The sequence below is a fragment of the Euprymna scolopes genome, chromosome 14 (assembly GCF_053919585.1).
Source record: "Euprymna scolopes isolate OS-2025 chromosome 14, ASM5391958v1, whole genome shotgun sequence".
NCBI classification, from domain to species: Eukaryota; Metazoa; Mollusca; class Cephalopoda; order Sepiida; family Sepiolidae; genus Euprymna; species Euprymna scolopes.
The window spans coordinates 118,558,337-118,821,973 of record NC_136495.1 but is presented as its reverse complement, the minus strand read 5'-3'; the positions used below and the strand labels follow the sequence as shown (position 1 = coordinate 118,821,973).

The window sequence follows — 263,637 nt, the reverse complement described above, 5'->3', positions numbered from 1 at the left end:
TTCTGCTTTAGCTTCTTCTTCATCTTGGCCTTATCTAGTACGAGGCGTTGGGCATACTTGACGGAGAAGTTCTAATTTTGGCTTTTAGACCTACCCACCACTTACTCCCGGTAACCGCCCCCACTAGTGCTTTTTGGATTAATTCTATTAGCTTCTCTTGGAAGTCTTGTATCTCCAGAAGGAAGGTGTTTAACTTCCACTGAGCCACTAACTTAGGCCTATTTCCTAGATTCAACCGGGCCATAACTAGTTTATGGTCCGTCTGGCCTAGCCAAGTGAACATGGGACAAGATAAGAAGTTTACTTCGCCTCTCCTAACTCCTAACTAACATCCTGTCCAAGTAAGTGTTTGGATAGAAGGAAACGCTATTGGTTCACGTCCACATCTCCCGCCCTGGATACTCGACCCGAAACCTGCCGACCAGACTGCATCTAGCCATCAGATCAGCCAGGCTGGACTCGCACCTCTCTGATCCTCTAGCATCACCTCCTACCTTATCTATCTCGGGGTCTAGGATGGCGTTCCAATCCCCCATTAGCACTACCCGCTTCTGACAATGTACAAACGCGTCAAGCTGACTGAAGAATGAGACCCTCTCATGAGCGGTGCTGGGCGCATGAACCGCGATCACCCGAAACACAGAATCTTTTACGGCAACATTGGCCACAACCAGCCTGCCCACCGCATCCCTATGAAAAACGTTGACCGTCGCCGACAGGGTACGTTTAACCAGCACGGAAACTCCCTTCCCCCATGGGCTGCCATATGCTGAGAAAACCTCAAAATCTCGGGCCAGCACCTGACAGTTAACAGAGGAAACGAAATGCGTGTCCTGAATCGCAGCCACATCCACTCCCAGGGACAAGAGGTCGTGCTGGAGGTGAGCCACCCAGCCCAAAGAATCTCAAGCCCCTCGCATTCAAACTAGCCAAATTCACAGCCATGGTACCTACCTTAGAGTGTGTCACACTCAGCTCCGAAGTCAGCCAAGTCAAATCACCTGACACATTCAAATTTAAACCAATCACAGACCGGCTACAATAGCTATATGGCCGGCCTAAAAGAAAGATGGTGGTTGTATATGGAATTTCTCACAATATATATATATATATAAGAAAAAAGAAAGGGAAATAAAAAAGAAGATGTTTATTATCTTCAAAGACCTCACTTGTCCCCCCACCCCCCACCGCTTATAACTCCCACTCAGGTTGCATTCTAACTTTGTTAACGAAATAAGAACATGTTTTTGTTTGAAATATCAGTTCTCGGCGGTAATTCTTGGCCTGAAGACGTAATCCCCCAACGCGGGTGATTACAGAAACATGTATGCACATATGTAGCCATTAATGTTTGTATAAATAAATTTAATATATATATATATATATATATATATATATATATATATAAAACAGGGCATCTGGACTTTCCTAGTCGTAATATTTGCTAAAATGTGATATTTTAATTAATGCAGATTTCTTATTTATTATTGTAAGGTCAATTCTCTATCGATTATTATATTGTACCCAATATATAGTAGTGATTTCGAAAGTAAAAAAAAACAAACAAAAAAAGCAATATTAGGTTCCATCAATTAGAATTGAAATTAAAATATTTAGTTATCATTTGAGCTATCGTCAGACAAATATAAAAAAATCATTTAAAGATGAAAAGACACAACATATTTACGCATGCATACAAGAGCTTTTTAAGTCAACACTTTTCGACCAAGTTCCAATTTGGATCACTTAGTAGCCATGTTTACTGGCTAAAAGCCGTACAAGGACGGTCCACAAAACATGCCATTATTCGACGCACCATGCACCATTCTGTGATTTCACATTTCAGGGGAGATACACTTCGAAAAAATAAAGAAAAACAGACAGACTGACATAGTAATTTTTGTAATATATATATGTATGTGTATATATGATATGTATACATACATATATAATATATATACATACATATAATATATATATATATAAATACATATATAATATATATACACATACATATATTATATATACACACATACATATATACATGCAACATGTATATGCACATATGTAATATATATATATACACACATACATTTATAATATATATATACACACACATATATAATATATATATATAATATATATAACGCATATATATGCACACATACATATATAATATATATACACATACATATATAATATATATACACACACATATTCATATAATATATATAAGGACAGATACATATATTTATATAATATATATAAGCACACATACATATATAATATATATATACACACATACATATATATATACACATACATACATAATATATATATATATATACATACATACAATATATATACACACATGCATATATAATATACATACACACTCACATATATAATATATATACGCACATATATAATATATATACACACATACATACATAATATATGTACACACACATACATACATATATAATATATATGCACACATACATACATATATAATATATATATACACACATACATACATATATAATATATATATACACACATACATATATATAATATATATATACACATACATATATATAATATATACACACACACATATATATATAATATATATACACACATACATATATATATATATACGTATAATATATATATACACACATATAATATATATATGTATGTGTATACATATATATATATATTATATATGTATATATATGTACACACATACATATATATAATATATATATATACGCATACATACATATGCATATATATACGCGCAAACAGTTAATAAAACATGTTAAAAAACATTTTATAAGCTCTATCTCCTATTTGGATTTATCGAGCTTTTACATCTGGCTGAGATAACTTTATAAATATTAATTCTTTAATATTTATAATATGCTTTAATTTTACCATCTTGGATCATTTTGGTAAATTTAATTGTAATTTTTATTTTATTTTATATATATATATATATATATATATATATATATATATATATATATATATATATATGCATACATATATATGATATATATACACACATGCATTTATATATATCATATATATACACTAGGGTCTGCGAAACGATTGTGAAAAATGGACCGCATGTTTCCGTGACATCAGATTTGTGTTAACTATACGAACTATGGAAAAGCAGGAGCTTTTTTTATCTTCTTCAAACTGCAATTAATAATTAATCTTCGTTATAATTTTGTTAGGTTTTAAGATCTACACAGTTTAACGATTAATAACATTATAAACATTTGTATATTAAATATGAAATACGGTTTTACTGAATGTTCATTTGGTTACCTACAGGGTTCCATATTTTGTTCGGTAAAAAGAGACAAACAAAATATGAGGGCGGGGCTACAAAATGCTTAATATTTGTGCAATAATATTTTCAAATTGGTTTTAATCTGGCGATAAAATAGCTGACAAGAGTCACGTTTATATTAAAACTTAATATTTAAAAAAAAAAATTTAAACACAGTTAATTAAAAATCTATGTTGTAACAGAACATTTTGAAATAATGGAATTTTAATCGTTTTAATCTTCTAAAAATTAATTAATTTTTAGGAAGTTTCTTTTTCTTGGCAATTCAACTGATTATAGTATATATTAATTAGAAAAAAACGCTATTTAAAAAAAACATAATAATATTAACTTTATATCAATTTTTTAATTGCAACTTCAAGGTAATTTTTGTTCAATATGTGTATTTAAATTAAAAAAAACATTTTTTTTTTACTTATTTGAACTCTTATGTTTCATAATAAATAGAAATTTCGATAGATTTAAATATATAATTTGTTCGAATTTCGAAAAAATAAATATGGGGGGGGGCACGCACTAAAAAAAATATTTCCCCATCGTATATTTTACGAAAACTGCATTTTATATGTAATTTCATTCTAAAATGGATAAGTATCGAAAATTTCACGAAAATCTGACCATTAGTTGATTTTTGCTAGATTTATTAAATACGGGTATGTTTTCACGTTCGGAATGTCTACTACATGGGAACGTTTTTTTTAAAGCGCCAATTATGTAAACACAATTTTCGTCTCGCAATTTCATTATTTTTGTTCTATGAAAAAAAATTTTTTTAAATTATTACTGGTTTATTTTGGCCTTCTTTAAAATGGTACAAAAGTTATACTGATAATATTAATTTATAATAAAGTTACATCGTGTTACTGTTACAGATAGGGTGGGGTAATTCTGTGGTGAATTTTGGCAGTCCCTAATATATATATACACACACGCATGCGAGTATATGTAATATATATAGATATAATATTATATGTATATGTATAATTTATTCCAAAAAATCTTATATATATTAAAAAAAAAAAAAAGAGACAAAAAAATTTATTGTAGGTTTTACGCAGCTGAGATTTAATTGGCTTAGTAGTGTGAAGTGGGAGGAGCAGTAGCAGCCGTATATAAACCCCGCGAAGTCGAGTGTTTTGGTCAGTGTCGCCGCGCCAAGCCAGCTTCTTCTTTGTGTTTCTTAATAACCCGCACCAATCACTGATAATGGCTAACTGCTATTTTGATATAAATATTAAGGGCGAAACTTCTGGTAGGATCATCTTCAAACTATACGATGACGTTGTTCCTAAAACTGCCGAGAACTTCCGAGTTTTGTGCACCGGTGAGAAAGGTTTTGGATACAAGGGGTCTAGTTTTCACCGGATAATTCCCAACTTTATGCTTCAAGGGGGCGACTTCACCCGTGGAGACGGTACCGGAGGGAAAAGTATCTACGGTGAAAAATTTGAAGATGAGAATTTCCAGAAGAGGCACACCAAGGCGGGCCTACTGTCCATGGCGAATGCTGGTCCCAACACCAACGGATCGCAATTCTTCATCACAACCGTCGTAACCCAATGGCTTGACGGCAAGCATGTCGTTTTTGGCGAAGTTGTGGAGGGCATGGATATTGTTAAGACTATTGAATCCTATGGTTCCGCTAGCGGTAAACCTTCCGTCAAAATCATGATTGCTGATTGTGGATTATGTTAATTTTTTTTTTTTTTTTTTTTTTTTTTTAATAATCTTAAAAATATTAAAATGGGCACTAACAGTTTGAACAGAAAAATTAAGAACAAAAACAAAACAAAAAAAAATGAACTTTCATGATCTCGCCATAATAAAATATTTTATGGAAATGTGTTTCGGAGTTTCCATTTTTTTTTTTTTTTTTTTTTTTTTTTTTCGTTATTCGTAAATTTTCATTTTCTTTCAGAAAACAAAATCACTCGGTCTTAGTTGAGTACAATTTTTTTTTTCTTCGTTTTCTGATTTTAGTTGTACTAATTTCGCTTGCACTTATTTCAATATTGTGTAGATCAACGCCTTTGTGCCCCCTCTCCTTCATATAAAAGGTGTTCTATTTTCTTTTTCTTTTGAGCGATATCAGCTTGCAAAACTTATCGAAAACGATAACTTTTGAATGCATGTAATCTCATTTTCAGGTTCTTTTGTTTTTTATTTTATTTTCGCTGATTGTTCAGCTTCCAGGTGAATGCCGTGGAAGAGTCCTTTCTGATGAGAAAAACTTGGGTGTTTTTTCAAAATGGTTTTACTTTTAATATATTTTTCTCGCTTTGCCTCTCTGACATCTCAAAATTAGGTAAACGCTCTAACGTCGATATCTTTTTATTAAATTCTTAGGTTACAGCACAGAATAGTTACAAAACACCCCCATGTTAAAAATGGGTAAAACTTGCGGAGAACTCTGTTACGGTCATTTTAAAAATGGAACCGAAATTTAAATTTCGTTCCGTTTTACATCCAAACTCCCCGTTCACATTCGACATGTCAACTTTTATGTCTTACTGTACTTGCACAGTTTAATCAAGACCTGTAAAATATCGAAAAGAATTGATATTGTAGGTATCCGTTTTGACATAAAGATCTTCGAAAAAAAATTTCACTTAATTTGATCGAGTAGTTTTTTTTTTTTTACAGCGGAAAAACACGTTTTGGGTTTGTATTACTGTACACATAGATTCGAAAAAGTTGTCAAAACAAATATAGAACAAATAAATGTTATCAAAGGCAAGATAAGTTACTTTTCTACCTAATTGGATATGTTTTTTGTGTTTTTATTCAATGTAACATGTTTATTCAGCTCGAAAAACATGCAGTGTTTACCGATGTATTGGAAAATTCAAAATGGCGGCCGACTCTCTCTCGGAAAGGGTAAGTTTAGGAAAAGTTTATTATAAATAATAAACTAGACAAAATACTGTTAGAAATTCGCTCAATATATGTTACCGTGACATAAGTTGACATATATTCGGTTGATTTTTAATAGTATTTGGTCTAGTTTATTATTTATAACATCTTTTCTCAAACTTACCGTGTTAAAGAGACAGTCGGGCGCCATTTTGAATTTTCCAATACATCGGTAAACACTGCATGTTTTTCGAGCTGAATAAACATGTTACATTGAATAAAAACACAAAAAAAATATCCAGTTAGGTAGAAAAGTAACGTATCTTGCCGTTGATAACATTTATTTGTTCTATATTTGTTTTTTGACAACTTTTTCGAATCTGTGTACAGTAATACAAACCCCACGTTGGGTTCACGTTTTTATGAGAGTACGTTGAAGGCAGATATCTTGATTTGTTTTACATTTTTGTTTGAATTTTAGAAACGACACTGGAGATAACTCCATGTAAAGCGCCGACACTCCCTCCCCATCTTTAATAACTAGCTTTTCTTCCTAAAAATCAGACCTTTTGCTCGGTATCATAAATTGTTTTTTCGCTGTAAGATAAAAACTACTTGATGAAATTAAGTGATTTTTTTTTTTTTTCTTTCGATATTTTCGTTTTTTTTTAATGTCTTAACTAAACTGTACAAGTACCGGTTTTACTTTTTGGGTATGCTGACAAGCATGGGGAGGGCGTCTATTTCGAAAGCCGTTCTTAGCATCGAGAGATTGGGGGGGGGGGTATACCCGAAAGCCTATAGAAGTCGACATCCAATGTGAACGGTGAGTTCAACCTACGTAAAAAAAAAAAAAAAAAAAAAAAATCGTTTTTGTAATAGAATTTTAAGTCAATTTTTATGAGCTGCCTGCCCCAGCGTCGTTTAACCCCTAAAAAAAAATGAAGAGCGTTTTTTTTTTTGTTTTTTTTTCTTTTGCCTAATACATTTAAAGGGCCTTTATGAATAATATGAAGAGAAATTTTGAACAAAAAATAGATAGCATTTCAGAGTGGGGATTGTTTACCCATATAAGTTTAACGTAAAGTGATCACCCACTTCTTGGTCACTTAGCGTTCAACAAGACATGTCACCGTAGCAATTGTAGCAATAGCATCTTCATTTTTTTTTTTTTTTTATTATAGTGGTAAACAAGTGAGCACCCCCAACAAAAATTTAGATATGGTAATATATGTAGTTTAGCGGCGTAAATTATTTGACAGACAAAAATTAAAACTATTTTTATATAAAATACGTTAGACGCAAAAGCTGAAATAAATCCAGAACATTTTTTATTTTTTCATTAGACTAAATGTACGAGATTCGGATTCCAGACCGGGTGTGGTGCCGTCTTGCTTTTAAAATTTGTCCTTTCTAATGTTCAACAGATTATTGGCCTTTTTTTTTTTTTTTTTTTTTTTTTTACACTCTTTCATTACAAAAAATATGACGGCCATAGTTCCATGAATGAGCGTAAAAAATGTCAAATCTGGATTGATTATTCGCTAAGAACTCAGCAGAACTGCAATCGTCTTTTGTCTTATTCTTGCAATATTCACTTCTTTCCATGCCCCAGCACCTTCTTTCCGATTTTAATGGTTTTAAGAAAAAATTCATTTGAATCTATGGCGTTTATGAAGTTCTGTCTGTGTTTGTTTATATCACGTCAGCTCATATTTGGGCTTGACGATGAATTCACTGGAACGACGAACGTTTACTAGTTTTAAAATATGCAAACGAACTTGGCTGTTTTTCAGAATAACACTAGTAAAAACTGGTAAACATTAATCAAAAGTGACTTTTCCAGGCATTCATCGTCAAGCCCAAATATCAGGTGACGTGATAGTGTAAACAAACACAGACGAAACTTACGCTAAATGCCCCCTAATTTTAAAAAAGTAATCTTCTTTCACGCACAGGTATATAAGTTAAATTGACCACGTATTTTGTCTTGCTCACATTAAAGCAAAACGAATTTGTTTGCAAAAAAACTAGAGGTATTTTTAAGGTGTGTGTGTGTGTGTGTGTATATATATATATATATATACTAGAAAAAGTACCCGTCGTTGACTGGGTTTAAAAACAGCCTACAGAAAATGGACTCTGATTTATCAAAGTATGATAGGTTATGAAAAAGAAGGGTTGTAAAGAGATAACTTCGAATTTGGGGGTATCAAAACCAAAGCAAAATATGATGAAAGTAAAAATAAAATAGATAAACCCCATAATTTATTATACCATACCTGTTCACACCGAAACACTTATCACAATATTCTGTGGATCTATATTAAAAAAACCTTGTTAAACTTTGTGACATATTTCCATTCTTTGGCGGTCAGGAAGGCGCGAACGAACACCCCATAATTTTATTATACTATATTTCTTCAAACTGAAACATAATTTCCAAAGTATACTTACGCAGATAGATATGAAATGTCTTTATTAAAGTTTGTGCCTATTTCCATTGTATGGAGGCCAGGAGGCGCGAACGCAAACCCCACAATTTTATTATACCATCCCTACTTAAGTTAAAACATACTTATCAAAGTATTATTATGTACATCTATATCAAAAACACTTGTAAACGTTTTTTTTTTTTTTTCTTATTTTTAAATTTTTTATTTCCATACTTTGGACCAGGCACGAACGCAGACCCCACAATTTTCATGAACCACCGTTCTGCCAGATCAAACATACCCATTCCTGTGTCTCGATACATCTATCATTATATGTAATCAGTTTTTTTTAAATAGTCAACCATATAGGAACCTATTCGTGACCAGACACACACACACACACACACACACATTCAGCTTTATATATTGATATATATCTCAAAACTAAATTTGAGTCCCGAGGAAAATGACCGAAAATCTGGAATTGAAGTTTTGAAGTATTTTTAACAAAACACCCTAATGAGCAAATCCATTAAAAAAAAGGTGAATCAATTGACTTGGCATCTTGATAAGAATGCTAGAAAACGCACCAGCAAGCGCGTCCGTCATTGCATGAAACACTTCGACCAGTCATTTAAAAAAAAAAAAAAAAAAAAAAAACGGGAAAACTCTAACAACGTGGCTTAAAGTTATCGAGAAGGATCTCTCGCGCAGTCAACATCTATGGTGAAACTCCATGAGTAAACAATTGCAAGACTTGAACATGAAACTGGGGACAGAAGGATTTGGGCAACTTTTATTAAAGACATGATCGTCAGCAATCTGTGAAGACTACTAAAAAAAAACACTGTGTTATAGAGAGAGGAGGTAAACCTATCTTGCCTTTGGTAACAGTTTTTTTCCTTACATTTTTCAAAAATAAATATGCAAATCTGTTACAGATTTATATCTGCTATCCAAAATAAAAACTGACTTGTCATGAGTAGGGCTGTGACAAGAACATATTCTTATTGTTTTGACTCTCGAGTATATATCCGACACAGTTAATCAATCGAGAACCACATACATCACACTATCTAAAAACATATAAGATATTAACTGATATATACTCGAGAGTCAAAATAATAAAAAGAATATTCTCTTGTCATAGCCCTAGTCATCTTCTTCTATAATATAAATCTCACCTGTCTGTTTAAATGTATGTTTGTATGTATGTCTACCTAAAACTTTCGACAGGAGCGACGGATTTTCACGAGATCGGTATCATTTTGAAGCTCGACCCTTCGGACGACAAATATCGAAAAATTGTCTAAAAACATCAATTCTTTCACCCTCAACTGGGCACTTTTCTACAGGGCGGGGTCGCTTTTTTCGCCTATATTTTCGAAAGTTATCCCCTCTTTTTAATTGACTAGCCTTAATCTAAACAAACGTTACTTCCGGTTTGGCGATGGGCGCAACAGCAAAGACGTCACATTTTTTTTTTTTTTTCACATTCTTTTCTTCCTTCACGGTACGGGTTTGAGCCTGCCTGCCTACCACTTTTTAAAAAATGTTTTTTTTTCCTTTTGCTCAGTACACACCTACAAACACCCGGGCAACGCCGGGCACCTAGGCTAGTGAGTACATAAACATAACTGACAGTAATTGGGTTGCCAGAATATAATAAATATTTGAAGTCAAACCTTTCAGAAAAATGGCCAAATTGATAGCTGTAGCCAAACTTTCACAAACAAAAAAGCCAAATTGAAAAGAAAAAAATCAAAGAGTGTGTGCATAAATATATAAACATTTATATAGTTTTCACATCATTATTGTCATTTTTGTGAGTGTGTGTGTGTGCTTGTGTAGATTGGTGATGTTTTAAACCGACACATTTTATATATATATATATATATATATATATATATATATATATATATATATATATATATATATATATATATAGCTTTAAATATTAATTATAGTCTAGCAACCTCGATTAGGGTCAGCTATTGGACACTTTTACCCAGCTTATTTATCTGTCTCCTTCTATGAAACAAAGTCTGAGTAAATAGTGAGAATCCTGCTTCTCTTCACAGTAAAGAAACTCTTCCTGGCATGGATTTCCCACCATTCATTCGCATACCATCATTACAAACTTAAGGTGCTGAACTATAACTCATTATTCATCTCAGGGGGAATAACTTCATCTTACTAAGAGATTCGTCGTTTTTTTTTTTTAGGACGCTGAAACAAAACCAATCAAGGAATTGTAAGAAAAGAAAGATATGACTTTTTTTTTGGGGGGGGGGGCTAGCAATGAAGTCAACAAACGAAAAAAGTGTAAAAAAAAAAATTAAATATATAATACATAAATGTTGCGATAACCATAAAAGTTACTTTTGCATTTACACTTGGCATATTTTTCGAGGAATCGTAAGAAAAGAAAGATATGACTGGGGGAGAGGGAGAGTAGCAGAGAAGAGATTAAAGTCTATATATCTATAAAAGTGAGAATTGTGTGTGTATGTGTGTGTGAGAGAGAGAGAGAACACTTCTCAGCCTATATACTTAACAAATTTTTGATCTACAAACTTGAAATTTGATATATAGGGTATTTAGACATCTGAAAATATATATATATATAAGAGCAAGTAGTTAATAAATAGTTTATTTCATATATATATATATATATATATATATATATATATATATATATATATATATATATAAAATAAAAATCCGAAACTACGCGGATTAAGGACTATCCACTTATCTAGTGTTTCCTTTTCAGTTTTTAACTCATTTCAAAGTGTTTTTTAACACGTGTTATTAACTGTTTGTTCGTGTATATATATATATATATATATATATATATATATATATATATATATATATATAAATAATTATCGTTGACATACATACAGACATGACTGTGATTAATCAATACTTAGTATAAAAATATTCGTGCATTAATAAGATTATGACCCACTATGTAAGCATGCGAGGAAATATTTACAGTAAGAATAAAGTATTCAGAAAGATGGCATATTTTATACATATACAAAAAATATATTTTATACATAGACAAAAAATATATTTTATACATATACAAAAAATATATTGTATGCATATACAAAAAATATATTTTATACATATACAAAAAATATATTTTATGCATATACAAAAAATATATTTTATACATATACAAAACAATATATTTTATACATATACAAAAAATATATTTTATGCATATACAAAAAATATATTTTATACATATACAAAAAATATATTTTATACATATACAAAAAATATATTTTATACATATACAAAACAATATATTTTATGCATATACAAAACAATATATTTTATACATATATAAAAAATATATTTTATACATATACAAAACAATATATTTTATACATATACAAAAAATATATTTTATACATATACAAAACAATATATTTTATACATATACAAAACAATATATTTTATGCATATACAAAACAATATATTTTATACATATACAAAACAATATATTTTATGCATATACAAAACAATATATTTTATGCATATACAAAACAATATATTTTATACATATACAAAACAATATATTTTATGCATATACAAAAAATATATTTTATACATATACAAAACAATATATTTTATACATATACAAAACAATATATTTTATACATATACAAAAAATATATTTTATACATATACAAAACAATATATTTTATGCATATACAAAACAATATATTTTATACATATACAAAACAATATATTTTATACATATACAAAACAATATATTTTATACATATACAAAACAATATATTTTATACATATACAAAAAATATATTTTATACATATACAAAACAATATATTTTATACATATACAAAAAATATATTTTATACATATACAAAACAATATATTTTATACATATACAAAACAATATATTTTATGCATATACAAAACAATATATTTTATACATATACAAAAAATATATTTTATACATATACAAAACAATATATTTTATACATATACAAAACAATATATTTTATACATATACAAAACAATATATTTTATACATATACAAAACAATATATTTTATACATATACAAAAAATATATTTTATACATATACAAAAAATATATTTTATGCATATACAAAACAATATATTTTATGCATATACAAAACAATATATTTTATGCATATACAAAACAATATATTTTATACATATACAAAACAATATATTTTATACATATACAAAACAATATATTTTATACATATACAAAACAATATATTTTATACATATACAAAACAATATATTTTATACATATACAAAAAATATATTTTATACATATACAAAACAATATATTTTATACATATACAAAAAATATATTTTATACATATACAAAAAATATATTTTATACATATACAAAACAATATATTTTATGCATATACAAAACAATATATTTTATGCATATACAAAACAATATATTTTATACATATACAAAACAATATATTTTATACATATACAAAACAATATATTTTATGCATATACAAAACAATATATTTTATACATATACAAAACAATATATTTTATGCATATACAAAACAATATATTTTATGCATATACAAAACAATATATTTTATACATATACAAAACAATATATTTTATACATATACAAAACAATATATTTTATACATATACAAAACAATATATTTTATGCATATACAAAAAATATATTATTATGATTATACCAATACTAATAAACTATCAATTATACATATTGACATACGTATAAAACAACCTAAAAACATATAAAAAATAATCGCATTACCTTTTGACATATATATATATATATATATATATATATATATATATATATATAATGTAAAGCTGTGTGTGTGTGTGTGTGTGTGTGTCTGATCACGAATAGGCTCCTGCATGGTTGACTATTTTAAAAAACTGATTACATATAATGATAGAGGATGTATCGAGACACAGGAATGGGTATGGTTGATCTGGCAGAACGGTGGTTCATTAAAATTGTGGGGTCTGCGTTCGCGCCTGGTCCACAAAGTATGGAAATAAAAAATTAAAAAATTAAAAAAAAAAAAACGTTTACAAGTGTTTTTGATAAAGATGTACATAATAATACTTTGATAAGTATGTTTTAACTTAAATAGGGATGGTATAATAGAATGGAAATATGTCACAAAGTTTAACAAGGTTTTTTAATATAGATCCACAGAATATTGTGATAAGTGTTTCGGTGTGAACAGGTATGGTATAATAAATTATGGGGTTTATCTATTTTATTTTTACTTTCATCATATTTTGTTTTTGCTTTCATACCCCCAACCCAAATTTACAACCGTTCCTTTTCATAACCTATCATACTTTAATAAATCAGAGTCCATTTTCTGTAGGCTGTTCTTGAACCCAGTCAACGACGGGTACTTTTGCTAGTATATATATATATATACAGATACAACTGTGCACTTATACATATATACACACAACTATATACACACACATACATATATGCATCACATAACCACGGTGGTGTATATCTTTAGCCCTGTGAGTCTATTTTGTCTTTTTAGTTATAGTCAATTTTCTCTAGTTAATTTATTATGAAATAAATTTTATATTAATTAATGGTCAAAATTTATTAGGAGCTAGTTACTATTAATTAATAAAGTGTACTCTAACTTCGGCAGTATGGTAACCCCATCCAATAAATACACTAATATGAGATAACCAATTTCAATAGTCTGCAGAGACATATATACATACATACACGATTAATTCAAGCTGTTATATATAAAAATAATTTTATAAAATCAACAACAGGTTCTCTACAGTACAATGTAAACAACAATGTATCGTGGACTAAGCCACTGCAGGGAGGCATATGAAGCTTCTTCCAGGTGAAGCAGGCAATCAATCAATTTGATTGAAAAATGGTCGCTTTCACCGATTTCGATGACAATAAAAATATGGGAGTGTGAAGCAAAGCATTTGTTGATCATCATTCGATCCCGAGCAACGTCAAGTCTTTCTGCTAGTTTGGAATAACCGAACTAATGTTCTCATATTGAGTGTTATTTGCACAACGTTTCGATCAATGTAACCTCCGACCTTCTTCACGGGTACAATGCCTGACACTGGGAAAGGACCAACTCTATACCTCTGCTCTGAGGTCTTGTAACCAGTCTATAATTAAAATTAAAAATAAAAATAAATAAAAAATTACCAAACAAAACACTAGGAGATATTATTTATAATAAAAAAAAAATGTAGAGGACAGCAAAGTTCAATCAGATTCATCAACCCACTGCAAGCTCCCCAAAATGCAACCCCAAAAATAAGAGATCAACCCAATAATACCGGTAAACCATAAATATTAAACCACGTGTTGTTACTGTTGTTCTCGTCAATTGCCACTTCCAATTCCCACCAACGCGATGTCACCTTTCAAGTCTCACATAGATATTTTTAATATAGTTATCATTTAGTAACTGATATACGATTTAAAAAAAAAAAAAAAAGTGGGGAGGGGGTGCTGGTGCTCTTAAAAAAAAAAATCTAAATTTTCAAAGTTAACACATGCCAAACTAAAACAACAGTTGACGGGAGATAACTCAGATAGAAACACCTAAGGGTTATTTCCCCTGAATAGACAATTCTCCCCAAAAGACTTCCAATATATGAAATCACTGCCACCTTAAATTCCACTAAATTACAAGCGTATGTGTATTATCTGTAATTTATAAATAAAGCCCCCCCCCCCCAATGAGGTAAAATTTTATGCTATATTAAAGCATTACTACACTTATTATCTTTAAATCATACTAAATTACAGTCAATAGACACTTATTTACAACCAATGGCTCCCATATAGCTTGAATGTTCGACAGGTGATGACAGTTTCCATTTAGGCACAGTAAGTGGCAACTCGGAGCAGATTATGATGAGCTGACCTCAATTGATGACAAAGCGGCCTTGACAGACGATGTAGACGTGGAACCTAGCATTCAAAATGTAATTTTCTACGAGTATGGCATAAACACACACCGATAGCCTAACTAATATGAGCTCAATCAATGTGAGAAATTACAACATGGCCAGAAGAGAAGATGAAAGTGATGAAGACCACGGAAAGAGCATTGGGATAGGCGATTGTTGTCGAGCAGGTGGAGAGCAAATGGTTGTACACATCTATGAAGAATATTAACCCTTTGCATCAGGCAATGTGACATTACCTGGTGATTGCCCATGCAGGTGTCTGCAGCATTTGAAGCACCGTAAATATAAAAACCAGATGAATAAAAAGAATAGCACTTGATTACTACTTACTAAATTTAATTGATGAAATTTACAATCTTTACTCATTAAATTGATTCATTTTTAATTTTTTTTATAATTTGATAGTCACCACCATTTTTATCAAAATGAACAGACATCATAGGAAAAAAAAAATGCATGAAACTTGAAGCAAACTGATGCTTTTTTCTTAAAATCACATTCGTGAGAAATGATATATATTAAAAGGAAAAACTATGTTAAGTCGGTTAGATTCTTGAAGTTAGGTCCATATAACCATGTATTTAACATCAATACATCGATATTTGTTTCTGATCAGCCAATTTTTTAATTTATTATTTTTGCTCAATGTTCTTTGCATGGAAACGGATTTTGCTTCGATTTCTTCAAAATTAAAATATTTATTCTCACTCTCTTCTCGAGTGGCCTTCAGGCCTTGATAAGTTGTGACTAAGTTTTGTTGTATTGTGCTGATCAACACCTTTGTCGACGCCCCCCCCCTTCACACAAAAGGTTTTTTTTTCTTTGTTTCTTTTTGGGCAATTACATGTGACCACCCTGTAAAAGTTATCGAAAACAATAACTTTTGAATATATGCTTTTTTTGTTTTTCTTTGTTCCCCCCCCCACTGACCATTCAGCTTCCAGGTGAAAAAGTCCCTTCTGATTAAACGAAATTAAATCGTCTTCTTCTTCTTCTTCTTTTTCCTTTTGCCATTCTGATATCTAAATGTAAAGTTAAAATAGCCCCAAATGGGGATTATTTTATGTTAAATTTATGTATGAAACTGATTCTTTGAACTGTCATGATCTAGCCACACTAAAATATTTTATGGAAGTGTTTTCAGAGTTTGTATTTTTTTTTTTTTTCTCATTATTCATGAATTTTCCTTTTCTTTCAGAAAAAAAAATCACTCACTTTTCTTGGTTAAGTACAATTTTTTTTGCATTTTCTGATTTTAGTTGTACTAATTTTGCTTACATTTACTTTTGTATTGTGCTCCCCCTCCTTCATATAAAAGGTGTTCTACTATGATTTCCTTTTTTGGGGGGGCGATATCACCCAGTAAAACTTATCTAAAATGATAAGTTTTCTCATTTCCTAGACCACTTTTGTTTTGATTTATTTTCTGCAAACGGTTCATCTTCTGAAAAAATCCCCTCTGATTAAACGAACTATAATTCCTTTTCTTTTGGGGCGATATCACCCTGTAAAACTTATTTAAAACAATAACTTTTCTCATTTCCTAGACCACATTTTCTTTTGTTTTGATATATTTTCTGCTAACGGTTCAGCTTCCAGGTGAATGCTCTGAAAAAGTTCTGGTATTTATTAAGATAGAGTCGACAAATCGATTTTTTTAAAATGTTGTTTTAAGCAAAAACAATATACATACCTAATTGTCATATCGAAAATCGTAATATATCCAAATATTATGAAAATTCATCAAGTAGAACAACTGCTATTGTGTTTTTAGTAAAAAAAAAAAAAAAAGGCCATCGCTATGGTCTTAAAAAAAAGGCCACCATTAAAATGTCGAAAAGGGAGATAAGTATTCCCCTGTTTTAGCAATCTTCAAGGTGTTTTCATCTAAGGAACATGTAATTTCCCCAATTTTTTGTAAAAATTGCTTTTAACTATAAATAATTTTCTACTCAATGAATTTTCATAATTTTTGGATATATTACGATTTTCGACAAAACAATTAAGTAAGTACTGTTATTTTTGCTTAAAACAACATATTTTTTTTAATCGATCTGTCGACTCTAAATAAGCACCAAAGTCTCTTTTGATTAAAGGAACTCGGCTGTTTTTATTGCTTTGTTTTGTTGTTTTTTTTTGTTTTGTTTTCTTTTTCCAGATTTTTTCTCTCATTTTGCCACTCTAACTTCTCAAAATTAGGTAAACGCTCCAAGTTCGAACTGCCTTGGAATGGAGAGCGGGATAATTTTATGTTAAATTTATCTATGAAACTGATTCCCCCAATTCAGAAGGATTTTTTTTTTCTGCGTTTGTGCATTTTATGTTTGGAGGAAGACAATTTAAAAAGTCCTTAACTTTTAAAATTATTTTGATTTATTATGAAAGTTTAATTTTGTAAAAATGTCTTTAAGCGGTACATTTCATATAAATATAAAAAATATATTTGATTTTCGGTTCACGTGCACAAGCGGTTCCTTCCCTGTTTTTTTTTTTTATTTTCGCCTTTTTTTCCCATATTTTCAGCTGATTATTATCGATCGGACACTAAAATCTACTAGATTATCAAAATAAAAAGATGAAAAAGTCAATATTTAAATATTTGTAGGGGGTGCTCAGTTTCTAATGCAACGTTCTAGTAAATCGATCACCAATTTTAGAACCAATCAACGATTTTAAGTCAAATTTCACGAATTTAGCCTTTTTGTTTTTTAAATTTAACTTGAAATTTGCTCTTTTCCGATTATTTTATATACATATTTATGGTTATCTTACAGTTTTGTCACTCAACATTTACAAAGGTTTTGCCCGGATGAATTTTTATTTTTAATTTGCAATCTTCAAGTTTTCTAACCCAACATTGTTAATTTTTAAATTAACAGAAAAACTCTTTGGTATACTTACATGTGTACACAGTTTCTAATACAATAAATTGATCCCCCATATTGAAACCACTCGACAAAAAACCGTACAGCACTTTTATATAAATGATTTTTCATGTATCAATCTTGGAGCAATAATTAATGGTCAATGTGTGCTAGAGTACCAATTAACCTTTTTCTTAGGGATATCCGGGTCTGTATTCCGTATCGTTTTCACTGATCATCATGTTTGTTTTTGCGCATGGACATTCAATTTTTGGTGCCAATATGGAGGATCAGTTTATTATATAAGAAACTGTGCACACGCGTAAGTACCAACGAGTTTTCCTGTTAATTTAAAAATTGGAAATGTTAGGGGATGAAACCTGAATATTACGTATTAAAAACAAAAAAATTGAGAAAAAAAATTAGACAATGCGGAAAAATGACTGATTTGTCTAAGAGAAGCAATTTTATTTTATGTGAGAAATTCCATATACAGTCGCCATCTTTCTTTTTTGTTTAGCCGCCCACACATTAGTGGTCGGCCGTTATTGGTTTAAATTTAAATGTGTCAGGTGATTCACTTGGCACGCTTTTGTATCATGCTTTCTTTTCAGTCTACACAGAACTCGGCATTGGGATAGACTCAAAACCCAGCAGCTCCCACTGGAGGGAGCTAAGACAATTCCTTCATGAGAGTGGACCTGTGAGTAATGGCAATTAACGGGTGGCTCCACACTCCCCAAAGCCTGCAAGCTGGGGCCTCACCATCGGATATAGTTTAAGGTCATATCTAGGACCATGACAAATTGTAAAACAGTGTCATTAGGCAGCAAGATACACATATTATATGCTATGTCCAAAAATAGGCCTGTTGCTTGTAATTAATTCTGATTTTTCGATACATACATTTTACAGTGATGTGAAAATGAAGACTATAGCAGAGTAGAGGATTCCTAACCATGTAACTGACGTAAATACTCTACATAATCTTAAAGAGGATTAATATCTCCACCTTGGATCAACAGCCAGTTGCAAACGTCCGAAGATTCTTAACGGTTATCTTTTTGAATTTATGTGGAGACAGAAATTTGGAAATGATCCTTTTGTCTCCATCTTAAGTCATATATCAGAAAGCTATCCGTTTGGCAGAATTTCTCCCACATCCGCTGTCTCTTCTCATGCCACTTTAACATCGTCTGATGCGACTGTAGAAAAGTCTATCTAATCATAAAGGAATATCCCGGCTGTCTTGATTTGATTTAATTTTTAAAAATCAATTGCCCAACCTCACAGGAAAAAAATGTTCATAAAAAAAAAAAAAAAGAAAAGTTTATTTTACATGACTTACAAATTTAAAGAAAAAAATGAAAACAAAAAATTATAATAGATGAAAAGCACATAAAAAGGTGCTTTTTTTTAAACCCTTGTTAAAAAAATATGAAAAAAGCAAAAAAATTAGTTTTCTTATTAATTTTGTTTAATTTTATGTGACCCCCCACCCCCCAAAAAATTGATTGAAAAAAAAAAATACAACTTAGATGTTTATTTTTTTTTCACTAAAAAATATTTGTTACAAAAATAAAACAGTAGGTCATTGTTTCTTTTTTATTTTTGTTATATTTTTATTTGTTTACTTTTTCTGGTGATTTTATTATATTTAAATATTTTCTCTAGTATTTTCCTTGAATAGCGTTGTTACGCTTTAATAATTGGTGACGCTTTGCAAAAACTGGCGGTTGATGTCATGTTCTGAGCAAAGCCGAGCGGCCAGTTAGTTACGTCTGGTTCAAATTCTGCACAAGTACCCAAAATTGTTCTATTTTGGAATTCTAGTTTTTTATACATACTGTTGAAATTTTTAATAGAGAAGTAATTTTTATTTATTTATACCCATTCAACATCTCCGCATTTGGGTCAAGGAACACATTCTATTATCATCAGCAGCAGCTTAGGTATAGTTCGCTTTTTAGCAGCCAGCCCCTCTCCTACCCTCTGGAGGAGGAGGAGGAGGAGGAGGAAAGGGTTTTGCCCGTTTTCGTCAGTTTGAACCTAGCTGGCCAAGAAGAAGGAGGCTATTTTCATTCTCCGTCAAAAAGGATTCTTGACATTAAATTCCACTTTTTTTTTCTCTCCTCCTTTGGAGAAAGACGTTTGTTTAGAACTAAACTATTAACGTTATTTTATTCTCAGTCATTATAAGACAATAAGGTCTTACGACGGGAAGATTAATACCGGTTATTAAAAAACAATCGAGTCTTACAACTGGTAAATTATTATTCTCAAAGGACTAACGAAGGAAACTACCGTATGTTGAGGAGTTCTTTTCTAAGAAGAGCAATAATTTAATTTCGCCGACGAGACGAGCAGAATATCGCCCCTAGAAAGATAATCCCCTCTTTGAAAGATTTTTCAACCAAAGTTCCCTTCAGAAAGGAAATCTTCCATAATTCAAGAATTTACCCCGTATTTGTACACATAAAGCCTACCAAAGCGGCTTTATGGTCCTCTCCCCTTTGAATTAAAAGGCACAAGAGCCTTCATAAAAGAAACTTTTGCTGGTCCTTTCGGAAAAAGAAAAAAAAAGAACATTTTTGTCAAAGAAAGACATTTTGTTAAAAGGACTGAATTCAAAACAAGGACGGTTTTCCGTTTTTTATATGTTCTTTTTTTTTTCAGCCTTTCTTGCAAGTAAGGATTGACGTCTTTTTTTTGGATTTTTTTATATGTATTTTAAATGTTTCTTAAGGGTTTTTTTAACCCCAGCCTCAGGAAATAAAGGCAATCGATAACCTTTTGTTACAAAAATAAAACAGAAATTGTTACAGTAGGTAATTGTTTCTTTTTTATTTTCGTTAATGAGCAAAAGAAATACAGACCCGAATAAGTTTAAAATGATCCAAGTTTATTAATAAACTTGGATCATTTTAAACTTATTCGGGTCTGTATTTCTTTTGCTCATTTCCTCTAGTTACTCTTTTTTTGAGAAATTTGCCATAAATATTTTTTCCCCTTTTTTTCACCATGAAAAACGGATTTTAGTGACGACCCCAAAATTTCATCAGTATACATACATACATATATGCATATATATATATATATATATATATATATATATATATATATAATTATATTCATTTATACAAACATAACTGGCTACATTTTGCATACATATTGCAGCTATGATTTTATTCCAAGTCCAGCATCCTCAGGCCATATTAAATATACTGGGGTGTGTGGGGGTGGGTGGGGGTGTGTGGGTAACTATTAGGTTGGTGCAAAAATAATGTCGTTTTTGACGGTCAACTTTATGTTAAAAAACGACATTATTTTTGCACCAACCCAATAATCATATACCCACCCCACGCCACACCCCAAAATAAATAAAGTTTTGGAAAATCAAAAACAGGAAGAAAAAAAGCAATACCTAAAATTCTTCCAAACTGTCTGTTTTGGTAACCTTCAAAAATTAGATGGAATTACATCTCTTGCCTCCACCCCTTCTTTGTAGCTAAATTTACCAAGATGTTTGTGTCGCAAAGGATTTGACTAAAATTTGCTTTTCCGCTGTAAAAAAAAACAAAAAAAACACTACTTGATCAAATTAAGCAAATTTTCTTTTATAAAAACTTCATTCCATAAAAAGCACGTACATAATAGAGATCTTTCTTTATCTTTGATTTTTAATATCTTTGCTAAACTCCATAAGCACTCAATAAACAAGTAAATTCATTGAAACCTCAATAACATTTCCAGATTTATAAAAAATCAAGATACATATGTCTTATTGTTGGATGAAGGCAGAGTAACAATGATAAACATAAGCATTTTCGATACTTAGTTTAATCAAGGCATTAAAAAAAAATGAACATATTGAAAACAAATTATATTGTACTTACCTGTTATGGAATGAAGTTTTCATTAAATAGATTTCACATAATTTGATTAAGTAGCTTTTTTTTACAGAGGAAAATCAAATTTTAATGAGATTGATCGTATCCCGCCAAACTTGCTTATTTCGCGGACGATGAGGGGGGCGCCAAGGGAAATAACTCCATCACTAGGTGTATCAGTATTTTTGTAGGAAGTTTTGACACCCCTAACACGAAACTGTGAATAAAATATAAAAATCTCTTAATTTCTCTGTTAAAAGTGGGTTATTTATTTTCTTTATGGATTATACTTCCAAAATAAACCGTTAAAGTTGTTTTAAAAGTAATAGAAATATTTTTTTTTTTTTAAAACAGTAATGAATTTTCTGAACTCAATATTTTTCAATTTTTAACTTTAAAAATCTATCAAAATTGTTCTATTGATTCTATTTTTACGATATTTTCAGGGTCAGTGTGAAATTTTATGCTCTTTCCAATAAACCGAATATAATATTTTAGACAAACGTTTTTTTAAATTCACGCCCCCACCCCCATTTTCAAGTTTCTATTAAAAAGTAAATAATTAATTTACTCACAAATTGAAGAGAAAAGGTCAATAAATAATATATTCAGATTTAAAACAAAAAAAACGTAGTGTTTTTTAGAATTTTACCTGTAAAGTTTGAAGTTTAAAACCTTTTTTTTTAAACCACGTTATTTGTTTGTTTGTTTTTTTTTTTAATGGAATCTTGGTCCTTGCTCCTTTAATTGAAAAATAAATTAGGGCTTGAATTACATTTTTCGAGGAGTTATAAGCTTGGAAAGACAGGGGGTCGAATAATTCACGCCTCCCATTTTGAAATGTCTATTAAAAAGTAAATAATTAATTTATGTACCAAAGTCTTATATATCACAAATTGAAGAGAAAAGGTCAATAAATAATATATTCAAATTTAAAACAAAAAAAAAGGAACTGTTTTTTAGAAATTTATCTGTAAAGTCCGAAGTTTAAAACCTTTTTTAAAAAAAAAACATTGTTTTTTTTTTTTGTTTTTTTTAATGAAACCTTGGTCCTTGCTCCTTTAATTGAAAAAAAAAATATTAGGGCTTGAATTACATTTTTCGAGGAGTTATAAGCTTGGAAAGATGAGGTGGAATCATTCACTATTTTCACGAAATTTCTGACACACCTACTCCATCACTGCTTAAAGTTTATCAAAATTTAACGAGATTATTTTGAAACATGGGCAGAAAAAATATCAAGATAAATATTTTAGTTTTTTTTTTCATTTATTTTATAGAATTTCTCTGTCCTTTGTTAACCCCTTTTTCATTTTGTCCTTTATTAATCACTTTTTCGTTTAAAGGCACCCACTCCTAGTTCGCAAAATAGGCAAGAATTGATTTTCCTCTGTAAAAAAACAAAATACTTGATCAAATTAAGTGATTTTTTTTTTTTTGGAGAACTTAGCTCCATAACAATATACAATGCGATTTAATTACGTACAATATAATTTTAAAAAATATATTTTCAGTTTTTAATATCTAAACAAGTACGGTATTTTCATTTATCGCTATTGTAATTTTAAATAATATGATTTCATTTTGTGTGTGCGTCTCTCTCCCTTTTCCTTGATATCTTGCTGTTATAAATAACCTTTCAAATATACGTGAAAATAATTCTTTCAAGCTTACTCTTTATAATTCAACTCCAGTCCGACAGGTTTCCTTGTCGTTCTCAGTATAAGGGTCTGCTACGAAAATTGCACCCAACAACGTCTCTCCCGTGCCATAACTAAGTTAATGAATGGGAGATAACTCTGATTGAAACAGAAAATGAATTAGCTCCTTTTAATTGTGTTTTGTCGTTTTCAAACGTATACTTATTACAATGCCCTGGAGATAAAATCAATTTAGCAATCTTGTTTTATCAGCTATTAGTTATTGTACTAGATTGACAATTTCACACTCTTATTTATTCAACTTGCAACTCCTTGCTTATTTCTGAGCATATTTAAATATATATATATATATATATATATTGGATGTCTTCAAGTCTAATGTTAACAAATTCCTAATGAACCGCCCCCCTAATTAAACACTTCATAAAATCTCCTCACTAACGTGATGTACTTGCAATAACCCTTATCCCTGAGTGGCTTCCGGGCCTTGATAAGTGGTGATCACTGTGTAAAAAAAAAAAAAAAATATATATATATATATATATAAATCTCCGAAACAGCTACATGGTAAAAAGCTGATGATCCCCGTTTTCTATTTACAAAATTTTAGATAAGATTTTCTCTTTTCATCCTTATGTAGTCAAATTCTGTTTTAAAATTGAAGACTTTTGCGAAATCGGCTTATGCAAGTGCTAAGTCTATTTCTATTTAACAATTTTAGTTAATGTGTTTTTTTTTTTTTTTCTTCATTCTTATATAAATCAATTCTCTTTTGTCATTATAAACTTTTAGAAGTCGGATCATATACGTGCTAAGTCTCTGCAATAGTTAAAAAAAAAATTTTTTTTTTCTTCCGGGAATTTAAACTGCATTCTTTATTTTTATTTTTGCATTTTTTTTTTTATTCAAAGCTTCTTTAGACTATATATATACTAGCAGGCCACCCAATGTTGCCCGGTTGTAAAATATGCTTAAATATGACAAATATGCCACTAATTTTTAACACCCATAACAGAAAATACAAGTAAAAACTAATGAATGAAATTAATTCATCGTAATTTTTTCTCTATAGTGAAAAGGAAGGATCAGAGTTTAAACTGGATATAAACATTCTTTATTTTACACTGAATAAAAATGGACGAAATTTGATTTGAACTTCACAAAATAACCAAAACATAAAAAAATGAGAATATATAACATGGCGTCGTAGATATACAAAAAAACAGGTCTTGTAAAACATCTGCTATCATCTTCTGTATATATAAAGGGTAAAATGTGTGTGTGTGTGTTTGTATGTCTAGCAAAAAGTTTCGACAGAGGCGACGCATCCTCACGAGATCAGTATCGTTTTAAAGCTCAATCTTTCAGATGACATCGAAAAATTGACCAAAAACATTCATTCCTTCAACCCAAATTGGGCAATTTTCTACAAGGAGGGGTCGTTTTTTTTGCAAGTAATCGTATTGGTTGGATTCACGCTACTACCACTTCTTTTTAACACCTCTCTCCACATGGACTTCCTACTGTTATTTTAAACACCCTCCACACACACACACACACACCTCTCCACACCTGGGCAATGCTGGGTACGCCTGCTAGTTAAAAATATAGAAAAAAAAAATTAGTACAAATATACATTATATCTTTTTAAAGTTTTTGCTCAATCATTCTTCTATGAGAACCCATGCTCGATTCCTCAGCATTCACTAATGTGAGAGATGACCGTATGGCCAGAACGAGAATAAAAGAGAAGACCACAGAAACAGGTTGGGGTTGAAGATTGTTGTGGAGCAAGGGGAGTACGTGGTTTCATAGTTGTACTCTTCTTCTTTAACCAGTTGAAGCGGCAACATGACCAAATAAACTTAACAGAAGTTCCGTCAAGCAAGCATAAGCAAAATATTTATTTTTATTTTTTACTTTTGAGTCACAACTTATTAAAATCTGAATTTCTGGGAGCGATGAAGGCCGATTTGGCATCATCTCGGCTTTTGAAGCATTTTTAGTGCAGGAAGTTGTTAAGATGTTTGAAAAAGTGATAATCAGTGGGTGAGAGGTCCGGTGAATATGGCGGATGAGGCAGAATCTCGTAGCCCAATTCGTTCACAGTTGAGCAACATGTGGGCGAGCGTTGTCATGGAGGAAAATTGGTTCCTTCATATTGACCAATCTTGAGCACATACGTTGGAGCTTCTGGTGCATTTCATTAATTTGTCAGAACCAGATTCAAGAAGCTGTGATAGACGAGACCGGCCGCAGACCACCAAACAGTCACCATAAACTATTTTTATGCAATTTCGCCTTCGGGAAGTGTTGTGGAGCTTCTCCAGCATTCAACCACTTAGCTGAATGGAGCCGATTGTCATAGAGGATCCACTTCTCATCACACGTTACACTCCACTTGAGAAATGGGTCGTTTTTGTTGCGCAGAAGAAGCGTAGAAATCATCGTAAAACGACGATTTTTTTTTATTATCGTTCAATTCATGCGGCACCCATTTATCCAACTTTTTTGACTTCCCTATTTGCTTTAAATGGCGAATGACTGTTGATTGGTCAGCCTCAAGTTCAACAGCAACTTCTTGTTTGGTTTTGCGAAGATCGGCTTCGATTAAGGCTTTCAAATGTTCGTTATCAACCGCAGTCGGCTGGTCATGACCATCTTCATCCTCAAGGCTCTCATCACCATTGCGAAATTTCTTGAACCCTCATTGTGCGACACATTAGTTAGTGGTTACTGGGCCAAACACATCATTGACATCACGAGCTGTTTCATCAGCTTTTCGGCCTAGTTTGAACTGGAACAAGAAAATTGTGCAGAGATTTAGAATGGTAACAACAGGATTCGATAAAGCAAAAAACATGCTTCAAAATGGTATATAACATGGCAATATATATCAATGAATTAATTCAGAAATCATATATAAAAGTATTAAGAACAGTTGGAAATGACTTATTACCATACATTATGACCATGTAATCCCTACAGCCACCTACCTTGAAAATGCTGCTGTCAAACCTGACATAATTATATGGAATAAGTCAGAGAGAGTTGAAACTTTGTTTGAAGTGAGTGTCCCTAATGATGGAGGTCTGAACAAAGCTGAAAGGGAGAAACAGACCAAATATCAAGGTTTCATGAATGATTTGAAAAGAAACTGGAATCTTAGGGAGATATCAATCATACCAGTTATTATAGGTGCCACAGGGCTTATAAAGAAGAGCCTCGTCCTACCTAACTAATATTCCTGGTGAACCAAGTGCAAAAGAGATCCAGACAATTGCACTTAAGGGAACAATGAGGATACTAAAAAGAGCTCTTGGTTGGTTTCAATAAAAAGCAGGGCAATGTTGGCAGCTGGTTTCAGCTTCAACATTATCTCTCGTTATGGCAATGTCAAATAGCCATCACGTTACCTAGACTTAACTAGCCCTGACTTTTTCTTGTGGGGATATCTTAAAGAAAGAGTCTATGTTAGCAAACCCCAAACCCTGCAAGAATTGAAGGAAAACATCAGGAACGAAATAAGAGAGTTAAATCACAAACTAGAGGTTCTGTAATCTGTCATGAATAATGTTTTGGAAAGAGCACATATATGCAAAGCTGAAAATAGGCAACATTTAAAAAACCTTATTTTTCATAAATACAGATCGTTTGAATTTTTATTTTTTATTATTAAATTTCCCAATGTCTTAGTGAGATTGTGTTAAAATTACAGAAAGATATCAAAAATAACGAATCTATTAAAGTTCAAAACCCTTCAGTGACTTTTTGGACACCTATATTTTGTTTTATCTATTAATCGTACATTTTTCTTGTGTATAAATTTTTCTATTACTAGCAGGCCACCAGGCATTACTCAGTCGTAAAATATGCTTAAATATATTTTAATTTATGCAAATTTTATATTCATTATTATAGAGCCAATTCTCTATTATTATAGTGTACCCAATATATAGTTATGATTTCCAAAGTTATTTTAAATAAAAATATGACTTGAGTGGCATCAACTGGAATTGAAACCAAAACATGTAGCTCTCTAACGGTATTCACTACCATCTCAGCTAACGACATACGCATATCAAAACTTGATAAATTAACACAGTTAAACATGTAAATGTATATTTGGGCATGTGTAGAGTGTACACATTATGATGGACCACACTTGCCAAGATGCCTATATATTCCTAAGATGAGGATTGATAATTATTTTTTTGTATTATTTTGGATTTTTCGGATTACTGTTCTCATCTTGGTTGCTTTTCTCAAAACGTTTTGTCTGATGTAATCTCCGACTGTCTTCAGGTGCATCCACATTGGATGTTACTGGTGAATGATGCAAAATGTTTTTTGTTTCTTTGCTTCCTCAACGAACATAGCTGTTAGAAATTAAGAACACAAATAGTGCCAAGTCTATTTCTTTTTAACAATTCCTGGTCGGTTTCGTTTTTCTGGCATAATGCCTACACATTCCGTAGATGAGGACTGATAATTATATTTAATATTATTTTAATTATTTGGACCACTGTTCGCGGAGGTTACATCGATCGAAACATTGTGAGAAAAACAACCAATATGAGAACAATGGTCCAAACAATACAAATAATATATAAAAAAAATACACCTGCCAAGTTCCAAATTTTAAATTTAGAGCCCCTTGCAGCTATTTTTCCGGCTAAAAATCAAATCGATTTTGTTCCAGAGGTGAAAACACTTAATATATCAAGTTTCAAGTCTGTAGATCAAAAATTGACAGAATTAGAGAATTGGTAGAGACAACTTTTATATGTAGAGATAAATACAGACTAACTAAAGTTTGTTTCTTAATTTCGTCTGTGAAGAGTTTCTTGTAGATCTTATTTGACTGTACATTTATTTCTGCTACAGAGGTTAATTTAAAATTGATTTTGATAGTATTAATATCTAATATCGCAATTCGTTAGTCCAGCTTATTTTTTCGTTGAGCCAATTCCTTGCGTTTTTTTTTCTGTGGAATTCCATAACGTATGCGTGAGTTTGAGTCTTCTGATACAAAGAATCTTTTGCATATAATTTTTCTTAACCAATACATTTTGGTAAAATTTCCATTCTTTACACATCTATCGCATGTCTTATAATTCATAATGTGAGATAATTTTTCTTTTTGTGACTTCCACCATAATACTTACCTGAATGTAAATCGTTTTGCTAGGATTTTTATTTTTTTTTTATTTATTTTTTTTATTCTATTTTTATTTTTTTTTTGTGTATCTGTATGTGTCACCGGTTATCAAGTCTCAGAGACCACTCTAGGATAAAGGGTTAATGAATGTTAGGTAGACGGTGAGATAGCACCATGATGATCACTAACGGCAGAACTATATAAGAGGACGGCTCAACAGCAACTTATTTACATTAGGAGTTTTAGGGATATCATTTGAGCACAGCCTCCCATTTGAAAATTCAAATATGTAAGATTTGCAATGAATTTCATCCATAGTCATTAGACACCAATTAAGCAAGATTACCTGAATTTCAATTTCATCCTAAAGCACTTTTAAGGTTAAATTTTGATCCAAATTGAAATAAGGATTCTGGGTTATATATGGATTTTAATCTTTAGATGGGGACAAAAGTGGAGTTAAAATTGTTCTGCTTTCGGAACAATTTCACTCATCGTGGGGCGGATGAATGGAAGTTGGACTAACATTGAAAGCACTAGTTCACCTCCTTTACAATTGGGTAGACTTCGCAGTGAACTAACTTTTAATGTTGTTTTATTTGTGTACAAATGCAATGGGAGGAGGAGTATTTTGTTCTCTCCCACTGCAAGAACTGTGACACCAGGGTCAGAAAGTGGGTTTGCGAAGAGGGGCACTCTGACTTGCAGTCCTGTTGATATTCCCCAATAGGAGCGCCTAAGGCGATTAGCAATAAACTCCTTCTCAGAGAGAAGGTAAAGCCTGAGAAGGTCGACCTCCTAGAACTGCACAAAACAAGCATTACACAGCAATCAACATGGACCAGATCATTACAGAAATGCTCTAATCTCCATTTATTTTTGGGGGCCCCGAGGATAAACGCGATAGATTCATGCACTATCAGCAATGAAGGAACTTCTCCAATATTTTGGAGCCCATTTCAGGCCGAATACGATTCTCCTCATTAGGCAATAGTCTTCAAATTGTAGCTGACTAATGGGTACTGCCAGCAAATTTTAAAACAGAAAATTTTATTCAATCTTTCATTGCACACAATTACATCGTATCGAATACCACACACTATATATCAGTTTGATTCTCTGCAGAAACCATATACATTTCAGTGGGGAATAAACTATAGAAATTTAGTGCAAAATAATTATTCGCCCTATGATTGAATATAGGAACGAACGGTTTACCAAGATTCACACAAGTAACTAGTATTTTTATTTTTAAGGCAATTGTGTGAAAATCCTGAAAAACTTGGCGTAAAAACGTGTTATCAACTCCGCAGAACATCTATAAATATAAAAGCGAAAATGTGTGGATGTATGTTCGCTTTTTGTATATGTCCAAGAAAGGCTTTTTTCCGAGAAGCGATCGGTCAACTCACTTCTTCTTAAAACTTTTTATATCATGCCTAAATGATAATATCTACGAATTAACAACCGGGGCTGCCTGTCTATTTAATTTGCCTGACTTTCAAAAGATAAATATTCAAGATTTTTCGATCGCCGCATGTGCATTAAGCTTTTTCGTATAAAAAAAGAAGCGAACAGACTCGTGGTAAATAAAACACTGTCCCGCACTCAAAGTTGACGTCATTAAATCGTCAAAAACGGGCACCTGTCGTTAAACGTCGCACATTTTTTTTTCACACTTATTTTCCAACTGCGCGTCAAGGCTTCAATTTTTTTTAAAACAAACACCCGGTCAACGATTTTTGTTTTCATTTACCAAAAAACACACACACCTACAAACACCCGGGCAACGCCGGGTACCCCCTACTAGTCTATAATATAAATCTCACCTGTTTATTTAACTGTATGTATGTTTGTATGTCTGCCTAAAACTTTTGACAGAGGGGATGGATTTTCACAAGATCGATATCATTTTGAAGCTCGACCCTTCGGACAACAAATATTGAAAAATTGGCCAAAAACATTAATTCCTTCACTCTCAACTGGGCAGTTTTCTACAAGGAGGGGTCGATTTTTTGCAATCCATTGTAGTGATTGGATTGACTTTGCCTAATTTTAATGTTCCGAACTTCCGGTCGCATCATGGAGTAGCGGTAAGACGTAAGATTTTCTTTTCCATCTTTGCATCACGGGTTCGAGCCTGCCTGCCAACTACCACTTTTTGTTTTGCTCAACACACCTCCAAACAGCCAGGATAGTTTTAATATAAAATGAACCATATCTCGACAATCCTTACATTTGAGAGGAACTGTATCATCTTTTTCTCCGCCTCCAAGTTTTTCAAAGTACAGTATAACTCCTATAATTTGAACATCCGCTTCGTTCAAATTAGAGGATGCTGTTCAAGTTTCATGATAAAAAAATGTGCTGCAGTTAACTTTAATTTTCTAAGAATTAAGAAATAGTAAATGAAATTCATTGCTATATAATACTTCAAGTATATATTAAGTTGAGTTTACGATATATTGCAAGTAAGAATTGTTAAATATTATTACCAGGAAAAAAAACATTGAAAATAAATTAAATCTACTCTTATTTGTTAGGTATTTATTACCTAAGTTATCATCTACAGAAATCATACATTTATGTAAAATACAGTTTTTTTAGTTATTCATTGAATGAGTCTCATTGCAGTTTCTATTTTCATCGATTGAGCTCTCGAGCGCTGCCATTGTATTCCGTAAGCGATCATGAAAATCTACAATTTCTTGGTTCTGTAGCTTCTTTTTTATGATTATATCTCTTCGGAGTGACATTGCTTGCAAAACATAGTTGTCACTAAAGTAAGGACTTTTTTCTAGAAATTTTATAACCGTCTCCATAGACTTTTCTGCATCATCCCATGATATTGCTTCATCAGAGTGTTCTTGGTTATTTACATTAGGGTCAAGAGAATGGGAGCTGTCGCTATTTTCATCACCATTACTGCCTTCAGGATATTGATCAGTAGTTTCCTCATCTTGTTGCACCCACATTTAAACATCATTAAGTGATTTAAAAACAGCGTGGTTGGTCGGTAACCATTTGGTTTCGAGAATTTTTTCTAGATCAGATGTATTCTCCGATTCTTTCAGTTCAGAAGCATTTAGCACTGGGCATAATTTACCCCATGCTTTTGTTAATGTGCTTGCTCGAACTTGATTCCATGCACTTGCGAGAGAAAATATGGCATCTTTGATAGTAAAATGGCGCTGAAAATTGCTTATACTCACGGTACTATTTATCATATTCATCATGAAATCATTTCTGTAGAAACATTTTAAGTTCCAAATAATCCCTTGATCCATAGGGTTGATGAGAGAAGTCACATTAGGTGGTAAGTAGAACACAAAAATATTCCCACAAGATGACACTAGTTCTGACTCAGGAGGATGTGCTCTACAATTGTCCAACAGAAGCAAGCACTTTGAATCAGGTTTACCTAATTCAAGAAAATGCCTCTGAACAACTGGCACAAATTCTTGCAAAAAACATTTTTTAAACAACTGTTGATTCATTCATCCATTTCGTGAAGAATAATAGGATACTGGCAAAGGCAAAACTCCTTTCAATGCTTGGGGACACTTTGATTTGCCGATGACAAGAAGCTTAAGTTTATGAGTTCCAGAAGGATCAGCGCATCCCATCACTGTTAGTCTTTCTTTATTTAATTTGAATCCTTTTATTTTCTGCTCCTCGGATCTTCGATTTTGCTTTAGCAATTAACATGGGCCCAGATATTGCTACACCTTCATTCCATTTTGCTACAAACCACTCATGCAATATTCGATCGAATTCAACTTGCTTTGGTCTGCGAAGAGTCCTTCTTTTGACATGTCTTTTATTTGAAGAGAAAGGAGCCGCCTTCAATATTTCCTCCTTTTTCTTTTTGATGTATAACAGTGTACTTTTTCCAATTGTATAATCTCTCAATATAATGCTATTTTCAACTCCAGCATCTAATTTTTCTATAATTTGACGTTTTTCGAGTAAAGTCAGTGTCACTGGTTTTCTTTTAGAATTGCAAGCCATTGTGATGGGTTGTTTTACAATATTTTAAATATAGCAATCTAAAAAAAAAAAAAAAATTCACAGTTAGTGTAAATTATCAATAGCTAATCTACATTAATTACATAGTACCAATATTAACATTTCTGCACAATATCTGACTAAACCATGTAAACCTCATCAAATATGCTGATACAATTTCAATAACGAGACAGTTCAGGTTTAGAAGAAATCCAACTTCAGAGGAAGTTTAAATTTAAGGAGTTTTACTGTATTCACTTCTGGTAGCATTTTTTTATGTTAGCTCAACACCAATTATTATCACCAGACTCAAATTAACCAACCAATGGAAATCATTTTAAAAAATTAGAATCTACTCTACCCCCTCCCTTCCGTTCATTCTTTCTAGCCGGTGTAAATTTTAATTTTTGCTATTGTCCGGAGTGTCCCTTTTTAGATGGAAATTTTCCTTGTGGAAAAAAAAAAAGGACGGTGGACCTGAAAGAACTTGGCCCCTATCTGTATTTTCCTTTGCGAAGAGAAATCACACTAGCTGATCTGAAACTCACCCCTTCTTAAGTAAATGATATAAAAAACCTAGACATCTTAAAAGCATGTAGACCTGATCTCATCCCGGTCGTATTATTTTAAAAAAAAAAAAAAAAAAAAAAAATACTCCACTGGAGGTTGCTCTAGTTCTCTCAAAATTTTCCAACAAATCTTGCTTTTTTCTGTGGTACCAGTTTACATGAATTCTAGCGAAAGAACCCACCAATTAAATTATTAACCTCCTCCTTTTCACCAAAATATTTGAGTCCATAATTAATCAAGCTGTAGACTTCTGCTCGATCAACAGTATGGATTTAGGCAAGCCCATTCTACTGCATATATCCTAACTATAATCTCTGAACGTATATACGATACACTGGTTAAGGCAGAGGAGGTCAGGTCAGTAGCCCTAGATATATCTAAGGCTTCTGATAGGATAGGGTATGATGGTCTTCATGAAAATCAGATGATATGGTATTATTGGACGAATACTTAACATAATTAAATACGTTGCCATCAATAGTCCTACGTCTAAACAATATGATATAAATGCAGGTGTACCTGAAGGGTCGATTCTTGGCCTTTATTATTTGATATTCATAAATTACCTCCCTGATAAAAAAAAAAAAATCTCCACACTATAAGAGACACGAGAAGACAAATGAACACATATCCAAGGCAATGTTGGAAACTTTAGAGGTAGACCTCCAATCTATAGTGGCATGGGAACATAAGTGGATAGTTACATTTAATGCTGCCAAGACTAAGTTTTTTTTCCCCCTTAATAATTACAAGAAACCTTCTCAACTACTAATAGCCATGGCAAATGATACATTACCTGAAAGTACTTAGTTCACAACTCAGCTTAATGTTCACAGGGGACAGATACATTCAGGACATTGCCAAGGCTGCTGCAAAAAAAAAAAAAAAAAAAATGTAGGCTCTCTACTGTGCTAGAAAGGTACTTACACCTGAGAGTATCCTGTACTTCTACAAAGCCACCATTCGCCCATGCATGGAGTATTGTTGTCACATTTGGGCTAGTGCCTCTGGTACTAGTTTCACTCCTAGATAGGGTGTAAAGAGTCACCAACCTAGTAGGTCCAGATCCCGCACTGTCAGCTATGCCTTACCCCATTGACAAAATGTTACATTCCTGTACTTGTTTTATATTTTAATGGTAAGTGCTCGCTTACCCTTTGTACAACCCCTCACCCCCGTAAATACTCCTGACAAATAGTAAAATCCCACCCCTACACAGGAAAGATCCCACATACCAGAAAGCCTTCTACTCTAGTTTCTTCCCTAGAACTGCTATACTTTAGAATTCCTTTCCATGACGTCTTGCTGTTCAACTCTCTACATAGGATACCTGCAAATTATGTCCCAGAGAGTAGTCCCCTACATAAAAGTGCCTTGTTTGGGGTGGGGGTGGGGGAATTTAAAAAAATAATAATCATCCATGCAAAGGTCCATGAGAAACTAAATTTTGCAAGAAAATTTTTAAACTTAGTAAAAAAATTTGGTATTTAGATTAGGTCCACCTGCACAATTTTCTTTTAAATGACGACTTTTATAGGTTTTCGACTATGCTGCATACGGAAATCGCATTGAGATTTTGCAGAAATAAGTAGTTAGAGGTATAAAAAGTTGTATTGTGCATTGTATTCTTTGCCGGCCATCTTTGTTATGTGCATAGATTTGTTCATGGTGCGCATGCAACAAAGATGGCCGCCAAAGAATATTTTTTGTAATAATAAAATTAGCCCCCCCCCCCAAATTAAGATATTTAGCAGAGTAGGAGGGGGCACTCTCGTACAGGTCCGCCTTTGAATTAAAGCAACTTTGAAGGGTCAATAACAAATCTATATCTATAAAAGTGAAAGTGTGTGTGTACATTTCATTACACAATAACTGTCAATTTTCCGTCTACAGACTCGAAATTTGGGAAAATCTTTGTAATCGGTTTTCGGCCAGAAATTTGGCTATTAAGGGGTCAAAGTTCAACGATTTGACCTTTGAGAACTCTATCAAACTCCGACAATTTTCGGAATAAACAATTGAAATTTTAGATATAGGTTCCATGGACATGGATCTAACTTAACTTGATTTGAGCCCAAAACAATAAATGTTAAGAGGTCATAATAGGGGTCAAAATTTAAAAAATTGACCTCTGCGGTCTCTACCAAATTACTCAGACAATTTCTGGTCTAAACATTTGAAATTTTACAAATAGAGTATTCAGAGATAGGGCAAGCTTTTTAATCGGTTTGGGTCGAAAATTTGAGCTACTAATATATAAATGTATGTATGTTTGCAGGTCTGCCTAAAACTTTCGACAGAGGCGACGGATTTTTACAAGATCAGTATAGTTTTGACGCTCGACCCTTCAGACGACAAATACCGAAAAATTGGCCAAAAACATTAATTTCTTCACCTTTAACTGGGCACGTTTCTACAGGGAGAGGTCGCTTTTTTTTTTTTCTTTTTGCTTTTTTTAATCTAGCTTTAATTTAAAGCTACGTCACTTCCGGTTTAGCAGTGGTCGTAACAGCAAAGACATCACGTTTCTTTTTTTCCTCTTTCGCGGTACGGGTTTGAGCCTGCCTTCCTACTAAGCTGTTTTTTTTTTTTTTTGCTCAACACACGGGCGCGCACCCATGCTAATTAATAATTTAAATGAAACCGAAAAGCGCCACCTGGCGCAAGTTAAGGAAAAAAAAAAAAAAAAAAACATGGCGCTCCCCCGAATACTGCAGAAGTGCCGAACATTTTTTATTTAACCCATCCTTTAAACAACTATCAGCATAATCAGGTTGAAACATTAATTCTCATACATTCAAGCTAAGCTGGATAATAAATACTGGGCGGTGAATGAGGTGCAGTCTGCAAGAGGAACGGCCACACCCACTGGCAAAAACTAACGGCGTTAAAATTTTGCTTGAATAGGAAACATGTGCGACTGGGGAACAATAGCAAATTTTTATGAGAAATTTCGTTTTGTGGAGAAAGCCGGATAAACCTGGTCAGTTTTGTACACGGAAAAGTTCTAAATGGACAAGCAGAAAAATAGTTTGCCAACAAGTAGAAAGTATAGCCATTAAACAACTAAATTTTTGTTTAAAAATTAAGCTTATGACCTTGAATTATCGATTACTTCCGTACACACGCCGGTTCTCTACCGACGATCTCATGTACGATAAAACTATTTGAACAGCAAAATAAAAATAAATAAATGGTTTCGGATCAATGCCGAAACGTATTTCACTATGAATTTGATCAAGAAAAATTTAAATCTCATTTCTGATAAATTTTTCTGAAGAGGGCGGAGATTAACAATCCTGCCACTTTTCAAACATCGATAAGAAAAGAAAGAAAAGAAAAGAAAAAAAAACAAAAACATGGCGGACGGGCGACCTACGCATGACACTGAAAATAATTAACGCTCCCTCTGACATATGACCGGAAGTTAGGCGTCATATGTATGTTTCGACTTTACATACGTGAATGAACAACGAATTGTTACGTTGTGCGGATAATAAAAAGAAACGGGTGTGCAAGCCTATAAATGATCAACTAATCTTGTACTAAAAAATCTTTATAATGTACGCACTGGCAGTGTTGTACTTTGTCCCGAAAATGTTCGATAACTCTTGCCGGTTCACAATTTACTATGACACTGTCTAAGCAGGTACGCGTTCATATTAATTTGATTTTATGCAAACGAAATTGAATAAAATACACCGTCTAAAAAGCACGCGGTCGCTTTTTCATTAAAGTTTCGATAAATTTGCACGTTTGTTTTAATACGCACGTTAAAGTTATTTCAAGTTATTACAAATACACAATTAATTTATTTAATTTGCACGTTTTAATTTTTTTAAGTTCTTTCTAGTTATTACAAATTAATTTATCTTTATATTATTTATTTATTTTTATTTATCTGTTCAATATGAGAACAGAAATTGTTAACCGTGTGTTAACAATTGCCGAAATACAGGAAACGAGTTGGACATTTGCAAAGTTTACCGAAGTCATTGGAACTGATCAGACGCTGCAGCTTCTTTAGGCCTGATACAGAATACCAGCGTATGCCAAAGTTGCAACAATCATAGGGTTCTGCATAAACGGTCAAAAACTTCTGATGGATATGTGTGGAATTGTCCCTCAGATTCTTGCAAATCCACAGCCACTGTCAGGAAAGGCTCCTTCTTCGAAAGAAGCCGCTTGCCAGTAAGTAAGTTGCTGACATTAATATTCTGGTGGAGCATGGAAATGATCCAGCGCAGAATAAAAGATGAAATCGGTGTATCGGAACACACAATAGTTAACTTGATGTCTTTCATCCGAGAAGTCTGTGAAAAAGATATCATAGACAACCCAATGATACTGGGTGGAATGCAAATAGACAAATGTACCAAAAGAAGTTGAGATCGACGAGTCTATTCTTCAGAAGGGAATATAATAGAGGGAGAGCAAAAAATGGAGTGTGGGTTTTTGGAGCCGTAGAAAGAGGAAGTAGTCGATGCAATCTTGCAGTGGTAGAACGAAGGGATCGGGACACTACTTCCAATTATAAGATCTTGGATTCTGCCAGGGACCAGGATCATCAGTGACGGATGGGCGGCCTACGGAAGTATGCCCAGCACAGTCACGATAAGGTGCGCCACGAACAAAATTTCATAAATGCAGTAGACTCATCAGTCCACACACAAACTGTGGAGGGATTTTGGTCCCACATAAAAAGAAAACTTAGGAGAGTTAGCGACAAATGAGAATTTGTTCCACTCATCTCATGGAAGAGTTGTGGAGACGACGTGAGAAGGAGCACGCATTTCCTCGCATCATTAAATGCATTCGAGAGCAATATGCTTAAACAAATGCTCTTAAATAATTATCATTTTATTCAATATTTTGTTTGTTCGTGTTAAATAAATTTTATTCAATATTTTTCATTTTTTAATGTCTATGCAAAACTGCACAAGTACCATTTTATTCAATATTTGGTTTCGAGAGCAAGATGCTTAATAAAAATGTTCCTGTTAAATAATTTTCATGTTATTCAATATTTTGTTAGTTCGTGTTAAATAATTTTTATTCAAAAACTTAATACAATTGTCATTTTATTCAATATTTTGTTTGTTCGAAATTAATTTGTAATAACTTGAAATAACTTTAAAAAAATTAAAACGTGAAAATTAAAAATAAATTAAATAATTTTGTATTTGTAATAACTTGAAATAACTTTAACGTGCGTATTTAAAAAAAAAAAAAAAAGTGCAAATTTATCGAAACTTTAATGAAAAAGCGTCGGGTTATTTATTCAAATTCGTCTGCGTAAAATCAAATTAATATGAACGCGCACCTGCTTAGACGGTGTCATAGTAAATTGTGAACCGCCAAGAGTTATCGAACATTTTCGGGACAAAGTACAACACTGCCGTACGCACTTACCGCTGAATGAAAATGTCATTCCAAAAATCACGTAAATCGATCGAGTAGTTTTTTTTATTTTAAGAAAATAATATTATGAGACATTTCAACGAAGAAAAACTTCGCGCCATGCTAGCGACACCTATTGGAAATGTTTGGAATATAAGACCAGAAAGGGGCAGACATCCAGTATCCACACTCACACTACAAAAAAAAAAAAAAAAAAAAAAAACTCGGAAAATTCAGACATTTATAAATTTTTAAGGATGTTGAAAACGAAAATAACATTTAAAATTCCAGCAAACGAGTAGTTTGCAAGATATGAAGAAATGTTAGTTTAAAGAAAGTCTGGTATCACTTTTCTAGAATAATTTAACGTATAATGATCACCCACTTTATGGCCACTAGTGTAAAACTTGAATTTACGCCGCTGAAATACGCATTTGCCGAATTTTTGGCGGAGCGTCAACGTGTGGGTGCTCAATTTTCGTAAAATTCTTCATATCTTAAAAACTACTCGTTTGCTGGAATTTTAAACGTTACTTTCGTTTTCAACATACTCAAAAACTTATGTCTTAATTTTCCAGGTTTTTCTATAGTGTGGATAGTCGATTGTCTGCCCCCTTTCTGGTCTTATATTCCAAACATTCCCAATAGGTGTAGCTAGCAGTGTATCATTAAAAACAAGATGGCGTGAAGTTTTTCATCGATAAAATGTCTCATATTTGATTTTCTTAAAAAAAAAATAAACTACTTGATCGATTTACGTAATTTTTGGAATATGACATTTTATGCAGTGACAAGTACGTACATAGTAAAGATTTTTCAGATTTTTATAGTAAAAAAGATTGTGGACTTGCATCGAAACAGGTTTGTATTACTCTCAGATTCGTAAAAGTTATCAAAAAAAAAAAAAATAATAATAATAAAAAAATAAAATAAAAAAAAAAATGGTACTGGTCGCGGTAAGAGTTCCCTGCCGAACACCCTCAAAAAACAATAATTTCTCCCCGCGCAGCCGCAAAGGACATGTTTTAGTTGCCATAGTAACAACACTTTTTATCGACATTGTTTTACTGTTTATGAATATTGAAATAAAAGACATTACTACACATTTATTAATAATATCTTACTTTTAATCACTTTTATCGACTTTTTTTTTTTACTCTTTTTAAATGACAACGTTAATGCTTATGAATATTGAAATAAAACATTACTACACATTTATTAATCTTTTTTTTTTTTTTTTTTTTTACTGTTTATGTGTCAATTTTTGAAATTATTCTTATATTGAAATAAAAGACATTACTACACATTAATATCTTTTATTTTTTTTTTTACTGTTTGTGTCACTTTTATCGACTTACTTTTCTTTTTAGTTTATTTTAATTTTATAATTTATAAATTTTGAATGGTGCGAAAATAACATTAAATAAACAAACGTATGTAAATGTAGGGTTTGTATTACACACAGATTCGAAAAAGTTGTCAAAAAACAAATATATAACAAATAAATGTTATCAAAGGCAAGATAATTTACTTTTCTACCAAACTGGATATATTTTTCGTGTTTTTATTCAATGTAACATTTATTCAGCTCGAAACCCATACAGTGTTTACCGATGTATTGGAACATTCAAGATGGCGTCTGATTCTCTCTTTAACACGGTAAGTGTGGGAAAAGATGTTATAAATAAAAAACCGGATAAAATACTGTTAAAAACTCGCTCAATATATGTTACCGTGACATATTCGGCGGGTTTTTAATAGTATTTTGTATTGTTTTTTTATTTATAACACCTTTTTCCATACTTACGGTGTTAAAGAGGGTGTGAGACGCCATCTTGAATTTTCGAATACATACATCGGTAAAGACTGTTTTTCGAGCTGAATAAATATGTTACATTGAATAAAAACAAAAAATATATCCAGTTTGGCAGAAAAGTAAATTATCTTGCCTTTGATAACATTTATGTTATATATTTGTTTTTTGACAACTTTTTCGAATCTATGTGTAGAGTAATACAAACCCTAAATGTATTATTCTATCACCATTTTGTGGTACTAGTGCACTTATTGATCCGTGCTGAAATAACGTTATTATTTAAAAAGCCATTCTTAACACGGGGAGGGTGTTTTGTACCTATTCTCTACTTTAACCTTACAATTGAATAAAAAAAAAAACATTAAACTAAGCTTAGAAATACGATTTAAAATATAGCGCGGATCATAAGTGCACTAACATCCATTTTCTTAAATGTTTAGTAATTATTTTTCTTTTAATATTCATAAACAGTAAAAACGTCATTTAAAAAGAAAATGCTATTTAAAAAAGAAAATAACATTGATTAAACGTAAGTAAATTTATTATTCTATCATTTTGTGTTAAGTAAATTTCAAGAACCGAAAAAAGTCGATAAAAGTGACACAAACAGTAAAAAAAAAAAAAATTAATAAATGTGTAGTAATGTCTTATTTCAATATAAGAATAATTTCAAAAATTGACACAAACAGTAAAAAAAAAAAGTCGATAAAATTGACACAAACAGTAAAAAAAAAAAAAAAAAAGATATTAATAAATGTGTAGTAATGTATTTTATTTCAATATTCATAAACATTAACGTTGTCATTTAAAAAGAGTAAAAAAGTTTTAAAAAGTCGATAAAAGTGATTAAAAGTGAGATATTAATAAATGTGTAGTAATGTCTTATTTCAATATTCATAAACAGTAAAACAATGTCGATAAAAAGTGTTGTTACTATGGCAACTAAAACATGTCCTTTGCGGCTGCGCGAGGAGAAATGGTTTTTTGAGGGTGTTCGGCAGGGAACTCTTACCGCGACCAGTACCAAAAAAATAAATGTTATCAAAGGCAAGTTAAGTTACTTTTCGACTTAGTGTTTTTTCTTTTATGTAACCTCAATATGTTTCTTTAAATTGTTAGGTGAAGGAAGAGTTTGTATTACTGTTTTTCTAGCTGAATAAACATTCAGCTAGAAAAACAGTAATACAAACTCTTCCTTCACCTACCAATTTAAAGAAAAATATTGAGTTTGACATTTCATCGGGTCCGATTGAAATAATTTATTAAGGAAAAAGACATTTGGTACTAGTGCAGTTTCGCCAACGCGAGAAATACAAACTTAAAATTTTTTTTCATTAAATTGTTAGGTGAAAAATGGTATGTACACTCATGGCAAAACTACAAACGTTTCTTTTTAATAACGCAAGTGGATAAATAAAATAGACGTTTTGGTTCTCCATTCACGGCACGTATGTAAAGTCAAAAATACACATGACCACTACTTCCGGTCACGTGTGAGAGGGAGCGTTAATTACTTTTAGTGTCATGAGTAGGTCGTCCGCCATGTTTTTTTTTTTTTGTAGCGTTTCTGGAAAGTAGTAGGATTGTTAACCTCTGCCTAGATATTTAATATGCATTCTATATGCGACAAAAAGTGAAGTTTCAAGTCAGGCCTCTTTCCCTCCATAAAGGGAAAGAGGCTTGCCTAGACAGCTCTGTCGGCATTATGACCGGAGCGTCTCAAATCAATAAGCAATTAAATTTAGAGATGGATCATGAAAAACAAAGGGTTTGTTTTACTAGTTACTTTTCTACCTAACTGGATATAATTCACGTGTTTTTATTCAGTGTAACATGTTTATTCAGCTCGAAAAACATGCAATGTTTACCGATGTATTGGAAAATTCAAAATGGCAGCCGACTGTCTCTCGGAGAGGGTACGTTTGGGAAAAGGTATTATAAATAATAAACTAGACAAAATACTGTTAGAAAACAACCGAATACATGTCAACTTATGTCACGGTAACATATATTGAGCGAATTTCTAACAGTATTTTGTGTAGTTTATTATTTATAATACCTTTTCCCAAACGTACCCTCTCCGAGAGACAGTCGGCTGCCATTTTGAATTTTCCAATACATCGGTAAACATTGCATGTTTTTCGAGCTGAATAAACATGTTACACTGAATAAAAACACGTGAATTATATCCAGTTAGGTAGAAAAGTAACTTATCTTGCCTTTGATAACATTTATTTGTTCTATATTTGTTTTTTGACAACTTTTTCGAATCTATGTGTACAGTAATACAAACCCCAAAAGACAAATGTTATCAAAGGGAAGATAAGTTACTTTTCTACCTAACTGGATATATTTTTAGTGTTTATATTTAATGTAACAGGTTTACTCAGCTCGAAAAACAGTGTTTACCGATGTATTAGAAAATTCAAAATGGCGGCCGACTCTCTTACAGACGGTAAGTTTGGGAAAAGGAATTATAAATAAGAAAACGGTCAAAATAATGTTAAAAACCCACCGAATATATTTCAGCCTATGTAACGGTAACAGAGCGAGTTCCTGACAGTATTGCGTTTTTTTTGTTTTTTTTTTAATTTATAACTTATTTTCCCAAACTTACCGCCTCAGTTTCCAATACATCGGTAAACACGGTTTTTCGAGCTGAATAAACATGTTACATTAAATATAAACACTAAAAACGGGTTTGTATTATTGTACACAGACTCGAAAAAGTTGTCAAAAAACAAAAAAAAAAATTTATATATATATATATATATATATAAATGTTATCAAAGGCAAGAGAAGTTACTTTTCTACAAAACTGGATAAACCCGCCGAATATATGTCAAGGTAACATATATTGAGCGAGTTTTTAACAGTATTTTATCCAGTTTTTTTTTTTAACACCTTTTCCCAAACTTACCGTGTTAAACAGAGTCAGACGCCATCTGGAATTTTCCAATACATCGGTAAACACTGTTTTTCGAGCTGAATAAACATGTTACATTGAATAAAAACACAAATATATCCAGTTTGGTAGAAAAGTAACTTATCTTGCCTTTGAGAACATAGGTGCAGTTAGAGCTTTAACATACTGCATGAGATCTTATACAAGTCAGACAACATTCGCAAAAATATAGTTTGTATGAAAAACTAGAGTACTCCTTAAGTTTAAACGATTAGTTACACCTGGGGAAAAAAAAAAAAAAAAAAAATTTAGAATAGACTGCCGGTGTACTCAAATTTCACGTTTCAGAACTTGAAATGGTGCTTATGCATTTTTTTTTTGTACCACGCTATTTCTACTTTTCAGGTTAAATTCTAATGTCACGATTTTTTTTTTTTTTTTTTTTTTTAAGTCGAAGAACAAAAACACCTTTCAAGAAAGACTTTGAAAACATTTCAGCACAGTACAAAAAAATGCATAAATACCTTTAAAATTTACAGGTAGAAAATTAATGCTGAAATAAAATAACCCAATTATATTTGAGATCGCCGATTGAGACAAAAAAAAAAAAAAAAAAAAAAATGGCGCTATTTTTTGTTATAACTAAAATTGGTACTTGTGCATTTAACGAACCAAACGTAACGTCATGCGCCGGACAAAGCCGAGCAAATGCGGAGTTACGTCTGGTTCGTTAAATGCACAAGTACCCTTAAATTACATCAAAACTATAGATTAGCTTCTTCTACTCATTAACGTACAAGCTTACGTGGCCGGCATTTTTCCCCCTACCACGTGGGTCTCATGGTTGGCAGGCCTATTGCATTTTAAACTAGGTGAGGGCGGATTTTTTTTTCTAGATTGAAAATAACCTGTGTCTTTTGGATAGGAGGAAAGTATTCCGCCCAATACATTATTCCATCTTCCTGTTCCCGGTAAATTCCTCGCTCCAATCCAATGCTTTTTTTTTTTTTTTCTGTGAGGAGGTGGATTTTCTGACAAATAAGTAAATAGGAATAAAGCAAAAAAAAAAAAAAAAAAAAAAAAATTCGAAAAGATTTGTAGAAATACTTTTTCATCTCCGCCGTAGAAATTCCATCAGAATTTACTGGAAACATGTGGAGTTGGAGTTCCTTAATTTAGGAGGGGGGGGGGTCTTAAAATAAATTATCAATATTTTGGGGTTCTAGTATTCGTTTTGTTTAACCAGACAAAAGATTTTAAGCATTTTTTTTTTTTTTTTTTTTTTTTTAACAAGTTTAGGAAATTAAAATAAAAGCGAAACAAAGAACTTTAAGTGTTGAAAATAAATGTAAAAGTTGAGAATTAAAATCTACACGTCTTTTGCCAACCTAAAAACAGAAAAGAGGTTGAGACATACAAGGAAACAAAGGATGAAATTCGCAGACGAAGAAAAAAAAAATCAATCTGCTTTTATTTTAGATTTAGCCATTAAGACTTATTTTAAAGCAGTTTTTTCGGCTTTCTAGAAAGAAGAAAAAAGTATTTAAAGCTGTCCACTTTTCGTAATAGTAATCTTATTATTGGTTTTTCCGCTGTTAGAACCGCAGGCTTCAATTTTCGAAACGATATCCATGCCAGATATAACTTCACCAAAAACGACGTGTTTGCCATCAAGCCATGATGTTACGACGGTTGTGATGAAGAATTGCGATCCGTTGGTGTTGGGACCAGCATTCGCCATGGACAGTAGGCCCGGCTTGGTGTGCCTAATCTGGAAATTCTCATCAGCAAATTTATTGCCATAAATGCTCTTTCCTCCGGTACCATCTCCACGGGTGAAGTCGCCCCCTTGAAGCATGAATTTGGGAATGACTCTGTGAAAACTGGAACCCTGGTAGCCAAAACCTTTCTCACCAGTGCACAAAGCTCGGAAATTCTCAGCTGTTTTGGGGACAACGTCGTTGTAAAGCCGGAAAACGATTCTGCCGGCCGGGCTTGAACCAATGTTAACATCAAAGAAGCACTCCATTGTTAAGGCAACGTGAGAATGACGAGCGTTTAAAGTTGGTGTATCGTAAGAGGTTTAAATGATCTGCTGCTACTGCTGCGGTGCTGCTGTCGCTAAATAAGGGGAGATAACTAGTTTAGACAAGTATTTTTTTAATTTATTTATTTATTTATTTATTTATTTATTTATTTTCTAACAAAGAGAAAGGGGAAAAAAGCGGGAGTTTAACTGATAGTAAAGTTTTTAGTTTTTTTTTTTGGTTTTTTTCTACGCCCATCTTGTAGATGAATGAGTGTGTGTATTGTTTTCCGCCATCTCTGGAAATTTCCCTTGAAATTTTCCTAATTTTTTTTTGTAAAATCTGGAGATTTTGTTTGACACATAGCAACAATTTCGGATAAAAATCTGAATAAAATCGTTTTAAGATACTCTAAAACAGAAAACAAACAAAAAATACACATGTAGAAAGAAAAATAGCTTTTATTGTCTGTGATAGCATTTATTTTTATTTATTTATTTATTTTTTTGGTACTTGCACAGTTTAATCAAAAAATTGAAAAATGAAAATATCGAAAAAAAAAGTTATATTGTACGTATCCGTTATGGAATGAGGTTCTCCGAAAAAAAATTTCACTTAATTTGATCAAGTACCATTTTTTTTCTCTCACACTTTTTTCTGTTGATTATACATACAAGTCGAAGGTGCTTGTGCTTGATATTTGTCGACAGATCAATTTTTTTGGTATTTTAAGCAAAAGCAACAGTACTTAATTGTCCCGCTAATCTATATAATTATAAAACTCAAATGACCTTGTAACGGGTGTTGTAACCCAACATCTGGTTTATGACTTCCGGCTGCACATGCATACATAAACAAATAATCAACGCGAAAATAAAACATATAGTTTTACTGTGTACGTTTTCAGCATCCCAATTGTTTTTTTTTTGTGTTTAAATTATCCAAATAAACAATTGTTAATACTTTCTGTGTGTTTTTTTTACATCGTTCATTTCCGTATTACGTTTAAGTTATTTTAACACAATTTTCTTACAAATAAATCTACTTTAACCCGTTGACAACCATAAGAGCATTTTACAAAGGCGATTTACTCATTACCTTCATTTTTTTTTTAAATTTATTCTTCATTTTTTAATACACCTTTCTTAAAAAACATTCATACATTTTCTTCTACACTACCAACATAAATAAATGACCCCGAAAATGTTTTTTTTAATTTGCGTTACAAATAAATAATCAACGCGACAATAAAACATATTGCTTTACTGTGTACGTTTTCAGCATCCCAATTATTTGCTTTTTTTTTTCGTCTTTAGATTAAAAGATATATCAAAATTTGAATTTAACTTTAAGTATTATGGTATCTTTTCAGTGCACATTTACTTATAAGTATGGCAAACCACTTATAATTCAATGGCTGTAAGTTTCTTTTTCAAAGATAAACAATTATAAACAGAACGACTCATAGAATCTATCTATATTCTTTTTTCATTTTAATATACTTTCATAGAAATGTTTCTGTTATATCACAAAAAAATATTTTCTTTACGTTACAAGTGTCACGCTCATACATTAATTCCATAGCTAATATAACATACTGACCCAACGGGTCACAAGCAGTCTAGTATAATTTAAAAGTTGTAGTCAAGATTGTCAGCTTTTTTTTTTTTTTAACTTCCGGTTTCGGTGGCTAGCCAGAATTCCCTCAAAAACACAAAGAAAAATATTTATGATGTATGTACTGTAATAGAAAGAAAGTACCGTACACCAAAATTCACATAAACTGATTAAGTATTATTTTTGTGGGGAAAATTTTAGTGAGTGCTAGGCACCTCCAGAATTCACCACAGAATCACACCCCTCCCCACATGTAACATGATGTAACTTCATTATAAATTAATATATGTCAGTATAACTTTTGTACCATTTAAAAGAAGGGCAAAATAAACTAGTAATAATTTAAAAAAAAATGTTTTCATTGTACGAAAATAATGAAATTGCGAGACAAAAATCGTGTTTACATAATTGACGCTTTAAAATAACGTTTTCATGTAGGAAGCATTCCGAACGTGAAAACATACCCGTGTTTAATAAATCTAGCAAAAATCAAATAATGGTCAAATTTTTCATGAAATTTTCGATATTTATCCATGTTAGAATGAAATTACATATAAAATGCAGTTTCCATAAAATAAGAGGAAAAATATTTTTTTAGTGCTTGTTGCCTGCCCCCATTATGTATTTTATTTTCAAAATATGAACAAAATATATTTAAATTGGTTGAAATTTTTTATTTATTATGAAACATAAGAGTTCAAATATTATTACTGTTAAAAACTCACCGAATATATGTCAGCCTATGGCACAGTAATATATATTGTGCGAGTTTCTAACAGTATTTTGTCTAGGTTTTTATCTTTAACTCCTTTTCCCAAACTTACCATGTCAAAGACAGGGTCGGGCGCCATTTTTAATTTTCCAATACATCGGTAAACACTCTATATTTTTCAAGCTGAATAAACATGTTACATTAAATAAAAAAACTAGAAAATTATCCAGTTAGGTAGAAAAGTAACTTATCTTGCCTTTGATAACATTTATTTGTTATATATTTGTTTTTTTGACAACTTTTTCGAAACTATGTGTACAGTAAAACAAACCTAAATAATCTTTGACAAATAAGTAAAAAATATTTATTTTTTAAAAGTTTAAATACACGTATTGAACAAACACTTACCTTGAAGTTGCCATTAAAAAATTGATACAAATTTAATATTATGTTTCTTTTTATAAATAATGTTTTTCTAATTTATATAATCAGTTGAATTGCCAAGAAAAATAAAATTCCTAAAAATTCATTAATTTTTAAAACATTAAAGTGATTAAAATTCCATTATTTTAAAATATTCCGTTACAACATAGATTTTTAATTAATGGTGTTTAATTTCTTTTTTAATTATTAAGTTATAATATAACATATTAATAATATCATAGCTATTTTATTGCCAAATTAAAACCGATTAAAAATATTACTGCACGAAAAATAAACGTTTTGTAGATGACTACGATCTCCAGTTTGTCTCTTTTTACAAAATAAAGTATGGAAACCGGTAATTAACCAAATGAACAGTCATACATATTTAGATTTTGAAGTGCTTAGTAAGTGCAAAAATGACTTGCTTCAGAAACGGTGAATGTGTCTGCATTGCTTAACATTAGAAAAATCGAAATGGTGACAAACAGCTGATTTTATTTTCAACTAGTCTGGGTGTCCAAGATTGTTCGGGTGTTTGGCGGTGTAACAAAAAAAGTGGTAGTAGGCAGGCAGGCTTGAACCCGTGATGTGAAAGCAGAAAAGAAAGTGAAAGAAAATCTGACATCTTACCGCTACTCCATGACGCGGCCGGAAGTGTAAAGCGTTCAAATTTAATGTAGTCAATTAAAAGATGACTTGCAGAAATAGCATTGCTTTTAAACCTCTCACGAAAGTCGTTTTTAATGTGGGAGGAAAGGCAGCTAGGCCAAAAAAGGGGAAGCACTCTGGCAGTATCCAAATAAATAGTAATTGTCTTAGTATGGAGGTTTTCTCCTACATTGACCAACGACCAATTCTAAAACAGATACTACCCGGCTCGAGGGCCAGGCATTTTATTTATTTGCTTCCCCATGAAAGCAAATTAGACACAAAGTCGTTTTTTAATGTGGGGAGAAAAACCAGCTCGCCCAAGGGGGCACTCTTGCAGTGTCCAAATAAATAGCAATTGTCTTGATATGAAAGGTTTCCCCTACATTGACCAAAGCCTGATTACTTAAGTGAAGCATCAGAAAAGATACTACACTGTGATCTTGGCTCGAGGGCCAGGCATTTGCATTCAAATAGTTTTGCTTTATTTATACGAAAAAGACAAACAGCCGACATGATGGGATGGTGGGAATTTTTTAAAACTCAATCAAAAAAAAGATGGAGACGATATCCGTTTGCGAATTTGAGATATTACAATCTAAGAACTATAAGAAACTTCTCCCGGAATCTAACCGACGCAAGGACCCCCAGCCAAAAAGCTTTCCGTGGACATACACAAACGTACGCGCCCATTTTGCCTTTTATATATTAGACTAGCAGGGCTACCCGGCGTTGCTCGGGACCGTATAAACAACGAAAAAACAAAAGCAGATATTGAACATATGTTTTATTCCTAGGAGAGAGGAATCTTTCATCTCAAGTTTTAGCGTTACAAACAAACATTTGTCTTTTATATATATATATAGATAATGACAGGTTTTTTGGGGGCCCCCCTCGAAGATAACTGATCAGTTGACCAACTTCTAGTGGTCCGTTTGACGTGAAATTTCGATATTTGTCATCCGGGTGATGGGGCTTCGATATGATACCAAATTTGTCAAGTTTGGTTCCGTCTTTCAAAAGTTTTAGCGTTACAAACAAACATACATACATACACACAGACGTTTGGCTTTTATATCTATAGAAGACTAGCAGGGCTACCCGGCGTTGCTCGGGACCGTATAAACAATGAAAAAACAAAAGCAGATATTGAACATATGTTTTATTCTTAGGGGAGAGGAATCTTTCATCTCAAGTTTTAGCGTTACAAACAAACATTTGTCTTTTATATATATAAATAATGACAGGTTTTTTGGGGGCCCCCCTCGAAGATAACTGATCAGTTGACCAACTTCTAGTGGTCCGTTTGACGTGAAATTTCGATATTTGTCATCCGGGTGATGGGGCTTCGATATGATACCAAATTTGTCAAGTTTGGTTCCGTCTTTCAAAAGTTTTAGCGTTACAAACAAACATACATACATACACACAGACGTTTGGCTTTTATATATATAGAAGACTAGTGGGGGATGCCCGGGTGTTTGTAGGTGTGTGTTTGGAAAAAAATAATTAAGTGTTAGTAGGCAGGTAAGCTGGAACCCGTGACACTAAGGTGGAAAAGAAAGTGAAAGAAAATCTGACATCTTACTGCTACACTATGACGTGACAGGAACTGAAAAGCGTTCAAATTTAGTGAACAAATTTAGTCAGCGTTAACACCATAGCGGATAAGAATCATGCACTTAACTCTGGCTGTAGGCCAGTTAAGCTTTCAGCTTTCTGTCATATTTGTTGTTTCCCCCAAGATGTTGAGGAAAACCAGCTCCTCCCAAAAAGGGAGGACTCTGGCAGTGTCCAAATGAATAGCAATTGTCTGATATGAAGGGTTTCCCCACATTGATCAAAGCTAATTGCCTTCTGGACATCTCGGCAGGAAAACCAGGAGGTGCTGCTGCTTTGATCAGTTTCGCTTTTATACGAAAAAGACAAACAAACACTGGAAAGAACGGGACGGTGGGAATTTTTAAAAGTCGATCAAAATAAATATAGAAATGATGTACACAATAAAAGCTTTTCTTTATTTTTGTTTATCGTCATAAGTGTTAATCTGAATAAGCACCATTTCTTGTTTAGTTACACTTTCAACCACATAACACACACACATATACTGATTGAAAAGAAATGTAGAAAAACCTTTCATATTTAATACTCCAAATCATCCTCACTTTCAACTTTCTACTCTGAAAACTGTACGTAAAACAAATGGTATCTACATATCGCAAATAGTAACATATCCCAAAATTACAGAAAATGATAACGTAGAAAAATAATTATTAATGAAAAACTGTTTTCGATAAAGTTTAGATGGGGAATAAAATTTGTCCAACATTTTTAATTATGTTGGTCAAGTGACCTAAGTAACAGAACTTCATTATCTTCCCTGTCAACTTATCTCTTTATTTTAGTCATAGTAATATAGTAATTTCACTTCATTTCATAAACTTCTTTTTTCATTAATATTTGTTTTTGTACCTTATCATTTTTCGCAGTTTTTGGATATGTTACTATTCGCACCATGACAATTACGCAGGTACCATGTGTTTTACTTGAAATTCAATATTTCCATTCATTCATTCAATATAGACATAACACAAAATATCGCATGTATATTTAAACAAAATAGATCTCTCCTGCAATTGTTATCTCTATATAAATAAAATGAACTCATTTTTTCCCCGTCTGATTTTGACATTAATAGGATTAAAAATCAAGATATTTCGTGCAAATATAATATGCACAAACGGCAGAACAATATCTGAGGTGTGTTATAGGCTTATTATTTCTCAAATTCCTCGATAATCTTAGATTTCTATACTTTTTCTGCTGAGAAGTCACGGCCAAAATCGGTTAAGATCAATGGAAGTGGTAAAATATTTTCTCTCTAATAAATTCCTCCTCCCTCTGCCACCACTTAACACCGTTTGGGGATCGTTCACAAGGAACAGTTGAGAAGAGAACAAGTTATTTAAAATCACTAAACTAAGCTGCAGTGCTCTGTGGCGTAGTGGTTAGCGTGCTGGACAATTCACATTATATTTTCACGTTCGCGCCGACCTACCGTAGTCGTTTTTTTTTTTTTTTTTTTTCCTAAACAACTGGAATGGACTTTTCTTGGTGGCCGAACTGTTAACGTTGCAGATGTTTTTTTTTTTTTTTTTTTTCACACTTTATTTTCCTACTTTTACTCATGACTCTGGGTTTGATCCTTCCTACTTACCTACCATAACATTTTTTAAAGCTCCCCCCCCCCCGTCCCGGAAACAAACACTCGGGCAACGCCGGGTACCCCCGCTAGTATATTATATAGCATGTCGTATTCTTTTACTTTTTTTCATAAATGTTATCATCAGTCAACATGTACTGAAATGAATACATTGATGACATTGCTAAGGCTGCTGTGAAGAAGATGTGCTCTCTCTACTGTACTAGAAAACTACTCACATGTGAGAATATTCTACATCTCTACAAATCTACCATTCGTCCATGTATGAAGTATTTTTCCTATTTACTTTGCCTCACCACAAGGACAGAGCTAGGCACCAGGGTCGTTTTTTAATGTGGAGAAAAGGAACAAAAATTTTAAATTGTCTCAGTCGTGCAGGATTTCTCCTCCACCGACAGAGAACAAGAAATTGGAGTGTAGCAGCTGTAGAACAGATATTACACTTTCACATTGGCCTGAAGTATTGTTGCCACATCTGGGCTGGTGCATCTACCAGTAATCTCTTGGTTTTAGACAGGGTCAAAAATAGAGTCTCCCACCTAATAGGTCCCCGCACTATCAATCAAGCTCAACCTCTGTCGTATCACTGAAGTGTTGCATCCTTGTGCCTGTTTTACAAGTACTTGATCAGGATGTTCTCCGACAAACTCATAACACTTGTACCTCCCCAACATGAATACTCCCGACTAACTCGATAAATAACTGTTATATTCACATATTTTGCCCATAAATGCAGAAATTACAATAGGAAATTTGTGGGTACTTCTATTTTTTGAGATAGCATTATAAATTTCAAACATATAGGCCTGGAAGTTCCCAGACAGGGAAAAAGCAGAAGAAGAAAAGAAGCTTTTGAATCAGTGAGTGGAAAGAGTTGGTTGGTTGGTTGGTTGGTTGGTTGGTTGGTTGGTTTACGGCATATCAATCCTTTTCAGGTTATTTAATGCTGAATCCAGTGATTTTGATTGACACAAATGTGAATTTCAACATCGAAAAAAAAAAAAAAAGAAAATTCTACCAAAGAAACAGGCATTGTATTTTCACTCAGAATTTCAGAGAATAAATCGTGGGAAAGACAATAATTACGAGGTTGGGTTTTTGATGAAAGCAAATTGCATAGACTGAAGTCCCATAATGAGGAAATCATCATTCCTTCATAATTTCAACCTCACTCGTGTTACCAGCAATGAAGCGTCCTAACTCGCCCCACAAGAACTTAGGTATGTGTTAAATTTAACAAAAAGAACAAGAAATGAAAATGTTTTTCTGGATTGAATTTTAATTTCTAATTTTCTCATAAAATTATATAAATAAAACACCATAATATTTAGAATTTCGACTGTGAGGGATCCAACCAAACTAGTAAATCAATTCCGCCAAGAAGCGACATATACAGTCTATTTGTTGTTTTTTTTTTTGTTTTTTTTTTTTCACATTAAAAATGTGTATTTCTGTTCATTAAGCCTGCCTCATAGTTTCTTTGTTTTAAACATTTTTGGTCCCCCGACAAAAGGAGGGTGGTCCTGTAAATTTACCCTTGTCCGTTTGTGTGTCCGCACTTTTCTCAATAACTACGCCTTGGAATTTTTGGAAATTTTTCACAAACATTAAACATGATATGAGTAAAAAAGTAACAAAACAGATTTTCTGGGAAAACTCTGGTTCCCCCTTTCGGGGTGCCTTTCGGGTTAAAATGGCTAAAATTCACATTTTTGTGCTTATTAAAAAAAAAAAAAAAATGATGCCTTGGATTTTTATGAAACTTTCTCAAAAGTTGTAACTAACTGATTTCTATATAATTTTGTTTGTCTATACTTTGCGATAACTCTTGGGTGTGGCCCAGGGGCTCTTTTAGGGCTAATAAAAACACTCCACTTTTGGGACTATTTTACCGTATTTGTCTAAAATTTTCTATGTATATCTATATAGCATGGTGCTGAACTCAAATTTAAATGTGTTAAGGCTTTGTGTACTTTTGGGGCTAAATGGGGGTGGGCAAATGATGGACTTAGTCATTTCTTTTTTTTTTTTTGCATGGTGCAGAACTCAAATTTAAATATGTTAAGGCCTAAAACTGCACCGTTCGCTGGGGACTTTTAGGGCTAAATGGGGTGGGGTTAGCGGCAAGGCTGAACTTAGTCATTTTTTTATGCCTCATTCACTGTACACTTATGGTGGACCACGCATGCTTCACTTGTTGATAATTATTATTATCCCTTTTAAGTCACACAAGGAAGATTATATTTTATGTACACCTGTTGCCGACACAAGTCTTATTTACATGCCTCCCTGTAAGGATAGAATAAATGTAAGTGTTAAAAAAAAACTAAGTATATAACAAAAAAATCCCCCCCCCCTTCACTGTTAAGATCCCAGAGATGCCACAAAGCTTTTTATATTTAAAGTTTCCTCCCACTAACTGCTAAACCTTGGAATTCCTGCCCAATTGCCTGCTTTGCTGACTTTACTAACTTGCAGAAATTTAAATGTAATGTGAACAGACATCCCATTGTTTAACTCCCTACATAGTGCGCCTGTAGACATGGTCCCAAATAATAACCGCTCTTGTTTAAATGGCAATGTGTGATGAATAATGAATTAAAAGAAAAAGGCCACTTCTACAGAATTGAGACGGGATTTTGTAGTCGATAAATGGATTTTTCAGATAAAAAAACAATGGTTTCAACTGATTTTTTTGTTAATTCTAATAAGTTGGTATGGTAGCATCGAAATTACCTGAATATTACTGAATTAGTAAACAAAGCAATTTAATCGTGTTAGCAAGTGAAAAATTGCCGCCATCTTGTTTAAATCGAAACGGAAAATTACCTCCCTTTTGAACTCTCCTGTGTCTTACGATCGTTTTCATCAAATTCTATTTTTGGTACTCATGCTGAAATAATAACGTTATTATTTAAAAAGCCATTCTTAACATGGGGAGGGTGTTTAGTACCTACTCTGTACTTTAACCTTACAATTGAATAAAAAACAGATCATAAAACTTTAATTAACCGTGGAAATACGATTTAAAAAATAGCGTGGATCGGATCAGATCACTCTCTGCATTAGCACCTTATTTTTTTATTTTCTTTAATAAATAATTTTCTACCTTATCGATTTTCGTAATTTTTTAATATAACCATCTTAAATATACGAGGGATACATAGATATCATTGTGAAATTTAGTATTACAATTTCCGAAATTTCGTCCCAATAGTGCAGAAGCGCCCAAAAAATATTTTCACCTTTTATTTTTTATTTAACAGAACACATTTTTTTTTTCATCGCGATCGTTTAGATATCTATAAGGAAAACTGAAAATATTCGAATGGCGAGGAAGAAATAAGCGATGGTACAATGTGGGCGTATATATTTAAAAGATACGAGTCAGATTGAAAAGAGAAATCTAGTAGTATCTTCACATTGATAATTTTTTTTTTCTCGCCCGGTAAATAAAACGTGTTCAAAGAAGTTATCTCCCCTTGGCAGCTTGAAAAAAAAAAAAAAAAAAAACAGCAGTGAACACCGACCGGCTTCTTTTCAAGTTCCCTCTCAATTTATTTGTTGGAAATGTCTAAAACGAAGTGCTTTTTCGATATTACCATTGGTAAAAATCCAGCTGGTAGGATTGTCTTTAAACTCTACAACGACGTTGTCCCCAAAACGGCTGAGAACTTCCGCGCTTTGTGCACTGGTGAGAAAGGTTTCGGCTACAAGCAATCGAGTTTTCACAGGGTCATTCCCAATTTCATGCTTCAAGGGGGTGACTTTACACGTGGAAACGGTACTGGAGGAAAAAGCATTTATGGCGAGAAATTTCCCGATGAGAATTTTCAGATGAAGCACAACAAACCAGGCCTACTGTCTATGGCGAATGCTGGGCCCAACACCAACGGATCGCAATTCTTCATCACAACCGTCGTAACATCATGGCTTGACGGTCAACATGTCGTTTTCGGTGAAGTTACAGAGGGCATGGATGTTGTTAAAAAAGTTGAGTCATGCGGTTCACAAAGTGGCAGGACAAGTAAGAACATTACGATTGCCGACTGTGGGCAACTAGAAGAATAATTAAAAAAAAATAACAAAACGAACAATTCATTTTTACAAATAAATCTTGATTTTTTTTTTTAAATTTTCATCTACGAATTTGATTTTTCTTTCTGCTATGCACTTTTGTGTGGAATCTATGCATGTTTTACAAAGATTAAACTTTGAACCGCTTGGTAAAAAGTGCTAGCCATATAAGCGTGTCATTTGAAATATATTAACCGACAGAATTTTTATTTTAAAGTTTTTTTTTATTTAGTTATTTTATTCTTGTTGGCATCCAAGGTCATTTCATAAACGAGTTTTCGGAAACTAACGAAAAGCAGCAGTAACAGATCATATTATTATTATTATTTAAAAAATGTTAAGTTTGTTTGCTTGTTTAATGTAATCTTTAACATTACAAAAAAAAAAAAAAAAAAATGCTACAATAGTTGCGGAGAAATTAAATTTTTGGTTAATTCGGAATTTTCATCTGTTTTAAGGGAGGTAATTCTATTTTACTAAAGTAGTTGAAAAAATAATTTTACTTACGAATGTTTTGTAAAAGAGAAAGTTGCTTGTTAAGATAAAGTCGACGAATTGTTTTTGGTACTTGTGCATGTGCACTTTTGCCACCGTGCTGAAATAATAACGTTAAAAAGCCATTCTTAACATGGCGAGGGGGTTTTGTAACTATTCTGTACTTCTACCTAACAATTTAATAAAAATAAAAAAAGATATCGTGGAACTTGAATTTAACACGAAAAAATTAAAAATAGCGCGGTGGCAAAAGAGTAAGATTCCGAATAACCAATTTTTGATGCTAATGCAGAGAGTGATCCGCGCTATTTTTTAAAATCGTATTTCCACGTTTAATTAAAGTTTTTTTTGTTTGTTTTTTGTTTTTTTATTCAATTGTAAGGTTAAAGTACAGAATAGGTACAAAACACCCTACCCTCCCCATGTTAAGAATGGCTTTTTAAATAACGTTATTTCAGCACGGATCACTCTCTGCATGAGTACCCAATTTTTTTATGAAACAAAACTGTTTCATTTCTAAAAAAATGGTTCGGGTTTGTATTACTGTACACATAGATTCGAAAAAGTCGTAAAAAAGCAAATATATAACAAATAAATGTTATCAAACGCAAGATAAGTTACTTTTCTACCTAACTGGATAATTTTTTAGTGTTTTTATTTAATGTAACATGTTTATTCAGCTCGAAAAACCTAGTGTTTACCGATGTATTGGAAAATTAAAAATGGCGCCCGACTCTCTCTTTGATACGGTATGTTTGGGAAAAGGAGTTATAAATAAAAAAAGATAAAAAAAAGCTGTACAAAATACTGTTGAAAATCCACCGATTATATGTCAACCTATATTACGGAAACATATTGAGCCAGTTTCTAACAGTATTTTGTATGGTTTTTTATTTGCAACTCCTTTTCCCAAACTTACCGTGTCAAAGAGAGAGTCGGGCGCCATTTTTAACTTTCCAATACATCGGTAAACACTGTTTTTTGAGCTGAATAAACATGTTACATTAAATAAAAACACTACAAAATTATCCAGTTAGGTAGAAGAGTAACTTATCTTGCCTTTGATAACATTTATTTGTTATATATTTGTTTTTTGACAACTTTTTCGAATCCATGTGTACAATAATACAAACCCAATGGTTCTTATGCACAATACGGACTGTACTAAAATAATGTTATTTGTGAGAAATTCCAGTTACAATGCCATGTTCGTGTTTTAAGCCGCCTACGCACATTTATTGTAGGCAACCTGTGATTGGTTAATTTGTATGGGCCAAGATAATTACTTGGCGCCTTTTTTGTAAGCATCCATTTTGTTTTTCAGTCTACGAAAACTCTGGCAAGAGCGAGACTCACCAGAAGTTGGCTCTGAGAAGAATGTCTTATGGAGAATGGAACTGCAACAATTTCTTCAGGTTTATATCACCTAAATGTTTGGTGAAAAAGGACTTCAAATCTCTACAAGCAGAGACACCTTTATATTGTACCGAAGATATCCCCATTAGAGGATGGCATCATTTGAACATTTTCATGTTTGAACTTTTCTCAATTCAATTAAGGTCCTTAGGGGCTCGATTTATGCCTAATTAAAGGCACCAGAACTCTTGCCGAGAACACCATGAATTATCATGGACCTTTTCGAAGGAAAACCACATTACCACTCCAACAAAAGGAGTTAACTACTGGCTCCAAATTTGGGAGACAAAACTGACCCACCGTTTTGCAAGGACTGTACCTGGATAAAATTTGAGTTTAAAGGTATGGTTTTGTAATGGTGGAAGTATTTTTGCCTCAGCCAGGGAGTATTGAGTTTGTGAGATTAATTTTTCACATATTTTTTAGAAACCCATTTTTAACATGGGGTGTGGAAGGCGTTTTGTAACTGTTCTGTCGTTTCATCTAACAATTTAATAATTAAAAGATACCATCAAAGTTGAATTTAATTTGATACTATAAAAAATAGGGTAAAACTTGCGGAAAACGCTCTTTTACGGTTGTTTTAAAAATGGAATGGAAATTTAAATTTCGTTCTGTTTTAATTTTTTTAATTTTAAATTGCACATACGCCCAAAAAATTGAAAGTAATTGATAAAATTATAAAAATTAAATTTTAAAAATGGATAGCATGACCGTCGATATATGCACAAGTTGCAGATATAAGAATTTATATGCAATAGTAAAATTTTGGGAACAAGAAGATTTAAGTATGAGGTTTCTCATTGAACATGGAGTATTGCCTAAAACGGTCATATGTCTGAACTGCCTATTTCCGAAAGGCGTTCTTAACATGGGAAGGTATACCAAATTGACTTTTTTCATTTAAAAATCAAATTATAAGGTTTCAAATTTTATGGTTTTTATTAATAAGATTTTATTTTTATATATCTTTCTGATTTTTTTAAAAGTACGATTGTTGAATCTTATTCTTTCGATTACTTTTATTTATCGGGGGCGCATGCGCAATTAAAAGAAAAAAAAATTAAAACGGAACAAAATTTAAATTTCCGTTCCATTTTTAAAACAACTGTAAAACAGAGCATTCTCCGCAAGTTTTACCCCTTTTCTTCTGTAATGTTTTCATTCTTTGTTTTTTAAAGGTAAATATTTATTTTATTTTATTTTTTTTTAAGTCACATTTTTCCTTTCTTACAATTCCCCCAAGTTTCGTTTGTTTCAGCATCCTAAATTTTTGTATGAAAACGTAATGAATCTCTTAGAAAAATAGGGTTATCCCCCTTGGATCAATGACGTGTTATGCAAAACGAAACAACGTGGAAAAAAAATGAAAATGGTGCTTTTTTTTGCTTTTTTTTAAATGTTACAAAAGAGTCACCGAAGGCCAATTGAGGATAAGGGTTACTGAGTGTACAGTAATCAATGGGACATCATAGTAATCGTTGGTAGTGGAAATGTGGTAAAATGGATTACTTAAGGAGACTGCTCATCAAGAATTTGTTTACATTGGACTTGAAGAAGACCATATCATAGTCAATTGAAAAGCAGGCGAATGGGAGAAAGTTCCACAATTGTGCAGGTCTATGAAAGAAGTTTTTTTTATGGAATCTACGTTTAGGTTTAGGCACAGATAAAGAGTGGAGAAATTATTGATAGTGATTTCAGCGAGAAAGAGTGTTTGCCGTGAAAATTTGACAAGGGATGACCATGGATTGGAGCTCAGACAAGCATTTGCCGTGAAAATAATAGAGCAGAGACAGGCTTGCAACGTTTTTTCTGGGAAAAAGGTTGCAAGAAAGAGAAAAGGGCATCCCCTACTAGCCTATGAAGTCTGTTTTGAACTCTGTCAAGGCAGGATATGTTGCTTCTAGCTGCTCCTACCCAGATGTGGTAACAGTACTCCATCCTAGGAGGTACTTGGCTCTTATACAGATAGAGGATTTCACTGGCAGTGAGATATCTACTGGAGCGGTAGAATGATTCAACCATTTTGCCAGTGATCTTGGCCCCGAATTTGATGTACGTGTTCAATTTCAGATCAGGAGCAAAGGTCAGACCAAGAAACTTGTCAAAACATTGAGACTCCCCAAGATGAGAGCCATTCATTTCAATTGATGTCAGATAGGGGTCAGAGCGTTGATGATGTAAAGCTTGATTTTAGATGCATTAAAATGAACGAGCCACCTCTTTCGCCATTGCACCAGGTATTCCAGATTAGAGGAGAGAGATTCAGAGACATCTTGGTCATTTATAACCTTTGAAGTGTTATCATAAATGGTAATGTCATCAGCATAAATGTCTACGAATAATCTTAGGATGTTATTTGGGAGATCATTGATGTAAATCAGAAAGAGAGTTGGGCCCAGGATGGATCCCTGAGAGACTCCAGTATTAATACTGTGAGCTTCTGATTTCAGCTCATCAACCATTACTTAAAAGGAATAGACAATTCCATTCAAAACAAGTCGGGAATGACTAGGAAAAAAGGTGAGTAGCCACAAGAATTACATACATAAACTTTGCCAATTGAATTTTGGTAAGCCAAAAAAAAAGTTTGTTTATCTTATTCAATTATTATGTTTGTATTAATTTATTTACCTAATTGTTTTTATTGTGCACTTGATCCTCTCCCAACTTCCCTCTAAAAAAAAACTACTGTTAAAATTTATTATTGAAATTTGTTGTTGTCAATTTGCGGTTTGTGATTCACTTGCTATTTTTCCTCAAAATAAATGCATTCTCCAATTTGACGCTGTTCTCTTTTATTGATTTTACAATTAGCCATACTAATAAAAATGCTGCCTAGCGTCAAATATGTTAGCAAAAGGGATAGACAATTCCATTCAAAACAAGTTGGAAATGCCTCGAGGAAAAACAGTGAGAATTATATACATAAACTTTGCCAACTGAATTCTGGTCAGCTAAACATTTTAAAAGAATCCCTCCCTTTTTTAGTTAGAGAGAGGGGAACCTACCGCCATACTTTCCTCATAACATATCAATTGAACTTATATTTCTACAGAATTTGAACTAAACTTTATCTTAACCTAATCAAGTTTTAGATTTATTTCGGTTCCAATTTTGTAGAAGCGTCATAAAGAAAAATTTAGTTTTTTCTTTAACTTGTTTTAAAAGTTTTATTTAGTTTTTGTTATTGTTAATGTTAAGATTACAAGTGAATTGAGATTTTTCAAAAACGTGTTTCTGTTTTTTTTTTTTTTAATATTATTTTTGGCCACTCGGTGTTGCCCATTTTGTACAATATGCTTAAACATGATATTTTAATTTATGCAGATTGCGTATGTATTATAGAATCAATCTTCTATTAGTTATTATATATTACGAGGAATAATTTACCCAGTGGACTAATTTGCAAAAAACATTTTTAAATAATGATAAAGTCGTTCATCAAATTCTGTCTGTGTTTGTTCACAATATCATGTCGACTGATATTTGGTCTTGACGATCTTAAACATGATCTTTCTTCTCTTATGATCTTCCTTCTCTTATAGAAAAAAAAGAAGAATTTTTATGGGGGAATATTTTATATATAATAAAATAATTGTTTTAGCTTATTTTTTAATGAATGATAAAATTTAAGAATAAATTGAGTAATTTACTTGCTAAAGTTTTTAACCAACAAAAACAAAAAAATTGATAAAAATTGACACAGTATGCAGTTCGTACTGAAAAAAAAAAGTTTTGAACAACATTTTAGAAAAGTTTTATTTCAAATTCTAAGAAAAAGAATTGATACAGGCATCATCAATAATTTCAGATTATTACTGTGCCCGTATTAAATTACTAGCATACTAATCAGACAAGGGGGATAACTGAGTGTGGCAGTTATTCTCATTTACTTGATGGACCTGCTTCCTTTTTTATTGTTTTCACGTTTTTTTTTGTGTTTGTACACTTGTGAATAAAGTCTCTTTGCGTACCTTCAAACGGTTTTGTGTAATACTTCTTCATTTATCCTTATATGCTACTTACAAAGGATTTTAAATGCTATATATTGTGAGAAATTCCACTTACAATGCCATGTTTCCTTGTTTTAAGCCGCCTATGCACAATTCCAGTAGGCGGCCTGTAATTGGTTAGTTTGTATGAGCCAAGCTAATTACTTGGTGCCTTTTTTGTAAACATTCTTTTTCTTTTCAGTCTACCATGAAACGTTCGGCAGGAAAGACTCACCAAGAAGAATGCCTTATCGAGAATGGAGCCACCACAATCTCTTCACATTATATCACCTAAATGTTTTGTGAAAAAAGGACTCGAATCTCTACAAGCAGAGACACCTTTATATTTGCCAATATATCCTAATTAGAGGATAGCAGCTTTTTAACATTTTCATCATGTCTATATATACTAAATCTTTGAACTTTCCTCAATTCAATTAGAATCCAATAACTTTTCTTTGCTGTTATAACTGAATAAACTTTGAGTTTAAAGGTATGGCTTTTGTAATTTGTGGGTGAGATTAAATTTCTCACAATATATATATATATACCTCACCCTTCTCACAATATATATATATATATATATATATATATATACCTCACCCTTTGTTTTAACCAAGTAAGATCAGTGACTTACTTGTAGTTTCATTAAATACTTTTATATGCAAAATCCGATCCTGCATTTTGCTAATTCCTGCCCTCTGATGAGAAGGAGAGTATTTCTTCGAAACTCCGCAGATTAAGGACTATCCACTTATCTTGTGTTACCTTTTTTAAAATTAAATATGTTTTTAACTTTTTTTCAAGATGTCTTTTAACATGTTTTATTAATCATTTGTTCATATTATAAGCTCTATTTCCTTTTCGGTTTTATTGAGCTTTTACATCTGGCTGAGTTTATTTTACTTGTAAATATTAACTCTTTAATATTTATAATATATTTTAAGTTTACCATTTTGATTACCTTGGTAAACTTATTGTAAATTTTTATTATATATATATATATATATATATATATATATATATATATATATATATATATATATATAATTTAATAAGGAAGATATAACTCATAAAATAATTGGGGAATCGGCTGGAGAAATCATTGTGAGGAATTAGACTACTGACATGCCTCTTTAGACCCAGTCAAACTGGTGAGAACTGGCACAACTTCATTCAAATATATATCAGTTCTTAAAATATCTATCAGATGTGTGCATGCACCCTGAAACAGTCGAAAGTACGAGAATATCCCCTTCTTCGAGACATAGCACGTACTGCCTGTCCCTTGATAACAACTATACCCCATTCCTTAAACTGGGAGGAAAAAGTCATGTACACATTCATACCGGGACTTCACAAATGATGGTATGAAGGTATCTGATTTCAACAGACATACTGCCATTCAAAAATACAATATCATCGTGATAATGTTGGGACAGGTGGCAAATTACTGCCCTGATATATCACGGAGTGCCATTATAAAAACATCCACATCCTTAACAAGTTTGGTAGACCATAAGATAACATTATGAATTCCAGACTCCTAAAGTTCGACCTCATGGAAACACTGGAAAGTGTTCGACTGAGCTTCAATCTATGGTCTCCCCCCTCGCCAAACTTGCACAAGAAACACTCGTCTAGCTGAAAACACTATCAATAATTTCCCCCACTATTTATCTGTGCCTAAACCTAAATGTAGATTTCATGAACAAAGCTTCTTTCTTAGAACTGCACGCTTATGGAATTGTCTTCCGTTTTCCTGCTTTCCAGCTGACTACAATATGGTTGTCTTCAAGTCCAAGGTAAACAAGTTCTTGATAAGCCGTTCCACTTAAGTTAACAAATTTTACCGAATTTCCCTTACTAACGAATACTATATTGTCCAATTGACTGCTATACACTCTTAACCCTTATCCTCGAGTGGTCTGTGGGCCTTGATAAGTGGTTATGCCTATGTAAAAAAAACAAACTTATCAGATGTGGACTGGATGTCTCCCTGCCAAATACTAACACTCACATAAGACTCCATAATAGTCTCCCTACAGAAGACGAGTAAGTCATCCTGACATTGGGGAATTTAATAATCGTTATATGGTTGTTTTTACTTCATCCAGTCCTCTTTAAATTAGTCAAATAGACAGTGTTGAGGTCACACACATTGGCGTTTGTCAAATTTGAGATCCTCCTGATATTGGAATCTCTACTCAAAGAGTTGAGAAATGAAGCATCTTTGAGTCGTCGGGCACTCACTATACCACATCGTAATGCTAAGAAATCTCAACTGGGATGAACTTGTCCACTGTGCGATCGACCAAAGAGGCATAACACAAACTGTTGTGACTCACAGTCTTTCTTTTATTGCCCCTCGTCTTTTGCTTTCTTTGGAGGGGACAACTTGTGACCCTTCACCGCTAACACCGGTGCTTGCCTTTTTCTCTTTTCTATAGGTTGACGGCCATGAGGGTTTAGCTGCTACCGCCTCCACCTCCCCCTCCTCTTTGCTGTAAGTTTCTCCTTTTATTTCGTTTCCACATTTGGACTTTGATTAATTTCTTACTTTCTATTTTGTTAGTATTTTGGACTTATTCAATTTCAACATATTTTTAAGCATTTACTGCTTTCCTCTTCCACACCAAGCTTCATGCTAATTCTATTTTATTCTTTCTTTCTGTTTTCAATTTTTACCTTCTTCATTTTCAATAAACCTGTTGATTCAATGACAAACTGTCTTCAGAGTTTTAATTTTGGAGAAGTGTTTATACTTTCCGTCGTAAAACTTAAAACACTCTAGACAATGGAGCATGTGGTCTTTACGGGATGGAACACAAACAATTTCCTGAATAATTTCACCTTCCTTCTTGAATCAGACCGGCGATATACAATCAAGGCTTGCCAGATCCTTGGCATCATTGACACTGGTCCCAAGACCTTGAATGAATTATATATAGAAGTTGAAAATATGACGGCCTCATGATGAGTGAAAATTGAACAGTCTCTCTACATCAACATGTTCTTAAATTACCATCCAGCGAGGATCATTGTGAATAGTCATGCCATAGGAATTATGATTTCACAATTGACAGCTCAGTACTTAGGCACAAAGATTGTGAATACATCTTAGCCTGCCAGACAAGATGGCTTCTCTCTTCCAAATGTGTTGGAAAAATCAGGTTCATTCTGGAAAGAGGGAACACAATGTGCTATTTTAAGAGATTAGTTATTGAAAATTTCAGCATCAAGATACTTGGTGGCATTCCATTCATATACAGGAATGCCCTCTTAGTTTGACCTATTACGTCTGAAATATAAACTGGTGAAACCTGAATCAAGGATAGCTCAACTACACCACAACGGCCATCGTGCTCATATTTTCCATACCCCACCCTGACAAACCACAACTTGACCTGGTGAGTACTTTTTTTTTTTTTACATGGTGGTCACCACTTATCAAGGCCTGGAAGCCACTCGGGGATAAGGGTTATTGCGTGTACAGTAATTAATGGGATAGTATCGTAGTGATCGTTAGTATTGGAGATTTGATAAAGTGTCTTACTTAAGGGGGTGGTTCATCAGGAATTTGTTTATGTTGGACTTGAAGACATTGAAGTTGTAGTCAGGTGGAAAACAGGCAAACGGAAGAGAGTTCCACAGTATCAAGACAAACTTTGGCCTTGGCAAATAATCACAAGTATGATAGAAGGTAGAGAGTGAGGTTTGCAAACATCACCAATCAACCATAACATTTACGGAGATTCAAACATCTCTGTCAGGCAGTATCCACATTCACTCCAGCAACAATAGTTTCTGGCAAAAGGATTTTTTTTTTACAAAGGCATCACCACTTATTAAGGCCAAGAGGCCCTCGAGGATAAGGGTTAAAGAGTGTACAGTAGTCAATTGGACAATATAGTAATCGATAGTAATGGAAATTTGGTAAATTTGTTAACTTATATGGAACAGCTCATCAAAAACTTGTTTACGTTAGACTTGAAGGCAACCATATTGTAGTCAGCTGGAAAGCAGGAAAACGGAAGACAATTTCATAGGCGTGCAGTTCTAAGAAAGAAGCTTTATTCATGGAATCTTGGTTTAGGTTTATGCACAGATAAATAGTGGGGGAAATTATTGATAGTGTTTTCTGCTAGACGAGTGTTTCTTGTGAAAGTTTGGCGAGGGGGGACCATAGATTCGAGCTCAGTCGAGCACTTGCCATGAAAATAACGATAAAGCAGAGACAACCCTACAACATCTCTTCTGTGAGAAAGAGGTTGCAGCGAAGAGAAAAGGACCTCCCCTACAAAGCTACAAAGTCTATTTTGAACTCTATCAAGGTAGGATAAGTCCTTTCTAGCAGCTCCTGCCCAGATATGGCAACAGTACTCCATCCTTGGATGTACCTGGCTCTTATATAGATAGAGAATTGCATCAGCATTGAGATATCTACTAGATCGATAGAAGGATCCCACCATTTTTCCAGTGGCCTTGGCAACGGATTTAATGTATGTGTTTCATTTTAGATCAGGAGTAAAGGTCAAGCCCAGAAGCCTCCCCAAGACGAGAGCCATTCATTTCAATTGATGCCAGATATTACTACCTGTGTAATGATTGATTCTAATGACATGTCATTTCAATCAAATTTGGATTTAAACAACTCAATGTCAAGTTCTCTGATGTATTTGGAGAGGATTTGTCCGGGTATAATGGCTTGTCTGGTCACTTTGAAGCCACTATTAATGTGGGCCCTACACAACCACCTCAGCATCAAGGCTGATTTCCTCAATATAATGGCAACAAACTCAGAAAACTATGTAGCAGAGGAGAGATTTCCTTGCGAAATTGAGCGAGAGTTAAGCTAATTTACATATAAATCAACTCACACAAAGAGCAAAGAGGATAAAACTGGTTAACATCTAAAAGACAAACAACTCATGCTATCTGAGTATCCACTGCGATGAACGGACCTTGCTAAAGTGGTGACCCCTTCTTCGACGAACACATTATCCATGTACAAAAAAAAACACAATTCGATCTAACATTGGTTTAAACATCCTACAGGAATTACAAAAGAGCAACTGGCTCAAACGAAAAAAAAAAGTTTTTGCTTGGGACGAACAGATTATTCGTTGTTGTAAGTCTTAACTTAAACTACATTGAATATTTTGCTTTAGTTTTGATAACATTTCTTTTTCTTTCAATTAAAAAAATTACTACAAAATAGTACTACAGATGAACAAAAGAATTTTTGTCCTCTTCTGCTAGGCTGTTGAAACTTTATTACTTTATTCAAAGAAAGTTTTGAAGAACGTCTGAAAATTTCCTTTTATTTTTATACACTCACACACACACTAAAAAAGATAATTTTTTCCTTTTAGTATTATTTATTAATTGTGACATTTTATATTTTGAAAAAAAAAAACGTTTTTTTTTGTGTGCAAATTTCTCTTGGACAGCTAGTCCATAATACTTTCTTTTATTCACTTGGTCCATTTGTTGTTTTTTTTTTTCACTGCAAAGAAAAAAAAAATGTTTTATATCTCTACCGCCATTTGCAGAAGATGCGAAATTATGATTTGCCCAAGAGGACGCCTTTTTTGAAATTCACAATGTACTCCCACATAATCAGCTATGCATTTTGTGTTGTGGCATGCCAGCACCGTTGGCTAAAACAGTTTGGGATATAATAACTAACCCACCTCCAGGAAAAACAAACGAAATTGCTTGCTTTTGTAAATGTATACAAACGAAATTTCTCGCTTTTGTAAAAGTATACAATGGAATTTTTTAATTTTATAAACGAAATTTCTCATCAAATAACAAAGCTTATTTATCGAAGGGCAAAAAATTTCAAGAAACAAAAATTTAGAGATTATTTTGTAAGAGCAAAAATTCATCCAACACAGACATCTTGTCATACGTCTCACAGATTCAGACATATTTTTCGAGACTACCTCCCCTGTCCTCGTCCACAAATGATTTCAGCACATATCCCAAGAGATATGGATAAATTGACTCATGTATTCATTCAAAGTGACATGGTCCGTGGACCTTTGAGCCCTCCCTATCTGAGGCCATTCAAAGTTTTGCCAAGAACAAAAAAATATTTCAAGCCGAATATAAATGGTCACATTGAGACAGTGTCTGTGGACAGATTAAAGAAAGCCTATATTGAGTTCAAAACCACTGTGTTGGATGCGCCTGACACAGACATTTTCAACCCTTTACAGTCACCAATAAAAACAACTGATTCAGCAAACGTGAACCCTCATAGATTTTTATCAAGCACATAAAATCCACGGACATTAATAACAACCACCATAGAAGCCACACCATGTTAAAACGAGTTAGCTGCAACACGCACATTTAAAAACTCAACAACTGGATGTTCATTGATTCGACCAACACATAGGGAACCTGATCAACACGAACGATGCACACCAACATGGGTACAAACTCGCTTGTACTTGGCACTGCAGACCCGCTTGCAAGCCTTTGTGTAACTGACTTCAACGACAGCATACCATCAATCTCAACAAATATCTCCACAACACAGACGATACAATCAACAAGTGCAGACTTGCGCTCATCATTCCAACAAAACTCGGCAGAGATTACTGTACCTAAATTCTACGATCATCTTCTGCTACAGATGCATCAGTGTCGAACGGTGGTGATATTCCCACAACCGTTCTTGGTGGGGAGCCTTGTAGCATAGAAGAGATCTCCCTGCGAGATCGAGTGAGAGTTAAGCTAATTTACATATAAATCGACTCACACAAAGAGCAAAGAGCATAAAACCAGTTGACGTCTAAAAAGCAAACAGCACATGCTATCTGAGTATTCACTGCGATGAACGGACCTCACTAAAACTACAACTTAAATTAAAGCTAGAATACATTTGTGTATTTATACAGCCCCTTTTTCCAAGTTGAGGTCACCGCATGATTACTGCAGTTTCCTGCGTTGCTCACTACTTAGGTATCCAATATGCCGAATGTTGACTCCACTGTGAGGAAGATTGGCCAGTGATGATGGATTATTAAAACTGACCTCACTAATATCTTCTATCAAATTTTTTTTGATAAAGGAGTCCATAAAATATTGTTGTGTTGTAACCCCTTTGAGAAGCATACGTTTCTACACCTGATGCACGATGGACATACCAGGATCAGAGACAACTCTCAAGGTACTGATGTGCTGAGTACTCTTTGACCTACTGGTAGAGGGATACATGACAGAGCATGCTGATGATCTTTACTGTGGTAGGAACAGCATTGAGGAGCTATGCTCAGTTTGGTGCAGCTTCCATGCCACTTTGTCTCTGGCCAAATTAAGATTATCAGTTAGCAAAACTATCATATGGCAGAAACAAACATTCATCCTAGGGTGGGTATGATCTGAAGGATCCTTGTCAGCTGGACTCCATCGAATCATTACACTTAGCTTCTGTCAGCCTCTCAACACAGTGAGGGGTCTATAATCATTCAGTGTAATTTACAAGGTTGTAGAATTAAAAAACAAGAAAATCATTCTAACATTTATAAAACATTTTTATTGATCATCTTCGTTAGTATGACTTGTAAGAAAAAGGGTTAGTATCAGAAGAAGTTTCTGTGACAGGACTAGACAGACCTATTCAAAAGAGAAAGAGTTCAAATGTAGAGACAATCCTGTAGGAAGATGTACTGTATTAAAGTCTGTGTGTGGCAGGAGCCATACTGGCTTGTTCGTCTTCTTGCTGTCTTGGGGTCAAAGGGCCTGGGTGAAGTTGCATCCCAATAGAGAACTGTGTTGTCAAGCGATACCCTGGAACAAAGAGGGAGAATTGCAGCGGGTTTAACCTTTTATACACTCAGTCAACTTGCCTGAGACATGGTCACTGATTGGGTAAACTAGAAAGGAAGTTCATTGCTACAACCAATCAGCAATGATGTTACAAACTAAACATATTCAAAATCTTATGTCATGAGTATGCGCTTTTGCTGCTACAAAGGTCTTTAACTATGTTGTCCTAAACTGTTCCACTTTGTCCTTTAGATGAAACCATGGCAGAAAGAGAATCACTGGATGCGGTAAAGTGGCTTGACAACTTACAGGAAGCCTTCATTGCATCTCAGAAGCACTTGGCATGAGTAAAAACCATTTACATACCCCGTTCTGATTGTGGATCATGACTAACCAATCTGCCAAACAACATAGCATTGGAACACATTTTTTTTGCAAGATTGCACAGTCATCAGCTCATGTGGCGACCATGTGAAATTGCTGTGACAATCAAGCATTTTGGATCATACTCAATCCAGTTGGAACACCATCTCGTGGTTCTTGCTAATAGCAAGCCCTGTGTTCAGGCCTATGAAAAGCTTTGTCAGGGGCAATCCTAGATTGGCATTGCTTCTGTCAACAGTCTGTTGTTTCCGTCTCGTTGGCAGAGCTAACATACCTGCTAATTTTGCCAGCTGTAATGCTTCTGAATGCAGCCACCCAACATTTGGTCTGCTCCTTCTTGCAAATGTAGGAGACCACCGTTTAAAACTTTGCTTGTGGTGATCATCAGGGGATCCTAAAAACTCCCTAACACTAACCATCTCACATGGAAAGAGTTTCAAAACAAATACCCAGACCCCAGATGAACACATGCACATGATGCAGGGAACTCGCCTTTCAAAGTGACTTAACAACATTAAGGACATGAAGAGGTATCTCCAGACTGCCACAATTGGCTTGACATAGTTATTTGCTGGAACGATCGTCTTCTCCCACAACGTAACGTGATTGTCATCTCATGCCTTACCAACAACACTACACATTAAGTTTAGACATCCTACCATACACTAAATGAAACAGGAAGTGAGCCAATACTTATATACTTTGACTTGGCTGAAGCTGTGAACGAAATTGTATACCCTTTTCTGAGCCATTGTAGCCTTTTTTTAAACATATTTTTACAACTAACTCTCGGTCTGAGTACCAAGATCGAAAAACTACACCTAATCTTTAAAATCAATTGTAAAAAAAAAAAATTGAAAAGTTATCTCCCTGCTTGTCCATAACTGACCCCGCCCCTCCAAAAAACAAAATAATTCTTTGAAGTACGTATTCGTGGCGGAAAGAAAACATTGTACAACAAAAACTGTGTAAATTGGTCAAGTAATTTTATTTTATATATAAAAAAAAAAATTAAACTAATTTGAGTTTTTCCAGTGCCTGTCACTCGCCATGTTAAGAATAGCTTTCTGAAATTCACTCAAAAGTTTTAATGATTTGGAATCATTTCCCTTGTCCTACAAAATGACGTTAAGAGATCGATGATCATAATTTAGCCATATAAAATTTGATTTTATTTAAATAAATAAATAAATGAAACTACTTGATTAATTTACATGAGCTTTAGTCTACAATATTTTGGCACTTCTGCATTACACTGACAATTGTTAAGGGGCTATAACTCCAATTTCTTCTTGGCCAAAAAACAAATAACAAACAAGATTTTTTTCCCAAACGCAAAAATATTAGAAAACCAAAATATTTATTGTATAAAAATGTCTCAATATATAATTATAAAAACATTTATTGAAAAGTTTGTGTAAGAAAATATAATTTTAATAAAACAATTTTTGAATTAAAGCAATATTGGATATTTTTTCCCAAAACATCTTTTTTGAATTATAGGAAAATTGGATTTTTTTCCCCCGAACAATTTATTAATTTAAATAAAACATTTTTGAATTAAAGCAACATTGGATTTTTTTTTCCAAAACATTTTTTTGAATTAAAGTAAAATTGCCTGTCACAAAATATAGTTTAATTGTTTTTTTTGTTTTTGTTTTTTTTTGTTTTTTTTTGTGGCACCTGTTGAAGGGTCAACAATATATTATAGTTTAATTTTTAAATTAATAAAAAAAAATTGAATGGAGAGAAGCGCCATCTTGTTACAGTTTAGTGAAACGCACGAAAAAAAAATGGCGCCGTCCGTGTAATGCCAAAAGTGCCAATATTTTCTTTCAATCACAGATACGTACACCATAAAGTTTTTTCCCTTTAATTTGGGGATTTTTCTCTCTTCATAGGGGAAGGTGTTATGGACTTTGCATCATTATCTCCCTTGATATCCTAATTTACTAAAATTAATTAAAAAAATTTTTTTTAAATTAAATAAATAAATAAATAAATAAATGGTACTGGTCGCGGTAAGAGTTCCCTGACGAACACCCTCAAAAAACAATGACTTCTCCCCACGCAGGCGCAAAGGACATGTTTTAGTTGCCATAGTAACAACACTTTTTATCGACATTGTTTTACTGTTTATGAATATTGAAATAAAAGACATTACTACACATTTATTAATAATATCTTACTTTTAATCACTTTTATCGACTTTTTAAAACTTTTTTTTTACTCTTTTTAAATACCGCAACCAGTACCAAATAAATAAATAAATAAATAAATAATAATAATAATAATAATAATGATGATGATGATGATGATGCCGCCAAATCGAAAATTAAACAAAATACTGATTGGAACCCACCTAGTAAATATCACGGTGACATTTATTGGGTGGATGGGTTGGGATTCTACCAGTACTTTGATTTTCGATTTTTGAGCCATTATCGAGACTCCTCAGATAACTGTATAATGTCAGCCACTTCGTTTTGGTTATAACATAGGACTCGGCATTGCTTGTGTTTCAAAGTAAATAAAATTTTAAAATAAGTTGAAGCACAAAAAAACTTACCGGTAGGTAGAAGAGTAGCTTATGTTGCCTTTAGTAAGATTTTATTTATAATTTTCTATTTGGAACACTTTTTCGTTTTGTTATCTATATTCAATTTAGCTGAATTTGTCAGCTTCCAAATGTCGCCGTAAATACACTTTTCATTATAACTTTTTTTTTTTTTTTTTTTTTTCACGTGTACAAACATTTGTTATCCTTTTGAAATTAACTTTAATCTTTCAAATACAATCAAATACAATCAAAAAGTAGTTGGAAACCTGAAAAAAAAAAAAATGATAAACAGGTTCTACCCCCCCCCTATTTTTTCCGTCATTATTGCCCGTACCTGAATTTAGGAAAACTCGTCTCCGGAAAACTCGTACCCGGAAAACTCGCCCCCTTTTGCTAGTTAGGAAAACTGGTCCCTTATTGAATAAAAATCGATTAAAAACACATTTTATGACCGTTCTTGAAGAAGATATTGTCTTTAAAAGAGAATACATATCCCATAATATTAAAAAAAAAAGAAAAAAATATTTTTACTTGTTTCCTGTTGTTTAAAAAAAATTAAATTAATTTTTCTAAGTTTTCGTTTTCTACCTAGCTTTGAAAGTTTTTGGTCTTTCAACTTATTTTAAAGAGTTTATTCAGTTTAAAAAAAAAAAAAGTAATGTCGAGTGTTACTTATGAATAAAAAATGTCCGACAAGAGGATCACGTCTTAGGAGGATAATTGCTCAAAAATAGAAAATTAAAGAAAATATTAAGGTAGATATAGTTTTAAAACGACCCCCCCCCCAAGAAATTAAATTTGTATATTTTTAGGTAATAATGCACATCCCATAATATTTTAAAAAATATTTTTACATGTTTATTGTTTTAAAAAAATTAAATTGATTTTTCTAAGTTTTCGTTTTCTACCTAGCTTTGTAAGTTTTTGGTGTTTAAACTTATTTTAAAGAGTTTATTTAGTTAAAAAGAAATAACAAGTAATGTCGCACTCGACATTACTTAGCAAATAATTTTTAACAAAAAAATGTCCGAAAATTAAAGAAAATACTGAGGTTTTTTTTGTTTTTTTTTTACATAGGCATCACCACATTATCAAGGCCAAGAGGCCACTCAAGGATAAGGGTTAAAGAGTGTACATTAGAAATTGGACAATATAGTAATCATTAGTAATGAAAATTTGGAAAATTTGATAACTTATATGGAACGGCTCATCAAGAACTTATTTACGTTAGACTTGAAGACAACCATATTGTAGTCAGCCGGAAAGCAGGAAAACGGAAGACAATTCCACAGGCGTGCAGTTCTAAGAAAGAAGCTTTGTTCATGGAATCTACGTTTAGGTTTAGGCACAGATAAAGAGTGGGGGGAATTATTGATAGTGTTTACAGCTAGACGAGTGTTTCTTGTGAAAGTTTGGCGAGGGGGGACCATAGATTGAAGCTCAGTCGAACACTTTCCATGAAAATAACGATACATCAGAGACAAACTCGCAACATCTCTTCTGTGAGATAGAGGTTGGAAGGAAGAGAAAAGGACATCTCCTACGAGGCTACGAAGTCTATTTTGAACTTTATCAAGGCAGGCCAAGTCCTTTCTAGCAGCTCCTGCCCAGATGTGGCAACAGTATTCCATCCTTGGACATACCTGGCTCTTATATAGATAGAGAATAGCATCAGCAGTGAGATATCTACCGGATCGATAGAAAGATCCCACCATTTTTCCAGCGGCCTTGGCAACAGATTTGATGTACGTGTTCCATTTAAGATCAGGAGTAATGGTCAAGCCAAGAAGCTTGTCAAAACTTGAGGCCTCCTGAAGACGAGAGCCATTCATTTCAATTGATGCCAGATGTGGATCAGAATGTTGATGATGTAAAGAGAGAAGCTTGGTTTTAGATGCATTAAAAGTAACCAGCCACTTCTTTCCCCATTGTACTACGTGCTCAAGATCAGAGGAGAGAGAATTGGAGAGAACTTGGTCGTTTACTGTCTTAGATGTGCTACCATAAATGGTAGTGTCGTCAGCATAGATGTCTACAAATGATGTAAGGATGTGATTTGGAAGATCATTAATATAGATCAGGAAAAGAGTTGGGCCCAGGATGGATCCCTGAGGGACACCGGCATTAATACTGTGAGCTTCTGATTTTTGCCCCTCAACTACTACTCTTATGAACCTATCAGAAAGAAATGATTTAATAATTGAGAAGACATTTCCAGCAATACCATAGCTAGAGATCTTATGAAGTAAACCTTTATGCCATACCCTATCAAAGGCCTTAGATATGTCAAGAGCAATTGCCCTAGAAAGGTTGCCTCCGTCGAGAGATTTGCTAATCCTATGAGATATAACTGTAAGCACATCTGCTGTAGATCTAGCAGAACGGAAACCATATTGAGTGTCACTAAGAAGGTTATTTTTGTTGAGATGGTTGATTACTTCTGTATTTAACACAGATTCCAGCAACTTACTCATGACGCACAGGAGACTTATTGGCCTGTACTGAGAGGGGGATGAGCGATCACCTGAATTCTTAAATACAGGGCATACTGATGAAATTTTCCAGGGAGATGGGAAACTATTCTCCTTAAGACAACGTTTAAACAGTTTTGTAAGTATGGGCGCTAGTTCAGGTTGAAGTTTTTTGAGTACTATAATTGGAATACCGTCAGGGCCAGTTGCTTTACTGGAATCAAGGTTTTTGATTAGCTTGGCAATATCACGTACAGATATACGTATATCACATAGCGTGTTTTCTGATACAGGAGGAAATATTGGGGGTTGGCAGCCTTGATCGCAAAGGGTAGAATTAGCTGCAAAGTTCTTGACAAAGAGTTTGGCTTTCTCTGATACTGACGAGATTACCTCAGGTCCATTGATAATAGTTGGGATGGAGCACACGCTTCTGTTCATGATTCTGTTTGCTATTTGCCAAAACTGGTGGGAACCAAGCCGCTGCTCAGCTACTTTGGACTTAACAGATTGAGCATACAGCTCTCTTGCATTCTTTATTACTTTCTTACAATGGTTGCTGGCAGTCCTGAAAGCGGCTTTAGTTTTCATACATCTATTACGTTGGAAACAGTGGAAAAAGTGATTTCTGTGCGCAATGGCAGCAGCACATTCTGGAGAGAACCATGGCTGGCTGTTAGGTTTTTGCTGAAATTTAGATATAGTTTTAAAACGAGCCCCCCCCCCCCACCTCCAAAAGAAAATAAATTTGTATATTTTTTAAGTATTGCACAAGTGCCCCCGAAATGACTTTTAAACGATACCATCTCCTTCCCATGTTAAGAATGGCTTTCGAAATAACATTATTTCAGTGCGGTATCAAAATTACATAAGACCGTGTTTTCTTTTTTGTTGTTTGGTAATAACACAAGAATTACTTAAACTGAATTAATTCTTCAAAATAAAATAATTGTTTTCTTTGATAATACGTGTTTTCTTTATTTTTGTTTCGTAATGACACAAAAAGTGTTAAAACTAGAGTATTTTTAAAAATAAATATTTGGTTCCGTTTTTCGTATCTTGACTCCGTGATCAAGTTTATTTTTTAAAGCAAGAGTTTAAAATAATTTTTAAAAATATTAGGGGGTGCATAGTCACTTTTAAAAACAATATCTCCTTCAAGAACGGTAATAAAATTTGTTTTCAATCGATATTTATTCAATAAGGGACCAGTTTTCCTACCTAGCAAAAAGGGGGGGGGGGATTTTTCCGGGTACGAGTTTTCCGGGTACGGGTTTTCCCGGGGCGAGTTTTCCGGGCACCCCCGTACCTACAATATTGCAAAATGGCGAAACAAAACAAAACAAAACAAAACAAAACAAACAAATAAGTGTTACCAAAGGCATGATAAGTTACTCTAAGAGTAACTTATCATGCCTTTGGTAACACTTCTATCTACCTGTTTTTTTTATTGTTGTTTTCTGTGTTTTCTACTTATTTTAAAGTACTTCAATAAAAATATACGTTCAAGTTTAGAATTAAGAAAAAAATGGCTGCCACTATACGCAGCCAGCATGTGGAATTCACCTCGATAACCGCGCACAAAATTAAACAGGAACTCAGCTAATAAATCTTGCCGACCGTGCGAACATGTAATGTGCAATCCAACAATATCTTTATTACCGTTATTTTTTTATTTTCGTAATTTTCGATTTTTAATCGATTATTGATGCCGCACGCACGTGACGCACGATGGTTGTAACAAAGTTGAACTAAAAAAAAAACAAAAAAAAAACGCTTAAAAATAAGTTAAAACACACAAACTTATTTTATTTTTCGTAACATTTATTTGTTGCTTTGGTTTTTTTTTCACCTTTTTTGTTCTGTGAGATGATGTATTATAAAATATATTCCCATTCTAAATATAAATAACTACACACAAAGTTTCCTTTGTTTAGTAGTGTTGTACAATTTTAACTATTTTTTTTTCTTTTTCTTCGCCAGAAACCGGGTTAAAAAAACAAAAAAACAAACAAACAAAAAACGCATCTTTTCGTAAATATTTAATGCCTGCGTTAGCCATTTTATAAGAGAAAAAAAAAAAAAATATTTAAGCATTAAAAGTAGTTTTATGTTGTTTTCGTTAAATATTTTCTCATTCCTTGGATATTAAATTCAATTTCTCAATTTTAAATGCATAATATTTAATGGATTTTAATGGAAATGATTCCTCATTTATAATAACAAAAACAACACAAAACTACTTTAAATGGAACAGTACCTACCACTAAATAAATAAAAAATGTAAAACAATTTATTTGTGCACTTTTATTCATTCATTCACTCTCTCTCTCTCTCTCTCTCTCTCTCTCTCTCTCTCTCTGTATATAGTAGGTTTTGAAAATATATATGGCAATGAAGCTACACAGAATTTTCCATGTTTCATCCTTGTGCTCTATTTATGTATCGAGCACTGTCGAAGTAAATACTGAAAATATTTACATACAATTTTATGTAGGTACATAAAATAATATTATATATATATATATATATATATATATATATATATATATATATATACAATTACTATAATTTGAACATCCGTTTCGTTCAAATTAGAAGATGCTGTTCAAGTTTTGTGATAAAAAATGTGCTGTGGTCAACTTTAATTTTCTAAGAATTAAGAACTAGTAAATGAAATTCATTGCTATATGATACTTAAAGTATATATTAAGTTGAGTTTACGATATATTGCAAGTAAGAATTGTTAAATATTATTACCAGGAACAAAAACATTGAAAATAAATTAAATCTACTCTTACTTGTTAGATATTTATACCTAAGTTATCATTTACAGAAATCATACATTTATGGAGAGGAGGGGATACAACTAATTTCGGTCAAATATTTGAAAAAAAAATCATAGAATAAATTCTTTTGGTGCTTCTACACCATTGGAACGAAATTTTAGAAATTCTAAAACTAAATTTCACATGAAAATAATGGTATCTACGTATTCCTCGTATTTTTAAGATGATTATTTCCACCATCGATAAGGTAGAAAATTATTTATTAAAGAAAATAAAAATAGAATTTGATGAAAACGATCGTAAGACACAGGAGAGTTCAAAAGGAAGATAAATTTCCGTTTTGATTTAAACAATATGGCAGCAATTTTTTTACCTGCTAGCACGGTTAAAGTTGTTTTGTTTAATAATTCTGAAATATTCAGCTAATTTCGACAGCACAATTTGGAAGTTACCTTTGTAACTTATTAGAATTGGCAAAAAAAAAAAAAATCAGTAGAAACCATTGTTTTTTATCTGAAAACTCCATTTATGGACTACAAAATCTCGTCTCAATTCTGTAGAAGCGTCACTCTTTCTATATTTTTTTCATTTCATATAAGAGTTGATGTTTTCTTTGCAGTTTTACTAATCTGTAACAGTTGTTTTTGTTGACTGCAAAAGAAGTGAATAATATAAGAAATTTGTTCAACATATATATATATATATATATATATATATATATATATATATATATATATAATTATTATTATTTTATGTACCTACATAAAATTTTATATAAATTATATATATATATATATATATGTATATAAATATATATATATATATATATATGTGTGTGTGTATATATATTTTTATATATATATTTATATATATATATATATATTATTTATGTACCTACATAAAATTTTATATAAATTATATATATATATATATATATAATTATTATTATTTTATGTACCTACATAAAATTTTATATAAATATTTTTAGTATTTACTTCGGCAGTGCTTGATACATAACTAGAGCACAAGGATGAAACATGGAAAATTCTGTGTAGCTTCATTGCCAAAACTATATACAGAGAGACAGAGAGAATGAATAAAAGTGCACAAATAAATTGTTTTATAACATTTTTTTTATTTATTTAGTGGTAGTGTTCCTAGAACTTTGTCAACAATGATTAGTGTACGATCGTTTCAGAGACTACTGTGCTCTTATATTTTTTGTATATGCGTATTCCAAATCATCTCCTCATCAGCACTTTTCACCAAAGTTGCAAAGCGAAATTCAGTGAGAACATCAACATCTTGTACTTTTTTTTTCATAAGGGTTTCAAATTTATACATTACAAAACAGAGACACCTGCACCAATTCCACCAAACCCCAAGGTAATCAAAATGATAGAAATATTAATGATAGTGATAATAATTGCAAGAATAGTTATAATAATATTTGCAATAATGGTCATCATAATGGTTGTCATACTAATAGCTAAGGAGTGAAGTCAATAATAATAATGATGACAACAACAATAATAATACTAACAGTAATAGGGAGCTGAAGGTGGCTCAGTGGTTCACAATTTGGACTGACACCCTGGCTGTGCCAAGTTCGAATCTGAATCGTTTTTACAGAAACATTTTTACTTAGGGATGTTGTTATTTAGGGTATCCGTATGGTTTACTAAATTTGGAATATTTTGGTCTGAGTCATTGGTTATTATGTTATTTGGATGGGTTTCATGCAAGAGCAATTGTGTCACTGTGCAAGAGTATACAATGTCCTTATGTATGCAATCATTATTTAGAAGACAAAGCTCTTTATTTTGGCAGTTACATTTATTTATACAGATCATATTTCTAACAATATATACAGGGTGGTCCCTAGAAAAGCAGGAAATTTGTCAAATCGTAATATATTTTTACAAAAGCGAGGAATTGTTTTTTTGAACTTGTTCCTTTTTGGCAAGTAACAGCTGCTTCAAGACATTTTCGTTTCAAGTTTGTTACAATATTATCAAACTGATGCTTTGTAATCGGTACAAAAAATTGATAACACAACTAGATATTTTGTCTGTCCTCAAATCGAATTTTCATTTTTGAAAAGAATAATCCTACGCCTTTAAAAGTCTGTCGCCATCCATAATTTTGAGAATCAAGATTGAAGAAGCAAATAAATCAGACGCAATAAAATTTTAACAAAATAAAATTTACGAGCTCAAATTTCCTACTTTTCTAGCGACCACCCTGTGTATATATATATATATATATATATATATATAAAAGCGAAAATGTATGTGTGTATGTATGTTCGCTTTTCCTTGATGTCCACGAAAGGCTTCTTTCAGAGAAGCGCTTGCTCGCTTCACAACTTCTTAAAACTTTTTATATCATCTATAAATTGTAATATCTCACAGTTATCCACGGAGCTTGCCTGTCTATTTAATTTTATTGACTTTCAAACGTTAATTATTCGACATTTCCCGCATCGGCACGCGTTACATTCAGTTTTCGGTATAAAAGCGAAACGACTCTAATCACAGGCCGAAAGCCAGTTGTCTCAAGAGAGCTAAGTAACGTTTGACTTCGTCACATCAGACTGTAGCTTTCATTTCGCTCCTCCTAATAAACAGGGAGCAGATTTTTAAAAACAAACAAACCGATTTATTCACCTCATTCAAAACTGTCCCGCACAAAATAGCTGCTGAATACCTATCGCCGTCATGTCAATCAAAAACGCGCACCTGTTTTTTTTTAAAACACCTTACTATTTTCCAACTTCGCGTCGTGAAGGCTTCGGATTTTTTTCACATACCCCGAAAAACACCCGGGCAACGCTGGGTACCACTCGCTAGTATAATATAAAAGCGAAAATGTGTCTATTTATTTTTGCTTTTTGTGTATGTCCAAGAAAGCCTTTTTTCAGAGAAGCGGTCGGTCGGCTCACAACTTCTTAAAACTGTTTATATTACATAGAAATTATAATATCTCCGAGTTAACAACAGAGCTCGCCTGTCTATTTAATTTGCTCGACTTCGGGAAGATAAATATTCAACATTTGTCGCTCGCTGCATGTGGATTAGTCTTTTTCCTATAATAAAAGCGACACTAATTCTGGCGGTATTTTCCGTCTATCGTTGGAAATGTCCAAAAGCAATCAGATTTGATCAATGTGGAAATATTTTCCTTATATTAAACAATTGCTATTCAAATTGGACAAAGGTTGCTGGTCCCCCTTCCAACATCTTGGGAAAATAAAAATAAAAAAAACGTTCCCGCAGTCAAAGTTGACCTTATTAAGTCATTAAAACGTGCACCTGCCAATTCTAAAGACTTAAATAAATTCAAACGTGTTTCTGTTAGTATTTTGCGGTGGCCCAATGGTTAACGTCGCACGTTTTTTTTCACACTTTAATTTCCAACTTTGCCTCAAAGGTTCGGGTTCGATCCTCATACTTACCTACCAAAACTTTGTTTTATTTTACCCCCCCCCCCCGGAGTTTTGATTTACCTAAAATTTAAAAATTTAAAGTGGAGGATTAATTTTGTATATAAATTTAACATAAAATTATCTTTCATCTTTAGGCCATTCTAATTTTTTGAAGGCAATAACTAGAATTTTTTTTACCTCACGGAATCGCCTTGAAAAATCCCCCCCCCCCCAAAGAAAACAGGATTTAAAAATTTTTTATAACATTTTCACCCTAAACAACGCACATTGCCACTTTGAAGTAGGGGGCTACTACTATCAGGGACATAAGCTACAGATGTACTATGTAGGGAGTTGGGCAGCAAGATGGCGGTTCACTTTACACTTGAACTTCTGCATGTCAGTACAGTTGGGGAAGCAGGGTCCCGGAAGGGAATTCCAAAGTCTTGCGGTTCTGGGGAAGAAACTACTAAAGTAGAAGGCTCTCTTACATCTAGGGATTTATTCTGTGAAAGGGTGGGATTTAGCTGCTTGTCGGGTCTGTCGGGGGTATTTACTTCGAGGGGGTACAAGTGCTTGCAGTTTGTCAGAGCATTCACTGTTAAAATACTTGTAGAAAAGGCAGAGGGATACAACATTTCGTCGATAGGACAGAGGCTGAAGCTTAGCTGACAGTTCAGGACCTATCAGGTTGGCGATTCTCTTTTGGACCTTGTCCAGGAGCGAGAGACTAGTAGCAGATGCACCAGCCCAAATATGACAACAATGTAATTGTTCCAACTCATGTTTCCTGTGAATGTTTGGCTGAGGAGTTTAAAAGATGTACTTTCAGATAAAGAGTCTTTGGCCATCACTATTGTTGGTAGAGAAGGTTTCTTGTAATTATTGAAGGAAACAAGTTTAGTCTTGGCAGCATTGAATGTGACCATCCATTTTTGTCCCCATTCCACTACAGATCGGAGGTCATCCTCTAGTGTTTCTGCCATTTCTTTAGATATGTGTTCATTTGTTTTCCTGTCGTGTCTGTTATAGAGCATGGTGTCATCAGCATATATACCCATCTCACAAACAATTTTGTCAGGGAGGTCATTTATGAATATTAGGAATAATAGAGGGCCAAGGATAGACTCCTGAGGCACTCCCGCATTTATATCATATTGTTTAGATGTACGACCGTCAAGGACAATCTGGATTTTTCTCTTATCTAAGAAGGATTTAATTATGTTATGTATTCTTTCAGTGATATCGTATGATCTGATTTTCCTGAAAAGACCTTCATGCCATACACTGTCAAAAGCCTTAGATATACCTAGAGCTACGACTCTACCCTCCCCTGCTTTATCCAGTGAATGGTATATACGTTCAGAAATTACAGTTAGGATGTCTGCTGTGGAACGAGCCTGCCTTAATCCATATTGTTGGTCAGTCAGAAGTTTAGTATCTGTAAGGTGGTGGACCAGAGCCTGGTTAATTATGGACTCAAATATTTTGGCAAAAAGTGGGAGGAGGCTAATGGGGCGGTAATTTACTGGGTCAGTTCTTTCGCCAGAATTCTTGAAAACTGGTACCACAGAAGCAGTTTTCCAGCAGGCAGGAAAGCAAGATTCATTAAGGCATTTGTTGTAAAGTTTGGAGAGAACTGGAGCTACTTCGGCGGAGCATTGTTTTAATAGCACAGCTGGAATGAGATCAGGTCCAAATGCTTTTGAAGTGTCAAAATTTTTTATCATATCATGTACCTGAGAAGGGGTGATTTTCAAATCGTCTAGTGTGGCATCTGTCCTCAAAGGAAAGTCAGGGAGAGGGTGGTTAGCAGGGTCCAGTTTGGAGTTGGAGGCAAACCGACTGGCAAGTATGTTAGCCTTCTCGATTGCTGAGCAAACACGCTCATGATTGTTGGGTAGTGGGGGAATCGTTGATTGCCCATTATTTACTATGCTGTTGTAGATTTTCCAGAAGTCACGGGTTCCTAGTTTCTGTGTTTTGATGCGTTTTGTGGTGGTTTCAGTAAATTCTCTCTTAGCTGTCGCTATTTCTTTCTTACAGTTACTTCTGGCTTCTATATACTTCTGTCTGTTTGAACTGGACTTATGTTGGTTAAATCTGTGGTATGCATGCTGCCTTTGCGCAATGGCAGCTGCACAAGTAGAAGTAAACCATTGGGGAGAGTGGGGCTTGCTATAAAATTTTTGCGCAGGAACATGTGCTTCAATTACCGTTTTGAACCATTCAGTGGTCTCTTTGCCGCACTGTTCAGCAGGAAGTGAAAAGATATTTCGCCATAGGGCGTCTTTGAGGAGATCTCTGATGGCTTCCCAGTTAGTTTTTTTATAATATCTCGTTGTTTTGAGCAGTAGCTCTTCGGTTTTAGCTCTAGAGTTTAGAGCGATTTCAACCATTATCATTGCATGATCGACGTTCCTGAGTGGGCTGTGGACATTCGTTACACAATCATCGGGAACTATTATCAGAAATAGATCTAGAAGTGAGGCATGTTGATCTTGCTGATCTGGGAAACATGTTGGAAACGTAACCATTTGAGATAGGGAGTGAGACATAGAGAAGCTATGTGTTGTGGTACCAGCTGCATCTGTGTAAGTAGAAAATCCAAGCCAGTTGCTGTGGTGGACATTGAAGTCACCAAATACATGAACTTGTGCGCTAGTATCAAGGGAAAGTGCTATATCTATGCTGTCAGAGATTTTTTTTTATTAGGGTACAGTCCTGGGTCGAGGGAGAGCGGTAGAGAAAATAAAAATAACTAATGTTATGTTGTATGTTTAGTCTAAAGCACATAAAGGCTTGATCGTCCGATTCTAGGTTTGTTTCTCTAGTCAAGGGGAGGGTGTTACGAATGTAGACTCCAAGCCCGTGCATATGTCTGTCAGAGTCCTTATGGCAGAGTGGGAGATATCCAGGCATGTTAAAGTAGTTAGAGGGGATAGAGGAGTGTAGGTTAGTCTCACTTAGTACTAAGATATCCGGGGTGTTTGTTAGGAGAAATGCTTCAGCATCATCTAAATTAGTTCTAAACCCACGGATGTTCGTAAATGCAAGCCTCAAGGGAGGAGGCAAATTGGTTTTGTTTGAGTTTTGTCCTGGTTTAAACGTAATTTTTGATTGTACTGTCATTTTTTTTAGCAGTTTCAGTTTAGGTAAGTGAACAAGTGGTTATGCAGAATACCAGACATGCAACACAAGTAGACCATCAGTTGACCTTCCATCTACTAGGACTGTGGCCTTATCTTCCATAACAAAATTAAATTTGGTTACTTTAAGAAGTTAGAATGGTCATCATTTTACGTTAAATTTATATGCAAAACTGATCCACCAAACTACAACTAAAATAATTTTCTGTCTGCCAAGTTTTTCAAGGTGTTCACACGTAATCGCCTTAAAAAGTAGAATCTCATATAGGGGTCGGCGGGATTTTGCTGAAGATATTAAACTACAAAAATACAGGATGTTTTTCTTGAAGAACTTTATCGACTCGTAGTAAATTTAACAATAAATAACAAATAAAACAACTATGACATTTTTGTTTACGAAAGTAAAACTGGACAAAAAGCAGCCATTTTACAAAATAAAAAAAATAAAAAAAAATGACAGCAAGAACAATATATTCAAATGGAAAACATTGGACAATTGATCTAATATTAATGTTAGTTATGCTTTTATGGCAATATTAGCTTTTACAAGGTGCCTTCGATAAGTTTCAGACTATGGGAATAATAAACAGAAATTTACCTAGAAACAACACATTCACGACATACATCCGCATTGAACATTTATTTTTTTGCATTTCATTTTTATTGAACAGAAATCATTATTTTGGTCCCATTCGAAGTAATCTCCTCCGGCTGCAATGCACTTGTTGTACCATTCCAACAACTTTTGGAAGGCTTCATGGAAGTATTCTTGTGTGAGTATGTCCATGATTCTTGTCACATCCTCTTTCATCTCCTCGATTGTCTCATAATGACAGCCTCCAAGGTTTTCCTTGAGTTTAGTAAATAACCAAGTGGCACAGGGCGCAAAGTCTAAACTATAGGCTGTCTTGATGTCCATCTATATTTACACACGACGGTCTTGCTGTCATGACAGCTTCTTTTCTCTGATCTTTTATGAGCACCCGTGTGACAAACTTTGCGCAAATCTTCCACATCTTCAGTTCCTCACAAATAATTGTGTGTACAGTTCCCACACTGACATCAAATTGTGCACTTATTGTCTCTATAGCTTCGTTTTCTAGATATGTAGCTGCAGGAATTGTGAAGTTATAGAGGATGGTGTATAACTTATTTCCAACTGTTCTTTCTGGTATGTTCCCAAGATTTTCTGCTGCATTCAATATTCAACTTTGTACAGATGATCCAGTGAAGATATTTACACAAGACGGTCCTTATCCATGAAATTCTTTATTTGGACAATCAACTCTAGTGTTCTGACTTCTGTACTCCTTCCTCAGCTCATCAATTCTCACAAACTCCCTGCTTTCTTTTAATCTCTTATTCCACTCAAAATACTGATGCTTGATTCATGCAGGATGGTCAAAAATTAGTCTGAAGCATTCCATACGTTTCTGTGGCATTTTTTCCAAATTTAAAAACAAAATTTTATTGCATATTGTTCTCCGAAAGTGTCTTCATGTCCAGATTGCATTTTTGAAATTCCTCAGCTGTGACAATGAGGTTTTAGTAGGGTGTATTGCAATGCCTGCTGTAGCTGTTCATCTGAACCTGAAATCCTAAAAATTGGTCAGTCATCTCATAAGATGTATAGCAATAACATACTTAATTTTCAAGAGTCTACAACAATTTTAAATGCCTGTACAAAAAAAAAGTCTGGAAAATTATTGAAGGCATCTCATATTTATAATTATTTACTGTGCAGAAAGCCACACATAAACAACGAAGATTAGTGGTCTCAATAATGACAAGTGTAAGTTCTGCTACACAGAAGTAGAGAGTGTGAATTATGTGGTGTCCAGTTGTAAGGTTTTGCTGGGGGATGGCTTCTATAAAAATGCGACAGAATGGATTGTGTAAATATCTCCACTGGATCATCTGTAAAAAGTTTAATATCGAATGCAGCAGAAAGTCCTGGGAACATGTTTACCAGAAAGAAAAGTTGGAAATAAGTCATACACCATGGCTATGCAATTCCTACAGCTATATACCTAGAAAACGGAGCTATTAAACCTAACATAGTGATATGGGACAAGAAGGAAAAAGAAGCAACCTTAGTAAAAGTTAGTGTCCCCAATGATACTGAGTTAAACAGAGCTGAGAGGAAAAAGATAATGAAATACCAAAGTCTTATGTACGACATGAAAAGAAACTGGAATTTTAGGAAGATCTCCATCATTCCAGTAATTATCAGAGCGACTTGTTAGAATTTAAAAACTACCTGGCAAATATATCCAGTGAACCAAGTGCCAAGAGAGATACAAACAATTGAACTTTCATGGATGGTTAGAATAGAATTTGAAGAACACGATCATGTATGTCTATGTAAGACACAGGAGAGTTCACAAGGGAGGTAATTTCCTCTCGATAATTTTTGGAAATCTCAGAAAATTTTTTTAGAATTTTCCAAATTGACCTGAGGAAATTGAATCAGTGCGATATTTATTATTTTTGCTCAAATAAAATCCATATTTTTGATTTCCTGCAATACCCACTTGATACCCCCCCCCAAACCGCTTCATTTAACAGTTGCAAAAAACTTGTATATATGTTATTTTTATGTTATTTAATTTTTAGGCGAACAGTTATCTTTATATTAAACACTTATGAAAAAATCTTAAATGGAAACCAGACTCAGAAACATTGTATGTATATGTTATGTCTATTTTGTTATTTGTTTTGCGTTGACCACATTAAAAATTTAGAGTTACTTTCCTTGCTTATGGTTGCGTTTCGTTTCATTTTATGAAAATAAGATGGTGGCAAATTTTCACCTGTTTACACAATTAAAGTTGATTTTTTAATAATTCAGTAATATTCAGGTAATTCCAACTGCATAATTTGGAAGCTACCATTGTAACTTATTAGAATTGACAAAAAAAAAATCAGTTGAAACCATTGTTTTTTTATCTGAAAACTCCATTTATCGACTATAAAATCTCGTCCAAATAGTGCAGAAGCACCAAACAAAATGATAAAAACTTGAAAAAAAAAAAAAATAATAGTGAGAAAAAACAAACATAAAGATAAGTGATACAACGCAACAATTTATTAAAAATAAAAAATAAATAAAACGGTAAACAGCAACTTTAATATTCAATATGAAGGAAAAGGAGCTTTGCTCCTATTTAAACTTCATGGAAAGCAGAAAGTGGACCTTGGGTTTACTTTCAGCAGCCTCATAATTCTTGCTTTCAATATTTTGTTCTTTAGCCCTCATATTTCATGAGCGATGTTTTTGACAAAAAAAGACTCCCTCTAACACTTATGTTTGGTTTATTTTTGACTTAGTAGTATATATATATTTTTTTTTTAGCTCCTCACATCATGTGACTTAATGCCTTGTCTGGAGCGATTTCCATTAACAAAAAAAAAAAAAATTCAAAACAACTCTAGGCTCAGTAGGCAAGTGTAGGCTAAGGAAAACATGTGAGGAAATGATAAAGATCAACAAAAGAGGGATAAATAGAAACCTGGCTAGAGATAGATTAGTTTGGAAATCAATTTCTAAAAGTGGTCCAGCGCATGACAGCATGTAAACTTGATGTTAAACCAAATACAATGATGATGAAAAAAGTGTTGAATTGAAGACAAGAAATCTCATTCTAACATTTAAAAATGGCTTTATTGGTTATCTTCGTTAGAAAGTGTTGTAAGGAGAAAGAAGCGTATCACAAGTGATACGCTTCTTTCTCTCTCTTCCGCATGTCTCAACGTGCCAACATGCTTCAAAATGTCTGCTGCAAAGCAACGCACCGCTACAATGCAAAGCAATGTGTCAAACAAAATTCTCACAAACTCCTCCAAGCGCCATGCTTTATGGAGCTCGGCACACCTCATTTGCATGCATGTAGCCTGACTTTGCAAGATCGTCAGAGACCATTTGTGTTAAAACCTCACCAACACCATCTTATTTTTCCCACATTAAGAACAAAGAAAGGATTGCATAGAAAAAGGGTTAGTCATTGAAAGTGTTCCTGTGTGGAGACATAGATTTAAGATTAGACAGGCCTGTTTAATGAAAAAGAAAGTTTGTGTGTGTGTGTGTTGAAGTTATGGTGCATAGCCATAATGGACCCTTTGTCTCCTAAGCTAGCCATAGTAGTGTGTATCACGATAGATTAGAGATAGTACTGTAAGGTGAGTACGTTTGTGTGCACCGCATGTGGAGATAGCCATGTTGGCTTTTTTGTATTCCTTTATAGTCAAACCCGAGCCCGTAGGCTGGGTGTTGGCTTGTTGAGTCCCAAGAGAGAAGTTGGCAGCAACGGGTCTATTCCACATGGAATTGTTGTCCGTCCAAGATCTGGGAAGAAAGAGAGAGTGTGTTACTGGTTTAACATTTTATAAACTCGGTCATGTGACTGAGAGCTGGCTTCTGATTGAACAAGCCAGGAAGGAAGTGTGATCAAAATCTCCAGCCATGAGAATTCACTCCTGCTTATGTTTGCTGCAATTTTGTCTGCTACAAATACCAAAGCTACATCCCCATTTACTGTTTGCAGGATCTGGAATAAGATTGTAATAGAGATTGTGACATCCATCATGAGAGGCAGTGCTACTGATGAATTTTTATGTTGCAATCTGTTTTTTGGGGGAGGGGGCGTCATTTAATTTTGGGTCTTTGTTGAAATTCGGAGACAATTCAGTAAAATATATCAGTGGGCTATCGATTGTCCTGTGCACAGCTTGAAGTGTATTGCAGTATTCTAATTCTGTTTTAATAGTTTCTTTCCTTGGACTACTAGAATCTGGAATTCACACCATACTTCCTGCTTCCCTAACTATATTGACATGCAGAAGTTTTAATGTAATGTGAACAGACATCTCTCCACTCAAATCCCCACAATTCTCCTAACTGCATTCACTGCAATTACTGCCTTCTGTAGTTGTTGTCATCTCCCCACGTTTTGGCCAAGTAAGCTTTTGGCCGGCTTTGGGTAGGATTGAAACCGCTATCTTCAGTCAATGCTCACCTGGAACCGTAGAGATTCAATATCTCTATCAACTGAGCCATGGCGACAACTACAGATGGCAGTGATTGCTGAGAATTCAGTTAGGAGATTCGAAGTTCCTATCCGTCGCGGTTACCACCTGACGAAGGCCAGAGAAAGATTGTGAAACAACAACTGTTAAGTTTTGAGACATTGTGTTGAACAAAGATGGCGGCGTAGTTCAGATCAGTAACCAAGATGGCGACTAAGAATCAAATGCGGTCCGTGGCGTAGTTAACCTCTTAAGTTCTGAAATATTGTGTTGAACAAAGATGGCGGCGTAGTTCAGATCAGTAACCAAAATGGCGGCAAAGAATTAAATGCGGTCCGTGATGTAGTAAACGGCGAACTGATTGAATCCAACATTCGACAGTTTTTATAATAATTTTGGGACGTTTTCATTGGTTGTTTAGCACAGCCGTTGGTTATAAAAATGATTGGCGAATCCATTCGTCTCATACCCCCATTAGAAGTATTTTGACTTGTGCTGTGCGTTATTTTGTAAGCAGATTCTCTCCTTTCTGTCCTTTTCCTTTTATTTTTATCAACGTCGGATTTTTTTTCTACACGACGCTTTTTTTTTTCCTGCTTTTTTACTGTTATTTTTAACAGTTTTTTGGACTTTTTGTTTAACCGTTTTTTAAACAGTCCGGCTATGGCCATTTCTGCGATCCAGACACCTATTGTTGTTACAATGGAGATGGAAAACGTCGCGCCTTCAAAAGTGGACATCAATGTTTCTCAATTCGTTGAAAAGGCAAAACAATGCCTGGATCAAGTCATCGATACAGGACTTATCGTAAACATCCCAAAACTGGAAGAAATAAAGAAAAGGTGCCTAACACTATTCGTGGTAGACAGAAAGACTAAAAAAGTGATAAGAGCAACTGTAGACATCATTATCAACCTTTTGGCAAATGCAGGACTCAGACCCTTATGTGTCATAAAGTGTAAGGGCTATAATACATGGAGCGCACTCTTCAACTCATTACAAGAGTGCCTATTTCCTAAAAGGAAATAATCACACAACAGTACATCCTGAGAACTGAATATTTGGGGAAAAGACGCACCACAGTTTCAGTCTTTCATGCACCACACTACATCGATGGCGAACACCTCGACGCCTTTTTCTTAAAATTTGGAGAAATGGTCCACATAGAGGTTGACGAATTTCATGGTGTGTGGTCGTTCGACATTCTTTTAAACAAGGAAGATTTCCTAAACATCCCCTTCTTCCTTGAGGTAGGCGAAGAAAAGCTGCCCATCATAGTGGCCGCCAGGCGACCAACCTGCTGGAACTGCAGTGAAATCGGACACCTTACGTCCGAGTGTACCCTCAAAAAACCTCCACCGAACTCTAAGAAAATAATAGGCCAGCACTTGGGAACCAAAACACCACAAAGTGTTCCCAACCAACCTACCATCGAAGTGACCAAAAGCAGATGAGACCCTCAGAGGAGAACCGTGGCAGATCGCCCCTGGGAAAAAGACCCCTGGACACATTACCCTTGACCAAATGAGAGAGGAAGTGATGCTCCATAACGACCCCGGAAGAGAAAAGTATATTGAGATAGTTAACCTTAAAAAGAAATTGGACTTAAAAAGACAAATACCCCAATCCCCATGCAAGTCACCTTCACCAAAACAAAGCCCCAAACTCATCACTAACCCTATCACACAGTCCCCACAACATCCAAAACTCCTTCCCCTTTCAAAATGCCTCCTCCAATCACAACTCCTGTCTCCCAAAAATATCAAAACTAATACCCCTAAGCCCCCTTAAAAAACATAAATCCTCCTATCCTGTTCCAGCCACCTCTAAGTCCCCTCACAATACTCCTCCTGCATCTCCTGAAAAAATCCTACGAACACACACACTTCTATGGACATTACCACCTCGCTTGAACACAAGAAAAAGACCCTCTACCTCCCTGGAAAAGACATATGCATACTAAACTCAGCAGCCATCAACAATAACAAAATCTTTAAAGGTGCTGACCTAATTAAACTAATAGAGTTTAAGGAGGTAGGGGGGAAGTCAATAGACATCCCCACCAATTTCCCCAAAGCAAAAAGAATCCTGACAGTCATTAGAAAACGCAAAAAGGCTAGAGATTTATGGCAAATGCTGGAGGAGGCAAATAAGGCCTTCAATCTTTCCCCTCCCCTACCTATTTTTAAAGACACAGACATAAAAAACCTAAAGAAATGTTGTGTTGGGAGGGTCCCGGTAAAAATGCACCCCTCCCTGTATAGGATAGCAAAACAAACCTATCCTCTGCATGTCGGCGGTATCTCTTGTGACGGACTCATCGATATTACGATGGGTACCTATTCCCTCACAAGAGCTGTCGGCACACTTACGACCGCGATGTTCGTTTCTGATTCTCAACCCTAAGGTAAAATCATGGATCTCAAGCTTGTTAGTGTGAATGTCCGAGGGCTAAGGGCCGACTCGTGAAAATGGCGCTTGAGTTTGGAGTGGATATTTGCTGTGCGCAGGAAACCCATTTTATTCCTGGCGATCATTTACATGCGCTGTCTAAGACCTTTAGGGATTACTCAGCGTACTTTAATTCTCACTCTAGAGGGGTTTTCATGGCTAGTTAAAAGGTCCCTAGATGCGTCGTGTGACCTGTGCTACATGGATCCCGAGGGAAGACTATGTGTTTTGGATGTTACCATAAAGGGCAGGGCATTTCGTCTTATTGGAGTTTATGCGCCCAATAGCCACGTTGAGCTGACTGCCTTTTTTCGGCGAATCGAGCAGTTCATGGATACTTCTCGAACAGCTATCTTAGCGGGAGACTGGAACGCGGTCCTGGATCCCGATTTAGATCGATTTGGGTTACCTTCTGGGGGAACTAACAAAGATCGGGATGCTGTTTTATTTCGTGAATAAGTTTGATCTTATTGACAAATTCTGAAATGAAAAGCCCCGTGACTTAGTGGGGACTTGGACAGGTGGACGCGGCTCCGGTCCGGTACAGCTCTCAAGCTATATCGACCGGTTCTTAGTTAGGAGAGTCGATGTAGGAGTATTGAATTGTCCAAGTTTCCACAATATAGTTTACTCGGATCACAGACTTGTCCATGTACAGGTAAACTTAGATAGACCTAAGCCTAAATTAGCCGGTTACTGGAAGCTCAACACATCGTTATTCGATGTGAAGGACTTCCGTGAAGGGCTATTACTAACCCTACAGCGGGAATTGACGGGGCAATTATTTGGAATAAGTGGTGGGTAAAAATTAAGGAAGCTATTAGGTCCTTTCCTGCCAACTTTAGCAAAAGACTCAACCTAGATTTTAGGGCAGCTAAAGCGACACTAGAGTATAGATTAGATTGGGCGGTGGAGGAGGGGGATAGTGCTAGCGTTAATTTAATTAAGGCTCAGCTTGCCTCCATTACTGAAAAGGAGCACCAAGCTTTAGTGATTAGGGCTAGGTTAAAAAGAATGCCCCAGGAAGCAACAAACATGGCTGCTGAACTGCGTGCAGAGGAGCTTAGGCAAGCGGCTGACAGGCACATCGCTTGTGTCACATTGCCGAATGGGCGTACCGTGACCACAAACCAGGGTGTGCTGGAGGCGTTTAAATCTCATTTCCAGGAGTTTTTTTCCATGGAACCCGGTCTGTCATTAGAACAGTTCGACACCTATTTGACTGACTTTTCTCGTCTTTCGACGACCAAAGCAGCTAGGTGCGAAGGTGGCATAACGGAGGATGAAGTCATTGAAGCCTTAAAGCGGGTCGGCCTTAATAGGTCACTGAGGATTGATGGCCTGCCCTACGAAGTGTATTTGAGGATGTCGCACATCTTTGTCCCTTTGCTGACGGTTTTATTTAACTCATGGTTTAGGAACGACTCAATCCCCAAGTACTTTACCATGGGTGTGATAAAGCTTGTTCATAAAAGCAAAGATGGTGGGGATGGGTTAGGTAATTTCAGGCCCTTAACGATGCTTAACGCTGAGTTGAAGATTTTGGCCAAGATTCTTGCAAATCGTCTGCAGCTTGTCCTGGCTCGTCTTATTAGCCCTGAGCAAATGTGTGCTGTGAAGGGCAGGACAATCCAGGATAACTTGCACACAATACGCCTGATGATAGAAAAAATTGACACTGAGGCTGCGCTGATCAATTTAGATCAGTCCAAAGCCTTCGATAGGGTTGACCATCGGTACTTGGGGGCTGTTTTGTCGGCGGCCGGTTTTGGCTCGCAATTTTGCTTGTGGGTTCATTTTCTCTATGCTAATCCCGCGGTGATGGTAGAAGTGAATGGGAAGAGGTCGAGACCCTTGAGTTTGTCACGTTCAATTCGTCAAGGGTACCCGTTATCACCCACCCAGGTGTGCTTGCGATTGAGCCATTTTTGTGCAGGCTAAGGGTGAATCCGGTCCTACGTGGAATCACTTTGCCAGGTGCGGATGCCCAGGTAAAGTACTCTGCCTATGCCGACGACGTAACTGTGCTTGTAACGAGCAGTGCTGAGATTAGTGTCGTCGGTGTAGAAATCAGATTGTATGAAACGGTAACAGGGGCCAAAATTAACTGCGACAAGTCTTTGGGTTTGCGCATCGGTGCCTAGAGGGGTATGCCCCTTCAGGGGCCCTTCAGTTGGAGTGACGGACCTTGCAAGATACTCGGCGTCTGGTTTGGTCCTGACCTCCAGCTGGAGAAAAATTGGTCGGAGGTTCTGAAAGCGGTTCGATCCGCAGCTGCGCTGTGGATCAGTAGAAACCTTTCATTAAAGGGGAGAGCGGAGGTGTGTAATACCCACATCTATCCAATCTTCATTTATCGTCTATCAGTGCTTCCAATCCCGTCAGATACACTGCTATATTTGCAGAGGGCTCTTTTCAACTTTCTATGGCTTGGAAAGGCTCCTATGGCCTGTCATGATGTCAGCTACCTACATCCTTCTGAAGGCGGTCTAGGTATGTCAAACGTGGAGATTCAGCTCCACACACTATGGCTCTACTACCTAGATCGAATGTGCACACAAGACAGGGAAGACGGTGGCCTCTGGATGGAGGACACCAAGAAAGCCTTTCCGGCTTTGAGAGGGGTGCACCAGTCCACGAGAGAGGCACACAAGTTGCCCCGAGGTGAATGCCCTTTCTGCCGCGAGTGCTGGCGCGCGCTGAACTTCTGTTGTGCCAAAAGGCATTATATTGGGTGTTAGTGAGGGGATCCGTAAGGGATGTTATTGCTGAGGGGCTCCCTTTGACGAAGGGGCAGCTCCGCTCAATCTGGCCTTGGGCGCCTGGGTCGGGATGCCTCACTAATGACGAGGCATCCTTGTCCTGGCTGGTAATTCAGGATGCTCTCTGGGTCAGTAAGAGGCTTCACTCAGCTGGCTTGGTGGTTTCGCCTATTTGTAAGTGGTGCAGCGATGAGGTCGAGACTTTATGTCACGCCTTCGTCTATTGTCGCATCGTGGTGCCGCTGGTTGAGTTTGTTACAGGTCTCATGGTCCGCATACTGAACAAATCGTCGTTAACTTTGGTTCCTATCAATGTATGTAGCAATTGGGCTCCGACAACGGATAGGCTTAGAAAAGAATTGTGTTGGACCTTGCTAGCAGTGATGAGAGGCGTTATCTGAAACACACGCATGAGAGTGGTCTACGGATCTGAGGACTTCGCTCCCCTCGACCTTATACGAATCTTCCATTATCATTTGAAGAGTCGTATCAAGGCCGAGAGAGTTAGACTCTCTTCATCAGACTTTGTTGAAAGGTGGGTGTCAGTTGCGCGTGTGTGTTGGGTGAGAGAAGCAAGTCTTGACTGGTACTTGGATGTCCCTTAGGAAAAGAATTTTGGGTAACAGAAACGAACGTCACCCCTGACTCGTTTAAAGTCCAGAGTAGGTCACGATTTAGGCAAGAGTAGGACCATTTTCTAGGCTCCTGTGTTCATAACCTAACTAGTGTGTGATAGAGATCATTAGGCCCTTTTTAAGTTTTTCCCGTTTTTTTTTGTTGTTTTTTTTAGCCCCATTCCCCTCCCCAAATTAGGTGACAGATCGCTTGATTCGCCAGAGATGCGGGTTCCCTTTTGAAGTTTTCGTAAGAGGTGTTTAAATAAAGCGTTCGGACCCGCATCACCTTTTCGAATGGCAAATCAGCGCACCTGCCACAGTTTAGCAACGGGGTGGGGGGTCTTTTGCTTCTAGCATTGTAAATATTTCATTTTATCTTTGTATTATAAAATTTTTATATCCCAAACCCCCCTTTTTTTTCTTATGGGTTTTAATTAGTTTATCATGGTATGATGTTCTTATGTTGACTGACGAAGGATTTATACGCTGATGGATGTATAGTATGAATGTGGTACTGTGGTGAAAGTAGAGTGACAGTAGGAACTAGTTAGGTTATAGTAGTTAGCTTTAGACAGAGAAGACCGCCCTTCCCCCTCCCCCATGTTCGGCCTTGTGCCAAATTTTTCTAAAAATAATTTTATTGTATTTTTTGAAAATAAATATTTACCCCCATTAGAAGTCAAAAACTTTTTACCCCCCCCCCCCTTTTTTTGATATAATGGAAAAATCCTTTCGGATTCAATTTTGGTTTCACTTGAGAAAAGGAAAGAAAAATGAATAAAGAAAAATAAATGAACAAAGAAAAATAAGCCAATAAAATAATTGTTTTTTTTTTTTCTTTTTCTTCTGGTTTTATGGGAATTTGTCTTTATTCTCATCGGTCAAAAAGAATTATTAATATATTGGTATAATGTGTGCAAAAAGAAGCCATTTTTTTTTTTTTTTTTTGGATACATATAAAAATAAACACTTCAAATATATATAAACATACAAATAGAATACTTTTCAAATACATATAAACATATGCACAAAAATTCACAAATATACATTTTTTGTTTTGTTTTAACAAATGTTTGCCAAAAAAAAAAAGAGATACAAAAATAACTATTTGACAAATAGGAAGTTTACAAAAGGGTTTTAACAAGTGGCTTTTTTTTCTTCTTTTTTTGTAACAAAAACTGGAAACATTATGTTAGGTATTAATTGGTTAATTTGGTTAGTAAGGTAGAAATGGTCGCAGTTTAACGTCGTGCCCGGGACAATTTACAATTTTTTTTTTTTTTTTTTTTTTTGGTGTGATTTTAACTGTTCATGCTTCTCCTTTTGGGTTTCTGAAAAGAGATTTATTCATAATTAGATTAAAAAAAGTTCGGTTATAAAATGTCTTAATTTTATTCTTTTTATAGGTTTAGTGAAAATGTTGGCGATATTATTTTCAGACGTCACATAAGTAAGAAAATGGATTTTTTTCTTATTTCATCCCTTATAAAATGATATCTGATATCAATATGCTTCGACCTTTGATGAATCATAGAATTATTTGCTAATAAGATACTGCTCTGATTATCACAATGAATTACTATAGGTTTTTTACTTAGATCTGGTTTTAAAATAGATTTTAGAAGGGTGTTCAGAAAAATTGCCTCCTGCATGGAATGAGTAAGAGCCACATATTCTGCTTCACAAGTAGAAAGGGCAACAATTTGTTGCTTTTTAGTTTTCCAAGAGATCATAAGTCCAGTCTTTGATAGTCTAAAACAATACCCAGCTATACTCTTTCTATCCTCAGAGTTAGTCCAATCTGAATCCGAAAAGCCTTCTAAATTTAGAGGATATGTAGATTTTTTAAATCTTAAAGATTGTTCCTTGGTTCCTTTTAGGTAACAAAGGATTTCTTTTGCATGATTAATGTCTTTAATTGTCAGTTTCGATAAGTTTTGAGATAGCTTTGTTACAGTGTAACATGTCAGGCCTTGTTGCGGTCATCAAGTAGATGAGGCTCCCTACCATTTCCCTGTATATTCGGTTATCTATGAATTTTGTTTCAGTCCCTATATTTTTATTTATGTCCATTTCAACTGGAGTTTAACGCAGCTTACAATTTTGCATTCCGAACTTGAGCAGAATTTTTTCAATGTATCGTGATTGGTTCATAGTTATAGTTTCATTTTCACAGGTAAATTTTATACCGAGGAACCATGACAGTCGTCGAAGATCGGCCATTATAAATTTTTTATTTAATTCATTTTTAACATCTCTTAAAGTGTTGTCACAGTTTGAGGCGAGTAATATATCGTCAACCCAAAAAACCAAAATCAACAATTTATTACCTACATTTTTGGTATACATGCACGCGTCTACGGGACATTGTTTGCATTCCTGTTCTATTAAATAATTATGGAGTGTTAAATTCCAATTGTGTGCACTTTGTTTTAGTCCATATAACAATTTATTTAATTTCCACACCCAATTTTTATTTTTCATTTTAAATCCCTCTGGAGGGTAAATGTAGATTTCACAGTCAATCGAAGCATTTAAATAAGCATTTGTTACATTCATTTGATGATGTATTTTTAAATTGTATTGAGTGGCAAGTATTTTTAAATTGTATTGAGTGGCAAGCAAATTCTAATTGTCGTTAAATTTGTTGTTGGTGAAAATGTTGCACAATATTCCACTCCAGGAATTTGTGAGAAACCTTTTGCCACAAATCTTGCTTTAAAAGTTTCACTACCAGAAGCTGTGATTTTTTTGGAAAAGAACCAGTGTGAAGAAATTATATTTTTATCTGTTGGTTTTGCCACTATTTCGTATGTGTTATTTTCAGATAAAGCTTTCAATTTGGATACCATAGCTTGTTCCCATTCTTGGTGATTTTCTGAATTAATCGCCTCATTATAACTTTCCGGTGCGCTGTTCAACGAATAACAGTAATCCACGGCGTAATCTTGTATCTTTTCAATTTGTAAGAAGTCTGGCCTTTTTCACTCCCTTATTGGGTATCGACATGTCTGGTTACTGTTTTCGTCAGAAGTACTGTAATTGTCGTCGTTATTAATATTTTCATTGTGATCGATTAAGATGCTAGGCAATATTTCATGTTTTTCATTCACTGAATCGCCATTTTTTAAATTTAATGTATACATCTAACCCTTTTTATGGCATTTTGAGCTGCAAAGTAGATTAAGTATGCCGGGCTATTTTTATTGTAACCTACGAAAGTACCTTTTTCGCTTTTAGTATTTAGTTTACTGGTGTTTTCTATAAATGCAAAACAATCAGAACCAAATAGATGCATTCTGTTCATTTTAGGTTTTACACTGCAAAACGCTTCATACGGCGTTTTTCCTAGCCTCTTATTGAACAATCTATTTCTGATATATGCTGCTGCCATTAAATCGTATGTTCATAAACTATGCGCTAATTTCGATTCAATAAGTAGGCATCTTGTCATCTCAAAAAGGGTTCGCCATGCCCTTTCAGCGGTACCATTTTGGAAGGGGGAGTACGGCGCCGATTTCTCGTGTTTAATACGGAGGTTAATTAATAGAAGTTTAAAGTCTTTACTAATAAATTCAGTCCCATTGTCTGAGCGAATACATTTTACTGAACTGTACGGGGCAACATCAGCCAAATATTTCTTAGTGGCGAGGATAGTGTCGGATTTTTTTTTTAGAAAATAAACCCTAATTAAACCGGAAAAATCATCAATAAAGTTCAAAACGTACCTTAGATTGTTTCTCCCCATCGGGCTGATCGGACCTGCTAAGTCACAATGCACAAGTGAAAGAATTTTCGTAGTTTTTTTGTCTGGCGTTCGGCTTATATCTTTTGTCATTTTCCCCTGTGCACACACATCACAATTTAGGAGATCGTCTGAAGGTATTTTTTTCATGCCTTTGATTACATTTGGTAATTTTTTAATATCAGCTGTATTGCAGTGTCCTAGAATTTTATGCCAGGTTTCCAAGTCGTGACAGGCAGTTGTTGAGGGAACCATACTTTTTAAATAATATAGTCGACCATTTTCATTAATGTCAAATACAGTTCCATTGGGATATGTCAATTTTGATGTATTTTGGCCAAATTGTATATTCGCGCCTTGTTTAATTGCAGCCTGCACGGAAAATAAGTCTTGCTTAAATGTAGGTATGAACAGAGCATTTTTTAGAATACAGTTACAGATTTCGCCTTTATTATTTTTTAGGTATATTTTAGCATCGCCTCTTTTCAAGACTATATCATTTATTTGACTACCGTCGGCAAGTTCGACAAAATGACTTTGAGGATTAAAGTTTGAATCAAAATTAATAAAATCAGATTCCTTGGTGATAACGTGCACTGTAGCACCACAGTCTACAAGGAGATTTTTACCGTTTGTGGTATTGTCAAAGTTACATGTGAATAGAAATGTATGTTTTTCCTCAAAGTTCTCAACGTTTTTTACGGGGTCCATTTTAGTGCATTTATATCGACATTGGAAACTTTTGTGGTTGGGTCGTCCACAATTATAGCAGATAATTTTATTGTTTTTCTTGGGAAAATTACTTTTGGAGAATACGTTGCGGTGAGGTGCGTAATTTGGTGGTGTCTGCTTTCGAGAAGCATTTTTGAACTTCATAATATTGCTGGAGTTATTATTGTCCACGAGCATACGATTATTCTCTTCGTAACTGCGCAATGCCACTTTAAATTCGCTGAGATTTATGGGTTTGTCTTTCTGAGTTATAACAGCTGTAAATGGTTTAAAATCGGCTGGAAGTCCCTTGAGGGTCATTGATATCAACAAGCTATCGCTTATTATTTCACCTGAGAGTTTTAAGGCATTGGCGGTTGTTTCTGCCCTTATAATGTAGTCGGTAATCATTTCATCCTCGTTACATTTCAAAGACGTTAATTCTGTATATAGGGATATAATTTTCGGTTTCCCTTTTGATAAATAATGTTCTCTTAATATGTTCAATGCTTTCCTCCCATCATCCAATGCATCTCTTATAATCAGAGACAGACTTCTATCATCTAAACATTGAATCAGTTCTGCAAAAACAGTCGTGTTTTTTTCGAGAAATTTGGGGTCGTTTGGATTCTCTGTTGGAGATTGTAGGACTTTGTGTAGTTTTTGAATCCTTAGATATCCCAGAAATTTTACCTGCCACAATTCGAATTTAGATTCTGATCCGTCAAAGAACAGACGGTGGCTGGGCGCATAACCTGATAAGTTTTGAGACATTGTGTTGAACAAAGATAGCGGTGTAGTTCAGATCAGTAACCAAGATGGCGGCATAGTTCATATCAGTAACCAAGTTGACGGCGAAGAATTAAATGCAGTCCGTGACGTAATAAACGGTGAACTGATTGAATCCAAAATTCGACAATTTTTATAATAATTTTGGGACTTTTTCATTGGTTGTTTAGCACAGCTGTTGGTTATAAAAATGATTGGTGAATCCATTCGTCTCATACCCCCATTAGAAGTCAAAAACATTTTACAACAACTAATAAAGATGAGAATAATAGTCTGCAATAAATAAAAATAAATATGAATAATACTCATCTCAATAATGAATTCCAATTAAAATAATATATACATTTGGTATATTCAGGCAGCTTGTAATCTCAAGTTTTTCATGGAAAGTTCAAAAATATTCAATGTGATCATCATTTATCATATGACACATATCAAGCCGATAGTCCAATTCTTGCCAAACGTGTCCCAGCATTGCGTTGTCAATAGTTACAATGGATTCTGTTATTTAGGCTTTCAGTTTACCCACATCCCTTGGAATGGGAGGCGGATGGACCTATCCTTTCACAAATCCCCACAAAAAATTCACAGGGTATGAAATCTGAGGCACGTTGAACAAATGTCGATGATTCAGTTTTTGCAAATTCAAGAACACAAAATGCTTTTTCTGATTGAGTGAACGCCATTACTGGATTTGAAAAGAAATGAAAAAATCAATAGCAAAATTACAAAAAACTTAATGCATTTAGCTTTAAAATGGCACCACTTTCAACTTACTAACATTCATAGTTAAGAAAGTATGAGGACTTTTGGAACACCCTGTATATATTTTCAAATATTCATAGTGTTCGGTGTGGTTGTTTCATGGAGGAAAATTGTTTTTGGCTTTGCAGAATATGATTAAGTTTTACAAAGGCAAGGGGGATATCAATAAAATCAATGTTTGGTGCATTTTAGGTCAGAAAAGCCAATATCTTCAGACAGCTTGTTTGGGACCATGCCAGAAGTATTAAAATAAATTAGTCAGGATCTGATGGGGCTCTTTGAGATCAGCTATTGATTGTTGTTTGAGATTTGCTCAAAGCCAGAGAGTGGATAGCACATTTCACATTCACTATGTGGTTGGGGTGGGGAGTGATTGTCTAAGCAACATAACTGCAGTCTTTTTTTCTCTCGATCATTATGGCAGCTTCATCTAATCCCATGCTCATTACTTTGTTTAATGGGATTTCCGATTTGATAAAACTTCCTGGATAGATTCCACAACTCCTATGCCTATATTTTTACATGCATACATTATATCTACAATGAAAAAACAAGAACAAACAAACAAAAAAACAGACTTCACAGTCATGTTGTTTAGTCTCAACCCTTAAGATGGTGTTATTGGTTGAAGTCACATGATCCAGAATTTGAGCATGAACAACAAGACACTTGTGGTTGGTTGTGTCTGTGTATTTATCTATGTAACAAATGTGAACTGAGTAACTTTTTTCTGGCAAAAGTTAAAGGTTGCGGCCAGAGCACCATGCAAGAAAAACTTCTATATATATATCAAAAATGGTGTTATGTTGTTGCTTTCCTTGTGTATTATTAAACTACCCTTACCTAACCCTAACCTTAACCCGGCCGGCCGGCTGACCGGTTATGTGTTGCTGTTGCTCATTTTGTTTAAATACCCCCCTCCCCACAAAAAAGACAAAATTTAAGTTTTTAATAAGAGAGAATTAGTGTGGCAAACTGTTTTTTTTTTTTCATTATAAAAAAATATCCGTAGAGAGAAGAATATATACTAAATATACAAGAATGTATACTAGCATGGGTGCCCGGCATTGCCCGGGTGTTTGGAGGTGTATACTGAGCAAAAAAAAACAAAACAAAAAAAATGTCAATTTTTTTTTTAACTTTGACCCCTATTATGACCCCTTAACATTTATTGTTTTGGGCTCAAATCAAGTTATTAAGTTAGATCCATGTCCAAGGAACCTATATCTAAAATTTCAAGTGTTTATATCCAAAATTGTCGGAGGAGTTTGGTAGATTCTCAAAGGTCAAATCGTTGAACTTTGACCCCTTAATCATTAAATTTCTGGCCGAAAACTGATCACAAAGATTTTCCCAAATCTTAGTACCCTGTATATCAAATTTCGAGTCTGTAGAGTTAAAATTGACAGGAGTAAATGGTGGGTTAGTCTCAAAGCTAAGATTAGACGCTTCTTGGTCCAGTACAGCCAACGCCTTGTGCTAGATAAGGCTATGGCTAAGAAGCATATAGAGAATAGGCTGACCTGGACGGTGGAGGGGGGGACCACCTAGAGATAGCGGTAGCTAAACAAGACCTCAACCGCTTGGCTAGTGAGTGGTATGAGGACCAGATAGTTAGGGCTAGGTTAATGAAAGTCTCGAATGAGGCTGTTAACGTTGACGCTGTTGAGCATAAGGCTGCTCTAAGGTGTGGCTTGGACGGGTACATTCAAAAAGTAAACAATCTGAAAGGGCACACCCTCATTTCGACGCGGGAGATCTGCGAGGAGTTTCGGGAGGATCTCTCGGAGCGCTTCACCCAACTACCCAGACTCAGGGTCGAAGAGTTTGGCAGCTATTTGGCCGACTCGCCCTGCTTCACGGTGGCTCGAGCGGCTAGCTGTGATGGTCTTGTCGCGGAACATGAGATCATTACTGCATTGAAGCAGGTCGGCTGCAGCAAGTCCCCCGGGGCTTGCTGGTCTACCCTACGAATTCTACTTGAGGCTATCGCCCATGTTGGTCCCTATTCTGAAGGATATGTTCAACCATTGGTTTGTCCAGGTTTCCATCCCTAGGCAGGTGACCGAGGGTGTGATCACATTGCTGAGGAGAGGTCAACGGCATGGTAGGGAGGAAGATTTAGACGATTTCAGGCCCTTGACTCTGCTTAACACAGAGTTAAAGATTTTGGCCAAGGTTCTTGCGAATCACTTGCAGATTGTCATCACTGACTTGATTGAACCAGACCAAAGCTATGCTTTGAAGGGGATATCGATTCAGGACAATCTTCATTTGATCCACACAATCATAGAGGGGACAGAAGACGATGCCGAGGCTGCGCTGATCAGTTTGGATCAGTCCAAGGCTTTCGATAGGATGGACCATCGGTTCCTGGGATCTGTGCTAGAGGCTGGCGGTTTTAATCCGGACTTCTGCAAGTGGATCTTTGTACTGTATGACAGGCCGACGTTAGTGGTGCAGATGAATGGTAAGCTGTCGGAGTCATTCGCTGTCTCTCGGTTGGTGCGACAGGGTTGTCCGCTGTCGCCTCTGTTGTACGTCCTGGCATTGGAACCCCCCCTTCACAAGTTAAGGGACGACGAGACAACTACACCAGTCCTGCGCAGGATAGCTCTCCCTGGAGGCACACGAGCCAGGATTTCTGCGTTCGCTGATGACGTCACCATGTTCGTGTCTTGCCCCACGGACATTCAAGCGGTTACCGAGACGCTCGCTCGATATGAAGAAGTTACAGGGGCCGTTTTCAATTGCAGTAAGTCGGTGGGTCTGTGGTTGGGTGCCTGGACCGAAGTAAATTCGCTTCTGGGCATCTTCAGTTGGACCGACGGCCCGGTCCGGATCCTCGGTGTGTGGTTCGGACCAGGTGTCCAACTGGAGAAAAACTGGTCAGAAGTAGAGACCAAGGTCAAATTCACTGTCAAGACTTGGATTCGAAGGAAATTGTCCTTGAAGGGTTGGGTGGAGGCGTGTACTACATACGTCTTCCCACTCATCCTTTACCGTCTGTCTGTACTTCCCCTCCCTGCAAAACGACGAATCAGCTTACAGGAGCACCTTGACTCACTCTTGTGAAACGAGGGTAAGCATCATGTCTGCAGAGATGTCTGTGTTCGAAATCTGAGTGAGGAACGTTTGGGACAGCCCGATCTCCTGTGTCACAAGCACGCAGAAAGGTTGGCCTTCCTGAGCTGTTCACTGTACGTAGACATTCCATGGGTCACTGCGGTTGGAAGCTTGGTCGAAGATCGGCGGAGACAGAGGGGGAACAAACATTCTACGCCGAATGCCGATCCGCACTTAGAGTGTTGCCAGGGACCAGTCTAGGAACAGGCTTTATCGGGAGCTAGTGTGGCATAGCAAAAAGGAACCGCTAGTGAAGTGGATGGCGATGTCATTGGAGGAGATCCGCTCCCAGTGGAGTTGGGCGCTGGGACGGAACTTTCTTACCAACTCAGAATTTTCCCTCACTTGGCGACTTGTCCAGAACGCACTGCCCCTCTTTGACGAACTCCACTTGCACAAAGTAGAGACTCGGGTCTATTGCTTGCGCTGCAACGAAGGCATGAAGGAAACAGTCGGTCATGCTTTTTTCCGCTGCAGCAGGCTTAAGACACTCCTAGGGTATGTCAACGAGGTAACGGCTCGCATCGATGCCAAGCGCCTGTTTGAACTGGACGAGTCTTATTTTGTGGAGAACATTGATCCGCCGCTGCCTAGGGAGAAAAGAATGATTTTTCTGGCGATCCTAGCAGTAGCGAGAATGGTCATATGGATCATACGTCTCAAGCGAGTCTGCGAAGGGATATCTGTTCCGGATCGGAATCTGATCGTCTACTTTAAACATCTGCTTAAAATAAAGATCAGATGCGATTGGAAGAGGTTGCCTCGAGTTGTCTTTGACAGGAGGTGGGTGTATGACACCAGCTTGTGCATCCGACGAGGCGCCAAGTTTAAATTTGTGTTATCACCATAGGCATGGCACACGCGGTACTGGGTCCCATGGAACTCATCCCGCTAGGTTAGCAATAGAAAATTAAAGAGACTCTTGACTGGTGGTACAAATGAGATCCAGTCCCCCGATTGTTTGTTTTGACACTAGAGAACCTTCCGAGGCTACCCTACCATTACCCCCCCCCTCTTTTGTTTTGTCACCCTTTACTCGGAGGTTGCCTTCTACCTTCCCCTTCTCCCCTCCTTTTTTTTGTTTTTAGATGCTTTATTTATTTTTTCCCCCAATACCTGATAAGAATCCACCCCAATCCCCACTAGGGATCTGCCCGCTTGTTTTCGGTGCCCCAGAAAACAGTAGGCGATCTAACTACTTAGATTAGCTCAGGGAGGGACCTTACTAACAACGCACTAGGCATTTTTATTTGATCTAGGTTGTTTTCCCCACTACCCAACACGAACTATTTGTTACCAAATTAAGAACTTTTATTTTTCCAATGAATTGAACTTTTTTCACACACACACATACACATTTATGTAAAAAAAAAAAATGCACACGCACATACAGAGAAATTGTAAATATATGCTTTTGGCTAAAACACTGGGGATTCATTAGTTAGTTTAGATTCCACAGCGTGAATGAGATATTGTGGTTGGTTGGTTGGTTGTTTTTGTTTTACGGCATATCAACCCTTTTCGGGTTATTTAATGCTGAATCCAAAGATTTTGAAGAAAAAAAATTTTTTTAATAGAATATATTTGTTGTTTTCACGTCGGTTTCTATTTAACCCATAGTTGGGACCCTAACAGGTACTACCACTCCGGGTCAGAGTGGACCTGGGAGCAATGGTAATTAAAGGGTGGCTCCACACTCCCTAGAGCCCACGAGCTGGGGCCTCACCATTGGATATAGTTTAAGGTCATATCCAGGACCCCCATTGAGGGACTTTTACCCTCTGCAGGGAGGCAGCCGGCGTATTCTAATGCCCCACCGACAGGGCTGAGATATTGTGGTAAATGTTGCCAGTCAAGAGTAAGTCGCCAAAGACTCCATTTTTACTTTAGTTACAAAGATCCTGCAACACTCCCCTCCTCAGATCTTATAAGGCCATGTGCCTAAATTTGTTTTGTCTTTTGGAGATATAATTTTTAAATTTTTTAATTTTATATTGAAATTTTTTTGAATTGTAATTTTTCTTTAAACGAAATAAATTAAATATGAAGATCAAAGTGTAGTATCTGTTCTTACTATATGCTGTACTTATTGTGATATAAAGTGGGGGATCACTTTTCTATATTAATTTAATGTAAAATCACCCACTTTACAACCAGTCAGTCTCAAAGCCATTCAAGTCATTCTCCAGATCATTTAAGTTGTTTTTGAAGGATTCCAGTTATTTTTTTAAGCATTCAAGTCATTCTTAAGGTCATTCAATTCATCTTTAAGTTCATTAAAGTCATTTACTTTTTTTTTTTTATTTAAGTCATTTCAGCCCATTTTTCGGTCATTTTAGTTTATCTTTAAGAATTTCATGTCAATCCTACATTCACGCATTCATTCATTACACGAGAGCTCGTGACTAATCGGCCAGCGGCCTTGTTTTTTTTTACATAATTCGCTAAAAGACTATTTTTTTCGTTTGACATATTTTTCACATTACAATTTTTATATTGACTATCGTCCACTATTTCGTTAAACCGATGATTGCCGGTCTCGCCCGATTCATGTTTGACGGGAATTCCCGAGAAATCGGGTCAAATTATGCAAGAGTACCCTTAGTTTATAACTTTGTACTTATGCAGAATACGGCCTGTTCTGGAATAATAATATTTAGGGCGTTATGTAACTAGTTTGTACTTTCACCTAACAATTTAATAAAGAAAAGATACTGTAAAAATTAAATCTGTAAATCCTATTAAAACAATAGCACGGTTCGTAAAAAAGTATCAAAAAGTGTTTTTCTATCTTATACGCAATACTAACTTGATTATAACTCCAAAAAATTCAGTATGTCGTAATGTTAAGAAAAATATACAATTCCCGAGCTACAGATAATGGCGATAAAATTATCGGATGAAGTCACGTTTAACGTTTGTGGGGAGTAATGTCGAAACTTAATTTCAATGAAAATAATAAGCGACTATACATTTATTAAATAAAAAAAATGTTTTCCTCTCCACAGAAAATAATCCCGTGAATGTTAAATTAAAATACAAATCCATTTTTATTAATTTTAAAATTAAATTTAAGCCAAAAAATGTCCTTTTAAGGCAATAATTTATTTTTAGATGGATGTATTTCGAAAAAAAGAAAAAAGAAAAGAAAAAACGTTTTCAATAAAAAAAAAAAAAAAAAAAAAAAAAGGCAGTTGTCTCCCTTTTTGCGTTTAAATAACAGCAGTCGGTTGAATTCGCGCCACTTCACATTGTGTTTTCCTCTCTAAACCACCTACTCATTGTCGAGAAACCCGTTCTTTGTAATTATGGCCATAAAGTGCTTTTTTGACATTTCTCTTAATAATGAGCCTATCGGCAGAATTTGCTTTAAGCTCTACAACGACGTTGTTCCCAAAACGGCTGAAAATTTCCGAGCTTTGTGCACCGGTGAGAAGGGTATTGGCTACAAGGGTTCCTGTTTTCACAGGGTCATTCCCAGCTTCATGCTTCAAGGGGGAGACTTCACGCGTGGAAACGGTACCGGAGGGAAAAGTATCTACGGTGAAAAATTTGAAGATGAGAATTTCCAGATGAAGCACACCAAGGCGGGCCTACTGTCCATGGCGAATGCTGGTCCCAACACCAACGGATCGCAATTCTTCATCACAACCGTCTTAACACCATGGCTTGACGGCAAGCATGTCGTTTTTGGCGAAGTTGAGGAGGGCATGGATATTGTTAAGACTATTGAATCGGTCGGCTCTCAAAGCGGAAAAACTTCTTGTCCTGTTAAAATTGTAAACTGTGGACAACTTTAAATGCCCTTTTTTTTTTTTTAACGGGTAAAACGGAAAACGCATACAAAAAACTTTTTCATTTAAGCGAATCTATAATAAAATCTCTTGATTTTATTTTTCATCTCCGAATTTTATCTTTGTTCCTTCATTTTATTTTAACGTTCCTCTAACCCACGTGCTCTCCTGTCAGAATATTTCGTTTAAATTGCGCCCAAATTTAGATGAAAATTTTTAATCTTGTACTAGTGAATCCTGACTCGACACCTCCCCTTGATCAATCTACAGCGATTTAAGGTAAAGTTTTTATCCAAAATTTGGGCGTAATGGCATTCTCCAACGTACCTTTTTTTTTTTTTCAGTTCATATGAAAAGTTTTATTTCTATAAAATATGCGTTTTAACAAATGGTGGCGCTTCGATAAAACGTAAGTAAATTTTGTCTTAAACTTTCAGTACTTGTGTAGAATACGGAACGTGTTAAAATCTGACTCAAACTCCTTAGTCGACTTTCTTTATTCTGTACTTTCACTTAAAAATAAGTTTGTAACCTGAGAATCTCATTTAAAATCGAGTAACACTGCTCGTATTCTGTGCAAGTACCATTTTATATTTTATTTAGGTCCGATTTCATGTCAACTAGATATAAAATCCCAGTGTAGCTTGGAGTGCGTGCTCTTTATCTTTTATCAGCAGATAAGTTTTTATTGCCACGCCCGGCATATAATTTATCCCCCCCACACACACACCCCACACAAAAGCTAAAATTTTATCCTGTGGATTTGTTTTACACGCCAAGAAAGTACACGCGTTTATATTTTAGGAAAACTGCAACCTCTCATAGTAAAAAAAATTACCGACCTGCTCCAGCGTAGTATAACCCCCCCCCATGCTAAGAACGGTTTTAGGAATAAATACCTAAATGTCGAAAGCCGTTCATAACATGAGGGGGGGGGAGCGTTGGAGATAGTCTATACTACACTAGAGCAGGTCGTAAAAAAATACCTTTTTCTAACCGTGATGCTAAAAAAAGTAAAACTCGGTGATTACTCTACCCGAAAACTTGGTTATATTAATAACCTGTCGTTTATATTAACCTGTACATTTTTCTTGGCCTTTTGGTCAAGATCAAAGTGTAGTATCTGTTCTTCCGATGCTGCACTTCATTTTCTTCTCTTTCGGTGGAGGAGAAATCCTTCACGACTGAGACAATTTTTATTTTTGTACCTTTTCTCCACGTTAAAAAACGACCCTGGTGTCTAACTCTGTCCCGTGGGGAGGCATAGTAAATAGGTATATTAATAACCTGTCGTATTCAATTGGATACCGTTCTATCAGCACCTTGTTTGTTCATAAAAATTTAAAACGAGCGTAGGAGTAGAAACAAGATGGCTGTCACCGTTAAGGGTGAATTTTATTTCTGGTTGCTTTTGTGGGAATAGATTCCCGCAAAAGCGGCAAATTTCATTTAATACAAAAGATGCTCTACGTTTAATTCCCAGATGCTGAAATTCCACTTTGCCTATTTGTCGAAATAGAAACGGCAACCGTCAAGAACCGGTTTTTTAGGTGTATCAGAATTTTTGACACCCCTAATACGAAACTGCGAATAAAATATAAAACTCGTAATTTCTCTTAAAGTGGGTTGCTTATTTTCTTTATGGATTATACTTCCAAAATAAACTTAGTAGTTTTAAAAATATAAATATTTAAAAAAAAAAAAAAAAAAAAAAAAATTTTTACGAACTCAAATGTTTTTCAATTCTTAAACTTTCAAAAATCAATCAATTTTTCTATTGATTCTGTTACGATATTTTCAGGGTCAATGTGAAATTTTATGCTCTTTCCAATAAACAGTATTTTAGACAAACTTTTTTTTTAAATTCACGACCCCCCTCCCATTTTCAAATGTCTATTAAAAAGTAAATTTACTCACCAAAGTTTTATATATCACAAATTAAAGAGAAAAGGTCTAATATATTCAAATTTAAAACAAAGTTTTTTTTTTTTTTTAATTTATATGAAACATTGGTCCTTTAATTGAAAAAATTAGGGCTTGAATTACATTTTTTGAGTATATATATATTATAGCTTGGAAAAACTGGAATTCACTATTGTTCACGAAATTTCTGACACACCTAGATATTTTATAAAGACCGATTGAAATAATTCAATTGGTGCATGTAATTTTAATAAAGTGCGGGAGTTACCCTCCCCTCCCCCGCAAAAAAAAAAAAAAATCTCGTTCAATTTGTCATTCCCTAGAACTACAACCAATTTTAATGTTAACACCTAATGGCTGACGATACGTCCAGAGGTCTGATAGTCAATAAGATAGTATAAAAGACCAGTGTTCCTATTTTCTTGCCTCCTCCACGAGGGCAGATTTAGACACAAGGTCCGGTTTCAATGTGGGGGAAATCCAGCCCCCCCCCCTCTCCAAAAAAAACAAAAAAAAAACATAGGCAATCTGAATAGGAACAAATAAAAATTGTGTCACTCGGGAAAGATTTCTCCTCCACTGACCGGACAAAAAGTGAAGTGTAGTACGAGAACACTTATAGGTACTCATGCAGAGTGATCCGTGCTGAAATAACGTTATTTAAAAAGCCATTCTTAACATGAGGGGAGGGTGTTTTGTAACTATTCTGTATTTAACCTTACAATTGAAAAAAAAAAAAAAAATCAAACGTGGAAATACGATTTAAAAAAAAAATAGCGCGGATCACTCTGCATTAGCACCAACTTATATTCTTAGCTATGTACTACATAGCCTATGTAGTGACACTACAATGTAGTGTTAGCTATTCGCTTTCTTTTCCTTTTACAGAGTAAAAAAAAAAAAAAAATGGCGATATTGAATTTTCTGGATCACCCGCCTCTATTCCGAATTTGTGGGTCAAGTATTAGCAATAGTTTAACCAAACGGTCATAATTTAAAAAGTCGCAAAGCACTCTGGAGATAATTTTCATTTTCTGGAATTAAAATGAAATTTTTATTATGTATAACAGTTTGTAGATTTCGGTGTGCTAAAAACTAATCTGCAAACCGTTGCCGTCGCAAAAATCATTTTCATATGAAGAAATTACTTCGTCGAAAAGTGGGGATCACCTTTTCACGTACATTTAACTTAAAATGAGTACCCAGTTTCTGGCCACCTGAGCGGGGGCTTTTTTTTTTTTTTATTGGCTAAAAGGTTTTTTTTCGATTTTTTTCTCTTTTCATAAAGATACGAGGAAATTAAAAAAAAAAAAAAAAAAAAAAAAATCTATATTTTACTCGTCTCGCATTCGTATAGAATACTTTGGGTTTGTATTCTGTACACATATTCGAAAAAGTTGTCAAAAACAAATATATAACAAATGTTATCAAAGGCAAAATAAGTTACGGTAAACACTGTTTTTCGAGCTGAATAAACATGTTACATTGAATAAAAACACCAAAAATATATCCAGTTTGGTAGAAAAGTAACTTATCTTGCCTTTGATAACATTTATTTATGTTTTTTTGACAACTTTTTCGAATCTGTACAGTAATACAAACCCAAAACTTTTTTGTAGTTTTCGGTGTGCTTTAAAAGAATATGGGAACCGTTTCCGTCGCAAATTTACCGTTGTATGATATTAACCCCCCCCCCCCTGAACTCTACGATTATTTTCCATTTCGCAGCCCAGCCTTCGTTTACGCTATGCGCGAGCATAAAAATGACTGTTAAATGCACACTCGCGTACCAAACTGCCGTCTTTAGTATTGGCGAAAATTTAGAATTAGACGAAAAGCCGAGTAGTTTTCCAAATATTAAGCCATGTAATTGTTATCACGGGTGGTCATTTTGTGCGCGCATAGGGTTGACGTTCGCGCACTTGCGCGTACAAAATGGCCACCCGTGATAAAATAGAATTAGAATGGTTTAATATTTGGAAAAGTACTTGTTTTTCGTCTAATTTTAATTTTTCGCCAATACTAGTGTGACAAGGCAGTTTATTACGCGAGTGCATATTTAACAGCCTTTGTTTATGCTCGCGCGGAGCGCGTAAACAAAAGCTAGTATGTGAAATGGAAAATAGTTCAGGGGTTAATACCATGCAAAAGCAAACAACATTTTTAGCCAATAAAAAAATTCACACACACACACACACACACACACACACACACACACACACACAGGTGGCCAGAAAATGGGTGCTCATTTTAAGTTAAATTTAGATCACTTTTCGAAAAAGTAATTTCTTCATATCATGAAAGCTATATTTTTTGTGACGAAAACTGTTTGCAGATTAGTATTTAGCACACCGAAATCTACAAAAAAAAAAAAAAAAACTTTTTATATATGAACGTGAGACGGGACTTCAAGTAAAATAATACCAAAGGGTAAAAAAAAAAAAAAAAAACTTGTCAAACAACTGAATTACTTTAAATGCCACCATTTATATTAAGGTTTAATATACTAGACAATTGACTTTCACGTTTGTTAATGCTCCAACGAATATACGCCTTCGTAGAAAATTATAATTTTTAATTTGCTCTTAACGATATGGGTAGCTTCACCCAAATACCAACTATTTGGAGTTAGAGTAAAAAATCCAGAACCTTCATCCGTGCTTTAGAATTACAAAAAAAAAAAGCAAATACGGGAAGACCTTTTTACGTATTCATCGCGAGACGAAGATCCCATATTCTAAAAGTTACGTGAATTAACTTTATTTCACTTTATGAGGATGCGAAACGGAACAAGAACGGCCATTTTGTTTTAGAAGCTGTTAAAATTCAAGGGCGACAACTCTTTAAGATTTTCTGTTCGTATTAAAAAAAAACTTAGGTATGTTTTTTGAACCCAAAGATTAAAAAAAGAAAATTAATGTTATCAAAGGAAAGATAAATTACTCTTCTACTTAGCTGAATAAGTTTTTTTTTTTTTTTTTTAATTTAAAGCGTTTATTCGCTTTAAAAAAAAAAGGTAAATTTATACAAATACCGTGACAGCGAATTAGTAGAAAAAAATGTACCCTAACCCAGTTTTCAGATTCGTGTTCAGCACACCGAAACGTAACAGAATACTACGTAAAAGATTTTACTAATTCGCTGTCACGGTGTTTGTATAATAATACCAAAAAAAGTGAACGTCAGGTGAGAATAAGAAAAATGGTTTAATTGACGCGTAAAAAAAAAATGACTTAAAAATAAAACCAGAATACTGTTAGAAACTCACTCAATAAATGTCATGGTAACATTGAGTGGTTTTATAACCATATTTTTATTTAAGTTATTTTGCATTTGATAAGTTCAAATTCTTTGCTTTCAAGTCGAGATCGGTGTAGGAGCAAGATTATGCTGCACTTTTGTTACCGTGCTATATTTTTAAAAATAGTATTTTCAAGTTATAAAATTGGGTACTCCTGCAGTATTTTACCCCCCCCCCCCGATTTCACGATCTTAGCCGAGCGTTGACGAACGCTTTCGGCGTTAACGCCGACGAAAGCCGAGAATTCGGAGCTACGGTGCAAGAACGCTAAAAGTATGTGAATAGCAACAACATTACACAAGATATTACACACACAACAAAATGGATAAAATTAATACACAAAATTGGATAAAATAAATCACAAACACTTACCGTAAGTTTTTTAAAGTAAAATAAATTTATTTTGTTGAATATATATATATATATATATATATTTTTTTTTTTTTTTTTTTTTTTTTTTTGTTCATTTTGTTTTCCGATAGCTTTTTTTTTGGGGGGGGGGTAAGCAACAGTAATAAACACTTCAATGTTTTTTTTTGTTTGTTTTTAGCAAAACGTTATTAAACAGTAACAATGTTTTTTCAGTAATGTTTGTAGGGGGGGGGACAACAATTACTGTTTATCTTTAGTTCCGACTGGAAGATTTTCTACTGACTGTAGAGGCAAAGTTGGGAGCAAAGGGTTTTCAGAGGATGTGGAAAGAAGCTCCTTCCCAACCGGGTAGCCTTCCGCGATTTGATATCGCTAAATTAAATAGCTGAAATGAAAGGCTGTGTATTTTTACTTTGAACAATAAAATAACTGAAATGAAACGCTGTGTGTAATTTCAATGAAAATTATTCGTCTGCTGCGCGTTCGTTTGAAGCGCCCTGATTGGCTGATAGAGTATCGTACCGCTCGCCATGTTCCGGCGTTTTCCGACGGATGTCGATCAACGCTTGGCTAAGATCGTGAAATCGGTGGGTAAAATACTGCAGGAGTACCTAAAATTGTTAGGTGAAAGTACAGAATAATTAATTCTCCATGTTAAGAATCGCTTTCTAAATGTTCTTTCAGCACGGTAACAAATCGTTAAAAATCGTAAAATTTTTTGTTTCTTTATTTAAAGTTTTGGTAAATTTTTACGACGTGCCCCAGCGTATCATAAACACCCCAATCTCCCCATGTTTAGAACGGTTTCCGGAATACTCAACCTCGAAAGCCGTTCTTAACACGGTGGTTGGGGGTGTTTGTACCACGCTGGGGCAGGTCGTCGTATATATATAAAAAAAAAAAGCTTTAAATGTAATTTTGGTAATTTCTAAATAAGCAGTCTCTTTGAGAGATCTGACGGAGCTGTACGAGTGTCCAACCAACCGCTAAAAATGAGTTTTCTTTTCTTTTTCCGATTATCCTTATGATACTATCATAACAAAAAATTCAATGACTTAAGAAAGGTTCATAGGACGTTATAACGAGTGATTCCCCTTAAATCGTTAAATTTAATTTTTTTTTTTCTTTTTTTTTTTTTTTTTTTTTTTTTTTTTTTTTTTACCTTCTGCTAATGATAGTTAAGTCTGTAATTTATGAAAATCGTCGAAAAAAAAAAAATTAACAGATAAAAAAACTCGCATTTTTAGTGTTTCGGCATTCATGTCCGCCGAAAACATCAGATGTTGCATCGAAGCAACACTATAATTAATTCTATTACGGTTGGCCGACGTACGCACGTGCTGCTTGCTACCCTACTAGCGAAATATGTATCGGCTCTGATGTTGAACGTTGTTCGATTGAGGGAGACATCATTATTTTTACAAGGAAAGAATTTTTGCGTGTGTGACCTAGCTATTATAATTTATTTTGGCTTGAAATTTGCACAAGATTTCATCTGTGTGCGTATTTTTTTTTTTTTTTTTTTAGATTAGGTTCACCTCCACAATTTTCTTTTAAATGACAACTTTTTTATAGGTTTTCGCATATGCTGAATACGAAAATCGCATTGGAATTTTGCAGAAATAATTAGTTATCGAGATATAAAAAGTTGTATTATGCATTGTATTCTTTAGCGGACATCTTTTTTACGCGCGTTCAGTGTCATAGATGAGTAGACTTGTTATTGTTTATAGGGAGCGACCATTAATTTTTTTATGCTGGTCGCCATGGAACTCAACGCCCAATGAGTGCCATATTACCAATACCTGTTATCGAATTGTTAGATGAAAGTACCCGCGCTATTTTAAAATAGTATTTTCAAGTTTAATTAGTTTTACGATACCTGTTCTTTAGGTGTATCAGAATTTTTGTAGGAATTTTTGACACCCCTAACACGAAACTGCGAATAAAATATAAAAATCTCGTAATTTCTCTGTTAAGTGTGTTATTTATTTTCTTTATGAATTATACTTCCAAAATAAACTATTAAAGTTGTTTTAAAAGTAATAGAAATATTTATTTTTTATTTTTAAAACTAATGAATTTTCCGAACTCAATATTTTTCAATTTTTAAACTTTAAAAATCTATCAATTTTTCTATTGATTCTATTTTTACGATATTTTCAGGGTCAATGTGAAATTTTATGTTCTTTCCAATAAACCGAATATAATATTTTAGACAAACGTTTTTTTTTTAATTCACGCCCCTCTCCATTTTCAAGTTTCTATTAAAAAGTAAATAATTAATTTACTCACAAATTGAAGAGAAAAGGTCGATAAATATATTCAAATTTAAAAAAAAAAAAAACGTAGTGTTTTTGAGAATTTTACCTGTAAAGTTTGAAGTTTAAAACCTTTTTTAAACCACGTTATTTGTTTTTGTTTTTTTTAAAATGGAACCTTGGTCCTTGCTCCTTTAATTGAAAAAAAAATTAGGGCTTGAATTACATTTTTCGAGGAGTTAAAAGCTTGGAAAGATGGGTGGAATTATTCAGTATTTTCACGAAATTTCTGACACACCTACCTGTTCTTATTAAATTGTTAGGTGGAAGTACAGAATAGGTAGGCCATGCGCTTGCGCGTACAAAATGTCCACCCGTGATAACATAGAATTACATGGTTTAATATTTGGAAAACTACCTGTTTTTTTTTCCTCTAATTTTAATTTTTCGCCAATACGACACTGACAAGGCAGTTTGGTACGCGAGTGCACATTTAATAGCCTTCGTTTATGCTCGCGCGTAGCGTAAACAAAGGCTAGCCTTTGAAATGGAAAATAGTCCCAGAGTTTAGGGGTTTTAATACCATCGCGCGCTTGCGCGTACAAAAATCGCCAGCCGTGATAACATAGAATTACATGGCTTCCTTCATATATGGAGAACTACTTGTTTTTCGTCTAATTTTAAATTTTCGCAAATACTACACTGTGACAAGGCAGTTTGGTACGCAAGTGCATATTTAAAAGCCTTTTTTATGCTTGCGCGTAGCGTAAACGAAGGCTGGCTGTGAAATGGAAAATAGTCCCAGAGCTAAGGGGTTAATACCATATAAGCGGTAAGTTTTCGACAGAAACGGTTACCTAATGAATGGTTACCTAATGGGCAAAATGAATGCCGATGCTCAAAATGTATAAACATTTTAACCCCTCCCTTTACTTACAAATTCTGTAAAAACAGCAAATTAACCAATTTTAATAAAATGTTCAGTATTTATCAAATAATGATCGCGGAATATAAAATTTTACTAAAGTTGTTTTTCAGTAGTAAATAAAAAAAAACGTAAGGATTTTTTTTGCTTTTTTATGTAAATAAAGTATCGTAATTTGTAACGATAAAATAAAAATTAAATTTTTACAGAAACATTACGAAAAAAGACCCTTAAGTCCGTATTAATAAATTCGATATAATTCGAAGAAAAATTAATTTCTCGAACTACCAATATTATCATTGAATTCAGCATTGTTTATTTAATATTTTCACAAAAAAATTATAATTGCAAAAAAATTTTTTTTTTTTACGCTAACATTTTTAACGTAATCTTTATGTAAGGAACGCAAGAACGTATAATTATCAACGTAAAATAATGTTCATATAATCTTGGAAAATAAAGTAAAAAAAAATTAAATTGAAAAACAGGAACAGAAAAATAATTTAATTAAAAAAAATGGCAAAAATTATAAGAATGTTCCATGTCGGTAAGTACGGATGCGCAGAGTTGAAAAGAAAACCAGTCTGGTTTGCCCACCATCCTCTTTTCAACTACATGCCTGTTTGTGTTGATCAACTTTAAATTTAACGTAAACATTATGATAAATTTTGACGTAAGTCTGTATTTTTTTTTTAGTGTAATTTTTCAATGATTGTAAATTGTTTTCTTAACCAATTGTAATTCTGTATTAATATTAATAAATAATGGTGCTAACTTTTTTTTAAGAATAAATTGGCATTAGTATAATTAATTAAATTCATTAACTTTTATGGATTTTTAAAGGAAGGGGGGCGGGGGTCTTCGACTATAAAAAAAAAAAATCGCTCGGTATGCCGGAATAAAGACATAAATTATGTCTAATTTGGCCTTCCATACATATTTCAATTTTGCCGCCAGAGTTTTAATACTATGAACGAGTCTCGTTCCTACCAGTGATACATTTTTGGATAATTACTTTTTTAGCAAAAGTTAAGTACATTTATTGTATTAATTCATTATCTCAAGACTTTAACTTAGTACTTAACTTGGAAATAATTCCAGAAAACTTAAATTTTTCTTGCCAGAAAAAATGTAAACGCTACTTTTGTCATAATTAATTTTTACGTGAAATCTAGGGATTTTCAGATTTAAGATAAAATTATTCCATTTATTTTTTTATTTCACATTTTTTTCTTTGAGAAATTAACTTTAAACTATAATCTTTCAAATACAATAAAAAAAAAAAGTACTAAAAAATTAAAAACATTATGATTACCCAGTGTTAAAAACCATACCCCTTACTGAAGCAGCCATTAATTGCCCGTACCTACAACAAAAAACTTTTTTTTTTCTATACGAATGTGATACGAGCCTTAAAGTAAAATAATACTGATTTTTCTTTATTTTTTTAAATTTCTTTGTGTCTTTATTGAAAGATAAAACCAGAAAAATAAATTTAAAAAAAAACAAACTTTTATCCTATAATGCCTCATTAATGCCTCACTCTCTCAGGTGGCCAGAAAGTGGGTACTCATTTTTAAGTTAAATTTACATGGAAAGGTGATCACCCACTTTTCGAAAAAGTAATTTCTTCATATTATGAAAACTTTTTTGCGACAGAAACGGTTATTTTGTTATATACAGACGTGAGACGGGTCTTAATGTAGAATTTTACCAAAATTCTTTCCTTGTAAAAATAATGTCTCCCGCAATCTAACAACGTTCAACATCGGAGCCGATGCGACGCATCGGCGATGCGTATTTCGCTAGTAAGGTAGCACTTGTGGTACTCATTGGGCGTTGAGTTTCATGGCGACCAGCAGAAAAATTTAATGGGTACATGTTTACTTTAACTACAACAGAACAGTGACCAATAAATTTTTATTTTTATTTTTTTTTTTTTTTTACATTTTGGGGTCACTGACACTGAATCTGATATTCAAACCCGTTGCAAATTTACTGTTTGCATGGTATTAACCCCTGAACTCTCGCACTATTTTGTGCCAACTCAATGCCATCGTTTATGCTATTCTTATATGATGTGTTCGATCATGGACACACGTAAGGTGACTTGTCACATCGCGGAAGACCCCCCCCCCCCAATGTAAACAGAATTTTGTGAAAAATTAAACAGTTCTTCTGCTCAGTGTATGTCGGCGTGTTACTTACGGAAAAACGGTAAATTAAACTGCAGAAGCATCTGTTCAATGGACAAGTTTTATAATTGAAAAAAAAAAAAACCTCCAAAAAAAAAAAAAAAAAAACCCAAAAATAAGAATGCTTTTGTAAACCGCTCGTGAAAACTTAACTTTTTAGATCAATTAAAAAAGCATCAACAACTACGTAACAAAGAAAAATGAACCACATTTTGTTTTTTAAAACTTTATTTTAAATGTCTGTTAAAAAATTCTTCCGCGAGGTGACAAGTCACCTTACTACGCGCGTCCATGCACGAATGCATTGCATCATGTAAGAATAGCATAAACGATGGCGGTGAGTTGGCACAAAATAGTGCGAGGGTTCAGGGGTTAATACCATGCAAACAGTAAATTTGCTACGGGTTTGACTATCAGATTCCTTGTCAACGACCCCCCCCCCCGGAAACCTAAAAAGACCAAATTTTATTGGCCCGTGTTCTGTTGTAGTTAAAGTAAACATTTACCCGTTAAATTTTTGTTGGTCGCCATGGAACTCAACGCCCAAGGAGTACCTACTCGTGTACGTCGGCCAATTTTTGCTATTTTCTTTGACATTTGAGCTTCTCAAAAACTGCATGTATTGTGGGGGTCGGGGGCTCAGGGTAGCAACTTAAATACTAAATACTAAAATGTAACGGAGTTTTGAGGTACTTACTTGACGTATCTTGAAAAAAAAAAACAACGGGGTGAAATGGAACATCTGTATCAAAGAAACGGTGGGTGCTTTTGGCAGTTATGGTGGCAATTAAAAGTAAAGAAAATACAGGAATATAATGTTACAGAACGAAGATTTCATATTCGAACGATTACTTATATTGATCAAATGTTTTTTAAGAAAATCAAAATTTACGATTTTTAGTGATAATTACTAAACTAGGCACCGCCAAAAATGGCCGCAAAATCAAGTTGTTGTTGTTTTTTAAAACTAAATTACATTTATTAAAATCCATTATTTCTGAGTAACTTTTTTTTTCCAGAAAGATAAAACCCTGAATTTTATCATATAGAAAACAGAATAATGTAAAACTTTTTCTACTATTTTTAATTCAATTTTAAATGTTAAATTTTCCCAAAAAGTTAACAATTGTTATTTTTTGTCTTGCACAAAAAACGTACTTAAATATTTAAAAAAAAGGGTTTTTGAAATAATTTATTCATTTATTGTCTAACTAAGATTTAGGATGATTTTCTAAGAGAATATGCAAAAATATTATAATATAAGTACCTGAATTTCAAATAATTCCACTTATTCATATATGTAACCAGATATTTCGCGTCGCCGAAGAGTTCAGATCGACTCTGTTTACGTTTTCTTTCGATGAGACGAAAACTATGGAAGACTAAACAGGCCAAAAAAACTTATTTTTCAGTGACGAAAATTTCAATGTATTATTAAGCTGAGGCTGGCCAGTACCAGATGGGTGACCATTTGTATGAGTTTGGTTTTTAATGTGTATGTGTGTGGGGGCCAGGCTCCCCAAAATGGGGGGAGGGGGCAATTTAAAGCAGAATAAAAAAAAATTATTTCAGCGCTTTTGGTCCACCGTAGTCGAAAGGCGGCAAACGTTTTCAAACGAGATCGAAAAAAATGATGCTATTTTTAACACAAAGGGCACAATATTTATCGAATTTTTTTTTTTTGTATCGATTATTCAAAGCATGCTCTGTTTAATAATGGTCATGCATTATTCGGCTCGCTAAAAAAAAATTGTTAATTTATTTATCAAAAATTTTAAAATGGCTTTTTTCGTATAAATATAAAAAATTTTTTTTTTTTTTTGTTTTGCTTAACTTAAATTAATTATTTTACTTAACATATTCACCGAATTTCACACTTCAAAACTCAAAAGCGGGATAATTAAACACAATCGAAGTTCTGATATTCAGACGTCAAAATAAGGTATGCAAACAATTTTTTTTTTTTTTTTTTTTTTTTTTTAATCTATAATTCTGTCCCTTACAACAACACAATGTTTTGTTCAGTTTCAAATGAATATTTTAAGCATATTTGTTTCCACTTCAAAACAAGGGGGGGTTTTGTAAGCAAAAAAAAATATATATATAAATATCGTTTATGAAAAATAAGTACACTGTTATAAAGTTCATTCTTCTCCTAATAATCGCTGAAAATTTCGTATTGATCGGATAATTACCTGATTTTTGGTAGATTTTTAAAAAGACGGTCCGTCAAAAAGTACTGACCTGCCCCCCCAGTTTTGGCGGTGCCTATACTAAACTATTGAACATAAAGCTTTTTTTTTTCCACACTTCAATCTGAGTTTTCTCCCCCTTATTTCATGCTCGACTAAACAGCTACGAATCGCTTTAATCATAAAATTTGATAGTAACAAAAACTACTTGATCAAATTTTACGTAATTTGTTAGAATATGACATACTTTCTGTAACGAGTACATATATCATACCATACACTTTTCTGGGTAGTCTTGCAATTAAGTCCCGGCAAAGTTCGACAACTCTAGAAGGGTCACATCAGTATTTTACACCGTCAAATCACGAATGTTACGAATTATTAGTTTTAAAATAAAAATTATTAAAGCTTTAAAAAAAAAAAAAAAAAAATGTGGAGGGATTCTGATCACATGTGAAAAGGAAGATGAGGATGGTAGCAACTAATGAAAATTTGTTCCATTCCCATCTAATGAAAGAGTTGTGGAGATGGCGTGAGAAAGGACACGAATTTCCACAAATTATTAAAAGCATAAGACAACAATACACTTTTTAAGAAATGTCTAATTTTCAAAGTTGTTTTATTTTGTATAAATTTATATTTTGTTACGTGGTTGGTTCATTACTTAAGATTTTATTTTGTTCGTTTTTTTCTGTTAAGACAATAAATACGCTTTCTAAAAAAAAAAATTTTCATTTTTGTTAAAACGAACAAAATATTTTTATATATTTATATCTATATAAATATATAAAAATATTTTGTTCGTTTTATTTAATCAAGTGCTTACTTCCAATATTAAAATATTTTTATATTAATTACATATTTTTTTTATTTTAACACTTTAATAATTTTTCTTTTTTATAACTAATAATTCATAATATTCGTGATTTGACGGTGTAAAATACTGATGTGACCCCCTTTTAGAGGTGTCAAACTGTCCTTTTCTGTATTTTCATTATTTTTAATTGCCGCCATAAGTGCCAATTTGAATAAGCACCAAAAAGTATGGAGATTTTTTTTTTTTTTTTGTGTTTGACTTTGCTACCCCCACCTCCCAATCTTTCATTCATCCACATGAATTTATTCATGCAAGTTTTTTTACAATACAAATCCTGTTGGTAAACAGGGCATACATACTTCTCGCATATCAACCAACTCGTTAATTGTCACAATCTCTGCCCTATCGTTACTTTTATGGTAGGTACTCGACTGAGCTTTAATCTATGCCCCCCTCCTCTATGTAAAATCTTTGAAACATTAGTTAACTACAACTGTCAGCAATTTCTCTCGCTCTATCGGCATTCCAGCATATTCCGCGAAACATGTCCTTGTTGCATTACTTCCCCTGTTTTCTAGACGATGATAGATGAATTAGCGTCCCCAACGAAACATCTCCCACAGATATTTTAGAAATTTATCACTCCCTTGGACTAATTAGTATTATAAGTAGTTTGGTCTAAGAACGATACTTTTCTGTAGGCACTGCCAACCAAATGGGGGGAAAAAAAGAAAGCATGATTCCGTGACGTCAGAACTTTACGAACTGTGGAAAAGCAGAACCGACTTAATGTTTTTTTTTTTTTTTTTGTTGTTTTTTTTTTTTTAAAACCTTCGTTTATCTTAAAACTACAATTAATAATTAATCTCGTTATATTTTTGTTAGGTTTTAAGATTTACACAATTTAATGATTAATAATATTATAAACATTTGTATATGAAATACGATTTTACTGAATATTCATTTGGTTAACTACCGGCTTCCATACATGATTCATTTTTTTTTTTTTTTTTTCGTCTTGCGTAGTTTTTAATGCCTTTTTAATTGATCAAAAAATAAAGTTTTCACGAGCGGTTTGCAAAAACATTGTGAGAAATTAATTCTCACATCCAAATTTACTCCCTGCAGAGGCAAAAGAATCCACAAATACAAAAGCCATACCTTTCAAGCTCCAAATTTATTAAAAAGTAACAGCAATGAAAGTTTATTGGTTCTGGTATAGTCCATTTGCAAAACGGCGGCCAGTTTTGCCTTCATTAGCATGGAGCCGGTAGTTCAAACTCCTATTGTCGGTGTGTTCTTTCTTCCTGGAAAGGATCCATGTATATTCATGGTGGACTCAGCGGGAATGTTGGCGCCTATAATTAGGCATGATGCGAGTCGCTTGAGACTCTAGTTGAATTGAGATAAGATCCTATATTTGGAAAATCAAACATGAAGAAATGTTCATGAATGTCATCCTGTAATTAGAATAATTTCAGCAATATAAAAGTGTCTTTGCTTGTAGAGATGTGATCCTTTGTTCACCAACAGTTTGCTGATACAACATGAAGGAATTGACGTAGCTCTTTTCACCTGTGGGAGCTTCTGAATTGGAGTCCGTCCCTTGCCGAGTTCCTGCTTGGACTGAAAAAATAAAAGCATGATGCAAAAAAGGGCGCCAAGTAAATCACTTGACTCATTCAAAATTAACCAATCACGGCCGACCACCAAACTGCGTAGACAGCCTAAACAAGAAAGATGGCAAATGTAAATGGAATTTCTCACAACGTAAGCACCAAACATTGTTTTTCACTCAATTATAGGACTCGTGTAGTTTAACAGGTGCTTCTGCAGTTTAATTAACCGTTTTTCGGGAAGTAACGCGTCAACATTTACCATTTCCCAAAAATTCTGTTTACATCGGGGAGTGCCCCCTCCCCGATGTAAACAGAATTTTTGTGAAATGATAAATGTCGGCACATTACTTACGAAAAAAAACGGTTAATTAAACTGCAGAAGCACCTGTTAAACTACACGAGTCCTATAATTGAATACCCTGAAAAAACATAAAAATGTTTTGTGTTTGTAAACAGTTTGTGAAAACTCTTAGATAAATTAAAAAAACATTAAAACTACGTAAGACAAAAAAATAAATAAACCACATTTTTTTTTTTTTTTTTAAACTTCATTCGAAATAACTGCTTAAAAATTCCGGCATGCCAAGATTCTTACGTGATGTTTGCGCACAGACTTATCATGTAAGAAAAACAATACCGAAGACGGTGAAATGGCACAAAATAGTCCCAAGGTCTAGGGGTTCATACCATGCAAACGGCAAATTTGCGGTGGGTTTGATTATCAGATTCGTTGTCAGCGACCTTGAATACCCCTTAAAAAAACAAAAAACAAATTAGAGTGGTCGGTGTTCTGTTGTAGCATAAGATAACACTAACCAAAGAAGTTAACAATTACAAGAAACAGATATTACACTTTTATTAAATAAAAGTAAGAATTGTTTACGTTGTTCCATTTTTTTTTTTTTTTTTTTTTTTATTCAATTTTCACCCCAAACAAGGCACAGTGCCACTTTGAAGCAGGGGGCTACTATTAGGGAATTAATTAGCGGGGTCATTATGAAGGGAGAAGAGTATGCCGAATCATCGGTAAAATTTTACTTTAAGGCCCGTCTCACATTCGTATCGAATATATATATATTGTAGAATTCGGTGTGCTAAAAACGAATCTGCTAATCGTTTCTGTCGCAGAGAAAGTTTTCATGATATGAAGAAATTACTTTGGAAAAGTGGGTGATCACTTTTCCATGTAAATTTAACTTAAATGGGCACCCATTTTCTGGCCATCTAGTGAGGGGGGATGTTTTTGTTTTATTGGCTAAGGTTTTTGTTTTTTCTTCTTTCATTGTTCAATAAAGACAAGGAAATGGAAAAAAATAAAGAAAAATCTGTATACAGATATGTGTAATTCCTTATGTTATCAGTGGTGACCATTTCTGTACATGCAAGCACGCGCGGCAAAAAAAATATGCGTGCGCTTGTGCGTACAAAAATGGTCGCCACTGATAACATATAGAATTACATGGCTTAATATCTGGAAAACTACTTGTTTTTTATAATTTTAAATTGTCCGCCAAAGATTACTACACTATGTGAGAAGGTAGTTTGGTAAGCAAGTGCACATTTCAAGGCTTTGGTTTGTGTTTGTGTGTAGCGTAAATGATAAGGCTGTGAAATGGTGGAAAATAGTCCCAAGGTTCAGGGATTAATACCATGCAAGCGGTAAATTGGCAACGAAAACGGTTATCATATTCTTTTAAAGCACGCCGAAATCTACAAAAAAAATTTTTCTATACAAATGTGAAACGTGCCTTAAAGTAAAATATACCGAATCATCTATCCCCATCTTGAAAACAGGGGAAGTAATGCAAAAATGAAATTCTCGGGGAATATGCCAGAATGCCGCTCTCTGCCTATAAATGAGAATTTCATGTGCAAAGTTTCTTTCCTAGACCTACCCCCTGTGGAACATAACACAGTGGGTCTGCTTCCCAACTAACTATAACATGGTCGTTTTTTAGTCTAATGTAAATAAGTTTTTTTTTTTTTTTTTTTTTGTTGAGCCGTCCTCTTATGTAATAAAACCCCAATTTCCACCATTCTAACATTCGTCTTCGGATGACCTCTGAGGTTTGATAAGTGGTGACCCCTCACCCCCACAAGTGTTTAAAAAAAAAATATAAAAATAAGTGGGACAAAACTAAAATAAATAAACGGGCGTTTTTTCTTATTTTTTATTTTTTCAAAAAAATTTTTTTATATGCAATAGTTAACAAAACAAAAGGGTAAAAAATACAACTCTTTCCTAAGGCATGATAATTTACCCCTAGGTTTGACACTAATTTTCGACACCCATAATAAAAAAAATACTAGTAAAAACTGGTAAATGAAATTAATTCATCATAATTTTTTACTCCATATTTAAGAGGAAGTATCAGGGTTTAAATTGCATATAAACATTCTTTATTTTATATGGAATAAAACCAACATTTGATTTGAATGTCATCAAATAACCAAAACATTTAAAAAAAAAAAAAAAAAAAAAAACATGGCGTCGTAAATATACAAAACACAGGTCTTATAAAACATTAAAAATATAGGAGGAAAAAACAAAACAAAAAAACTAGTACAAATATCAGTCATTATTCAAGTGAAATATAACAGTCAGTGTTACCTTTTGGCTTAAAATTTTATGAAAAAAAAAACAGGATATCCAGGAAAAAATTATTTTAACAAAACACCTAAAACAATTAACTTCCGGTTTGATATGAAACCCGCGGGTTTGTATTACATTCCATAGACATACAAAAAAGTGATATATATATATATAAACGCGTTAGTATTACTGTACACATAGATTCGAAAAAGTTGTCAAAAAACAAATATATAAAAAATAAATGTTATCAAAGGCAAGATAAATTACTTTTCTACCAAACTGGATATAATTTTTGTGTTTTTATTCAATTTAACATGTTTATTCAGCTCAAAAAGCATACAGTGTTTACCGATGTATTGGAAAATTCAAAATGGCGGCCGATTCTCTCTTTAACACGCTAACTTCGGGAAAAGGTGTTATAAATAATAAACTAGACAAAATACTATTAAAAAACCACCGAATATATGTCAAGTTATGTCACGGTAACATATATTGGGTAAATTTCTAACAGTATTTTGTCTAGTTTATTATTTATTACACCTTTTTCCGAACTTACCGTGTTAAAGAGAGAGTCGGCCGCCATTTTGAATTTTCCAATACATCGGTAAACACTGTATGCTTTTCGAGCTGAATAAACATGTTAAATTGAATAAAAACACGAAAATTATATCCAGTTTGGTAGAAAAGTAACTTATCTTGCCTTTGATAACATTTATTTTTTATATATTTGTTTTTTGACAACTTTTTCGAATCTGTGTACAGTAATACAAACCCATATAAACAAATAAATGTTATCAAAGGCAAGATAAGCTACTTTTCTACCTATCTGGAAAAGTTTTTAATGGTTTTATTCTAAAACGTTTAATTGGTATGAAAATCATAGTGTTTATCGGTATTTGAAAAAGACATGGCTGCAGCTGACTGTTAAATACATGAAGTTTGGAAAAATTACTTAAAATTAAAAAAAAAAACGTGAGAAACCCACTCAATATATGTTAAGGTGAGTGTATTGAATGTGTTTCTGACAGTATTTTGTATATTTAAGTTTAAGTAATTTTTCCAAACATCACGTATTTAACAGTCAGCTGTCGCCATTTCTTTTTCACAAATACTGATAAACACTATGATAATCGAACCGGTTGGACGTTTTAAAGTGAGTAAAACTAAGAAAAACTTTTATAGATAGGTAGAAGAGTAATTTGTCTTGCCTTTGATAACATTTGTCTTAATTTTGATCACTTTTTTTGTATGTCTATCAATTGTAATACAAACCCGAACTTGATAACTGGCAAGTAGTATTGTGGGAATGGAAATTCCCAGGCTAATTTGATTGTCGCCCTTTAACTCGGAGAGTGATATAGCCACATGACTTCCTGTTTCTGATATTTCTGTCTTTTTCACGCTGGATCCTCAAGCAGTCAACATGTAATCAAGAACCGCTCTGGTGGCATCGGCCACCAACCAGCTTACCTGATGAACCTGTCAGCCTCTCATTGATCGCAAGTAACGTTACTCGTCTCTCAACAAACTCTTATTCTTTCTATCTCTTTCTTAATATTTCTCAGGTAAATTTATCTTTTAATTTTAATTTTCAGTATCGTGATTTGTAGCCCAAAAGAAATTAATTTTATTAAATTCTAGGAAATAGCAATTTAATTCCTAAAAATCTTAAATCTTAACTAAATCCTTAAATTGACTTTATAGGAAACTTATTTTGCACAAAAAATTTTTGTATGAACATATACTAAGTCATATTTTTATTTAACATTAACAGATGGTAAAACGTGCCATGTAAAACAAAGAAGTTTAATTAACTTTTAAATAATTGTTTTAGTTATTTGGTTTAGAAATTATATTTTTGTTCTGACAAAAGAAGCGAGTAATGCTATGATTTTTATCAGGGAAGTGTGAAGAAATTACTGCGTGATTGGCCTTCCATAGAAAAAAATTATTCTGGATTTCTAAATATATTTTTTTAATTATTCACTATTCAAAAACTGCATCGATTTAAAAAAAAAACAGTAAGATTGTCTGTTAATTAGGATCGTGCATTTTAATGGCTGACTGCAAGAGACCTGGTTTTAAACACCAGCTGATCATATTTTTTTTTTAATTTTTGATTACTGTGTTTGAAAGATTATTGCTTAAAGTTAATCTCTCAAAGAAAAATATGAAATAAAAAAAATACATGGAAAAATCTTATTGCAAATCTGAAAAACCGTACATTTCATGCAAAAAAAAAAAAAAAAGAAAAAGAAAAAAATGTGCATTATGATAAAGATTATGTTTAAATATTTCTGGCAAGGGAAACATAAGTTTTCTGGAATTATTACACTCTATGGCAGGCACGACAGGAAGACAAATGAACACATTTCTAAAGAAATGGCAGAAACACTAGAGGAAGACCTCCAATCTGTGGTGGAATGGGAACAAAAGTGGTTGGTCGCGTTCAGTGCTGCCAAGACTAAACTAGTTTCATTCAATAATTACAAGAAACCCTCTCTACCACCTATAGCAATGGCCAACGACTCTTTATCTGAGAGTACATCTTTCAAACTCCTTGGCCTAATGTTCACAGGAAATATGAGTTGGAACAATTACATTGAAGGCATTATCAGGGCCGCTGAAAGAAAGGTGGGCTCTCTCTACCGTGCTAGACAACTACTAACACCCGAAAGTATCCTGTACCTCTAAGGCGACCATTCGCCCATGTATGGAGTATTGCTGTCACATCTGGGCTGGTGCATCTGCTACTAGTCTCTCGCTCCTTGACAAGGTTCAAAAGAGAGTCGCAAACCTGATAGGCCCTGAACTGGCATTTAAGCTTCAGCCTCTGTCCCATCGACAAAATGTTGCATCCCTCTGCCTTTTCTACAAGTATTTTAGTGGTGAATGCTCTGACGAACTGCAATCACTTGTGCCCCCACGACGTGAGCACCCTCGACAAACCCGACAGTCTGCTAAATCCCACCCCCACACTAGAGATCCCTAGATGTAAAAGATCTTTTTACTCCAATAGTTTCTTCCCCAGAACCGCTAGACTCTGGAATTCCATTCCAGGTCCCTGCTTCCCCAACAGTACTGACGTGCAGAAGTTCAAGTGTAACATGAACCGACATCTTGCTGCCCAAATCCCTACATAGTACCCCAGTAGTTGTTGCCCCTGATAGTAGCCCCCTACACCAAAGTGGCAATTTGCCTTGTTTGGGGTGAAAATGTAATAAAAAAAAAAATAAATAAAAAAAAAATTTCCAAGTAAATTATTAAGTTAGCCTTAAGATAATGAATTAATAAATAAAATAAATATTTAATTGTGTTGGCCCTGTTTAGGGGTCACAATATTAAGGTGAGTGAGTCCTGATGTTTACTATGAGCGGTTAAACTACGTGTGTGCTCTTGATATCTTTGTTTCCCCAGGAAAACAAAATGTTGCACCAGCTCCCCCAAAAGGCGGCACTCTGGTAGTGTGCAAAAATAAAATTGTCTTAGTATAGAAAGGTTTCCCCATCTATTGACCAAGAACTAATTCATTTTGGTGCAGTGTTAGAGCAGACACCACACCCCATCCACCAAACCAACCGAGCAGCGTGTGTGCTCTTTGATTGATGGCAGAAATGTCTGGCTTACATAATCCCTACTATCATGGATATCGGGATGTTAACTATCTCAACTCCCCCCCCCTCAAAAGATTTATCTTCCCCAAATAGTTTTCTTTCTCGAGTTGACCTCCATGGGGTCCGTCAGTTTCCTTTTTCTGCTGGAATGACATATTGCGGTACTAGTTTGAGGGGGTTCTAGGTTAAATGTGTCATACAGTAGGTCCAATGTCTCTTCCAGTGGAATTTCACGTAACTCGTTCGAAGTGCTTTTGTGCATCTGGTTCAAGTGTTTCTTATGCATGGAATATGATTTTTCCACCATGTAGACCCTATGGCTGATCCTGTTCTTGATTGTTCCTTCCTCCCAGAAAGTTCTCTTTGTGCATCTAGAAGCGTATTTTTACTCTCGGCACGTAATTCTTCTTGGGAACAGTTGTCTTTGCAGGTTTTACCTGTTTTGACAATAATTTGTCAAAGACTGGCCATATTTTTCTCGCGAATATCACTTCTGCTGGAGACATCTGGGATAGTGTATTCTCATTAGGCGTTATGCAGTACACCTGAAGAAATTGTTGCAATGCTTTTTTTTGGATGGAGTGTCCTTTTCCCTCTTCAAAGCCCTCTTAAAGGTGTCCACAAATCTTTTGGCTTGTCCATTTGACCTTGAGTGTTAAGTTGGAGTTGTGATGTGGTTCACTTGGAAGTCCTCCATGAACTCTTTAAAGTCCCCGGATGTAAACTGAGTGCCATTAGCTGACACTAAACAGTCGGTCACTCCCAACCATGCGAATAACTCGTGAAGTCTTCAGACCACTTAGAGAAGCTGCCAAATACTATGGTAGTACTGTCCATCAAGTGGTTCTGTGTAATCCATGATCATGGGTAGTCAGCTTTGAGCTATGGACTAAATTGAATTGGTGGCATTTTAGCAGCTAGTGCACATCCTCTGCATACGTTCACCTTTTCTGTAATATCCTTGTCCATGTTTTTCCAGTACATGCATGAATGCATTAAACTTTTCATTCTGGTGATGCCAAGGTGTCTTGTGTGAAAATCCTTAAAGATTTTCTTTTGGAGGGTCGCTGGAATAACTACTCTCTCCCTATATAATAATACCTGGTTGCATGTTGGGAAAGCCTCTGCTACCTGCCCATCAGTCTGCAGTTTTTCCTTGTTATTTTTTTTTTTGCGATCAGTCTTCAAGTGGTTCACCATTTCTTGGTATTAGCCCATCTGCATGTCCTAACTTCTTTGACGGAAGGAACTTCATATCAAAGTCATAATTTAGTAGAATTATTCCCCATCTTTGGAGCCTGTTTGCTGTATGTGTAGGCAACCCTTTCTTCGAGCCAAAGATAGAGATCAGCGGCTTGTGGTCCATTTGAAGTTTGAAATGTCATCCATGGAGAAATCTGTGAAATCTTTGGACATTTTACGCAGGATACATGTGACTATACTGTCTAAATAGTTCTTATGTGAACACCTCTTTTAGCTCTTCAGACGCCATTTTGCATTCTGTGTTCCAATTCCAAACCTTATCCTTCCTAAGTAGCTCATTTAAAGGTGTGTGCATATTAGGAATGAAGGCTTGATAGTAATTAGCTAAGCCTAAAAACTTTGCAGTATTATGCCGTGTGGCTCAGGCACATTTTTTATTGCTATGGGCCTTTCTGGTTCAGGCCGTCTACCATTCCTATCTATTATCTGCCTAAGCTATTTTATTTGGTTGAGGAAAAATTTGCATTTGGTGTCTTTAAGTGTGAAGCCGTACTCATTTCTTTTCGAATACGTGAAAAACGTGTTTTTCTATATTATTAAGGGGGGGGGGCTGGTTTTCCCCAACATTGTGGGGAAACAAATACGGCAGAAACTGGCCTACAGCCAGAGTTAAGTGTGTGATTCTTACGCCAGACATTCAGTTCTGTGCCTGCATGAACTCATTCACTTAACTATCCATTTCTGCAACTTTTTGGTTAACATTGCATTGCTGAATTTGAATGCTTTTCACTTCCTGCCACATCATAGCGTAGCGGTAAGTTATCAGGTTTTCTTTCACTTTTTTTTCCGCCTTCGCGTCATGGGTTCAAGCCTGCCTCCCTACTAACACTTTTTTTTTTTTGCCTCAGCACGCACCTCCAAACATCCGGGTATATGATATTAGTTGAATTACAACAACAACAACAACAAAAAAAAGATCCAAAGAATAATTTTTAAGATGTAATAAAATTCCAATATTCCGTGATATAAAGTTTTAAACATAGATTTTTGAGCAAGGGTTTATTATTTTCAAATTATTTTTAGGTTTGTCTTACAATCCAGATTCGAAAAACTGGTAAAAAAAAAAAGAATCAAATATATTACAAATAAATGTTACCAAAGGCAAGTTACTCTTCTCCCTAGCTGGATAGGTTTTTAGTGTTTTTACTTAATGTAAAATATTTATTCGGCTCAAAAAACAATTAATGCCAAGTTACATAAGCACAAGGAAAAATGGATGCAATGTATTTGTTATGTGGCCCTTTTTTTTTTTTTTTTTTGTGCTTGTGTAACTGTTAACATTAGTTGTTTTTCAAGCTGAATAAACATCTTACCTTGAGTAAAAACATTAAAAACCTATCCACCTAGATAGAAGAGTAACTTTGATAGTAGCTTGCTTTTTTAATTTTTTTTAACCACTTTTTCGAATCTGTGGATTGTAAAACAAACCATTTTTTTTCGAATCTCTGGATAAAACAAACCATTTTTTTTTCATCTATATCTATATATATAAAAGGCAAAATGTGTGTGACCATTTCGTGTATGTCTTCAAAAGGCTTTTCTCACACACGCTCCCGGGGTCGTTACTATCGCTTAAAACTGTGTATATCGGTCCTAGATAATAATATGTAGGATTTGGGAACGCATGTAGTTTATAGATTTATTTACGTCGACTTTTACAAAATTATTGCTATTTTGGCTTCTCGCGTGTTGATTGGACTTTTTAGTATAAATATGTGAAACTAAACTCAAACGACGTCTTCTCGGCATTGCGCTGGGAAAAACGTCCAGAAGCAATCAGCTTTGATCAATCTTGTATATCAGTCTGGACAATTGGGAGCTGCTTTCCCCTCCCCAACATCTGTTGGGGGAAAGAAACAGTCAAATTTGGGTTTGCGTGACTTCTATTTGACCTTCTTAATTAGGTCAAATGGAAGCAGCAAAGTTAACTTTTATTGCGCACGCCTGTTTTTATAGTTAAATAAATTCAAACCATCTTAAAGATGTATGTCGCCGTGCGGTTTTTTTGTTCACACATGGGTTTGATCCTCATACACTTACCTACCAAAACATTTTTTTTTTATTATTAACCCCCCCCCCCGGAGTTTTGATTTACCTCAAGACACCCGGGCATCGCCGGGTACCCCCCGCTAGTATATATATAAAAGCGAAAATATGTGTGTGTGTGTTTGTCTCGCAAAAACTTTTGACACGGGCCACGGATTTTCACCAGATAGGTTTTTTCAATCTAATAGGTCCCACTTTGTAAACTAAGCTCCAACCCCTGTCCCATAGTTGCAATGTGGAATCTCTGTGCCTTTTTTACAAATATTTTAATGAAATGTGCTCTGATGAACTCGTTGCACTTGTGCCCCCTCGACTGACAAACCCACTTAACGAAATTTCACCCTTTCAGTGTTGAGGTCTCTAAATGTTAGAAAGCTTTCTCCTCTAATAGTTTCTTCACTCAAACAGATAGACTTTGGAATTCCCTTCCTGCTACCTGCTTCCCTGACTGTACTGATATGCAGAAGTTTAAATGTAATGTAAACCAACATCTTGGGCATGGTGCCAAATAATAGCCCCTTACATCTAAGTGGCAATATGCTTTGTTAAGGGTGAACATGAGTTAAAAAAAAATAAATAAATAAAATACAAGATGGTACACTCCACCACGGTCACTTAATACTAAGAAAAATCTTGCTTCCTATCAAGAAATTTAAAAAGGGTTTTGCAATTTTATTTATTTGGCTTCCTCACTTCACAAATGTCATACACTAGACTTCTGGTGTATAATATTCAAATCTTTCTCACGTTCTTCTTTGGTCGTGACCTTTAAACATTACCGCAGGAAGAATGATACAGTTTCAATGGCCATATAGAGATGGTGCCTAATGCATTCTATAATGAACCAAACTGGGAAAAACGAAGTTGAGAAAAAAATTCTTGGGTTTGTATTACTGTACACATAAAATCGAAAAAGTTGTCAAAAAACAAATATATAACAAATAAATGTTATCAAAGGCAAGGTAAGTTACTTTTCTACCTAACTGGATAATTTTTTGTGTGTTTTTATTTAATGTAACATGTTTATTCAGCTCGAAAAACATATAGTGTTTACTGATGTATTGGAAAATTAAAATAACTAGACAAAATACTGTTAGAAACTCGCTCAATATATGTTATCATGACATAGGCTGACATATATTCGGTGTGTTTTTAACAATATTTTGTATATATTTTTTATTTTTAACTCCTTTTCCCAAACTTACCGTGTCAAAGAGAGTTGGGCGCCATTTTTAATTTTCTAATACATTGTAAGAAATTCTGCAGAAATAAGCAAGCTTTTTATTGGATGGTTTCTCTGCCATGGATTTATTTTAACTAATCAAATTGCATGTTATAACTAACTGCCAAGAATGTTCTCGGTGCCAAATTCCCTTTTCAGATCAGAATACTAAAAGACACAGCATTGGACACACATGGATTTCTCACTCGAATCGAGGCAGTGAAAGTACTTTGCTGCTTCGAAATGTTTTAAATGCCTAAACGTGGAGCAGAACATTATCATTATAATTACCAATGCCCTTAAGTAGAGCGAATTATATTTGCATGCTTGTGCTACAACTTGATGTCTGTCAAGATGAAATTAAGGTCTACCGTTTGACCTGCCTTGTCCGCTATTGGACTAACAGTGAAGGACTCCTCGTGTATGCCCAGCTAGCAGCATCCATCTTGGAAGACACTTCTACATCTCCAACCTGCGCACTACTTCGTCAGCGGGAATTCTACCCAGCCTTTATCGAAAACAAACTATTATTTCCTTCGGGGTCATTACCAGCCCATAGTGGCAGATAGATGAAGATAATGCATCTTTTGTAGTATGGACCTTTTTTACTTTAATAAAATTTACGTTGAAGTTTTAAGGTGAGCTTGTTGTAATTTCTGTTTGGTTTTCTTCCATTCTGCCAGGGGCAAAAACCTATTGAGAGAAAATCTCACAACATCGGTAAACATTGTATGTTTTTCGGGCTGAATAAACATGTTACATTAAATAAAAACACTAAAAATTTATCCAGTTAGGTAGAAAAGTAACTTATCTTGCCTTTGATAACGTTTATTTGTTTATATATTTGTTTCTTTGACAACTTTTTCGAATCTATGTGTACAGTAATACAAACCCAAATTCTTGGTGGACTACTTCATTCCAGGCCTTCGAACGGCTGAAATAGTCAACAAATAAGTGTTATCAAAATTAATAAAGTTTACTTTTCTACCCAGCAGGGTCATTGTGTTTTTTAAAAACTTTTATTTACATTTTGGTGCTCATTTAGAATTACAGTCAATAAAAAAAGAAAAACAACAAAAATAAAACGGAAAAATTTTTATACACATTAAGGAACGAAGATGTCATATTCCCAAAATCATATAATTGACTAATGACTAAGTAATTTTGGTGCTTATTTTGAATTACAGGTACTTGTACAGTTTAATCAAGACATTAAAAAATGAAAATATCGAAAAAGGTTATATTGTACGTATCCGTTTTGAACTGAAGATCTCCGAAAAAAAAATTTCACTTAATTTGATAGAGTAGTTTTTTTTTTTTTTTTTTTTTTTACTGCGGAAAAACGCATTTTTATGACAGCATGTTGAAAGCAGACATCTTGGATTCTTTTAATTTTTGTTTGGATTTTAGAAACGCTATGGGGAGATAATTCCAGTTAAAGCGCCGACACTCCCCTCCCCATCTTTAATACTACTTTTCTTCCTAAAAATTGAACCTTTTGCTTGGTATCATAACAAATAGATTTTTTGCGGTAAAACAAAAACTACTTGATGAAATTAAGTGAATTTGTTTTGTATTTTTGAGAACTTCATTCCATTACGGATACGTACAATTCAAACTTTTTTTTCAATGTTTTCTTTTTTTCTTGATTAAACTGTACAAGTACCGAATTGCACTTAAAAAAAAAAAATACAAACATAGAAAAATCGGCACTTCTACAGAATTGGGACGAAATTTTCGTAAATTGTAAAACTGAACTTCACATGAAAACAATGGTATCTACGTATTCCTCATATTTTTAAGATGATTATATCCAAAAATTATGAATATCGATAAAGTAGAAAATTTTTTATTAAAGAAAATAAAAAAAAAATAGAATTTGATGAAAACGATTGTAAAATACAGGAGAGTTCAACCGGGAGGTAATTTTCCGTTTTAATTTAAACAAAGATGGCGGCAATTTTTCACTTGTTAATACGATAAAGTGTTTGTTTTTTAAAATAATTCAGTAATATTCATGTAATTTCGACTGCATAATTTGGAAACTACCATTGTAACTTATTGGAATTGACAAAAGAAAATCAGTTGAAACCATTGTTTTTTATCTGAAAACTCCATTTATCGACTACAAAATATTGTCCCAATAGTGTAGAAGCACCGAAAAATCTTTATGATGCATGTACTCGACACAGAACAAAAATGTCACAATTTTTTTTTTTTTTTTTATATCCATATAGAAAATCATTTATGATTTTTCTTTTCTTATTCCCCGACAAAGGAGGGATTGGACCGAGTAATTCAGTCCTGTTCTGTTGGTTTGTTTGCACTTTTCTTAATAACCATGCCTTGGATTTTTTTTTTAATTTTGCAGAAACATTAGTCATAGTGAAAGTAAATTTATGCCAGAACGGATTTTCCGGCATAACTCTGGTTGCCCCCTAGGGGCCATTAAATGTGTAAAATTGTCCCAAAATCGTTCGTTTGTTCATTTGTTTGTACTTTTCTCAATAACCATACCTTGGATTATTTTTAAAATTATGCACAAACATTAGACATGGTGAAAGTAAATTTTTCACTCATAGAGGGGGACCTTGCATGCTCAGAGTAAATGTATCCATTATAAGGCTGATGTTGATCTCAATAGTTCGAATTGAGTTGTTTCCTTTTTGTTTATAAAATATTCATAAAAGGTGGTAGTTCAAAACACTGTCTTACTTGGTAATAAAATTTGAAAATATATTAAAAAAAAACAAAAAAACTCTTATTGTTTACGAAGGCGATGTGAGTGAAGGTCAAGGTAAACCGGTGTCCTTTTTTTTTTTTCATTGAAGTTTGTTGGGGTCCTTATTCCTTACTTCATCCCAATAAAATTACAATATTATCTAAAAGTTGATTTCATTTTAATTTTCATGTCTAAAAGTGACAAGTGGGTTTTTGCCCCCCCCCCCCCCCCAACAAAAGGAAAGTGGTTAAAATGGCTAAAATTGACACTTCTATGCTTATTAAAAATTTGATGCCTTGGAATTTTATAAAACTTTCTAAAAAGTTGTAACTAACTCATTTCTATATATTATGTATATATATATGTATGTATATGTATATATATTATATATATATTTTGTTTGTCTATACTTCGCGATAACTCTTGAGTGTGCCCCGGGGCTCTTTTAGGGCTAATAAAAACACTCTATTTTTGGGACTATTTTACCATATTTGTTCAAAATTTTGGGTATACAAAATTTTCTATGTATGTATATTTCACAGTTTTGCATGGTGCTGAACTCAAATTTAAATCTGTTAAGACCTTGGGTACTTCGAGGACTAAATGGAGCTAGGGGGGGGATGATGGACTTTGTCATTTCTTTTCTTTTTTTGCATGGTGCAGAACTCAAACTTACATATGTTAACGCCTAAAACTGCACTGTTTATTCATTTTCAGCAGGATTTGATGTCCCCCTGGGGACTTTTGGGGCTAAATGCTTTGGGGGAGGCAAATGCTCAACTTAGTTATTTTTTTATGCCTCGTTCACTGTGCACTCACAGGGGAGCATGCATGCTTCACGTGTTTAAAGTAAGTATTATATAGAAAATACATACATGTAATTATTGTAATAGTTGTTTGATTAATAAGTTTTGTTGTGATTTTCGGTGCTTGTTTACATTTGTAATCTTTCAAACCAACGCATTTCAGGTGAAAATGTGTTATGGTGAAAAAAAAAAAGTGGTAGTAGGTGGGGGTGGGGGATCAAAGCAACAGCAGGCAGGCTCGAACCCGTAAGACCAAGGAGGAAAAGAAGGTTAAAAAAAAAACAAAAAAAAACATGATGTCTTAGCTGATGTCTCCATTGTGCGACCGGAAGTCCTGAGCGTTAAAATTAAGCGTCCAACCAAGACGATGATTTTGCAAAAATGTTGACGCAAAAACTGACCTCTCCTTGTAGAAAACTGCCCAGTTGAGGGTGAAGGAAATAATGTTTTTGGCCAATTTTTCGATATTTGTCGTCCGAGGCGTCGAGCTTCAAAATGATACAGATCTCATCAAGAATCCGAGAGTGACAACTTGAATTTAAATTTTATGGTTTTACATCAACCAAAATGTATTGTAAATTATTTTTTTTGTCGTGATAATTATAACTAGCAGGATCCATGGTAATTCCGTGGAACGAGAAACACATTTAATCAACAAATTTGTTTTGATAATTCTTTTTTTTTATAGAAGTCACCACTTATCAAGGCCCGACTGGAATAATATCGTAGTAATCGTTAGTAGTATAGTGGAAATTTGGTAAATTGGATTACTTAAGGGGACAGTTCAACAAGAATTTGTTTACGTTGAACTTGAAGACAACCAAATTGTAGTCATCTGGAAAGCAGGCAAACGGAAGAGAGTTCCACAGGTGTGCAGTTCTAAGAAAGAAACTTTGTTCATGGAATCTACGTTTAGGTTTAGGCACAGAGTGGGGGAAATTATTGATAGTGGTTTCAGCTAGACGAGTGTTTTTTTTTTTTTTTCGTGAAAGTTTGACGAGGGGGAACCATAGATTGGAGCTCAGATAAAGCTCATGTTTTTCTGGATAGCACAAAAAAAATTAGTTTTTTGGGGACAGAAAAACTAATAACACACAAATATGAGTTTATTATTAATTACATACGTACCACGGTGAAAAGATAGATTCTAAAAATTATGGAAAATGATCCAGCAGATAATGTCCTAGAAGTATTTTAAATAAAACCACATAAAAAGTATTTTAAATAAAAACGTAATAAAAATTACGTTCCCGGATAGTGTGTTTAAAGAGGCTGAGCCCTTAAATCAAGAGTTCTCTCTCTTCTTTGTCATACTGAATTGGTCGTACAATGAAAATAGTATCTATTGTATTTTAAATATAGAACTGACCTAAATGAGATAAATTAAAAAGTACTAATGAATACTCAGAAAGTAATATTGTGCTACATAGTTCAACACAAATAATAAAATCACGTTGTAAGAGACAATCTTTAATTTACTCCTTCAGTCCAGCACCTTTTGCAGACTTTTTTTTTTCTTTTTTTTTTGCCTGATTTCTTTTAATGTTCCCCTTTTTTACGTAATGTTTCACTTTCTTCATTAAAGACTCGTTTCACGTCAAAATTACGAGTTCTTTTCTCACACCATTACAACAATAATCATATATTATTACAATGATATTCGAAAATGAGGTGATATCAAAGGGAGCTCACTGTCATATTTTTGTTTGTTTGCTTTTTAAAGCCAAATTTTGAAAATTTGGCCTTTTATGAAGCCGTATAGCCTTCAAAAATTGTATTTGGCCTTTTTCAAAGCATATGGACTAACTAAGGAAGGAACAAGCAGAATATTGTGCATCAAGGATCCATCCTGGGGCAAACTTTATTCCTTATCTTCAATGATCTCTCAAACTACAGTCGAAGTTCATTCGCCGGCATATACGTAGATGACACTACTATCTATGGTAACTCTTCAAAGGCCAGCAATGACCAAGATCTCTGAGTCTTTCTCCTCCAACCGTGAGTAGTAGGGCAAAAGATGGTTGGTTAATTTTAACACGTCTGAAACGAAGCTTCTATCTTTCCACCACCAACGCTCTGATCCCCACTTGCCTCCAATCGATATGAATGGCTCCTGTCTCAAAGGATCACCCTACTTCAACAAGCTTCTTGGACTGACCTTCATTACTGACCTGAAATGGAAGACTTGCATCAAATCAATTGCCAAGGCTGCTGGAAAAATGGTTGCATCATTCTAATGCTCTAGAAAGTACCTTACTCCCAACACAATCGTCTACCTGAGTAAGAACCAAATACGGCTTAAAATGGAATATTGTTGCCACATGTGGAGAACAGCTGCTCGGAGCGCCCTATCTTGCCTTGACAGAGTTCAAAACTGGTTTTGAAACCTAGTAGGTGATGTTCTTTTCTCCTCCTTGCAACTTCTTTTCCGCAGAAGGGATATTGAGTGCCTTCTGCTATATCGTTATTTTCATGGCAAGTGCTCATCTGAGCTTAAATCTATGATTCTCCATGTTGAACTTTCACAAAAGAACACTCAACTAGCTACAACCACTATCAACAATTTCTCCCACTCTCTATCTGTGCCTAAATCTAGATGCAAATTTCATGAACAAAACTTCTTCCCTGAACTGCCCGCCTGTGGAACTTTTCGGCTGGCTTACTTTCTATTTGACTACAACATGGTCGTCTTCAAGTATTATGTAAACTATATATGCCCCCCCCTCCATTGCCAAACTTTCACAAAAAGCACTCAACTAGCTACAACTACTATATACAATTTCTCCCACTCTCTATCTGCCTAAATCTAAATGCAGATTCCATAAACAAAGCTTCTTTCCCAGAACTACCTGCATATGGAACACTGTTCCGCTGGCCTGCTTCCCTGTTGAATACAACATAGTTTTCAAATCCATCATTCAGTAACCCTTATCCTTGAGTGCTTTCAAGCCTTGATAAGTGGTGACTTGAAGTAAAAAAAAAAATTCTTCTTGAGCCATCCCCTTAAATAGTCAAATTCTATCCAAATTCACTCATCAACCCTTATCCGCGAGTGACTTTTGGGCATTCATAAGAGGTGACTCGCTTGTACAAAAAAAACAAACAATTCTAGCAATTTTCTTTTTACTAACGGTCTTATCAAGTTTCTCTAAACAATTTAAAAGAAAAATTTCCCTTCGTATTGAAGGGTAAACGTTGCTAATTTTAATTGGAACAACCGTGCTAATTGAGACAATTTGAGAATGTAACCTGCTTCAATGGGGGCGGGAGGGGGGATAACAAGAGCCAACAATAATAATAACAAAATAAAGGTGAAAACAAATTACAACAAATAAATGTTACCAAAGGCTAGATAAATTACATTTCTAAATCCCTGGACAAGTTTTTCTTTTGTGTGTGTGTGCGTGTGTGTGTTTTAATGTATTAATTAATTTATTTATTTAAATGTAATACAAAACTAGTGTCAAGTTAGAATGAAGAAAAACATGTCTGACACTAAGTGGTCATGTGGTGTCTTGATAATTGCTCAAAATTAAAAAAAAATATACCAAAATACTGGTAATAAAAATATAGTCGGTTGAAAATTATATTTTTGCATGAGTGGTAACAGTTATTAGTTGTGATAATGTTTCAATTTAAAAATCTCTGGAGGTTTATCTCTGTGTGCGTGTGTGTGCATATGTATGTGTGTATCATGGCCATTTTATCATATTTTTGGTTTGTGAACAGAGGGTGTAACTCAAATTTCCAACTGGTTTTCAAAATGTACGTGAGACAACTCTACTTTAGTTTTTTCATAAAACCTGACAAAAAGGCAATTTTAATTTTGAACAAAAATTGTTTTTTTTTTTTTATTAAGAAAAGCTTTTACCTGAAGTAAAAGCAGTGCCGTCGAAATCTTTAATTTTGACTGGATTTTTTGTTGGTGTGATGATATTATGGACCAACCTTGCTTGTGGGTTCTCATGAATTACCATTGCTAGTCAGTGAAACAATCAAATTTGAAATTTCAAGCGATGGCTGGGTGTCATGAAGATCAACTAAAGGTGTCTATGACAAGTTACTGACAGAATAAATCCTTGCAATGAATGAATTATCAATTTTGGGAAAAGTTAATTTGTTACAGAGAAGAAGAAAGAGGGCAAGAAATGGCGTATGATTGTTGAGAAAAAGGAAATTGGTATACCATTCTGTTTTGAAGAGGAGTAAAAGAAAGAAAGAAAGAAAGAAAAGTTATTAAATTTAGATATACCAGTTGTAACGAGAGAGTGGGGACGGATGTAGGCTCAATAAAAATCAAGCATTTTTTTGACAATTGGGCATCTTACACAGTTCCCGGCAAATCCATTCTAAAGTCGATCGTAATTTGTCTGGATTTCTCAGAATTCCCCAATTTAACTTCACCCACACAAACTTAGAAAAACAAGTATTAAATTGAAAATGAAGACGCCAGTTATCCAAAACGTATTTCTTAAATCAGAAAGAATTATAAGTTACCCATTCTAACTTTCTTTTGTATACTGACATATATATACTATTGGAATATTTAACCGAATAATTATATTTATAAGAAAACAATTATCAGTGACTTGCTAGTCATTCTTTTTTGCCTTTTTTATGTTTTGGAAGTGATTCAGTGTTTTTTTCACAAACATCTTCAAACAAAACCTTTCCAGTGACAAGAGTTTTCAGTCAAATGGTGACCTTTAGTGAGAGAAGAAACCATTGGTGCGACCAGAAGACGGACCTTGGAAATGTCCTGGAGAGCAAAATTACTGTTTTAGTGCGTCCGAAAACCCGCTGATGTGGAAATTGTGTTGCCACAGGGACTTAGGGTCTGCACGTTTTTGTGCACCCTGAGCTAAATTTGACAATATATGTATGGTTCCAGCATCCAACGAATGCCTGAATACTTTTAAAGGATCCGAGACTAGACAATGTTACATTTTTGATTCCACAGTTAGAGATTGCATTTAATTTCTAACTCACGTGGATTGTGAACAATAGTCCGGGGGAGGTAAGGATTAGACTGGTACATTTTGCAGTGTTGCTAGGTAATTCCTGGACACGTGAAACATGCAAAATATCCAAGGTTTTGGCCCAAATCAAAGAAACTACAGTACAAATGCCTGCATTGTTTTTTTTGTTTTTTTTTTTTTTTTAATAAAGCCATATGCACATAAGACGATAGTTTTAGTTCATTAATTAACATTGTCGTAAAATTGAATTTTTTCACCTAATATGGCTACAGATTATCACGTCAGTGTGTTGCTAGCACTTTGTAACCGTTATAAATCTGAAAAATGTCCCCTAGCCACTGAATAGTAATTTTGTTTTTTTAATGAAATAACTCAAATGAACTTGTTTCAATAACTTTTAAAATAGTATTTTTGGGTTATTACGGCCACCAATCACAATCATGGATGAGTCTCACATGACTCAAATTCAACAATGAAGGATAACCATTTAAAATTGAAAAAAAAAAAAAAAAAGAAAAAAAATACTCATCTGCTCTGAATATTTAGAAAAAAAATAACTTTAAAATTTAAATATTTGCCTATTTTGCAATAATTTTTAATATCTCTTCTGATACTGTACTTTTCTGTTCTCGGTCAGTGAAGAAAAAATTCTAGACTGAAGCAAGTTTAATATTTGTCTTAATCCAAAGTGACTTCTTTTGGGCAATTAGGTTTCACTACATTAAAAACCGACTTTGTGGGGAGGCAAATAAATATAACGTTTCTTTTTTTCTGTTTTAACATATAGAAAACTTGTTTCCATTTTTTTAAGTTAGCTCAAAAATAAATTCAATAAAAACTTTTATATAAAATCCCAATATTTTACTACGGCCTATACTGCTACAGGAATTTTACTTAATTATCATATGGGGGTTTTATTTAAAAGGATTATTGAATTTATTTTTGTAGAGCATTTTTTTTAAATCTGAAATAAATTTCTCACATTTAAAAGTAGAAACATTTACTTGGGTCTCTATGAGGGCAATTAGACACAAGGCCGATTTTTAATGTGGGAAAATCCAGCTTCCCAAGAAGGTGGACACTGGATTGGGAATGCTGTTACTATAAAGCCCTTTTACACTAAAGATTAAAAGATTAAAGTGGTTTGAACTGATCAAAATATATATTTTGACAATTTACTTTCTGACGAAAAGAATCAATAATTTTTATTTTATTTTATGGGGTGAAACAATAAATTTATCACCCTAAAGAAAACAACAATACAGCTTTATTTTGAAACTTTTATTGAAAAAAATGAATTCAGGTAACTTGATTATGTAATAGAGCTGACACCTATTCAATGTAACCGCCTTCGGAATCAATCACTGCCTTGATACAGGTCCAGAACTGAGAGCATGCCTTTTCCACAAGCACCAACGAGAGCTCGGTGAATACTTGGCAGATGCCAGCAATCAGGCTGACTTTGGTGTTGTGGAAGGTTATGTTAGTGATGTTTTCAACGTATGATCAAACGATGTAGTCCAGCAAGTTCAGGTTAGGGGAGGAGTAAGGAAAGGGTACAAAGTGGTAGCACTTTTTCTGAAGTTAAGCGTGGGTCTCTTTGGACTTATAGGCTGGTGCCAAGTCCTACTGCCACACCCAGGATCTGCCAGTGGACACCTGATTGCACCAGGGGATCACCACACTCTTCAGCACATCCAGGTACACTTTGATGTTGACTTTCAAACTGACTTCGAAGATGTGAGGTGGCATGATTTGGCCCTCACTTGAAACCACACCAAAGACTATAACCATAGCTAGAAACTTCATTGAGCTGTGCCCTCAAGCATTGAACCGTCCGAATTTGCATTTTGAGGGTGCTGGCAATGGTCCTGTTGTCATAACTTGGATTGGTAGAGAGCATGAATTGTACAGCTCGCTCACTGAACATTGTGTCACATTTAGACATGATAGAACGCTTCTATTGCTCTTGGGATTTGTACACAACTGGCTAATTAGTAGATTGTCTGCAACAACAAAAAAAAAAGAAAACCGGTTTTTATCAAATGGAAATGGAATCATATCGTCTTTTCTGGGGCGGCAATTTTATCGTTACACACACACTCTCTCTCTCTCTCTTTTTATATATATATATATATATATACAATATTTATTATGACACTATATATACATATTTCAAGGTCGTACCATTGGTTTCGATACACCGAAAACAGTAATAATATACTGTGGAAAATCGGTATAATCTCTTCGGCGACAAAGAAAAATCTGAAACTAATGCAAAATGAACGAACATAGAAGAAACGCTAGACGAGCGTTTAAGACTCAGAATTTCATATTTAAAAAAATATCGTTTTAAAACTGACGTTAATAGATTATTATAGAAGAAAGAAAGGAAGAATGTGTGTGTGTGTGTGTGTGTGTGTTATAAATCATATTAATATGTTTATAAATCATATTAATATATTCATGCCTTTCTCATTATTTATTACCGTTAATTGTCCTACTTTTATTTATTAATATGGCTTTAACAGGACCTTTATATTTTTTAGAGAGTTTTCCATCGCACCCCCTTCCCCGCTATGCACGCACGCACACACATACACACACACACACACACACACACACATTCTTCCTTTCTTTCTTCTATAATAATCTATTAACGTCAGTTTTAAAACGATATTTTTTTAAATATGAAATTCTGAGTCTTAAACGCTCGTCTAGCGTTTCTTCTATGTTCGTTCATTTTGCATTAGTTTCAGATTTTTCTTTGTCGCCGAAGAGATTATACCGATTTTCCACAGTATATTATTACTGTTTTCGGTGTATCGAAACCAATGGTACGACCTTGAAATATGTATATATAGTGTCATAATAAATATTGTATCTTCAGCTCTCACATCTACGATCGAGCACTTTATTGGATTTTTTTCATCACCCCTGGACACGCTATATATATATATATATATATATATATATATTCTGTTACATTAGTTAAGTTCATGCTTTGAAGAAGTTAGCTACATAAAATCCAGAAATGGGCTAACAAAGTATGAATTGAAGAGGGTAACATGAATCAAACTAAATGGTAAACAGGTATATGCAGCCATCATTTTCCTCCATTTTAATATTTTAGATGTATTTTGTTTTAAGATCATGCAGTAGTTAGTTTTTGTTAATGAAAAGCATGTTCATTTTTTTTTTCTACAGCAAAAGAAACCTGCCTTTTATTAACCTCAGCACTAACCCTACATCCATGGTGACAAAAAAAAAAAAAAGACCTTAAAATCAGCTTGTTTTGAGGGTGAAAAAAATTCAACTTCAGTCTTCATTTTAGAAAAGTAAAATTTCTAGAGATTCGACTGAAACTATAATTGGTCGAATCACATTATCTTTGAAAAAGAATGGAAGACAAATCAAGTCATTATCCTTGATCATAAATTTTTTACTAATTATGTTCTCTTAAGCTAGACAGTTTGGATTTTTACGGATTAACAATAATGAAAGAAACGTTTTTTAAAAATAGTAATTCCACATTTATTGTCAGAGGAGAAAATATATATCCCTTTTCTTGATAATCTTGGTTCCATGAATAATGTTTCTGACAAATGGGGGAGAATTACTGTTTTCTGAATCGGAATCTATCCATCTAACACCTATCATTGGGTGTTATTTTTTTTTTAACCTTGAACTAATATTTTTTAACTCCTTACATCAAGTGGCTTCATGCCTTGTCTGGAGCGATTTTCATTTTAAAAAAATTGTGCTTTTAACTCTGTTTTTTTTTTTTTTAATTGTTATTTTTATTAGACCAATACTAAATTACTGATCGACTTATGTCTATCAATATTTGTAAAATTGGTTTGTGTTAATTTTACCACCGGTGATTGTATAGATTTATTCAATTGCTTCTTTAAAAATGGTCATTTTAATTTTTATTGCTTTGCTGGTCTGGTAAATAAAACAATATGATGTTAAACTTTTCTTTTTGTAGAATTAAGAGAAATTTGGGGGCAATTAATGTTAATAAAAACTTTGAATAAACATAAAAATAAATTACAGTCCATTCTGATTGATTAGAATATTAAAAAAACAAAACAGTTCTTAAAAAAAAAAAAACAATAAAAAAGAAATTGTGCATTCTCCAGAGAGCTTTGCCATATGATTGGAAAGAGAACTTCCACCCAGGGAACAGTTGTTCTGGTTTGTCCACTATGTATGTTGATTAGCAGATTATACTGAATTACTTGCTAAAGGCATTTTCAGGGTTGCATTTTATTTATCAGGTTGACAAGAAAGTTCTTGTGGTTGTTAATTTTTACATTCAGATGAGCATATCTCAACTCAAACAAAAATTTATTGATCAAAATAAGCACCATCAGAATGAACACACTTTTGCCGACGTAAAATAAGTGCATTTATGCCAGTAACGTAAAAATCTTGTGTTCTGGTGGTGATGAAGTCGCTGAAAGGGGCTTTTGATATCGCCTAGGTTTTCCAAGCATTTATGCAGAAAGTTGTTGAGATGCTTGAAAAAGTGGTAGTCAAGCATTGTTGTGGAGAAGTATTTTCTATTGACTAATGCTGGGTGTTGTTGTCGAAGTTTCTGATGCATTTCATCCATTTGTTGACAGTACTTCTCTGCTGTAATTGTTTCGCCTGCATTCAAAAAACTAATGGATGAAACCAGTCGCAGACTACCAAACAGTCAGCATGACCTTCTTTTGGATCAACTCTGGCTTTGGGAAGTGTCGTGGAGTCTCGTCAGCATCTAACCACTGAACTGAGTGTCACTGGTTGTCATAAAGAACCGGCTTTTCATCGCAAGTCAGAACTTGGTCAAGAAACGGGTCGTTTATGTTGCGTAAAAGAAGGGAAGATGACACTTTATAATGGCGTTTCTTTTGTGAGGCACCCATTCATCAAGTTTTTTTGTGTTTCCAATCTCTCTCAAGTGTTTGGAAATCGGCGTACACATTATGTCTAATTCAGAAGCAAGTTTTCCAACAGGTGTAGGTGGATTGGTTTATACTAAGGCTCTTAATTGATCGTTATCAACATCTGATGGCCAACAACAATGCTAATCATCGTCAAGACTCTCGTCACCACCACAAAATTTCTTTAACCACCATTGTGCTGTGCGTTCAGTAGTGGTTCCTGGACCAAACGCTTCATTGATATCGTGAGGTGTTTCAGCAGCTTTTCAACCTAGTTTGAATTGAAATAAAAAAATTGTGCGAATTTGCTTTTTCCATCTTGTATTCAACATTCTGAAAAGAAGACATAATTGTTTTAAAACTATTGTAATTTAAACAACTAGATTGAGCACAAAACACTCTTTCAGATGATATATGAAGTAAAAGTATTTGAAAATGCATCATTTGAAGTCAAAATTGAAAATTCTACGAGAACTTTCTTCACAACTTAATATTTATTGAAGAGAAGTTTTTGTCTTCTTACCACATAAAGCTCTTTAACAGTTGAATGAAAACATCACATGTTATCTTGGTTTTAATTTAACAAAATTTAAGAAAATGAAAACATGTAACATTCAACATTTAAAAAAATACAAATTTGAGAGAAAACTGGTCAGAATATGACTGAATTTTATTAAAAACCTGCTTACAAAAAATTAATTCTTGATTTCATAAAAAGACTTGATAAATGTGGTATTTTGTGTCTATAAGTTTTTTTTTTGTTTTCATTTTTTGTATTGTTGAATTAATGTGAAGCATTATTAATTTTTGTTTTAACAGATTAAACATTTTAAAAATTTATTATGATTTCAAATTTTTTTTAATTAGTTAAAATTTTATTTTATTTGAGAGATAATAATAAACTAACATTAATGGAACAAAAGAAAAGTACAAAAATGTCTGACAATAATTTTGAAAAAATCAAATTTACAATTTTTTAACATAATTAAAATTCTCTTGAAAAATAAACAGTTTTCTAGAATTATTTGAAAGATAACTAGTTGTAGATAACCGATTCTGGAAGTGCAGCGCTCCTGAGCACTGTCAGTTTTTCCTTGATTGTGCCAAAAAGTGATCAAAGAGTATCAAGAATTCATCACTGTTGACCCTTTCCCACGAAACTCCCACAGCATGAAGAGTATCTGAGATTTCATGCTAAACAACACCTCTATCCTAATTAATCTTTTAATGCTTTGTATCATGCATGTTGCTATCTTTCACAGACGTCAATCATAAATGAATGTGCTAACCATGCTTGGTCTTAGCTTTTCGTTTTAATAATGAATATGTTTGGAATATATGTGTAAGGGAATATGGGCAAAGAATACCGGTTAAGATATACACCGGAGAGTTACTTCCCTTGTGACACACACATGCACAGATGTCCCGGCCTTGACAAGGGAAGATATGTTTTACCTCTCGTGGGTACTATGCTCACTTGAGAGACTGAGTAGAACTCTAACCACTTCTAAAGTGAGTACCGAATAATTGTTGTTCTATATTGTGCTGTTATTTTATTTTTTTACGCTTGTCAATTCATAATAAATGTGCATTTATATACTTGTGAACTATTTGCGTTTATTAAGTATTTGTGTTTGTAAGTATTTTTAGTTTCAGTGAATCAGTCAACTATGAGATCCCTAATACTTACAACATATGTTTAGTACATGAGCCGTGAAATAAAATAATGTATATTCTAACATAGTAAAGGAAAATGTTAATAAAGTGGATTCCTGAAAAGTATTACTTTTTACCTAGAATTACATATACATCTTAAAAAAAAAAAAATGACACTTTATAATACACAAAAAAATTAAACTTAAGTCATGATGCTTCCCACTAAAAATAGGATATTTTCTTTTTTCTTTGTCTTTCATAATAAAATACATCTCTTCTGTAAATATGTGAGTGTAACAATTAAAATGATAGCTTTTTATAGAGTTTATAAATAAAAGCATTGTTTCAGTTTTCAGGTTAGTTACCGCCTCATACAGCACAGGAATATGCTGGCCATCAGCAACAAGGCAATCTGCAGGTAAAAAAAGAAGAAAAAATTTAATATATGTATCTATATATATATATATATATATATATATATATTTTAAAGAAATTTGGATGGTTGCATTCAATGCTGCTAAGACTAAGCTTGTTTCCTTCAATAATTACAAGAAACCTTCTCAACCATCAATAGTAATGGCTAAAGATACACTACCTGGAAGTACTTCTTTTAAACTCCTCGGATTAACGTTCACAGAGAACATGAGTTTAAACAAATACATTGAGAGCATTGCCAGGGCCGCCGCGAGGAAGGCATATCCTCTCTAGCATGCTAAAAAGCTACTTACGCCCGAAAGTATCCTGTACCACCATTCGCCCATATATGGAGTATTATTATCACATTTGGGCTGGTGCATCTGCTACTATTCTCTCACTCCTGGACAGGGTTCAAAAGAGAATCGCCAGCTTGATAGGTCCTGAAATGTCATCTAGGTTTCAACCTCTGTCCCATCGATGAAATGTTGCATCCCTCTGCCTGTTCTACAAGTATTTTAATGGTGAATGCTATGATGAACTACAAGCACTTGTACCCCCTTGACGTAAATACCCCCAACAAACCCGACAAGCAGCAAAATCCCACCCCTACACTTTAGAGATCCCTAGATGTAAGAAAGCCTTCTAATTTAATAGTTTCTTCCCAAGAACTGCTAAACTTTGGAACTTCCTTCCGGGATTCTGCTTTCCCAACTGTACTGACATGCAGAAGTTCAAGTGTAATGTGAACAGACATCTTGCTGCTTATCTCCCTACATAATATCCCTGCAACTTATGGCCTCGATAGTAGTCCCATACATCAAAGCGGCACTGTGCCTTGTTTGGGGTGAAAATGGAATTTTAAAAAAAAGAAGAAAACATACATTTTTTTTATCTTAAGCATTGTAAAGAAATTGTCCCTACGAGTGTGACGTAGTAGGTAGTGCTGATACTTGTCCCTACGAGTGTGACGTAGTAGGTAGTGCTGATACTTGTTTTAATTTTTTTTATTTCTTTTTTTTACTCCAACCAAGAGATCTTTTTAAGATTCTAACCACTCCTTTAAGTGCAATCGTTTCTGTTTCTCTTTCACTTGGTTCACCGGGTATATTCGATAGGTAATTTTTGAAATTTTTCTTTTTTTCATGAGTCTGGTTACTCCTATAATATAATTACTGGAATAATGGAGATCTTAAGATTCCAGTTTGTTTTCTAATCGCACATAAAGCTTTGGTATTTTGTTATCTTCTCCCTCTCAGATCTATTAAAGCCAGCATCATTAGCCAGCATCGCTATTACTTAAACTAGGGTTACTACTTTCTCTCTCTTGTCTCAAAAATGCTTAACATCTCCGTTTTCTAGGTACGTAGCTGTAGGAATTTCATAGTCATAATGTATGGTGTATGACTTATTTCCAACTGTTGTTTCTGGTAAACATGTTCCCACGACTTGCTGCTACACTGGATATTCAACGTTTTTACAGATTTTACAGTGGCGAATTGTGACGAAAGGTGTGTTCGGTCAAGTTTTCTGATTTGGGGAAGAATGCGTAGATGTGATGCGAATAACATATTGTGAGATTTGAAAACTAATCCAAAGTTTATATATATTTTTTTAATTGGAATTCATTATTGAGATGAGTATTATTTATTAATTTATTTATTGTGGACTATTATTCTCATCTTTATTAGTTGTTTTTTCACAACTATTCCTCTGGCCTTCGTCGGGTGGTTATGTTCCTCTGGCCTTCGTCGGGTTACTACCCGACGAAGACCAGAGGAATAGTTGGCTGAAACGTTGTGAAAAAACAACTAATAAAGATGAGGATAATAGTTCACAATAAATAAATTAATAATCCAAAGTTGTTTTTCAGTTTGTTTAGTTATGTAGAGAAACCAGTTATTTAATGGATACAAAACCAAAACAACTGAATAGTTAGAAAATGTGAAAACGTCATCGAAATTTGTGACTAAACAGCAAAGGCATCTTAAGTACTGGCTCTGACTGGGAGGTGGGGGAGTTCTTGAAGCCTCCCACGGTACATTAAAGTGTCTGAGAAAAAACGTTAGCATCATTAAGCGGGTGGTGAAAATTCCTTTTGTGTTTTTTGAGTCTTCAATTGTAAACCATTATGAAAGAGAAGGATGCATCCAGAAATTTAAGAATTCTCTAATGGAGGGACAAATGTTTCCCTTTTAGTCTTACGTAACCTGGGCTCCAGCAGTACCTGTTCTGATGCTATACTTCATTTTTTTGTTCTAAATTAGTGGAGGAGAAATCCTTCACGACTGAGACACTTTTTTAATTTTTGTTCCTTTCTCCACGTAAAAAAAAACAAAAGAATAAAAACTCTGGTGTCTAACTCTGTCCCGTGGGGAGGCAAAGTAAATAGGGATCATATTACAAGTACAGGTTCTCAAACGTTTTGCTACTATCCCTAGGTTTATCAAGAGTCATTACAGCGTCACAAATCTCATTGATATAAAGTGATTGGGTATTATATACAGCAGTCATGTCAAATGTGGTGCTTTGCAAACATACTTGCAGCTTGTATAAAAGATACTGTATTTAATAGTGTCAAGATGATTAATTGCAAAAATCGGAACATTTTTGGTGATATTACAATTGGTATCAGAATCAGAAAATTTTTGTCCCTATTTTCCGATGCCAAAAACTATTCCTTTAATTATCGTTTTTATTTGAGTTTGTTTCATACAAAATCTTTCACTGCTTGTAGTAATAATGAAATAACAAATATTTATTGGTTAAAGCTTCTTTCTTAGAACTGCACGCCTGTGGAATTGTCTTCCGTTTTCCTGCTTTTCGGCTGACTACAATATGGTTGTGTTCAAGTCTAACGTAAATAAGTTCTTGATGAGCCGTTCCATATAAGTTATCAAATTTACCGAATTTTCATTACTAATGATTACTATATTGTCCAATTTCTACTGTACACTCTTTAACCCTTATCCTTGAGTGGCCTCTTGGCCTTGATAATGTGGTGATGCCTGTGTAAAAAAAAAAAAAAAAAAAAAACCATCAGTAAAACTAAAACCTAAAGATCTTCGCTCCACGTGTGCGTTTTTATGTTTGAGAAAATATATGCACATTTAACTTGTGTTTTTACGATAAACGGGGGAAAATAACAACTCTGTAGTTAGATATTTAGAAATTTATAAAGAATCAGAACCATGAATTTAGTAAGAAATCGGTAATTATATCGGAATCAGGAAAAATATTGGAATTGTCCCATCACTAGCATTTAATATTCAAAATTGCAATTTTTATCATTTAAGATATATAATAAATTTGCATTGTCCACTGAAAGACATTATGCCAAATTTTTATTAAACAACTTCGGTTCTGATGCATTGTATGGACTGGATGTCACTACTGTTACCTGTTGCATATTACGAATTGGATTTCTTATAAATGTCTGGTATGGCTGGACCAACAATGGCGAGTACTTGTGCAGCTATGTTACCACGCTGAAATAACATTATTATTTAGAAAGCCATTCTTAACATGGGGAGGAGAGGGTGTTTTGTAACTGTTCTGTACTTTCACCTAATAATTTAATAAGCAAAAATATTGTAAAAATTTGAATTTACTTTGAAAATACTATTAAAAAAACAATTTGAACAGATTTCCAAGCTTTTTTAACAATGCTTGATATATTCCGGTGGCAGCATTAGGTGTCGGCTGAGCCCAAGCAGATATTTATGAGAAATCCGGTTTGTAATATGCATAGTTACCAACTTCCGGTTCGTACAATGTACCAGCACCATGATTTTAATTAGCTATGCGTAGTTCTCACTCATAGCAACACAAATTGACCCACATAGCTGTCAGGGCAACCTTGGTTTGACACATCTACACTATATATGGAGAGCAAATGTCTGCATGTCCAGCTAAAACGTTAAAAATACATAATAAACACTCAAAAGCTGGTATTTTATTTTCATCGGTATATAATATCTAAAAATGTAAAAATAAATTTATTATTTGGGGCTCAAATGGTCGTTTGTATCATTTAATGTTATCAAATCCAACCGTTAACTAAAGGGAAATAATTCTGATTTTTTTTCACTGAGTTCTTTCCTTTATGCTAACTGTAGTTGTGTATGTGTGTTTAGTCCTTTCGAATAACATTAAGCAAATAGTGACTAGTACATGTATTCTCAATAGCCTGTCCTAGTCTTTTTCACTAATTTCATTTTGCATTTTCACTTTATTCATTTTGTTCATTCTTATATTTGCTTGTTCTTTACACACTGTTTTTCTCTCTGTTTATCGAGTGCATGTACAAATTTCAGTCTCAGCAATGTTTGTATAAATCTATGTATTATATTCTGTTCAACTAATTTTATTTGGATGACATTTGATCAAAATTTTCATAGGTTGAAGTTCTTTCCTGATACCAACTAATGAGATTATGAAGACCAGTTTTTATTCAATTTTTTTTTTTTGAGACACAACCTCTAAGTGATTACCCAGCAAGGCTAAAGGGTGCTTTATCTGTGCTTTTATTTATTTTATTTTATTTTATTTCTCAATAATAATAATAAATGAAAAAAAAAATTCTATCCTCTGCGACTTAATGCAAAGTCCAACTTCCATTTGTAATATACCAAGAGGGGATTACAATCGCCTTGGTTCAGATGGGGATACACAACCAGTATAGTAACACCAAGTACAGTTTTCAGTCACTGCTAGTTTCAGAATTAGTCGCTCAAAACTAAATTTGGTAACATGAAACAGTGATCAAGCTTTTTCTTTTCTTGGCACAAGCTGTTAAACCCAATACTACTACTACTACTACTACTACTACTACTAATAATAATAATAATTATAATAATAATTATAATAATAAGTAGTAGTAGTATTTACTCACTAGGAGTAGTCACAAAGGCCATCATCAAAGATTTCTTTTTGAGAACAACTTGTAGTGTTCTCTGGAATGTGAGTGACAACAAGTTTCCCTAGATTTCCAGTGCTCTTCACCTCTTTCGATAACCTTCCTTTGCAAATGAATTTGCATTATCGCAACAGCCGCTTATCATTGCTTTCTTGTTGACAGCGACCATTGGTCTTCACTAGAATTTGGTTGACAATAAGTCTCCCCAAGGTCCCAGTCCTCTTTGCCCTCATCCAGTGGAGATCTGGCTAATGCTTTCTCTTTTCAGTCTTTCCATCCTTCTTGACCCTCCTCACTTATTTGGTGCGGCGTCAGTTTATGGTGACATACCCACAAAAAATGATTATTATTATGACTATGATTATGATGATGAGTCTTCATCTCTATTGTCAGTACCAATTTAGTATTTTTTGACTGGTTCAAGAGAGATTTTTTGACTGGCCCAAGAGAGAAAATTATAAATTATTTGGGTTATTTGTAATGTTAAAAGTTTGATTTTATTAAACAAATCCTTGTAGGGTATATACTAGCTTAAATATTCATCTACACCACCGTGCAAGGTAACTATTACTTACCAAAATGAAAATGTGAAATATACAGCCATAGTCAAAATTATGTAGCACCTATAAAACACTTAGATATTTGTTTAAACTCATGCATTTAAAAGTTAAGAATTGTTCAGTGAACAGTTGAGAGCAAATGTAAAATATTTAACAGTAGATTGTAACATTCATTTGATTTAAAGCCTCTTTCAAGAGTTTTAGCTGAGTTTCATACTAATTTTATTCCAATATTCAAAATGATTCATTTTCATACTACAAGTTGTTTCTTATTTTTCAGGTAATATTTGATTCCTGCCAGCGCTATAATAGTATATTTAATTAAAAATACCTCCAAAGAAACAGCTTTCAGAGATTAAAAGGGCAGAAACTCGGGGATGATGCAAACAAAAAGCATATCTGCTTGAACAGAGAGAAGAAGGTTATTAGAAGTAGAATTAAAAGAATGCAAAGCAAGGAAGAAGACACTTGTCTCAGACCAACAACAACAACAAAAAAAAAACAACTGGAATTTGTAAAAAACAAAAAGACATGAAAATTGGACACCTAATGATTGAGCCAAAATTGTTTGGTCTGACGAAAGTAACTTTGAGGTAAATTAACAGTTTCTATTTCCTAAACTTTGAAAGGAACAATTGAAATTTTTATATAAATACACATCCATAACATTTATTAAAAAATTGTAACAAATTCTAATTTTTTTTATCAGACTTTTGGCATCCCTGGAACGGTTTATATTCTCTGTAAGGAAGGAAAAGCATTTCATCCTGATTGTGTGGTTCCAACTGTCAAATTTGGAAGAGGAAGCATAATGGTTTGGGGCTGTATGACTTCTTCAGGCACTGGACTGTTGTACACAATTGAGGGCAGAATGAGGCTTCAGAATTAATACTAACATGATGGACCATTATTTAATAATAACATGCCAAGCGATGTAAACTTCCTATAAGACAATGCCCCATGCCATACATCAAAAGTTTCAATAGGTTGGTTTGAAAAAAAAGGAATTACGGTGATGAAATCCCCCGACCTACATCCCATTGTGAGAATACACAAATGTTCATCAAAAAAGAATTAGAGGCCAAACTTCATGAAGAGTGTCAGAAAATAGATCCTACCACCCGCAACAATTTAGTCAATAATATGCAACAATGAATAAAACCTCTTATAAAGGCAAAAGGAGAACATGCCAAATATTGATTGTTGTTAAAATAGATTTATTAATGTTTATTCCACTATTCTTAATATTAAATACATAAGTTTGAATCATAATTTCGATTTTTCATTGGTGCTCCATAATTTTGACCATATCTATCTATCTATCTATCTATCCATCTATCTGTAAAAGTAAAATTATCTGTGTGTCTGTCTGTGTGTGTACATTTCCCTACCAAATTACTCTGTCAATTTTCAGTCTACAGACTCGAAATTTGATATAAGGGGTATTGAGAATTGGGGAAACCTTTTTAATTGGTTTTCGGCCAAAGATTTGGCTGTCAAGGGGTCAAAGTTCAACAATTTGACCTTTGAAAACTCTACCAAACTCATCCACCAATTTTGGGGCTAAACACTTGAAATTTTAAATATAGGTTAATTGGACACGGACCAAACTTTTTAATTTGATTTGAGCCCAAAACAATAAATGTTAAGAGGTCAAAATTGGGGTCAAAGTTAAAAAAAATTTAGCCTCTGCAGTCCCTACCAAATTACTCAGACAATTTTTGGTTTAAACATTTGAAATTTTACATAAAGTGTATTCAGGCATAGAACAAGGTTTTTAATCGGTTTTTGGCCAAGAATTTGGCTGCCAAGGGGTCAAAGTTCAAAAGATTTGACTTTTGCGGTTTCTAGCAAACTATTCAGCCAGTTTTGGGTGTAAACATTTGAAATTTTACATAAATGGTATTCGAATATGTAGCAAGCTTTTTAAACAATTTGACAGTGAAAATTTGGCTACCAAGAGGTCAAAGTTGAAAGAGTTGACCTTTGCAGACTTTACCAAAGGCCTTATCCAATTTTGGGTTTAAACACTTGAAATTTTAGATGTAGGTTACGTGGACATGAGTCAAACTTTTTAATATATATGTATATATATATATATATGCATATAAAGTTATGAACAGTACATAGGGCCTGAGTAAAGCCGGGCTGAACAGCTAGTATATATATATATATATATATATATGCAAATGAAAAGGAAAACCTAAAATAAATAAGTCGTAATCTACGTTTCGCCCCTATTTCAGGGGATATCATCAAGATTTGGTTAAAAAAATGCTGAGGAAACAGGTTACAGACCACATTGAAATAATCCAACCTGCCTACATGCACATTTATAAATTCTTTTCCAGAGTAGGACCGAACCTATAGTTCTTTCCTTCTTCACTTGCATGTGGTCTGTAGCCTGTTTCCTCTGCATTTTTTAACCAAATCCTAATGATATCCCTAGAAATAGGGACGAAACGTTGATTACCATTTATTTATTTTAGGTTTCCCTTTTCATTTGCATAACGTCAACCATCGTTTGTATATTACTTTATTCATATATATATATATATATATATATATATATATATTAGTATTGGGTTGATTGATCAGAATCGGAAAAATCGGAGTTTTTTGGGGTATCGGAATTGGAAAAACTTGAGCCTATTTACCAATATCAAAAACGATTCCTTAAATTATCTTTTTTATTTGATTTTGGTTTAAGAAATATCTTCCACTGCTTGTAGTAATACTAAAATAATAAATATTTTTTGATTTAAACTTCCAGTAAGAGTAAAATCTACAGATCATCCCCTCACAAGTGGGTGTTTTACGTTTGAGAAAGTATATGCACATTTTAGATATGTTTTTACAGTAATAGGGACAAAATAACACTTGTATCAGAATTGGGAATTTCGTATGGAATCGGTAATTGTATCGGAATCAGGAAAAATATTGGAATCATCCCATCACTAATATATATATATATATATATATATATATATGTAATCCTGGCCAAAATCATAAGACCACTTAAGAAAGTAAGCGTTTACGCATATTATCGAATTTTTAATCAAACAAATGGTTGAAACCATTGCCAAAAGGGAAAATATGATGGAATATATATATATATATATATATATATATATATATATATATATATATATATATATACGTCAATTTCACTCATTCAACACTAAACACTTACAGATTACAACATATCCAGTGTCAACAGATTTGTGTCATACCATGCCCACAAGTAACTAAACTTATTTAATTTCATTAAACATCATCAATTCTCTTATGAGGTTCATTAACCTTTCATTCTCATTGACCCTTATCCTCGAATGATATTTAGCCTTGATAAGTGACGACTCATTATATATAAAAAGACATATTACCTGTAGTATACCAATCACAACTGCAGTTACACCAAGCAGGTAAAGATTTTCATTGATCCAATCTTCTAGTTTATCCATGCACGGCTACAATAAATAAATAAATATTTTATACTTTATTAAAGCATGGTCATAAAACAGTTAGCAACAGAGTGTTATGCTATTGTGTTGAGCTATGAGGTAAAACACAGTAATCATATATATTCAGATTTAAAAGAAAAAGAGAGTGGAGAAAAAAAAAAGTTTATTGAAAAACAAAGAAAAACAAACAAAAATTATTTACAGGCAAAAATAGTCAAAGGGAAATAATTCAGTTTTAAATTCGAGTTTTGCTTTGAATATAATATTTAGATTTAACTAGCCTGGGCGCCTGACGTTGCCCGGGTGTTTGGAGGTGTGTGTTGAGAAAAAAAAAAAAAAAAAAAAATTGGTAGTAGGCAGGCAGGCATACTCAAACCCGTACCATAAAGAAGGAAAAGAATGTAAAAAAAAAGGTGACATCTTTGCTGTTGCGACCATCGCCAAACCGGAAGTGACATAGGTTTAAATTAAGGCTAGACAATCGAAAAGAGGGGATAACTTTCGAAAATATTGGCGAAAAACTTTCATTCCATCCTTATGCTAATAATAATACTCATACTCTACTCAAGCTACTTAAAAAAAAAAATTAGACAGGCGCAGTTACAATATCAGATTCTCTTGAGATGCTTTGTGCCTGGCATAAATTATGGACTAGATCAATAAGCCCCCACACTATGTACCTATGATTTCTCTCAAAACCATAAAAATACCGCTGCTAGTATGCTACATATATCCAATTTTCTCCTATAGATACTTTACCTCCAAGACCACTGCCTTTGTCTGTTTTGCATGCCAAACCTTTTTTTTTTCTCTCTAAACTCTACCCAAAACTCTATAACATAACATGTAATTATACTGTACTCTGTTATTTAAACCCTCTCTCTTGATCACTAACCAACTGTTCTATCTCCCAAGCTGCCATTAAACCCAAACCCATTGCACTTAACTTAGAGGCGCTTTAACTCTCAACGCTCAATAGACTGGCTTTTCTGTAATCGTTACACATTAACCTCTAAAGATTTCTACTAAGACATGCTTATGAGTATATTCTTATCCCATAGCTAAGCTTTAAAGTAGATACTTACTAACCGTTGTCTTATACATAGAGTTAAAGTGATCTATAATAAATAGCAATCCTCTGTCTCTTTCCCTTTGATAGGAGATAGTATTACAATAATTAATACATAAAAACTGAACTGTTACTCATTATTATTTTACAAAATACAAACTTCCGGACTCTTAAAGTAAGGTTAAGCTATCTTCCTTCATTGGAAGTCTGAAGACAACAAACATACTTAACATCTAAAATTCCATACCTTCGTATCTACTGAAAACATACCATTTATGCTTAACTAGGGGGGAGGTACCCGGCGTTGCCTGGGTCTTTGGAGGTGTGTGTGTTAAAAAAAAAAAGTTTTAGTGGGAAGGTGGGATTGAACCCCGAAGTCTTGACGCGAAGGTGGAAACAAAAGGGGAAAAAAGCCAGACACCTAACCATCTTGGCCACGATGGAGAGGAACTGATAAGGGAGTTATGTGAAGGTTTATAAAGCAAAATAAACAGGTACGAGGAAGTGGCGTGATATCTGACCTAGTTTTGCGCTGCAAGCTAGATCATTCGCTTTTCAAGACGTGGCAAGATCATCAAAGTCGGGCAAATTAAATACACGCATGACCCTTGTTGTTAAGTCGTAGTTATTATGATTTAGATGCAATATAAAAAGTCTTCAGAATGAGCGAGCCGACCGAGAATCACGGCGAAAAAAGCCTTTTGCAGACATACACAAAAAGAGAACATACATACGTACACACATTTTGCCTTTTATATATATATAGATTATACCTACAGAATACACCATAACTTATACATTTTCCAGTTATATTTGTGCTAAACTGTACTCCAAATCAAATATTATTACTTGTATTGATATTGAGCATACACCTTATCTTTATGTCGTCTTAATAATCAGAGTTTGGGCACCAAATTTTAATTCCTAATATCAAGGTAATCATATTTAAACATGTTATCCTAAACTAACATATAAACTATATCTAAACCATACATTAACTCCCCCTCTCTCAAACTAATCCTGTTACAAATTTGATTGCTTCTACCGCATGAATTCCTACTTATCCCCTCTTCGATTAACAATGAAAATGGAAAGCAAAGCAATGTCCTTTTCAATCACTTTGAGGAGTGTAACTTTTCAGTAGATATATAACCTACTAAATAACAAATATATAACCTACTAAATGACAGATATATAACCTACTAAATAACCAATTAACATTAACTACCCATGCGGGGTCACAGAAATACCTGGTTTAGGACCCAGGTGTGAGGTGAACCCTCTCGGTGGTGATGGACCTGTAGATCTTCCCAGGTCATCTGTCTAGGAGAAGGAAAACTCTGAAGCTAAACCTAGGAGAGGGAGGCCTCTTCAGTCCCGGACGACAACCTTCCTAAAACTGGTGACTCAAACAAATTACCGGTTGGCAAACCAAAACTGCTTATGGAGGAGATAGACACTGTCTATCACCCTGCTTTCATACTTCTTTGCCTATTAGCCAGGCGTAGAGGTGCTATCACAGGACTCAACAGAATCACCCAGTGGTCGACCTTGTTTCCTGACTAGAGCAATGAACGCCGTTTTCCCCACTCCCACCACATCCCATCCCCCTAACCTGGACACTGTGGGGTGCTACAGTACCATATATGCCGGTACAGTTGGACTGGGCTGACTTTTGTTTGATGGGTTGAGGGTACTGAATTGACAGTTTCTGGCTGCTGTGTCTGACTGATAGTACTGGAACCCTAACTCTTTGGTAACACTTAGAACGGCTGCTCCATCAACAGTTGTATAATATTGGGATGTTTGTAGTGCCATGTTGCGCATGGAAAGGGACCCTGCATTCATTCCTGGTGGGCTTTCCTGAGCCCACAATCCTATAGGTGAGGAGACATCTGATGGTCTACTTTATTGCATGTCTGATATTCTGCACCAACTGTCCAGCAACCCCTACTCAACCTAACTAAAACCTTTAAATCAAATAAAATGAAATGACAGTTCAATCTAAAATCACGTTCAAACCAGGACCAAACTCAAAGAAAACCAACCTGCCTCCTCCCTTGAGGCTTGCATTTACGAATATCTGTGGGCTTAAAACTAACTTAGCTGATGTTGAATCATTTCTCCTTGTAAACACCCCAGATATCATAGCATTAACTGAAACTAGCCTCCGCTCCTCCATTCCCTCTAACCACTTTAACATGCCTGGTTATCTCCCACTTTGCCATAAGGACTCAGACATATGCACGGGCTTGGAGTCTATATTCGTAACACCCTCCCCTTGACTAGAGAAACAAAACTAGAATCAGACGACCAGCCCTTTATGTGCTTCAGACTAAACATGCAACTTGTATTTTCTCTACCGCTACTCTTCAACCCAGGACAGTACTCTAATAAGCAAAGTCTTTGACAGCATAGATATAGCACTCTCTCTTGATACTAGCGCACAAGTACATGTATTTGGTGACTTCAATGTTCACCACAGTAACTGGCTTGGGTTCTCTACTTACACAGACGTAGCTAGTAGCACAACACACAGCTTCTCTATATCTCATTCTCTATCACAGACGGTTACATTTCCGACACGTTTCCAAGACCAGCAAGATCAGCATACCTCAGTTTGAGATCTATTTCTGACCACAGTTCCCGAAAATTGTATAACGAATGCCCACAGCCCACTCAGGAATGCTGATCATGCTGTGATAATGGTAGATATCGCCCTTAATTCTCAATCCAAAACTGAAGACTCACTGCTCAAAACAACGAGGTATTACAAAAAGGCTGACTGGGAAACCATGAGGGATCTAATCAGAGATGCTCCATGAGGAAATATCTTTTCTTTTCCAGCTAAACAGTGCACAAATGAGACCACTGAATGGTTCAAAATTGCAATTGAAGCATATGTTCCTACATGGAAATTCTATAGCAAGCTCCACTCTCCCCAATGGTTTACTTCCACTTATGCAGCTGCCATTCCGCAAAGGCGACATGCGTACCGCAGATTCAACCAACAGTCCAGATCAAACAGACAAAAGTATACAGAAGCTAGAGGTAATTGTAAGAGAGAAATAGCAACAGCTAAGACAGAATATACTGAAACCACCAGAAAACATATCAAAGCACAGAAATTAGGAACTGGTGATTTTTGGAAAATCTACAACAGTGTAGTAAATAATAGGCAGTCAACGATGGAGTTGTTTGCACGGCAACCGAGAAGGCTAACCTGCTCGCCAGCCAGTTTGCCTCAAGCTCCACATTGGACCCAGCATACCTCTCCCTCCCTGACTTTCCTTTGTGGACAGATGCCACGCTAGATGATTTGAAAATCACCCCTTCTCAGGCACATAGTATCATAAAAAACCTAGACACCTCAAAAGCATGTGGACCCGGTCTTATCCCGGCTGTGCTGTTAAAAAAATGCACCGCTGAGGTTGCTCCAGTTCTCTCCAAACTTTACAACAAATGCTTTAACAAATCTAGCTTTCCTGACTGATGGAAAACTGTTTTTGTGGTACCAGTTTTCAAGAATTCTGGCGACGAAAGAACTGACCCATTAAATTATCGCCCCATTAGCCTTCTCTCGCTTTTCACCAAAATATTTGAGTCCTTAATCAAGCTCTAGTCCATCACCTTACAGCTACTAAACTCCTGACTGGCAATCAATATGGATTTAGGCAAGCCCGTTCCACAGCAGATATCCTAACTGTAATCTCTGAATGCATATACCGTTCACTGGACAAAACAGGGGAGGGTAGAGCAGTAGCCCTCGATATATTTAAAGCTTTTGACTATGGCACGATGGTCTTCTAAGGAAAATTAGATCATATTGTATCACTAGAAGAATACATAATGTAATTAAATCCTTCTTAAGTAAGAGAAAAATCCAGGTTGTCCTCAATGGTCGTACATCTAAACAATATGATATAAATATGGGAGTACCTCTGGGGTCTATCCTCGGACCTTTATTATTCCTGATATTCATAAATGATCTCCCTGATAAAATTGTTTCTGAGATGGGTATATTTGCTGATGACACCACTCTCTATAACATGCACGAGGGGAAAACAAATGAACACATATCTAAGGAAATGGCAGAAACACTAAGGAATGACCTCCAATTTGTAGTAGAATGGGGACAAAAATGGATGGTCACATTCAATGCTGCCAACCAAAACAGCTTGTTTCCTTCAATAACTACAAGAAACCTTCTCTACCACCAATAGCAATGGCCAAGAACATATTACCCGAAAGACCTTCCTTTAAACTCCTCGACCTAATGTTTACAGGGAACATGAACTGGAATAGATACATTGAGAGCATTGCCAAGGCTGTTGCGAAGAAGGTGGGCTCTCACTACCATGCTAGAAAGCTACTTACGCTTGAAAGTATCCTGTACCTCTATAAGGCCACCATTCGCCCATGTATGGAGTACGGCTGTCACATTTGAGCTCTTGCATCTGCTACTTGTCTCTCACTTCTTGACAGGGTTCAAAAGAGAGTTGCCAACCTGATAGGTCCTGAACTGTCATCTAAGCTTCAGTCTTTGTCCCATCAACGAAATGTTGCATCCCTCTGCCTGTTCTACAAGTATTTTAATTGTGAATGCTCTGACAAACTACAAGTGCTTGTACCCTTGCGATGTGAATACTCGACAAACCCGACAAGCAACTAAATCCCACCCCTTCACAGTAGAGATCCCTAGGTGTAAGAAAACCTTCTACTCCAATAGTTTCTTCCCCAGAACTGCTAGACTTTGAAACTCCCTTCCGGGATTCTGCTTTCTCAACTGTACTGGCATTCAGAAGTTCAAGTGTAATGTGAACAAACATCTTGCTACTCATCTCCCTTCATAATATTCCTGCAACTTATGTCCCCAATAGTAACAACCTACTTCAAAGTGGCACTGTGCCTTGTTTGGGGTGCAGATTGAATAAAAAAGAAAGGAAAGTACCTAGTTTAAGGTGAAGGAATTAATGTTTTTGGCCAATTTTTTTACATTTATTGTCCGAAGGGTCGAGCTTCAAAACGATACCGATCTCATGAAAATCCATCGCCTCTGTTGAAAGTTTTAGGCAGACATACATACATATATACATTCAAACAGACAGGTGAGATTTATATTACAAATAATATCTGAAGATATAATGCCTTTGGTCAAACTAAGATTCAGAAAATCTATATTTGCCATAAATTATCCATTTTCTTGGTGAGGAAGACTTGGGATTCAGATTTCTCTTTTACAACCGAGAGTTTTTCATTTCTCTGACATTTCCAGTAGGAGTTACGACTGTGTTTTGCAGTCACCTTGTTGTGACCCTTCCAACAGCGGTTCCTGTACATAGCTGATTAGCAGAAGCATTCGGCCAACTATTTATAGTTGTTGCTGAAGAAGGTTGTAGAAACCAACAAAAAAGAATACTTTTTCTGTTCTATTTTTAGAAGTCTCCGGAAACACTTAAAAAGACGTTTTTATCTTCAAATTTTAAAGTAATATTTTTGTATTATATTATACTAGCAGGGGGTGCCTGGTGTTGCCTGGGTGTTTGTAGGTGTGTGTGTTTGCAGGTAAATCAGAACAAAAAGGAAACTTAACCCTGTTTAAATATAAAAAAACGATGTTAAACTTCTTACAAAAATAAAACAAAAAAATGGAAAAAAAAAATATTTGTAGGTGTAAATGAAAAAAAAGGGGCGTTAGTGGCAGGTAAGCTTGAACCCGGAGCCTTGAGGCCAATAGGTTGACTACATACACCTGTGCTACATCGGTGGAAGCAATGCAAGACGTTAAATATAGCGATTAAAAAGTGGATGAGTTCAAATTGAGGTCAAACATCACACTATCCTGCAGTTTTTAAGTGCGTGTTTAATGGGATAGTTCTTTTGAGTTTGTTTACCCGACTTTGTCTGGTTTTGTTTCCCCAACGCATTGGGGAAAACCAGCTCCCCTGTTTATTAGGGGAGTGTCCAAATGAAAGCAATTGTCTGATATGACGGTGAAAACCAACATTGGCCGAACGTCCATCGCTTTCTGGAAACCGCTCATTAGTTTTCACTTTTATACGAAAAAGCCGCATCAACACGAGACGAGCCAAAATAGCAAGAATCGTGTAAAATTCGCTGTAAATAAATCTAGCCGCGATGCGCATTTGCAATTCGTATATATTATGATCTACAGGGTATATAAGAAGTTCTAAGCGATAGTAAACCCCCCATCAAGAATCCCCTGAAAAAAAGCCTTTCTTGGGCATACAAAAACTCTTGTGCGCGTTTTGCCTTTTATATATATAAACTAGCAGGGGGTACCTGGCATTACCCGGGTGTTTAGAGATGCAAAAGAAAAAAAAAGTTTTAGTAGGTAGTTAGGCTCGAACCCGAACCCTTGAGGTTAATAGGCTCATGACTTCCCACCACACTACGATGGCAGAGAAGCAAGAATGTGTGAAATAAAATCCTTAAAAAGTTTCTGTTTAATGAGGTCAAACATCACGCCACACACTTAATTTTACTGCAAGATAGTTCTTTTGAACTTTGTCTGGTTTTGTTTCCTAAACGTGTTGGGGAAAAACCAGCTGCCCCTTTATTAGAGGAGTGTCCAAATGAAAGCAATTGTCTGATATGACGGTGAAAACCGACATTGACCAAACGTCCATCGCTTCTGGACATTCCCGGCCGGTGTGCCGGGAACTGCTGATATGATTCAGTTTCGCTTTTTTATACTGAAAAGCGAAACAAAGACACAGTGATCGAAAAAAATCTCAAAAATAGCGCGTAAAAGTCGGGTAAATTAAAGATACATGCGACCCCTGTTCTTAACTCGTAGATATTATGATTTAGACAGTATATAAAAAGTTTTAAGAAGGAGTGACCCGATCGAGCGCCCCCCCTGAAAAAAGCCTTTTGCGGACATTTTATATTAATATATAATATTTTAAGTATTATTATATTATTATAATATTTAATTATATTAATAAATGTTTTTATTATATTTTATGTTTATTATGTTTATTATATTTGGATAACCATATCATTCGTGTAAGAAATTTTAATTTCTTCATATTTTAAGGGAAAAATATGTCCTCATATGACACAGGCTACTAAGCTAATTGGGAAATGCATAAAACTTAGAAACATCATCTAAAGAAAAATAAAAAATAAAAAAAAACTCTGCCCCCTCCTCGTTTCAGGCATGCAGAAGTTCAGGTGTAATGTAAACGGACATCTTGCTACTCATCTCCCTTCTCGTTTCAGGCATGCAGAAGTTCAGGTGTAATGTAAACGGACATCTTGCTACTCATCTCCCTCCTCGTTTCAGGCATGCAGAAGTTCAGGTGTAATGTGAATGGACATCTTGCTACTCATCTCCCTCCTCGTTTCAGGCATGCAGAAGTTCAGGTGTAATGTGAATGGACATCTTGCTACTCATCTCCCTCCTCGTTTCAGGCATGCAGAAGTTCAGGTGTAATGTAAACGGACATCTTGCTACTCATCTCCCTTCTCGTTTCAGGCATGCAGAAGTTCAGGTGTAATGTAAACGGACATCTTGCTACTCATCTCCCTCCTCGTTTCAGGCATGCAGAAGTTCAGGTGTAATGTGAATGGACATCTTGCTACTCATCTCCCTCCTCGTTTCAGGCATGCAGAAGTTCAGGTGTAATGTGAACGGACATCTTGCTACTCATCTCCCTTCTCGTTTCAGCCTGTCACAATTTAAGTTTGTAATAGCATTTTTAAATGTGTCCATGCATCTCCATAATGGTTTTGGTCCATCTATTAATCAGTTTGTCACATATAAGTTTGAAGTAACATTTTTAATCTTGATTCATCGTCGTCGTCATCATCATCATCGGTTTAATGTCTGTTTTACATGCTAGCATATGTTAGGCAGCTTTTAGAAATTGACTTTCAAACTAACCTATCTCTGGCCAAGCCTTTATCCTTTTTTCTCTCAAGTTCATTCCCATGTTTTTCTTGTTTGAAGTAGCTGAGTAGTTACTGCATCCGAGTAAATCATCTGACTAGGCTTTGACATACCTTTCGACAACCCCTCCACCCCGTATTTATCGCTTAAACAGCAAATCATATTCTTGTAAGGAGGAAGAACTCGGCTGTACTTATATTCTTTACATCACCTTGGCTTTCCTCTGTGAACCGAGCCTGCTACCTCAACTGTTCTACATCTTCTTATCCAAGAACTCTCGTCCATTCTTTCAACATGGCCAGTAAAATCTCCTTGTCTGCACACGTCTCTACCATTCAGATTTAACCTTCTTTTGAGATCATCAGAACCAAACCTGCCGGTTCTACTGTAGCAAATATCTCCCTGATATCTATTTTTGCTTTTTCTCGCTCACATGCCCCTATTCTATGTTTGTGAACACGGAACACAGATTAGGTGTAAGCAAAAGGTTACAAGAGTAGGATAAAGCGTAAGCAGAGGTGTCCATTATGAGTAATTGTACGCACTGCATACTACTAATACTCCTGCTGATTCTACAATATTATGATACTAGTTCCTGACAGGATTATCTCACATCGTAATATAGTACTGGAAGAGTCTATGATGCAGAAGGTTTCAATCTCACAACACCCTTCCAAGGGTTTTTTTAACAAAAAAAAAAAGGAAAAAATAAATAAAATCATTAATACTTCTACCTCTTGGGATTTACGTTGAGTGATTGCATAAATTTTCTTTTTCTATACCTAGCGTTATACTTCAAGAGAGACTTGGGGTGTGTCAAGACTGAAGTGATCAAATATTATGTCTATTGGCTCGTCGCAGGTATTTTGTAGTGATTCCTCCAATTTATTAAAAAAGATTAGGTCAGGGTCATTTCCTGAGCTGTTTCATATGGGGTTTGTAGGTATTTTTTGGTCCTTGGATGATATAGACCAGTTCGCCAATTTCTTGTTTGATAATGCCTACTTCCCAGAATGCAATGTTGTTTTTGTAGACCTTGAAAAGGACTTTATCATCAGGACAGAAATATTCTTATGGGGCGAGACGGTTTTCTTCAACTTCTCTAACTGCCAGCATTTGAAAGACCTTTCTTTTATTCCTTTTTAAATTTCTATAAACATAGTAAATCTTCTAGAATTTTCTATCTGTTGAACATGTTACCATAGGCTTGCTGCCTTGTGTGCTACAATATAGACTCTGTTCCCAAAATTTAAACAAAATATATTTTCTGTACAAGCCACCACTTATGCAAGGCGCAAATATAAACTTTAGCCCCATTAAATCAAAAATGGTGTACCTGAATGGAACTGTATTTGCTATTAAAGAAAATGGAAGACTATATTATTTAAGCAATGTAGTCCCATCAAAAACCGCTTGCCCTGATTTACAAATATGGTGTAAAATTCTTGGGCACTGCAATATTCCAGATATCAGAAGTTGCCAAATGTGATTGACGGAATGAAAATAAACACGGTACTAGTGCACTTATTGATCCGTGCTGAAATGATAACGTTATTATTTAAAAAAACATTCTTAACATGGGGAGGGGAGGGTGTTTTGTAATTATTCTATACTTTAACTTTACAATTGAATAAAAAAACATATAAAACTTTTATTAAACTTGGAAATATGATTTTTTTTTTTTTTTTTTTTTTTTTTTTTTTTTTTTACAAAGGCATCACCACATTATCAAGGCCCAGAGGCCACTCAAGGATAAGGGTTAAAGAGTGTACAGTAGAAATTGGTCAATATAGTAATCATTAGTAATGAAAATTTGGTAAATTTAATAACTTATATGGAACGGCTCATCAAGAACTTATTTACTTTAGACTTGAACACAACCATATTGTAGTCAGCCGGAAAGCAGGAAAACGGAAGACAATTCCACAGGCGTGCAGTTCTAAGAAAGAAGCTTTGTTCATGGAATCTACGTTTAGGTTTAGCCACAGATAAAGAGTGGGGGAAATTATTGATAGTGTTTACAGCTAGACGAGTGTTTCTTGTGAAAGTTTGGCGAGGGGGGACCAAAGATTGAAGCTCAGTTGAACACTTTCCATGAAAATAACGATACATCAGAGACAAACTCGCAACATCTCTTCTGTGAGATAGAGGTTGCAAGGAGGAGAAAAGGACATCTCCTACGAGGCTACGAAGTCTATTTTGAACTCTATCAAGGCAGGACAAGTCCTTTCTAGCAGCTCCTGCCCAGATGTGGCAACAGTATTCCATCCTTGGACGTACCTGGCTCTTATATAGGTAGAGAATAGCATCAGCAGTGAGATATCTACTGGATCGATAGAAAGATCCCACCATTTTTCCAGCGGCCTTGGCAACAGATTTGATATACGTGTTCCATTTAAGATCAGGAGTAATGGTCAAGCCCAGAAGCTTGTCAAAACTTGAGGCCTCCTGAAGACGAGAGCCATTCATTTCAATTGATGACAAATGTGGATTAGAATGTTGATGATGTAAAGAGAGAAGCTTGGTTTTAGATGGATTAAAAGTAACCAGCCACTCCTTTCCCCATTGTACTACGTGCTCAAGATCAGAGGAGAGAGAATTGGAGAGAACTTGCTCGTTTACTGTCTTAGATGTGGTACCATAAATGGTAGTGTCGTCAGCATAAATGTCTACAAATGATGTAAGGATATGATTTGGAAGATCATTAATGTAGATCAGGAAAAGAGTTGGGCCCAGGATGGATCCCTGAGGGACACCGGCATTAATACTGTGAGCTTCTGATTTTTGCCCCTCAACTACTACTCTTATGAACCTATCAGAAAGAAATGATTTAATAATTGAGAAGACTTTTCCAGCTATACCATAGCTAGCGATCTTATGAAGTAAACCTTTATGCCATACCCTATCAAAGGCTTTAGATATGTCAAGAGCAATTGCTCTAGAAAGATTGCCACCGTCGAGAGATTTGCTAATCCTATGCGATATAACTGTAATGACATCTGCTGTAGATCTAGCAGAACGGAAACCATATTGAGTGTCACTAAGAAGGTTATTTTTGTTGAGATGTTTGATTACTTCTGTATTTAACACAGATTCTAGCAACTTACTCATGACGCACAGGAGACTTATTGGCCTGTACTGAGAGGGGGATGAGCGATCACCTGAATTCTTAAATACAGGGCATACTGATGAGGTTTTCCAGGGAGATGGGAAACTATTCTCCTTAAGACAACGTTTAAACAGTTTTGTAAGTATGGGGGCTAATTCAGGTTGAAGTTTTTTGAGTACTATAATTGGAATACCATCAGGGCCAGTTGCTTTACTCGAATCAAGGTTTTTGATTAGCTTCGCAACATCACGTACAGATATACGTATATCACATAGCGTGTTTTCTGATACAGGAGGAACTATTGGGGGTTGGCGGTCTTGGTCGCAAAGGGTAGAATTTGCTGCAAAGTTCTTGACAAAGAGTTTGGCTTTGTCTGATGCTGACGAGATTACCTCAGGTCCATTGATAATAGTTGGGATGGAGCACACGCTTCTGTTCAGGATTCTGTTTGCTATTTGCCAAAACTGGTGGGAACCAAGCCGCTGCTCAGCTACTTTGGACTTAACAGATTGAGCATACAACTCTCTTGCGTTCCTTATTACTTTCTTACAATGGTTGCTGGCAGTCCTGAAAACGGCTTTAGTTTCCATACATCTATTACGTTTGAAGCAGTGGAAAAAGTGATTTCTGTGCGCAATGGCAGCAGCACATTCTGGAGAGAACCATGGCTGGCTGTTAGGTTTTTTCTGAAACTTTTTAGAGGGTATGAAATGGTCAATACCTACAATTAACCATTCAGTTAGGTCTAATACTATAGAGGACACATCCTTTTTAAACATGGAATGCAGAGGTAGATCAGATATAAATGTACGGAAGCTATCCCAGTCAGCCTTAGTGTATCGATATACTGTACGATGAAGAGGTACATCTGGGGACTTATTACATTTCATTTTTATCTTAATTGATACAACAGAGTGGTCGGAAGATCCAAGAGGCGACAGAACAGAAACTGAACATAGTTCAGGGCAAGTTGTGAGAAAAAGGTCTAGTAGGCTCGCATACTGGCCATCATTATCGGGCACACGGGTAGGTTCCTGAACAATCTGAGTGAGGTCATAGGCAATGGAGAAATCATGACAGAACCTCCCCTCATCATCGGTCTTGTTTGAGTGGGTCAACCATTCAACGTTGTGAACATTGAAGTCTCCACATACGTGAATGTTAGCTGAAGGATAAGTAGAAAGGACTTGGTCAATTTTCTCAGATATGCTTTGAAAGATAGTAACTCCACTGTTGTGGGGGCGATAGAGAGTAAATATAAATGCAGTAGTGTGAGCTAAAGCAACCCGGAAGCACATATAGGGTAAGTTAGGATCTTCCCTGGAGATGTCCCTCCCACATGGAAAGCTATCTTTAATATAGGCACATATTCCATGCCCATGGCGATCTTGGGGGTCAGATTTAGAAGTTAAGTTAGAGTATCCTGAAATTGCAAACTCATCTAGGGAAATAGCCTGTCCAATGCCAGTTTCACTTAAAAATAAAAGGTCTGGTTTAGTCTCCTGTAATTGGGTTTCAACCTCTGGAAGGTTAGAACGAAGACCCCTGATGTTGGAGAAGGAGACATGGTAGTAGGGGTCTACGTTGGAAGTTGGGGAACCGGGTTTAATCGTGTATTTTTTCTTGAAACTTGTCATGATGAAATTTTGGAATTTGTGGACTAGGTCGACAGATTTACTTAGAGCAGGACAGAGAGGGGAAATTAAGAGAGAAAAAGAAATGAAGAATTTTTTTTTATTTTTTATTTGTAGTTAATGATAAGGTAAAGCCGTAACAATTACCCACTAGTATGGCATCGAGAGGCCCCACCAGAAGCTACTGCATGGTCCAGAATCCATTCACCAAATGGCAATACAGCAGCCCCAGTACTTTGCACCTGCTGATAGGACAGCCTCCTTAGTGGTTAATCCAAGGTTCGGGTCCCTGACTATCAGGCGGATAACGTCAGCCCAGACAAAACGTTTACCTCCAGCACCCTTACTAGTGACATGGCTACAAGGATAGACATAGAAACAGAAAATTTCCGCCATCTCAGCCAACTGATTCGCAAAAATACTGCCAACCTAGAAAACAGCTTTTTCTTCTCCCTTTGTCCGAAAAATCACTCATTTAAAAAAAAAAAAATGAGGACTGAGGGACAAATAAGAAGAAGCGAGAGTAACAGGAGCTGCCGATAACGCATCCACAATGCGTTTTCTACTCTCCATTAAAAAAAACAAAAAAACAAAAAAAAAAACTATTAAGTATTGTACTTAATAAAAGTCCAACGGACGTGTTTAAGGGAAAGTATGGTGATAGATTCCCCTCACACGAACTAAAAATGAGTATAATTCGTAATTTTTGCTATCAACTCGGTGGATAAATAAACATATGTACGAGGAAAAAAAAAAAAAAAAAAAAAAAAAAAAAAAGGCTAGCATTTAATAAAACAGAAATACACAAATTAAATACTGAAATAAAATGGAGTTGTTAATATTTTAAATCTAAAATAAAAAGCATGATTGAAATCACTTATCTCAACAAAAACAATTCCGTCTCCAAATTGCAAACTGTGTTGAAAGAACTTCAGTTAGTAGCGTTCAAAACATTTTTTTTTTTAAATTAGCCGTTAATAGAAAATCGTGATTTTATTCTGAACTTAAGCTAGTAACGTTTTAAGAAGATTTAAAAAATAGCGCGGATCAGTAAGTGCACTAGCACCATAAAAACTTCAAAAAACTTGGCAGACTGCAACGTTTGTACACAAGTTAAAATGGCAAAGTACCAAAACAAGATGTTAGACAAGAAGGCCACCAAAATCCTATCACTGGTGCATTGTGACTTGAATGATCCCGAGTAACCGATGGGGAGAGAAAACTTCAAGTATACATTGGATTTTCTAGACGATTATTCCGGTTTAATAGTGGTCTATTTCTTAAAAAATAAATCTGATTTCCATAGCAACGACACTAATCTTATCCTCGTCACTACTGATGTGGACTCAAGGTTGGGACCACTGAAGGAAAACACCAAATATGGATTAGGTGTAAGAAAAATATATTTACTAGAACGCTACAAGAGTAGGATAAAGGGTAAGTGGAGCTTACTATCTGGTGGTGTCCATTATGAGTAGTCATGCATGCTGTGTACTACTAGTACTCCTGGTGATTCTTCGGTATTGCGATACTCCTCACTAAGAATTTTATCTCACATCGTAATATAGTACTGAAAGAGTCTATGATGCAGGTAAGTTTCGATCTCACAAGATATATTTTTTATTTATTCACACAAAATTTCAAAACAATATTTACAAAAGACCATGTAAAATGTAAAAATAAGGAAATTTTTTTTTTTACTTACTGTTTTATAAGCATCGGTGGATGTCCGACATTCTGTGATACAGCACGAAGAAGGGAGATTCGAAGGTGTGGACACTTCTCCCTGCCAGTCGGTGTAGTTTTTTACTCCGCAGCATTTATGCTGAAATTATGATTCCAAAAGATAACAATAGTTTTGTGGTGATTGATACTATTATAAGAAAAATTAAATTAATTAATAAAAAATTAAAGAAAAGAACTGTTCATGTATGCCAAATCTTACAGGATACCACAAAAGATTTATCACTGCATTATTATTAGGCCTATGACAAGAGAATATGTGTGTCCGATAGTACCGGTCAGTTCGCAAGCCTCCTAGACCTTTTTCTATCCACATCCCCTGAGCTATGCTCGTGTTCCGTTCTCCACAAAAGATTTATCACTGCATTATTATTAGGCCTATGACAAGAGAATATTCTTTTTGTTATTTTGACTCTCGAGTATATATCCGACACAGTTAATCAATTGAGAACCACATCCACTCTATCTAAAAACATATAAGATATTAACTGATATATACTCGAGAGTCAAAATAATGAAAAGAATATTCTCTTGTCATAACCCTAGTTATTATTGATGACATTTTAACCACCAGCCGGGGATTTACCATCAGCACCAAAGTCAACAGAATCTAGACCAGACATTTTCAACCTTTCCACTATCTGTGACCCCCCCCCCACACACACACACATCACCATCGGCTTTATTTATTTCTCCATTAACCTCCTACTCGCATACAAAAAATTCATAACCATCACAAAGTGTCCGGAAAAACGAAAAAGTAAAAAAAAACAAAAAAATTTTTTATTGTTTAGGAGATTTTATTGTTTTGAATAAAAATGGTATACATTCGTATCACGAAAACAAAGGAAAGCAAACTTTTTCTAAATAGAAAATTATGAAGTTAATTTGTATTACGTTTCGTAGACATGACAAAATCTGAAAAGAAACTATTATTTTTAAATTATCAGCTACTTCAATTATTTAACCCGGATTATATAATTTTTTTTTACCTCCTAGGGGTAAATTTACCCCTGGTTGAAAACCTCTGGTCTAGGCCATTATGCAAATGACTTTTCCCTATTGACTACAGCATGTTGCTAGTCCTGCGCAGTTCTAGGAGGTCCACCCTCTCCAGACTTTTCTTTCTCCTTTTGAGAATGGATTAGTTTATTGATAATAACCTGAGTCGCCCCTATTGGGGAATGCCGACAGGGCTGCCCCGGCATTGTTTGCAAGCCAGAGTGCTCTTCCTCTTCAATTCCACTTTCCGAACCTTGTGTAACATCTTCCCGTCATGGAAGGGAGAAAAATATCTACGGCGAAAGATTTACCACATTTTTAGATTTGATTCATCTTTGACTGATCAGAGACATTCAAAGAATGGCAGTAAAGTTTTAAAAGGTCGTCTAAGAATCGCTTTTATTTATATACTAGCAAAATAAAAAAATTAAAAAAAGTGGTAGTAGGCAGGCAGGCTTGAATCCACGAAGGAGGAGAAGAACGTGAACCTCCCCTCCCCCCCAAAAAAAACGTGGCATCTTTGCCGTTGCGTCCATCACCAAACTGGAAGTGGCAAAGGTTTAAATTAAGACTAGTCAATTGAAAAGAGAGGATAACTTTCGAAAATATCGCCGAAAAAAGCGACCCTCCCTTGTAGAAATCTGTCCAGTCGAGGGTGAAGGAATTAATGTCTTTAGCCAATTTTTTAATATTTGTCATCCGAAGGGTCGAGTTTCAAAACGATACCGATCTCGTAAAAATCCGTCGCCTCTGTTGAAAGTTTTAGGCAAACATACATGCGTACATTAAAACAGACAGTCGAAACTTATATCATAGATGTACAACATTCTCTGTGGGATTCAGTTTGGTAAGTTGGATACCCAATCCAAAATAGTCAAACCATGTTAAAAAAAATTAGTTGTTCGGAATTTTGGCATTGTGAGCAGATATCAAATCTTGGGTGGAAAAACAAATCACAGTCATCTCCATGAAGCTGATCAACGTAACTTCTTTTTTTTTTATTTGCTAGGAACAAAGTATACTATCCATCCTGATCGTCACAAACTCTATTCTGTTATCGGTCTGTGAAGGAAAAATCCTGAAACAATTTTTATTTTTGTCCAAATCCAGAGTTTTCATCGTTATCACTTTTGGGGGAGTTGAATTTTTCCCTACCTTAAAAGCCGACTTTGTGTCTAACTTTGCCCTCGTGAAGAGACAAATAAATAGGAACATACAGATGAATGAAGCGTTTTAAAATCTCCAGTGAAAGAGCTTCTTGGATTTTAGATTTGATAAAACAGCAACGGATGACATGGAACCTCAAATCATTGCTGATCGTAGAAAGTACAAACTAGACAAAGCAATTTCGATGCTGTGTCTCTTGACACTAGGGCTGCTATAGATGTAGATCATTTCCGATGTACAGCCCTCCATTGTGGCTATTGATACTGATCAAAAGAGAGTCACCAACCTGATAGGTCCTGAACTGTCATCTAGGCTTCAGCCTCTGTCCCATCAACGAAATGTTGCATCTCTCTTTCAAGTACTTTAATGGTGAATGCTCTGATGAACTACAAGCACTTGTACCCCCTCGATGTGAACACCCCCGACAAACAGATAAAATCCCACCCCTTCACAGTAGAGATCTCTAGGTGTAAGAAAACCTACTCCAATAGTTTCTTCCTCAGAACTGCTAGACTTTGGAACTCTCTTCCGGGATTCTGCTTTCCCAACTGTACTGGCATGCAGAAGTTCAAGTGTAATGTGAGCAGACATTTTGCTACTCATCTCCCTTCATAATATTCCTGCAACTTATGTCCCCGATAGCAGCCCCCTACTTCAAAGTAGCACTGTGCCTTGTTTAGGGTGCAAATTGAATTAAAAAAAGTTTTTTAAAACTAGAAGCAGGCCTGCTCTACTGGGCTAGAAAACTTCTCACATCTGACAGTACCATATATATCTATCTCTATAAAGTGACCATTTGCCCATGCATAAAGTTATTGTTTACCACATCTGGACTGGTACACCAAGCACTAGTCTTACCTACTTGGACAGAACGCAAAAAAACGAGTCCCTACTCACTGTTAGCTACACTTCAGCCCCTGTCCCATCACCACAATGTTACTTCTCTGTGCTTGTTTTCTAAATACTATCCACGAAATGTACTTCGAAATTACTGCACTTATACTCCATTAACATAGATACACCCGACTAACCAAACTAACAGAGAAATTTTACTCCATCTTCAGATACTGGAAAACTATCTACTCTAATTCTAATATAGTGTGCATGCACGCATGTAAATGCATGTGAATTGATGTCAACGGTGGCGGGGGGGGTGAGGATTATAAAAAGAGAAAGAGAACAATCACAAGAGAGAAGAGATCTTGTGAGAGACAAGATAACGTTCAAAATCTAGTGAGAGACATGGGGAGAACATTCGAGATCACGTGGGTGACATCACGGTTGAAACAATGAGGAGATAAATGTTGTTGCTACTAATGATGGGACGATTCCAATATTTGCTCGGTTCCGTACTAAATTACCGATTCTGATACAATTACCGATTCCGATTCTTTACAAATTTCTAAATATTTAACTATATAGTTGTATTTTTTCTCTGATTACTGCAAAAACACGCATGTTAAATGTGCAAATATTTTCCTAAGCATAAAAATATGCTTGCGAGGGATGATCTATTGATTTTAGCTTCACTAGTAGTTTAAAATCAATAAATATTTAATACTTTATTATTATTGCCAGCAATGGAACCAAAATCAAATAACAAAAGACAATTAAAAGAATCGTTTTAGCATCGGAAAATTGGTACGATTTTTTCCGATACCAATTCCGATACCTTCAAATATTCCGATTTTTCTGATTCCCGATTCCAATTAATTGTCCCAACTTGCTACCAAGAACAAGGGAGTTGGAGTTATTTCCTAATCTTTGTTTTGGACTCCTTTGCAACTGAAACTGCATACAGCATGTGTTGATATGCAGACTACGGCACATAATAGTTTCTTTTCTTGGGCCGCTTTCCTTTGGAATTCTCTCTCTGCTTTCTGTTTCCTCGACTGTACCAACATGCAGAAATGTAAATGTAATATGAACAAGCATCTTGCTGCACAACTCCCGACTTAGGATGCTCCCTATAAATCTGTCCCCTATTCACAGTAGCCCCTATAAGTCTCAGTGGTAATATGCCCTGTTTGGAGTGAATGTTATAATTTGCTATCTCAGGTTAGACCAGATTGGGCACTGACATGAACATTTCTCATGACAATTTGACATTTTGTTTGTGACATTGCCACTAAAAGATTGCCATACAGGGCCAACGGGTTCCTCCTATCTGGCTTGGTTTTCTAATAGCCCCCCCCTCCCCCGTTAGATGAATTACCTTCACTGCAGCGAAGGAACTCCTCCTACCCTGTATGGTAATCCTCCAGAAGATCAGAGAGAGGCTAGCAGGTGTTACACCTTGCCCAAGGGTGACCTGAAACTGTGCAAGGCTAGGGTGTTCGTCTCCCTGAGGTATTATTAATAACTGTTTACATAAATATATACAACACCTGATATTCTTAAATGGTAGCCCACCTGGTAACGGTCAGTGTCAATGTTGCTTAACTTTGGTGATCTAACAAGAACTGGTGTGTCAACGTGATTATACTGTATATTGGTATATTTGGGTGAATAAAAGTATAAAAATGAAATTAAAAATACTCCATACTGGACAACAGTTGAGTTCTTTTCCAGTTTAACTAGATAAACTTCTCTCTAGTTCAAGATTGGATTCTTACTAGGAATAAGAATGCTGTAGGTCGTTTTCTTAGAAATATCTCTGCATTGTGGTTATCGATACTTTCACTTCCATACTTCACAATCGTTTACTGGAGATGTTTGTAGATTATTAACATCTATTACAAACTCGTGTTCATCATTATTTCTTACCTTTTTTTTTTTTTTTTTTTTACACGGTGGTCACCACTTATTAAGGCCTGGAAGCCACTCAGAGATAAGGGTTATTGCAAGTACAGTACGTTAGTGTGGAGATTTGATTAAGTGTTTACTTAAGGGGGCGGTTCATTAGGAATTTGTTAACGTTGGACTTGAACACATCCAAGTTGTGGTCAGGTGGGAAGCAGGCAGACGGAACAGAGTTCCACAGGCGTGCAGTTCTAAGAAAGAAGCTTTGATCATGGAATCCACGTTTTGATTTAGGCACAGATATAGAGTGGGGGAAATTTTTCACAGTGGATTCAGCTAGACGAGTGTTTTTCGTGAAAGATTGGCGAGGGGGGACCAGAGATTGGAGTTCAGACGAGCACCTGCCATGGAAATAACGATAAAACAAGGATAGGCTCGCAACGTCTCTTTTGTGGGAGAGAGGTTGCAGGGCAGAGAAAAGGGCATCCCCCACTAAGCCACAAAGTCTATTTTGTACTCTGTCAAGGTAGGATAGGCTGTTTTTAGCAGCTCCTGCCCAGATATGGCAGCAGTATTCCATCCTTGGACGTACTTGGCTTTAATTTTTTTTTTTTCTGCTAACACAATGAATTATTGCAAATTATTTTTATTGATCATTCTTATGTTCATATTAGCTGGACGCCTGGCGTTTCCCACTCGTACAATACACTTAGACATGATATTTTTATTTATGCAGATTGTGTATGTATTATTTTATAATCATTCGTCTATTGATTGTTATATATTACAAGAAATAATTTGTCTGGTGGACTAACTCGCAAAACTAAAAAAAAATATAATGATAATGTTGTTCATCACAGTTACAATATCCCGTCAGCTGATATTTGGGCTTGATGATCTTAAAATAGTTTTTCTTTTCTTATAGATAAAAAAGAAGTATTTTTACAGGGGAATATTTTACGTTACACCAGCCAAGGTTACACCGGTGTAACGTAAAATATTCCCCTATAAAAATTCTTTTTCATCTATATGAGAAGAAAGACTATTTTTAAGATCGGATTTTTTCGATTTTCAATACTTATCGGATGAATTTCTGTACAAAACATATCTAAGAACACTGCCAGACATGTAAAATTTGCAAAAGATAGGCTCAGCCGTTTTAGAACTTATGAGTAAGGAACTAACACACACACATACTAAGTGACTTTTATATAATAGTAGAGATATAGAGATATTTTTTTTTATTGCTTTAATTTGGCTTTGATTTGTTGCAATCGATATTATTTTGATCCAACTTGAAGACATTTATTGTGACATTTATGTGTGATTCTTTATTTCCAATTTTGACCGCATGAAAGCAAATATGTGAATAGAGACAGTGTTTATTAAAAACAAAAACCCGACTGTTGTAAATCTGAACACTATAGTTGCTAATAGAGGATTTGGTAGACACCAACACATTACTGAACCTCTTTTTTTTTTTTTTTTACTTTTTTTTAAAAAAACAATGATTAAAATACTCACAGTTACTTGAATGTAATCCCAGGATTTCTGTGTTTTTCCCAGAGACAAAATCAGTTTTCCTGCAAAATCCTTCTGCAGCTGTTGATCAGCGAAAAGCAGGTGAGGGGTGAGGGGGGATAAAAAAAAAAAAAAAAAGAAAGAAAAAGAAATTATTTCAAGCTTACAAAAAATAAAACTGATTTGTGCAAGAATTCCGTTAAGGGAGACATTAATATTGACTAAAATAACACTACATTCTATTTCATTTCATTTATTTGGATTCATCGGACTACTATTCTCATCGTGGGTGTGATTTTCCTGGTGCAGTGGTCAGAGTACTTGGAAAAATCAATTGTAAAAAGTGATATTCTCCTGAAGGTTGAAGGTTCAATCTTCAGTGTGGGCGACCGAAAAAATACAATTGCGAATTACTTAGGATCTCTATCCAGTCATGGCTGACAGAACAAGAGCATGTTACCCCCCCGTGAAGTAAATAAAGGATTGCGCTCGAAATTCCATCCAAATTCCCAAGTTCAACAGAAACATTCCCGAGTTCGACAAGATACACCTGAAGGTCAGAGGTTATATCGACCGAAATGTTGTGAAAATCACACTCAAGATGAGAACAGTAGTCCGATGAATCCAAATAATACAAATAATAATCCTCATCTCAAAAATTCAGAAACGTCCTATTCTATTTCATAATTGCAATTAAATTTGCATTTAATGTGAGGAGATATACTAGGTGTTCCCACTCGGGTTTTGTCTGAGTGAAGACAGTGTCTATAGAAAAAGGAATTCAAAGAAAATGAAAAGGCACATCGTGCATATAATTTTAATCATGAAAAAAAAAAAAAAAGGAAAAAGAAGCATACTCAAATTCAAGAGAAGAATAAACTATCGTTGCTACCAAAAAATCAAAGGTAAATAGCTGTTGCAAATAGTGATGGGACGATTCCAATATTTTTTTTCTGATTCCTATACAATTACCGATTCCGTACTGAATGCCCAATTCTGATACAATTACTGATTCCGATTCTTTATAGGTCTCTAAGTATTTAACTATAGAGTTGTTATTTTATTTATTTATTTATACTTCTTTTTCCAAGAAAATCAATAAAAAATATTTCGATTTCGATACAATTACCGATTCCATACTAAATTACCGATTCTGATTCTTTATAAATCTCTAAATATTTAGCTATAAAGTTATTATTTTTTCTCAATTATCGTAAAAATACATGTTAAATGTGCAGATATTTTCTCAAACGTAAGACTACACTTGTGGGGTATGATCTATAGATTTTTCGTTTTACTGGTATTTTAAAATCAATGAATATTTATTATTTTATCATTATTACCAGCAGTGGAAGATTTTGTCTTAAACAAAATCAAATAAAAACAACAATTTAAGGAATCGTTTTGGGCATCGGAAAATAAGCACAAGTTTTTCTGATTTCAAGATCCTGAAAAGTTCTGATTCCTGATTTAAATTCTGATTAATCGTCCCAACACTAGTTGCAATAATGTAAAGTGATTTGTATTGGCTATAGAAAAAAAGGTAAAGAGTGCTAGAAATCTAAGTCACAGATATGTCAGAATTCATGAAGTTTAGAATGAAACCAAAATAGGATGCTTGTGACCCAATGGGTCATGAATACCTCTAGATTATTTGATATGCCTACATTTTCCGGGGAAGGAGTGAGCAGTGGTCAGTTGCCATTTGCCTACTAATGTGACAAAACGTGAAGCTGTTAACATTGTTTTTCTTTGGACTATTTCCCTCATCAACATTTCTATTTCTGTTATGTTTTGGTCAAGGTACCTTTCAATTTTCTCCAGTTTTATTCTCCAATCACTGCAATGTATTTTTTTCTTCATTTAAATATAACTTGTTGTTGATAAATTAATGTTCCTTAAATACTTAAATCCAGTCAACATCATTACTTTTTTTTTTTTTGCATATATCCTGAACAGCAGGGTACACACTGAATTCGTTTGTTTGTGTTTTATTTAATTATTTTTTTAATTTTTTATTTTTATTTTACTAATTGTTGTAATGAAAGTGGTATACAGAGGTCTGATGATCCCTGTGCCTAATTCCTTCATTGTATACCCCAAAGACTCAAGTATAAGTCCTAGTACTGAGAAATATTATAAGAAAGGAAGATAGTTTGAATATGCCCCCGCCCCGATCCCAATACGGAAAATCTGGCGCCACTGCTCCTTTGCCCTTCCCCTCTGTATGGCACTGGCCTACATCTCCTTTTCACTATATAGATTTATTAAATACTAGTGGCTGCGCCATGTCGGCAAACAAACACAGTCAAACATAAAATCAAATACACTCAACATTTTACCATCAGCGTTTACCCTGTGAACTCAGAGTGTGGGAAATTCCCATATACACAAAATAAAATCACTGAAAAAACAAAAATATCCTAACTAAGGGTAAGGATAATGAGTAAACGTTCGATAAAATGATGGTTAAAATTATTACGAACTTGCCAGGATTTGAACCTGGAATCTTCTGATCCATAGTCAGATGCGTTATCCATTGCGCCACAAGTCCTGTCCGTATGCCGAAAGATGTTACTGCGACTGTATACAAACAGTGCTAAATTCCGTTGACATGGGCAGGTAACTTTTTCGACAATTGCACGAAACGGCCCCAAAACCCTTATTTCGGGCTTTTTGTGTGACTCGGCGTTGTTCGTTACAAACCATATATAGATAAGGACAATCTAGTGACTCACACCTTTCAGGGAAAAAAAGAATTTTTCAATTCGGTGCATCCGTTCGAAAGTTTTATTAGTATATATACACACACATATAAATAAACATTTCAAATTTTATTAATAGTATAGATAGAGCAAGCACTGATTGACAGATGTCTTAATATCTTATTATTTATATCTTACTAATGCCTCTCTTTCCATTAGTGTAATCTCTATTATGATAAACCTTTTTTTTTTTTTTACAGGTGAGTCATCACTTATCAAAGCCCGAGGGCCACTCAAGGATAAGGGTTAATGGTAACCCTTCAGAATATCAGAGAGAGGCTAACAGGTGTTACACCTTGCCCAAGGGTGACCTGGAACTGTGCAAGGCTAGGGTGTTCATCTCCCTGAGGTATTATTAATAACTGTTTACATAAATATATACAACACCTGATATTCTCAAATGGTAACCCACCTGGTAATGGTCAGTGTCAATGTTGCTTAACTTTGGTGATCTAACGAGAACTGGTGTATCAACGTGATTATACCGTATATTTGGGTGAATTTGGGTATAAAAATAAAATTAAAAATACTCCATACTGAACAACAGTTGAGTTCTTTTCTAGTGACGAGCACTGTTGGATCACTGACAGTTATGATAGTGACTGGCATTGATTTTAAGGTGGTCACTGGGACAACAGCATAGTAATTGTTAATGATGAAACTTGGATATAATTTTATTATTTAAAGGGCCGGCTCAACTAGAACTTGTTTACATTGGACTTGAAGACGACCATATTGTAAACTGGAAAAAAAGGCCAGCAGAACAAAGTTCCACAGGCAGGCAATTCTAAGAAAGAAGCTTTGTTCATGGAATCTGTGTTTAGATTTAGGCACAGATAGAGAGTGGGGAGAAATTGTTGATAGTGGTTGTATCTAGACAAGTATATTTTTTATGAAAGTTTGGCAAGTGGTGGTGTGGGGGGGCATAGATTGAAGCTCAGATGAGCATCTGTCATGAAAATAATGGTAGAGCAAAGATATGCTTGCAACGTCTGTTCTGTGGGAAAGAGGTTGCAGAGAAGAGAAAAGGGCATCACCTACTAGATTACAAAATCTGTTTTGAACTCTGTCAAGGCAGGATAGGGTGCTTCAAGCAGCTCCTGCCCAGATGTGGCAACAGTACTCCATCCTAGGACGTATTTGGCTTTTATACAAGCACAGGATTGCATCAGCAGTGAGATATCTACTGGAGCGGTAGAATGATCCTACCATTTATTTCTAATACTAATGTGTTGGTTGTTCTTGCCACTTAGTAACAACCTTGTCTACTGTAAACATTAATCTAACTAATGAGTAGGGCTATGACAACAGAATATTCTTTTCATTATTCTGACTCTCGAGTATAATCAACTGAGAACCACATCACTCTATATAAAAGCATATAAGATATCAACGGATACACACTTGAGAGTCAAAACAATGAAAAGAATATGCTGTTGTCCTAAGCCTACTAATGAGTCACTATTAGCAAGGCTAAAAACCACTTGAGGATATGGGTGAATGAGATGGATAGATTGTCGATTGAATGATAATGAATGCCATAAGAGGATTGAAAATCTTTGCATACCGCCCACTCAAATAAACAACTGACCCCAAAAACAGAAACACCACACATGGAATTTGAGGACTAAAGGACAAAATGGAGAAAATTATGAAACTGCTGATGAGTAACACCATCTTTCACCAGTAAAAAAAAATAATGGAATGCTTTATGGAGTTGAACAATCATCTTTATATAATAAAAGTGACTCCCTGGTACGAAGCGGAGGAGGTGGGAGGAGAGGAACGAATAAGTAGAAGAAAAATAGGCAATGGGGAGAGTAGCGGTGATTGTTGCTCCTGCTGCTTCTTTCCAAGCTTGCTTTTTTTAAAATTGACTATTAATGTTGCTTCTGCTATGCGTGCAGCTGAGATAAGTAGGTCCCGCAGACGAGCCTCATTCTGACATTCGGAAAATTTAACTTAACAACCGGTGAAGCTACCGAATGAAGATGGATATCAATAATATTTTTAAAATTAATTTCTTAATTTTACTTAAAAACAAAATGTAAACATATATAAACAAAATATTTTAGAAAATAATTTCTTAATTTTGAATAAAAATTGATTGCAAAGAAAATTTTTAGTAAATAATTCTTGAAAAATATTGCAAAGTTTTTACATAAGCTGTTTTTTGGGGATAATAGGGGCGCCTCAAACCCCCCTTCCAAAAAAAGACAACAAACGAGGAAAAGCTTTAGTGTTTTAACTATTTTAAAGCGCGTTTTCTTTTTTTTTTTTTTTTTTTCAAAGTTTGAAACACAAGTAGTGGCTAGTTGTTAACTTAAAACAACAAGGGTGGGCGGCGGAAATTCTTCAGTGTTTAAACGTATTGTAATGCTTTTATTAGGGTCGAAAAACGTTTTTCAGTCGCCATATTACTTCCTATTTACTTGCCTCCCCACGAGGGCAGAGTTAGACACAAGGTCGGTTTTTAATGTAGAGAAGCATTTATTACTAAAAACAAAATGGTGAAATATAAACGCAAGTTAAGCTAAAAGTAAAAAAAATATAAATAAATAAACAATTCAAAGAATTAAAGACAAAATTCCGCTTGTAAAATATTTTTTTTTCTGTTAGAAACGCTTTCGCTTCCTCATAATTTTTCAAAAATTGGCTCATGCTTTCTACATCCATCATTCAAAGGGAAGGGTACCCGTGTTGCATGTTACGTGACCTAACTGTTCAGATGCGGACCCGGTGATTCTTTTTTGGGGCGCCAGAACGCCAGCTCGCCAAAAAGTACGCCACGGGCCAAATTTCATTCCGTCAGGAAAACAAATTTCTACAACCCCACCCCCTTATTTTTACACTTTTATCTCGCGAATAAACATGAAATTATATATTGAAAACCGTGTTTATTATTTTTAATATCCAACAACGGAGTTGAAGTCAATAATTCCGATTTTAAAATGAAACTAATTTTTTTGATAAATCTCTGTTTGGCGTACTCATGAATTATCTTTTTCAAAGAATAAAATTGAATAAAGTTTATTTTTACAAGAATGGTCAGACATTTACCTAGCAAATAAGCATAAAATTATATAGGAAAAACCGCGTTTATTATTTTTTAACAATCCAAATTATACATCGGGTATGAAGTTGACTTCCTTTTTTTTTCCTTAAACGAAAGTGACTTGGTTTGATAAAATTGTGTTTGGCGTACTCATGAATTATTTTTTCTAAAGAATAAAATTGAATAAAGTTTACTTTTACAAGAATGGTCAGACATTTACCTAGCAAATAAGCATAAAATTATATAGGAAAAATCGCGTTTATTATTTAAAAAAAAATCGAAATTATACATCGGGTATGAAGTTGACTTCCTTTTTTTTTTCCTTAAACGAAAGTGACTTTGTTTGATAAAATTGTGTTTGACGTACTCATGAATTATTTTTTCTAAAGAATAAAAATTGAATAAAGTTTATTTTTACAAGAATGTTCAGACATTTACCTAGCAAATAAGCATAAAATATATAGGGAAAACCGCGTTTATTATTAAAAAAAAAAAATCCAAAATAAACTTTCGTTTAAGAAAAAAAAAGGAAGTCAACTTCATACCCGATGTATAATTTGCATTTTTTTTTTAAATAATAAGCGCAGTTTTCCCTATATATTTTATGCTTATTTGCTAAGTAAATGTCTGAACATTCTTGTAAAAATAAACTTTATTCAAATAATAATTTCGGTTAAGAAAAAAAGGTGTGTGTGTGTGTGTGTGTGTGTGTGTGTGTGTGTGTGTGTGTGAGAGAGAGAGAGAGAGAGAGAGAGAGAGTAGTGGATAGTAAATAGGAATTAAATTGCAAAGCGATAGCGAACAGGCTAAGCCAGCTAATAACGGGATAAGATAAAAAAAATGTCTTTAATAAATAGATGACAACTTTCGGTGTACAAGATAACAACAGCTGTAGAAGTTTTTATGTTCTTTTATGAGTTCAGATTACATTAAATCATTTCAATTTAAATCCTTACTTTTTTCATCATCTTTTTTGTGTCAACTTAAACTAGATTTATATATATATCATTTAAACACGGTAGTATTTGTGAATATATGGTTAAGTGGCAGTTTTAGTTATTTAGAACTGCTTTAAAGCTTCACCGCTCACTCATTTTTCGACCAAATTTATAACAATTATTACCTTCTCAGCTATATTGTGAAAAATTTATTTTCAATTTTCGTTAAGTAAAACAAAAATTATGATGAATTTACTGGTGCTTAAAATCGTAAAAACGTAAGGAGGTGAGCGACGTTTTTTTATGACTGGTTTCCAGAATAACCACGTCACTTCAGAGACTACTGTTGCTACTAATTCACTGCTCTCACGAAAAGAGAAGTAACAAGTGAAACAGAGAGAATGAAAGCATGAAAGAGAGATAATTCGGGGGATTTTATTGAAAGCAGACGAGTGCCGTACATTGTTATGTTTATAGGGGCAAAAAAAATAAGACTGAAATTAAACAAAGAACAAGTGAATTTACTCAAAGCCTGGAAAAATCATGGATTACAATAGAAAAATGCGTGCATGAACAGTAATATGGTTAAGCTTAAACATGGAAAAGTAAATGACTAGGTGTTAAAACTGGAAAAGAAAAGGACAAGATGTGCTAGTAAAAAATATAAATTTATAACTTAAAATATTGCAGCATTAAGAATTTTAAAAAAAATTCAATTCATAACATTATATAGTCAATTCTTAATGCTTGCATTTTTCTATTGTAATATATATTATATATTATATATATATATATATATATATATATATATATATATATATATGAGAGAGAGAGAGAGAGAGAGAGAGAGAGAGAGAGAGAGAGAGAGAGAGAGAGAGAGAGAGAGTGTATGTCAGAATGCGATGAAAAGAAATCGAATAAAGTGCTTGATCACGAATGTGAGAGCTAAAATACAAATACTTATTTAAAAACTATACATGCATATTTCAAAGACGAACCAGCAATTTCATTGTATTAAACCAGTCATCTGTGGCTGATATGAATTCTATACAAATCATCAGTATCGGTGGAAAGAGGAAAACAAAACAGAAAAATAACAGAGAAAATGTTTGTTTATATATATATATATATATATATATATATATATATATATATATATATATATATATATAATTTAAAGGAGATTAGAATAATAGTCTAAAGAGCTAAGTGTATTTTAATGTAATAGTGAAATTACTAGTTTAATTAAAATACAGGAAATGCTCGTTGTAATTTAGATATATAAGCTCGATAGTTAAATGTCCTAGAGCTAATTCAATATTAAGTAATGTGATTTATAATTTAAAAATTAAAAAAAAATTTTTTAAATTTAAAAATCAAATTTTAATTAAATTAAAAATCAGTTTCATAAGAAGGAACAACAACAAAGTCAATTATCTGTACGATCGTTTCGGAAATCCGTGCTTTTTATTTGTGGTATACATGAAGTCACGTAGAACAATTATACATAGTTTTTTTGGTAAGCACGGTCTCCTCATCAGCAAATTTAGGAGGATTTCTATTGAATTGAAAAGACACCAAAAATAAACCTAGCATTAAAAGTAAGGCAGATGAATCTGAAAAATTGAAGTAAAAGGTTTGGATTTAAAATTTATAAGAAAATTAGTATAGGTTAGAGATAGAAATGAGTAGAAAAAATATATATTTTTTTTGAATTTACATAATAAATTTGAATTAAAAATATATAGATATAGTTACCTTTTAGTTTTTCTTTTTTTGAAATCAGGAACTGTATTTAAAGTAGTCATTTAGATGTTTGCTATAGCTTTTTATTTTATTGAATGATGAATTTTAAAAGGGCGACGCTCGTGCAGTAAATTGTTTCCGTTAGCGTATTTTGATTTAAAGACGCTACAGTTAATATCTATAGAGAGAGAATATTTATTTTGCAAGTTTTTAAGGGGAGATAATTGTCATGTGTTATTGGCTTTATTTATTATTTGATTTACGAGTCTAAGGGCGGTAATTGGTCTAACTTAATTTATTAAGTTCCTGATTTCAAAAAAAGAAAAACTAAAAGGTAACTATATCTATATATTTTTAAATCAAATTTATTATGTAAATTAAAAAAAAATATATATTTTTTCTACTCATTTCTATCTCTAACCTATACTAATTTTCTTATAAATTTTAAATCCAAACCTTTTACTTCAATTTTTCAGATTCATCTGCCTTACTTTTAATGCTAGGTTTATTTTTTGTGTCTTTTCAATTCAATAGAAATCCTCCTAAATTTGCTGATGAGGAGACCGTGCTTACCAAAAAAACTATGTATAATTGTTCTACGTGACTTCATGTATACCACAAATAAAAAGCACGGATTTCCGAAACGATCGTACAGATAATTGACTTTGTTGTTGTTCCTTCTTATGAAACTGATTTTTAATTTAATTAAAATTTGATTTTTAAATTAAAAATTTTTTTTTTTAATTTTTAAATTATAAATCACATTACTTAATATATATATATATATATATATATATATATATATATATATATATATATATATATATATATATATATATACACACACTTTGGAAATTTCAGTTTATTTGGAGTATTTGAAAAGGAATTTAGGAGTGGGGACATAATATGGACACAATCTCCCATTTGGAAATTTAAATATTTCCGATTTGCATTAAATTTGATTCATAGTCATTAGATGCCAATTAAGCAAGATCCCATAAATTTCAGTTTCTTCTTTAAGATTTCTTTAGCTTAAGCCTTAAATGTTAGACATTTTCTATAATCAAAATCATATAATTAGTTTTGATCAAAATTGGAATAAGGATGTACGGTTTGATATCATCATATCTTGTCTTAATTTTCGTGAAAGGACATAAAAATGATGAAATACTATTCTGTCCATCAACCAACCTGATCTGGATCGTAAGGAATGGCGAAAAATAAGTCATATGGGTTCGCAATTTGCACCAAGCGGAAAATGCGACTCATAATAACTATTCTGTTTTAGAGAATTAATTTCAATCATTCTAGGACTTTTCTCTTCCCTGCAAACGCTTTACTACAGAAAAGACGTTGCAAGCCTGACTCTGCTCTATCGTTATTTACATGGCAAATGCTTGTCTGAGCTCTAATTTATGGTCCCCCTTGCCAAACTTTCATGAAAAACCAGTTGAAACCACTATCAATAATTTTCCCCACTCTTTATTTTCAGCATTTAAACCACAACAAAAACCTTTTTGACTGAAATGGGAGAGACAACAAAAACTTTTTTGACTGAAATGTGTGTGTGCGTGTGTGTGTGTGTGTGTGTGTGTGTGTGTATGTGTGTGTGTGTGTATGTATGTGTGTGTGTGAGAGAGAGAGAGAGAGAGAGAGAGAGAGAAAGAGAGAGAGAGCGTCGTGTTAGTTAAAAATAAAGGCCAACTGTTCTCTTTCTTCAGAGAGGGTGTTATATATAATTTAGGCTATCTTATGAATAATATATTTGTTGTCCTGTTGTTGGTCAACAATTCAACTGATTTTAAACTGAAAATGCAAAATTTACAACAATGAATGTAAAGAAATAAAAATTCACACACCTCATCTTTTCGTAAAAATCCGATGACACCAGCTGATATTTCTACACAGAAGATGGCTGATACACACACAATGTACTGAAAAATAAAACAGACAGTTTTGGATAGTAAACAGGCATTTAATAAAAACAGGCTTCTTGGTTTGACCTTTATTCCTGATCTGAAATGGAACACGTATATCAAATCCATTGCCAAGATCACTGGAAAAATGCTTAGATCATTCTACCGCTCCAGTAGATATCCCACTATTGATACAATTCTCTACCTGTATAAGAGCCAAGTACCGCCTAGGATGGAGTACTGTTGCCACAGCCAGACAGGAGCTGCTAGAAGCAGCTTATCCTGCTTTGACAGAGTTCAAAATAGACTTTGTAGCCTAATAGGGAATACCCTTTTCTCTTCCCTGCAAACTTTTTACTACAGAAAAGATGTTGCGAGCATGACTCTGCTTTATTGTTATTTACATTGCAAGTGCTCGTCTGAGCTCCAATCTATGGTCTCCCTTGCTAAACTGTCATGAAAAACACCCGTCTAGCTGAAACCACTATCAATAATTTCCCTCATTCTTTATCTGTGCCTAAACCTAAACGTAGATTCCATAAACAAAGCTTCTTTCTTAGAACTGTATGCCTGTGGAACTTTCTTTCATTTACCTGCTTTCTAGCTTACAACAATATGGTCGTCTTCAAGTTCAATGTAAACAAGTTCTTGATGAGCCATCCCCTTAAGTAATCCAATTTACCAAATTTCTACTACTAACGATTACTACCATATTGTCTTATTGCCTATCGTACACTCATTCATTCTTATCCTCGAGTGGCCTCCGAGCTTGATAATTGGTGATCCCTTTGTAAAAAAAAAGTTTATTAAGGAATATACTATAAAAAGTAGTTTAAAAAAGTGTCTTATAAGCCTCTTAATAGTCCTTACACCTGGATAAAAAAAAGAACTAGAAACCGTACTTATTTCAATAATAACACACTTCATCGCTATTGCTTCATTGCTATTGCTTAATTCATATTCACTACTTGAAATGATTGAAACGAAAACGACAAAGCTACTTCTTCCTTTCTTTCTCTCTATGGACAAGAAAAAAAGACAAAATTCTTTCTCTTCATTCATTTTATTTTAATAATAATAATAATAATAATAATAATAGTAATAATAATAATAATAATAACAAGCTGGCGATAAATAACTTATTAATATGGTGATCTGCTCCCACCATATACTGGCTGGCGATAACTAACTCATTAGTATTGTGACCTGCACCTACCAGACACTGGCTGGCAATAATTGTTTATTGGGCATTTTAGAATATTCCATTTTCATTCTAAGGGAATTCAGTATAATAACGGTTGGTGCGATTTAGAATGTTCCATTTTTATTTTAAGAGATGTGTAAGATGATAACGGTTGAAGCGAATTAGCATATTAATATATAGATGATGGAATCATGAAAACTGAAACTGTATAATTGAAAAATACCGCCCCCCATTTTTTTTTGGGGGGGGGGGAGGCTAAGGGGGGTATCACCACAAATGGGCACCATAACAAAGAATGAGGAGAGTCAAGAAGGATGAAAAGACCGAAGAGAGAAAGCGCTAGCCATACCTCTGCTGGATGAGTACAAAGTGACCTGGGGGAGACTCATTGCCACCCAAATCCTAGTGAAAACTAATGGTCACAGCCAACAAGGAATCAATGGCAAGCGACTGTTGCGATAACGCAAATTCTTTTGCAAAGGTTATTGAAAAAGGTGGAGAGTACTGGAAATCTGGGAACACCACAAGGGCAATCTTTGATGGCTTGTAGTGAGTAAATAATAATAATAATAATAATAATAATAATAATAATAATAATAAATAATAATAATAAATAGTAATAAATAATAATAATAATAATAATAAATAGTAATAAATAATAATAATGATAATAAATAATAATAATGATAATAAGTAATCATAATGATAATAAATAATAATAAATAATAATAATAATAATAATAATAATAATTAATAATAATAATAAATAAATAATAATAATAATAAATAATAATAAATAATAATTATAACAACTGTGCATCGATATCAAAAGTGAAAGAATTATCTCCTTTTCTTTTGGTTTATCATCAGATATTAGCTGCATATCCCTAGTCTAGAGTTGTAAGCGATGTTTAGTTTCAGAACAGTTTCCAATGGTTAGATATTCTATACAAGTCCTGGAGGTGAGTGGTTCTCAGTAGACAGAACAGTTTCCAATGGTTAGTTGTCCTGGAGGTGACTGGTTCTCAGTAGACAGTTCTTGAGTTGGAAGTCACCTAGCAAAAGATTTTTCCCATGTTGACACGAAGAAAACATGCGAAGTTGCTACAGCAAAGGTTTAATTTTTATGGAGCAATTCTGGTTTCTGATTGGTTGGTAGCGGAACGTGAATTAATTTGATTCGTCAGTTCCTAGCAGCATCGTTTATAAATAGAATCTTCCAATTGGCTCCAAAATATTGAAACATGCATATACCCAACATTGCCAAGTTAAAACATATTGGTGGGTGGAAGGTTTAATCACATACTATTTAAGATAAACCGAATATCCTAAGTTGTTACTATTTTCTTGAAAGTGAACCACATGTTGGATTTATGGAAGCATAAAATACATCCATTTTCGTCTATGAAAATTAAACAGGAAATAACTCTTATAGCTTCAAGAGGAAATAACTCTCACAGCTTAAATAAGTAAACGTACTTTCATTTTTAAAGGATCTTTAATAATAATTGAAAATAAATTAAATTAAAGATAAATCAAATAAATCAACTTTATATAATATTTCTAAACAGAACAATTAAAACAATTCTGTTACAATAAACAATTAATAACATTGAGCTAATTATTAAAACAGATTTTCTTTAATGTGATATGCAAATGAGATTACTTCTACAATGTGGATTTTCTTTTGAATAAATGGTATATATATAGAGAGAGATCATGCTGGAATGAAAGTGTTTAAACGTCTGAAAATTAATTTGTGAAACAGAGTACCTTTTGTACATATTAATCAAATTGTGAACAAACAAACCTACAATCAGACAAGAATACGGTTTTATTATAACAGATTACTGAGATTAAGCCTCTCCTTTGCTAAAAAAATAGATTTGCATATGCAATTATTCTTTCCTTTATTTTTAATTATTATCATTTATTATTAAGATCAAGAAAATCGGTAAATTAACTGTACATATGTGATTATTGAAGTTAGTGGTTTTATCGATAACTCAATGCATATCTTTTATAAGCATTGTGGGGTTTGTATTACTGTACACATAGATTCGAAAAAGTTGTCATTTTTTGTGTTTTTATTCAATGTAACATGTTTATTTAGCTCGAAAAACATGCAGTGTTTACCGATGTATTGGAAAATTCAAAATGGCACCCAACTCTCTCTTTAACACGGTAAGTTTGGGAAAACGTGTTATAAATAATGAACTAGACAAAATACTATTTAAAAAACACCGAATATATGTCAACTTATGGCATGGTAACATATATTGAGCAAATTTCTAACAGTATTTTGTCTAGTTTATTATTTATAGCACCTTTTTCCGAACTTACCATGTTAAAGAGAGAGTCGAGCGCCATTTTGAATTTTCCAATACATCGGTAAACACTGTATGCTTTTCGAGCTGAATAAACATGTTACATTGAATAAAAACACGAAAATTATATCCAGTTTGGTAGAAAAGTAACTTATTTTGCCTTTGATAACATTTAATTAAATGTTCTGTTCTTATTAATAACATTGATTAATAATATATTTGTTTTTTTTGACAACTTTTTCGAATCTATGTGTACAGTAATACAAACCCCAAATAATATATGTGTACAGTAATACAAACCCCAAATAATATATTTGTTTTTTTTGACAACTTTTTCGAATCTATGTGTACAGTAATACAAACCCCAAATCGTGCATTAAATAAAATAAAAAATAATGATAATAAAAGTAGAAAAAATAGATAAAATAAAAAACTCTTAATAAATTGAATAAAACAGATCAAAGTGTAGTGTCTGTTCTTCAGATGCTGCAGTGCACTTCAATTTCTTGTTCTCTCTCAGTGAAAGAGAAATCCTTCACGACCGAGATAATGTTTATTTTTTGTTCCTTTTTTTCCATGTTAAAACAAAAACGACCCTGGTGTCTAACTGTGTCCTGTGGAGAGGCATTGTAAATAGGAATAATTCTTATTCAATAATATAAGCAATAAATAAATTCAAAGTAGCTTAACGCATATCAATTGAAATAGATATGTCTATCCTGCAGCGTGCGCCCACTGCGAACCTAACTCTTTAATTTTCAGCCTACATTGTTATTGTATACTACAAAATTTGAGTCGAATGGAATCTGAGAAGGAGAATATTTTCTTGAAATACTTTGATATACGATCTCTTTTTACATCTCAAGTGAACAAAGTGACACTAAAAGCAAGTAAGATTTATAAATCTACTAACATTTCAGCCCGGCGTTGCCCGGGTGTTTGGACGCGTTATTCATCAATCCAAAGCAAAGAGGTGTATGTTGAGCAAAAAAAAAAAAAAAAAGAAAAAAAAAGCAGTCAATTTTTTAAACTTTAACCCCTATTATGACCCCTTAACATTTATTGTTTTGGGATCAAATTAAGTTATTAAGTTAGATCCATGTCCAATGAACCTATATCTAAAATTTCAAGTGTGTAGACCCAAAATTGTCGGAGGAGTTTGGTAGAGTTCTCAGAGGTCAAATCGTTGAACTTTGACCTCTTAATCGACAAATTTCTGGCTGAAAACCGATCACATCGATTTTCACAAATCTCAGTACCCTGTATATAAAAATTTCGAGTCTGTAGACTAAAAATTGACAGAGTTATTGCGTAGAGAAATGTACATAGACACACAGATACACAGACAGACACTTTCACTTTTATAGATATATAGATAGATATAAATAAAACAGTACGCGAGTGCGTGTCTTTGTATCTGTGTGAAAATATTAACCAATAAACTCCTGGTCACCTAACACTGAAATTAACAGGAAATTAACAGGAAATAATAATCATACACCAAGGAAGGTTTATAATGAGTAAAATTTTTGCTTTGGATTGATGAATAACGCGTGCAGAAATATGTCGGTAGGTTGAAATGCAAAATGTTCATTTCAACTTAGCCAACTTTTAATCTACACATTTGAAATTTTACATAAACTATATTCAAACACAGAGCAAGCTTTTAAATCGGTTATTGGCCGAAAATTTGGCTGTCAAGGGGTGAAAGTTCAAAAGATTTGACCTTTGCGGTGTCTAGCAAACTATTCAGCAAATTTTGGGTCTAAACATTTGAAATTTTACATAAAGGATATTCAGACATGCAGCAAGCTTTTTAATCAGTTTTTGGGCAAAATTTTGGCTGCCAAAGGTCAAAGTTGAAAGAGTTGACTTTTGCAGACTCTACCAAACTTCTCCACCATTTGAAATTTTAGATGTAGGTAACCTGGACATGAGTCAAAATTTTTAATATATATATATATATATATATATGCACATTTATTTTTTATAAATTACTAAAGTAAAGTTTAATTTTATAAATTACTAAAATAAAATTTTATTTTATGAATTACTAAAACAAAGTTTTATTTTTATTAAAAACTAAAGTAAAGTTTTATTTCTATAAATTACTAAAGTAAAGTTTTATTTTTATGAATTACTAAAATAAAATTTTTATTAATTACTAAAGTAAAGTTTTATTTCTATAAATTACTAAAATAGTTTTATTTTTATGAATTACTAAAGTAAAGTTTTATTTTTATGAATTGCTAGAATAAAGTTTTATTTTTATTAATTACTAACGTAAAGTTTTATTTTTATAAATTACTAAAATAAAATTTTATTTTTATTAATTACTAAAGTAAAGTTTTATTTCTATAAATTACTAAAGTGGAGTTTTATTTTATGAATTACTAAAATAGTTTTATTTTTATGAATTACTAAAATAGTTTTATTTTTATGAATTACTAAAATAGTTTTATTTTTATGAATTACTAAAATAGTTTTACTTTTATGAATTACTGAAGTAAAGTGTAACCACCACGTTACACACCTTAAATTCATTAACCATTATCCTCGAGTGGCCTTCGGACCTTGATAAGTGGTGACTCTCATCTAAAAACAAACAAACAAAGAAACACTTATTTTTCTACTAACAGAAAGGCCCTATATTGCTCGATATTTAATGAGGAATACTACATTACGATGCTCATACCACCGTATTCCTTCTTTTTTTATGACTCCCTCCGTTTTTCACCTCTTGATAATAAAATAATAATAGAAGAAGATTAACTTTAAGAAAATTGTCTGTATTCGTATCTTATAAACATGGTTTACATTTCATTAAAATCAGATATGCATATTTGAAGCTTTAAAAGGGCTCTGTTCCCGCCCAGTTCCTTTAGAAAAGGAGCATAGACAATTCGAAACCACTCCTTCATCTTTTCTAGATAATTTTATACATATGATTTAACAGCAACATGCAAAGGGTGGAGGTGGGGGTCAAGCACCCGTCCCTTTCATTCCTGTTTTAAAAGTGCCCTTTTCAGAGGAATGTATTATAGGCCTGTGCTCCACCAAGCCGGTGTTACTTACTATATTTTTGCAGTTTTTTTTTCCACTTGAGCAGAGCACCTGCCCTGAAAAAGTCTCTGCATGTCACTGTGATTTAAGTTTTATGGGAATTTCCCTAATAAAATAAAATAACACAATTCTATGAACAATGACAAACAACTTCTTCAACTTAACAAGGGAAAGGTTTATTTGCAAAGCGTACTGAAGGAAGAAAGTAGAGTCGGGTCTCCACTGCCTTACGAGGTAGTTACAGCCCGCGGCTGTCGTCAATACCTTTAGTAGGAGCAGCGAAGAGAACAGGCGTCTAGCACCGACGAAGGCTGGTAGCGTAAGAGAGAGTTTTCTTCTGGGACCGGAAGCTGTCTGGTCCCTAGGGGTTAATTTGTATTCGTGTGCAAGTCCTCAGATTGGACAGTTTAACGCCTCATCACTCACTCAGAGGAAGCGAATGCGCGAGAAGAAAAGGGGTCTATTTGTGTCTGCTACATAACCCCCTGCTTAGGCTGAAAGCCGACAGAGAGAAAGGTAGCATAACAAATAGCAGAAAGAAAAATACAATAAGAAATGTCCGTCTCTTTAGGTTATTTTCTTGCAGAAAAAAAAATGTTCTTACTTTTCTGTGAAAAGTTGGAATATTTGCACAAAACGTTCTGTTCTAAAAAGGAGAGAAGAAAAAATGTTCTTTTTCAACAGAAATACACTGTTTTGCAAAGTCTCTTCGGCCAATGTACCCGTCGACCACTACGTGTAGTGGTCACATAATTGTTCTCACGTGGAACATTTACCTCAGGTGTATGATTATGCTGTGTGTATGTTGGAGGAATGTGTGGCTCAGGCGTTAATGTGTCCAGAAAGGCTCTTTTTACCCTATCTACCGATACTGTCTCTTTTTTACCACTAATGTCTAGGATAAAAGTTTTATCAGTGCGTGAAAGCACGCGATAAGGGCCAGTGTAAGGTGGAGTTAGGGGGGCTTTTACTGCGTCCTTTCTAAGGAACACGTGAGTCCATGTCGCTATGTCCTTCGGAACCAAAGATTTAATGGTCTGTTCCCTAGGGTGCATCGGCGGTAGCTTACTGAGATAAGCTCGTAGTCTGTTGACATATAGAGCTGTGTCAGTTGATATATCCTCTATCGGGGTCAGCATCTGACCTGGCAACGATAGAGGTGCTCCATAGACCAGTTCGGCTGCGGAATATCCCAGGTCCTCCTTGATTGATGCCCGACAGCCAAGAAGGATGACCGGTATGTACTCGCTCCATCGCTGTTGATCAGGGTAAGCGCGTAATGCAGCTTTCAATTGGCGATGGAAGCGTTCTATCATCCCATTTGAAGCAGGGTGATAGCTTGTTGTCCGAATGCGAGTGATCCCGAGGATCTTGGACAGTTCCCGGAATAGGTGGGATTCGAATTGTGCACCACGATCAGTGGTGATTGTAGTGGGAACTCCGTAGCGCGATATCCAGCCTGATATAAGGGCTCGTGCTACAGATTCAGCCGAAATGTCACTAAGTGGGATGGCTTCTGGCCACCGTGTGAAACGGTCTATGCAGGTCAGGAGATAAGTGAATCCCTGACTGACCGGCCATGGTCCAACCAAGTCAATGTGAACATGGCTAAACCGAGCGTCTGGGGTGCTGAATGTTCCAAGGGGTGCGCGGATATGCTCGTGCACCTTTGATTTTTGGCAGGATACACAGGAACGTGACCAAGCAATGATGTCACGCCTCATGTTAGGCCAGAAAAATCTAGCTGTAATCAGCTTTACTGTGGCTTTGCGTCCGGGGTGTGCCAGGTTGTGTAGAGTGTCGAAAACAACTCTACGGTGGGTCGTTGGAACGAATGGTCGAGGTGAATCCGTTGAGGTGTCACAGATGATCTGCGTGTCAGAAGTAGGCACGGGCAGATATGCGAATTTGCAAGTCCCGAATTCAGGTGACGATGGATCCAACGTGTCCAGACTTGGCTGGTCTAAGGCCATCTGTTGCAAATCGATATCCGATGGTGAGGACAGAGAATTGATGGGCAGGCGAGACAATGCGTCTGCTGCTGCGTTCTGCTCACCCGCGATATGTCGGATATCACTAGTAAACTGCGAAACAAAGTCCAAATGACGTGTTTCGCGGGGAGAATATTTGTCCGGCTTAGCACGCAGTGCGTATGTAAGCGGACGGTGATCGGTGTAGATCACAAATTGTCGGCCCTCGAGTGAATGTTGGAAGTGTTTCACTGCGAGGTACATTGCCAGTAGTTCGCGGCCAAACGTGCTGTAACGTTGTTCGGCCGGTTTCAGCTGTCGCGAAAAGTATGCAAGAGGTTGTAACTGTTGTTGGTGCTGCTGTTGCAGCACTGCACCTACAGCTGTGCCCGATGCATCAACGACCAGTGAAAACTGGGCATCGGGTACAGGATGTGCAAGCAAAGATGTCGTCGCTAGTTTATTTTTCACTTCAGCAAATGCTCTAAGTTGGATCTCATTAAGTGAGATCTGCTCGTTTTTCTTCTTCCTGTTACGTAACAGGTCGGAAAGAGGAGCTAAGAGATCCGCACAGCGTGGGATAAAGCGTCTGTAGTAATTCAACAGACCAAGGAAGTGCCTAAGTTGGCGAAGTGAAGTGGGCGGTTGAAGGTCTTGTAGAGCCTTCACCTTTTCCGGCAACGGAGATATACCGTCTGGGCTGATAATGTGGCCCAGGAAAACTAGTGACGTAACACCGAAAACGCACTTACCAGGGTTAATCCTCACTTGGTATTGCTGAAACCGTTCAAAAAGTAGGCGGAGGTGAGTGACGTGTTCCTCAGGTGAGGCACTAGCCACGAGAATGTCATCTATATAGTTATAGACGAAATCTAAATCACGCACTACTTCATCCATAAAGCGCTGAAAAGTACTGGCAGCGTTACGTAGGCCGAAAGGCATAGTAAGAAATTCAAACGCTCCAAATGGAGTTGTAACCGCAGTTTTGGGTATGTCGGCCGGATTCACCGGGATCTGATGGTAAGCCTTAACCAGATCTAGCTTAGAGAAAGTCTTACAACCATGCAGAGAGGAAGCAAAGTCCTGAATATGCGGGATTGGGTAACGATCAGGTACCGTCATGGCATTGAGTCGTCTATAGTCCCCAGTTGGACGCCAATCTCCGTCTCGTTTTGGAACCATATGCAGAGGGGAAGCCCAAGGACTGGACGAGGGGCGTATAATTCCCAACTGTAGCATATGATTAAATTCTGCCTTCGCTGCTTTAAGTTTATCCACAGGAAGGCGACGAGGGCGTGAGAACACAGGAGCACCTGTGGTCTCAATGTGATGTTTTGTGGTGTGCATGGGTTTGCTCACCACAAAATTTAAATTGGTTAACTCCGGGTAGGAGTGTAGCACCTCATGGTATGGGTCATTCGCAGCGGCAATGAAAAATACCGGGCTGATAGATGGGGCATTAGGTAACGAGCCAGGGACGGAAAGTTCCGTGCTAGCGTCTATTAGCCGGCGTCTGCGCATGTCGACCATTAAATTAAAATTATGCAAGAAATCCGCGCCTAGTATGGGGTACGGTAGATCTGCTACAGTGAAAACCCACGTAAAGTCTCTCCGTAAATTCAAGTCCAGAGAACGTGAAATTTGACCGTACGTGGGGATAGGTGAATGGTTCACCGCTTGCAGTGTTATCAATGACACTGGTGGCCTTTCTTTAAGTAGCCTAAGTGGCCATATACTACAAGCAGCGCCAGTGTCTACCAAGCAACGTGCTTGAGATTTTACGTCAGTGACGAAATAGGCACGGTTATTTGCATTTTGTGGAAAGTTTGCCGTGCTCGTCTTTCCACAATTTAGTTTCCCTGGTTGTTAAAAGTGCAGGGCATTTTACAGTTCCGTGCTTCAGCGCCATAGCGACTATGATAAAAACATAGTCCCGGCATGTTTGCACGGCGACAGTGGTGCGGGGAAGATGAGCGGCTTTTGTAGCGGCGTCTGGGTGAGTGCGACCTGCCCATATTGAGCTTGCTCACCTCTCTAGTGAGGCGTTCGATGGCCGTTAGTATAGCCACCGATGTAGCATCCTGTCTTACATTTGCGGTGCCTGCGGGTACCTCAGCAGGCTGTTGTGGAATCGCCGCGGTGGTAGGCCCCCTCACAAAGTCCATGACCTTGTCCGCCGATGCTGCTACTACATCAACGGTGTGTTTTTCAAACATTGGCGCAAGTATGGCCTTTACCTGCGCCGGCAGCCTTGAGAAAAAGAGCTGCTTAATTAAGGCACTGTCAGGAGGGACGTCCTCTGCCAGTTCCCTCATTCTACGGAGTAGTTCCGTCGGCCTGCGGTCACCTAAGTGCTCGTCATGGACCAGCGTTTGAAAACGCTTTTCCGCCGACACGGACGTCCGTAGTAGCACCTCCCGTTTTATGCTATCGTAAGTGGAGTTTAACGGGGTGTCCGTTATTAAGTCCTTGACCACAGGAGTCAATGACGCGGGGAAGGCACTGAATAAAATGTGCAGCTTTGTTTGCTCTGACACGTTGTTCGCCGCAAAATAAGACTCGAGTTGAGCAAACCAAACCCGGACGTCACCAGCGAAGGCAGGCAACGTTGTCATCGTCACTACCGAAAGTAGATACCAAATATTTAAAAATATATATATATATATATATATATAATGTATCTGAAATCTGAAAGGACGCCGAATATGGACCACGTGGAGAAGAAAGGAGAAATATGGAGAAAATCTTTAAACAGAGACAATACAAAAAAAAATTTTAACAGGCTAATGGGGGAGGAGAAGAAAGAAACAAAATTACCATGAAATAAAGCTAAAACAAAATTATATCAGGAAGAGCCGTGAAGCAAAAAAAAAATGTGGACAATATGGGTTTTTTTTTTTTTTTTTTTTTTTTTTTTTTTGTAAATGTGTGTGAACCTGAAGATAAATGAACTCTTTAAGTACTTACATCTTGGCCGAAGAGTGCTAATGCGGAAAAACTTCGTGAAAGTTCTTTTTTTTTTTTTTTTTTTTTGTTGAGTTTTTTCTTATGCGCGGTGCGCGTTAACACGGCAGAAATGTTCAAGGTAGAAAAAAGATAGCATTAGAAGTTCAAGCTTGGTATAAGAATTTTCGAACACCAAGAAAGTGTCACCTCTTTTTGTAGGTTGGCGTTCTTTTTTTTATGTGTAGCCCGCCGTTGTGATAGAAAAGGGTGTTTTTTCTTTGTTTTGTTTGTTTTTTTTTTTGTTTTTTTTTTGTATGCTCCTTAGTTTATAATATATATATATATATATATACACACACATACATATACATATATATATATATATATATATATATATATACACATATATACATATATACATATATATATATATATATATATATATATATATATATATATATATATATATATATATATAACGGGAAAAAAAACGATAAGGAAGAGAGGGAAACAACGTCTTTTTTTTGTTGTTGTTTTTTTTTTAAGTTTTAAATGTGCTCTCCCGAATCCGTTGTCTGTTTATGTGTGTGGTTGGAAACCATGTGCTGGTTTTTAAAATGCGCGCCTTACCCTGTTAAAAAGCGAAAGAAGTGTCTGTTCGGAAATGTGTTATCACGACGGAGTCACCATTTTATGGGAATTTCCCTAATAAAATAAAATAACACAATTCTATGAACAATGACAAACAACTTCTTCAACTTAACAAGGGAAAGGTTTATTTGCAAAGCGTACTGAAGGAAGAAAGTAGAGTCGGGTCTCCACTGCCTTACGAGGTAGTTACAGCCCGCGGCTGTCGTCAATACCTTTAGTAGGAGCAGCGAAGAGAACAGGCGTCTAGCACCGACGAAGGCTGGTAGCGTAAGAGAGAGTTTTCTTCTGGGACCGGAAGCTGTCTGGTCCCTAGGGGTTAATTTGTATTCGTGTGCAAGTCCTCAGATTGGACAGTTTAACGCCTCATCACTCACTCAGAGGAAGCGAATGCGCGAGAAGAAAAGGGGTCTATTTGTGTCTGCTACAGTTTCATAAACATCAGATATATAAACGGTTATATGTCTGTCGGTCTGTCTCCATATTTTCAAACTCTACCTCCTCCAAAACTAAAAGTCGCAGAGCGGCGCTAAGGGTCTCAAATGAGAGGATTTTTTAAAAAGTTTTTAGCTGGTTAAAATAGTTTTTAAAGGGGTCAAAAATGGGTCAAAATTGAAAAATTCGTTAAACACTTTGTACATTCATCTTAGTTTATTTTTAATTTTTAAGCGGTTTATGTGTGTGTCACGTTGGTACAGTGGTAACGGCACCAGCCTTGAATGCTACAGTTTTGGTTTCGATTCTAACTGCTAGCACCCAAATACTTTTTTTTACTTTTGAAATTACGACTCTATAATAATATATGCGAAATCTGGACAAATTAAAATATCATATTTAAGCGTATTTTACGTCCGGGTAAAGCCAGGCGTCCTCCCCTCCCCCCGCCAGTAGGATATACAGTGTAACCCGTATATATGAAAAACCCGGATATCAGAGAGATTTTTCCTGGTCCTGTTTTCACAATATAAGAGAGTTCGTTTTGAGTGAGAGCGTGGATGTCGTAAATCAGTCAAACAGAGCAAAAAAAAAAGCAGTGATCGTGATGGTGAATTGAAAATTATTTACGGACTGTATGAAAGTGTTCATGATGTTAACAAAAAGATTTCTGTGCAATCAAAAATGACTGACTTTTTTAAGAAAAAGTAATTTTTGACTGAATTATTTGTTGAGCCCCGGATATACGAGAAACCCCAAATATAAGAGAATTGTGCTCGCTCTCCCTCTCGCTCTCTCTCGCTCTCTCTGTCACACACAGGCACACACAGGGTGGGGTGGGGGAGAACACCTCTATTTCATCCGGGTTACATTGTATTTGAAGTTAGAGATTTGGAGTCACTTCCATTGTCTTTCCCAGAAAATTTTAAATATAAATACACTTTCAGTCTTACTTAGACTTTTAAAGCTTTCTTTCTATAGGAGGACACACATGCACAAACATTAATATATATATATATATATATATATATATATATATATATATATATATATATATATATATATATATATATATATAGCATTAAGAAGGTGGAATATTGGAAAACTCTCCAAATTAGTGGTTTAATGGTTTAAGCATCATTAAAATTATATATATGTACTTGAAGTTTTAAGGAGTTTTGCTCCCGTGGGTCACTTACAATGGTGGTAATGAAGAGATATGCAATCGCTTTCATTGTCTTTATATACATAGGATAGAAATTTCATAAAAATAAAAAAATTCATCAAAATCTCCATCTCTACTATTGTATAAAAGGAACTGCGCGTGTGTGTGTGTTCGTTCCCTATGGACTCGAAAACAGCTGGGCTGATTCTTATGAAATCTCACACGAAGATAATTTATGTGTTCTTAGATAGATTTTGTACCGAAATATCTTCAAATAATCTGATAAAAGAAGGAACCGGCGATTTGGCCAAAGTTAACACCTTACACAGCCTAACATCACAAGAGCATTTGAGAAGTTTTATTATCACACAAGCCTAAAAGGCCCGATAGTATGCCCTTTTATATAACAGGGGCGCATTCGAAATTAATGTTTATGTTTAAAGCACAATTGCAACATGATGCTTGTCTTTTTCATTTTAAACTTTAATTCAAGCCATTATATATAAAAATAAGTTTATAAAATCAACAGTAGGTTCTCTATAGTGCAATGTAGACTACAATGTATTGTGGACTAAGTCACTGCGAGAAGGCACGTGAAGTTTCCCCCAGGTGTACCGTGATGGGTCCTCAACTAGAGCAGGCTTGAAGAATGTGCGATTTCATTAATTTTGATGACAATAAAAATATAAGCGTGTGATACATTTGTGGATCATCATTCCATCCCAGGAAACGTCGAGTCTCTCTGCTAGTGTGTGTGTGTGTATATATATATATATATATATATATATATATATATATATATATATATATATATCACCGTTTTATCTGTTTAGTTACACATGTTTTGATTACTGGATCGTTGACACGATTCGATGATTTCGTCAGAATTCACAGAAATATTTATTAGAATGAGGGAAAAAGATTAGAAGTCTGACGAAATTATCAGATCGTTAACACGATTCAGTGATCGAAACATATGTAACTAAGCGGATAAAATGTATTTTTGCTCTACAATATTATTGAGCACTCTCTTCAGGAGTTTACTAATTACCATTTAATAACTATATATAACTATATATATATATATATATATATATATATATATATATATATATATATGTGTGTGTGTGTGTGTCCAGCATGTTAAAAATATACCTTTTGTTGTAAAAATCTAATGGAAAAACATCTGAAGGAGTCGGTGGGGGCATGATATTTTTATGGACACATAAATCGTAAAATTGCCTTCCCACTAACGAAACAGCTGTAATGGAAAACAAATCCAGGAAATAAACGAAGGTTATAAAAAAGAAAACGTGAGTCTTTGAATTTTCAACAAAATTTTGCCCTATATATATATATATATATATATATATATATATATATATATATATATATATATATATACGTTCTGTAGAAAAAAACAACTTAATGCATGCATTTGCATGCAAAGAAGCAAAACCCCTATAACTTAGCTATTAAAATAATAGTGGCGTTCCCACGCTGCTACTATTGCTAATAAAAACAATAACAAAATGAACTATATATATATATATATATATATATATATATATATATATATATATATATATATATATATATATATATATATAATAAAAAATTATATATATATTAAAAAATTATATATATATTAGAAAATTATATATATATTAAAAATTATATATATATTAAAAAATTATATATATATATATTAAAAAATTGTATATATATTAAAAAATTATACATATATTAGAAAATTTTATATATATTAGAAAATTATATATATATTAAAAAATTCTCTTAGATGTCAAATGATGAGTTTACTTACCACAATAATGAGGCAACGACTTTCCATGACAGCTGCACAAAATCCTAAGATGGCAACAACCATTGTGATAATCCCGGCTGCCACAATCAAGGAAACAGGTGTTGTGAATTTAATGTCTGGAAGAACATTCATGTAATTAGAAGCCTCTGATATCTGCAAGTAGATACCCATTGCCAGAATGACCACACCAAGGATCTGAAAAAAAATATAAAAAATTGCAAATATTTTTTATTTTTACTCAGAGAAAACATTAAAATATTTAATATCCCTGTAATTTCATAATATCTCAGGGCCGTTTGGACAATTCAATGATATAGTGTAATATAGTGCAAATAGCCATATACAAATACCGAGTCATGAGCGAAATGACCTCACGGTAAAGAAGAAGACTATAAAAAGGAGTAAACACATGTTAATTCGTATAAAGCAATATGGTACGATATTGTGGCCAGATTAATGCTGTTATTGACATTTCCCTAATTCTTTCTACCGAGTTGAAAAGAAAGTTTTTGCGGTTTTTAACTTTTAAATTCAGATGAATATATTTCGGCCCAAACAAAAATTTACTGATCGAAATAAGCACCATCAGAATCGACACACTTTTGCCAACACAAAAAAAAAAAGTGTATTTATGCCAGTGATGTAAAAATCTTGCGTTCTGGTGGCGATGAAGTTGCTGAAGCCGTTTTTGATATCGCTTAGGTTTTTGAAACAATTTTCATGCTGAAAGTTGTCGAGAGGCTTGAAAAAAATGGTATTCGGTAGTTGAGAGGTCTAGAGAGTATGGCAGATGAGGCAGAGTTTTGTAGCCCAATTTGTTCAACATTTGCAGGGTCGGTTTAGCAACGTGTGGTTGGCCATTGTTGTGGCAAAGAATTGAGCCTTTCTGCTGACTAATGCTGGGTATTGTTGTCGAAGTTTCTAATGCATTTCATCCATTTCTTGACAGTACTTATCTCCTGTAATGGTTTCACCTGCATTAAAAAAAAAAATGGATAAAGCCGGTTGCAGACCACCAAACAGTCAGCATGACCCTCTTTAGGTGCAACTCTGGCTTTGGGAAGTGTCGTGGAGCTTTGTCGGCCTCTAATCACTGAGCTGCGCATTGGCGGTTGTCGTGAAAAACCCACTTTTCATTGCAAGTCACAACCCGGTCAAGAAACGGGTCGTTTTTGTTGTGTAAACTTCATAATAGCGTTTCTTTTGGTTGTCATTCAATTAATGAGGCACCCATTTATCATGTTTTTTTTTTCTTTCCAATCTCTCTCAAGTGGTTGGAAATGATTGTATACGTTATGTCTAATTCAGAAGCAAGTTCTCAAACAGTTGTGCATGGATTGGCTTCGACTAAGGCTCTTAATTGATCGTTGTCAACATCCAATGGTCGACCACTACACTCCTCAAGACTCTCGTCACTACCGCAAAATTTCTTAAAACACCATTGTTTTGTGTGTTCAGTGGTGATTCCTGAGCTTCATTGATATTGTGAGCTGTTTCAGCAGCTTTACGGCTTAGCTTGAATTGAAATAAGAAAATTGTGCAAATTTGCTTTTTTTCCATCTTGTTTTCAATATTCTGGAAAGAAAGCATTTTTTTTAAAAACAATTGTAATTTAAACGACTAGATAGAGAGAAAAACGCCCTTTAAAATGATTTATAAAGTAAAGGTATTATAATGAAAACTTATTTGAAAATACATCATTTGAAATCAAAATTAAAAAGTCTGCAAGAACTTTCTTCTCAAACTAATAGAATAAGCTATTTACTGAAGAGATCACTGTCTTATATTGTCTTTGTACCATTTTCCTGTACTCGGTTTCCTGTACTCTATTTTCCAGTTGTTGGGCTTGAATTGTGAGCCATGTTTAAATTCAGAAGAGTTTCCGATGAGTAGCTATTCTATACAGGTCCTGGAGATTTTGAATTTTTAGTGAGTAACTGGTCTGTACTTGTTCTGGACTTTATAATTTTGCAGGCAAAGAGTGAAAGATCCTTCTTCTGATGATATAAAAAAATTATGTGCTGGAATGCTAAAAGATTCAATTTTTATGAAGCAATTCTGGTTTCTGATTGGTTGATAACAGAACGTGGTTCAATTTGATTCGTCTGTTCTTATCGGCAGCGTTTATGAATAGAATATCCCAACTTTCAGGGATCATACCTTCTATATTATATCAAAAATATTGTAACAGTTGGCCTCCATCTATCTCAAAAGACAATGAAATTCTGCATCTCAGATTGGTCCATTGTCAAATTGCAGTGATTGCTCTTAAAGTGCAAGCTGGCACATTTCAGTTGTCACAAATGTAGGTGGTGTCTTGTGAGAGCTCTCTTGCAATCCTCTGCTGCCTGTGTTCTCACCACTCCCTTCACTGCTGATCTCTCTTCTCTTCACTCTTTCTCAAGCATGCCTTCAAAGCACTTCTCCAGCAGCCACAGATTTCTAACCTGTTAGATCGATACCACCTACCTTCAGTGAAAGAAAGTATGGCTTACTCGAGAACATCCACCCAAAAGTAATCTTCTTTCAAAATGGTCAAACTTTGATACAATACTAAGAAAATCTCTCTCTCTCTCGGGCAGTCCGTTGATTTCGACGATGATGCGGAGGTCGATTAGTGTCCATGTCGAAGGTGCGATGTGAGTCCAGTCAGAGCTCTGAAACCCCGCCTGCACCTGATGGCAGGAAATCCGGGTAGTGGCGCCCGTAATCGCACTCTTTTTGCTTCACAAGCAGCAATGCTTTGATCTCTAATGGAATCGGCTGCACCTGATACCACACTTCTCCAAGCTATCCGATCTTCAGCTTTTCTTCTCCAGTCATTGAGTTGATTTGCGTTTTTTAAATGTCTCTTGAACACATCTTTATAGCGCAGTTTCGATGCGTCTAGGGGTTGTGTACTTTCTTTGAGCTCACCAAAGAAAACTGCTTTTGCGTGTGACTTGTCCTGTCCATCTCAGTTGGTTTGTTACGATTATTTCTTCAACACTGGACATTTTAGCCTTTTCTAGTACTTCAAAATTCGATACATGGTCTTTCCAAGAGATACCCATTAGATGATGGAGGAGGTGTCTGTTGTATCAGGTTCAATCTCTTGAAGTGGCGTCTGTAGAGCGTCCAGGTTTCTGAGCTGTACAGGAGTAATGGGAGGACAATAGCTCTGTACACTTTCATCTTGGTCTTTAATCTGATTCCTCTCTGATTCCGCAGATGGTCTCTCAATTTTCCAAAGGCTGATGCTTGGATCCGTTTTTCCAAAATGCATCGTTAATGAATCGTATATTATTAAGGATGCACCGATTAGTAAATCTGAACCCTTTTTCATTGAAGGCTGTTAATAATTAAGAGACAAAACCTAATGTTGGAAGTAAATGAAGCAAAACATTAGAAATAGAAAAGAGGATGGTGATGATCATCATCACCATCACTATCATCGATTTAACGTCCGTTTTACATGCTAGCAAATGTTGGACAGCTTTTAAAGATTGACTTCCAAACTTATTTCTGATCAAGTTTTTATTTTTTAATGTTTTTATAGGCCGGATACCCTTCCTGACCTCAACCAAGTGAGGCGATGGAGACCAGTGTTTTTATTGAGAAACTATTCGTAATCAACCAAAACCAAAGTCACGTATGTATATATTTATATTTAATGTATCATTTTTGTTATATGAATTGTACCTCTTACTCCTCTTGCTGACATCTTCAACTTTGGCCGTTCCTGGGTTCCGGATGGTCACTTGGTACCTGCTCACAAAAAGGTCACCATTCTGATGAAGACCACAGATGTCGAAGGGTCTTGTTCCATTAAATTATAACTCACCCTATGTTGTGAAAGATCACGAGAACAGTCGCCTGGTGTTGGTCATCAAAGTTGTACCACTGAGAATCAAAGGTCACTTTCAGGCACAAAAAATAAATAATTCCACTGTGGTTCTTTCTTGTGTAAAAATAATGATTATGCGTAATAGTTATAATGTTGTGTTGGCGTAGAAAAAAAAAAAAAACAAAACACTTTCTACATAAAGAATTTCTGGACGATTTTGGTTTGGTGTTTTCAATCCTTAAATCTCTTAATGATGTGAAGTTCGGTAGCGAGCAAAACGGAGTCACTTAACTACAAAATGCAGCTGATTATACCTATTTACTCTGCCTCCCCACGGGACAGAGTTAGACACCAGGGTCGTTTTTTAACGTGGAGAAAAGGTACAAAAATAAAAATTGTCTCAGTCGTGAAGGATTTCTCCTCCACCGAAAGAGAACAAGAAACAGAGGTGCAGCATCTGAAGAACAGATACTACACTTTGATCTTGTGTGTCAAGAATCCAGCAAGGCAATTTGGCACTGTGAGTGTCCACGCCCCTCCAAACTCACTCTCTTTGTTACCTCAGGAGGGGGAGGTTTATCCTCTCTCTCTCTGTATCAACTTTTACTGCTCTCTTACTGTATTAAATCATCATCATCATCATCATCATCTCTCTCTCTCTCTCTCTCTCTCTCTCTCTCTCTCTCTCTCTCTCTCTCTCTCTCTCTCTGAAATGGAATTTATTCCAGTTTTTCACAAATTCTGAGAAAATCATCACTGTCCATCATCACTGTCCACTCACTTTAGGTGACACGTGCTGGTTGCAAAATTGATTGGTCTATCTGTTAACAGAAATTCCTATTCATACGATGAGAAAAAACAATTCTGTTCTCACCACATTTTCTTATCAAATTGCAAGTTTCCCTCCAAGTTTCACATCCAATAATATTGCCACAAATACATATTTTGTAAAAAAAGTTAATTGAATTTAATTATCAGATTGGTGTAAAAATAACGTCGTTTTTTTTGTTTGTTTTTACCTGAAGCTGAACGTCAAACCAACGACGTTATTTTTGCACCAACCTAATATTAATCAAATCATAATGGTGCGTTTTTAAATTCATTTGATCCTGGATCTGACCGTAAACTATATCCAGTGGTGAGGCCCCAGCTTACGGGCTTTGGGAAGTGTGAAGCCACCCTTTAATTGCCATTGCTTCCAGGTCCACTCTGACCCAGAGTGGTAGTACCTGTTAGGATCCCAACTATGGGTTAAATGGAAACCGACTTGAAAACAACAAATATATTCTATTAAAAAATTTTTCTTCAAAATCTTTGGATTCGGCGTTAAATAACCTAAAATGGGTTGATATGCCGTAAAACAAAAACAACCAACCGGCCAATCTTAAATTCATTGAAAAATACTTAGCTTTCCAGCAGTGATCAGCATATATGGATGAGAGAAAGAGAGAGAGGAGGGTCAAATTTGTTGATCAACTGTAGAGGACTAAAGATCATTAGCGATGTTCTTTTGTGGATGTCAAAACAAGCATGTAGTTCACTGGATACCAGAAAGAACCTACGTCAAGCAACTAGCGGCAGACGACAATGCACCTATGAAGAGCTGCCTGATGTGATGGAAGATAGAGTAAAATAATGCAAAAGAATCAAGAGGATCTGTGACTCGGTGTGTGTGTGTGTGTAAGTTCGTTCCTTACTGACTCAAAAAAGGCTGGAATGATTTTTATGAAATTTCATGCAAAGGTACTTTATGTGCCTGGCAGTGTTCTTAGATAGTCTTTTTTTATTGGAATGTCTTCGATAAGTATTGATAATCAAAATAACTCGATGAAAGAAGAAACAGGCGATTTTGACCAGTTAACACCTTACACAGCTTAACCTCACAAGTGCATTTGAGAAGTTTTATTATCTCACAAGCCGAAAGGCACGACATAAAATCAACAGTAGGTTCTTTGATATGACAGGAGTGTATTCGAAATGAATGTTTATGTTTAAAGCACAATTGAATCATGATACTTGACTTTTTCATTTTAAACTTAAATTCAAGCCATTATCACCACACAAGCAGTAAGGCCAGGCAAATTAAATAAATAGTAGGTTCTTTGATATGACAGGGATGCGTTCAGAATGAATATTTCTGTTTAGAGCATAATTAAACTATAATACATGACTTTTGCATTTTGAACTTTAATGCAAGCCATCTATATATATAAAAGGCAAAATGTGTGTTAGTGTGTGCACATTTTTTGTACGTCCAGAAAAGGCTTTTGGAGGGAGGGCGCTCGGGGCAGTTACTGTTTCTTAGAACTTTTTATATACTACCTAGATTATAATATCTACGATTTATGAAATGAGGTTGTGTATATCTTTTATTTAAACGACTTTTACATGCTATTTTTGCGGTATTTCCTGGTCTCCATGTGTTTGTTTGGCTTTTCCGTATATAAGCGAAACTGAATCCGGAGCAAATGTCTATCCCTGGCACTTATGCCAGGGACGTCCAGAAAGCAATGAGCTTTGGTCAATGCGGGCAAAACCTGTCATCAGGCAATTGCTATTCATTTGGATATTCCTCTTTTTATGGGGAGTTGCTTTTCCCCAACACCTTTGGGGGAAACAAGCGAATACACAGAAACTGGCTTGCAGCCAAAGTTAAGTGCATGATTTCATTCCCCTATGGCATGATGTTTGACCTCATTAAATTTACACACCTGTCACGTAACGTTTAATTTCAACCATTCTCACTTCTCTGCCCTCTTAGCGTCATGGTAAGATGGCATTTCAGCCTTTACCTCAAAGCTTCAGGTTCGAGCCTATCTACCTACCAAAACTTCTTTTTTGTTTTAAACCTCCAAATTCGCAGGCAACGTCAGGCACCCATGCTAGTTATATATACAAAATAATTTTACAAAATCCACGGTAGGTTCTTTGCAGTGCAATATATCTACTATGTATTGTGGACTAAGTCACTGTGAGGAGGCATGTGAAGTGAAGCTTCTTCCCAGTGCAATGCAATGGGTCCCAAACTAGAGCAGGCAATCAATCAATTTGATTGAAAAATTGTCGATTTCAATGATTTCGATGACAGTAAAAAAATGGGAGTGTGAAACATTCATTGTTCATCATTTAATCCCGAGCAACGTCGGGTCTCCCTGCTAGTATAATCATATAATAATGATAATAATGATATTGAAAAAATACCAACTTTACTTTCACATTCCATACTTATATGTTTTTTTTTACTTTAACTGATATATATAACTGTGTTATTCCCATTGTTCAATTGAAAGAGAGTAAAGGAAAGCTGATGCTGCAAAAGAAATCTTCTGTTATCTCCCTTGTTGAATTGGAAGTTTAGAGAAGGGTAGAAAATAGGTGGCGCTGCAAAGATTGGGAGGTGTGGAAAAATAATATCTGCTAAGTTAAGGCCTTTATTTGTAAGGAGCAGATAATGACAAGATTAAGGTGTGACATTTGACATAAATAAGTTATCTACTTTTTAAATTTTATATTCTTGACAAGTTATACATTTGTCATTAACTTTAGAAAAATTGGTTCATTTTATATATATACTAGCTCGGGTGCCTGGCGTTGCCCGGGTGTGTAGTTGGTGTATTAAGGACCCCCCCCCCCCAAATGGTAGTAGGTAGGCTGGTGCAAGCTCATAGCGCAAAGGAGAAAAAAAAAAAGGTTAAAAATCGTGACGTCTTAGCCAGTCTCCATCTGCCGACTGGAAGTTCGGAACATTGAAATTAATCATAGTCAATTGAAAAGAAGACAACGACTTGCTAAAATGTCGGTGAAAAAAGCGACCCCTCCTTGTAGAAAACTGCTCAGACCAATTTTTTTATATTTGTCATCCAAGACATCGAACTTCAAAACAATAGTGAAATGGTCAGAATCCATCGCCTGTGTTGAAAGTTTTCATCACACACACACACACACACACACACACACACACACACACACACACACACACACACACACACACACACACACACACACACACATTTTCCATATATATAGAAGATGAGATAAAAAAATACTCACCATGAAAAGCGAATTCAATATCATGAATACGACTTTAGCCAAATTCACGGATCCCTCGTTCATGATGACGTTTGAATAATCTGGCAATTAGAGTCAATTCTGGCAAACCTAGTATAAATAAAAAGAAAATATGAATTAAAAAAACAATTATGTAAATGTGGGCAATGACTAGTTGAAATATCTGTCTAGGGTGTGTAAGATGTCATCTCTCTATATATAAAAGTGACATTGTCTGGCTGTCTGAAGAACGGCCTCTACCAAACTGCTCTGTCAATTTTTGGTCTACAGACTTGAAACGTGATATATAGGGGAGTTGGACCTGTGGAACAATTGTGATTTGGTCTTTCGCCAATAAAAAAAGCAGCTAAGGGGTGAAAATTTATAAAAATATTGGATATTGGCAGTCGTAAGTCGACTTAATCTATCCTTATTAGAATTTTCTAAATTTCATTTTAATTCAATACATGTTCAAATAAAAAATGTTTTATTTTGTGCTATTAGAATTTTGTTAATTTTATTTGAATTCAATACATGTTGAAATAATTAATGTTTCATCTTGTGCTATTAGAATTTTGTTAATTTTATTTGAATTAAATACATGTTCAAATAGTTAATGTTTCAATTTGTTCTATTAGAAGTTTGTTAATTTTATTTGAATTCAATACGTGTTCAAATAATTAATGTTTTATTTTGTCCTATTTAAATTTTGCTAATGTTTCATTTTGTGCTATTAGAATTTTGATTCAATCTATGGTCCACACTCGCCAATTAGGTATAATTAAATACATGTTCAAATAATTAATATTTTATTTTGTGCTATTAGAATTTTGTTATTTTTATTTTAATTAAGTACATGTTCAAATAATAAATGTTTGCTTTTGTCCTATTAGAATTTTGTTAATTTAATTTGAATTCAAGACGTATAAAAATAATTAATGTTTTATTTTGTGCTGTTAAAATTTTGTTCATTTTATTTTTATTAAATACGTGTTCAAATAATTAATGTTTTATTTTGTGCTATCAGAATTTTATTAATTTTATTTTAATTAAGTACATGTTCAAATAATTAATGTTTAATTTTGTGCTATTAGAATTATGTTAATTGTATTTGAATTCAATACATATTCAAATAATCAATGTTTTATTTTGTGCTATAGGAATTTTGTTAATTTTATTTGAATTGAATACGTGTTCAAATAATTACTGTTTTCCAATAGCACAAAATAAAACATTGATTATTTGAATATGTATTGAATTCAACTAAAATTAATAAACTCGCCAATATTTTAATTCAATACATGTTTAGATAATTAATGTTTTATTTTATCCTACTAGAATTTTGTTAATTTTATTTGAATTCAATACGCATTCAAATAATTAATGTTTTATTTTGTGCTATTAGAATTTTGTTAATTTTATTTTAAGTACATGTTCAAATAATTAATGTTTTGTTTTGTCCCATTAGAATTTTGTTAATGTTATTTGACTTCAATACGTATTCAAATAATTAATGTTTTATTTTGTGCTATTAAAATTTTGTTAATTTTATTTGAAATCAATATGTGTTCAAATAATTAATGTTTGTTTTTGTGCTATTAGAATTTTGTTAATTTGAGTTGAATTCAATACATGTTCATATAATTAATGTTTTTTTTTTTCCTATGTGAATTTTATTAATTTTATTTGAATTTAATAGGTTTTTAAAATAATTAATGTTTTATTTTGTGCTATTAGAATTTTGTTAATTTTATTTGGATTCAATACATGTTCTGATAATTTATGCTTTATTTTTTGTTATTGTATTACTTTAATGTATTTGTTTTGCTTTTAACTAAAAGTTATGTGAAACTTCAACAGTTTCGGATAGGCTCTTCTGGAATTGTCTGTCCCTGCTCTGAAAGGAGTTCTTCAAAACTTAAAACAAAAAATGTATCCAAAATAACAGTAATGCATACATGGCTAAAAATCAATAAGTGACTTTCCAACATATTTAGCCCTGAATAATTAAAACATTAATAACAACAAATAAAGTCCTTGCTCCAGAAAATGAGTTGATAAACATCGACAAAAGAATGAGTGGTATGTTCACATCGTAGTAATAAATGAACATAACCATAAACCGAAGAATGTTTTTTTCTTTTCAAAGCTTTTTCTTTAATACAAATATCGTGATTCATATTTGTACGTAAGGGCTGGTTACATGAGCAATTCATTTTATAGTGATATCGTTGTTTAAAGTTCAAACAAACAAGTGACATTCTTGAGAACAGCTCTACATTTTTATTTTTGCATGAGAAAGAGTAAAGAACGTACAAACAAAATGGCTACTTGGAATTTTTGTTTGGGCTTTAAAATTTATCAAGATCATTGGGTTTTAGACATCAAGGGATTTAATTTTTAAATTCTTAAAGGAAATAATAATCCACTTTTATTTCTATATGTAAAAGCAGGATGTTAAGTGTCGAGCCATTCTGTAGAACAAAGACGGCGGTAGTAGATCTAGTCAGCGAAGAATCAACGCAGTTACGATCTTGAGTGTTAAGTGATTTTGTAGAACGAAGATGGCGGCAGTAGATCCAGTTGTGTACAGGAAGAAATTGATAGCAAACTGACTAGAATCCAAAATTTGATATTTTTATAATCAGGTCGGAGGCTTCTCATTGGTTGATTGTCCTAACGCATCGCGTCCAAATTCTGGGAGTCATACCTTCCATTATTAGCAAAAACATTTTAACACAGGAGATATGCAAATCTTTTACTAATTCAAATTTGGTGCCAAGTACATCTAATGCTGGAGTACTGTTGCCACATCTGGGCAGGAGCTGCTAGAAGCAGCTTATCCTGCTTTGACAGAGTTCAAAATAGACTTCGTAGCTTAGTGGGGGATGCCGTTTTCTCTTCTCTACAACCTCTTTCCCACAGAAGAGACATTGCAAGCCTGTCTCTGCTTTATCGTTATTTCCATGGCAAGTGCTCGTTTGAGCTCAAATCTATGGTCTCCCCTTGCCAATCTTTCATGAAAAACACCTGACTAGCTGAAACCGCTCTCAATAATTTTCCCCACTCTTTATCTGTATCTAAACTGAAACGGAGAGTCCATGAACAAAGTTTCTTTCTCAGAACTGCACACCTGTGGAACTCTCTTCCGTTAGTCTGTTTTCCAGCTGACTACAACTTGGTTGTCTTCAAGTCAAACATAAACAAATTCTTGATGAATCGTCCCATTAAATAATCCAATTTACCAAATTTCTACTACTAACGATTATTAAGAAATTTCCCCATTGACTACTGTACACTCAATAACCCTTATCCTCGAGCAGCCTCCGGGCTTTGATAAGTGGTGACCCTTTGTAAAACAAAAAATAAAATCTCTCAGTCTTACTTCTATTAATTGCTCAGTTCAGTTTATTATTCTGTTTCAGACTGTTATAATATATTTCAATACTTAATAGATAGAGATTTAGTGTATTATTTGTTCTGTTGTTATAATACCATCATCCCAGGCATTAACTTCTCCCTTTTTAAGGGGGAGTATAGTGCAGTATCTGTTCTTCATGACACCATCCTATTAGGCTTTAAGGGATGAGCAGTGCAGTACATGTTTCTCATATAATCTTCCCACACATTACCTCCCTTTTTTGGGGATAGACAGTGTAGTACATTGTTCATCATGATATCATCTTCTCAGGCATTACCTCCCTTTTTGGGGATGCGCAGTGTAGTACATGTTCGACATATCATCTTCTTGGGCATTATTTCCCTTTTTGGAAGAGACAGCATAGTATATGTTCATCATGATATCATATTCCCAGACATTACCTCCCCTCCCTTTTTGGGGATGAGCAGTGTAGTATATATTCGTCTGCCATGATATCATCTTCCCAGGCATTACCTCCATTTTTGGGGATAGACAATGTATTACATGTTCATTTGTCATGATATCCTCTTCTTAGGCATTACCTCCCTTTTTGGGGATGGACAGTGTAGTACATGTTCGGCATGATATCGTCTTCTCAGGCATTACCTCCCTTTTTGGGGATGAGCAGTGTAGTACTTGTGCAGTATATGTTAATCATCATATCATCTTCCCAGGCATTACCTCCATTTTGGGGATGAGCAGTGTAGTACCTATTCGTTTGTCATGATATCCATGATATCATCTTCTCAGGCATTACCTCCCTTTTTGGGGATGGATAGTGTATTACATGTTCGTTTGTCTCATTATCACCTTCTCAGGCATTACCTCCCTTTTGGGGAGGGGTAGTGTAGTATATATTCGTCATGATACTATCCTCCCAGGTCAGCAAATAAATATTTTGCTAATCATTACCTATTTATAGTCTCTTTGCATGGTACATAAAACAGAATTAAAAATTACTTTATTTTCTGTTTTTTTTCGTAACCTTGTTCTGCAACTTTTCTTTAAGTAATCAGTTTTGTTCTTATGATAGGAAATTGATTAATTTCTCACGCTTTGATCTGTTTAAACACATATCTTACTTATAGCTTATCTATCATTCAGACTACTTGACGTAAAAGGTACTCATCTTCCTCTTTTTTGATGTAATTTCACATCTTTGACAGCCTTTATCTAATGGCCAGTCAAGCTTAAGTTGTAAATAGCTTTTTCTTTTTCTGAAAAGAAAATGCTGTTTGAAAATGAAGTGTGGCAGACCACACTTCATTTTCAAACAGCATTTTCTTTTGTCTTTTGTCATACTTAAGTTTGAAATAGAATTCTTATGTGTAAATAATTCATTATTTTTCTGTCAATTTGATTCACCTATGTATACATTTTTAAAAATCTTATTTTCAAAAGAACGATTACTATTCAAATTGCTGACAATTCTCTATATGGTACATTTTATCAAAATTTTAGATGTTTATAAGATTAATTACAGCTCATAGGAATACGCTAATAATATGCATTCATAGTATATTTATATACATATATATACATATATATATATATATATATATATATATATATATATATATATATATATAGAGAGAGAGAGAGAGAGAGAGAGAGAGAGAGAGAGAGCCTAGTTTCCTGGTAGGAATGTTTTCCACCTTCGCTGCAACCGTAGACTGCTTGGCCTGACCAACATCACCAACATCGATGTCCTAGCCAAGACATAGATGCCCAGCATGTATGCCATCTTGATGACCAGACATTTGCACTGGCTAGGACATGTAAGCCGGATGGATGATGGACGAATCCCTAAAGACCTTTATTTTGGGGGAGCTTGCAAGACCTACCGGCCGACCGGCCCTACGCTACAAGGATGTCTGCAAGCGTGACTTGAGGGCCGGTGGTTTCAGCCCCTCGAAGCTTGAGATTGCTGCCTCAGACCGAAAGGGCTGGTGAACCACCATCCAGTGTATGGCTGAGACATCCAAAACGAAGAGAACCACACATTGGCAGGAGAAGCGGACCCGTAGAAAGGAGAGGACAGACCAGCTTTGACCCTGGCCCAGGCAGAGAGAAAGAAAAGCTACATCTGTAGTAACTGTGGCAGGTCCTGTGGCTCCCGCATCAGCCTGCACAGCCACACCACAAGGTGCAATCTCCCGACTGAATCAGGACGTGGAATTTCATGATCTCTCGAGATTGACGGAGCCAACAATATATATATATATATATATATATATATATATATATATATATATATATATATATATATATATATATATATATATATATATATACTTCAGAATAATATTTTATTTTTAATTTTAATTTTTAATTTTTCTTTTTTCTTTTTTCATTTTTCATTTTTCTTATCAGTTCAGGTTCTTAATGTGCGTGGCCTGTCTACTGAAAGCGGTTTTATTTTATTTTATTAACAATTTGAAGTTATTTTGGAGTGGAATTTGAAGCTCATGTTCTATAATTATAAAATATATTAATTATATCAATTTATATGTTTATTAATGAACAGATCCACCGGACCTCTATAAAAAAACTTTTTTACCGGACCCATTATATAAACAAAGAAAATTGCTCCATGAAAATGCCTACTTCGGACCATTACCTTGTGATGTGGATTACTCAAAATACAGTTTGGATCATTTTACCACATTGCTATCAACGACATTCCCTTCGGATTTTACCATGCAATTTGGATGTGAATTTTTATATCTTTTTCATTAACTTCCCTTACTCTATGACATTTAAATACTTAAACAACTTTTAATTGTTATTTTCCATGTGTCACTGACTTTAGCAAATAAGGTGTAAATCATTATAACTATTTGCTAATATTTTCTCCTCTGCAGAGATGGTAGACATCGAAATCCTATAGGATAAGGAGTTATAATATTTCGAATGTATTCTTTGTCTTACATAGAATAATAAAAATCTTTTGCTTTGAAATTTAAACATTTCATGTCATAAATTTTTAAATTCATTGAAGGACTAAAATTTGGTGTATATATATATATATATATATATATATATATATATATATATATATATATATATATATATATATATATATAATACTTTACTTTATATAGACAAGCGTTACATAGTCACCACACTGAAAATGCTAATGTTATGGAGCAATTGGTTTATTAAAAAATAAAAAATAAAAAGTCCCTCATCAGGCGACAGAAATAAAATTTATCTGCTATTCAAAGCATCCGGTTCTTAAATGCTTTAAAGGATTTTAGAACCAGAGGCTTTGAAGAACAGATAAACTTTATTTCTGTCGCCTGACGAAATACTTTTGTTTTTTTTGTTTTTCTAAACCAATTGCTCCGAAACATTAACATGTTCAGTGTAGCGGTTATGTAATATTTGTCTATATAAATAAAAATATTATATTTTGCTCTTTTTTATCGAGCACTCTTAATAACCTCGTTTTAATTCATGGGATTTATCTTCTGAATAACTTTAACTTAGTATATATATATATATATATATATATATATATATATATATATATGAACAAATGATTAATAAAACATGTTAAAAGACATCTTGAAAAAGAGTTAAAAACATATTTAATTTTAAAAAGGAAGCACAAGATAAGTGGATAGTCCTTAATCCGCGGAGTTTCGAAGAAATACTCTCCTTCTCATCAGAGGGCAGGAATTAGCAAAATGCGGGATCGGATTTTGCATGTAAAAGTATTTAGTGAAACTACAAGTAAGTCGCAGATCTTACTTGGTTAAAAAAAGGGTGAGGTAAGGGGAAAGGTAAAAGAAAAATGTTAAAAATATTTCACATGATATATATATATATATATATATATATATATATATATATATATATATATAAGGTGTATTTTCAAATAAGTTTTTGTTATAATACCTTTAATTTATGCATCATTTTAAAGAGCCATTTTCGCTCTATCTAATCATTTAAATTACAATCGTTTTAAAACAATTATGTTTTCGTTTCAGAACATTGAATACAAGATGGAAAAAAAGCAAATTTTCACAATTTTCCTATTTCAATTCAAGCTAGGCCAAAAAGCTGCTGAAACAGCTCGCATTATCCACGAAGCGTTTGGCCTAGGAACCACTACTGAACGCACAACACAATGGTGGTTTAAGAAATTTTGTGGCGGCGACAGGAGTCTTGAAGATGATGAGTGTAGTGGTTGGCCATCGGATGTTGACAACGATCAATTAAGAGCCTTAATCGAAGCCAATCCATGCACAACTGTTTGAAAACTTGCTTTTGAATTAGATGTAACATATACAATGATTCCCAACCACTTGAGAGAGATTGGAAAGACAAAAAAACTTGATAAATAGATGCCTCACGAATTGAACAACAACCAAGAGAAACATTGTTATGAAGTGTCATTTTCTATTCTTTTACGCAATAAGAACGGCCCGTTTCTCGACCAGATTGTGACTTGCGATGAAAAGTGGGTTCTTTATGACAACTGGTGATGCTCAGCTCAGTGGTTAGACACTGACGAAGCTTCATGACACTTCCAAAAACTAAAGTTGCACCAAAAGAAGGTCATGTTGACTGTTTGGTGATCTGCAACCAGTCTCATCTATCAGAGTTTTTTGAATGCAGGTGAAATTATTACAGTAAAGAAGTCATGTCGACAAATGGATCATCAGACAACACTCAGCATAAGTAAACAGAAAGGCCCAATTCTCCTCTACGACAATGCCCGGCCGCATGTTGCAGAAGTTGATCGAATCGGGTTACAAAACTCTGTCTCATCCGCTATACTCTCCAGACCTCTCATCTACAAACTACCACTTGACAACTTTCTATGTGCGAAACGCTTCAAAAACTTAAGCGATATCGTTGGCAAAAGTGTTTTGGTTCTGATGGTGCTTATTTTGATCAATAAATTTTTGTCTTAGTTGAGATATGTTCATCTGAATTCAAAAATTAAAACCCCGAAAAACTTTCTTGTTAACCTGATATAGGTTTGTATGTATATACATATATATGTGTGTACATGTATGTATATATATTTATTGAGATTGTCGGACTGACTTCCGCATCTTGGTTGTTATAGTCACAACGTTTCGGCCGTTTTGCCCTCCAGTTTTCATCAGGTGTTTTGTATCAAACTGGGGAACTGTTTGTTAGGAGCCTGGAACCCAACTCTTTATTATTATTACGGGGGGTACTGTGTTCGGACTCCAGCTATGCTCTGGGACATAGTTGCTGATTCTCTGTTTTGAATGTTACTTTTCACTGCCTTCGTTCAGCACCTTTGGGTAACTGTAAACTTTGATACAACATCTAGGATCACTCAGCCATATATCACTAGGACAATTCTTAGTTGTTTTTTGTTAATGTTAAACCTATGTTGTTATTCAAGGTTTTCTCTCTCTATTAGAGGTGTCCAAATTGCATTCAGGAACTGAGGAACGCCAGTGTTGATACTATAAACTTCTGATCTCTTCCCATAGATGACTATTCTTATAAGCTTATCAAAGAAAAAGGATTTAATAATTGAGAGTGCATTTCCAACTATTCCATAGCTGGAAATCTTGTGAAGTAGACTTTTATGCCATACTCTATCAAAAGCCTTCGATATGTCAAGGGTTATTGCTCTAGAAATGAAGTCCCTGTCGAGAGATTGACTGATCCTTTGTGATATTACAGTAAGCACATCAGAAAATGTAGATCTAGCAGAACGGAAACCATATTGCATGTCACCGAGTAGGTTATTTTTGTTGAGGTGGTTGACCATTTCTCTATTTATTACAGACCCAGGAAACTGATTAGTCTGTACTGAGAGGCAGATGACCGATCACTGGAACTTTTAAATACGAGGTAGACCGATAAAGTTTTCCAGGGTGTTAGGAAGCATTTCTCCTTAAGGCAATGTTTAAAGAGCTTTGTAAGTATGGGAGCTAGTTCTGGCTGAATTCGTTTGAGCACTATGATTGGAATGCCATCGAGGCCAGTTGCTTTATTGGAATCAAGTTCTTTGATAAGCTTGGCAACATCACGCACAGATAATTGTATGTCACATAGTGTGTTTTCAGATACAGGAGGAAATATGGTGGGTAGGCAGCCATGGTCGAAAAGGATAGAATTTACTGCAAAGTTCTTGGAAAACAGTTTTGCCTTTGTTTCATAACATCTATTTGTTGAAAGCAATGGAAATAGTGGTTGCTGTGCAGCGACACATTCAGAAGTGAACCATGTCTGGCTATTAGGCTTTTTTTGGAATTCCTTGGAGGGCATGAAGCGGTCTATACCAACAATTAACCATTTCGTCAAGTCAGATACTATAGAGGACACATTTTTTTTAAACATGAAACACAGAGGTATATTTGATATAAATGTTTAAAAGTTATCCCAATCAGCCATAGAATATCAATATACAGTATGATGAAGAGGTACATCTGTGGACTTATTGCGTTTTTTTTTTTTTATCTTAATCAAGACAATTGAGTGATTGGAAGAGCCCAATGGAGACAGAATGGAGGATGAGCACGATTCTGGGCAAATATGAGGAAAAGGTCAAGGAGACTTGCCTACTGTTCGTCTATGTCAAGCATACGGGTGGGTTCATGAATAATTTGTGTTCATAAGCAATTGAGAACTCATGACATTATCTCCCCTCATCATCCATATTTTTTTAGTGAACTGGTCATTCAATATTGTGAATATTGAAGTCACCACAGATGTGAATGTTAGCTGAGGGATGAGTGGAAAGGATGTGGTCAATTTGCTCAGAGATACTTTCAATGTTATGGAAATAAGAGAGGGCACATATGAATACATTGCTGTAAGCCAGTGCTACTCCGAAGCACATATAGGACAATTTAGGATTTTCTCTGGAGATGTCCCTACCACATTGAAAGCCATCTCTAATACAGCCACATATTCCCTACCCATGACAATTTTTTGGGGTTGGATTTCGATAAAATCTAAAGTTTGAGTATCCTTTAATCACAAACTCATCTAGAGGAACAGTTGGACCAATGCCATTTTCACACAGGAACAATAGGTCAAGTTTGGTCTCCTGTAATTGGATTTCAAAATCTGGAAGGTTGGAACGCCCCTGATGTTGGAGAAGGAAACCTGGTAGTGGGTGGAGGGGGGGGTCTACATTGGGAGTTAGAGTTCTGGGTTTAATCTTGGATTTTTTCTTGAGATTTTTCATTTTTGAGTATGGAGATATGTGGAAGAGGATAGCAGAGTTAATAGAGCAGAGAAGAGATGAAAAAAAAAAAGAACCAAGAATGATTTTTGCAGACTATGTAGAGGAAAAGCTGTAACATTACCCACTAATATGGCATCGAGAGGTCCCTACAGAAGTTACTGTGCGGTTCAGAATCCATTCACCAAATGGCAATACTGTAGTCCCATTACTTTGCACCTGCTGATAGGAAAGGCTCCTTAGTGGTTAATGCAAGGTTTAGGGCCCTGATTATCAAGTGGATAACGTCAGCCCAGGTAAAGCGTTTACCTCCAGCACCCTTATTAGTGACATGCTCACAAGGATGGAAATATGGAGTGAAAATAAGGACATCTCAAGCGACTGCTCAGGAAAAAGACTGTCGGCCTAGTATACATCTTTTTTCTTTCCCTTTATCAGAAACAGCACTCATTATAAATAGGGAAAAAAATGAGGAGAGTGGGAGTTATGTTTATGTACATGTTGATAAATTGAGTTAGAATTTACAAGATATATCATGAGGAGGCGAGATAGAGTAGTGGTTGTAAAACCAATATAACAATTATTGTTATTATTATTGGAGTTACATTCTCACAAAATGCATTTAAACTTAAAAATAATTTGTATATATATAATCATGTTTATATATTTTTAATAATATAAAACACACGTATATATATATTATTTGAGCTTAACTTACTTCAGCTGACAATTTCATCGCTCCATGCAACAAATCAGGTAGTACTGGAATAAAGTTCTTAATGTTCTGGAAATTTTTCAGCCCTAATAAACATTGTTCCACAAAAGGTGGCTGTGTTTTAATTTGGTGAAATGGGACCATGAAGATTCTTTAGCATTTGTGTCGGTCGTGAACAAGCACTGTAATAATTTTAGATTAGCCGAATTGTCGAAAGATGATTTTAAATGTCTCATTTTCCCTCAAGGATTACTGTTGGCAAAGAATGCCAAAATTAGACAAAGATTACTAGCAAAACTTGAAAATAAACACAATCTCACTCCACAGAAACTTGCTGAAGATTGCCAAAGGGTTGTAAGCATGTGAAGCGATTGTAAAATCATAGAAAAATCAGTCATAGTATATGTGAGAAAAGTAAAGTATAAATTCAAAAATTACTTTTCTGAAAAAGAGAACAAAAAATATGTCCAACCACATTTTCAGTATAAATCAAAAAATTACTTCCGGGGAAAAGAGAGAAAAGAAAATGGCTACCCACATTTTCAAAACGAATGAACTATGCAAAATCAGAATAAATTATCTCCGAGACTATGTAAGCGATATGGAGAATTACATTAGGGAAAATGTCCTTTTTTTAATAAAATTTATCAAAATTGCGGCAAGCATAGTCATCAAGATTTGTATTGTAAAAGCAAACAAAACAAAAAATAGTATTAGACAGACAAAATCCTTTGAAAAGAGGAAAATTTATGAAAGTAAATAATAGTTAAGATATTTTATAAAACAGTGATATCATAGTTGGATATTGGGTCCAATCTTTCAATTATAAATTTACATCTGTAGAAGAGACGTAACAAACCGATTTTGCATAAAATAATAAAGTCAGATCGCAAGGTGACTGGCAGTAAAATTAATTTTATCGGTGAATTATTTTTATCAGTAAACTAGAACAGTAAAATGAAAAAGTAAAACTTTTCATATTGAAAAATTCTGAGAATTTATTTGGGGTGGACAGGATGAACAGTTTTAACCTTTAGAATTTATCAGCCAACATTTTTTACCAGAAAATATGTAAGTTGAAGAAAGTCCAACATACCATACGACATCCTTTCAAAATCAAGCTGTCTTTAAAAAAACAACCAAAGACTTATCAAATGAAGTATATACAGCAAATCAAGGTAGACCTTGGAATAAATAGTGCATATAATTCGAGACAATATTGACAAATAATGCAGCTATTAAAAAATTGAGCGGAAAATTAAAGTGTTACAAATAGGGAAGCACTAAAAGTAATTTATTTTGAAACACAACAAAAAGAGGTTAAAGAATTCAGGAAAAAGCAAAATACAATACCAACCCGAGCAGCAAGTAGAATTGATAAATAGGAAGTTGATTGAACTATATCCGCTTCTAACATTTCAGTTTCTTTGTTACGGTAACATATATTAGGTGGGTTTCTGACAGTATTTTGTATAATTTTTTTAGTTTTAACTCATTTCCCAAACTTCACATATTTAGGGATCAGCTAGCCGCCATTTTTCTTGTTTGCAACTATCGATAAACCCTGTATGCCTTTCGAACTACTTAAACGGTTTAAAGTGAGTAAAACTATTAAAATCTTTTCCGGATAGGTAGAAGAGTAACTTATCTTGGCTTTGATAACATTTATTATTATTGTTATATATTTGATTCTGACCACATTTTCGTACCCCTATGAATTGTAAAACAAACCCATTTCTGTTTAGAGTACAATTTAACCATGGTACTTAACTTTTGCATTTTAAACTTTAATTCAAGCTATTATATAAAAATAACATCAACAATAGGTTCTCTACAGTGCAATGTAGATTACAGTTTATAAGTGTTAACTTTGAAGAGATATGTGAAACTTCCTCCCGATGTATCAATAGTTCACCTCATTTGTTATATTTCTAGCTAGTATATCCTATTTCTGATCTATATTGTCATTTAGTGTCCATTGTTGCAATATTCAAATGGATTTCCAGAACAAATTAAGTCAAAACACAAGAGTGTTGAAAGTGGTGTTTGTTATTAATAGAGGGACTCATGCACTTATTGGTCCGTGCTGAAATAATAACGTTATTATTTAAAAAGCCATTCTTAACATGGGGAGGGGAGGGTGTTATGTACCTATTCTGTACTTTAACCTTACAATTGAATAAAAAAAAAACATATCATAAAACTTTAATTAAACTTGGAAATACGATTTAAAAAATAGCGCGGATCAGTAAGTGCATTAGCACCTTAATAGATATATTTACTGTCCAGTACAGGGATTGAACTTAGTACCTCTAGTAACCAAACCTGTTAGATTTTCCTGGTGAGAATGGTTCTACCCATGAGTTTAACTTATCTGAATATAAATATATTTTATTTTATTTATTTATATCCCCCCCTCCTCTTGTTCACTAATAAAGTGTAGTTTGAAAAATTATTCAGTTTTGCCTTTTATGAAATGTGAAGGAACTATGTTAGACAAAGTGGGCAGCTATTGAGGTAGGCAATTACACATATTTTCCCGCTTATAGTTCGAGTTTACTACAAAAGGTTTATAATGATTCCATAAAATTACTCTCGAAACATTTTTATCTTGGCAAACAAATAATTAAAAAAAAATAAATATAAGAAAATAAATGTTCTATAAAAATACATTTTTTTTTTTTAATATAAATATAAAATGGGAGTATTCCTGACTTAAAAGTTAGTACCTACACTCATGTTACCGTGTTGAAATAATGTTATTTAGAAATCCCTTTTTAACGTAGGGAAGAGTGTTTTGTAACCATTCAGTGCCATTATTCACCTAACGATTTAATAATAATAAAAAAAAAAATCCCGTAAAACTTCAATTTAATTAACTCTTTTCGGTCTTTAAATTTACAAGATGGCTGCGGTTTTGTCCATCCCCCCCCACCTCATTTTTGTTTCACAAACCACTATCCCAATAAAATTATAAATGATTAAAAATGATGAAGACTTGAAAAGTGAGTAATAAACATACCCCCCACTCTTAAAAAAAAAAAAAAAAAAAAAAACTCTCTTTGAGCAAACGCGGGACTCTCCAATGGCGGCCCACCCCATCTCCACGCTCTCAATTTGTTAAACTTGAAAACGAGCCCCTCCCCCAAATGAACGAGAACCCAGTCATTTTGGTAGGACAAGCCGTAAAGAATTATTTGAGACTTAAAAAAAAGGGGGGGGGGTCAGTTTTTACGACGTGCCTTAGCGTATTATAAGCACCCCCAACCTCCTCATGTTAAAAACGGCTTTTGGAATAAACACCTCGAAAGCCGTTCTTAACATGGGGAGGTCGACGTGTTTATAATACGCTGGGGCACGCTGTAAAAATTGACCAAAAAAACGCTTAAAACTACTTAAAAAAAAAAAAAAAAAAAAAAAAAAATGCAAGTAGGTTGCAAAGTAACTTTTATTGACTATAGTAACATTTATGGTGTTAATGCACTTATTGATCCGCGCTATTTTTAAAATAGTATTTTCAAGTTTAAAGTTTTATGATGTCTGTTTTTATTAAATTGTGAAGTTAAAGCACAGAATGGCTACAAAACACCCTCCCCTCCCCATGTTAAGAATGGCTTTCTAAATGATAACGTTATTATTACAGCACAGATCAATAAGTGCACTAGTACCACATTTATTTGTTGCATATTGGATTTTTTTTTTACGAATCTCTGTGGATTGTAAAACAAACTCCAAAATAGCTCCAGACAATTAAAATAACTGTCTTTGGTGCATTTATTGAACTGCGTTATTTTAAAATAGTATTTTCAAGTTAAATTAAAGGTTTATCCTTTTTCTTAAACATCTAATATATATTTCTGTCTGTCTGTCTCCATATTTTAAAACTATCTCCTCCAAAACTAGAGGTCGCTAGGGGCCCTCAGATGATTGGATTTTTTTTTATGGGCCGTTCTTTTATGGGTCTTTAGTGGGTTAAAATTGTTTTTAAGCGCTCAAAAAATGGGTCAAAATTGAAAAAATCGTTAAACATTTTGTACATTCGTCTTAGTTTATTCTTGATTTTTAATCGATTTATTTGCGTGTCACGTTGGTACAGTGGTAACGTCACCAGCTATCTGACGTTATATTTTTTTAAATTAAATTTTTAGGTGAAAGTGCAGAATAGTTACAAAACACCCTCATTCCCATGTTAAGAATGGCTTTCTAAATAATAACGCTATTATTTCAGCACGGTTCAATAAGTACTTGACTTCACCTTACTTTAAATTGCAACCATGCTCGGAAATATAAAATACGAACTACATACATTTTTGCTAAGTTGTGTTTACATTTATAAATTTATAATCTTGTGTGTTCTAGGCATGCTTTTCTTGCATACCAACCTTTGTGATATGTATTTTTCTTATCGGTTTGGTCAAGCTGGGGATGGAACATCCTACCGGATGGCAAACATTCACCCACTAACTCGGATATTCCAACCGAGAGATCTTTAACTTTTTGACCGCCCCTTTAAGTGCAATTGCTTAACTCTCTGTTGCACTCGGTTTACCGGGTATATTTGACAGATAGTTTTTTAAATTCTTTTTCATGAGTCCAGTTGCTCCTGTAATAACTGGAATGATAGAGATCTTCCTAAGATTCCAGTTTCTTTTTATGTCATATGTAAGACCGTAGTATTTCGTTATCTTTTCCCTTTCATTTCTGTTTAACCCAGCATCATTGGGGGTACTAGCTTCCAAGATTGCTTCTTTCTCCTTGTCACTGTCAGATTTTATGGCTTCGTTTTCTAGGTATGTCGCTGTAGGAATTGGACAGTCTGTATTTGAATGGAGTTCACTGTGTTTATAAAAATCTAAAAGTCTTAGAAAAAGACCTAAACAGAACCTAAGCTGGAATTTGAATCCAAATTCTGTTTTGTATTTGCACAGCATCAGTGCATTGTTAACCCAACGTCTTATTTGCTTGAAACGCTAATAGATTTCCTCTTCTCTATCATATCTCTAGTTTGGTGTCTTGTGTCCAGTAATCTGTTGCATTCAAAAACGGAAATTAGACGGCGTCAATAATTTGATGAAAAAGAATATTTGACATACTTCTCTTCTGAGGACCAAAAAAAAAAAAAAAATTTCAGTTTTTATTTAAATTTTGCTGTTTTTTAATGCCATATTTTGTGTATAGATTTTCAAATTTGATTTGCCCCTCAACTCTCTGATTAAAAATCTCCCAAAGTGTCACTATTAAGAAAAGTGAACCACCTTTTTTATCTTTTTCAAGATATAAAACGTATTAAGTAAATTATCTATAATTTTGAGGAATTCTTGATAACTTGAAGGGTCGTTTTATTTATTTCAAGTGGGCAAATGAATCTAAGCAAAACAGGTGGGCCAATTGGCATGAATTCGTTTCTAATGGGAGGTCTACTAAAGGCAAATAAGGTGGGTTTCCTATTTGACCTACATTTCCTATTTCACCTGTAACTAGTAATGGATTCAGTTAAAGATTATGTAAAAGTGTCTTATATTTGAATTATTTGAATTTCATTTTAAATATATATGAAATATAGTTTTGTTATATACAAAGAACTAGGTACGTTAATTCTACGATATCCAAGTAAAAAATGTTTTTGTGCATATGGGTCAATGCAGAACATCCGGAAAAAATAAGTATAAAATGGGTATTCCAGACCAATCAAAATCCTTCCCACTAAAATATAAAACCGTTTTGTATTAACTCAAGGCTATAAAATGTGGCCATTGTGACCTAGAGGACCAAATGAAGAAATACCTTTAAAAAGTTGATTTTTAAAGGTAAAGTATTTTTTATTTATTTTATATAAAATTTTATTTTTATTCTGACACAGTATGAACGAATATCACAGTTAAAATTGTTGCCGGCAAGAAATTTTTATATTAAAACCTTCGTATTTCCATGTTTTATTTAATACTTTAAAGTGGCCGCCATTTTTCTTACGCAGGACCTTGACACATGCTCCAAGCAATACAAAACACCCCCTTCTCCATGTTAAATATGGGGACTAATGAAAACAATAGGAAATATTGATAATGAAGGTCTTAATATAAGAACTATTTACCCAGGACAAATTGGCAATCTCCAAAAATACCGTTAGGGCTTACAACATGGCCGCCAGAAGAGTCACGTGATCCGGTTGATCCAAAACATGAATCGCCGTGCGTAGACATTTTGTAAACATTGTTTTGTAAACATTGTTTTTAAAAAATAAAAAATAATACTTCTATTATGTTTTAAACGACTGTAATAGTTTATTTTGGAAGTATATTTCATAAAGAAAATTGACAACCCACTTTAAAAACAGAAATTACGAGTTTTATATATTTTATTCGCAGTTTTTTGTTGGGGGTGTCAAAAATTCCGCCTAAAATTCTGATACACCTAGTCGACCACTTGTTTGTTCTGAAAAACAACCTAAGATTGTTTCTCAAAGTTTGCTTCTCAAAGTTTGCCTATTTTTATAACAACATTATATCAACAAAAAATTAAATACAAACAAATTGTGATTGTTTGTCAAAGTTTGCCTTCAAGGCTGCGTTTTCCATTTGCACGATTCATGTTTTGGATCAACCGGATCACGTGACTCTTCTAGCGGCCATATTGTAAGCCCTAACGGTATTTTTGGAGATTACCGACAAATTTAACTGTGACATTCGTTCATACCAGACCTGAATACCCCTAGAAATCAACTTTTTTATGGCGAGTCTCCATTTGGTCCTCTGGGTCATATTGACTGGAATAAGGTAGATAACACTATAACATCAATAGATTTACATCGATGACTATGCTTTTCTGGATTGAGGATCATTTGGAGAATTTCTGACGATTGAAGATATATTGGAGAAAACCTAATTAAAAAAAAGAACCTGTGATTGAGCTAAGCTTACGGCAAGATGTGTCTGAGCGATTGGACATGGTTTTAGCACCGTTCTGGACGCTTTTTCTTATATACTTTAAAGACGTAGACTGAATGTAATTAATGAGAAATCGTTAACAGAAAGTACAGAAGTAATGGCTGCTTCCTTACTTTGCTTTTCTTCTCGCATCTACTGATTATAACGATATTATTCATGATCAGAAAGAGTCCATATGTTGGTAAAATAGAATAGATGAACACATATTCAAAGCAATGGTGGAAACCTTAGAGAAAGATCTCCAGTCTGTAGTGGAATAGAAACATATATAGTAACATTCAATTCTGTGAAGCCTAAGTTTCTCTCCTTCAATAATTACAAGAAACCTTCTCAACCACCAATAGCTATGGTTAATGATACATTACCTGAAAGTACTTCGTTCAAACTCCTCGGCTTAACGTTCACAGGGAACATGAGTTGGAACAAATACATGGCTGCGCGAGGAAGGTGAGCTCTCTCTCTACCGTGCTAGAAAGTTCCTTACACCTGAAAGTATCCTGTACCTCTACAAAGACCACCGTTCGTCCATGTATGGAGTATTGTTGCCACATTTGGGCCGATGCATCTGTTACTAGTCTCAAAAGAGTCACAAACCTAATAGGTTCTGACCTGTCAGCTAGGCTTCAGCCTCTTTCCCATTAATAAAATTCCGCACCTCTCTGCCTGTTTTACAAATATTTTAATGGTAGATGCTCTGAAGAACTACAAGCCTTTGTACCCTTTCAACATAAATACCTTTGACAAACCCAATAAGCAGCAAAATCCCACCCCTACACAAAGATCTTCAAATGCCAGAAAGTCTCCTACTCTAATAGTTTCTCCCCAAAACTGCTAGACTTTGGAATTCCCTTCCGGATTCCTGCTTCCCTAACTGTATTGATATGCAAACGTTCAAGTGTAAACAGACATCTTGCTGCTCAACACCCTACATAGTATCCCTGCAATTTATGTCCCAGATAGTAGCCCCCTACATCAAAATAGTGCTGTGCCTTGTTTGGGGTGAAAAGCAATTAAAAAAATAAACAAAAAAGTAACATGCATATATCCTCATCGAAGACCTCTTGTTCCTGTGAGTGGATGTTGCTGCGATCCAGGAGATGCATTTCGTTTCACTTAGGGATTGTCAGGTGCTGACCAGAGACTACAATAGTTTTTCAGCATATGGGAGTCCTTGGGGGGAAAGGTGTCTCCTTCCTTGTTAAATGCACCCTGTCCGCAGTAGTCAACATTGTCCATAGGGATGAGACGGGCAGGCTGGTCATGGCCGGTGTTGCCGTCAAACAGTGCCTGTTTCTGGTCATTGCGGTTCATATGCCTAGCACAGTGAGAGAGTCTCCTTTTTTCTTTTTTTTTTTGTTGTGTGTTCAAAGCGTGTATTTTAAATAGGGGATTGGAATGCCATTTTTGACCCCAGGATAGACACGGCAGGAGGAGAAGCTAGAGAGGTGGAAAGTTGCAAAACCAGTCTGCCTGATCTGATGAAGAGGGACAGGCATGTTGGGGAAGAACTAGACACCTCAGGTCTATAAATCTGCTAAGCACAGATTAAAAGATTTTGATCAAATTGGCTGCAGGTTATTATTGTCGAGTTGATCGACCATGAGCATAACTATGCTGTGAAGGCAAGATCGATTCAGAACAACTTGCACCTGATTTGTATGATCCTAGAGGGATGGATAGAAGATGATGTGGAATTTGTGCTAATCAACTTGGGTCAGTCTAAAGCTTTTGACAGGGTCGACCATCGCTTCCTGGCATTTGTTTTAGAGACTGCTGGTTTTAAACAAAACTTCCACAAATGAATCTCTGTACTGTATCACATGCCGATGGCAATGGTATAGGTCAACTGAAAATGCTCAAAATCTTTTGTTATCTCCCGGTTGGTGCATCAGAGATGTCTACTGTCCGAGCTGTTACTTTGCAAGCTAAGGCATGGGAAGGCAAGTTCAGTCCTACACGAGATCCCTCAGCCCGGTGAAACTTCAGCCAGAGTCTCTGCATTCACCAAAGACATTACTATCTTTGTATTGTGCTTCTGAGATATTGAGCTAGTGACAGAGATGCTCACTTGTTACAGGCCAAAATCAACTGCAGCAAGTTGGTCTGTGGTTGAGTACCTAAAGTAGGATCATTACCTTTCCAGCGCCTTTCAGCTCGATGGATGACCCGGTTTGAATCAGTGCAGTTTGGAATGGGTCTCCAGCTCAATAAAAATTGGTCAGAGGTACAGCCAAAGGTTAAAGCATCAATCAATTCCTTGCTTTGGAGGAAACTTGCCTTAAAGGGTAGAGCGGAGGCGTGCTGCACTTATGTCTTTCCTCACCTGACTGGCTGTACTTCCTCTGCCTGCAAAATGTCTAAAGGCCTTCCAGTGTTTACTGTCCTAACTCTTTTGGGACAGGAAGTGGCATTAGGTTTGCAGACAGGTTTGTATTTAACATCCATGTGAGGGAGGATTGGGAATACCCAATTTGGCATATCATGGAGACGTGGAGAGGCTGACTTTTCTGAGTCGAACATTGACGGAGGAATATGCATGGAATCCTGTGGTTGATAGTGCCTTTCCACACCTTATTCTCAATTATTTGGTCAAGAGTCGTAGGTCAAAGGGCAATACACAGTTGCTCAGAGTGTCGAGCCACACTCAAGAAGATTCTAAGGTCTAATGACATTTCTCTGACTTCTAGGAAGAAATTCCATATTGAATTAGTGAAGGGGCTGCTGCCACCGACCCACTTGTTGAGCAGTTAGGGTTGTCGGTAGAGATTTGCTCATAGTGGTTACTTCTTAATGTTGTACTACATGATTCTGGATTAATGGATTCATGTGGGTGTCCCCATTGCGGAACTCCAGCTGAAAAAAATGCCGAAACATGCTTCTTTTGAACGCAGTGAACTCTGGCAGTCAATGAGGTAACAGCTCATATCAATCCCAAGCATCCTCACCTACTGAATGTATTCTTCATCATCCATAACATCAGGTTGCCATGGGACAGGCAGAAATGGATGGTGCTTCTCATAATCCTGGTTGTAGTGAGAATGGTGTGTGTGCGTGTGTATATATATATATATATATATATATATATATATATTTTAATTTATTTATACAAACATTTATGGCTACATATTGGGGAGATTACGTCTTCAGGCCAAGAATTTCCCTCGGAAACTGCAGTTTTCGAGGGAAATTCTTGGCTTGAAGATGTAATCTTCCCAATAACGGGTGATTACAGAGACATGTATGCACATATGTAGCCATAAATATTTGTATAAATAAATTAAATATACCTGCTCTGTTAACTCTTTTTTTGGTAGACACGTTGTTTCAATGGATGTACTTCTAGGAAACTAAACTCTACTGCCATAATATATATATATATATGTTTTATTTTTTTATTACCGTTTTATGTGTTTGGTTACATATGTTTCGGATGTTGAACCATGTTTATGATCCAACAGCCTCGTTAGACCTTACAGAAATGGTTGTTATGGAATAAATGTTTTAGAAGAAATACGAGAAAAAAGGGTGGGGGGTAGGAGATAATAAGAGGGAGGGGACGGGTATCGACAATATTTCAGTTTTGAAGGTTAAAATGCATTAGATTGTATTGTGTGTGTGTGGGGGTAGCAGATTAAGTAGGCATGGGTGGAGATATGGGGAGGTGGAGAGAGGATGGTAAAGAAAAAAGAGAGGGGGATAAGGTGAGGAGGGATGAGGAGTTTCAATTTTTAGGTTTTAAATTTTGACTGCTTTTTGCTTGTTCAGCCATGTATATGAAGTAGATGGGAGAGAGAGGGATAGATAGAGAGAAAGAGAGAGAAATGGTTTTTGTAGGTGTCATGTGGTTGACAAGTATATCCGAAATAACGGTAATAAAACACATATTTGCTCTGCAATAGTATTGAGCACTTTCTTGAGGTTTCTACTAATTACCAGTTTTACCAAATAAATATATATATATATATGGTGCTAATGCAGAGAGTGATCCGTGCTATTTTTAAAATCATATTTTCACGCACGTTTCCATTTCAAGTTTTATGATATGTTTTTTTATTCAATTGTAAGGTTAAAGTACAGAATAGGTACAAAACACCCTCCCCTCCCCATGTTAAGAATGGCTTTTTAAATAATGTTATTATTTCAGCATGGATCACTCTCTGCATGAGTACCATATATATATATATATATATATATATATATATATAACACAAGAATATTTTAAAATATAGATATTAATATATTTTTAAACCTGTATGCACGTGTTTTGAACTTAAGTTATCATCAGTGTAGGTAGTGATAATTACTGTCAGCCGAGGGATTCAAACCCAGTTACAAAGTCATCCTTGACTTTGTAGGCGGGCATTGTACCTTCAGGTTAGAAGGAATTAACACAATGAGTAAGAGAATTAAGTTCTCTTCATACCGATCAGGCGGATATAAACAGTAAACAGTCAGTAATCAACGATAGATGTTGGAATATTGCATTGTGCTAAGATTGATCACTTGTCATTTAAAAAAACAATTGCCTAGTGAAAAGTATAATCTGCTGAAAAATTTATAATTTATAATAGAATAAATTGTAGTCTATATTGTACTGTAGACAACCTACTGCCCCGGCGACAAGATCAAAGTGTAGTATCTGTTCCGACAGATACTGCAAGCAAAGACCAGATGTGGGGTTGCCCCCACATACCTGACCTTTAACCAGCTCCCATTTCCCACCACTCGGGAGCTGGTCCCCTTTTCCCCTTCCCCCTCCCTTCACTCCTCACATTAAAAATTGGCCTTGTGCCTAATTTGCTCGGTGGGGGAGCAAATAAATACCTACTGCTGGTTTTATATAATTATTTATATATAATTAAATTAATAATTTTTTTATATAATTAATGAATCAAAGTTTAAAAAGTAAGTCAAGTATCACGGTTCAGTTGTGCTCTAAACTGAAACATTCAGTTTGAATGTGCCTCTATTTTATCAAAGAACCTGCAGTTGATTTTATATGCTGGGCCCTTCTGCTTGTGGTGTGATAAAACTTCTCAAATACACTTGTGATGTTAGGCTGTATGAAAGGTTTAACTTTAGTCAAAATCGAACTGTTCCTTCTTTAATGGGATTTTTCAGTTATTGTTTTTCGATATTTATAAAGCTATTTAAGAACAGTCCCAGACACAAAGTACATTCGTGTGAAATTTCATAAAAATCATCTCGGCTGTTTTGGAGTTCATAAGAAACTTTGGTGCTTATGCACATGTTACCACGCTATATTTTAAAATAATATTTAAAGTTAAATTCAAATTTTACGATATCCATTTTTATGAAATTATTAGAGGAAAGTACAGAATAATTGCAAACCACCCTACCCATGTTAAGAATGGTTTTCTAAATATTATTTCAGCATGGCAACATAACTGCATAAGTACCGGAACTTTCTCTCTCTTACTCTCTCTCTCACACACGCGCTCTCTCTCTCTCTCACACGCGCTCGCTCTCTCTCACACGCGCTCGCTCTCTCTCACACGTGCTCGCTCTCTCACTCTCTCACACAGTAGATTTGGATGACTCTTACTGAAAGGTTTGCTATAATAGAATTTCCAGATCAGAAACATGTTAACTCATAGAAACGAGTTATCTATAAATTGTAGGAATGAAAGTAAAATGATTTAAAAAAAAAAAAAAAAGAAAACGAACTTTACGTGTTCATTATAGCAGATAATTATATTTTAACTTTTCACGAACATAAGCTTCAATATTTGTATGTTTTATGTGTCTATATTTGTATATGTACTTTTGAAATGGGAATGACCCTATTTGATAAACTTTATAATGAATGACATCTTCATCAATTTTTTTTTTTTTTTTTAATTAAAAATTTTTTTTTAATTGACTCCGTCACTACATTGATGACTGAAGCCTGATGTGTGATCTACACTGCTTTGCACAGATAGAGCACAGGAAGACAAGATTTGGGTTTTGATGGTGAGTGGCCGCCGCTCCTCGGTGTCTCAGTGTGCGACGCTCCATAGTTGTTCGCTCATGCTCGTTGTTGAAGAGGGCCATCTCGCTATCACATGTAGAGTGGCAAATCCCTCTGTCCACTGCCAAAGTCTCCAAAAGATTATAATAGTCATAAAGCCATTAGTTTTACAATTTTATTTTTATATCTCTTAATGGCGTATCTTCCTTTTTGTGAAGTCTATGTGCACATGTTTTTATTTTGTGTGTATTTTTTTGTGTGCTTTAATGCGCTTTTGCACGTGAATCTGCATGCATTTCATTCGATATGTACCGGTGTGTATCGTTTTTTTTTTTAGTGTCTGTATATAAGGTTAGATGTTGTTCGTTTTATGGTATCAATACCACAAACACATCAAACATACCAACATGCATATCCATTGACAGTACAAAAAGCATAAATAGACACCCACACATATATCAAACAAAATGCACACATATTACATGCAAAAATACACATTTACACAAAATAAAAAACCCTACTAAGAGAGACCAAAATAAGATTGCGAAACTAATAATTTATGACCATTCCCTGTAAACTCTACTGAATCTGAATCTTGTTTAAAAATGAGGTCTGCTACATATTAACGACAATTAAGAATCTCAATATAAGAAAACAATCTTTTTTAAAATTTTAGAAAATCTATTTAAAAATATATTTCAGAGATATTAAACCATGCAAACTGCCTAAAGAGATTAAAAACACATTTAGCTGAACACAGTGAAAATTAAAAAAAAACAAAAAAACATTGTGGCTTTATTTTTCATATAAATATATATATATATATATATATATATATATATAGAGAGAGAGAGAGAGAGACGAATATTGGCTGAAGAGAGCTTGATAAGGATACCTTAAACGGGCCTTATTATCGGGCTTGAAACCGACGGGACTAATGATATGTCTCAACTAACAACATTCTGTACACAAAATATAAATACGCTCTTACAATTTGGATTTTCCTTTTAATTGAGCACTCTGCTGGAATTCTTTTTCCAAAAAAAACTAATCATATATATATATATATGGAGAGAGAGAGAGAGAGAGAGTGAAGAAGGAAGTTGAAATAAATTCATAACATTATTTTAGTTCCAAGAATTCAAGGTCAACAATGATTCGGCATACGATTGTTTCTAAAGTGATTTATAATGAAACAATCACTTTTTGGACAGTGATAAGATCTGTGAACAGGCAGAAATTGAGGGAGTCAAGAAGAAAAAAAATTTTTTCAATTGAGATCTGCCAATAAATATCCTAGGAGAAAACTCCTCACTAGAATATTTTCAATCGTCAAAATTGGGCCCTTAAATACTGTAAATTAAAATAATCATGGATAAATCTTGATTGACCTGATGGATAGACTAAAGAAAAGACTTCATTTAAAGCAGCTGTGATTAGTTTTAAAGTGGCAGTGTGATATAGGCTTTATTATTGGATCATCCAAAATCAATTAAACTGAATAGTGCTAACTATTGCGATTTCGTGGAAATGTTTTTTTGAATGGTACAAGTGTCAGATTCACACTTTTAAAGTAAAGTATATTTATGTATGGCAATTCTCTTTGCATATCTAAGATAGGGGTGGGTAAACTTTTCATTGTAAGAGACACGGTAATGTCACTAAATAAGGGGTTTGCGGGTGATATGAGAAAAATAAGGCATTAAAAATGTTTAAACATTATTACATGAGGAGTCATTTCGTGTAAAAAGTTTAGTTTATCCATCGAAACTCGAGAAATGCACGGTTAAAATGTGTGAACATTTTAACCGTGTAAGAATCAAGATGGCTGACATTTGCAATTTCGTAAGCATGAAGCAGCCTTGACTTTGCGATCAAAAACTCAGATAGTGAAACGGAACGAAATGAGGCAAAGCTGACTAGTCAGAACATGTCCTTTAAAGAAAAAAGTGTAAAAAATTTGTGTTAGTCAATATACAGATAAAGTACGAGGTAAAACTCGGTTGTAAGTGGCATTCTTCTGGAGGCTGAAGGTTCAGACCTCAGTGAGGACGATACTCAGAATGCAATTGCAAATTACTCGAGACTTCCACCCGATCATGACTGATGGAATGAAAGCAAGCTACCACCATGGATTAAATAAAGAGCTTTGTTCAATTTTCCAAGTTTTAAATGTTATTTTTAATTTAGATGTGACAGACAAAAGGAAATGCTATTTCAAATTTAAGCGTGATGGATAGAACCTAGTAAGACGTATTTAAATAAGACTGACCGACCGCTCTGTGTGATCAAATCTAAAAATGTTGTGTTAAATTTAAACGTGACAGACCAAAGAAATAGTTATTTAAAACTTAAGCGTGATATTACGTTTCTGATGAGGATTGGTAATTTGGATTATTCGGACGACTGTTCTTATCTTGAATATTCTTACGTTTTGGTCCATGTACGCACCGACTTTCTTCGGTTGTATCTTGTCGAACTCGGGTATATTTCTGTCGAAAATCTGTGTAGTATTTCGAATGAAACCCTTTATTTGATTTCCAGACGTAGCATGCTCTCGTTCTGTCAACCATAACCAGGTAAAAGTATTTTGTAATTCGCAATTATATCCTTAGTATCGCCTGCACTGAGGATTGAACTTTCAACCTCCAGAAGAGTGTCACTTAAAACTGTTTTATCCAGTACTTTATCCATTAAGCCACAAGTCCTTATGGTACTTGAAGGTTCAATTCTCGGTGCAGGCAATACTCAGAATGCAATTGTAAATTACTTAAGAGTTCAACCCAATCATGAATGATGGAATGAAAGTAAGCTACCCCCATGGATTAAATAAAGAGCTCTGTTCAATTTTCCAAGTTTGAAATGTTATTTTTAATTTAGGCGTGACAGACAAAAGAAAACGCTATTTCACATTTAAGCATGATGAATAGAGCCTAGTGGGGCCCCCTTCGGTCTTTAACAGACTATGGATACCCACGAAGGGGTGCTTGCGCATGAAATTTTTGTAGGAGGTGATGTGCAATCTCCAACCACACATTTCCTGAGTCAACATTGTTAAATACCAGTGGCAAGTGAAGTGTGTGTACAAGACGACTGGAAACAAATGCCGAGATAAGCAGAGAGCACATACAGCACCTAGAATTCCCAAATGGTCACCCATCTGATACTAACCAGGCTCAACGTTGCTCAACTTTGGTGACCTGACGAGAACCGGTGTGTCAAAGCGATTATGCCGTATATATATAGCCTAGTAAGACGTATTTAAAAAAAGACTGACAGAAAGCTTTGCGTGACTAAATCTAAAAATGTTTTACATTTAAACGGGACAGACCAAAGAAAGTGTTATTTAAAACGGGTCATGACTGATTAAATGAAAGCATGCACGGATTAAATTAAGTTTCTTTCAAAATTGCTAAATTATGGGTGTTGATCAATTGATCTTTTTTTTACTTTATTATTGAAGTAAAAAGTGATTTTATAGATTTGTATGACTTCACTCTGCCGTTTTTATAATAGATCTAATAACTTTAATAAAAAATATGCTGAAATTACATAAAAATTAGACTCGGGCTTTATTCTAACATCTACATTGATTCGTTTAAAATTTTACAAATTTTTAAAAGTAAATTCGTGTTATTGGGAGTTTATTTACATACTAAATCCAGTCCGCGTCCTTTTAGAGCAAAAGCCCTTGACAAACCTAACGAGACGAACACACAAACTTCTGTTTATCCAACCAAGTATACACACTGCTCACTGAACTCTCGTACACAATTCATCTATACACTCTCTCATTAACAAAACAGGCGTGCTAATATATGCACACATATCTTCATGCATACCCCATTATCACATTTAAATACACAGGGCGCCAGCCGAAACAAACTTGTGTATTCAGTTTCTTCTTACAGACAAAACAACTTTTTTTTCTTTTCTTTTTTTCTTCGTTTTTTTTTTTTTTTGATAATCTATCTTCAACAAGATGTTTCAATAATTCTTATTATTCTAGAATATGCTGGGATATTGTCGTGATAAAAAAGAAACTTATTGATTTTTTTTTTCAGTTTCTTTTGAAGAGTTTTTGTAATATATGTTTAGAGAAACTCAGAATTAAACCATTAGAATCTTTCAAAATAGTAGCGATTACTTAAACTGACCCGTTGAATGTGAATTTTAGTGATTCAACGGAAACCATCTGAAGTCATATTTTATATTTTGTTTTCTAGATCATTGTTGACTCATTAAGAGTCAATCCCATACAGCGATCATAAACGCCTCCGAATCCTATACCATTCACTAATTCTCACCAGTTTCTGCTCTGTTGCTTACAGTCCACCCAAGAATTCAAATCGCCCACAGGATGACATTTTTTTCTTTTAAGTGTGTATGAGTGTGTCTTCCCAATTGGGGGGGGGGTAGATTCACCCATTAAAAGCACTACTCCCAGGTCCACTCTATCAAATAGAATATATATCGTTTGCAAGTTCATTTATTTACAGAACAAATTAAAACAAGTGAAGCATGCATGGTACCCCGTGAGTGCACAGTGAACGAGGCATAAAAATACGACTAACTCCAGCATTTATACCCCCCCCCCGCACACATATTTAGCCCCAAAAGTATCCAGGCGACGTCCATTCCTAATTAAAGTGAACAAACAGTTTTATTCCTTAACATATGTAAGTTTGAGTTTTGCACCATGCAAAAAAAAAAAAAGAAATGACTAAGTTCATCATTTACCTCCCCCCCATTTAATACACAGAAAATTTTGGACAAATATGGTAAAATAGTCCCAAAAATGGTGTGTTTTTATTAGACCTAAAAGAGCCCCTGGGGCACAGCCAAGAGTTATTGCAAAGTATAAACAAACAAGATTATATAAAAATCAGTTAGTTACAACTTTTCAGAAAGTTTTATAAAAATCCAAGGCATCAATTTTTTTTTTTTAATAAGCACAAAAGTGTCAATTTTAGCCATTTTAACCCGAAAGGCACCCCTAAGGGAGCAACCAGAGTTTTCCCAGAAAATCTGTTCTGTTACATTTTTACTCGTATCATGTTTAATGTTTGTGCAAAATTTCAAAAAATTCCAAGGCGTAGTTATTGAGAAAAGTGTTGACAGACAAACGGACAAGGGTGAATTTACAGGTCTGGCCTCCTTTTGTCGGGAGGACCAACAAACCAAACGCCATGAATAAATATTTGAAAACATAACTTAAAACAAAGTCTTTTATAGAAATGACAATATTAAGGATTATATAACTTGAAAAACTGTGGTATGGCCGAGATTTTTTTTATAAAAATACTTTTGTAAAATAAGAAAAAAAAAAATCCCAACAAAAATAAAATGATCACCAAAATTAAACCTTGAATTTAATATCCCGTAAAACAAAATTATTTAGCTTAATTTGGAGATTTTGCTAGCTTTTAATGTTTTCACTTTCTTTTGGAGGGGAGGGCACAAAAATGTATTTACAAAATTCAACATTTTAAAACAGCTTGATAGAAATTTTCAAGATAATACAGCCAAGATTAAATTGAAATATTTTTACGTTCTTAATTTTATCAACTAGCAAGAATACTCGATGTTGCCCGGGATTGAATGATGATCAATGAATGTTTCATACTCCCATATTTTTATTCTCAAAATCGGTGAAATCGCCCATTTTTCAATCAAATCGATTAATTGCCTACTCTAGCTGGGGACTCATCATGGTGCACCGGGAGGAAGCTTCACACGTCTCTTTGCAGTGACTTCATCTACAATAAATTGTAGTCTACATTCCACTGTTGAGAACCTACTGTTGATTTTATAAAATTTTTATATAAAATGGCTTAAAGTAAAGTTTAAAATGCGAAAGTCAAGTATCATGGTTCAATTGTATTCTAAACAAAAACGTTTGCAAACGCACCCGTCATATCAAAGAATCCTCTGTTGATTTTATATGCCTGGCTTTACTGCTTGTGTGGTGATAATGGTTTAAATTTAAGTTTAAAATGCAACAGTCAAGCATCATGCTTCAATTGCGCTTTAAACAGAAACATTCGTTTTGAACCCGCCCCTGTCATATCAAAGAACCTACTGTTGATTTTATATGTTGGGGCTTTCGACTTGTGTGGTAATAAAACTTCTCAAATGCACTTGTGATGTTAGGCTGTGTAAATAGTTAACCTTGGTCGAAATCACCTGTTCCTTCTTTCATCGGATTATTTCGATTATCGATACTTATCAAAGACAATCCGATACAAAACCTATCGAAGAACACTGCCAGGCAAATAAAGTGCCTTCGTGTAAAATTCATTAAAAATCTGCCCGGTCGTTTTCGAGTTCATAGGGAACGAACTCGGTCACACACTAAGTTCTTTTTATATAATAGTAGAGACCTTATCAACTTTATTTTTTTATGACGGTTTAAAAAAAAAAAAAAAAAAAAAGAGGAACATTTTGGCCATACCTAGTTATATCATACTTGTACTTTTACGTTCACACTACAAAAACATTGTTATCACTAGGGCTAAAAAAACGAAGAGCATATTCTTTTCATTATTTTGACTCTCGGGTATATATTAGTTAATATCTTATATGTTTTTAAATAGTGATGTCGTTCTCAATTGATTAATTGTGTCTGTGTTGGATATATACTCGAGAGTCAAAAGAATGAGAAGAATATTCTCTTGTCATAGTTATCATATATTTGAAAACTTTCGTCACTGAGTTTTTGTACAAAATTTTGGATAAAGTTGTTTTTCATTGTATTTTATTCTGAAATAAAATCTCGCTTTCCTTTCGCATTTTTCTGATGATCATGTTTTTCCTTTTTTTGACAATTTATCAACTCTTCCTTTGTACTTCATGTTTTCATTTCTGTGTGAAAATCTTCAAAAATTTATTTTGTGCATAATGTTTTAATAAAATTTTAAAAATAAAAATATTTTTGTAAGATAAAAAAAAAAAAACCGAAAATCGCCAACGTTTTAAAGTCCTGGATATGACTTTAAACTCTATCCGATGATAAGGGCCCCAGCTTGTGGGCTTTGGGGAGTGTGGAGCCACCCTTTAATTGCCATTGCTCCTAGGTTCACTCTGACCCAGAGTGGTAGTACCTGTTAGGGTCCCAACTATGGATTAAATAGAAAATGACTTGAAAAAAAAAAAAAAATATATATTCTATTAAGAAATTTTTCTTCTAAATCACTGGATTTGGCATTAAATAACCTGAAAAGGGTTGATATGCCGTCAAACAACCAACGTTTTAAAACTTTGAATTAAAGTTACACTTTTAATACTAAATCACACCAATATTAACGTAGATTTGGGAAACCCAGGAGAATCTTGCAAATTTTCAACAATTAAATTCAAACATTGGCTTAATAATAGAAATATATCATTCCTAAGGAAATTTACTCTAAGCTTTACACAGTATTTCCCTTTTTATAAAATTGATTGTTGGGCGTTTTATTGATACAGTACAAGTTTGAATTGTAGCTACTTAACCACGTGATAGTCCCCCCCCCCAATATGACTATTAAAAATTTTAGAATACCGCTTAGGCTAACTTGAAATTTCCTCAAGGTTCTGTTGAATTTATTAATTTGTCGGTTTTATAACGAAATGGACCAGAATTTGATGCAAATTCTTCTCTTTTCCAAGAAGGAAACTAGAGAAATGTTAAAATCTGAGGTTCCATTAAACAAACAAAAATAAAATAACAGGAAAGTCATATTTCATTGAAAATACAATACGTTTGTCATAATAAAACGTACACGTTGATTTACATAAGTATAACAATGGCTTCATAAATGAACAGTAATATCCTCGTTTTCTTAAGTTCATTCTCTTCAAACTCAAATTGGTCATTAAATGTTTTTTTAAAAACATATTCTAACGAAGAATTGGAATACCACAGAAAACCTAAACAAATTTTATAAAACTCATCCAATTTACAGAATCGTAAAATTGCTAACATGCCGTGAAACAAAACAACCAAAATTGCTAACAAATATTGAATTAAAGGATAAATTCAAAATTGTTTCTCATGTCCAAATTTCATAGAAAACGATTTTTTTTCTGTGTTATTGTAAAGAAGGGGGGGGGGATTGTCGGTGAATTTTATGAACTTTAAATCGATCGATGCTTCCGTTCAGTCTCGAAAGACAAAGGATGCCCCCTGTAATGGCAGCTGCGCATGTAATTGTGAGGCAAGGGTTGCGCAATCTCCAACCACACCTCTCCTGAATCGACACTGTTTGAGTCCAGTGGCAAGGAGAAGTCCATGACGACTGGAAACAATGCTGAGATAAGCAGAGAGCACATACAGCACCTGTAAGTCCCAAATGGTCACCCATTTGGTAATGATCAGGTTCAACGTTGCTTAACTTCAGTAATCTAGTGGGAACCGGTGTGTCAATGTGATTATGCCGTACACAAACTTTAAATACATATGAAATTATTGCAGCATAAGTTCTGCACTATCTGCCAACCTCCAGTCACTGTCTCATCACTGAAATGTTGCAGCCTTGTGCTTGTTTTATAAGTTTTTATAATTCGTACAGAATGTGCTTAGATGAACTTTACTGCACTTCTACTCCCTAAACAAAAATGGACCTGACCAACTGACCAATCCGATTAACTGCTAAATCCCTGTACTCCTATAAATCTGACTCTTATCACAATAGCCCTTTATGCCTAAGTGACAATATGCCTTGTTTGAGATAAATAAGTTAAAAATAAAAAAAAAAACAAGTTTCTTTCTATTAGCTGTCACTCCCTATCGATGCATGCATGCGTAGCATTTAATGTACGCATAGTAAACCAAATGCACATCTACAAGCAATTTGATTGAATTAGATAGGGGTGATAACTCGTGCCAATACTCTTGGTTATATATGGGGCAATGTTTTTACTTCTTTTGACCTGACTTATGCGCATACCACAGAGAGCTTCACCACATGCTTGAAAACAAAATTTTGTCACTTGTCTCTTAATTACTTTAAGCTGCATCAGAAAGCTAGTCTTAGCCCGAATTAAAGTTTAAAGGCACTTGCTAAGTATTATGGTTCTTTCGGGAGTTAAAACCAATGGAAAATATTAATGCTCTCGTACGTTCCTGTCATGTTAAAGAATAGATTCATTGAAGCTATGTACTGGACAAAAACAAACATGGACTTGAGGATGATCCATAATATAGGTTAAATGAATCATTGACACTGATAAAATCTTGATTATATAAATGACACAAAATATGATACAAGTCGAACACTGCACATATGGTTTCACATATAACGTGTTTCTTATCATACTGAAAATATTTTCACTGGACCATCTGTAAAAAGTTGACCATCGAACATAGCAACAAGTCCTGGGAACATATACCAGAAATAACAGTTGGAAATATGTACTACACTATTTGTTTTGACTATGCAATTCCTACAGTTATGTGCTTTCAAAATGGAGGTATTAAGCCTGACATAGCGATATAGGACAAGAATAAGAAGCAGCCTTAGAAGTTAGTGTCTCCAATGATGTTGGGTTATGGCCGAGAGGGAAAAGATAACGAAATACTAAGGTCTTATGTACAACACGAAAAGAAACTGAAAGATCTGTATCATTCCTGTAATTATAGGAGCAATCGGACTCCTGGAAAAGAACTTCCAAAACTACCTGGCAAATATACCCGGTGAACCAAGTGCAAGAGATACAAACAATTGCATTTAAATGGACAGTTAGAATCTTGAAAAAAAAAAAAAGATCTCGGTTGGAATATGAGACAGCGGGTGAATGTCTGGCATCCAGTAGGATGCCTCCTCCCCCAACTAGAACAAAATGACAAATTAAAAAAAATAATAATAAATAAATAAATAAAAAGAAAATTCATCTCAAACGTAAAAAGATCTGTAGAAGTGAAGTAGAACATGAATTTTGAAATATTAAAAAAAAAAAAAATAATAATTTCTGACAAGATAGTCACCATTTTTAGGATTGACTCACTCTTTAGCTAGTCTTCCTCCCCTCTCTCTTTCTCTGTTGGTCATTTTAAAAAGTTTTTAGTTTTGATGTTCTTACCTTATTGCTCTCAATTACGGCTATAATTCCGATGTTTTTTTTTTCTCCCTTTTCAATGGTACACTTTTTTTTTCTTTTTGTCCAAACCAATTACGAAAATATTCCTCGGAATCTGATTTCTTCAACAAATTTCACAAAAATAACAAAAGAAAATCAATATTAACTCCTTTTTTACTCTACACCCAAATATCTCTTAAATTTAGTTTTTATTTCTCTATCGAAACTATTTTTCCATTTGGATGGGCAGCTATTTTCAGATTACCCTCCCCTCCACCCCACCAGTATTCTCCTTCCTCTATCGCTTCTTTAAGACTCACACACTGTTGTTTCTAAATTGTGCGCAAAACCTGTTCAACCTGTTTTCCGCGTGGGGGCGAAAATGAAAAACCGGATTTCTTTTGCCTGTCGTTACATGACTTCTCACACAATTGGAAATTGGAAGGAGCGTTTTTAGATATTTATATCAGTGTCTGGTTCAACCCTTTTATTTTTTATTTTTTTTTATTTCAAATTCAATAATTGTCTGGTTTAACCCTTTTATTTTTTCTTTTTATTTTTTTAATTTCAACCCTTTTATTTATTTATTTACTTTTTTTAATTTCCACCCTTTTATTTATTTATTTTTCTTTTTTATCAATTTCCACTCTTTTATTTATTTATTTATTTATTTTTAATTTCCACCCTTTTATTTATTTTTTAATTTCCACCCTTTTATTTATTTTTTAATTTCCACCCTTTTATTTATTTATTTCTTAATTTCCACACTTTTATTTATTTATTTTCTAATTTCCACACTTTTATTTATTTATTATCTAATTTCCACCCTTTTATTTATTTATTTTTTAATTTCCACCCTTTTATTTATTTATTTTTTAATTTCCACCCTTTTATTTATTTATTTTTTAATTTCCACCCTTTTATTTATTTATTTTAATTTCCACCCTTTTGTTTATTTTTTAATTTCCACCCCTTTATTTATTTTTCTTTTTTATCAATCTCCACTCTTTTATTTATTTATTGATTTTTAATTTCCACGCTATTATTTATTTTTTTAATTTCCACCCTTTTATTTATTTATTTTTTAATTTCCACCCTTTTATTTATTTTTAATTTCCACCCTTTTATTTATTTTTTTTATTTCCACCCTTTTATTTATTTTTTAATTTCCACCCTTTTATTTATTTTTTAATTTCCACCCTTTTATTTATTTTTTAATTTCCACCCTTTTATTTATTTTTTAATTTCCACCCTTTTATTTATTTATTTTTTAATTTCCACCCTTTTATTTATTTATTTATTTATTATCATTTTTTTTAATTTCCACCCTTTTATTTATTTGTTTACTTTTTTTAAATTCCACCCCTTTATTTATTTTTTTAACTTCCACCCCTTTATTTATTTTTTTAATTTCTACCTTTTTATTTTTTTAATTTCCACCCTTTTATTTATTTAAATTTCCACCCTTTTATTTATTTAAATTTCCACCCTTTTATTTATTTATTTTAATTTCCACCCTTTTATTTATTTGTTTTAATTTCCCCCCTTTTATTTATTTATTTTAATTTCCACCCTTTTATTTATTTATTTTAATTTCCACCCTTTTATTTATTTATTTTAATTTCCACCCTTTTATTTATTTATTTTAATTTCCACCCTTTTATTTGTTTATTTATTTTAATTTCCACCCTTTTATTTGTTTATTTATTTCAATTTCCACCCTTTTATTTATTTATTTATTTTTTTTAATTTCCACCCCTTTATTTATTTATTTTTTTTAATTTCCACCCTTTTATTTATTTTTTTAATTTCCACCCTTTTCTTTATTTTTTTAATTTCCACCCCTTTATTTATTTTTTTAATTTCCACCTTTTTATTCATTTTTTTAATTTCCACCTTTTTATTCATTTTTTTAATTTCCACCTTTTTATTCATTTTTTTAATTTCCACCTTTTTATTTATTTTTTTAATTTCCACCTTTTTATTTATTTTTTTAATTTCCACCTTTTTATTTATTTTTTTAATTTCCACCTTTTTATTTATTTTTTAATTTCCACCCTTTTATTTATTTTTTAATTTCCACCCTTTTATTTATTTATTTATTTATTTATTTTTATCAGTTTCCACCCTTTTCTATCTTTATCAATCTCTTACTCGATAGGTTTCACAACATTTGATCTACACACACACACACACCATATAAGACGACTGTCAGATAGAACGAGGTACAAAATTGGAGCAAATTTTAATAAATGTATTATATCTCGGTTGTATAAGACGACTGCTAAATCATGAAACCATGTTTGTTTAGCCTAGACTAGAGATTGCAACACCCGATATCTTATGAAATATTGTTTTTTAAAGATGATTTTTTAACTTTAAGTGTTGTCTTATCTGCTGAAATATACGGTGTGTGTGTGTGTGTGTGTATATATATATATATATATATATATATATATATATATTAGAAATTAAGAGGAGATTATAGATAGATATATAAATACCCGTTCACATACACCTTTCATGATAAAGCCAGAACTCAGAATAAGATAGAATCGAGCAATTGTATCTTTGGGTCTGGCATTGTCTGTTGTCGATGCAATTGCTCGATTCTATCTAATTCTGGGTTCTAGTTTTATCGTGAAAGGTGTATGTGAACGGGTATATATATATATATATATATATATATATATATATATATATATATATATATATTATAATGATGAATCGTAAAAATCGGAACTTTTGGGGATATCAGAATCAGAAAAATGTGTGCTTTTTTCCGATGCCAAAAACGATTCTTTTAATCGTCTTTATTTGATTTTGTTTAAAGTAAAATCTTCAACTGATGATATTGATAACAAAATAATAAATATTTATTTTAAACTACCAGAAAATCTCCCCCTTTGCACTTGAGAAAATATCTGCACATTTAACATGTTATTACAGTAATCTGGAATAAATAATCTATTATTAAATATTTAGAGATTGGAAAAGTATTGGAATCGTCCCACCACTAATATATAATGTGTGTTATATATATAATGAAAAGAAATCAAGACTGTAAATTAAAATTTACAAGGAAATTTATTGTTTGATAAAATACTCCAAAAATAATATTTAAGATATCCTTATTCTGTGGAGTTTCAAAGAATGTTATTCTTCTATTCAGAAGAAAGAAAGAAAGAAATGAACAAATTATTAGTATAACCGAGCTAAGAATTTGCTGGTTATGGCATTAAATGAAACGGCACTTTATGATAGTTTGTGATAAAATGCAAAAAAAATATGTTCATATCGGTTAAAACATGTGAAAAGGGGGAAAAAGAACCGAATATAGGAGGTTCAGAATGCATGAAGATGCACTCAATGGTAAATCAAAGAAGTGAAGAAAAGCGTTAATGCCCACTTGACAATAACTGTACATAAGAATGCGATTTATTCCTGCACTATAACTGGATACCTTCTAAATCCCCCCAAATAAACACTACTAATTTTTCCCAACTCCCAATCCCCCGACAATCAAATAATGAATAACAACATTAGCAATATTAATAGTGATATATTTTTGTCAGACAATTCCCATGAGAATTACATTGACATTTACAGTGAAAAAAAAAAAAAAAAATCTCAAGCCACACAAATGCAATATGAAGAGCAAAGACAATGTTAATGGATATAATATTTATATATGCTACTTATTTGGATTGACACTTATGGCGGCAATTAAAATGAAAGAAAATAGAGAGATTTCTGTATGATGTACGTACCAGTCACAGAACGAAGATGAAAAGTTCAAAAATTCCAAAAATCATGTAATTTGATCAAATATATATATTTTTTTTAATTCGAGAAAATCAAAATTTACTGTTTTGTAAGAGGTGAAAAAAATTTAATCAACGAATTCATAGATAAGGGCAGACAATATTAATGCATGTAAAAACTGTCACAATAATCACTGATTACCTCCCCTTATGTTCTCTAAAGAAATCACATCCCTTGATCATTCAGAGACATTTATGCTGATAACACTACCATCTATGGCAGCACATCAAAGGCCGTAAATGACTAAGTCATGAGTAAATTGCTTGAATCTGTGTTAAATAGAGAAGTAATCAACCATCTAAACAAAAATAACCTTCTTAGTGACACTCAATATGGTTTCCGTTCTGCTAGATCTACAGCAGATGTGCTTACAGTTATATCTTATAGGATTAGCAAATCTCTCGACGGAGGCAACCTTTCTAGGGCAATTACTCTTGACATATCTAAGGCCTTTGACAGGGTATGGCATAAAGGTTTACTTCATAAGATCTCTAGCTATGGTATAGCTGGAAATGTTTTCTCAATTATTAAATCATTTCTCTCTGATAGGTTCATAAGAGTAGTAGTTGAGGGGCAAAAATCAGAAGCTCACAGTATTAATGCTGAAGTCTCTCAAGGGTCCATTCTGGGCCCAACTCTATTCCTGATCTACATTAATGATCTTCCAGATCACATCCTTACATCATTTGTAGACATTTATGCTGATGACACTACCATTTATGGTAGCACATCTAAGACAGTAAATGACCAAGTTCTCTCAGATTCTCTCTCTTCTGATCTTGAGCACGTGGTACAATGGGGAAAGGAGTGGCTGGTTACTTTTAATGCATCTAAAACCAAGCTTCCATCTTTACATCATCAACACTCTGATCCACATCTGGCATCAGTTGAAATGAATGGCTCTTGTCTTCAGGAGGCCTCAAGTTTTGACAAGCTTCTGGGTTTGACCTTTACTCCTGATCTTAAATGGAACACGTACATCAAATCTGTTGCCAAGGCCGCTGGAAAAATTGTCAGATCTTTCTATCGATCCAGTAGATATCTCACTGCTAATGCAATTCTCTATCTATATAAGAGCCAGGTACATCCAAGAATGGAATACTGTTGCCACATCTTGGCAGGAGCTGCTAGAAAGGACTTGTCCTGCTTTGATAGTTCAAAATAGACTTCGTAGCCTTGTAGGAGATGTCCTTTTCTCTTCCCTGCAACCTCTATCTCACAGAAGGGATGTTGCGAGTTTGTCTCTAATGTATCATTATTTTCATGGAAAGTGTTCGACTGAGCTTCAGTCTATGGTCCCCCCTCGCCAAACTATCAAAAATTCCCCCCACTCTTTATCTGTGCCTAAACCTAAACGTAGATTCCATGAACAAAGCTTCTTTCTTAGAACTGCACGCCTGTGGAATTGTCTTCCGTTTTCCTGCTTTCCGGCTGACTATAATATGGCTGTCTTCAAGTCTAATGTAAACAAGTTCTTGATGAGCCGTTCCATATAAGTTAAATTTACGGAATTGGTTACTATATTGTCCAATTTCTACTGTACACTCTTTGACCCTTACCCTCGAATGGCCCCTTGGCCTTGATAATGTGGTGATGCCTTGTGTAAAAAAAAAGAAAAGAAAAAAGTTCTCTCTGATTCTATCTCCTCTGATCTTGAGCATATGGTACAATGGGAGTAAAAAGTGGCTGCCTACTTTTAATGTATTTAAAATCAAGCTTCTCTCTTTACATCATCGACGTTCTGATCCTCATCTGCCATTAATTGAAATGAATGGCTCCTGTCTGGGGAAGGCTCCATGTTTTGACAAGCTTCTGGATGACCTTTACTCCTGACTTGAAATGGAACACGTACATCAAATCCGTTGCCAAGGTCGCTGAAAAAATGGTGGGATCCTTCTATCGATCCAGTAGATATCTACCTGCTGATGCAATTCTCTAGCTATATAAGAGCCAGGTACGTCCAAGGATGGAGTATTGTTGCCACATCTGGGCAAAAGTTGCTAGAAAGATCTTATCCTGCCTTGACAGAGTTCAAAATATACTTAGTAGCCTAGTGGGAGATGCCTTTTTCTCTTCCCTGCAACCTTTTTCTCACAAAAGAGACATTGCAAACCTGTATCTGCTTTGTCGTTATTTGCATGGCAAGTGCTCATCTGAGCTCCAATCTATGGTCCCCCCTCGCCAAACATACACAAGAAACACTTGTCTAGCTGAAAACACGATCAATAATTTCCCCTAGTCTTTATCTGTGTCTAAACCTGAACGCAAATTCCATGAACAAAGCTTATTTCTAAGAATTGTACACCTGTGGAACTATCTTCCATTTACCTGCTTTCCAGCTGACTACAATATGGTCGTCTTCAAGTCCAACCTAAACAAGTTCTTGATGAGCTGTTCCTCTTAAGTAATCCAATTTACCAAATTTACACCTCTAACAATTACTATGATATTGTCCCATTGACTACTGTCCACTCTTTAACCCTTACCCTCGAGTGGCCTCTGGATCTTGATGCGGTAATTCCTTTGTAAAAAAACAAAATAACAAAAACCATGATTTCATGTATCACTTATCAGTAAAAAATGGCAAATTTTTTTATCGTAAATAAAAAAATATATAAAATTAAAAAAAAACTACTTCATCAATTGTGGTGATTTTTGGAATGTGCAATCTTCATTCTGTGACAAGTAGGTACAATATAAGTTTTTCTTCGTTTTTATTTTTTTTATCGCTATAAAGTGCCAGTTTGAATAAGCACGTTATATATTTATATACAAGTATACACAACGGTATGAAAATACTGATTGTTCAGCTGTTCGTTTTTATCTGTATGCAAGGAATTTGAAAGTTTAATTTTCGTTTGTATTTAAATGCGAGAAAAAGGAAATAGCCTTCAGTACAGGTAGTTGTTCTTGTTCAGCATCATTCATTCATTTTGTATGAACCAGATGATTATTGCTGGCATTCGTTGCCATAATGTCTTTCTTGTTAGAATTCTTTCTAGAAAGACATCGAGTGCTTATGGGAAGGACCATGTGAAGGTTGCCAACATCCCTAAATGGAAGTATTTCTGTGAAACAAGCTGAATTCATACTTGCCATACCCAAGTTGTTTTTAACCACTTAGCCATTGTCACTTCTCAGCAGTCATGTGTGATGGAGTGTGTTAAGATGTGTGTGTGTGAAACGTGTTTAATGTATGCATATAGTTTGAATGACTTGTGTAGCTCTTCTTGCATGTGTGCAAAAATAGTCACTGTGTACAAACTGTTGTTTGCCCGTGTGAAGTACACATTGAAAGTATGCATATAAGTTAGTTGTTGTATGTGTGTAGTCACCGTTTCGACTTGATCAATTGTAATTGTGGTGCTGAATGTCAACCTTGTCACCGGGGAGACTAAATTATGGCATGTCATTTCAGCCTTGTTTATATACTGAACTAAAAGAATACCTGCCCAAGAGAAGTAACATTCATTCCCTGAACAGAACAGTTTTGGTCTAATTTTATCTCTGCTGGCAATGATTAAAATCAAGATATAATGACCTTAACTCTAAAATGCTTATTCAAATTTTGATCAAAGTATATCACATACTTTTGATTCTAAAATTTAAAGCTTAAGTGGTCTTAAGAAGAAACTGAAATGCAGGGAATCTTGTTTGCTAGTATGGAAATTTGATATATTTGAATTTTAAAATAAGGTTGCAAATACAATTCCACACAGCGAATAACAGGGTTGAGCTTATAAAAAAAACGAAACCGAAAACAAAAACAAGTAGATGTATGGACTCTTGATACTTGTCGATTTATCACAATGAACTTTATTGGTTGATTTATTGCATGCTTCTATCAATCTTTATTATTCATTTGTTTGTATCGTACAGGATTCAAAAGAACACGCCGAAAAGAAACAAAACAAAAAAAAACATTATATTCAACAGTTGATGAATGGATGATTTTCGAAACCTTCGGGCCAAAATCAAAGTGTAATATCTGTTCTTTAGATGCTGCACTTCAATTTCTTGTTCTCTCTCAGTGGTGGAAAAATCCTTCACGACTGTTCCTTTTCTTCACGTTAAAAAAAAAAAAAACCCGACCCTGGTGACTAACTCTGTCCCATGGGAAGGCATTGTAAATAGGAGCTCATGAAGGAGCACAATAGTGAGCAACATTACTAGCATGGATTTTTCAAGTCAAGATGAAGTCCTTGTTGCCACAACTATTCGTTAACCTTTTAAGCATATAGTCTTGAACAGTGGGGACACCAGAAGTCAGTTGTTGTGCTCACTGCTAAGGCTGCTCTCTTTCTCAGGGCAGAAGTGAGTTTCTAGCATTGAGCCTCTTAAAAGTTGGCAGCAGCTTTGTGAACTGAGCCTCACCATTTTAGTTTGTCCATTGCATAATCCGCTATGTCTTTCGGTTTTATGTGGCACCACTGGAGATTGGCTTTGACCGTGTCCTTATACTGCAGTTTTAGTTGACCTTGATTTCTTTTGCCAGCATGGAGCTCCCTGTACATCAGCCATCTTGGCATCTGGCACTCCTCCATTCAAATCATGTGTCCAACCCATTCAAGTTAGGCTTTGATAATGTTGGCATCTATGTTGGTGGACTTAGCTTGGTCGAGGACCAATAGTGTTGGAATGAAGGGATTGCATATGGGGGAATTCCAGTTTCTTGATATGCCTGCGATACAGTATCCATATCTCACGACCATAGAGGAGGGAGGGAAGAATCACAGCATTGTAGACCTTCAGTTTTGTAGATAAGCAGATGTTGCTGATTCTAGTGTCAATTTCTCCATCCAAGAAGTCATCACAAGATATGGTACTCCTCAAAAATGTTCTATGTTGGCAAGTGGTGTGTTATCAATAATGATGTTGAGGTGAGCGGGAGTATGATGCATTTGGTGGAGGTCGTCTGTCTTTCCAAAACTGTCAGGCAGAAGAGCTAGGATACCGCAGAAGCGGTCCAGCATCTGTTGCATGTCTTGCTCTACTTGGGCCACTAGTACACTGTCGTCGGCAAAAAGAACTTATTGGAGAGTTTGCGGGCTCCTCATCTTTGTTGTGAGTCGATGTCCAAGCGGTAGCAAATGTAGACTCCCTTGTCCAGATCTTGGACAGCATGGAACATCATACAGGTAAAAAAGAAGTTGAAGAGGACCGGGGATAGTAAGCAGCCCTGCTTCACATCATTACCTATCTCAAAAGCATCCATCACATTCCCATTGCAGAGGACCTGGTCAATCATGCTGTCATGGAAAAGCCTGATCATCAATACAAACCCGATGTGCTAAAGGACTGTCTAAAGTACCTCCCTATCGAGTGTCAAAAGCTTTGGTCAGGTCGATGAATAACAAGTAGAGGGGCTTGTTCTATTCAATGCACTTTTCTTGAAATTGTCTCACAGCAAATATTATGCTTATAGTGCTCCTGCCAGGCCTGAAGCTACACTCTGCCTCGGGGAGGATCTGTTCAGAGACTGTGGTGGGTCTGCTTAGGATAACCCATGCAAAGATCTTTCCAGCAATAAAGAGGAGAGAAATGCCCTTGTAGTTTCCAGTCTGACTTACTTCCCTTGTTCTTATAGAGGGAGATGATCAGGCTATTGCAGGTCGTCTGGCATGATCTCTTCTTTCCAGACAGTGAGCAGGACATTATGGAAGGCTCTAAGGGCATCGAGGCCTTCTGCCTTGTAAATTTCAGCAGGGATGCTATCCTTTCCCAAAGCTCTGCCAGCGATTGTCTGGTGGATCACTTTCTTGTTCTTCTCAATGATAGGATTTTTTTTTGTTTTTTTTTTTACATGGGGGTCACCACTTATCAAGGCCCAAAGGCCACTCAGGGATAAGGGTTATTGCGTGTACAGTAATCAATGAGATAGTATTGTAGTAATCATTAGTATTGGAGATTTGATAGTGTCTTACTTAAGGGGGCGGTTTGTCAGATTGTTTATGTTCGACTTGAAGATATCCAAGTTGTAGTCAGGTGGGAAACAGGCAAGCAACAGAGTTCCACTGGCATGCTGTTCTAAGAAAGAAGCTTTGCTCATGGAATCTACGTTTGGATTTAGGCACAGATAAAGATTGGGGAAAGTTATTGACAGTAGTTTCAGCCAGATGGGTGTTTCTCGTGAAAGATTGGCGAGGAGGGACGAGAGATTGGAGCTCAGACGAGCACCTGCCATGGAAATAACGATAAAACAAAGACAGGCTCACAACGTCTCTTCTGTGGGAGAGAGATTGCAGGGAAGAGAAAAGGGCATCCCCTACTAAACCACAAAGTCTATTTTGTACTCTGTCAAGGCAGGATAGGCTGTTTTTAGCAGCTCCTGCCCAGATGTGGCAGCAGTAGTCCATCCTTGGATGTACTTGGCTTTTATACAGATAGAGAATTGCATTAGTAGTAAGATATCTTCTGGAGTGGTAGAAGGATCCCACCATTTTCCCAACGCCCTTTGCAACAGACCTGATGTACGTGTTCCATTTCAGATTAGGAGTAAAGGTCAAACCCAAAAGCTTGTCAAAACATGGAGCCTCCCCAAGATGAAAGCCATCCATTTCAATTGATGCCAGATTGGGATCAGAGCGTTGATGATGTAAAGATAGAAGCTTGGTTTTGGATGCATTAAAAGTGGCCAGCCACATCTTCCCCCATTGTACCACGTGCTCAAGATCAGAAGAGAGAGAATTAGAGATAACTTTGTCATTTACGGCCTTTGATGGTCGTGTCATTAGCATAGATGTCAACGAATAATTTAAGTATGTGTTTTGGGAGATCATTGATGTAGATCAGGAAGAGAGTTGGGCCCAGGATGGACCCCTGAGGGACTCCAGCATTAATACTGTGGGCTTCTGATTTCTGCCCATCAACCACTACTCTTATGAACCTATCGGAGAGAAATGATTTAATAATTGAGAAAACATTTCCAGTAATACCGTAGCTGGAAATCTTGTGAAGTAGGCCCTTATGCCATACCTTATCGAAGGCCTTCGATATGTCAAGAGCAATTGCCCTGGAAAGGAAGCCTTTGTCAAGAGATTCACTAATACTATGAGATATAACCGTTAGCACATCTGCTGTAGATCTTGCAGAGCGGAAACCATATTGCATGTCACTAAGAAGGTTGTTTCTGTTGAGGTGGTTGATTACTTCTTTATTTAATATGGATTCCAACAACTTATGACACACAGGAGACTTATTGGTCTGTACTGAGAGGGAGATAACTTTTCATCTGAATTCTTAAATATAAGGCATACTGATGAGGTTTTCCAGGGTGTTGGAAAGCACTTCTCCTTAAGGCAACACTTAAACAGTTTTGTAAGTATGGGGGCAAGTTCTGGTTGGAGCTTTTTCAGCACTATAACTGGAATGCCGTCAGGGCCAGTTGCTTTACTGGAATCAAAGTTCTTGATTAGCTTGGCGACCTCACGCACAGATATTTGTATGTTGCATAGCGTATTGTCTGTTATAGGGGGAAATACAGGGAGTTGATGGTCATTGTCGCATAGAGTAGAATTAACTGCAAAGTTCTTGGCAAATAGTCTGGCCTTGTCTGATGCTGACGAGATGACCTCAGGTCCATTGATGATAGTTGGGATAGAACGCACGCTTCTGTTCAGGATCCTGTTTGCTATTTGTCAAAACTGGTGGGAACCAAGCCACTGCTCAGCTACTTTGGATTTAACGAACTGAGCATATAGCTCTTTTGCATTTTTTATTACTCTTTTACAGTGGTTGCTGGTATTCCTGAAAGCAGCTTTAGTCTCAGTACATCTATTACGTTGGTAGCTATGGAAAAAGTGATTTCTGTGCGCGATGGCAGCAGCACATTCTGGAGAGAACCATGGCTGGCTGTTAGGTTTTTGTTGGAATTTTTTGGATGGTATGAATCTGTCTATGCCTACAATTAACCAATCGGTCAGGTTTGATACTATGGAGGACATACTTTTTAAACATGAAATGCAGAGGTAGATCAGATATGAATGTACGGAAACTATCTCAGTCAGCCATAGAGTATCGATATACAGTACGGTGGAGATGGTACTTCTGAAGACTTATTACATTTCATTTTTATCTTAACTGCTACAACAGAGTGGTCGGAGGATCCCAGAGGAGATAGAACGGAACATGAACATAGCTCAGGAGAAGTTGTGAGGAAAATGTGTAGAAGGCTTGTATACTGACCAGAAGTGTCGGGCACACGGGTGGGTTCGTGAACAATCTGAGTGAGGTCATAGGCAGTGGCAAAATCATGACAGAACCTCCCCTCGTCATCGGTTTTATTTGAATGGGTCAGCCATTCCACATTATGAACATTGAAGTCACCGAAAATGTGAATGTTAGCCGAAGGATGAGCAGACAGGATGTGGTCAATTTTCTCAGATATGCTCTTAAAGATAATAACCCCACTTTTGTGGCGATAGAGGGCAAATATAAATGCAGTGGTGTAAGCTAGTGCAACCCGGAAGCACATACAAGGTAATTTAGGGGCTTCTCTGGAGATATCCCTACCACAGGGAAAGCCATCTTTGATATAGGCACATATTCCATGCCCTTGGCGATCTTGGGGGTCAGATTTAGATGTTAAGTTAGAATATCCTTTAATTATGAATTCGTCTAGGGAAGTGGTTGGCCCTATGCCAGTTTCACTTAGAAAGACTATGACCGGTTTCGTCTCCTGTAATTGTGTTCCAACCTCTGGAAGGTTGGAACGTAGACCCCTGATGTTGAAGAAGGAGACCTGGTAGTAGGGATCTACGTTGAAGGATGGTGTTCTAGGTTTATGCGTGTGTTTTTTTTTGACATTTGACATGTTGAGGTCTTGGGATTTGTGGAGCAGGTCGATCGACTTGCTTGGAGCAGGACAGAGAGAAAAAGACAAGAAATTTTTTTTTTTGTAGCACATGATAAGGTAAAACTGTAACAATTACCCACGAGCATAGCATCGAGAGGCCCTACCAGAAACTACTGTATGGTCCAGAATCGATTCACCAAATGGCAATACAGCAGCACTGGTACTTTGCACCTGCTGATAGGACAGCCTCCTTAGTGGTTAGTCCAAGGTTCGGGTCCCTGACTATCAGGCGGCCTTAGTCAGCCCAGATGCACCACCCTTACTAGTGACATGATCACAAGGATAGACATAGAAACATAAATTTTCTGACATCTCGGGCTGCTGTTTACAAAGTGCTACCAACCTGGAAAGCAGCTTTTTCTTCACACTTTGTCAGAAAAATCACTCATTGAAAATGAGGACTGAATGACAAAATAGGAGAAGCAAGAGTTACTGGAGCTGCCGATAACACATCCACATGTATTATCTACTCTCCATTAAAAAAAAAAGGAGGGGGGTGAGAAGGACATTAATGTCTACTTAGTATAAGTCCGTTGCCCCATTCCCAGCTTAGGATAGTACTTGAAGATAATCTCCCCTCCCATGTTAATGCATAGATACTTTTTGCCTTTATCTCATACGAGAATGTTCGACCATTCTAGCTACACACCTTAATAAATATGCTATAATGGAACTTTTATCAAGTTGGAAGTCTGGTTATTTCTAACTCGTTTAAAAATCTGGTTAAGAAGTGATACCTTTAGGGTTATGCATTAACTTTAGACTAGCTAGAAGTAATGCATACTTTAGAGAAAAAAAAAGCAGCGTGTTTTGGAGTTGAGATAATATGCAAATATAATTTGGGAAATGTTCAATTTCATGGGAGACTTTTTTTTTTTCTCGTTTTAAATCTAAGAAAAAAGTATTGGTTAATAATAGATATTTGACAATAAACATTTAGGAAAAAGATAGATTAAAAGAAAACAAGACAAATATTCAGGATTAAATCAAACCTGGAATAAGGAAAAAAAACAAAAAAAAAACATGTTAGTGTTTTTAGGTTAGTATATTTCAAAGTTACGAGTAGAAAAGTTTCTTAGCTTTGGGGTCCGGAGTTCGACTTGGAGTTCATAGCGTAGAAAGGAGTTATGCTAGC

The 263,637-nt window shown here is 34.6% G+C and overlaps 4 protein-coding genes, 1 long non-coding RNA gene, 1 other non-coding gene and 4 pseudogenes across 15 annotated transcripts; 6 read left to right on the top strand and 4 right to left on the bottom strand.

The window, feature by feature from the left end:
- Window positions 1-4,465: 4,465 nt before the first annotated feature.
- Window positions 4,466-5,212, top strand: LOC145293251 (uncharacterized; annotated as a pseudogene). Its single transcript, XR_013869700.1, has one exon. The product of XR_013869700.1 is annotated as an uncharacterized LOC145293251 (transcript).
- Window positions 5,213-31,786: 26,574 nt separating this feature from the next.
- LOC145293247 (uncharacterized) lies at window positions 31,787-45,143 on the bottom strand. Of its 4 annotated transcripts, none has more exons than XM_080139816.1 (3): window positions 44,480-45,143; window positions 34,631-34,703; window positions 31,787-33,305 (listed from the first exon to the last, which is right to left on the bottom strand). In XM_080139816.1, the coding sequence occupies exon 3, from the start codon at window positions 32,229-32,231 to the stop codon at window positions 31,860-31,862; it is 372 nt and encodes a 123-aa protein (XP_079995942.1). In that variant the 5' UTR covers window positions 32,232-33,305; window positions 34,631-34,703; window positions 44,480-45,143; the 3' UTR covers window positions 31,787-31,859. The 4 variants fall into 4 exon arrangements, with proteins under 4 accessions (XP_079995942.1, XP_079995943.1, XP_079995945.1 ...); XM_080139817.1 differs by lacking the exon at window positions 44,480-45,143 and adding an exon at window positions 39,247-39,386; XM_080139819.1 differs by lacking the exon at window positions 34,631-34,703 and having other exon boundaries at window positions 44,753-45,143.
- LOC145293250 (uncharacterized) lies at window positions 39,915-59,112 on the top strand. The gene is made up of 2 exons (XR_013869699.1): window positions 39,915-40,095; window positions 58,505-59,112. It is a non-coding gene; the product is annotated as an uncharacterized LOC145293250 (long non-coding RNA).
- LOC145293246 (uncharacterized) lies at window positions 45,387-46,100 on the bottom strand (annotated as a pseudogene). The gene has a single exon (XR_013869698.1). The product of XR_013869698.1 is annotated as an uncharacterized LOC145293246 (transcript).
- Window positions 54,629-56,749, top strand: LOC145293244 (uncharacterized). The gene has a single exon (XM_080139814.1). The coding sequence runs from the start codon at window positions 56,179-56,181 to the stop codon at window positions 56,677-56,679; it is 501 nt and encodes a 166-aa protein (XP_079995940.1). The 5' UTR covers window positions 54,629-56,178; the 3' UTR covers window positions 56,680-56,749.
- Window positions 59,113-63,683: 4,571 nt separating the features above from the next.
- Window positions 63,684-223,975, top strand: LOC145293248 (histone-lysine N-methyltransferase SETMAR-like). 4 transcript variants are annotated; one of them, XM_080139821.1, is made up of 6 exons: window positions 63,684-65,100; window positions 109,289-109,353; window positions 156,557-156,869; window positions 184,611-184,759; window positions 211,187-211,279; window positions 222,938-223,975. In XM_080139821.1, the coding sequence occupies exons 5-6, from the start codon at window positions 211,223-211,225 to the stop codon at window positions 223,205-223,207; spliced, it is 327 nt and encodes a 108-aa protein (XP_079995947.1). In that variant the 5' UTR covers window positions 63,684-65,100; window positions 109,289-109,353; window positions 156,557-156,869; window positions 184,611-184,759; window positions 211,187-211,222; the 3' UTR covers window positions 223,208-223,975. The 4 variants fall into 4 exon arrangements, with proteins under 4 accessions (XP_079995947.1, XP_079995949.1, XP_079995946.1 ...); XM_080139820.1 differs by lacking the exons at window positions 63,684-65,100; window positions 109,289-109,353; window positions 156,557-156,869 and adding an exon at window positions 127,775-128,707; XM_080139823.1 differs by lacking the exons at window positions 63,684-65,100; window positions 109,289-109,353; window positions 184,611-184,759; window positions 211,187-211,279; window positions 222,938-223,975 and adding exons at window positions 110,655-114,541; window positions 156,986-158,382.
- Window positions 108,348-109,058, top strand: LOC145293245 (uncharacterized; annotated as a pseudogene). Its single transcript, XR_013869697.1, has one exon. The product of XR_013869697.1 is annotated as an uncharacterized LOC145293245 (transcript).
- On the top strand, window positions 110,027-110,250 carry LOC145293463 (U2 spliceosomal RNA; annotated as a pseudogene).
- Window positions 149,381-250,115, bottom strand: LOC145293243 (tetraspanin-9-like). Its single transcript, XM_080139813.1, has 8 exons — window positions 249,827-250,115; window positions 215,525-215,632; window positions 207,649-207,843; window positions 192,009-192,083; window positions 181,649-181,726; window positions 175,176-175,295; window positions 159,663-159,746; window positions 149,381-150,796 (listed from the first exon to the last, which is right to left on the bottom strand). The coding sequence occupies exons 2-8, from the start codon at window positions 215,585-215,587 to the stop codon at window positions 150,746-150,748; spliced, it is 666 nt and encodes a 221-aa protein (XP_079995939.1). The 5' UTR covers window positions 215,588-215,632; window positions 249,827-250,115; the 3' UTR covers window positions 149,381-150,745.
- Window positions 184,127-184,199, bottom strand: Trnah-aug (transfer RNA histidin (anticodon AUG)). Its single transcript has one exon. It is a non-coding gene; the product is annotated as a tRNA-His (tRNA).
- Window positions 250,116-263,637: the final 13,522 nt, after the last annotated feature.

Coding starts and splice junctions, on each gene's coding strand:
- LOC145293247 (XM_080139816.1), bottom strand. CDS start 32,231: ATGTGGGTGCAACAAGATGAGGAAACTACTGATCAATATCCTGAAGGC.
- LOC145293244 (XM_080139814.1), top strand. CDS start 56,179: ATGTCTAAAACGAAGTGCTTTTTCGATATTACCATTGGTAAAAATCCA.
- LOC145293243 (XM_080139813.1), bottom strand. CDS start 215,587: ATGAACGAGGGATCCGTGAATTTGGCTAAAGTCGTATTCATGATATTG. Junction 207,844..215,524: donor TATTGAATTCGCTTTTCATG/GTGAGTATTTTT, acceptor ATTTTTTTTCAG/ATCCTTGGTGTGGTCATTCT. Junction 175,296..181,648: donor GGGATTACATTCAAGTAACT/GTGAGTATTTTA, acceptor TCATAATTTCAG/CATAAATGCTGCGGAGTAAA.
- LOC145293248 (XM_080139821.1), top strand. CDS start 211,223: ATGGAGACCAGTGTTTTTATTGAGAAACTATTCGTAATCAACCAAAAC. Junction 211,280..222,937: donor TCAACCAAAACCAAAGTCAC/GTATGTATATAT, acceptor TTTTCGTTTCAG/AACATTGAATACAAGATGGA.